A 279,737-nucleotide genomic window follows, 5' to 3' on the forward strand; every position below is an offset into this window, starting at 1 on the left:
CTCTGCCTTTCTGTGTACATGGCTGTTCCACTGCTGCATCAGTGTTCTGCCACTGGTTCCACTTTTGGAAGCTTTTTCTCGCATATTTGTTTCTGCCAATTCCATATTTATATCAGCATTATATATCATATCACATACATCATATATCATTTAATATATATTATATTATACATGATACATTATACCCTATATCATATCATATTGTAACTGTTTTAAAAAAATGCTTCCAAAATGATAACTTTACAGGAGAAAGCTTAAGATTTTATTCCAAGCAATTTTGGAGTATTTCTATTGGTCCATTCATCATGAAATCATCACATAATGTCAAGGACAGCTGCTCTGTTCAAGTAATGTTCACATAATATTGTTACATCATGTATGAAATAGCAGTTATAGCAGTATTGCTCTGTGCAGTTTTTGTTGGTGTCTCCTGCTGCAGTTGGCAAGTGGATAATATCCTAGCCTATAGCATTACAGCTGTAAAACGTTTGGACATATTTTGGCATATTTTGTTGATCTTTAATGTAAAAAGAAGTAAATCTCTGTAGCAAACTATATAAAATTCTAATATTCTGCCCCTGTTAATACTTAGGAAAGGCCTAGTCTTTAAACTTAATGAGCAAGTGTGGGTCAAGGCTCACACTTTGAGAAAAATGCATCAGAAAATAACCCAACAGTTTAAGATCAATGACCCTCATTGAGCAGGGGTTATTTCGCCATCTAATGTTTCATTGAAAGATTGAAAGATTCATTGAATTCAGAGAAACCTCTATGTGTTATGCCAAGCCAAAAAGCACTAGTGAAGGCCTGTGACTTTTAATCTTTCAGAAGCACTGCATTAAAAACCAGGACCACCACATGGGCTTATGGAAAACCTTTGTCAGTAAACTGTCACTGCATCTACAAATGCAAGCTCACCCCTGCTCCCCAACTCTACCGACTGGTTTCAATGTGAGATGCAGACTAACGACCTGTCTGTGGAACAGGAGGCAGGGCTCGGGACGCGTGCACTGTCCACCACCCTTACAGTTCTCCTTCTCTCCCCGCCATCCTCACGAGGTTTCGTTCTCACTCCGAGTTTGGGCCCCTCCTTTCTACCAGCTCTTACAGCCGTCAACAGGTTGCACAGCACAGTGTGAAAGTACTTTTGTTTTTTTTTACTTTAATACAGTGTTTTTACTTTAATATAGGTCAAAATTAAATTAAATTAGCATTTAACCTACTGTCTCAACTTTTTGGAGTTGAGCTTTATAATTATTATTATTGGTCATATGGTCGTAGTAGAATTGGCAGTAATAGCAGCAGCAGTATTTTTTGCCTTCTCTTGCCATCTCTACTTAAAGGTTGGTCATTATTCATAAACAATAGCAGTAATGTTGCATGCGCTACGATTACAATGCACTGCTAGTCATTCTGGGGTGTTCTCCAAGTGTGATTAATGCTTGCTACGAGGTCATATAGTCTTATAGTGTTAGCTATGACACATTTTTCCAGGAAAATCTGCTGTGTCTAAGCTCAGCCAGCTTCCCGTCAACCACCTGAGCAGCTCCCAAGCCTGTGCTCTTCAGGTTTCCTGCTGAAATCCATTGTGGAGTCTTCAGTTTCCACAGGGTCCTCTTACAGATTCTCTCATTATGGCAGAGATGTAACCACCATCACCACAAATGGACATCAACACCATCAGCTGTAGTGCCTCATACATGCAGATGTTTACTTCATACAGATACCCCCCCCCCCAAACACACACACACACACACACACACACACACCAAATGCAGGTCATTTATTATTAATAAAGAAAATCATAGGAGGCTCTTAATTGGAGATGTTCTCTTTGTGTTTCTGAGGTAAGCGGGGTGCTGTCAGCACCAATCTTCAGGCTTCAGGATCTCTGATAAGACGGCGGGATGTCACACTTTCTTGTGCTCCTCCCGTTGACTGCAAAGGATGTAATTTAAACCTCCCTTCCCCTCCCCGTCCCAGGCTGATTAGCCCATTGCGCTTCCAGACTGGCAGATGCTAATTCAGGAGCGCTAGTCTGGGGATCGCCACCATTAGCGGCAGGTAGTATGGCAATGTGAGATATGCAAACCTCCAGACGGCCCAGCCCAGCCGTCAATCACTGAAATGAAGTCAGTAGTTCAGCATGGCTAATGATATCTCACTAAACAGAGGACTCAAAAGAAAACGAGAGTCAAGGGAGAAAGAGGTAGAATGTGAGAGAACAAGAAAGAGAGAGAGAAAGTCTTGTGTATAAAGACACGATCAGACGAGCAGACACTGACATGCACTAATAACAGGGTTACCAGCACCTGTCGTCTACTTCAGTCTCCTGTGTGCCTCTGTTGCTCTCTGGCTCTCTTAATGACACCCTGTGTGCCCCGAGCAGGAGAGTAGGACACTGCATCAGCACACTTTTTTAGTCCACCTCCACTTCTCATTTATCTCTCATTATAGTTCAACACTAACAAGCATTTGTGTGTCAAGTCAAACTTGTTAAAACCACATGAACGATGCATATACGTCATGAGCAGCATTCAACATACTATAGACCTGACATTTGTTGTCATATACAAGCATGCACAGATTTGAAACAGGCTATCACTATCCAGGAAGCTTAGTACTGACAGGTTTGACAAAAGCCATTATGAAGACAGCCTGCAGCACCCTGTAAAGAGTCCTGCACAAGCCCAGAGTGAGACCAGGCCAGGAGGATAGTGATTATGCAAGAGGTGCACTGCTAGCAGCACCTGTCAAGCTAGCTGCTTGCTCCTCATGGAAGTAAATAAGAGCCTCTGGTCATTTGAAACATTATTAAGCTCCACTGCTCCGTCATCCAAACACAACTGCAGTTTTGAACTTCTTTCAAATGTGCCAATTCAAGTCTAGCTCATTACAGCTGCTGCTGCTCATCCACTTGAGCAGCTCTAATACATCCCACTGATAAAAAAAAACTATTTAAATGTCTCCCATTGGTCACGTTTTAAAAATGAGGTTCCTAAAGCCCACTTGCGCAAGACTGATGGCAGACACTAGAAGTACTAGCCTAGCCTAGATTATCTTCCACACTAGAACAGCACTGCAGTTAGTTTTCACACCGAGTGGGGACTTGTTTTTGTGTGTGCACTTGTCGTCGACTGGGGATGTTCGAGCTGCTGTGACACGAATCGACCTGTTTTTGCCTTTGAGCCCCACAATCAGAGTTGTCGCCATATGTCCCTTTCTGCAGTGAGCTCCCCAAGAGGCCCCTCCCCAAGCTTTAGTTCATTTGCACCCAGAAATGGGCCCTGGCCTGACAGTTTCATTTCTCCCCATGCTTCTGCTTTCACTGGCTGCAGGGTAGAGCACAGAGACTACTGAGGTACAGTTTGAGCTTCCAGATTGCCTGTGACTGGATATATAATTAGCCACTTGGTCTGTGCCACTGATAGCAATGTTGGAGAGGGGGGTGGGATTTACTTGTGTTGGGGCAATGGTTGTGATATGTGTGTGGTGTATGTGTACGTGTGTGACTGGGGTGAGAGGCTGGAGCTGTGAGGCGAGTCAGAGAGAGCGAGAGCGTGTAGCAATGGGTGTCTCGCATCTCTCTGGGTGAGAATTACGCCCCAGGACTGCCACTGATTGCTTTGATGTGAAATGATTGCACTGTCGCCAGCAGTGGACTCGCACACACTCTCTGCCAGCCCTGCTAATGTTAACCCTCCCAATCTAACCGTCCACCACCCCCACCCACCAACACTGCCCCAACACACACGCACATATACACAACTCCAGCACTAACTGAGCCTGGTGACAACACAGCTGCTGGACTGATTATCAGGAAAAGTCCCAGCTGAAAAGTCCTGGCCCACATCCAGAGAGGTGCAAATGAAACAGAGGGAGTGAGAGGGTGAGTGTCATGGCCATGGAGGATGGCAGCTGCTCCTGCTCAGGTGCACCACATCAGCAGGCTCTGAGGCTCAGCCACAACTTCTCGCTTTACACACGCACCCTTATCAAACCTGTCAGTGGCCACCTACACCTGAGGACATGCCAAATTAGTCGTTATACTAAAGCCTGTGATTTCAGTGTCAATGAAGAGTGGTGAATTGTGTTGCTCAAGAACATTGAACCCTGATTACATTCTATGTAACATGCAAGCACAGTGAGAACACAAAGTTATTTAATACTACAAGGTTTTGCTTATTCCTAAACAAAACATCTAACTTTTCAATCATATACGCAGAAGGACATTGTCAATGTCATAAGAAAACCTTGTAACTTTTTATTTTTGCCAGCTGCCCGTTACATTGTGTGAACATTTCATGATGAATGGAATTTTGGATGCATGTCTTAACAGATTTTTTCTTCTATAAAGTTACCTGTTCATAAAAATGAGATTTTCTTATAACAGGTTTTCTTTCGTTGTGCATATCAGTTTCTGTTCTGGTATGTGTGCGTTGGTAGAGCACCTTGCCTGCAGCATTGTTCCGCTTTGGACCTCCAGCATCTGCTGCAGTTCAGCTTTGCTTTGCCCAACCAGCGTGAGCGGAGGTGCGAGTGGAGCCATCAATTAGATTTTAACAAATGACTTTCTAAATGCATTACCCACCAGCTGTTAACTCGGTCGAGGCTGCCTTTCCTCTATATCGGAAGGGTATAGCAGGGAAGGGGAGTTATCTAATTTTTTTCCTCCTCTTTCACAGTGCTTTGTTCCATATCACAGGCAGGTGCGTATAAAGTCAGCTGTGGCTGGGGGCAGTGGAGCGCTGGATGGAGGCAGGGGGACCTCACTGCGTCTCTGGAGCCCAGCGTGGAAGGAGGTACATAGAGACAAGAACAGCAGACCATGTCCACCTCAGGCAAAGGCCAGAAAGGCCACTCGCTTCACTCCTCCTCTCTCTCTTTCCCTGCTTTCCTCTCCCCATGTCTGTCTGCAAGCAGCTCACTAATGCTCTCTCTATCTCTCTCCACTTCTGTGTTTTCCCCAACCTTTCTCTCTGTCTCCTCCACAGTAAAGGGTCAGGCCTAGCTCTTTCTCCTTCTCTCTGTTCATCTAAAGAGCAGAAAGAGACAGATGCCATGCTTTAGTGCATTATATGTTTTGAAAGCCCATCTTATCACTCACTCAAATCCACATCAGCACCCTCAATCTCTACATTTTTTTCACATACCCTAATATGTGACACTTAGCCAGTCCACCAGCACCACACTTTATGACCTATCTCTGACTTACATGCTCTTATTTCATTCATGGAAATATGATAGGTGAAATTTAGCCCATATGATGCATTACCTCACAAGCACACTACTCAAACACGCACACGTCTCATGCAAGGTCCACTGGTCATAGCTGCTGCCATTAAGACCACGTTTCAGTCTTTTTAGCGCCTTTCAATGACTCTACTAAAACGCTTTAGTGCCGCTAATAGCCCATTGGAAACACTTAAGAGTCAGGCCCAATACAGGCTGTGACATTCAGAAACAAGCCCTGAATCCTGAAAGCTCCAACCTAGTGTAGGAGTAGGTGGGGGGGTGCGTTTCGTTGCATGAGCGGTTGAAGCAGAGGAAATGTGTGCCTGCCACTGATATATTCCCTATGTAAATATGATAAATGGAGAGAACAAAGGAAAGTGCACATCTAATGTGTCTCATATTCATTTTTCACTAATACATAGCTCTTATGATGTTAGCAGGAAGCATTTAAAAGACAACAAAATATAAAAGTCTGACTGCAAAACATGCCTACATACATATAAGATGTATAAACAAACTGACTTGTCATGCTTTTTGGAGGAACAGTATTGTGTTGACTGTCCATATTACAGAATGTATGTTTATTGTACATGGGCAGCACGGAGGCACGGTGGGTAGCGCTGTCGCCTCACAGCAAGGAGGGCCTGGGTTCGATTCCCTGGCTGGGCGACCATGGTCCTCTCTGTGTGGAGTTTGCATGATGTCCCCGTGTCTGCATGGGTTTCCTCTAGGTTCTCCGGCTTCCTCCCACAGTCTAAAGACGTGCAATCAGGCCAATTGGACATGCTACATTGCCCCTAGGTGTGAGTATGCGTGTGATTGTGTATGTCTGTCTGCCTTGCGATGGACTGGTGACCTGTCCAGGATATATCTTGCCTTCCACCCAATGACTGCTGGGATAGGCTCCCCCCTACGACCCTGATGGAGATGTGGCTTGGAAAATGAATGTTTATTATAAGGCTTATTTCCTAAAAAGTGGGCAAATAAAAATATGATGTTTGGGTATAAAAAGAGCATGCAGAAAAGTCATTGTCCTTTATGATCAAAAGTCTTGCCCCTTTGTCCAAAAAAAGTATCAGCAAATAGTTAATAAATGACTGCAAGTGTGGTGCATAATATCATCAAAAGATTCCTTGAATCTGGAGAAAGCTCTGTGCATAAAAGGGAACATCGAAAACCACAACTGAATGCACACAGATGACACTACATTAATAACTGGCATGCTTCTGTGATGGAGATCACCACAGGGGCTTGGGAATGCTTTGACAAACACTGCTGATTTCTCTGGGCTCAAGATCATCAAGAATGGTTGGAGAATGAAGTCCATTGTTATGTTCCCTGGGCCAAAGAAGAAAAGGATCATCCAGATTATTACCAGCATAAAGTTCAAAAGCCGGGGTCCATCAGGGTATGGAGAGTATTAGTGCCCATGGAAGGCACTCTTGCACAAGTGTAAAGACACCATTAAGACTGAAAGATACACATTTTGGACAATATATGGTGCCTTCCAGACTTTTTCTAGGTGTCTTTTTCAGGGATGTTCATGCTTTTTTCATTGCGACAAAGCCAAAGCACATTCTGCATGTTTTACAGCAGCATAATTACGTAATCATAGAGTGTAATACAGTCCAGACCTGTATCCCATTGAAAATGTGTGGTACACAACAGTAAAGCCAGTTGCATAGCTAAAGACTAAAGAAAAATTAGTGTGTTCAGTCCCCAAACAATTACTAAATCTTTTTACAAGGAACGCTGAAGTAACATCATGGTAAACGTGCTTCTGTTCAAATGTTTTTGAAATATGTTGCAGGGATCAAACTTGAATGAGCGTATATTTACAAAAAGCACAATAGTATATTGGGAAAAACATGAAATAACGTGTTATTGTACTGTTTTCATTTTGATGCACATCAAACAAAATTTATCACTTGCTGCTTTCTGTTTTTGTCGAGCATTTCACAGACTGTCTTTTGAAGAATTAAGGTTTGTGCACCATATCAATAAAATAATGTACTTTTCACACACAAACTAAGTTAATAGTGGACTTTAGCCCTGTCACAAAACTGCTGCAGTAACAATGAAACCTCTTTCCTTTAAATCAGTAGCTGCACAATACCCAGTCCCACTTATAGGTCAGAAACATTTACAGAATGAGACTTGCTATTGTAAAAGCTATTCAACTGAGTAAAAGAAACTCGATCCATGAGCATGCAGGGTGAGTGTGAAAAGAAAAAAGGGTTTCAGACTTTTACTCAGGGGACACAGCTTGAAATCTTAGAGCATGCCACTTTATGCAAAGCGTGATTGTCTTATATATACAAATATGGGATTCAGACAAGCTAAAATGGTCCCAGCTGATTTTTGACATTTACTTAAAAAACTGTTACTGTGTATAGGCTAATTAACTTGAAAGCACATTTCATTGTTTTCTCTAGATACTGTGTTGCCAAGTATGACACTAGCTATTTGACAAAGCACCGAAAAAGCCACAAAACAGCAAACATGCTGGTGAGAGATTGTTGAAGGCCTGTTCACAAAGCAGTGTCTAGTGGGAGAGGCGGCGAGTGAGTGAATCCTAAATGAGTGCACTGAATCTGCGTACCGCTCCAGCTTTTGTTTACTGAGAGAATTAGTCTGGAAATTAATTTCTGCTGCACAGACAGTGTGGCCTCACCTCTGAGGCACCCTCACTGTTTGGAATGTGATAAAGCAGAGTGTAATTAAATCGATTATAATGTATTTTTTTGCAATTATGAACCTTTCATTTTTGTTTCTCTAATCGACAAACTTTTTCATTATAAATTTTAATACGTGCTTCAGGCATCCAGCACAGCATGATTTATTCTTAAATAATTGTTCACTAAGATGTATTACATACATTTAATTTTGAAATAATCCTCATTTTAAGATTGGTCATGGTTAAAGATCACTGTAACTTGCCTGCAAATATATGAGTGTCGTCAACCAATGTATTACTGTAAATCATCCCTTTGTTTTTAAAATCCCAGACAACTTGTTCTTATGCCTTTCATCAAAATGTGGTGAGTGTGGCAATGCTAGCCAGAAATGCCACAAGTGCACAGGCCAAATGGGGCAGGAGAAACATGCCGGCACAAGCATCCTCTCACAGAAAGTTTAACTTATATTATTCATGTCTTTGGAAGCAGAAGTCCCATTACTTGTTTAATCTTACATGCAGCTTCTTTAAGAACATATCTCTCATGCTGTCCTTACATCTACTAAACCTACTCTCCCTTCATACTCCCTCTGAAAAAAGGTTTGCCTTAAGGTTTAGTTTAATCAAATGTCAAGTCCCTATTTACCTCTGTGATTAACATATAATTGGCAGTAGAGTTTGAATTTGGACTTCCTTGTCTTTGCTCCAGAGAGGTACATTTATCAGGAGTTCAGACTGGGTTTCAGAGGATTCTCTGTGGGCTTTTGATAAACACTGTTATGATGATGATTATAATGAGCAGTGGATTTTAATGGAGGTATGGGAACCATTCCAGAGACATCTCTGGGGCTCAAGTATCTATCGATCTACTTACCTACCTACTTACCTGTGTATCTACCTACTGACAATGGCACTTACACAAACAGTCTGTATGTGACTGTAGATCCCACAAATGTAACACTTTATAATACAACCCCATGTGCACAATGTAAATAAAACCAAAATGCAATGATATGCAAATCATTTCAACCCTATGTTTCATTGAAAATGTTACAAAGGCATATAAAATGTTGAAACTAAATTTTTGTTGTTTTTTGAGAAATATATGCCCACTTTGAATTTGATGCCAACAACATGCTCCAAAAAAGTTGAGACGGGGGCAGCAAAAGGCTGGTACAGTTGTGTAAAACTAAAAAAAAAATGCTTACTTGACAATAGGTCAGTAACATGATAGGTATAAAAAGAACATCCCAAAGAGGCTGGGTCTTTCAGAAGTAAAAATAAGGAGTGGTTCACAACTCCATTCCATCGTGAAAGACTGTGTGGGCAAATAGTGCAACAAGTTAAGAATAAAGTTCCTCAACGTAAAATAGCAAATAATCTTGCTTTTTATCATCTATGGTCCAGAATATCATTAAAAGATTCAGAGAATCTGGAGAAATCTTTGTATGCAAGGGTAAAGTCCAGAAACAAGTATATGCCTTTTTCAGGGAAGGTATTGCTTATTTCAGCAGGGCAATGTCAAACCACATTCTGCATGTATTACAACACCATGGCATTATAATATAAAGAGTCTAGGTGCTTTACTGACCTGCCTGCAGTCCAGATCTTTCACCCACTGAGAACATTTGGTGCATTATGAATTGAAAAATACGACAAAGGAGACCCAGAACTGCTGAGCAGCTGAAATCCTATGCTGGGTAAGAATGGGTAAACATGTCACTTTCAAACCTACAGCAGTATCTCCTCAGTTCCCCAACACTTAGATAGTGTTGTTAAAAGAAGAGGTGATGAAACATAGTGGTAAACATGCCCCTGTCCCAATGTTTATGGAATGTGTTGTTGGAATCAAATTTTAAATGGGCATATATATCAAAAAACAACATTTGTCAGTTTCATCAGTTGATATGTTTTCTTTATTGTATTTTCCTTTAAAATATGATTTACTTTATTTGCATATCATTGCATTCTATTTGTGTTTGCCTTCTACACAGCATCCCAACTTTTTTGGAAATAGGGTTGTACTCTTTCATAGTTAAAGGTAACTATGTAGGGACTAAGCAGGGAAAATGAATAGTGCTGCATTAACACTTAAGTAACTACTATTAGTTACAGAGTACACAGTAGCAAATAGTTGACTAATGATTAAGGTAGTTCCCTTATAACTAAACAGTATCTTATATCAAATATGAAGATGTGCATTATGGTTTTGTGGTTGCTGATCAAAACAAACACACAAGAGACACCATTAAAGTGATCAATAATTAATTAATAGTTTCTATAAGTAAGCCACCAAGATTCAGCAATATTAATAGTAATGGTAGTATTTATTCGCTTTTCCCTGCTAAGTAATCAAACAGTGCTCCTTGGTAGTTAATTGCAGTTACTTAAAAGTTAATGCAGCACTACTAATTTCTCCCTGTATAATTACCTATTAACTATGAAACTGTATAATAAAGTGTAACCCCCATTACATTATAATTTAATATCAAGCAAAAAGGGGAATGTCATATCTAGTTAAACCCTCCAAATTTGCATCTTACAGCTGAAGGTCCACCATTGCTCTGGACAGTCCATGACCAGGGCTTCCTGAGGGTCCAATTGTTCATGTTCTCATTGCACAGGAAAAGATGTCAGGAGCCAACTATTATAATTTTGCTATGTGGCATCCTATTCAGACAGACATCAGTAACACACTCAAAAACATCAACCAATAGGCTTGTTGCACTTACAAACCGGAAGTTGTGTTTTCTTTAAGTAACTGGTTCACAAATAATAGACAAAAAAATTGTGTTGTCTGTTTCATTGAATGAAACTGTTTAAGTTGTTCCAAAGAGAATTCCATTTCAATGAAATAAATTGCACTGAAATGTTTGAGCTGTTTCTATGAACACCTAAGCTTATGTTGAGGCAACAAAGTATATTCAGTCTCTGTTTGATTGAAAGGAAATGTATGGAAATACTTGAATTAAGATCATACAACAATTTGCTTTGAATGCAGCTGCACAGAATAGTTGAACACTTGAAAGGTACACAGTAGAGCACAGATACATGAATGGAAATCCACCCACAAAAACAAAAAATCAGTTCAAGTGACCTGCTGCACGGTGTTTTTGTATATATCACTATTATATGACATTTCCTCACTGTTTCCAGTTATTACCTGTGATTCATAACCTTGTTCCACTGTGTGGGTGTGAGAAGTCATATGAAGGTGCTCTTAATAGACAGCAGTCAGCGCTAATACAAGAGTGTTTATCAACACCATATGCGCAATGTCACCTTGGTAACACACATCAACTTGATCAAGAAGCTCTGATAAAGCTCACAAAGATTGTAGCAATCAAGGAACATTATGAGCAAACACAAAGGTTCCGACGCACAGATTACCAAGTGGTGGACACTACTGAACCGTAATTGGCATCGTAATTTGAAAGGTTGGATTTTTACTTGGAATTCAAATGCAAGTAAGACCATGCAGCGGTGTTACACATGCAGAGAGGGGGCCAGTCAGTCCAGAATAGACACAGTGCATCTCTTCTGAATGTGCGAACTCACACTGCCCCTGGAGGCAATGACAGGAACTGCACAGCACTTGACTGCAGGTTTGGGTGAACAGTTTGGGAATGCTTTTCCTGACTCCTCTGACCCCTTTCAGCCAGTGGTGGTGCCCTCTTCCCCTCCCTTCTCCCAGCACTCCAACATCCCAGCTCACTCCCACAGAGAGCAGCTTAGGTCATTACAGTGTGCTGTCAAAACCTGTGACCGCTCCGCGTCAGAGCCACCACGATTAAGGGCTGAGAAAACGAGCAGGCGGGGAGAAGGCAAAAAAAAAAGGTGAAAGTGATGGGGGAACAAGGCCTTAAATATTTTTCCCCCCTAACCCCACCCCTTCTCACAGTTGACCACTAACTGCTTCTTGCTGCTGTTGCATTCTTTCACCACTCCATTAGTGGTGAGTGAATGGCATCATATTGAAAAGACAGATATTAAAAAAAAAAAAAAGATTAAGATATGAAGGGGCTGACCAGCCTACCTCAACTTCATAAACTGCAGGTTTATTATTCAGTTGTTAAACTTAGGACCTATTATTTAATAACTACCAGTGGTGAATCCAGCTAGGCCTTCAATTTGGGCCATAAATGTCAAATCTTCACTAAAACGTGTGAAAAAGGCCCACCACTACAATAATGCTAATCAATGCTTGGGATTCTAGTGGTTTGTTAACATTTAACTTAGGTCACAGTTCAGTGTATGCCAGCCCTGGTCTTGGAACATTCAAGTGATTTTCCTACTTCAACACACCCACTTCAACTTCATAAGGTACTGTTAATGAGCTTATTAGTTGGATCAGGTGTGTCGGGAGCTGGGAAAATACAACCCCAATTCCAATGAAGTTGGGATATTGTGTAAAACATAAATAAAAACAGAATACGAAGATTTGCAAATCATTTTCACCCTATATTCGATTGAATACACTACAAAGACAAGATATTTAATGTTCAAACAGATAAAGTTTACTGTTTATTGCAAATATTCATTCATTTTGAATTTGATGCCTGCATGGACTGTGGTCTGATTTCATTTCAACATTTCAAACTGTTTTTGGAAATCATGGACATCATGTCCTCCGGGCCAAAGAGGAAAAGGACTGCCCAGATTGTCATCAGCGCAAAGTTCAAAAGCCAGCATCTCTGATGGTGTGGGGGTGTGTTAGTGCCCATGGCATGGGTAATTTGCACATCTGTGAAGGCACCATCAATACTGAACAGTACATACAGGTTTTGGAGCAACATATGCTGCCATCCAAGCAACGTCTTTTACAGGGATGTCCTGCTTATTTTAGCAAGACAATGCCAAGCCACATTCTGCTTGTGTTACAACAGCGTGGCTTCGTAGTAAAAGAGTGCAGGTACTAGACTGGCCTGCCTGCAGTCCAGACCTGTCTCCCATTAAAAATGTGTGGGACATTATGAAGTACAAAATATGACAATGGAGACCCCGGACTGTTGAGCAACTGAAGTTGTACATCAAGCAAGAATGGGAAAGAATTCAACCATTCAATCCAGCTTCAACAATTAGTGTCCTCAGTTCCCAAACGGTTATTGAGTGTTGTTAAAAGGAAAGGTGATGCAACACAGTGGTAAACATGCCCCTGTCCCAACTTCTTTGGAATGTGTTGCAGGCATCAAATTCAAAATGAATATTTGTAAAAAACAAAAAAGTTTATCCATTTGAACATTAAATATCTTGTCTTTGTAGTGTATTCAACTGAATATACATTTACATTTACATTTACAGCATTTAGCAGACGCTCTTATCCAGAGCGACTTACAAGAAGTGCAATATAGGTTGAAAAGGATTTGCAAATCATTGTATTCTGTTTTTATTTCTGTTTTACACAACGTCCCAACTTCATTGGAATTGGGGTTGTACAAAAACGTGCAGGGCAGCGTGCCTCCAGGACCAGGGTTGGGAAACACTGCTTTATATTAAACACTGACATTTGAAACTTCAGAAAGACAATCCATGTTTTACTTGAAGCTTGTGACAGACATATTACCATCAATTTTTAACTTCTAGCAGTTTTACATTGTCTCTTTCAGCAGAGAGCTCTGATATAGAGCTGTCACAGCAGGTTTCCATTTCTTACAAACCATTGATTACACTGCCACTCGTATTCACTGTTATTTAATGCATCTAGGAATTCCAGAAGGCCTAAAATTATGTATTTTTGATTACAAGGTTGGTCCTACCTATTGATTCCTCTTTCACTTTGTATTTATGCTGATAGTTAATCTGACACATTAGGCGTTTAATTCAGCTATTGTAATCCTAACCAATAGCAGAGATCTACCTAGATGCTACAGAGAAAAATAATTTCTGATTGTACATTTTTCCTTTGAGCATTTTAAGAATTTAACTATATGAACGTACATGATCATGCCTGCATGTTAAAGTTTCTATATATGTTTCTCTATCTTGGCAAAATGCATTACAGAAATATGGTTTGAACTTTTCCTGAATTTCTAGAGTCTCTCTTTTACATTCCATCTTTTTATAACATTGAACCATACGTGTGAAGCTATGGAGAGGAGTTGAGATACGCATCATCTGCCTCTCACCGCGTGTAACTGGATTCATGTGTCTGTATGCATTTTGGGTTAAACTGCTCAGTGGATGCTTACCCATCATGTTGGGAACCCTTTATTCTTTATTCAGTTGACATCAAAGTCATATGAAATTGCTGGTGAAGTTGCTGCAGCAGTTGTGGAAAAGGGTGATAAAGATTACTGAGCATTTTGATATGAAACATATGGATATCATATTATATACAAGTGCCTTTAAATGCAAATGTAAAAAGATTTACAAAAATAGAGAAAATTCTAAACTAATATGAAAGTCTGAGTGCATGGCCCTATAAGATTTTGGGGCAGGGGAGTCCTAATAAGTGGCTAATATGCATCAACAGTACTTCCATGTTCAAAACTCCTACACGGAAATATCATATGAAATTGCAATGAAAAATTATGAAGAAAATGGAAATCAATATGAAATGATTTCATTAAAGCAGTGTATTGAAGCATCCATCAGAGCTGTAAGAGCAGACATGGTCTCACTGACTGAAAAACATCAGGAGGGAAATAAACTGAACCTTTCAATTAGATAAGTATTTTCTTCTTATAATAAAAAAAAGATGACCAAGGGTCTTATAAAAAGAGTCCTCATAAAATAGCAGTTTCTCATTAAGTGTGATATCAGCCCACGCAGCAGAGGCATGCAGGAAAGACAGTCCTCCAGTGGAATGGCAGGTGCTTCAGGATGGGAAATAAACAGCAAGAGGAGGAGTGTGTGCTAGACACCTACAGACTAATGACACTCAGGAGTAGTTTGAGTCTATCCTTGTATGCAGTAGCTGTCTGCCACTGTCTGCCAGCTCAGTGCGTTCTGCCAGCCCACTGCCGTCACAGGTTCAGCTGAGTGGGTAGGAGACACTGCATAGACATGTAAAAGTGAAGGCAGTGATGCAACTACATCTGTCATAAAAAATACCACTTTTAATGAGAGCCTAATTGCTGTAATCTATGTTCTTTAAGAGGTAGGGATGACTGTAGACTTAGATTGGCATATAATGTAGGATCCAGGGCCTGAAAGGCATAAATATGCAAGTGAGTAAGTGTATTATCCAGCGTGTGCGACAGAGAGTGTGATGAAGAGCTTTTTTTGTCTCTGATCTTAACTCATCATGCGGCCCCCACTGAAGCTCCAGATGCTGGAGGGAATTTTCCACTTCAACATCACAAAAGATCAGCCTGCACATTCAGTGCCATCTGCCCCTCATGCACTTCTCCATATCTCTCCTCTTCATTGAGCAACAGGGAGGAAAAAGAAAATGTAATTCCTCTACAAATTAGAAACTCTAGCATAACCGGATAATAGTTCAGAGCTTAATTCCTGCACTCCATATTAAATAAGCTCCTTGCGCATGTAGTGGCAATAAGCCGAATCAAGGCTCCATTACCATGACCACTCATTTGAAATTAGTGTGAAACTGCCTGGCAACAACGGACCAGGCTGCCAGGCCCTCCACAACGAACACTTTCTCTGAAGACACTGTGTAAGAGGCTCTTGCACTTTACAGAAGCTTACACTCACAGACCTTCCTTCCATTAAGCCTGCCTCCCCACAGCTGGGCTGGCTCAGGCCTCGCTCTGTGCAGTAAATACCAGTGGCCTTAATGCTGCCTTATGTCCTGCAGCTTTCAGCGTGCTCCGTTAATCCGCTGTTTGTGTTCAAACACATTCTCCCGTTTCCCTGCGTCATCATCACCACTCGCGCTACAATACCTGCTGTCTTACCTGCACAAGAGAGAGATGAGAGACAGGTGAAGCTACAGGTAAACAGGAGAGAGATCCTGAGTGTGTATAGGCCAGGTTGTAAAGTAAAGCTGGGCAGATTGATATTGAAGATGCAGTCGATCCTATCATTTCATTTTGAGAACTGTTAATTGTAATAACTAGTGTAGTCCATCAGTTTAGACACTAAGACCTTATGCACTCGTTTGGTTCTGTACTCTGGTGGCTGCCAAGTTTGAGTCTGAAGCAGCATAGATGTTAGCAGTGGTGTAAAGGAAACTGTCTTGGTTCTGTTATATTGGATGCTGCTATTGATGTGCCTGCTTTTCATCTATGTACATAGATATATATTACTGCTGACTGCTGTGCTTCCTCCTGTTGATGAGCACCTGTCCTAGCAAGGATTGCCACATGACACAATCCAGCTTTTTGGATATAAATCTTGTGCATCATTTGCCCAATGTGAGGTCACCAAAGAGCATCTTGGAATGTTCCCCAAATTTTCTCTAGTTTAGTCCTGGCTAGTTCCATCAGCTAGATAGGTTCCCCCATCATACAGTTCTACCAAGTTAGCAGGATATTTCCTCCAAGACACATGAAGCCAGCCTCCGCATGTTTTCAAATTCCACTAACACATGTCATTGGACAGCTCTGTGCTCCTGGATGGTAATACTAGCTGCCAATTCTGTTACATCAGCTAACAGAGGCCTGTGTCAGCCAGTCTCTCACTGGGTGATGGAAGAAGAGCCAATTATGTGCTCTTGGTTCCCCAGATGGATGGCTGTGGCAACGCCAACAGTCTCACAAGTATACAGCCAACACTTATGTGGTTGCACTAACAGGGAGGCAGTGTAGTATGTATTTGATGCTGAAAAAGAAATAATTCAGCTATTCCTGCTTCAGCCAGATATGTGTTCTTTGATAGCAATTGGAAAAATATCCCATTTAGCCAATTCAGTTTTGTCAAAATACTTACACTAAGGAAGTGTTAACTTCAAATCCTATATACTTTGTATGTGTGTGAAAGGACACAAGGTTAGGCTCAATTAATCAAAGTAATTTTAGTGTGGTGATGTTTCAATTATCTATGTCAACATAGCACAGCTCCTTCGCACAGAACTTTAAACTGGAGTCTAGATTATGCAGCAACTGTAAACTGAATGTGGTACAATTTTCTGCATACTAATAGACTGATTAGTTTTTTTCTCTGACATTCTATAAATTGTGCCAACGATGCATCATACACAGATCTAATGCTGATTACAGAAAGCACAGAATAGATTTTCTTTATTTCATTCCATTATATTGTCAACATTAACATTAGACATCATATTTTTTTTACACAGACAAGAAACTTATCAGTATTTGTGCATTGTTATTATGAGATATACGTGATATCAATTAGTCATTTATTAGAAAATCTGTTGTATCACCCATCGTGATCTGCAAGTATGAATAGGATCACTTCTGAAAGGAATGGCTGCACAAAACTCATATTCCAATATCTCTGTAAGCCTCATAAACTCATTAAACCTCATTTGAAAGTGAAAGAATCATCAAGCAGATTTCTTATGCTGAGCACTCACGGTCACACAGATAATTATGTCCCACAGCTGTGCCTCTTCTATTATAGTCTCTGCAGCTTCTTCACTATACTTCCCTCTGCAGGTGAGCATGTGGTATAGGACACTTATCCATGGGCTATACAGTGCCCTGAGAGCTCAGCCCCAGGCCTCTGGCTCAGGGCCCACCCCCACTCCTCCCCACCAGTCCCCTTTATTATCTCATGGTATTCCTGTATTTGCCCTCTTCTCCATTTTAAAAGGACTGCATTACTTCCACCTCCCCAAACTTGTCAAAACCAATTTGCTCTCCTATTATCCTTCCAAAGTGATTTCACAGTGACCTACACCCACTTCCCCCACCCTACCCCAAAATCTTCAACCCCATGTGTCCCTCAATCAAAACCCCCAACACGACCTGCTCTCCCCCTAAGCTGCGACCCCCCTTCTCCCTCTAACCTAGCTATTCCTGGCCAGATTTTTACGTTCCCTCTCTCTCTCTCTCTCTCTCTCTTTCTCTCTCTCTCTCTCTCTCTCTCTCTCTCTCTAGTCTTTCAGCAGACCTCTCTTTTATCCCCAAAACAGACAGACCAAAGCACAAAAACAAACATAGAGCAAGAAAGAAAACAAAAAAAAAACACAAAGACAGGAAACAGAGCAACAAAGGCAAAAAAAGCAGCTCTGGGGGAAAAAGAAGTTTTGACAGCTTTACTTATCAACTTGCACTTGCATGTGCAACAGAACCCTTTTTCGGCCTCCTCTGCCCCCCTCTGCCTTCAGTTAGCGCCTTGCCAGTGACAACATGGAGGATCTTCATTAGAGGAGAATGCTCAATTATATCGGCTGATATTCGTTTCCAAAACTAATTATCCCAGTTGCACAGCATGGCTGAGTGAGCCTGCCCCTGCCCCAGGGCGCAGCGGTTACTGATGTGATTTGGTTTTGGCTCTGGCACTCCTCTCTTCCCCTCCGTCGCTCTTACAGCCCACTCTTTTTCACCTCCACAGCCAAACATGTCCTCCATTTTGGCTCCTTTTAAGATGGACAAGTCTAGACTTGCAAAAACTGAGTACGCTTTGATTGACATTTAATCAGTTACATGCAGATCATTTCCATTCAATATTACACTTTGCACCACAGCTGTAGCTTTTTAATTGAATTGGACTTTCTGAATGGCACATATTCATTTTTGCCATTTTGATGGGGGCAGAAACTGCAGGTTTAAGGTTAACTGTAAAACATTCTTGACGGCCTTGAGCTTATACAAGATCATTTTCATTTCTTAAGTTTGATCTAAATACGCAATAGGTTGCACCTGATGGTAAATGAATTAATCACAGTCGGAAGAGTGAAACATGAACAAAAGTTGGCACCAATTATGCCACGCATCTCCTTCAAGATGCAACACAGAAAGTGGGAACAGCTCTGATAGAACTCATGCTCAAATTCTCCTACAAAATAGAACATGACAGAGCCACTGTCGTTTCTTGTTCAGCTAAAACTAATTCCTCAACATGTTCACTAACTGAAAACCTCATATGCACCATATTAACCTGATATTTTCCATTTTTATTCATGTGTCACGTAAACTACATCTCGTGTTGCTTCAGTCCTTTTCTACTGTGCTCAGTCTTACAGAAGACAGGCCATTTAGTCACATTTCAAAGTAGCTGAGGCAGGGGGCCATACTGATTATGCACAACTCTCCTTCTACCCTTGCCAAAAAGCCCCCCCCAAAAAAAATTCTATTCTCCAGTTCTTACCCTCTTCTCTTCCCTCTGCCCTCTTCTCTCACACCCCCACCCTTCATTGTGAAACCCTGGGTCCTCAGTCCGGAGGTAGATCACTTTAATTCTGCTTCATAGATCTTTTTCAAAAAGGACCTGAGACCCAGAGACCTCAGAACCGCTGACCGTAGGCTGAACCTGCGCAGGCCAGTCGACCCCGCACACTCGTAAACACAGCCATCATCTCACATGCTCTGCTCCCTCCCCTCGTACTTTTGTTCCTGGACACAGAGCACATTTGATGTGGCCCACTACAGTAAGTGCCCCTGTTCTGTTTGTTTGGCTTATTTGATTGCATGCCTTTTGGGTACAATGGCCTAACTGGTGCGGCTAGTCACTGCACGGCCTACAGCAGGCCTATGCTGTAGATGTAATGCAGATAGAAGCCAAACAATGCATTGATGATACAAAGACTAAGATGTTGCCTTTAACTTGTATTTTAATATTGTCCAAAATGCCACATGTAACTCAGATGTACCTTGTGCCACAGGTGCCTTGGACATGTTTCAGGTTTAAGGTCATTACTTGTAATTTTGCAAATTACTATGCCTTCAACATGTGGTGGTAGTATGATGCAAGACTGGTTGAGGGAGGGGAGAGAACTCTGAGAACTTGGGCTGGAGTTTAGGGTGGCTTCTTCCTGGAGCTAGAAGACCAGAGGGCCCTTTATATTTGTGGTAGGACTGACATAGGACTGAGAAACAGGGAAGAGATTGGATGGGAAACAGAAGCTAAGTATGGAAATTTATAGGGTGTTCCATTGGAAAGAGGAGGAGTTTCAAGCATGTTCCTCCCCCAATGTTTTTGTTTTCCATAACTCGATTATATGGTGCTTCTAATGATTTTGGACATTTTGACATCCTGTTTACTGTTTATTATAAATCCCTTTACATATATTTGATACTTGATCCAAATATCAGTAGCATGGCTATGTGGCAGTATAGAATCTTAAAAGATTACAAATTCATTTCCCCATATGGAGCTGTAGCCTGGCATTCCTCATTGACACTTACTGATCCGTGTATGCAAATTACATTATTGATGTAGAAAGATCAAGTTATTAATATATTGTGAGCTGCTAATATGCTGCAGGATGCGTTTTGCTGGGCCTAATGCCAAACAGATTATAAACGTAGAATAAAACACAGGCAAACTCTCTATAGGATCAAAAATGGCTGTAGTCCTGTCTCCAGTCTGAAAAGGGCATATGGCTCAAGAGTCTCTGTAGGGAAGATGGGATTTTCTGTAATAATGTCCTTAGGAAGAAAAGGATTAGGTTTGAGCAGAAACCCAGGGATGATCAAATGAGCAATTTCTTCCTTGGTGATGCTGACCTTTAAACCTGACACTCACAACAACTGGTAGCACACGATATTTGACATAACTTGCAAACATTTTTCTTATTTGTGATGGTAAAAATGTTTAAACCAGCCATTAGGGGTGTACTTTGTGTTCTTCTGCTGCCGGTCCCAAGCCCGGATAAATGGTGAGGGTTGCATCAGGAAGGGCATCCGGCGTAAAACTTGTGCCAAAACTATCATGCGGATCACAAATATGATTGCCTTACCGGATCGGTCGAGGCCCGGGTTAATAACGACCGCTTCCGATGCTGTTGACCAGCAGGGTGCTGGTGGAAATTGGACTACTGTAGGCCGAAGACCATCAAAGAGGAGAGGAGGAAGGCGGGTTAGAAGGCAGCGAGGGAGAAGGAAAGGCAGGAGTGTGGAGGTTAGAGTAGGGATTCTGAACATGGGGACAATGACTGGTAAAGGCAGAGAGCTTGCAGACATGATGGAGAGAAGGAAGGTAGATATTCTGTGTGTCCAGGAGACCAGATGAAAAGGAAGCAAGTCCAGGAACATTGGAGGTTCTGTCATGTCATCAAACTGTTCTATCATGGTGTAGAGAGGAAGAGAAATGGAGTAGGGATAATCCTAAAGGAACAGCTTGTGAAAAGTGTTCTGGATGTAAAGAGAGTGTCAGACAGGATCATGAGCCTGAAGTTGGAGGTTGATGGTGTAATTTTGAATGTGGTCAGTTCATATGCACCACAGGTTGGTTGTCAGTTAGAAGAGAAAGAGGAATTTTGGAGAAAGATGGATGAAGTGGTAGATGGTGTCCCTAGAGAGGAGAGATTAGTGATTGGTGCAGACTTCAATGGACATGTTGGTGAAGGGAACAGAGGGGATGAAGAGGTGATGGGTATGTATAGTGTGAAAGACAGAAATGCGGAATGTCAGGTTGTAGATTTTGCAAAGAGAAATGGCTGTGGTGAACACGTATTTTCAGAAGAGGGAAGAACACAGGGTGACATACAAGTGTGGAGGGAGGTGCACACAGGTGGATTATATCCTTAGCAGGAGATGCCACCTAAAGGAGATTGGAGATTGTAAAGTGGTACCAGGGGAAAGTGTAGCAAGGCAGCATAGGGTGGTTGTCTGTAGAATGAGATTAGAAACAAAGAAGAGGAAGAGAGTGAAGACAGAGCCAAAGATTAGATGGTGGAAACTGAAGGAGGAGGATGGTTGCAGGCAGTTCAGGGAAAAATTGCAACAGGCCCTTGGGGGCAGTGAGGAGCTACCTGAGGACTGGGAAACTACAGCTAAGGTGGTGAGAGAAACTGGCAAGAATGTGTTGGGTGTTTCGTCTGGTCAGAGGAAAGAAGACAAGGAAAGTTGGTGGTGGAATGAGGAAGTCCAAGAGAGTATTCAGAAGAAGAAGGCAGCTAAGAAAAAGTGGGATAACCAGAGAGATGAAGGAAGTAGGCAGGAGTACTGGGAGGCTAGTCGCATAGCGAAAAAGAATGGTGGCAAAGGCAAAGGCTCAGGCCTATGATGAGCTGTATGAGAGGCGGGACAGTAAAGAAGGAGTAAAGCACTTGTATCGTTTGGCTAAACAGAGAGATAGAGCTGGAAAGGATGTACAGCAGGTTAGGCTGATAAAGGATAGAGAGGGAAATGTACTAGTGATTGAACAGAGAGTGTTGAGTAGATGGAAGGAGTACTTTGGAAAAACTAATGAATGAGAAAAATGAGAGAGAGAGGAGGACAACGGGGGGAGAGATAGTGGATCAGGAAGTGCAGAGAATTAGTAAGGTGTAAGTGAGGGCAGCTTTAAAAAGGATGAAGAATGGAAAGGCAGTTGGTCCAGATGACATACCTGTGGAGGTATGAAGATGTTTAGGAGAGAAGGCAGTGGACTTTTTAACCAGGTTATTTAACAAAATCCTGGAGAGTGAGAGGATGCTTGATGAGTGGAGAAGCAGTGTACTGGTCCCCATTTTTAAGAACAAGGGTGATGTGCAGAGCTGAAGTAACTACAGAGGTATAAAGTTAATGAGCCACACCACGAAGGTATGGGAAAGAGTTGTTGAAGCAAGGCTAAGGCAAGAGGTTCAGATCAGTGAGCAGCAGTTTGGTTTCATGCCCATAAAGAGTACCACAGATGCAACTTTTGCGTTGAGAGTGTTGGTAGAGAAGTACAGAGAAGGTCAGAAGGAGCTACATTGTGTCTTTGTGGATCTAGAGAAGGCATATGATAGGGTGCCAAGAGAGAAACTGTGGTACTGTATGAGGAAGTCATGTGTAGCTGAAAAGTATGTTAGGGTGGTGCAGGACACGTATGAGGATAGTGAGACAGTGGTGAGGTGTGCAGTTGGAGTGACAAATGGTTTCAAGGTGAAGGTAGGGTTACATCAGGGATCAGCTTTGAGCCCCTTCTTGTTTGCAATGGTGATGGACAGGTTGACAGATGAGGTCAGGCAGGAGGCTCCATGGACCATAATGTTTGCAGATGACATTGTAATCTGTGGTGAGAGGAGAGAGCAGGTGGAAGAGAATCTGGAGAGGTGGAGGTTTGCACTGGAGAGGAGAGTAATGAAGGTCAGTAGAGATAAGACGGAATACATGTGTGTGAATGAGAGGGAGGCAGGTGGAAAGGTGAAGATGCAAGGAGGTCGTAAAGGTGGATGACTTCAAATATCTTGGGTCAACCATCCAGAGCAATGGACAGTGTAGAAAAGAGGTGAAGAAGAGGGTGCAGGCAGGATGGAGTGGGTGGAGATGTGTGTCAGGGCTGATGTGTGACAGAAGGATAGCAGCAAGAGTGAAAGGGAAGGTTTACAAGACAGCAGTGCGTCCTGCTATGATGTATGGTTTGGAGACTGTGGCTCTGTCTAAAAGACAGGAGGCTGAGCTGGAGGTGGCGGAGATGAAGATGCTGAGATTTTCGTTGGGAGTGCCAAGTTGGACAAGATTAGAAATGAGCAGATCAGAGGGACAGTGAAGGTGGAGCAGATTGGAGATAAAGCCAGAGAGGCCAGGTTGAGATGGTTTGGACATGTGTTGAGGAGGAATAGTGGATATATTGGTCAAAGAATGTTGGAGGTAGAAGGAAAAGAGGTAGACCTCAGAGAAGGTTTATAAATGTAGTGAAGGTGGACATGGAGATGGTTGGTGTAAAAGTAGAGGAGGCAGTAGATAGGGCAAGATGGAGGCAGATGATCCGCTGTGGCGACCCCTAAAGGGAGCAGCCGAAAGAAGAAGAAGAAGAAGAAGAAGTGATGGTAAAAATTTTTCTCGAACAGTCACAACAAGTAGCCATGAACAAAATTTAGAACCATTCCATCAAAAAATACATGAAATACCTATAACCAAACCCTAAAATAACTGTCTCAAACTGATGCCATCAGACACATAAACAGCCATGAAGAAAACCTACCAGCACCATCTCAAAACCAGGTATGGCTAAAAGGAAGACGCCTCTACATCATCATATCTCTGCCCCTCATGGCCAAAAGAGTCCTCTAACTCTTTTTTTTTTCAAGACTAGACGCTCCACTAATGTCCACTAATGATGAGGTGCACCTCTGCCTTTGAAGTTAAAGTGCTTTAGTCCAAACACCCAGCAGCCTTGTGGGCCACTGCCCTGCCCCCCCTCCTGAGCACAGGTTTTAATGAAGGTGAGAGAGGGAGAGCTCAAAATAAAGCTGATGAGCTCTGACACAGCCAAGCACAGCATCCAGTGGAACGGCCCTGGAGCCTCACAGTTTGGGGTCAGTCTCTATCCTCCTTTAGGGCATCCCGTTCACACTATCACACCTGCCTGTCAAAGGAGAGAGACGCAAGGCTCACCACAGGGGGAGAGAAGGAGAGATAGATAGAGAGTGGAGAGGGAGAGGGAGACAAGAAAGTAGAGTATAGGGAAAAAAATCAGTTGAGCCAGAACTGCAGAAATATACTCAGTTAAAGAGAAAGAAACAAACAAACAACAAACACATGGTTGGAGCTTCCATTCCAGAATACTAAAGTTGGTGTGAAATTACTAATATTACATAAGTTTACATACAACAGTATAAAAACATAAAGGCAGAAAAAAGAAATAAAGAAAGAAATAAGAAACAAACTATCAAACTAACTAACTTACTAAGAGAAACATTCAGAACAAGATTAATGCTTCCATTTCAGGGCCTGTATACAAAAAGATTCCCAGAGTAAGAGGGCTGATCTAGAATCTGTTACTTTCAGTATAATCAATATAAATCAAATCTCCTATTGTCAGCAGCATTCTTTGCACTAGGTAGAGTGCAAGCTGCATAGAGCGCCCATTAGCCAAGGGCTTATGAAAAAACAAAGTAAATATACTGTGCACTTACAATCATGACATGGGAGATAAAGATATATATATATATATATGTGTATATATATATATATATATATATATATATAATATGTAGTAATGTCAGTGAAGCTCCATCCACCAGTCATAATTATAATGCTCATTTCATATTACAAGATAAAACAATGCCATGAAGACAAACTGATAGGAATAAGGTAATTAAGCAGTAAGATACATTATGGACAACAGGTTTTCTGGTTGTTAAGTAAAGTCAAATAAAGTAATCCAAGTGCAGCAGAAAATGCAATAAGTAAGAGGAGAGCAAGAGGAGAGCTGGATTCATTACTTGTTACTTCCTGTAATAAGTATTTCATTATTCACTATTTTACTTCTATACTGCTCTGTACCAAATTATCTCACTATATTGGCAGATAATTGATCTTGTTTCAAGCATTATTTCTTTAATAAAACAAAATTATCTGCCAATATAGCAAGATAAAATTACTTCAAAAGTAGATGTAAGCTTAATAATCTTATATTCTTATAAGAATCTCAAAACAAGAGGATTTCACTTACCAAGTGATAACTAACTTGCTCAACTGCTTTAAAAGTGTGCATCCAGGGGGCAACTTACTCTCTTTTGCCTAGAGCCCCAGAATCATTAAATCCACCCCTGCCTACTGTGAGAAGCTTTGTGAAACTTCTAATAAAGTATACATGCTTAAGCTTGCAATAGCAAGCAAATCTTGCCAAACTTTTAAGTACTGAATTTCTGTGAAGAAGAACGTATAGGGAAACTAGGTAAGCAAGATCCAGGGGAAAGTATCCTTATAAATGTCTCTTCAGGAGCCTTAAACCCTTAAAAGTATAAAGTATGTTCCTACATGTACTGGGACAGCCTGATTCTCTGACCACATTCACAGCCACATCCATCACCATTAGGGCTACTTTCTCTCTGTCTCCTCCCTTATAGCGTCTCTGGTTGTACTCACATCCTGTTCCAAATTTCTTAACCCACATAACACACTGGACAAACACATATATTGTACACCATCAACGCTGTGCTAACTAAACCATAATCTGAACGGAGCTACCAGAGGAGGGCGCAGTAACTGTGAGATCTGTGTGTTTATACTGACCCCTTGTGCTGATGCTATACACATCACACAAAAGCAAAAAAAGACAGGCTACTGAAACCTTTTCAGAAGGCTCTGTGCAGTGCTACACCTCTGTAATATGTAATTCAGCCAAGAAACATTATCAGTGTTACAAAAAGTAACTGTAAATAAAGATGCTTCTACTATGAGACTATTTAACTAAGAGCTCAAATGTCTGCAGAAATTCCAGTTTCTTTGTTGCATGCTAAAGGCAAATCAATTCACTCCTCCTCCATAATATCCTCCTATGTGATTCTGGCTTAGATGAGCATATGAACATACCTACATGCAAGGAAACCTGCAGCAAGAAAAAATCCCAAATGGAAGGTATTTTACAAATATATTTATCACATACATTTTTGCAATGTATGTAAATGACCAAAATGTATTTGTTACAAATATTTCAAATGCATTTATTTGTATTTGTTATTATATTTTAAATTGTATATAGTTTTAACAAAGGTTGAATATATAACTAAATATACATGAACTGAATGAACGGTACTGACATTGTACTTTTGTACATCTGTGGTAAGACATCGCTCACACAAAATGTATTTGAAATAAATATCAAATCATAACTGCATTTTCACAGTGTATCAATACCTACAGTGCCATGTTAAAGGTTCATTTGCTAAGATTGAATTATAATATTAATAATACAATTAAGATACTGTGTAATATTTCCCCGTATATTATAAAATAAATACAACATATTAATATAATAATTTAATTAAAATACATTTGATTAATACATTCTGAAATACAATTTAGTGTTTCAAATGCATTTCATCATTGATTGCAATGTATTTGAAATGTATTTCAAATATATAAAGTTTCAGTTTCAGTTATGGAGTCATTTGAATTTTGCATCATTGCTCCCTATATAGTGCACTAGGCCATGAAATAATAGCTTTTACACCCAAGTAGCGTTCTGTTCATGTGCAGAAGCCATTTAATCTAGATGCAAGAGCATTTTCCTAAGTACTATATTAACTATTGTTCTGAGCACTATATTAAACATCTGCTCTTACTTTTCAAACTTTTCAAATTTCATAAGCCAAAAGAATATATTCTCTCAAGCAGAACATTTACAGTCTAAGCAAAAAAAGCACATTAAGGAAAAAGATCTAATTTATTGTTTATATTTACAATAAATGACACAAGCAAATAAAGTGTGAAGTATCTTGAGTCTGGATCATTAAATACACTCAGAGGACTTCCTCGGGGCTTTTGTACATTATTCTCTGCCATCCCAATGTGAAAAATATGAAGTGCCCTGTTGTAGAGAATTGTTCACAGTGGTGATGATAGGAACCAAACATCTGAAATGGCTCTGAAAGCTACCTCACAGAAAGTTATTACACACTCTGCCTGATGCCTGAGATGTTGTTCTGCGATTGTTTTGAGAAAAGCATTTGGCCTAAGATGTATTTTTTTTAATTACATTTATGACAGAGAGGTACATACAGGGTGTACCCAATGAAAACAAAGTTTTCAGATGTACTGCTATTTTATCACTATCAACACTACATATAAAAACTCAAGACACATGTAGGTTCACTGGTGATTTTAGATAGTAACTAAAATGGTTACAACTGGCGACCTGTCCAGGGTCTATCCTGCCTTCCGCCCGATGACCGCTGGGATAGGCTCCAGCACCCCCCCATGACCCTGAGGGAGAAGTGGCTTAGAGAATGGATGGATGGATAAAATGGTTACAATTGCACCTGGTTCCTATCATCATCAGGGTAAAAGAAAATGACATTTCTCTACAATAGACCATTTCACATCAAACCACTTTGTTTGCATGTAAAAATCACTGGAGTTCCCCTTAACTGCCATTACTCACACTGCTTTCAATAGACGTGATTTAAAAGAATTTGGCCTTTTCAAGCTCTTTCCTTTGTCCTTTTGTTTAAACATGCAGTTCCATGAGCAACACATTTACAATCAGTACCATGTGAATGGGCCTTGTGTGTCTTACTGTTTTACATGTGGAGTCTCCATTAAAAAGTCCATTTATGTGATTTGTTTCAGTATAATAGGCATGATTATAGACATTATAACAATTGCAGAGGCTACTGAGTTCATAATCTGAGTCCTGCCATTGGCAGCATCATTGCAGGGGTCATTTAGGCTCACACTGGGCCACTTTAGCTTGACAGTAGATGCCAGAACAGTGGCAGAAGGGCTAGCAGGTAGTTGACCCCTCCGCTGAGCCTGCTGGCATGCCCCGTCACATTGCAGTCATCTGAGTAGCAGCAGTATACCTTCACCCCTGGAGCTCTGTAGCCTTGGCTGTTGGCTTGGCTACAAAATGATTTGTACGAGCAGGACTTCATCACACCACCTGGGAACAACATTCAGCCAAAACCTCATCAATAAGCGCATGATAGCACAGAAGTTCTAATGTGCTTTGCACCCCACAAAGAGTGGACCCCCTACAATGTCTGAGCCGTGGCCAGACGGAGCAGTCTGTCAACCACCTCAGCGTTTATCCAGTAAGCCCCTGATGTCTCTCTCTCTCTTTTTCTATATACAAACATTGTAGGGTTTCCAAATCCTCTCTACTGGTAAAATAAACCATTTTTTTATCTCTAAATGCTCTTATAATTACAGTTTATACAAATAGCTTATGATGCTAGTAGCCTAAAGCTTATAAAAGTAGATTACAATACAAGTAGACCACACTCTCATTGAGGCTAATCAAATATATGGCAAATATGTAACTCACTGCCATGTCCCTTGACCACAGCACATGCATCTGAGTAGCTTGGACATATTTTGGATCCCTGGCGATTGCAGTCTTCATCTGTTGACCCCATGCAGGTGTAACATTGCAGTGCCCCACCTAGTCAAAGACACAAAAGACAAAATTCATGCTTCATTAATCTACTTCACATGACTTACTGACCCCTAGAAAGTCTGGCATGTGGTACACTGAGAGAGTATTCACCTATCAATCACATATGAGTCACAAATGCCTGTACATCTGATTGCAAACTGACTTAATGAGAAGAATAGCCGCATGAGTAAAGTAGACATTATTTAACTGTATAATAACAGCGATGCAGTTATAAAAGTATTATTAGCCATTGTAGAAATTTGTTCACTTAACACATTAAGAAAACGTAAGTGCATTTCAGCTATGTTGTATTTCCCAGCCATTTAGTGTTAGTATAGTGGGCCTCTGAGGTCAGTAGCAAAAGTAACTTTGCAAAAAGAAGAAAATTCTCAGTGCTTCTAGGCTATTCTTAAAATATGTTTCAGCTAAACCTGTTTGATACGCTTTTGCCTTTATATCCCAATGTATTTTTCCCCCACAAACAACCTTTGAAGTCAAGCCAAAGGGTTCCAATGCATTCACTCTTAAACCTGCTGAACTCTAATGTCATTGAAGAAAAGCACTCATTTATTTATGTTGCTTACTGACAAGACAGAGGAATACAGCAAAACGATATGATGTTACATGCAGCAAGCCTTTGGTATTTCAAAGGTTTTTGAAGTAAAACTCATTCCCCGAGTCATGACAGCCTTATAAATCATATATCTTCCAAGGATAAGCCATCCACTGCTGACCATATTGACACAAGAGCTCTGAGGCACCAATGGCCTGAGGTTTATTTTGATGTCTCACTCATAAGGTTAGGGCTCATTTTAGACAGAACGATCATAGCACTGATGGTCTGATAGAGGCAGAAGGCTACTTCCCCTGTGAGCAGGCAGTTATCAGCTTATCATTCCTGAGCCATTTGGCAAATATCCTCACAGGCAATTTTGATCTGCTCTAGGTATGGAGTTTTCGCTGAACAGTGGGAAAGCCTCCGGTAGTGATTGCTTCATGCTGGAAGACACATCAGATGAAAAATTTCCTCAGGGATCTGACCTCAATCCTCTGCCTACCGCCAAGCTCTCTCCATGAGCTGTTATCATTTAACTTAAATCAACTTAAACACCCATTATGAGCTTAGTTGGTAAGACTGCATTCTAGTCCATTAACGCAACTGCTGAACACGAAAACTTTTGCTTCACTTCTTAATCTGTTCTAAATATACACAATATTTCCAATGATTTGTAGATGCTCATTGTGCTTTAAGGTGCATACAGGTGTCTAATTACATGCACACAGCTTGTATAATCTCCATAGAAAATCACTGCCTAAGGTCCGCCTGCTAAAGCACTAATTAGAAAGGTATAAATATCATAGCATTGAGCTGTGCATCAGTGAAACTATATTCTATGGAGTCAAAGAGCATTACTGTATAACTTTGGGATCAATCTGAGTGACATTTGTGTTGTTATTCATCCAACCTCGGTTCCTGACCTCACAAATGTGGCTGAAAACAATACTGTGACTGAAAACAATCAAATCCTCACAGCAACATTTGAAAGATATAGTGTGAAGCCTTCTCATATATGGTTTTGTACTGCCAAAAAGGGAGCTATCAATTTCAATCAAAAGAAATGATCAATCAGAAGAAACATTAGATGAGCAGATGTCGACAAACTTTATGGGTTTAATGTTTGCATGTGAGAATACGTAGAACACAGAGAACACACTACTGCACATTTTTAACATGTTTAACATGTAAAGAAAAATACAACATAGAATGTGGCCTGTGCGAAAGATATGGTGACATGGTGTAGCTGACAGTTATTGCACCTCCCATTCTAATTAAATGTGAGATCTTTAAACCTCTTTAGTGTGCAATCTCCTCCTTTTGTTCTGTCAAGTTTAAAGAATTAGTTTGTCTATCTCTATAAATCATTTGTTCCAAAGCCAAAAATGATCTCAGGTGATATTTGGGATATGCACTTATATACAACATACAATATGGAAACATTTAATAAAGGCAGTTGCATCAAACTGACAATTCATAGACTGATCAGGAACAAGAATACTTCAGCCAAAACACCAGATGGAGGTCTTGACTAATAAGCTTATGATGCACAATACTTATGTGTTCACTACACCATGCTCCTTATAGAATAGAACAATACTGGTAAAGAAATCTAAAGAGGAGGAAAAATAAGAGAGAGTTACTCACTGTGAGTGGCAAGCTGGACAAGGGAGAGGCCAAGCAACAGGCAGCACTGGACAGCTCTCATATTGCGAGTCGACTTTGGCCCACACACTTGTACAATGAAAAGCAGGTTGTTTGCTTCTAAAACCTCTGAGCTTAAGCCAGGCTATCAGAGAGCTAATACCACAGCAGAGGCGAACAGAGGAAGATTACAGGCTTGTCCGCTGAGGCCCTAAGACAGAAGTGGTGCTTCACCAGCTAGATTAATCAGCATGCAGGAACCAATTATCTCTCCCTCCCAATAGTGACCGTCATTTAAAATTCTTGCTATGCTTTCTCCCTATTCAGCAGTTCATAGTCAAGCATGGCCCAGTGCTGTGCCTTGTAAAATGGAAATGTTATTCTTTCAAGGTGCGCCCAAAATGAGTCTGGTTCAGAGGTGATAGTGGGATAGGAAACTGAAAATGAAAAAAAAAACTGCATTGAGGATTGACATTTGTTTAAATAATCCTCTGTTCAACATCATGACAACACAAAGACTAATCAGTCACACAAGTCATTTCAAATGGCCCAAGCCTCATTCCAGGCCAAATGTATGAGTAAATGTTGAAATAGATTTTGAAGGGCATTTCCAAAGGTTCCTAAATGGTTCTTTGCTTCAATATACAGAAGACATGTCACTTGAAGATTCTTCATGAATGGAGCTTTACTAATAACCTTTTTTTGGCATCTTTATTTATAGCAGTACTGTGGAGCTAAGATACACTATATTTACAAAAGTATTCGCTCGTCTGCCTTCACATGCATATGAACTTGAGTGACATCCAATTCTTAATCCATATAGTTTAATATGATGCCTTTACAGCAATAACAGCTTCAGCTCTTCTGGGAAGGCTTTCCACAAGGTTTAGATGTGTGTTTTGGGGAATTTTTGACCATTCTTCCAGAAGCACATTTGTGAGGTCAGACACTGATGTTGGACGAGAAGGCCTGGCTTGCAGTCCCAAAGGTGTTCTGTCGAGTTGAGGTCAGGACTGTGTACAGGCCAGTCAAGTTCTTCCGCACCAAACTAGCTCACCAATGTCTTTATGGACCTTGCTCTGTGCACTGGTGCGTAGTCATGTTGGAACAGAAAGTGACCATCCCAGAACTGTTCCCATAAAGTTGGGAGCATGAAATCGTCCAAAATCTCTGGGTCTACTGAAGCATTAAGAAAAAACATTCCTTTAAGAAAAGCATTCCTTTAACTGGAACTAAGGGACCAAGCTCAACGCCTGAAAAACAACCCCACACCATAATCCCCCTTCCACCAAACTTTACACTTAGCACAATGCAGTCAGACAAGTTCTCCTAGCAACCAGACGGAGAAGCATGATTCGTCACTCCGGAGAACACATCTCCACTGCTTCAATCCAGTGGCAACGCTTTACACCACTGCGTTCAGTGCTTTGCATTGCGTTTAGTGATGTAAGGCTTGGATGCAGCCATTCCATGAAGCTTTCTATACACTGTTCTTGAGCTAATCTGAAGATCACATGAAGTTTGGAGGTCTGCAGAAGGTTGGCGACAGGCACAATTAATGACAGTCTCTGTACAATTTGCACTAATGGGGTTGGCCAATTTAGTGGGTTATCTAATTGGAACTTACATGCAGATGAAAACAGGCACAGCTTGGCAATTAACATATGACTAGTGCATCATAAGTGTGTTTGGCTCACATGCTTTTTGTGGAAGACTGTTTCATGAGAAAGGAAAAAAATGTTTATAGTCTTTTTTGTTTCTGGTTTAAATTTTGACTCATTAGGTCAAAATAATTACTAATTTTCAGGGTCAGGAAGAAGAGTGACTAACTTCCAAGAAAGCATGTGATGTTTTTTCAACACCATCTGGTAATTATTTAGATATTAGGATATTAATTCATGAGGAGTTTTTGGAAATGAATCATTTTTTTCTCTTTTTGTTTGAAACACATTGATTTTGTGTCATGATTGGCCCCTCCCAGTCCTCCATGTGCTTTTGTTTTGTTTCCTTGTGTTTTCCCCGGTCCTGTCCTTTGGTTTCCAGACCCTGCCCTTACTTGTACAACCTGTGTCTTATTAACCCTCATTGTCTCTGTATTTAAGCCCTGTGTTTTTCCCTAGTTGTTTGCTGGTCTTTGTAGCGTGTGGTATCATTTGGTGTTTGTTCTGCTGGCCTCCACTATTTTTCTTAGTCTCTGTTTTTGAGTTTTCCTTTTCGTCATGTCTGCTCCCCGATCTTTCCGTGTTGGTTCTCTGAATCTGGACCGTTTAGACCCTAAATCTGGATTTGCCCCTAATAAATCTCGCTTCTCTCAGCACATGCTTCCGCCTCATTATTGTTCCCTGCCGTAACAGAACGATCACCCGCCCAAGGACGCAACGAGAGAGTGAGACTCCAGTATGTGGTTGTTCCGTTGGGACAAAACTCCAGCTGTTTCGATGCAGCCCGAGTTAGCTATGTCTCAAGGCCACCAAGCCAGAGACAGCAAATCCCCTGGCGCTGAGGGTACATGGGCATCTCGTGGTTCCTGTAGAACTGGGAAGAAAAATTCCATCTTGTGTTATAACGAGATCCCAGGTAAGCGCCTTGGGTCTACCCATCTTGAGCCACGCTGCAGGGAGGAGCGACCTGTAGCACAAAATGAGGCTAGACAGAAGGAACATTCAGGAAACCCATTATATGGCACTCGGCTCGCTCTCAAGCACCACTGCGAGCTTCCCATAGCTCGAGTGAGCCTGGGGAGCGGACGAGAGGGTTTCGTTTCTCTGTGTTCCTCCAGGTTGGAGCAGTAGTCTGTGCCTTGCGTTGTGGACGGCGCCCGAGTTCCTGATTCCATTGCACACCCCGCAGCAGGCCTGTTCCTGTGGCCTCCAGACCCACCACTACCAGTAGCTGCATTAGTAAATCTGTCCCCTTATCTGACAAGGTCTCAAAACAAATGTTTAGTATCAGTTGCCCTTTCCATATGCTTGCTATGAAAAACAGAGACAGTCTTGCTCTGAATTGTTTGTGAGGACAAAGACAGGACAGGCTGTATAACTAACACGAGTCAGATTTTAACAGAAGGCCAAATTCTGACTCATTGCTTACTGTATGTGACACCTGCAGATTTCTCACAGGCTCTCGCACGCAGGCAGACTATTTCTGTGCCTGCCTGTCGCTGGCACTAAGGTTACCAGCCGGAACCAAGCGACTGTCTGCTGGCTTACTGACAATGGCCATGTATTCAGGCATAAAAAAGAAACTTCCACCAAAATGAACCGTAAGATTGGATAGCAGGGGAGAAAACAGCAAGATGTACTCATGAATGCCTTGAGAAGTAGTCTAATTCACAGATCAAAAAATATTTCTCCATTGAATTGCCTCTACTGTGGTCTAAATTAGTCTGTATAAGATCAAAAGAAAAGGAACAGCCGTTTTATTGCCATCTTTTATTGCACTTTGTAAGCAGGTGCTTTATAACTGAGTAGAGTTCCTCTTTAGGGAAACTTCTACTGTGCCACATCAACTGAAGCAGGACTGAGACAAACCCATCCAAAATCGATTAGCTACCTTAGGACCAGAAACGGAGGACATTATGCTCATTAACATTTTGAAAAAAAATTTAACAAAATAAAATCACACCAGTTTTGCTAAGTGGCAAATAAAACAGAGTATCTACAAAAAGATAGGCAAGGAAGCAGTTTAAACAGTATCAAAAAACGCAGATGTGTTCCTTTACTATATTCAGCTCATATCCACAGAAAAAAAGGAAGTTCTGATTCTATCACATGCTTTTTTAATAATAATTTCAGAATCATATATATAGATATTATCTTTATCATCACTTGTGTTTTCAAGTTCAAAGAGGGTACCACAGGAATTAGTTTTAACAGTCGGCTCCATCAGTGGTTGTCATGGCAACATAGCAGTTAACCTCACCGTCACTCCAAGCACACACACTCGCTCACGGTCTCTCTCTCTCTCTCACACACACACAGACTCTCATAATATATCTTTACTGATGGGGAGCACATCTCTAAAAACTTCCACAAGACCCCTGTTACAGGTAAGTTGGTGCACATTAAAACATCAAAACGGACAGTAATTACAGTGGAGTCATAGTCCAGAGTGTCCTCCCAGTCCCTGGGAGTCCAGTTTCATGTAGAACATCAGTAGTGTTGAAGATCTGGAGTTCATTATTCTGTCCAACATAGAGTTGTGGACAGAGCTCATGTGATGGGTAGCTAGCTCTTCCCCATTTTGGCAATCAGCTCATCACAGATCTTGGTTAATTCCTCGATTTCTTTGTTCTGTAAAAAAAACAGAAAATAGTGTGTTTATTGAGTTTTTACACTTAGTTGTTTGATATAGGCTCATAGTATCAATGCATATTATCTTTCTAAGTGGATGATGAGAGTTTCCGTATACTATTATCACAAATCTATTTGGTCAGAATTATATAAAATAAATATTGGCTCATATTTATTAGATATTATAATAAGAGCTAAAATAACATCTTCAAAAAAGCGTTTCACTTGGTAAAAATAAATATAAAGGAGCGGAGTCAAACCTTCTGATCCAGTGTGCGTTCTAGTGAATCCACCTTCATCTGTTCTTTCCTCAGGCTGGCCTGGTACGCTGCCTGCTCCTGCTTAGCTTTGGCACGCACTTGGGCGATTTCTGCATTGGCCCTGCAGGATGCCACAGACAGCCTCACAGTCAGCCACTGCCACTCCACATTATCCATTTAACATTACTCAGTGAACTTACTGTATTTAGTCCCCAGCAGACAAAGCAAATCAAAATATGCAGAAAGCAGCAATTAAGCACTAAGACTTCAGTGCACTGCACTTACTTATCCAGTTTCTCCTCAGCGTGAATTTTCAGGGCCTGGTAGCGCTGCTCCTCCTTGCGCACCCGTGACAGATATTCCTGTGCACATTTCTTCAGCACTTCTTCATTCTATAGTGGTATTGGATGAACGAAAGTAGACTTTACATAATGTTGACAAAAGTACCAATCAGCCTATCAGCTATTTTTTCAAAAAAGAATTCATTCATAATTTAAAATAATACACTATACACTGTGCATTTGGTTCTTGTAGCCTCTTTTCTGTATGTATATTTTGAATTTGATGCCAACAACACATTCTAAAAAAGTTGGGATGGGGGCATGTTTACCACTGTGTTTCATCACCTCTGCTTTTAACAAGAAATATTTGGGAACTGAGGAGACCAACTGCTATAGTTTTCGTGAAATATTTTCCCATTTTTGCTTAACATAGGATTTCAGCTGCTTGACAGATCAGGATCTGCTTTGTCATATTTTTCATTTTATACTGTGCCAAATGTTTTCAGTGGTGACAGGTCTAGCCTGCAGTCAGGCCAGTTTAACGCCTGGATCTTCCCTGAAAAAGATGTTGTCTGGATGGCAGCATATGTTGCCATATATGATGTATATATCATTCATCATTCAGTATATATCGTGCCTTCACAGATGTTCCCATCACCCATTTCATGTGCACTAATGCACCCTTACACCATCATGAACACTGGCGTTAAGCTGTACACTGATAAAAAGCTGAGTGGTCTTTAGTCCAGAGGGCACAGTGTCCATGATTTCCAAAAAGAATTTCAAATGCTGATTCGTCGGCGCACATGACACTTTTCCACTTTGCCTCAGTCCATTTTAAATTATCTCAGGCCCAGAGAAAATGGTGGCATTTCTGGGTCCTGTTTATATACGGTTTCTTCTGCACGTTTAATCAACATTTGTGGATGCAGCAACGAACTGTTTTCATAGACAGTGTTTTTCAGACGTTTTTCTGAGCCCATGCAGTGATTTCCACTACAGAATCATGTCCATTTTTAATCCACGGTCATCTGAAAGCCCAAAGATCATGGCCAGCAGATACTGGTTTTTGGCCTTGTCCCTTGCATACAGAGATTTCTCTGGATTCTCTGAATCGTTGAATGTTAATATGTACCGCAGATGACAAAAAGCAAAAGTTCTTTGCTATTTATGTTGAAAAGTCTCTCACAGAGTGGTGAACCCCTCCTCATTTTTACCTCTGAAAGACTGCCTCTGTGGGATGCTCTTTTTATGCCCAAACATGTTATTGACCTGTTGCCAATTAACCAGCAGGTGTTTTTAAAGCATTGTACAATTTTACCAGCCTTTTGCTGCCCCATCCCAACTTTTTTTTAAACGTGTTGCTGGCAACAAATTCAAAATCATATTTTTTTCAAAAAACAATAACATTTCAACATATATTTTGTCTTTGAAGCATTTTCAATGAAATATAGGGTTTTAATGATTTAAACATTATTGCATTTTGTTTTTATTTACACTTTTGACATATATACACACACACATACATACAGTGGTGGACAGTAACTAAGTAAATGTAATTCGTTACTGTACTTTAGTAGTCTTTTCGTGTATCTGTACTTTACTTGAGTTTTTCCATTTTGGGCGACTTTTTACTTTCACTCCACTACATTTCAAAGTCTAATATCTTACTTTTTACCCTACTACATTTTGAGAAATCTGTCATTCCTTTTGGTTTCTGTGTGTATAAAAACGTAACATGTTAAAACAAAAGAAGTGCAAAGCAAGAACACCAATCAGGGCACAGCAGTCAGTTTATTCTGAGCTTGTTTTGACCTGTTGATCATACCAACCCAGTGCAGCACACGGTTCAACATCAGCGCAGCAGCGTAAAAATTTGGGAGCGCATACGTCACCTAAATGATGAACTAACCTAGCTTTGTGTAAATAGACCACAATATAGAAATATGTCCACATATGCAGTCGTGACTGACGTGTTTCTTTTTTTCTGAATTCATACAAACACTTTCATTTTATAGTAAATTAGTTTGGGTTAGTTTATGTTTATGAACAGAGATCTACAGATCAATATAGTAAAGGAAAACTTATTTGTGATCCTGAGTTTAAAGCCAGTTTTTATTCAACTTGTAACTAATTTACAAAGTAATCTTAAACTGAAACTTTGCTTGTTTGTAAAAGTGATTCCAGAGCCATTCGGTTCTCCCTGATAAAAACTGTTTACCTTCAGTGTTATGTGCTTATGATCATTTTAATAGACGTCAGCGTCACTAATTAATGACGTTCTATTAAAAGACTGGTTTACCAAGAGAGACACTGGAGGATTTTCACTTAAAATGAGTTCATGAAGCGAGTCTTGTTATAAAAATAATAACAGGACATCAGAGTCATAATTAATCTTTTAGTACTTTTACTTTCAATACTTAAGTACATTTGAAGGCAAATACTTTTGTACTTTTACTCAAGTTGAGGTCTAGAGTAAGGACTTCTACTTTTACTGGAGTAATATTTTACCTTGGGTATCTCTACTTTAACTCAAGTACATGATTTGTGTACTTTGTCCACCTCTGCATATATACATAAATATAAACACTAGAATAGTAAAGGCTATTATTGCAGCAAGAAACAAACTCCCAATGAATAGTATTCATTTGGTCATGCAATTGAGGTAATGTGTTAGCATGGTGGCAAATTCATTATTGTCTTCTTAGCCTACCTTGTTTTGATTAGCCACAACATGCTGGGAACTCTATATGCTGGGAATATTATACAGCAACTCTAAATAAAGTTCACTGAAATCTCCTTTAGGTTGTAATCTTTGCCAACATTCTGTAGACCTTGTCAAAAAAACACTTGCATAGGTAAATTCCATTCACACCTCAGTTGACATTATCTGGTCTCTAACCCCATACTGTAGAAATAGTGAGCCAGTGATGGTCGACAAGACTGACGTTGGTTGTTGGTGTATGCATTTTGCATGGATGCGTTGACTGAGTGAATACTTCACCTTGCGGAAGCCTTCTAAAACGTCTTTCATTTTCTCATAGCGGCGGAACAGATCGGCCAGAGACTTCTCTACTGAGTTGAGGTCTGCCAGTGCCTGGTCCTTCTCCAGAATAAGCTGCTGGATGGTGTGATGCGACAGAGACTTCTCCCTCTGTTCATCCTCTAAGACACATATACACACAGATATTGGCTGGTAAGACCTTTGAGGAATAAATCTGCTTTACTGCCATATACCCAGGTATGACGCAAACGCTTCAAATTATAATTAATGAATTAATTAATTTTACACATATTCACATATACAGACATATCCACACAGTCAAATCTTCTCTGAGTAGCCAAACGGGAGGCTAACAGAATAGGTGATATTAATGGACTCGGAATATGATAAGCATTAGATCACTAATGATGATCACTAATATTTGATGACCCTCGGTTTAACCACAGGCTCCTGTAAAGCATGCAGACAAGACACACATTACACAATGGGAAACCAAAGAGACGCAACATGAGAGATGAGACCACCACTGAGAAGCGACTGACCACGCTTCACTCAAGAGCCTCTTACAGGAAAACCCAAGACATTTTTCCATGTAAAAACTCATGCTCCAACCTGTTTAACCTAAAGTCATCTAACATATTCAATAAAGTAAGAATGAAATGAATCTAAAATTGACCATCATGTTCTTGATTTTAAAAGATTGCATTTGTAATAAGAGCATAACTTGATATGGTGGCATTTCCTTTGACTTTATATGGACTGTAGAGACAATTAGTAATATTCTGGATAGAAAAGCACTGAAGCAACTAAGAAAAGGAAAAAGATGGAGAAAAGAAAGATGAAGGAGACGAGGGTGGACAGAGTCCATCTCCTCGTGTCTATCAGATATGTGTAGACGCAACACAAATAAACAAAAAGAAGAGTCCTTTTTACTTACCTGGCATGCCTGATAGGTTTATCAGATATTTATGGGCAAAGAAGGGAGCAAAACAGAAACAAGGATTGTGTTAAGTCAAGCCAGCAGGGAGGGATACGTGGGAGAAAAGTGTTACAGATACAGGAAAAAAATGTTCCTCCTTCCATCGAAGTGTCACAAGAAAAAAATAAGCCAAAAGAACGGAGTAAAGTCACTGACAAGGTGTGAGAGCAAATTAATGGAATGAATCAAGAATAAAAAAGGAAATGCAAAAAAATAGAGTATGTGTTAAGAAGAGAAAGGAGGAAAAGTGAGGCTGAATTAAGTGTGAAATGGAACAAGGCCAGATCTGGCAGATCCATGAAACATGTGTTCCAAAGAAGATGTCAAGGGGAAGTAAACTGGAGATAAGTGAACTTGGGGCTAAAATAAAAGTAATTTTCCAAAACCTCAACATATGACTGTCTATGTTATGGTTTTGGATAACAGTATTGTTAAATGTTCGGTTTGTGAAAGTGTTGATGCAGGAGACATATTTCAGTTTCATGAAGTTGTGAATGCAAGACAAGTGGAGATGAACCAAGGTAGGGTTGGGAGCTTGAAAGCTTGAACTTGTAACTGACCAGTGGTTGAGTCCGGGAGCACAAGAGGCTTTTCTGTAAATTTAATCAAATAAAGTGCTGCGTGAATGTGTGTACATACTCAGCATGACTCGGGGAAATGGGGTGTAGAATTCTAAACTTGTTAATGCACTTGTTTGTGTTTGTACAGAAGGACAGCCAAGCTGCCATATAAACAGAAAACCAAAAAAAGCCCAGCTCTTTTCAAAAGCATTTCAGGTATTGACTACTCACCGATCATTTGTGCAATTGTCTTTTCGTACTCTGCAACTATCCTCCTAAAGACAGGAAATAAAGTTGTTACAGGAAAACCTTTTTACAATATATCAAACTCATTAATCTTAATTAATTAGTTCCACTGGCTATGTTTGCTTTTTTTGTATATCTCCATCTAGGACTCAAGCGCTTCCTAGTGCAGATACAGTAAATTGACACTGTCAAAAAAAATAAAAATGTAAATTTTGTATCTTTTCCACTTCATGATGGCTGAACCAATAGAAGTGCCAATAAAACTGCTTAGAATAAAATCCTACATACATAAGCTAACATTAAAAGTAAAGCACATTTTTTAATTTTCCTGTTGTTAATTTGGAAATACTTGGATTTTTTTGGCAAAATACTGGTAGAAGCCATGGTTGAAAATCTATTGTGTGCTGGGAGAGGCCCAGTGGAGGGCTGGTTTTTGTGCAAAGCAGGTTGCCAGCACTGTAAGCAGAAGGATTAGGAATACTTCCCCTTAGCCTCTTATGCCTGCCTTATCCTGAGACCAATCAGTCTAATGAGGTAAGCCCCTGTCTTATCCACACTATCAGGGCACCATCCAGCTGGCCCTCAACCCCTCCCTCAGACACTAGCCTATGCCAGGCCCAGAGGAAGGGGCTCAAAGAGGGTCACAGTTCTGGGATGAGTAACTTGTATCCATCCTATCTAAAATTAGAGTATGAGTCACCACTCCTTCCAATACAGGTTCACAAGTGTCAACTGCCAAAAGTCTGTAATATGTTATTACTGTTTGACATTTTCAAGAGTACCAGTACACATCATCCATTCTCAAAATACACTGTCATGCCTGTTAAATGCTTTAATATGTCATCTCCTAATGGGCCAGATTCAAAACCTGCAGTACAATCCTGCCTCTGCTTCATTTCCTCATTTTCCTCTCTTAGCTCTGGCACATCTCACACTTAGGAGATCTTTAATTGGTTTCATCCTCAGGCCTGAGCTTTGAGCAAACGTTGTCAAGAGATAAACAGATTGACACATGTATGGAGGTTGACGTGTCAGCTGTAAGCAGATCACTGAAGGGGTAGGCTACATCATGAAGCACACAACAAAGGCCATATTAAAACGTATGCCTGATCTTTGTGACAGTAATACCACAGCGTGGAGATCCTGAATCGCCAAAATTTGACAATAAAGGCAAAAGAACTGTTTGTGTCAGGTAGCTGAATGCGGCCTTACTTCATCTCCTGTAGTTCCTGTTGACTCTCCTCATACTTTCTCTGCCACTCCAGCACTTCTTTTTCCTTGGACACAATCTGATGATAAAAGCAACAGCACATCATCCATACAGACATGGAATATTTGTGCAGTCTTGGCCATATGCCAAAGCTAGTCTCTTAAAACTGGTTTCTGATGTCACCCAGTCAGGAAACACATAGAACTCAATAAGCAATGTTCACACTTTATCTATATAACCGTTTATTCATCTTTATGGGTCATGGTACTGTAGATTACATATTCACTGTTATGTACCTCTTCTCTAGCTATGCCCAGTGAGTGGTCCAAGTCCCGGGGTAGGTAGGGGCTTTCTGTTTCGCTGTAGCCTGTCCGGGAGTATAAGGAGCTTTTGGACACACCACTGTCCACAGGGGAAGCCAGCTCTCTTTGCTGTGTGGGAAAAGATAGGAAAGAACAGAAATTTGTTGTTTTTAGTCAATTGTCTGTACCTTCAGTGACGGAAAAAAGAAAGAAGAAAGTACTTCATTCATACACTCATACTAGAGGAATTCGGAACCAAGCCACAAGGCAGCACATCATCTAAAGGTTCTACACAGCAAAGCCACAATGCCAATGAGAGCAGGCTCGTCGCTCGGTTTAAAAGCTTCACGCAGTTGGGATGAGGCTTCAGTTTGTGATTGACCAACCACACACAGCTGAGAGGCTGTGATAGGCTGATGATGCCCAAAGCAGGATGGTTGTGAGCGGCTGCTCATTGTGAAAGAGCACAGCTGTGATTGGGTCCAGGCCAGGGAGGGAGGGAACTCAAGGAAGGCTAAAAGAGCGACCCATGTGTTAGTGACATGCTGGGACCACATTACAGTTAAAAGAGCAGTATGTATATAGAGATTTTAATGATTTGCAAAAAAATAAGCAAATGGCTATGATATCCGTCACACATGTTTTTGGTTTTAAGAGAAGCAGTACTGTTTAAAGGGCCCATTGCATGAAAAACTGAATTTTCTACAATAACAGAGTTTAGTATATAAACATTGTTAAATTTTCAAAATATACCCTTCACTCCCCAGTCTATACAGTCTAAAACTAAGTAGCACAAACAGTCCACACTGAATTCACTGTTTTTGTGATGTCATGAAAACTAACACTTGCACATATATTCGTCTATTCAGCCTTCAGCACTTTAGCCCCACCCGTTCATGCTGTTATAAGGAGTGGTTCAGCTTGGACTGCTTTCTGAATACATGGCAGCCAATCGGGACAGAGCCTGTTTCATTCTAAAAGATAAAGAAAGTTTGTAAAATGTACATATGAAAAGACTTATGACTGTTTTGGCAAATAACACATATGTTATAAGAAAACCTTGGGGGGGTAAAATATTAGACAAATATAGGTTATGGGCATACCTTATGAAGGAATACTCCAGCATTTTGTCACATCTAAAATATACAATCAATTATGAAAGACATTATTTTCCCTGGATGTCAAAAAGAACAGGAACACTCTTGACTTAAAGTACATTTATAATAGAAGCCAAAGGGCAGGTCCATTGGCTTTTGTTATAATTGTGTTTTAAATCACAAGTGTTTATGTGCAGGGAAAGATGTTAAAATCATTGTCCTTTGTAATCGATCACATGCTTCAGATGTAGCAGGCAAAGAGTAGATGAGATACTGGAATATACCTTTAATTTAATCACTGCAGTACTGACAATGACAACTTCAGACAAAATCCCAGCCCAGGCAATTCAGTAGCTAAGTTTAAAGATTATCAACAATTCACTGTCAAACAGTTTAAATCCATATCAACAGCCTACACAGCAAAAAACAAGTCAAGAAAACATCCATGATGTACCTACATTCAGGGAGAAAGGCATGAATATCAGCAGCATATATCATTTTTTCACAAACAGTGAAAGTAAAAGGAAAACAATCTCCACTTTAGCATTTGCCTCTGATAGAAGATTCTCTCAAGCTGAAAAGGAAAACCTGCCACAACATGAATCACCAAGAGGTTCAGCCTTTCTCTGTCCTCTTGTCTATTCATAGCCCTATATGAAAGGGCTATAGTGCAGTAATCATGGTGATTTTACAGCTCTTAAACCCACCTGCTGATTGGAGCAGATTACATCATCCTAATAGAGGTGGATTAGGAAATTATTTGATTGAGTTCTGACTTTACAGAGGGCAGGGGGCTCACAACAGGAAGCAAATACACCATGCTTGGGGTGCAATGTTTTGTCTGGCTACTGCATTTAAAAATAATGCCATTATTGTCTGCTGTGCTCCACTGAAATGCTTTCTGGAGAGCCATCATAAGCAGCCAATGGGTTTACAATGCACTAATTTACAGAAAGCATCTCTAAAATCAATAGACTACCCATGTTGACAAACTGGACAAAATGTTTATGTGAAATGATGAGTAAGTGAAGGGCTTTGTAAACATGGCAAAACTGACTACAGAGGTAAAGTTAGGAGGCAAGACTGTAATCATACTGTAGTTAAAGCCTTAATCTGGAGCTCATGGGAGAAGCTGTATAAGCATAAGCGTAGTGCATTACCTCTAAAAGTTGATCTGATGAATGGAATTGGAAATAACCAAAAGCTCAACTTATAATGGGTGTAGCTTCATTATATGTTGAACTTGGTATACTCTATACAGAATACAGTACCCTGCATTTTCATAAATCCTCACTAATAGTCTTAATGGAATTTGGTGTTAACACATTACAAGCCTATGACTGCCACAGCATGGCTAACCACATCAAAGGGCACTAAGGCTTGTGGATGTTTCTGGTTCCTTATGCACACATGGGGTGGGGGACCAGATGGTGTACCTGTGCAAAATGGGGTGTTCTTCGACAGAGTTTTACTTCTGTCTGAGCGGACCTGCCTGCAGACTTCTAGGAAAATAACCACATCATTTTACAGAGTAAGGCACAAGGTAAGAGCAATGGACAGGAAAAGCCATTCCTGTCTTATCTGAATAAAATATTTATTATGTTTATTATGATATGATGTCTACATAATGTGTCAAAAGGAATGTTAATGTCTTATAGATTTGGAATATTACATAGAAGTGCAAGTAGATGAATGATGTCATCTTAAGTACCAATGGGAAATGCATGTTAGGTTTACTGTAACAAGTGAATAAACTCTTGAACAAACATTCTAAGAAGCATGGGCAGGATTCTAAAAAGGAATACTACAGTGTTTTTCAACCTAATTTCTATCTGCTGCATCTATAGCATCCATTCGATAATCTTGGACAATAATTGTCATGCACTTGTCAAGAACAGAAAAATCTTCCAAAATACAGAAGCCACTGGGCAGGTGATTCAGCACATGAGCGTTGACTTTTATTATTAGTGTGTTTAGAATGAGTTTTCTGTTCTCTTCTATGTACAGGAAAATCATTGTCCATGGTAATTGTAGGACACATGTAGCACATTATAATGAGGTTGAAAAAAGAAAAGTATTCCTTAAAGGGCAGTTTAGTTTGTAGACAACAGACAGAGTGTGAATAAGAATGAAAAGGTTCTCTCTTGATGTAGATTTCCACCAATTTCTCAAAATGTCTGCATAATAAAATGATTCAGATGTAAACAAAGTCATTCACTGTGGGTTGATGTGAAATACTCTATTCTAGAGAAACTGATAGAGTCAAAATTGTTCAGAGGAACCAGATGTCTGAAGAGTTTGATGCCTCTAAATGCTACCTCATGGAAATGTATTTCATTTCCATGATTGTACAATTACTGTACAATAGATTTACAATGAGGTTTTGGCATAAAATCCATTTTTAAAAAGCAATTCACAGTGAAGAGGTACATGCAAGGTAATTCTTTTCAGAATTACTGCTATTTTACTATTTCCAACATTACATGCTAAAATCAGAAGACGTGTAGGTTCATTATTTTGGATAGTAAATAAAATGGCTATATTTACATTGCAGACATAGCAACCCCTAGTTCCTATCACCAGGACTGTGAAGAAACTAAAGTCTGCATGTTTTACAATTTACAATTTCACAACAATCCCCAATTTGTTTACATCTCAACAACTTAAGTATGCTGACATTTTGAGAAATCTGTGGAATTCCTGTTTAACATCTTGGTTATTAGCCCAGGAAAGGTGTACAGAGGTTCAACCTACAGGGAAAGGATGAGGGAGGTAACACTATTGGGCTGATTCTAGTTTGTTTGGGTTAGGTTTCTCTCAAACGTCTTACTTTAGCCATGGCAGAACCGTTGATATTCCAGCGGCGTGGGCTGGGCTTCTTAAGCCGAGACTGTGGAGCGTGCAAGACAAGAATGTGAGCATGAAGTGGGAATAACACACATGAGGTGTGAACAGTGTGAGGTGAGAACACTGTATATGTGTAAATTATTTGTGATCTGAGAAATCTTTCACCTGAAGCCCACTTATTCATTTCCCAGTCACTGAGTCAACTCAACAAACCTTACCAGCATGAAGACCAGACAATCAGCAAAACTAATCAGAGCTCAAGTTCATATGACAAAACGCTGGTTCATATGATAATACACTATGTCCAGTTCAGACATACAGATGGGCTGTATGCCCATGTTATTCCAGTGTGTTAGTGTCAACTAGTCACAATCAGAATCAGAAATCAGTGACAATGTGACAAGGAATTGAGACAGCAAAGAAAACTGGACTTAACTTTTCTGTTTTAGATTCAGTTCTTAGGACAGATACCACAGGAGTGAACTGAATGTATTATGATGAAAATAATAGCAAACTGAACAACAGAGCAGCATCCCAAGTCACATTGATCTTTATCTGTATGCATCTCCTATCCAAGCAAACATGCAGGATTGTCGGAAAGCCTTTAGAGAAGAGAAGACACACCTCTCTCTCTCAAGAGGGTGTCGGTTTGGGAGAAAGCAGCACCAATCAGGGAGCAAGGGCTGGGTTATTGATGTCATATGGCAAGAACCAGGAAGTGAATGTGGATGTTGGGCCACTCCCACAATGTTGAGGTAGTATATGGGTATGCACTCCCACTCACACCAGGGTGCACTTAGTCGCCATGCTTACACACACACACACACACACACACACACACACACACTCTCTCTCTCTCTCTCTCTCTCTCTCTCTCTCTCTGCTACAACAAATGCCAAGTTCACACACTGTCTACTGGAGCAGGCTGTAGGTGCACACACACACACACACACTGACACACACACACACACTCACACACACTGGCTCAGTGCAATACCTGAGGGGAAACAGTGGATAGAGAAGGGCTCTGAGAGATGTTTTTGGCTACCTGCAGAGCCTCAATCCTCAGGGCTGCGAGCACCAGCTCCTCCTGGGCCACAGGGGGAGGAGGAGGAGGGAAGGGCCAGGAAAGGGGAGTAACGCGAGAGGCATGGGACGAGGAGGGAGAAGGATTAACTCTCACGGAGTTTAACAGACAAACACGAACAGATAAATACATACACATATACCTTTTAAGTGTCTGAATTAGCTCCTCTAGCTCTACAGTTCAAATTAGCTCTTTTCTTTATGTTGGAATAATAGAATTTCTGTATGCTTTTGGGTTGTTGCTCAACCAAATTGGAATCAGATATCTTATAAAAGCAAAATCGATATTAATACTTTCATAAACCAGAAGTGTTTCTAAGGAACAACTTCTCAGCTATTTGTAAGTTGAAAGATAAGCTATTTCATTAACATTTGAAGCTTTTTCTGTGCATATTGTTTTAAATGTGTTAGCCATTGTGTGCCAAAAAACAAACAGAAACAATGTATCTAGCAGATACATTGAAACTATAACACATCCAGACATCCTTGCAGAACACAAAGTGGTTGTAATCTACACTACATTATCAGGTCCATCCTAGTCCTGAAAAAAAAAAGCTAAATAGTACAGCCACAAAAAAATCGGAAGAAAACAGAAGTCAAAATATATAATAACAAAGGAGCTGAGACACAAACCAAGACAGAAGAAAAGAAAAAAAAGCTGAATGAAATCATTCACACAAGGGCACCACAAATCCACACAACCACACATATTAGCAGCAGAAGAGTGAGGGGGGCCATAGTAGTGGGGCTTAGCAGGCAGGACACTTTCTACACACCTGCAGTTTTTGGGCGAAGGCGGTAGGGTTGGTCTCTGCCAGGTCAGGTTCCAGGTAGCTGAGGGGGGCAGTTGACTCACTAAGCCTGTCTAAGAGGGACAGATCAGCGGGGTCCGTGGGGCCCTGGGAGGGGGACTGTGATGGAATTTAGAGTGGTAGAGGGATAGGAGGAGGAGGAAGGTGTGTGGGTGTCAGTAAAGCAAAGCAAGAATTGCTACAGCCTCACCACTGCGGCTTCATGTAACCCCTAAAGTGGGTTTTTGCTTCTTTTCTGTATCATCTTTGGCAGAGATGATATTAGATGATATCACCCTGATAATGCTGAATGTAATGCTAAGCCCTGAGCATCAGTATTGCCATAGGCAGCCAGACAGCCTACACCTTGTCTCCCTCTAGAGGCTGAAATGGAGACCACACTTGAACTATGAGTAAATCAGACAAGCAGCTCTTGCAACAGCAAAAAAGACAAGGTGAAAAAAACTTTAATGTTTATATAAAATAATACAATTATGAATATGATTATATATTAATATTAATATAATAATATATTAATAATAATAATAATAATAAAACTAACATTTGATTACATATGCTGGTTATATTCATTTCATCTTCATGACATGATAGTGGTCATGTGACATGCATGCATAAATGTAAGTCTTGTAGCTCTGCTAGATTTTAATCATTCATACTGACCGCTCCATCTCGTTCACTGCTCTGAGCACGACTCTGAGACTGGCTTTCCCTCTTTCGGCTCTTCTCTGAGGTCAGGGTTTCGGGGACTCCACGGGACGGCAGCACAGGAGATTTCCCCTCTGCTGAGATTTGAGCCTCCATCTCCTCAAAACTCCTACAGGCAAAAAAAAAATGTTATTTGGAGGCAATATATATACAAAATATGCTTAGATATATTTATATATATAGAACTGTTTGAAACTCAATGGAGGTTCTAAAACTGAGGCAGGTAGTGTGTATGCATGTGTTTTTTTACCCTGTGCAGGGAGTGTTGGGTCCTGAATCGTGCATTGTGGAGCTCTGCTTAGGACTGTCTGTAACTGGATCCAGATTTAGGTACAGAGAGGGTTTCTTCACTGGGAGAGGCTGGAAACAACAGAACACAACAGATTGACTCACAATTATAAACACAATAACAAAAGCTACGTGCAATACGTATTGAACAATCCCTCAAAAGTTATTGTTTTTATGTATTCTTACAGGTTAACTGACATGCTTACATATTAAATATCAAACTGACAGGTCTGGCATGATGATTTGGTTCTAAATTCCCTGTTTGAAACAGATACTTACTGGTGTAGAGGTGCCAATCTTCTCCATGTATTCAATCTCATAGTCTGTAACAACAGAGGAGACATCAGGAACAATATTTCAAACAAGAAAACATGATGGAATGAGTTTGAATAACTGGTCAGTAATGACTGCATGGAAAAGACTGCAGCACTGTACATAATGAAAGCCCTCTCTGCAATGGGCCCATAATGAGCTGTCTGCATAAGCAGGACAGAGTCACTGTAGAGCATCTGTGAGGCAAGCACAAGCATATAAGCTCACACACACACGGACAGGCGCAAAAATATGGACACGCACACACACACACACACACACAAACACACACACAGATACTAGTACACTTGTGACCCAGTTCAGGTTATACAGAGACTGCTCCAGGCATCAGTCAATGATAAATTTGCAGTCATTTTGACTTTAGCCAAACTGCTTTCATTGGGAAGTTGACATTATTTCAGTGCACTTTTAATATGGCACAAACTGGTCCCCTTCCCTCCCACATTAGCCCAAAGCAAAACAAGGAATTCAAATACATATGAAAAACTTACACCCCAATATATATTGTGTTTTGGTGGAAATGTTTGCTTGTTGCTGCCTGATACACAAGACCATATGTAATTATTATGAAATACAGAAGAGTAAATGATACAATGATCCATCAATGTAAAACGGTGAGCATTTGAAGCATGTTAGAAATTATTCCGAATCAAGCTTTCATCTTCTTCCATCCTACTGTGAGGGGTGCACCCTACAGTCTGTAATTTCCCAGCAGCTAACCTATTGCCAAATGGACATAACATGAATGTCATGTCAAAGAGCATATCATCACTGTCCAAAGAAAACTACACTATATTGCCAAAAGTATTTGCTCGTCTGCCTTCACATGCATATGAAATCGAGTGACATCCCATTCTTAATCCATAGGGTTTAATATGATGTCGGTCCACCCTTTGCAGCTATAACAGCTTCAGCTCTTCTTGGAAGGCTTTCCTCAAGGGTTAGGAGTGTGTTTATGGGTATTTTAACCGTTCTTCCAGAAGCGCATTTGTGAGGTCATACACTTACGCTGAACAAGAAGGCCTAACTCATCCCAAAGGTGCTCTATTGGGTTGAGGTCAGGACTGGGTTGTGCAGGCCAGTCAAGTTCTTAGACACCAAACTCGCTCATCCATGTCTTTATGGAGCTTGCTTTGTTGGAACAGGAAGGGGTCAGTCCCAGTCCCAAACTCAAAGTTGTCAGCATGAAATTGTCCAAAATCTTTTGGTCTGCTGAGGCATTAAGAGGTCCTCTAACTGGAACTAAGGGGCCGAGCCCAGCTCCTTAAAAAAAGCCCCACAACAATGCACTCATACAAGTACCGTTCTCCTGGCAACCGCCAAACCCAGACTCGTCCAGCAGATTGCCAGATGGATGTGCATGATTCGTCACTCCAGAGAACACGTCTCCACTGCTCTAGAGCCCAGTGGCGGTGCTTTACACCATTGCATTCAATGCTTTGCAATGCGCTTGGTGATGTAAGGCTTGGATGCAGCTGCTCGACCATGGAAACCCATTCCACGAAGCTCTGTACACTGTTCTTGAGCTAACTTGAAGGCCACGTGAAGACTGGAGGTCTGCAGCGATTGACTCTGTAGAAACTTGGCAACCTCTGCGCACTACACACCTCAGCATCCGCTGAACCACGCTGTCATTTTACATGGCCTACCACTTCGTGGCTGAGTTGCTGTCATTCCCAGTCACTTCCACTTTGTTATAATAATACTCACTGACAGTTGACTGTGGAATATTTAATAGTGAGGAAATTTCACGACTGGACTTGTTGCACAGGTGGCATCCTATCATGGTACCATGCTAGAATTCACTGAGCTCCTGAGAGTGACCCATTCTTTCACAAATGTTTGTAGAAGTAGTCTGCATGCACAGGTGGCTTGGTTTTATACACCTGTGGCCATGGATGTGATTGGAACAACTGAATTCAATGATTTGCAAGGGTGAGTGAATACTTTTGGAAATATAGTGCATGTATCTCCATTTTTGTTGATTTGTGTTTTTCTGCATCATTTCAACACACCAGCTGTCCTTTACATTGTGTGTATTTCATGATGAATGAACCAACAGAAATGCTTTAAAATTACTTGGAATTACTGGCTGAATCTATGAAACAAAGCTAAGTGAAAGCTCAGAAAGATGTGGTGGTTTTTACTGCATGTACAGATAAACGTATAGACAGAGAGAGACGTGCAAAAGACTTGGACCATCTGAGAAAATGAGATGTAAAGCAAGTGATCATAGCAGTAATCACTGTAAGCATTATTCAAAACACTATACTAACACTACACTAACATTATAAATAGTATAAATACAAAAAAACATATAAATGGTACAATGTCATTTTACAGCTTAATGTCAGCTTAACTAATTTTTAAGTTTTCCTTGATGAAACCCAGCATTTACAATTACCATCCAATACCTAATTCAACTAACTAACCCTTTATTAGACTTAATGAGGCGTGATGTGAATGTTTTACTTAATTTAAAAAAATCCACGCAATCAGTGGGGTTAACTGAGAATGGTTTAAAAACCTTTACATTTAAGTCTAATAGAAACTTCCTCCTAGCTGTCATGTAATTGATCAAGGAAAAAGTAAAGAGTCCTAATACATGATACACATACAGACTCATTCTCTCTCGGTCAGAGAGTCTCTGTGTGTGCCAAACTCTCACCATGGCTCTGTGCAGGTAAGTTGCTCTCATTGACGAAGGCCGTGAGGTCAGAGGGCTGAGGAAAGTCCTGGACATCAGACGTTAGCTCTGCCTCCACATCATGCCGAGCCGCCCACTTCTGGTTGGTGGAGGAGGCCAGTTTCTCTTCATCCGTGGCGTGGTCCTGCGCGTGATCGGACATCGTGTCAGCCGGGGTGTCCTGCAGGTGATTGTGTGTGTGTGAGATGGTGGGCGAAAGTGGAGAACACACAGGACAACACTGTCATGATATGAGGTGACGGCGAAGGAAAGACACAAATGCCCTTCAGAATGACAAAACAATGGTTTACCAGTGTGAATGAGAAGTGTGTGTAAGGAAACATGACCCACCTGCGCAGAAGTATCATTTACAGGGGTCCTTTTTGGAGACCTTTTCACTCTAAACGTATTACTGCAAAGCAAGCAAAACAGAATGAGAACCGAGGTTCAAAATAATCTTCAAAAATCAATACAAATCAAAGCATACTCTTCTTTCAGGACCTTTGTGGGAAAGTAGTGTGATTTGTGCTACATAGTTTATGATAAGTGAAAGGTCAGCTGAATACATACCTGTTGTATTGCTTTTTAAATGTTACCATTTAATACATAAAATATAAGAATATTAAAAGTAATATTTAGAGTGTTTAAATCTATCAGTGGACAAAGGTAAAAGTGAAACAGGAAGGTAGAAGTTTGAGAATTTAGGAGCATTAGTAACTGGACTGGCCAGTATTTCACACAACAGATGCTATTGTTAGTGTGTTATGTGTATATGATGGGGTGCAGTTTGCTGTTTTTTTGTGCTGCATGCTTACTTATATGCTGCTAGTAATACTGTATATTATATTCTGTTATTTTTTTAACATGCTTATCTATTGATGGAAACACCAAAAATTTAACAAAATCAAGGCTTTCAAATTCACCACTCATTGCCTAGTGATGTTCTTTACATTTGAATTAAGTTCAGTTAATAAAGGTTGTTAGTTCTGGCTCCCATGATGCTGCTCAGGACCACATGCTGTTTGTATTGCACATATCTAATCCATGACCCAGATAAAGTTAATGCTGGTCTATGGTTTACTTCAAATTGCTCACTGACCTGATCAAACAACAGATGTCCAATAATTCTGATTAGCAAAAAGCATCTTTTATCAAAGCATCTCTCTCTTTCTGACACATCGAAGCCTATAAGGTGAGTAAGCTGATGTCTGAGTTAAAGGAGGAATAAACAAAGCTCAGAAAGACAAATTAAATTTTACACTAAATAATATTTAAAATGTCGAGTTCAGAAAGCAAATGGTGATGTATGTTATCATTACAGATGCTGAATTATTCTGCCATTTCTCTACTTACAACAGACAACAGAGAGAAGAGAAACCACTGGACTTCCTGTGACATGAAGCAACAGGGAGACAAGTGACAGAGAGACCGACACAGCACAAGAACTCATGCGTGCACACACACACACACACACACACACACACACAGTCTCTCGTGCTCTCTCACACACACACACATGCCTATTGATGACTTAGAGACACACAAACAAGACAATTGAAAAAATGTCTAAGCAGTGCACTAGAGGGCACAACACCACAAAGAGAATATCTGCTCTATTCTCTTTGTGTTGTTGTGCCCTGTATGCTTACATTAGACAAGGCAATTACTCCACAGTGAGCTTGGACTTACGATTTAAGTGGCTTTTTCTTGTTTTTGGCTGGTTTATTCTGGTTGTGATCCTCTAGCTCACCAATGTTTTCATTGTCATTTTCGTTGTCATTGCTGGAGATTTCAAAAGATGCTGCCTTAGGTGGAGAATTCCCCATTTTATTGGATGGCTTGAAGGGGCCTATGGAGTCATCAAATGAGTCTGGGTCAAAGCTGTAGCTTGCCCTGGTTTGAGTAGGGGAGTTGGGGATACCTTTGCCTGCTGAGAAGGGATTAAAATTAGGGTCTTCCCATTTGCTGGCATCAAAGTTGTATGATACTTTGGGAATTGAAATGTCTTCATTGTCATTTGAAAGTATTGCAGCAGGGGCATTGTCTAGCTGCTCTGTTTGTGGCGGGGGGGCTTTCTTAATCCCCAGCTTTGGCTTTCTGAGGGGCATTTTGGCCCCTGACTTTTTGCCTAGCTTCTTCGGAGGGAGAGGGGCGTTCTGTGGCGTCTCTCCACTCTCCTCGGAGTAATCAAACTCCAGTCTGATGGGCTGCCGCTTGGTGATTGGCTGCTCCTCAATGTTGAGGGGTTGCTCTGTGGGGGATTCAGTGGGGGCAGAAGCAGGGTACTCCTCAGCAGGGATGCTTCTTGGGGGCTCTGGGACAGGAGCAAAGTCAGTTTTCCTACCCAAGACAGGAGAGTTAGCAATTTTACTGCCGCCTGTGTGGAACGGGTCGATGTTCTCAAAGTTGTCCGGGTCCCATTTGTAGCTTGCGCTGGGAGGGATAGGTGAATCCTCGTCCGGGACAGGTGGATGCTTTTCCTGGGGCTCTGTGGTCACCGGTACTGGAGCAGGGCTACTCTCTTCAGCTACAGGTGGTGGGCTCTCAACTCTAGGCTTGATCCTGCTCCTCCTGAGAGTGCCAGCAGGGCTAGGGCTGGGGCTGGGGCTGGGGCTGGGTGAGGCTGCAGGATGCTCCTGTTCGTCCTGGGTCTGTGGAGAGCTTTCTGCAAGGGGGTGTTCCCTCTTCTTCACCTCTGGTGTGCTGCTGGAGGAGCCGGTTCTGGAAGTTGAACTCTCGGGGTTGGAGTTCTGCCTGGATAAAGGTTTCTTCTTTAGAGAGCCGGGCCGAGGCTTTTTAACCCTGCGAAGGGTCCCCGGGGCACTCTCTGTGCCTATGCTGAAGGACTCTGCCCGTGGGTGGATTGATTTATCAGCGGTGCCCCCTGCAGGCCTATCTCCAGGGCTGTCTAACTCCCCTGACTGGAGGCTTAGTGAGCGGGTTAAAGGTGTACGACTCTGTTGGCCAGATGGGCCCGAACCAAAAGACGATGCAGAGAAGGGCTCAACGGCGAGTACGTTGTCGAGGTTGTAGGTGCCACTGCTGGCTATGGGCTTGTCCTCGTCAAAGACAGTGGAGGCGGAGCGACTGGGAGGACGAAGAGGAGGATCGAGCTCATCACTGGCAGAAGCATCTGCTGTAGAGACTGAGCCAGGACAGGAGTCTGGAAAATAGTAGGATAAAAGAGGGTGATTTTAAAGTATAAATAATATAAATAATTATAACATAAATAAATAAATTTGAAATTATTTTGATTTAATCATTTTGACTGAAACGTAGACCAGCTTTACTTTTTATCAATTTGCCTTTTGCATTTGACTTAATGCACCCAGTATTTTGTCAGTACTTTTTTACTGAAGACACAGGCTCAGCATAATATTCAATGCATTTGCTTGATCTTCATGGTGAATTTTACATAGCACATTTCATTTTAGATAAAAAAAACTCAACATGTTTTACACCAGAATATAAGCAAGATAAATATGTTTTTAACTTGGATTTAAAAACATTTGACAAAAAATGTGTTGTTATATGTTTCATATGGGAGTCATAAACAATACAGAAAAGATTTATGTCTGCAGTTGGTTGCATACTCATGTAAATGTGCATGTGAATAGGTATTTGTAACTACATTTACAAACTACATTTAAGTATCTGATTTTTTCCTAGAACCATAACTGCAGTATATGAATTTGGATTCAGTGTGTGTTTGTGTCTGTCCTGGTGTGATAAGGGATGAAGATGACGTAGACCTCCATTGTCTGCACCGAAACTACACTGATTAATGAGACCACATTCATTAACCATAAAGTTTTCCTTCTATTTAGACCTCAGGAATAAAAGCCATAACAAAATTCAAATTTTCTTGCATTTATTTGCTGCTCTTAGAAATAAATTTGTTAATAGTCTTCTCTTTGAAGATTTGGCTTTTCTCATTTATAATGTGTGTGTTATTCATAATCTCCACTAGAGGGCCCTATTAAACAACTTCATTGCCTGCAAAACAAAGACCTATTAAGAGACTCATTGAAAGACCCATTTATTCACAAAAATAAGAACCACTTTCCTAAACAGTGTAGCCATTGGTACCTGTTTCAGCATTTTATCTGTGGTCAGCTGTCAAATGACTATAGTTACTACAGATATTGTACAAAGGGCCTTAGAGTGTTTGATAGACTGACTCCTCCCTGATACTTTTATGATTCTTCATTGTTGTCTGTGCCTTTGTTGTGTGTGTAATTCTATCATTGTCATTTGCTTAACTTGTATTGCATGATGTGTGTGATTCAATGCCATGTTTCCTGCATTTTTCCAGTTTTGTTACCTCTTACATTGGATTGTCAATGTCTCTTACTCGTATTGCCTGTTTAAGCAATGCCCCTTGAAATGCTGTCCATAGAAGAGACTTTGCATCTACTTCCGGCTGCCTTACTTTTGTTACATTGACCAGATAATTGCTGTAGAATGGTCATTTAAAACATGCACATATTATAAGTAGGCCACCAACCAATACGTAAGACAGTGAGGATAATAAACAGGTTCATAAGACAAAGGAAATTATTATGATTTTTTAATTTATTATTTATTTATAATTTTTTTAATATATTATTTATATGACTTTAATCATGCACACCAACACATATTAGTGTGCATTTAAATTTCTATTGTTTTAAATAGATTTGTGTTTTTGAATAGCTATAATTTGTGGTGGTGTTGACCTGCACTCACCTGTGTTTAAGGAGGGCAGAGGCTGTGTGTTGGGCTCTGGCTGCTCGACTGGGGGCACTGGAGGAGCAGTCTTCACAGGGGTGGTGGATTCAGGAGTTTCAAATGCACCGTCAGAGTCTGAGCTCCTAACAAGAAGAGAAACATAGGCAAAAGCATGGAAAGAGTCAGTTACTTTGTGTCTATATCACTTAAATATGTGTGACAGACAAAATCCACCATTATGTCACTACTACACCTTGATATGTATCAGACTCAGGAAGCAGTACAGAATTCAAAAATCAAACTCACACCGCAAACAAAGAAAAGAGCATGAACAGTACTGCTTGTCCAAATAAGTAAATCATATGTGCAATTTCCTACAGACATGAAATTCTAATTATAAGTCCATCACGTTGGAGACAAATACATGTAATGATCCACTGGTTCATGATGCATACTTCTCAGCATGTTTCTGTTTGTCCCTGGAGGATTGGCTAAAGCTGGAAAAAAGAGCTGAATCTGCAGCAGGGAGACGGACAGCACTGCAGCTCAGACGTGCACCCAGCCCTACTTCTCCCTGTTTTATCTATAACCACCTTCACATCAAAATCAAGCACAATGACCATTCAGTATGTTTTAATATAGCTGCTGGATTTGCAGTGTAAATAAAGACAAAACCAGATGCATTTCTAATGTAGCCAGTGCCTGCAACATGCATGGGCCAAGGACTGGACCTGACCAAACCACTAAGCATACAATGCATACACAGGTGCATATAGTAAACATATAAGCTATTACACATGCACAACACTCCATCTGTCCAAATACAATAAGCAAAAACAATTATTGGCAAGCAGCCCTTCCCAGACTTGCAGACCCACCCATCTCTCTCTACATAAGTGCCTGTCCACTTAATTTCTATACTCGCCAGTGGTTCTCACCTCTGTCTGGCTGGCCCATTTGCAGCCTGGATCATGTAGTCATGTCTGGGGTTCCAGGTGAGGCGCTGGAGGAAACCGATAGCAGGGTCGCCTCCATCCCCTGTCCCCAAACCCCCTAGCAGCGTGTCCCAGCCCCATCGAGCCCACTGTAGTGGAGACAGAGCCTGCCACGTACTCACCGCCATCACTGCCACCGGCCCCACACTCACACACGCACGCACACACACACACCCTCTGCCAGCTCTTCTCCTCTCTTCGGCACTGCTCTCCTCAATTCTTTTGTCCTTTCTCCTGTTCCACCCCCTCACACTGCCTTTTCCTTACAGTCTCCTGCCTCCCTGTCTTCTCTTACTGTAGCTTCCTCTCCAGCTGATGGTGGGCTTTTTCAACAGAGGCTCGTTGCAGAATAATCACCACCTGCAGACTCGCTGCCTCCTTCTCTCGCATACTCTCTACCTCCCTCTGTCTCCCTTTCTCTCTCTCTGACACTCTCCCAGCCTCCACTCTCTCTCTCTCATGCTGAGCAGTGAGGCACAGTTCTATCTGCCTTAGTGTAAAAATACACACATTTATAGAATGCGTAGAAGCATATTCTCCGTCTAAGAATCTAATTTTCTCTCGCTTTATTTCAGTGCTACATTACCCTTCTCAGAACCTCAGCTCACCCTCTCTTGCTGCACTGAATACTAATAAACGTACTGATATTCTGGCCAAAGTGCAGAGAACACACCCAGAGATTCTGCTACATAAACCTAAAATTCCACCAACACACACAGCACCCGTTATTACAACGAATTACTGGTCTATTATATATGTTCTGATCGCAGGACAATAATTTGTATACAATAAGATTTATTGCAGTAACTAACTTGCTATTCTGTATATTTTGCTTCACGTGCATTACAAATAGAGATTTATTGATATGGACACAGTGCTAATGGCCATACTGTAAAACATATGTCTGCCAATGACAATACTGATGCATACGCATAAACATTCATAAAATATAGAAATTGGGGCACACACACACACACACACACACACACACACACACACACACACACAACAGTTCCTCCACTGGCGAGACAAAGCTCATCAATCTAGTAGGATTGCAAATGCTCTTCTTATGGAGAACAATGACAATTTGGCCAAATGTCAGCCCAATGCCGATATTTATTCAAGCAATTACCTGCCGATACCAACAGAATTCTGAAATCACTGTGCATCTCTATATATATTTATTCTTGTAATGATGTGGGTTCAGTTTTGCACAGGTTTCATAATCACACTTACCAGAACACCCTAGATTAAACAAATGTAACCAGAATTGTTGTTTTTACTAAGTTGCTCCAATATTTAGCCCCTTAAAATCCAAGGCTTCTTACATACTAAGGCTCATTATTCAGTAACTACTGGGACTTGCAATCTAGTGTGTAATAAACCCTTGGGCCCGCCAGTGTACTTTGGCCATTAAGGGGTTAAAATTCGATTAAACATCATAAAATTAGCTTTAATAAGACATTCTCTCATGTCGGTCTCATCTTCAGATCTGTACTGTTGGGAGTACTGGGGATACTGTGGTAGGTACAAAGCAATGTATTTACAGTAATGTAATTACTTTGTCTTGTAACAAAGCAGTGTAACACATTACAGCTTCAATTCTTGAAAATAATTATTAACATGATAGGAATATCATTATCTACATTGAAACATACATTTCATGTACAGACTGTCTGTGTCTTGCGCATAATTTGTGTGCGGACGTACCACCTGCGACAGCAAAACCATAACTGGTTGTGTTTTTCAGAACAAAGACAAGGATAATCACATGCCTTTTAAAAATATATAACTACAGCATTAGAAGTGACCAACTAACGGTTAAACTGGTCCTACATGTTAAAAGCACAATGGAGCAGTAGGCTGTGTTAACAGCAGACAGCTCTCTGCCTCCCTGCTGGACTCACCAGAACACAATGCTGCCCCCTAGGCAGAAGCACACAGGCTAACTGAGGAAAAGAGCAAGACTATTGATTCAGCTCATGCCAAGGGCTCTCACACGCACTCAGTGCCACAAGACCACATGCTGTGTATGCTTTGTCTGTGTGAAATAAGCCACGGGGGATTTAGCAACATCTGTGTCCACTTACAATACACATGGGTTAAAGAGGGATTCTAACAGTGAGATGCCAGACCATTAAAGGTAGAAATCAATGGGTGGAACTGAGAGAATTAGACGGGATGGAACAGAAAGGGGTAATAATGACAGCGTATTATCCCAATGGGCAGGTCAATGCCAAAGCCAGAGAGTGGTGAAAATAACGGTATGATGTCAGGAAGACAGAGCACGTTTGCTGAGATCCCGTATCTAGTAAAGCAAAGATGCAATTAAACAGATAATTGTGTTTTCTTTAAACATGTTCTGTTGCAGTAGGCATCTGAAGTCATGTTTATGAAATATCATTATCATGTTTATGCATTCAGATCTTAGTCAATCTAACTAAAATGAATAATGTCTTAATGATGTACTTAAGGATTTATTTGCAGTAGTTAGTGCTTCACATATTGAATGTATTTAAATATTCTATAAAATACTGTACATTTTTGCTGCTGTCCAAAAAAGACATGTATATCCAAACTGGCAAGATTTAAAAAAAAAAAATTATTACTTTTACTTCCAACTTAAGGTGAAGAGATTTCACTCAAAGCAATTTTGAAAACATTTCTATAGGTCGATTTATCATGAAAGTTTCACACAATGTAATTGAGTGAAATGTGCTCAAAAGAGGCAGACAAATAAGAAATGAACAAAGAGTTTTTTTGCTGATTTGGGGAATCTATAAGGTTAAAAAGCTTAGAATACCTTTCATTTTAATGATTCAATAACAGAAGAAATACAAATCATATGAAAGGCTCTTTTATGAGACATGATCCCAACAAAACTAAACAGAAATGTTCAAATTTAAACCCATACAAGTGTTCTTTTAAATTCATGTTAAGAAGAAATTTTACATTTTCTGCATAATCTTGTTATTTAAATGATTTTAAAAATATTTTATATAATTACTCAATATAATATACTAATATAATTAAGGAAAGTTATAGAATATTAGTGAATAATCATTGCAGACTTTTATGTAACAACATAAACTCTATAACCTCTCATGGTAATTAAAAAAATAACATTATCCAGTCTGGTTAGATTTCATAGCTCTGCTGTGTTGACGTGTTGGTGTTTGACAACATTAATGCGGTGATTAGCAACTGTCATGCTCCTACCGCCTTTGTGTGGACATTTCTCCATATCCCTACAAAGCAGACTGTTGCCATGGTGACTACGCCTAGAGCCATATGCTCCCTTGGGCACACACTGACAGCTTGCACAAAATCTTGGCTGATTCCACCTTTTTCTCTTTCTAACAAACAAACACACACGCACACACATGCCCACATGCCATTATTTAGCCATTTTTCAGCTCAAGGACATACAGCCAAAGACACAAAAAAGACATAAAGCACTGATTTATTTCTCCTTTATCTGCTGAAAATATGAGCTATAACTCTGTTTTACCAAGCGTAGATTAGTCTTTCCCCTGCACTGCATTTCACATCTCCACTGAATGAAAAGAAGGACAGAGAAGCCAGACAACAATTCCCTGCTTAATTACTATTTTTTTCTTACATTTTTGTACTGATGTGAGGGAAACAGAACAAATTAATGTAGCTAACTGTTATCTCAACCTTAAATTACATAAATCTTGCTGCATAACTGGGGCTCCTGGAAATCCAAAGACTGTACGCTCACTGCAGCACTCCTGCACCTTTGGTAACTTTTACTTAAGCATGTGGATGATGGTGTAGGCAGGATAAAAGAGAAAAAGAGAGAAGCAGACAAAGAGAAGGGAAAGAGAATGCAAGCCAGACAAGGCCGGCGTCGTCTGCCTGGAAACAGCCAGACTCTCTGGCACATGCACACACAGGCACAGACCCAGCGCCCACCATAGAGCTGGAGCTGCATCGCAGTCAGACGACAGATGATACTGTGGGTAAGAGTGTGCTGGTTAAACAAAACCTGCCTGACTCGAAACAGAGCAACACCTATTCTCTAGAGACAGCAGGGGAAGTGGCCCATACCTGTAGGCTTGCTCAACCACCACCTGTCACAAAAAGGATCACAGAGCTCAGATCCTGTTGATCAGGAAAAGTAACTTTTTATTCAAAGGAGATTCTAAAGCATTATTATGATGCATTACTAGGCATACACGACTGCAGTCTGCCAAGACCAGGATCAGATTTATGCTCCAAACATGCAACTGGCAATGGGCTAATTTATTATTTTGATTTTTGGCTCTGATCTGTGTAGCAGTTTTCTGAAATAAATAATATGATCCAAGTAAGTGCACTCACACTGCATTAACACATTTTGACTACATCTATATGAAAATGTCACAGCAGAATTAAACATGATTAAATAGCCAGTCATCTTTTAATATAGCACTTTATATGATTCATTTTATTTAAGGAGGCAACTCGTTTTTCGTTTAGGAGTTTAAAAGGTAGGTCTTTGGCTAAGAAACAGTACTAGAAAAGCATTGGAAGTGGGATTCACATGTTCATTTAGTCCACACAGTACAGGCATTGGGTTAAACAAATAACAGGCTAACAAAAATATGCCAAAATATTCTGCCTTCATCTATAAAAATGGTCGGTGTATATGCATTATGTAAGAGATCATTCCAACCATGCAATCTGATCAATCAGGTTAATCAGAGTTCTACCCATTTATTTATTTTTATTTTTTTTATTTTATTTTACCATATGTGAGTGTCCATTGACCACTGGTAAATATAAACTATACTGTATAAAAGTATTCACTCACCCATCCAAATCACTGAATATAGGTGTTCCAAACACTTCCATTGCCACAAGTGTATGAAACCAAGCACCTAGGCATGCAGACTACTTTTACAAACATTAGTGAAAGAATGGGTCGCTCTCAGGAGCTCAGTAAATTTCAGCATGGCACAAGTCCAGTTGTGAAATTTCCTCGCTACTAAATGTTCCACAGTGAACAAGTGGTATTATAACAAAGTGGAGGCGACTGGGAAGGACAGCAACTTAGCCACAAAGTGGTAGGCCACGTAAAATGACAGGGCAGGGTCAGCGGATGCTGAGGCGCAGAGGTTGCCAACTTTCTGCAGAGTCAAACGCTACAGACCTCCAAACTTCATGTGACCTTCGGATTAGCTCATAAACAGGACATAGAGAGCTTCATGGAATGGGTTTCCATGGCCGAGTAGCTGCATCTAAGCCTTACATCACCAAGCGCAATGCAAAGTGTGGAATGCAGTGGTGCATTGGAATGCAGTGGTGTAAAGCATTGCCACTGGACTCTAGAGCAGCGGAGATGTGTTCTCTGGAGTGACGAATCACACTTCTCCATCTGGCAATCCGATGGACCAGTCTGGGTTTGGCGGTTGCCAGGAGAACGGTACTTGTCTGACTACATTGTGTCAAGTGTAATGTTTGGTGGAGGGGGGATTATGGTGTGGGGTTTCAGAAGCTGGGCTCGGGCCCTTAGTTCCAGTGAAAGGAGCTCTTAATGCTTCAGCAGAGATTCTGAGACAGTTTCATGCTCCTAACTTTGTCTGAATCAGTTTGGAGATGGCCACTTCCAGTTCCAACATGACTAGGCACCAGTGCCCAAAGCAAGGTCCATAAAGACATGAATGAGTGAGTTTGGTGTGGAAGAACTTGACTGGCCTGCACAGAGTCCTGACCTCAACATGATAGAACACCTTTGGGATGAATTAGAGTGGAGCCAGGCCTTCTCGTCCAACATCAGTGTCTGACCCCACAAATGCGCTTCTGGAAAAATATTTATAGCTGCAAAGGGTTGGCCAACATCACATTAAACCCTATGGATTAAGAATGAGATGTCACTCAAGTTCATATGCATGTAAAGGCAGATGACCAAATACTTTTTTTTTGTAAATATAATGTATCTCTGAAACAGTGTTTGGCTCCAAATCACATCTGTTATGTTACTTGTGATACACTCTCATGTTCTACAATCTTGAAAAGATCTTTAAGGATTCTTAGTATGAGCATGAACACTCAGAGAAATCTAAGCATGATTAAAGGTTTCTTTGCACGGTAAAACTGTTCTTTAGATTCATGGAAATGTGCTGTAGGTGCTTCTATAAAGAACCTTTTTGAAAATCATTCTACACAGCACCCAAAAGTGTCATTTTATTGTTAAAACGTCAAGCCTTTAAAAACAGAAGAAGCTGTTTGGGTGTTATATAGAATGCATTTCAAATTTCATGTACATTTTCCATTAATCTGAAAAACACTTTGCATGATTAAAGGTTTCTTTGCATCGTGAAAGACTTCTCTGAGTGTTTATGGGTCTATGTAGAACTATTTACTTTACAAAAGACCCTTGAGGAAACCCTTGAAGTACATAGATCTTAATTACATCTTCCACTATAAGGCTGTGGGACGGCAGCATATAATTCTGATATGCAGCCTTATTGGTAGCACTTTACGGATCGGTAATAAGAGGGTAATGTTATGGTAGTATTGCGGTAATGAGTTGTATTTATCCATAAATTAAATGTCAATTTCATAGTTGTTATAAAATAATAAAATGGTAATTGTAGCGGGAACAAGTCTAAAATGGCAAAATCATGGTAACACGTCGTACTTACCAAAACATGACTTGTGTATTTTCCATTTCATAATGAATAATAAGCTGGTGTTTGTAGTGATATCAAATTTGTAAATTTTAAAAATAAAGGTAACAAGTTGTATTTACGTAAAAATGACATGCACATTTGTTAGTCATTAAAAAATAAGATGTTGTAGCGGTGGTCAGTAATAAAATAGTAAAATAATGATAACAAGTTGGACTTACCTAGAAAATTCATACAAGTGTTCTAGCTCTTAGCAAATAATAAGTCAGTAACTGTAGTGATGACTAGTTGATAATAAAGTGGAAAAATAACAGCAACAAACTTTAATTGCCCATCAATCCAAAGGGCAGTAATATTAGGGTTATTAGCCCAAAAATAAAGCAATAGCTTTGCTGAAATGATGTGGTTTTAGTGCTGTAAAATACTAATTCACATATTGCTGCTGTGTTTCTTAGCTGTTATGCAGTGGTGGACAGTAACTAAGTAAATGTAATTCGTTTCTGTACTTAAGTAGTTTTTTCGTGTATCTGTACTTTCCTCAAGTATTTCCTTTTTGGGCGACTTTTTACTTTCACTCCACTACATTTCAGAGTCTAATATCTTACGTTTTACCCCACTACATTTTGAGAAATCTGTCGTTCCTTTTGGTTTCTGTGTGTATAAAAATGTAACATGTCAAAACAAAAGAAGCGCAAAGCAAGAGCACCAATCAGGGCACAGCGGTCACTTTGTTCTGAGCTTGTTTTGACCTGTTGGTCATACCGACCCAGTGCAGCACACGGTTCAACGTCAGCGCAGCAGCATAAAAATTTGGGAGCACATACGTCACCGAAATGATGAACTAACCTAACTTTGTGTAAATAGACCACAATATAGAAATATGTACATATGCAGTCGTGACTGGAACGTTTTTTTTTTTAATTCATACAAACACTTTCAAACACTTGGGTCGCTGTGAATAAGTTACTTCCTTCTCTGTTCACCTCCATTAATGATACCACAGAACCTGCGTTTCACAGTAGAAAATGTTACAGCTCGGCTCTCAACATGAAGTAGAACGGCTTTTAACATTAACATTAGCTAACTAGCACGACTGTCGCCGCGTCCCAAACCACACACTTCTGTACTTCACACACTACACTAATGAGTGCACTTCTAATGGTATATACGCTATTTTCACACTATTTAGTGAGCTATACGTGGTTTGGGACGCAGCGTATATTACCGAGATGAATCTTCATACAGTGAGCCGACAAGTTTCTTCTTCAGATACTCTAACATGGAGGATGTGCTCCGTGCTAAAGGTCGGCTTTACAAACAGCGCAACTATTGTTTTCTGAGTTTAGCTCCACACTTTTGAGGATTCTGTTCTTGAGGCTGCCGTCGCGCTGTTGTTAACTCAGTAAGTGGCAATGGCAAAACGTCCCTGGTGAGCGCGAGAAAGACGCCTAATGACGTCACCAACTAATCGACTACTAAATTAGTTGCCAACTAATTTGATCGAGTGGAATAATCGTTGAACCCTACACTCAATATGTTTTTGTTCATATCACACAGTGCTAACAAGGAATATGCACTGTGATGTAACTGATGATGAGGAAAAGAGAACTGAAAGTGTGTGTAAGAGGCCAAGAGGGGGAGACAAAGGAGACAAGAACAGAGGAAGATGCTGATGTAAAGACAAAATGGGATGCAAGAAAGGAATAATGAGAATGGTGCTTTTCCAGCAGCTGTGTGCTTAGCAGGTCGTTAAATTAGTTTCAGCTCTCAGCACCAAGCTACACCACAGTTTTCCTTTCACGCCTGTCAGACAAGATTTAAAAGCAGTACAGAACACCATGAAACATTACCACTGTGTCCACCAAACATTAATCCACTAGAATGCTAGTAATGTCTTCCAGTCATTCTATTTTCACTTCTAATGCCTGAGAGTGCTATTTTCTTTCCTTCGTGTGCGTTTTTTGAGAATGCTTCTGCCTGCCTGTTGCTGAGAACCTTACCAAGAAACTTATCCTAAGTAAATGAGTTCCTATAGTTTAGCAACCTTATTTGAAGTTATTAAAACACAATTTTAAAACACTTGAGCTAGAAACTAATATGTCAAACAGCCGAACACATGACAAAGCTTGCAAACACTATTTGGCGTGGTCATTTGTAGATGTTTAATGAACTCTTAACAGATTATCAGTAACACATCAGCAATATATCAGTGAAGTAGCAGTAGAGAAGTATCAGAATAGATTGACGAAAATATCTTGAGGATGTACTGTTGATACATTACTTACATTAAGTAGATGTATTTAGTAGTGTTAGTGTTAATATGTTACTTCCATTATGCTAAACATTACCTTACCCAACCTTACCTAAACCCTAAACTTAACCCTGGCCCTAATCCTAACCCTAACCTTAACCTCAAGCAAAAACCCAATCATTATTCCTTATATATTTTTTGACGTTACTGAGAGTCCTTTGAGTGTTTGTTTCACCTAAAAAAAGACCACTCAAAATAAAGTGTCACCGAATTATTATGTACATTAACAAACCTAGTTAACTGCACTCATGATATCCATCCTTTGCGGTATGAGTTTGAGTAGATGTAATCTCAGTCAGGTATGAGTATATTATCACTGTCTCTCAAAAATCTTGTATCTCCATTTTTGCTGTTTTCCTTTTTTACATAATTTTGAAAGGTCAAGTTAACATTTGCTAGAGAATGAAAACACTCTACAGAAACACCCTATAGAAACGCTCCAAAATGAAATCTTATTACATTAACTTCCAATTTAAAAACAGGTCTATCAGTGACAATATCTTAGTCCCTTTGTGTGTTTGCTGAGTCCATGTTCTCTAAGGCATGTTCAGATGGGATGTGGAAACCGAGGGGCTTTGCCTATTGCCAAGCCATAAAGAGAAAGGAAATGGTAAGTTAAAGTATAATTACAACAACGCATATAGAAAAGTACTTCAGATGGTTATTTTCCATCTCCCTCCTGAGGGACACAGTAGTGCAGTAATGCACCAGCTTGCCTCACACTCAAATAACTCAGCTTCTCTTTCAATATTTTATGTCTTCCAGCTGTCCTGCACCAAAGTTCTGCAGCTTTTCATCTCCGAGGTTTCAAGCAGATGCACAAAAAAGACCATCATATATCTATATAAAATCACTGCGTCATAACTTTCAGCTCATTTTGATGCATGCCTGCCAGACATCCCACACAACACTGTCTTAGCACCAGTCACACACATTAAGCCATCATATATGTAAGCATCATAACTTCATGTTCCTCATTCTGATACACACTTATCAAATATCTCTTTGCATTGGTCAGTACTCGTAATCATCGTGAAATCACCTTTTAACAACAACCACTCAAATCTACAAGGACTTTTTTCCTGAAAACTGAATCAAGTCACATAAGCCAGTGCAGGATAGAACCACTTGAGCTCGATGTGGAAAGCATAGAGACTGCACAGAATCTCCACTGCAGAAAAGAAAACACATAAATCTGTATTGCAAAATGGTAGTGTAACCCATTAGTTCTATACAGAAAATCTCCTCCCTGTGCCACTATAACAATTATAATATGCATCCATCCATCCATTTTCTAAGCCGCTTCTCCGTCAGGGTTGTGGGGGGGTGCTGGAGCCTATCCCAGCCGTCTTCAGGCGGAAGGCAGAATACACCCTGGACAGGTCGCCAGTCCATCGCAGGGACAATTATAATAATGATATATGATGATGTCTATTGTGTCTATTATATTTACCAGGCGTGACAGTATTGAATACAGCTACCAATGAAAATGTGTTTAAAATAAAGTAATTTCTAAACTGCATATGACATTCAAGGCTCTAATATCCTGTATTATAGTCAGTTTAGTAAAAAAAAAAAAACAAGCCAAAAACATGTTTTGATGCTAATACACACTGTATTGCCAAATCAATGTGTCACTGAGTGATTTTTAAAAGCAAGTCATGCTGTTAGAGCATGAAGATTGAGTTTCAGCTGTTTCAAGTACAGCAGCTCTACAAATGTTCACATAACTAAAAGTGAAAAGTTGAAACAAGTTATAAAAGGCATAAATGGAATGCGATAGAAGATGAATTAGCAACTTTGACAGATGAATGGGTGTTTAAAGAGCTCTAAGAGGAATTTCTCTTCACTTCAATAGCTGCAAGGAATCCATAATCTGATAGAAGAGTAAAAGGGACTCTTAAGCCATTTAAAGCTGGCCTCCTGGAAGACCATGAGAACAGAACAACGCCTTCATTTTACAATGCAGTCAATCTTTTAATAAACAAAAAGAACTGTTTTATGGAGACACTCTCTTACAATAACAAAGTGGTGACCTCACCACATCCTTCACTTCAATACTGAAGGAAGAGGTTGCCCAGTTCAAATTCTTAGACAGAGCTCCTGCAGCAAGAAACAGCAGCCAGTAGCCTTGATTTCCAGATGATATTACAGCCTGGAGAAACCAGCCCATGGCTGTAGCATCAGCCAGACTATTTGGACAAGGGAAGTGTGTTTCTGCAAGCATGTTACTACAAACAGTCATTTTCTTCTAGCAAATAAACCAAAGACTCATGAAGATCTGAGATTTTCTCCCTGTATCCAATAATTACTGCAGAACAGACAGGACTTGATGAGGCTTAAACTGCCCATTACCTGAAGAAACATAAAGCTGTAACTTATTTATTTGCATTCTTTGGAAAACATTCTGCACACAATTCAAATTTATGCCTGCTTGACCATTAGTTCACATTATTAATATAGTTTCAAAATGTGTTCTATTACAGTTGTTCAGAAGATCATAAAACAAACCTTGACTTCAGAAGTCCAGCAAAGTTCCACTATGGGCACTTGTACTTTAGAGCAAATCCAAAAGTTTTAGAGAGTCATGTTTCGAAGTTCAGACTCCTACACGTACTACCCAGGTGTGCCAACATTACATAAGAACACTTAAAGCAGTTGCATAAGTGGCCAGGCAGGCAGAAAGCATTGTTAGTCATGTCTGAATGAACAGTAGTCCCTAGTGGCACATATGGTGCTTCACTATCATTTGAAGTGGCATTTGAGGGTCCATGAAGGCCTTTAACTTTTCCATCATCCACTATTTCGGTCATGTAGAGCTATATACTTAAGTCATTGAGGGAACATTATGCAGCAGACAACCAAGCAGAATGTGTGGTTTAGTGAACCCAGTTTAATCGTCACTGTCATATTTTATTTACTTGTTTTGTTTATTATGTTTGTTTGAACATGATTTTACATTGCGTTTGTGACAAATGGACCTACAGAAATGTCCAAATATACATGGATTAAAATCTCTTCGTTAACCCTCTAAATGATTAGGCCCTGCAGGCGGGTTGAAATCTTTATTATAAATGACTATTACTCAAGAATAATTCAGTCAGTTTGCAATATAGTACATGTAATTACTGAATAATAAGAGATGTAACAAGTCTGGAAATGTAAAGTTACCATGTAAAAGTTTAAGGCACCTGAACTGAAAAGCTGGGCAGCAAGTGTTTACTTGCTCTGGAAAACACCAATATTAGTATAAATACATTAAAAAAACATTAGTACAATAAGCTGTGAATTTACATATGTAAATGTTGCTCGTATAACCATTTCCAGTCATATATATATATATATATATATATATATATATATATATATACATACACACACACACACACACACACACAAACATATACATATGGCAGCATGAATACAAAGAGCTGAAGCACAACTACCTATTGTACTACCTGAAGTACAATACATATATTGAAAATATGCACTGTATATATTTTTACACATTGTCTCTATGTATATTGAAATACACAGAAATGCATGCACTGTACATGAAGGCAACTGTGCTTCAGCGATTCATAGCCTTAGAAACATAAAAGCATACCCTGCCCTTCTCTCTCACATATACATATGCTTACACATACATGTTTAACAGTAATGCTTGATTTGTCTCCCCATCCTATGTGAGACATAAATAACTCTCTCTCTTCTATGTCCCCATCCCCCTCTTCCTCCCCCCTTCAGTGTTCTATTTCAGCACCGTCACCAGCTCCAGCAGTCCTTCCTCTCCCTCTCTCCCTCTCTACCAGAGCTGCAACACTTCCCTCCATCCCCCACAAAAACACACTCGAGTCTCTCTACTGAGCATATCCTCATCAAACCACATTTCTCTGAGACCACCAGACCTGAACACATGCACACATATAATCACATACACTACACTCACCCAAAGGCAACACATATGCTGTGTGAACATAAACATGGCCATATAGGATTGCTACAAGCACAACATCATCCCGGTTAGCTCTTAATCCATCACAAAGGATAAACAATAACAAAGCATCACCTTCATTGCTGTAATACTATGACATACTGGTAAATATTTACCAAATTTAGACTGCACTAACTAAACAATGCAGACATGCATTCATGTGTTATATATGAATAACTGTCCACTAGCTGCTTTTTGAAGTAAAAAACAGCATTTTCTGGTTGAGACCATCTTTCTCCAATAGGCAAGCACAGCTCATTGAATACTTACAAGCACATAAGTGACCATGTGTACGACAAAAAGAATAGGTAAGCTGTATGGATTCCTGCAGCAACGGTAACAGTGGCAACAAACAATGAGATCATCAAGACCCTCCCCCTTCTCTAATCACTCACATGCTCTCGGGACGCTCCTGAGTCAGACAGGGGACCTGTCCTTGCTCGGCCGACTCCACTGCGCCCATCCTCTGCTGTATTCACCTCCACCTGCTCCCTTCCTCCCTCCTCCTCCTGCTCCTCCACCTCCCCTCGTCTCCAGACAGCCGCTGTTGAGGGCAGGTGGAGTGGAGGGTGGGACTCGTGACTGGTAACACTGGTATAAAGAAGCGAAGCAGGGCAGGATGGCATCAGGGGCTGCCAGGGCACCCTCGCTCACCCCTTTAGCATCTGCCCCGTCTGAATCCACCACCGATCGTTCCCTCTTGTCTAATAATGTCACGCTCCCCTGCTCTCTAGGGCTCTCTCTCCCTCGCTCTATCACGCACCCTGCCTCTACATGCCAGGGGGAGGAGGCTGAGGCTCTCCTGTATCCGTGACAACAGCGGAACCTTCAAGATCAGGGACGTGGAACGGTGTGAAGGTATTAAAAAAACAGACAGAGAGAATATAGAGAGGGAGGAGGGAGGATGATGATGATGCTTCTAGGACCGCCCCTCTTCGAATAGCCACTCCATTCAGCGAAGCAAATCCTGGTTATCTTCCTCTCCATCTTTCTCTGTTTCTTTCTCTCTCTCCTTCGGGACTGGTTGTGTATACACAGACAAGCAGCTTTTCTCTGTCTGTGTGAGCTCTGATGCCCTATCTGCTCACAGAACGCAAACAATAGAGCACCCCATGGTGAGCTGCATGACACATCCCCCACCTCTCTTTCTTTCTCTCACACTCATTCTAACCAAGGCATACAATTACACCTGACATTTAGTATTTAACACACCACGTTCTTGTTTTCACACTGTTTCTCTTGTCAGAATCTTTTTCCATGGCCGTGTGAGTTGCAAAGAGACTGTGCTGGTGTTTTCAGACAATGGAAAAGTCCAGCAAGCACTGGGTACACAGGCAGTGCAAAGCAAGAGAAGCTTAACAATAGACCCTGAGAAAGATCCTTCTTTCACTCTCTCTCTCTCTCTCTCTCTCTCTCTCTCTCTGTGTGTGTGTGTTTTAGTTTATTCATGAAGCATGGTCCTCTTTCACTTTCTCATTGTCTTAATCTAATCACCCAAACACAAATACCACTTTACTTCGTTCCAAAGCTTATTCATCTGTGACAAAATAAACAACATAAATGCCAAAATCAATAAATCATAAATGGCTTCACTCACAGGTGGCATGTCAGTGAATTACCAAAATAGAACAAATACCGCAAAAGGCTTTCACCCCTTTTAAAGGTTCTAAATTCTTCTGCGTGTTCAGGACAACACCTGAAAGATGGATCCTGTATCAGAACATGAGGGGAGAGAGTTAGCATGATGCTCTGCTAACAGCTTTCAACAAATTAATTTTGTCATTCCCAGAGGAGTCAGAGGAGACAGGCTACCTCGCTGATCTAATTAACTTGCACTCACACCAAACGGATATTTCAAAGACAGGGCCTAGAACTCACACAGCAGTGAGCGAGAGTGGAGAGACAGAAGGGAACAAAAAGTATGAAAGAGAAAAGAAGGACACTGTATATCTACCTACAGGGCAGATACTGCAGCTCTCACAGGTCCAATCCATATTGATTTACAGAGTGAAGTAGCGGTGGCTGAGGGAAATTGGGACAAGAATGGGTGGAGGGGTCTGAAACATGAGGATTATAAATCTATTGTTCTACTGATAGAAAAAAAAAAGGAGGACAAAGAACTTTTCACACAAGCGCAGCTCTACCTATTGCCTTTCAGGGCTTGGAACTCTTCTAGTGAAAGGGGCTCAGATCCTCATTCTCATTCAAGTCAGATCTAATAGTAATAAACAATATCAGAAAATGCATTACAGCACAAAAGTCAGAGATTACCCTTAACTTATTTATTTTCCTGACAAAACAGCAATTAAGTGCAAATTATTCATTTTTCAGCAGCAGAAAGAGCAAAAAACATTATTTTTCAGAAAACTACACAGAAGCATCAACAACTACCATAAAATAACATTATTTTTTTTGGTTTTTATTGTGCCCAGCCTTTGCTTTTATTACACCTTCCGTTCTTTTCAGGAGACTTTTTTTTCTACTCTTACAAAGTTTAATCTTAGGACTTTATTGCATTTGTTGCTTCTCATGATCCAAATAATCTGAATTACAAATTTAGACTGAAAAGTTTTTTCTTTCTTGTTTATTTTTTAAATAACAGTTTCTTGACAGCTACACATCCTTTCAGACTCATAGTGTTGATATTTCATCTCACAGTGGAAAGATGGAAGAGAGAGCTATGGATTTTTCCTTGAATTTAAAAAATATATCATTTTTAGTTCTGTTTATCTGATGGAGACAGTTTTGATGGTCTACCAGGTGTGATTATTATGGAGTCCCATTTTCTCTATATCTTTTAATATTTGTTTGAACCCCTTCAAAAAAATATTTTGGAAAGGTTTTTTTTTGGAAACTTTTCAGTTATTTTCTTTCGAATTTACCTGAGTTTACTACCTTATGTGTACCTTAAGTGGAGGATCTTCTATCTCATTTCCACAAAAGGACCTACTCAGAACTGTTAAATATGTTTTATTTTCCTAAAGTTTGCTTTCTTCCTAAAGTTTATTGACTGAAATTACTTTTGAATAGAAAAATACATAAATGAACGGTGATTTTTGCACAGCACTGTATAGAAAATAACAAAAAATAAGCAGAAAATATAAAATAACCAGACAGCACAAATTTTCCACAAGTAAACAAAAACACAAATATCTGTCATTTTATGTTCTATAGGAATGTAAAGTTCCACACATACACAGTGCTAAGTGGTAATCAAATCTGATTGCACACTCTATGGCAAAAAAACAGATATCAATACACTGTTCTGTATGCCAGATAAAAGCAAAAATAACAATCTGAGATATCTTCATTTGTCAACATGATACCAGGAGCTGAGGATTCATTACTTCTTCCTGGAATATGCTGATTTGTAAGTGGATTAACCAGAGGAGATGCAGTAACTCCTCCCTCCAGGAATCTCCATGTCCAAAATCCATTAAGTTTCCCTTTAGCCCAAATGTAGTTAATCATCTAAGACATGATTGGTGTCTAAAGTTTGCTTGTTAAGTTTTGCTCTGGAGCTACAAAGCTAATCTAGTTAACATAATAATGAATGCTTATATCAGCCAATTAGCACTAAACAAGCTGCACCCCTAAATCATTACATACTCATCCCAAAGAGTTGATCTCAAGCAGGTTGCTTATGTGGGTTCCTTATACTGTATCACATACTGTGATTTATTTTAAAATGGAAAAAGAACAAATGAAATTCACACTTCAGTAAGGATTCGACTTCTGTTTAAGTTTATCTATATATTTATGTCCATTTGGTGATCACGTTTTTGCTACCTAAGCTTTGTAGTTCTAGTGCAAAAATAAATAAGCAGAAAACTAAATTTTTAATTGGCATGTTACTTTAAACCTGTATGCAGGTGATGTTTCCCCTAAGTAGTTCCACTGGGAGGCAGAATGAACTAAGCTTGATGACGTGGCACTAACCCTCCCCTGCTGTTTGACCTATTTTTCCAATAACAACCATACCAACATGAGAGCAATAAATGAAGACACAATCATGGGAAGATGCAATTAAACAGATTCAGTTTTGAAGGACATCTTCTGCATTTTATGTTCTTCAATGTCCAGTATAGTATCTGTCCTCTATAAGGTTCATCGTTATAAATATCATTTATAATGATAGTTTGGTTAATGCAGCATGGGCAAAACATTGATTTAAAACTACTGATATAAAACAATAAAGGGACCATAATCCACTGATGCAGCTGCTCAAATTAAGCCAGAGTGGCAGGGAGAAATAGGGAAACTTCACGTGCTGTAACTGCAGCCTATATTCAGACAGGAAATAGAGCAATTAAATTTTCAAACGATGCAGCCAGTGAAAGATATGACCAAGGCAGGTTTTTCTGAAAGATTTATAAACCTTGGTTTATGGAATTTAGGTCAAGCCAGAGGGTGGACTGTATGTTACTATGACAAAATCCGGGTATGTCACAGAACAGAGAGGTAAGCACACGAGACTAAATGCAAACCAAACATTTTTGGAGTAACCAACTGAGTACCATACTCTTCTATCTGCATCTGTGAAACATTCATGTGTGCTCATGTCTAGTACAAATGATCTATTACCAGTGCAGAATGGCAGTAGACAGTAAAGAGAATCAGCACACACTTTGCTTCAATACTTCAACAGTAAATACGTGATTCTAGATGTTTAATGTAGGTTGATAAATTTATCCAAAAATGTTTTAAAGGATGCCTTAGATGTGTAATCCATATCACTGCAGTAAACGTTTTAACTGCAACTAGAGAGATCTTAAGATGTCAAAATGTGTCTCTAGAAATGTCTGAATGCTTGACACATCAGGTACTAAGTTGTAAAGTTCTGACGATATGCTTAGAACAGAATATTGTGACTTAATGTGCTGTAATTTTTTTTACAATAGCAATAAATACTGTCAAACTGCCTGCTGCAAACAATGGTTCCTAATATTGGGAATTCATTCCTTTTAAATATAGAACCATATATGCAAGGAGTAGAGGTCGTAAAGGTGGATGACTTCAAATATCTTGGGTCAACCATCCAGAGCAATGGACAGTGTAGAAAAGAGGTGAAGAAGAGGGTGCAGGCAGGATGTGGTGGGTGGAGACGGGTGTCAGGGCTGATGTGTGACAGAAGAATAACAGCAAGAGTGAAAGGGAAGGTTTACAAGACAGTAGTGCGTCCTGCTATGATGTATGGTTTGGAGACTGTGGCTCTGTCTAAAAGACAGGAGGCTGAGCTGGAGGTGGCGGAGATGAAGATGCTGAGATTTTCATTGGGAGTGATAAGGATGGACAAGATTAGAAATGAGCTGATCAGAGGGACAGTGAAGGTGGAGCAGTTTGGAGATAAAGCCAGAGAGGCCAGGTTGAGATGGTTTGGACATGTGTTGAGGAGGAATAGTATAGTAGGAATAGTATATATTGGTCAAAGAATGTTGGAGATGGAGCGGCCATGTAGAAGGAGAAGAGGTAGACCTCAGAGAATGTTTATAGATTTAGTGGACATGGAGATGGTTGGTGTAAAAGTAGAGGAGGCAGTGGATAGGGCAAGATGGAGACAGATGATCCGCTGTGGCGACCCCTAAAGGGAGCAGCCGAAAGAAGAAGAAGAAGATTTCATAAATTGGCATTTCCAACTGTTGCCTGCGAGGAGACTTTTTTACTCTCTTTTTACTCTTCTTTGTATTTTAGTCTGTTTACAATAAACCTGCAACAATACGCCTACTTTATGTTTTCATTTTTGTATCTTTACTTCTCATTGCACTTCCAGGAGAGCCGGATGAGTTAGCATTTTATGGATGGTGGAGCCTACTGCAGAGCTGAATTAGTATGAGGGAGAGGTGGGTGCCCTTGGGGTGCTGCAAAGGTTGAGCAGACAGACAGAGATGCTTTTCTCCCTCCTCATTCTCCTAATGGATCATTTATGCAGAAATGGATGCAGCAGGCATTTGGGCCATCAGTTTTTATTGGGCTGAATGATGGATTGGGGAAGCTGGACAAATCGCTCCAGGCAAATGTCTACCTAGTCAGTTTATTCTCTTTATATTATATTAATGATGCCAAATTATAAACACTGTTAGTTTCAGCTAGATAAAGTCTAATCTTCTAAAAATGTAAAGTTATCAAATTGTTAGATTATTAAACCAATTGGATATGTATTACTCTAGCTTATCCTTGTAATTGCATTATTATGTATTTAATTATGTGTAGTGTGTTGAAAATTTAGTGCCTTGCATCTGTACATACAGCAGGACTTACAAACTCATCATGAAAAAAGACAAAAATTTTTTTGTAATTCCACAAAACTTGACTATCATGGACTATCTGGGGACAAAACCAAAGCACATTTAAGAATAATAGACATTTTCAGCAGCTAGATGTATTTGCAGTACCTATACAGTAGATTTATCGCCATCTACATGCACTTGCAAACTACATACGGCAGTGGGCAGCAATGTGCAAACCAGAGCAGGCAGTGGTGATGATGGCAAGGGCACAATCGCCCCCTACCACTAGAAAGAGAACTGCATGCTAGCACACAGCCTGTCAAGGTGGCTGAGTCATCCTGTCCTCTGTCCAAACAAAGCGGCACTACTGAAATGCTTAATCTGAGGCGAGAGTGAGATCATAGCACAAATATACTTCAAATCTACCATTATGAAATGAGCCATCTGTGACAAGCGTACTATACACAACAACCACAGGTCTCATAGTAAGGGAGAAACTATTTGATGATTGTGTTTATGATTGTCAGCAGGTTATAGGACATTATGTGCCTTCAAATGTAGGACACAGTACCACAAAATTGAAAAGAAACAAGAAATAAATCATCAATACTAAATATTAGAGCTATATCACCAGCATGCGCTTTCTGACATCTGCCTACTGCCTACATCTTGTGAAATTCATAATGCGCATGAGAAATTTTCAGGCCCAGCAGCAGCCCATTAATCTCTGTCAGTTGTAATACTGTGTGCTGATATTTTTATGAGAACGTCTAACATCAGCATGCTGAGGTAGCAGTAAAGAGCTCAGCACACATCACTAAGCCTTCAGAGCCTTCAGGGTAATATGCCATTATTACTCATCTGCAAGGAAGGAAATCTGCATCGCACAGCTGGAAATGAATGACGCCTTTTTCTTACTAGTAATGTGTCTGTGACTCACAGAGAGAACAGAGTTAGGGCACCTATGAGAGTGCTTTGTTGGTTAAGGTAGGCAGCCAGAGAACAGAGAGAACATTAGCAGTGACTCAGCACTCATCATCGGCTTGCCAGATTCTTCTTTCTAATAACCATCTTTTTTGTCTACACATTTTTTTTGCCTACAACCGAGCTGAGGTTGCATTGTGCTGAACAAACAGCTGCAGTATTACATAAAATTCAGTGATAAACAAATTATCACTGTCAAAAGAAAGCCTTTTATCTTTTTCTTTCCACAGCATTTATAATGCTAACATACTTATGCCAGGTGCCCTTTCTTTACATTATGTGCATATTTAAAGATTAAAGAACCAATAGTAATTTTAAAAAAACAAACCTTCAGTAACATTAAAAGAAGTTAAGACCATTTGAGAACCTTGCAACATGACACTGACATAATGATGGCATAAAACTATCATAGATGTCATGAGCTGTCATGAAACATTATGTCCAGTATACCAGTGTAATGTTACTATTACTGAGGTCACCAGAGAAATTAGCATGTGACATACGCTGCCAAGACAACAAAGATTATGGCATCTGTCACGACAACTGCTAGTAATGGAAATAAGACAGTGTTCTGTCTTAAACAAAATCTGTTATGACGTGCTCATGGCATGGTTATGTTAATGTTATGTAGCAGGTTTTAAGTAAAGTGGTATTGAACACTTTTTCCCAAAATGACTCTTTCTGAGTTACATTCAGAAATGCAAATGTGCAGTACAAAAGTTAGTAGAGCAGCATACCTGGCTGGCGGGCCGCACTGCTGGTCTTGCTGGTAATGAGGGGGGAGACTTGCATTAGCTGGAACTTGAGGTGGATCAGAGGGAAGAGCAGGTACAAGTTCAGGCCTGGGCTCAGGTTCAGACTTGGGTTCAGGCTTGGTCTCAGGTTCAGACTTGGGTTCAGGCTTGGCCTCAGGTTCAGACTTGGGTTCAGGCTTGGCCTCGGATTCAAGCTCAGGCTTGGGCTCAGGCTTAACCTTGACTTCAGGCTCAGGCTTGGGCTCAGACTTAACCTTGGATTCAGTCCCAGACTCAGGCTTGGGTTCAGGCTTAACCTTGGTTTCAGGCTCAGGCTTGACTTCAGGTTCAGACTCAGGCTCGGACTTGGCCTCAGGCTTAGACTGGGGCTCTTGTTTAGGCTTGGGCTTAACCTTGGTTTCAGGTTCAGGCTCAGGCTTGACCTTGGGTTCAGACTCAGGCTCAGACTTGGCCTCAGGTTCAGGCTGGGGCTCGAGCACAGGCTTGGCGTGGGGTACAGGCTGGGGCTCGGGTTCAGGCTCGGGCTCAGGCTCGGGCTCAGGCTCAGAGAGATCCCTCTCTGGGGGTGTGGGAGGTGGGGTAGGGAACTCAGCACTGTCCTGGAGCAGGTAAGCAGGGGGAGGAGGAGGGAAGAGGAGCTCCTCTGGGGGCGGGGGGAAAAAAGGTACAGGCTCACTTCCTTCAGCTGCTTCTCTCTCCGGGGATCTGTACAACACACACACACAGGGGTCAGGGTGCACTTTACTACATAAGACACAGTTCACTTTAGAACCATGATCATTATGTAATACAAGTGTAAGATTCTTTAAAAACATGCAGTAACGTGGAGGGCAGGTCACTCATCACCTTGTTTTTTTTAAAACATTTAGAGTGATTGAAACTGTAAGGACCTATATACAGGCCCACATGTCAATTCTTCACTCACTCATAACTACATAAAGTTCATACTAGTTTTCCAATAGTTACCAAATAGTTCAGAGCATTGAAAAATTAGGCCAAGATTCGAGGAGCTTATTGTAATTTCTAGTTTAGATTAAAAAATGAGCCAATGGTAACCAATTTAGAGCAGTAATATACATAGGCATCAGTGCCTTATTATTGCATTTATGTGGAACAATGTTCAGCACCACTATTTCAGTCATCCACCATGATTCTCGCTGCCCAAAGGATGCTGGCAAATGCCCAACTGGGTGTTATCAGAGAGGAGCCCTAATCGCACAGATGGCCCTCCAGCTGCTCTTGGTTGGGGCCCGCCTCCTGTCAGACTCTAAAAATACATCTCACTCACTGGAGCTAGCTCCACACCTCCACACTCCCTCAACAACTGCACATAGCACAGCACTAGCCTGTCAGAGTCATCCTACCGTCAACACTGGACATCCCCATTTACTTAACTAGGCTCTCTTCATTTCAGGAAAAGTATTTCATTATTAACATTACTTTGAGGTTTGTTGTGTTGAAGATGCAGATAGGACAACAAGAAAAAAAAATTCTATGAGAAAAGTCTAAGTACATAGTTCTCTCTCTCTCTCTCTCTCTCTCTCTCTCTCTCTCTGTGACATGCCCACACACAAATGCACTCGCACAAACATGCACTCTCACACACCCTAATCTCCAGGGAGCAGCTGTATCTTGAAAATTGGGCCTAGGGCCCCAGACAGTGTGTTTAATAGCAAACAGACTGCATATAAATAAAATCAGCTGAGTGAGCCAGTATTTTAGCAGCTATGAAAATAACAACAATACAAATGCTGTGTGCTGCAGCCACTTTTGAGACTCCTCCAGAAGCAATCTCTATTAGCCAGAGTGATTGGAGGTTATCAGCTAATTGCAGTGTCAGAAGGTGGTACTGATTCTTCAAGCTCATGTCTGCCAGGGTCCACTGCATAAATTATTCTCCAAGCCTTGCGTTTGTAACTGGTGATACTACTTCAGTTTTCTACAGCAAACATATTGTAGGAGACAAACAGCATGTACTGTGATTTCAGCCCCAAAAACGCCTGGATAATTACTATACAGTTACCATGGTAACTGCTGCTCAGCTATTTTGCACACCTAGTCTGGTTTCTCCATCAGCCTCTTATTTCTCCCCTGTCTATTAGTGCCATGTATCTACAATGACTTGCTCAGTATCCAACATCTCAGTGACCTCCATGGACTTAGACATGAAAGGTTCAGGGACTAAAAGCAGCATCTATTAGCTTAGCTAGCTGTAGGTTCAAATATGATCCAAAATGAGAGTGTATTACTGCATATGATTATACTTAATCTGTTATACTGAGACAACACAAGCTGAAATCAAGCTAGCTCACTTCAGATTCAGTCAGCTTGAACCTATTAGCACAACTTAATGAGACACTATTATCCCACATTATAAATCTGCATAATGGTTCTTTACTGCAGCTGTTATGGCCAAATACAGTAGCACATGTCAAACTTCTTAACGTTAAAACCTTCTGACAAAATTTAAGTTTCCCACAACACTTGAGTCTAATGGCTCTCCATAAACTTTACAGGAAAACAGTTACCATGACAAAGGGCTGAGGCTGCACTATTGTGACATGAAATAAATCAAATAACAATGTTGTAAAGTATTTAGTTTGCCTTTAGAATCTGTCTCTAAATCCATGAATATATCATTAGTGTCAGAACAAATCATTGCACCTTTGAAATGGAAAGTTTATAGGAGAAACAAAAAACATTACTAACTTTTACGTTAATGTAATCAAGTAATCTGGACCATTTCTACTGCTCTATTCATCAGATAGGGAAAATAATGTTTTTTTTTATTTTTGTTTTTTTAAGTAAAACTCAACAAAAACAGCGATACAGGGTTTTTGCACAACAGTGACAATATGGTGTTCTGATGAGGAATAATCTTTCTCAAAAGGCGTCAAAATTTAAAAACAGAAGATTCTACAAAAAATTACTTGTTCTGAAAATCACCTTTAACAAAAGTGGCTATATTAATGTCAAACAGGTAATATACACTTCAGACTGTGAGAATTACAATGACAGCTGATGCTCACACACAGGAGAACACTGTCTGTTATTGTTATGGGGACTGTGAGTGGATCCAGCTAGCACAAGTTTATATTAGGCAGAGTGGAAAGAACAAGATACATGCACAAGCAAATGCGCTAATCTTGCAGTATACATTACTTTCAGACATTTGCATAAACTACAAAAGAGTGATCAGACTATGCATCATTTTCAGATGTCTGAAACTATGAAGCAGAGAGGGAGACAGTCATAGATTTGTGCTTCCCCATGACACATTTAATCATGCTCCAACACGTTATCTCCCTCCCACTTTCCTTAACATACAGTACCTCCCACCTTCCATCTGTTGAGGTCAGCACATACAGGCTGTAATTAACAGTACTCAGCATGGACACAAGTGAAAATACAGAAATACTACAGCATCACCAAGGAAGAGAAATGGCTTTAAACTTCACAACACCAAAGTAAGCTCAAAACTTACCAAGCGTGGAGTCAACCAGACCGAGAGGGTATAAAGTACAGCATGGAGAGCGTTCTCTTTGGCGCCTGCACTCAAAATACCTCAGACAGCCACTTCATGGGCCTTTTTTCTCTATTGCCCTCTCTCTCTCTCTCTCTCTCTCTCTCTCTCTCTATAACACACTTGCACTCACAGTTGAGTGTGCTTCTGCACTATGCCTTTTGTTCTAGAGTGACAGGCTTCTAGGAATGACCTCATGTGAGGGTGTTGGCGCAAATAGCAAACACATATGTATGGCTGTGCACACACACATATATACACACACACTCATAGACTCACGCATGCAGTCTAAATTCCTTGTGGTCTAAGTCTGAGGGAGAGTCAGAGAGAATTTTACAGTTACAGTAGGACAGACATCAGCTAAAGCCACTCTGACACACTGCCAGCGCACAAAACCACTAAACACCAATGTGAGCTAACAAGCTAACCTTCATGCACAGAGAGATAAGACAGAAATTCGAAATAAATGAGAATGCCTGTCTCTCTCTGTCTCTCTGGTCCTTGTCTGTTTCCCCCAGTAAAAACCTGGGTCAAACACTGTGACTGACAAGCAGCAAGCGCTCCATTTGCATATGCTGTGGTTATGGGGTTTTGCAGCTATGGGGATATTAAATGAACAAGGATAAGGATGAAGGAGGAAGAGCACGACACAGAAAAGTATAATATTGAAGATGAATAATTAAACATTGTTATAGGAAAATTCTTTTCATCCCTGGCAGGTCTAAAATAATATTTGGCTGTTAACATAATACAACATAGCAACATCAACACCTTAAAATCCAAGTCATCTCTGCATAAACTCACTCTTTACAAATAGGTAGTGTTGTAGTCAAGATCACTAAAAGCAGGTCTCGAGTCAAGACCAAGATCTGGATATGTAGAGTCTGAATAACAGCCAAAATGTTGTAATAGTTGAGTTCAAGTCAAGACCAAGACCAAGAGTGGCGAGACTGACCCAGATCAAAATTTATCATAATATGAAAAAATAAAAAGAAGAAAGAGAGCAAACCTAAAATTTGTTTGTAGCATTTTATATTCATTATCATTCATTGTACATTATATAAATTCATTTATAATGCTGTATTTTGTAAAATATAGCATTAAACAACATGTAGCTTAAAAATATTATTAAATATTATTTTATTATAGGCTTAATCCAACTTTGATGTAACTTTAGGAAGCAAATGATGGGAATGATTCTCTCTCCCTGCTTTTCAGAAACAATATACAAAATATGTGAAGCCAAACAACATATAAAATGATAATATATGATATATATCATAAACAAACAAACATTACCCAGTAAATTCATCATGCAAAGGATAAATTAGATCAACCAATTTTGTTTAAACATGTAGAGAAAGGACAGTTTTTTCTGTTTAAAGGATTTTTAAAAATTCAATAATAATAGAAAAATTCAGTTTCCAGTTAACCGAGACAGAGGCATTGTGTGATCGGCTGGTTTCAAGAAAACAATTTTCATGTCCACCTCATCCCAAGAACAACATAAGACCGAGGAAAAAAGACATTGAGACCGAGTCGAGACCGAACCCATTAACTCACCATCTAAGACTCATTCACTACAACACTACAAGCTTCACTTTTACTGCTATGGTAAAACCTCGCTAGAAGATTACTAATTACTTAGATACTATTACCTTACCTTCCCTATCTTCCTCTCACTCTTCAGTCAAGATGTCATCTCCTGAAGTCCTGCATAAACTTCTACTCTACCTTGCAGTCTCAATGATCATCAACCAGCAAGGGTTTGTTTCTCTCAGCAGAGCCTCGTGTGTAGCCTACAGATGTTTGTTAGGGCTTAGGAAACAGATATTATTTTAATCCGATCACTTCTGCGATTTAAACTGAAGCCATCTGGAGCTTTACCCCAGCCCTGAATCAGTCTTAGCAAGAGATTATGAACTCTAACGGTCAAATCTTATCAGAATGTCAACACCAAAAAGGAAATGTTGTTTCTTTAGTATCTTTTATCCCTTTAAAGCCAGTTTCTGGCAAAAATAATCATGAAAATGATTATGTAAGAGTGCCTTGTGTGGAAATGTGGGAGGATCAAGCTCTTACCTGCTGTCTGGTGGCTCCTCTGGCTGTTCCTTCACTGGGGGAATGCTCTCTTCAGTAGGTGTCTGGAACTCTAATTCAGCTTGAGGTGAATCAAGGGTCTCAAATGGTCTAGGGAGAAAGAACAAACAGATAAAGAGATGATGAATGTCACATTGCAAAGATCCTATCAGCAATTGTTTACAGGCTGTGAAAGTGTGTGCTGTGTTTGTGGGTGTGTATATGAAAGGGCCCTTGCTTGCCCTAAAGGGCATGAGATGATGTCACTGCTGAGGTCACCTTCAAGGGATAATGGGCTGTAGTAGTGTTTGCACTTGTCTCCACTTTCACTCAAGAAGTCACATGCATTAAACCACCGCAATAATTAATGCTGTGGTAAAGCCTTGATCTACTCTTGCTTAACTGTTTGCCATTAAAAACTGAAACTGGTTACACAGACACAGTATTCTCTATACTAAATGCTAACATCAAAAATCGCATAATGGTTACTCAGTAAGCCATTGCTGTCGGAAACAAAAATCTTATCTCTACAATAGTAACTTTTCAAGAGAGGGAAAAAAATTCTTAACTTTTAATCTAAATGTAACACACTCATTTCACCCATTTCTATTTGTCAATTAATCATGATTTGTTCACACAATGTAAGGAGCAGTTGGCATTTTAAAACTATGTATATTAAGAAAAAATTAAGAAAGAAAAATGTAAAAATGGAGACACAAGGTTGTGTCCCAATAGCAATGATTACACAAGCACTCTGTCTCACACAAATATAAACAGTTCACAAGGCAGCAGTACCTGTTGTCTGCAAGTCCATGAGGGATCTCAGCCTTACACTCCTGTGAAGTCTGAGAAATGGCCACTGCCTCTCTCATTGCTTTGAGCCAGTCCAAACTCTCACATGATCCCTCTGTGTCTTGTCTCACAGTCTCTAGATTCATCTCCTTAACAGGGCCAACAGCTTGAACTAGGCAGCCAGAAACATCCTCATCTTGTGACACGCTAGTGATCGGACTAACTGATCTCTCCTCATCTTTTAATACTTGTTTGCTGTCCTCACTACAATCAGTCTTTTCCTTCTGTATTTCATTGCTGACTTGAACGAAGTCCACCTCTCCACATGAACTATCTGTTGGGTCATGATTCTCTTCTCTTTCTGAGGCATTTTCACGTAGACTTTGAATGAAGGACTTCATAGACTCCTGACCAGGCTGAGTGCTAGGACTGGGTAACATCGGAGAGGAGTCCTGTGTGTTTGTCACCATGGAGACAGCAGAAGATTCAGAGAATAATGATGATTCAGTAACAGAGGGCTGCTTCTGCTCAGACTGCAATCCTCCAGCAGCACCTGATGCTGATAGATCAGAGCCACTACTCTCTGTTTTGACTATAAGGGACATAGAGTTCTCCTCTACGTTTTCAGATAACTTGCTCTCATTTCCTTCCTCTCTGTCTTTAAGATTGGGCTCTGAGGACCTGGTCTCAGCACGTTCACACATTTCAGTGAATTTCCTGTTCTCATTCTCTCCTCTCTCCTCATTGCATCCACCTATCTCTTCCTTCCTGCACTCACTTGCTAAAATTGTTGCTTGAGTCTTTTTGACCTCCTCTTCAGTCTCCGTACATGTTTTGAGAGATAGTAATTCAGTGTTTTGTTGCTCTTCATGAACTGGGTCTTGACACACCCTTCTGGGGTCTAGAAGGGCTGTGTGGTTATGTTGCCCTACCTCCAAAGCCATTGTCTCAGCCTGGTTAGTTAGATTAGATGGTGTGATAGGGAGTTCCATGAGGTGAGACTGAACTTTATTTGTAATATCTGCATTATCCATGTCTTTAGGTAGCTCATCTATATTGTCATTTTCTGCTTTCTCTTGGAGCACAGGAGCCAGCAAAGGGGCAAGAATATCAGGAGTATGCTTAAGAGTGAACTGGACAGTAGGCTCTGCCTCCTGCTCACTAGACAGACCTCCAGGAGTTCCAGAAACAGAAGCCAACACAATGTCAGCCTGACTGGTGCATACTTCAGTACAATTGCTGTTGCCAAGGACAACTGCGGTCAAAAACTGGTCCTCTTTTTTGTGTGAGCTACTGGAATTCTCAACAGGCTTGGTTGAATCATTCATAGCCAGTTCTACAACTTTATAGGGGTCAGCTAAGGTGTTCTCCAGATTCCCAGATTTATCCACATTGACCTCTGATTCACTAGTACAAGCTGGAGGTTTGTTCTCACTTTCATGTGATGCTGTCCTGACAGATCCTGATAGTTCCCCAAATTCATGTTTAATCCCAGTATTTTCAGTAGCTGCTGCTGAAACGCCTGGCAATTTACCCCCTTCATTTTCTTTCTCCACCTTCTGGTCTACTTGGCTAGTGTCTATCTTTTTTGTACTAGGTTCACTCAAAACAGACGATGTGGTTTTGATTATGGGAGATACATTTCCAAGGTCAGCTAGTTCGGTTTTGAGTTCCTTTTCACTTTTCGTTGACACATGACACATTTCACCCTCAGTAATCTTATTTTCATCACCTCCTAGCATTATGACACTCTCCAACTTTGCTAAACCACTACAGGAGGTCTCAGCTCCTTCTTTACTTTCTAAAATCCCTTTGGGCTCCTCTTCAGAACTATGACAGCTAACTTTGGCATCTTCTTGACAGACACGTTCATGCTTCTCTAAACCTTCGTGTAACACTCTTTCTGTGGCATTCTGTTTCTGTGGATGTTGTAGACCTGGAGGATGAGAGTTCATATTCAGGACAGGTGCCAAATCCAATTCATTCACTGCCTTCTTTTCACTTGTGTAGTCCTTCTCATAGCATGACTCCTGCACCACTGGCAGCATTGCAGACAGGTTCTGATCCATGAACAGATCAGTGCCCTCAATCAATGACCTACCACAACTCTGATCTTCCTTTAGAAGCCCTGAAGAGACCACGCCAGGATCAGACAGAACAGCAGCCTTGAAAGTTTGTCCTGGAACTGTTTTATCCACGTGTTTTTGTTCTTTGCTGTCCTTTTTCTCTTTTGGTGTAACCTCAAGTTCCACACCTAGTAATTTCAGATTTTTATGTCTATGTTCTTTTTCCATTCCTTCTTCATGCTGCTCTTCTGAAGTGCTTGTTTCCTCTTCTCTAAGATCTTTAGCCACTTGCTCATTGTCTGCACTTAGGTTCTCAGATGACTGCTCATCACAATACTTTTTATCATCAGAGATATTATGTTTAACTGTACTGGATTGTTCTTTATGCGGCTTAACCTCATTTGCATTCTGTGGGTCCTCTCGTGACTGTAAATTAATCATCTGTTTTTCTCCTTCATGAAATTCTTGATGCATTCCTTCTGTGTTTACTGAAAGATAAGTTAATACTCCAGCTACAACAGCTGTGCCATCTTCAACAAAATTCAGTGTTTGCTCTGTAGGTATCTTGCTAAGATTTGTGTTGGTATCACAGGCAATGAGTTGAGCTGTTACAGAGGAGACTGATTCAAAAGACTGCACCCCAGAAGATTCCTCAGGAACAGAGCTTTCTATATCTGTTAAGTAATTAGAAGTGGCAGACACTGAGGCCTGAATATTAGCTTTGATATCTACTGATTCTGAGCTGGCATGTTCAGAGGAAAGGTCAAACTTAACTGCTGTTGACATCTTCGGCTTAGTGCCACCGGATTCAGAAACTGCATCATAGCGTTCGTAAAACTTGCCGTCGCCACAGTGATAGGAATTGCATAACAATTCAGTCATTGCAGCACTTTGCTCAGCATCTTGTCCTGTAGAAGTAGCAGTTATGCCTTTTGTAGGTGTAAAGACTGAATCTCTTCCATGATCAGTATTTAATTGCTTCTGTGATAGCCTTGTGACATCTATTTTAGATTGTCCATCTCCAACATTCTCAGTTATCACAGTATCTTTCCTCTCATTTGCATTTTCATCATCTTGTAGGCTCTCTCCTGCCAAATCAGTTTCCTGCAGTTCTATTTCATTAGGTGCTAACTGGGCCTTTAGCAAGGAAGAAGCACGAACAGCTATCATATCCGCTGCCAAGACATCCATAGAGAAGGAGACTTTGTTTTCTCCCTTTTCCTCCACAGCCCCAGAATGTTCTTCAGTTTTTTCAACAGTATCGCTTTTTGAAATCTCACCTCTCACCCCTACTTCAACGTCACTTCTATTGTCGTAATGGTCAGAGCGGCACTGCACTTCCTCTCCTGGGACAGAAGCATCACAGTCATTAATGAACTCCCAGTGACTCAGCATAGGGCCAGGAGGCCTGAGAACAATAGGCACTTTAGGATCATTCTGAAAGCTGGGCAGGGGAAAAATTGGTTCCACTGGACCAGGCACATCCATAGCAGGGTGAGTAGAGTCCTTTGTACACACAACATCAATAGCAATTTCTGTGACTTTTCCATTCTCATGACCCGAGTCTGTTGGATATTGCAGCTCATCTATCTGCTCTCCAGGTTTTGTTTGAGGACGTTCCTCTGAAATCACAGGGGGCTGTTCAGGATTTGGCTTTTGATCCTGCTGTGATATGCATGTACTTTTAGTAGAGTGACTAGGGAGCACACTGTCTGTTTCTGAGCCTGCAGCAGGAGATGGGATAGATGAAAGAGGTTTCACCTCAGACCTGACAGAGAGCTCTTCACAAACACCTCCCAGTGGATTTGACTCCTGCTGTATACTGTCACTCGGTAAGCATGTTTCTTCTCTTTTAACTGCTGCAGTCACATCTTTTTCCACTGACTTAGCATCCACATTTTCTTTTGTGGTGACCAAGACCCCTGTCATTTTCTCTCCCTCTCCATCAGACACAATGAGGTCAGCTTCCTGACACATCACAGCAGAGAAAAGACTCCTGACACCTCCTCCCGTTTGTAGAGTGTTATCCTGCAGTATAGTAGGTTCTTCTTTAGTAGGCTCAACAGAAAGTGTATGCTCCAGGCTGTTCTGAGTAATGACTACGGTTTCATTCTTCGCTTGTCTCTCTTTGTTTTTCACAAGAATTTCAACATTTTTGTTCCTCTCAGTGTTCTCCTCAGCAGTCTTTGGATCATTAATACTCAAATTTTTGACTGAGGGTGACAAACATGTCTCTTCAGCAATACTGACAATTTTATCTTTTGCACCATTTTCTTTTTCACTTTCACTGTGTTCTTGAACATTTTCATTTACAGCTGTGTTTCCCTTTGTCTCCTGAGACAGCGTTGTACTCTTACGTACAGTGAGAGCCGTCTGTTGGGGAGGTTTTGCTTTGCTGGTGCTAAAAAAGCCCTGAAAGTTAAAGCTAGCCTCACTTACTGGGTGCCGCAGATTCTCATGAACCGTCAATGGAGGTAGAGAAGCAAACCCAGTGATCCGGTTGGACAAAGTTGTACCCTCCAGTTCCTCTGCAGGGTCCACATTCTCTTTTGCAGCTGGGGTCCCCTCCACGTTGCTACACAGTCCAGTGACATCCCTCATCTCCAGCTGAGATGTAGACAATGAATGTTGATCGTCACTCCTTATTTCTTGTTCTGTCCCTCTCTCGACCTGTTGTGTGCCAGTGCCTGGAGTTTGAGTCCACAGAGTACTCTGCACCTGTTGATCGCTGGCTTGTTCTGCAGAATCTTTACCATCTGCAGAGGCTGCTGGGAGATGTGATATATCACTGCTTGGCAGTTTTTCTCCCCATGCGCTCAAACTCTCTTTTAAATGAGCCTTCTTCTCTGCCAGTGCCTTTCTCTCTGTTTCTGTGGAGTATAAGATGGAGACAGGAGAGGAGAGGTTTGGAGAGCTGCAGGCTTCTGTTCCGCTGCTGGTCAAAGAGGCTAAGGCTGTTTCAGCTCTGGCTGTTGTGACGGAAGTGACGAGCTCACCTCTTTGCTGCGTTGCCGCCAATGACACTGCGTTGTCATAGAGTGGATGTGTCTTGCTCTCTGTCAATGACAGCCCTGTGGTATGGTCTGCCTGCTGTGTGAATAAAGTCTGAGCTCCTCCCCGTTCTCTCCCTCTCCCCTCCGCTTCGTTCTCCTCTGTCCCTCCCTCTCCCTTTCTCTCTAGTGACTCAGAGCTCTTTCCCTTCCAGTCACGTCTGTTGTGAAGCCCTGGTGGAGAGGCAGTGATCCTGTCCTCGGCATTCATTGTGCCTTTCTCCCTCTCCATATTTGCAGAGAGCGTGTCTGTCCCCAGGGAGCCATCAACTAGCGGATCTCCTCCTTTCTTTTCATCTTCCTCAGAGTTCTGAGGCATTTTGCTGCTCCAGTCCACCTCAGATGCGATGTCTACCTCTTTGGCTTCTGCTGCAGGTAAGTTGTTTGTTTCTGAGGAAAGAAACCAATTTAAATGCTTTTCTGCTGCAATAATTTCACTGTTTTTTCCTGCAGAACTTGGAGAGTCATCTGCTTCCTGTAATTCAGTAGTTCCAACTACAGATTCTTTTGCTGATGCTTTCACTGTTGCTGCAGCTCTCTGGCACACATCACCGATCTCCTTCTCTCCCACTCCCTCACATTCTATCATTTCTGGCATCGTGGGTGTTGTCAGTGGCAACGCAGAATCAACGGCTGGTGCTGAAGCCTCTTCAAGGGCACTCTCCTCCTCCTCCTCCTCCTTCCTCCTCTCTTCAGCACCAGCTCTGCTAAGAGTGTGTGTGATCCCCCGCACCACAGTGTGTGCACCAGCTTCAGTACCTACACAAAACGCATGCTCCTCTAAACTGCAACACATTTCATGCTCATGTTCAGGGTTGGCTTTAACATATCCAAAATCAATCACAGTGGTATCGGCAGATGCCTCAGGCACATGTTTCTCATCGCTAACCCCTCCCATTGAATGGTTGTGGTGTGTGGTTTCATGCTCCGATATTGACTTGCAGGGTTCATCTGTCGGACTGTGGTCACCCTGCTGCTGAGTTTCATGCAGATGTTCCAGTAAGGGGGCAGGTGTAGCCTCCAGCAGGGTAAGATGAGCCTGGTCAGACACAAGTTCTTTAGGTGGGGAGCAGATGGGCTTCGTACACTGAAGCCCCAACTGTTCTGGGATGTCCAATCCTTCTCTTTGATTATCTGAATTTGTCATATGTTCAGTGCTTGTTCCTGTATGAGTCATAGTCTGATTGCTGTGTTGTGCCTGTTTCTCTGAATCCACCTGTGTGTTTAGTTTTGCTTTCAACGACACTAAATGAGCATGTGTGTCATTCTGTGTGGAAGACTTTTTTGGTGGACCATCAGTTAACAAAATATCTGTTTCAGATGTGGTGTCCATGTTAGTGGTCATATTTTGTGTGGTTTTTGCCTGCAGTTCTTCTACTGCGCAAGTTCTTTGAAAGCCTCCAATCTCTGGTAGTGCCGTACAGCACAGGTTTCTACTCTCCTTCTTAAGTGAGTCTTCTTTATCTAGTGATGTGACACATCCTGGAGTTTCCTTTTCTTCAGTCTCTCTAAATGCCTCTGAAACTGAGCTGTTTTTAAATATTTGTGCCTGTCTCTTTTCAGCTTTGCCTATCTTTAATTCTTTGTCAGACTCGTTCTGATGTTCCATCTTTGGCTGGCTGTCCACACTGTGTTTTAAAGCGGTTTCATTAGTATCTTTCACATCGACTTTATCTGGCTGCTTTTTCCCAAGTATGTAGTCTCTGAAGCTAAACACAACCTCCTCTGTACAATCTGCTGCATCATTTGTTTGTGCTCTGGTATTTCCATGGCAACCCATGTCATGTGTTGCTCGAGATTCAGCAAGTGGTAGTGACAGTGACATAGGATGCTCACTGATAGCAGCACTCTGGATTTGCTTCTCAATCTCATTGTCACTCCCAGGCACAGACAAACAGTGATCAATCTGATCTGTAGTACAAGGAGTAATTGATTGGGAGGACATTCCAAAAGAGGCCATTTGTTCCTCACATCTTTGAAAGGCTTCCTGCAGCTCAAGATCCAGAAGTGAAGCTGAGAGCTGGTGTGATGGTGCATTTTCCTGAATCATTCTGGGTGACTGTGACTGTTCCAGAGGTAGGCTCTCTGGTTCACCATCTTGACTGTATGGGATTGACCAACAGAGAATGTTGGAGATAAGGTTCTGTTGTCTCCAGCACACAGCTGTTCATTCCACACAGCAATCCAAATCCTGCAGTCAGAGCACACCATTCCACTACACTCCACAGGCAGGGTAAGACTTCATGCAATATCACAGCATGACAAGCTGTTTTTATTATCCCACACAGGAAAAAGGCTCTTCATTAGAGACAGCCAAGCACATTCACATACTGTTTGGCCACAAAAAATCAATTTATTTGCTTGCCTTCTTTCAGCCCAAGTACTTTTAATTTGCCACTCACATTTCAAGAACAGCACCCAAGCGCAAAACAAAGTCACACAGTCGTCATCAGCCCTAATGAAGCAGGCATCAGAAAGGGCAGTGAATTATCACCAGTCTCACAATTTTGTTTATGGTTCCTGACTCACAGTGGCTGAGTCACTGGCCAATAAAAAGGCTCTGGCTTATTCCCATATAACCCACCTTTTTTTTAACCTCAGTGCTTTTCCCTGTGTTCCCCGTATTAAAGAGACTTTCATAGAGAGCATCAAGTATTTACCCAGTGCATTTTTGTATACCATTTAAACAAAAATGTAATCAATCATCTTTAGCCACAAATACAAGCAAACCAACACAAAATGATTCTCCTCTCTGATTGGAAAGTGGTTATCACAAAGTCACCTTTCAGTTCTCCCTGACAGTGTTGCTTTAACAACAGGTTGGTCCATACTCCTCTGTTTTTCCTATAAATAGTCATTACTGAAAAGCTGCCACTGCTTTTTTACAAGGCAAAATATCTTAATAATACACTCTGGCAGATACGGGAAGTGTGAGGGGGTGTGCTGAAAAGCAGGCCCATGCCTGTATGTATGTGTCTTTGCATACCATGCCCGAGGCAAACTCTAGCAAGGCCTACTGTACTGCAGACACTCCCCGCTGTGTTCTCTCCATTAACTACAATCCTCAGCCTGAGATTAACAATCTTTTTACCCTAATGATTAAATCACTGCCATCCACAAAAGATCAGGTATGTATTTATTCAGAAGCAATGTGCTGGGAGTGAGAAAATATACAGCATAACAGCTGTTTAGCACATGGGATCCTGCAGGCTTAAATCCAAGAAGCTATAAACTATAAAGTGAGGGTGTGTTTTTTACCATTATTGAACTTGCTCAGCTGAAAAACCCTTTTTTTCCCTCTCACAGAAATGTACCACTTAACATGTCAAATATAAGTGGATCCCAAGCCTGTTTGTGCAAATATAGGCTTAAGGCAAGTGTGCACTGACATGTCGTTTAGCAGATCCAAGCTTACACACATGCATTCTGTACACACTCATTAACATCCACAAACACAGACATACATTTGTCTCATGTTAAGATGACATTTTTCTGACTTAAGATCTAGTAGCCACATGTTCACCACATGCCATACAACCAGATTTAGTGCTATAGAGTGCTTCAGCTTGTTCTGATGCACATCATGCTAAAGACTATCCCAGTGTAAACACATTACCAACAAAGGAGTTCATGCCTGACTCCAAACTGTCAATAAACCACTTAGCATCTTCATTCAGTGCACAGCAGAGTAAAACAGCAGTGCATGAAAAAGCACACCCAACACACATTACGGAGACAGAGAGATCTAGGCTGCATCAAATCCATATTAAAGATAATATTCTTGTTCAATGATTCTCAGTGGTTATTTCATGAGGAGGTTTCAATGCAATGTGAATGCAATATGAATGTAATGTAGGCTGGACAATGTGATGATATTTAATGTTATTGTGATGAATTGCATCACATTAAATCATAATATGCTTTTCTGAGCATATTGTGGATATCAGTACAACACTAACCAACCTGATGTGTAATTATTTTTCTGTTTAAACTTACAAAAGCTATGAAAAATGAAATATTGCAATACATATCATGTATCGAGAAAATGTCTCGAAGTATCATGATGCTATATTTTTGCCATATCGCCATATCAAAATGACAGAAAGAAAGGTTTATACTGTACCAGTATGATTTTGAGAACTGTAGCTCAATTTTTTGTAACATTTCTTTTTTTATTACTATTGTTAAAACACTACACTGTGGAAGTTTTGGGGATTTGGAGATCTGTCTGGTGGAAATTGTTATTGTAGAACATTTTATAATGTTGGTTGTAGTTTGGACCTTATTGCCGAGTGGATGAAACTTGGATGTACGTAATTTGTCTACTGTTGTCATCATATGTTTGGTGTTGTGTGAAAATGATGTCTAAAGACATGTAAAGTGGTCTGAAAAAATTACTATTTCAAGCTTTACAGGATGACTCCTAGCAGTGCATGGACACCACATTTTAGTGTGTTTTTTCCTCCTGACTCATTATTGTTACTATTAACAAAAATCTCTTACATAGTGCAGCTTTAATGGATCTATGTTTCAGACATTTACCTCGGTCATGTAACCCTCTCTATGCTGCTATAATACATTTTGTAAGGGATTCTATGACACGCTTTGGGCATATTTTTGTCTGTTCTGTTAAGAGGGGTATTATACAGGGAATGTGTTTTTTCCTCTTGTTTATACTGGACAGTCACAGTTTTGAGCGGGGCATTTTCCTTCAGACAAAGAGAGGGCAACATACATATGCAAAAACAGAAGTGTAATGACAGACATCCCAAACTCAACAAAACAACCTCAAATCCAAATAATAAGATTATTCCTATAAATGTCTGTTCCAATTGGTATCTATTATCACAACGCTGCAGTGGGCTTGATATCTCTCTGACTCCATTTTGCTTCCTCTGTGTTACCTCTCTATGAGGCCCACTATTGGTGGACAGGCCTCCATGTAATGCTGCAGTCCTACCAGAAGGGGGTTAACTTGCTCACTCAGTGACCCTGGCTCATTCTTCAGTTCACATGAGCCCACCTGTTTGCTGCTACACATACAAATGCACAAGTAAGAACACAAACACACACATAGACGTGCACAAAGAGAAAACCTTACATCATATATGAGGTATACAAAGGAATTAAGTGCTCTCTTGATAAAAAAAATCTCTAAAATATTGTTACAGACTTTCTAATGGTATTATTTCTATCAAGCGCTTCTTTTGTTTGTAATCACTGTAATCTCCTGATATGACTCCTATCATGATGTGTCTGGATTTTCATTTGAATGAATAAATAAATACCTATTAGCACTTAAAACTCAGTGACTGTGAAGAAATGACATTCTAAACACCAGGCCATCTCTTTAAAATCACACTGCAGTGCTGTAAGTGCTTACATTACACCTGCATTACCACTTCAACCACCCACATGCTCTTACACAAGGCTACTCCAGTCAAACTTTCCACAACAATGAGTCACAGATTCATGGAAATTCGCTCTATCTCAGCTATGTTTATGTGCTCATTGAAGACAATGGAACACAATCTGATAGGTCAATCTCTGGAAAGGCAAAGGCTTTGCTTTTGAACAGTGTATTTGTAATAAGGCATGAAGACTGGGTCAGACTGCACAAATACTTATTGTCACTATATAAAAAAGCAAGTAACTTCACAGGAAATGGTAAAAATGTTCTTAACTTTTAATAGAACTTAATGTAAAGAGGTTTTATTCCAAATAATCTTGGAATGTTTCTATTGGTCTAGTTCTGTTCATTACAGAATTGTCATACAATGTAAAAGACAGCTGCTGTGTTCAAATGACATAGAAAAATAAAAAAAAGTTGTTTTTTATTTCTTGGATAGCAACAATACATAGCCTGTAAGATACTGGACAGTTATATAATTGGACAGTTGCATAACTCTTGTTGTTTTCCATTACACTTTATTTGGTGATAAAGATCAGCATTAATAAGGGCATTTTCATTTATTCAAGCTGTGCCGTGTAGTTTCCCTCCATAAACTCATAATTGAATCAAGTAAATGTAATGTAATGTCTAGCACTTGGTTTCAAATCCTCTGAAGCTGATGAATACCTGAACTCTGCTACTCACAGAAACAGACTCTATGCATCTTCCCTAATGATATGCTGACAGGCCAGTAAGATAGCCATTTTCAGTTCTAGCTAGTTTCTGTAATTTTTACCTTCAGGCTTGTCTTCAGTAAGTAAATGCCTGCACAGTGGGGTTTAGGTCACTTGATTGACTTGGAAAGTCAAAAACATTCCACTATTTAAGGGCAGAAAACCTCATAGTTGCTTTAGTTACATGTTTTAGATCTCTGTCACAACATCTGCTGAGTTTTGTGGCAGTTGTTTGGATCTGAGTAATCAAAAATCTTCTGTATAGTTATTCTGCCTTTGCCTTGACATTATCAACAAGCAAGGCAGTTCTCATACATGCCCATGGCACTGTTTCACAGATTTGCTTTGAATCCTGAGAAGTTCCCTTTAATACATTTTTCTCATTCCACCACTCAGGTACATCTTCTCATCTTTCCATAAGTCTTTGTCCCACACATTGTATGTAGTTTGTTTACTGAGATATGGCCTCTCTGTTCTTGATACTTACCTGTACCTGGTGCTCTTCTCTATAGCAGTTTTTGATTGGTCCACAGCTAAAATTTGTTTTTTATTTCTTCAGTAGTTGTAAGCATTCTTCAGTCATCTACTGCTATGGTCTGCCAGGTTGTTTTGCTGTGAGCCCATCAGGGTGTTTTTGCCTCATAAAAAATTACCAAATGTTTTTCATTTTCTAAGCCTTATAATGGCATACTTTACTGGCACTTTCTTGGTTCTTATGTGCAAACTGCCTATGCAGAATTTTGAAACCCTGCTCTCATCATAGCCTAGCAAGGCAACTACTCACAGCTGGCCAACAAACAACTGAGAACTTAGCCCAATCATTTATGGTGTAATAGAGGAACTACATATTAAAAATCTTGTGATTTTGACATGGTGCACTAAAAATAGGGATAAAATGAAGCCAAAACAAGAAAAACTGCATCACTGCCCAGTTTTTATAGACTGCACTCTTTTTTGAGGGGGTGCTTATACAAATCTGTATCCTTGGACTAAACTCTTATACATTAGTCTAGCTTGTGTGCACATGATTACTGGTGAATTCCTGTATTCAGTTCAACAGAAGGATAAGGGCACACTGAGAAATGTACTGTTTCAAACACAAATGCTTTTGTTTACCTGAGTCGAGCATGCAAAAAAAAAAAAACTGAGCTTCGATGATTTGCATCAGACAGAAAAAAAGTATCCCATAGCAACAGCCTGCTGCAACTTGCCCTTTGCTAACAACATACTGATATTTGATTCCATTTTATCTCTCAGTGCTAGTCTTTAGTATATTCATCTATCTCTGTTTGCATGTGTGCACACAACAAAGAGAGAGAGAGACTGAAAGAGAAAGAAGACAGAGGCCTACCCAAGTGAAGCTCCCCAGGTGAGGTTGAGCTCAGTGCTCAGATCTATACTGGGCAGCAGGTCATGCGGAAACTCCAGCTCCTCTTCCTGTTCTCTCTGGCTGTGCTCCTCGTGAGCAAGGCTCTGCACCTCTGCTGCAGGATTGTGGCTGGGCTGAGCTTCAGTCCGGAGTAATCCGTTCTCTGTACTGCCGGATTTCTCCTCCGTCTGAGCGACTCTCTCAGTGTTAATGTCAGCCTGACAGACACAGAAAAAGGCATTAACAGTCAGAAGAAAATCCATTTCACTGAGACTAATAAAGCAAGTAATTCCCAAACAGGTGTTTACGACCTGTTTCTATGACAGAGCTAATGGTTATTTACCACTCACTGTTTAACTGTCCAAATCAAACAAGAATTAAATTGCAGCCAATGCATTCAGGCTTTGACATTTAAGCTCAACAAACACACCCTGTGTCAATACAATGCTGACGTAAGCTTTGTCAAACAACACACCCTGATCTTTTGTCATGCCATCATACAAAAACAGAAACATCTAAAAGACATGCTTTACAGTCACAGCTGTTTTGTCTACACACAGATTTACACACAACACACAACAGTTCACTAGACACAGCTGAAACATGGAAATGAGTGATCTACGGTTAAACAGTAGCTCCTGGCATAGACTGTATAGTAGACATGTGTTGACAATCAACAATAAGGTTGATTAACTGGTTTCACAATCTTGCATTATGCTGTCACTTTATGATCCCATGTATTAATTGGTGTTTTAGTAGCTAGAGCTGGGGTCTTTAAGGGGAGGTGTTTCAGTGGACCCAATCAATCAAGAAAAAATCTGTAGCAAAGCTGATTACCATATGGAAAAATATGTAAAAGTATTTTAGCAACATATTCATCCAATTCAAGCCATTTATTTAAAATTACTTGAATAATTTGAATAATGACTTGAACGAAAGTGAATAAATTGACATATTGTCAGATTTTCAGTTGTATTTAATATTTCTTGTCTGAATAATGAAGTGGTAACATTGCTTCTTAAAAGATGTTAAGATCATAATAAAATGCTTAAAAATAAATGAACAGAGAACTGTGTTTTTTCTCCCTGTTACAAGTTGTTTATTGTCTGTGGACAAAAATATGACTATATTTTTGTATGTATTTTAAAGTTTTTAAAGACTTTTTTCCACTTTTTTTCTGAAAACCGTAGCCATTTCATTAGATTACGAAAATATACTAAAAATAAAACAGTGTGCCAAAACATATTTAGTGCCTTTATTTTTATTATTTTTTATTTTATTTTATTTTAGTGGCTGCCTAGACTAATCATTAATGGTTAAGCACTTAAAGGTAACTGTCACCATTCACTCATGTTAGTTTGTTTACCACCCAGCCTGAAAAACTACCAGTACATTAGTGCTATTCAAAAATGAGGCAGAACTCTGCTTACATGTATTATTTTACACATTTTTGTTTGCTTATATGCAATATCATAATACTATTGTAAACCATGATTAGATCATTTTCATGCTGGTACATTTTTATGGCACCACATGCCTGTATATTATTAAACAAGTCTTTCCAGTTCATGGAGTTTGTAATCAAGCTGGTTTGAAAACACATTATGTATTTGGCCCACACAGTGTACTAGTTCAGGCTGATGTTTTTCCACAGAAAGAGGAATTGAGGACAAATGATTAAACAGACTGACTAAACTGGTTCAACTACGTCCTTTCTGTTCTTTTCCAAAGCTATAAAACAACCTCCTCTAACCAAGCAGCTACGCCAGAAACCACGGAGCCATTTACAAACGTGTAATCATATGCCGGCACGCTGCTGCAAAAGTCTGTGAATGGCCAGGCCTCTGGGATGTTTAGTGAATGACAGAGTAAATCTGGACAGAGTCTCCAAAAAGTCTCCGCCTCATCTGCCCCATACTGACCATAACTACAGCTTATAATCTGCAATTTATTGCAGTGAGCAGAGCAGAGTGACACAACTCTACACTCCAAACATTCATGTACACAGCAGCACATACAGATTTCTTCTCATTGACTGACAGATGAGGATCACAATTACACACACACACACACACACACACACACACACACACACACACACACACACACACACACACACACACACACACACACACACACACACACACACACACGTAAACAAATCACTACAGTAAGAGTGGATCCTCTTGCAGATTACTCTCCTTGCATTACTCCTGCAGCTCAACATCCAATCCATTACTGGCTCTTCTCATGAGAATCTCACTGTCTCTTTCTAGGTGAATTATATGACCTCAAAATATACACATGCATTCCTTCTGTTTATACATTCATGAAGCTAGTGCACATTCTCACAAATCAAATAAACATCCAGGAGCCTGTGCAATAGCAAGTGATACAAAAGGCACACTGAGTGACAAATCATATGCAGTTGTATGTGAAAGGATAGACAGGCTCGTTTAAAAAAAGCCTGTTTTATTGTGGGGTTTTTTTTATTCTATAAGTCAAAATATGCACCCATTTTCTACAGAGAACGCACTGGCTTGGCCTATTTTGTATTTTATTTATTTATTTATTTATTTATTTATTTAGTTAGTTAGTTAGTTAGTTAGTTAGTTAGTTAGTTAGTTAGTTAGTTAGTTAGTTAAAAAGCAAACAAACCTTTATAGAAGATGTTAACTTTTTTTCACTTCCACATCCATTAAATATGTCATATGATTATGGGCTTCAAACTTTTGCATACTACTATATAGATTATAGCCAAAAAAAACTATTTGTGAATAGTAAGAACACCAGTGAAGATTTCCCATATTAAAATCTCCAAAAATCTCCTAGGTTTCTCCAAAATACAAACTTAAGCCAAATGTGTATTCACACTGAAAAACCATGGATCATGTGACACATTTATAATCTAAACATTGTGTGAAAAGTGTTCTTTAACACTAGTGTTTTTAGTCAAGATTTCTTCAGCTTGTTCTCAAGTAATACATTTAAAAATCCTACAGAAAAGTGTTAAGATTCTAAACATACGCACTTAAGAGTTCAGGATTACAGGTAAAACAAGAACAGTACACCTGGACAACTGCAAGTCACTCATGATAAAGTCTAGCCAGTTTTCAATTCCAGAGTCTGCCCACTCCACTAGCCCCCTCCACACTGAGACACAGACTCTAAATGACATTTCGTCATTGTACAGTTATAGGCTAAAGAGAAATCAAGTATGGGATTAGCTCAGTGTAGTGAAATATGCTGTTTATGCCAAACACATGACATCAGGGCTTTGGGGTTCAAAGTCAATAAACTTTTCCACTTGTGTCACTTAAAACTCACATCCAAAAGAAAATATGAGACATGTTGAACTTAAACTGAGCCTTTAACAGAACGTGGCCTTCAGGACCAGAGAAACAGTCACCGTACTGTAAGACTTACAGTACTGTAAACTCTTTCTCTACAGAACAATGCCAGTCCCAAGAGTCTGCTGCACTTTCTCAGGCTCTCTCACCATGGCCACAATTCTCTTACACACCTGCTTTAAGGTTAAATGACTGACCGTTTTGCAACTATTTTAACTGCAATTGAACTTCTTTCTTTATCCCTTTACTGAAATGTACTACTCCTTTAAATTCAACCTGAAGTCAAATCTGATCTCTTTCCCTTGTTAGATCATGTCCATGGACACATTAATCACAATTCATCCATTTAAAATAAACTCAGTGTTCTTTTTCTTTTGTGATCTATGTCAGTGTTGTGACTTTTGTTCACCTCTGATGCCTTCTGAGTTTTGATTACATCACTGTGCAATAATAATTAACAATATCATGTTTTACCTCCCTCTTCTTATACCCCTACCTATCATCCAGAGAACATGTTAACTAGCTCCTTGTTTAGACCCTCCTTGTATTTCACAGTCATGGTTGGCTCCTCCCACTACTCCATGTGCCCCTTTGTTTAGACTTTCCATGTGCATTTGTTTTGGTTTTCTAGTCCTGCCCCCTCGTTTCATGACTCCACCCCGATTGTCTCCACCTGTGTTTGCACCTGTCCCTTGTTACCCTTATGTATTTAAGCCTTGTGTTTTCCCCTGTCTGGTTGCTGGTCTTTGTTATCTGCTGTGTTGGATGTTCTGTTCTGCTCTGCTTGTTCTGTTGGATTCTGATTTGTCTGTCATGTCTGCCCCCCGATCTATCCATGTTGGCTATGTGAACATGGACCGTTTAAACTATGACCCTGGATTTGCCCTTAATAAATCTCGCTGATCTCAGCATGTGCGTCCGCCTCCTCGCTCCCCATTACATTCACTTGGAAATACGTCACAGTACAGAAGAAAACAGTTTTATGGTTTCCCATTTAAGTTGATTTAAAAGCAGTGGTTTGGTAAAAAATTCTAATTTATACATTTTTCCACTTTCCTCTTTCCTCAGATGTAGTCGAACAGTCAAGTCTGGAGTCTTCTTCTTCTTGCTTCCTTAGTTTAGCGCTGGAGCTACGTGTCTAATGTTTCTAACAAACACTCAAAGTCAAAAGTCACCTAAATCTTTTCTGCAAATATATCCCTCTTCTCAAACCACATCTAGGTCTTCATTAAGGTCACAAATACATGTCACTGTAGCTTAGGGCATATCATGACTTAATATGAATTGTAAAAATGAACAGGGCTTCACTGACCAAATGCTGTGGGCTGCCGCTTTAGAAATGGCTAATTTAAATTAGCCTCCATTTACTTACGCGACATGCATGCATATGTACAACACCATTGTCTAAAATGGCTGACCACTGCGTTTGGCTACATGATCATGTTATGTGGTTCTGTGCATTTGTATAGTTCAAACTGGTGCTATGAAAGTCATACTGTGCCTTAGCCACATTAGTCTGTGTGAAGACCTGGATGTAGTGTGAGCGAGCTGAGAGAAGGCCTTATAGCTCCAGTGCTAAACTAAACAAGCAAAATTTAGACACCAGACTTGTCAGGCTGATCAATTCCTTCTAGGATGAATGAAGAATTGTGCACATTTGATTTTTCACAATTCCTTTAATATTGCAATACTCTGCAAACTGCCCAATATCTTAATTTCACAGAGATATCCAAATATCATTCTCCCACTACAGCACTGATCTAACTGTCCTAAGCAGCTCAGAGCTCCACTAACACCTCAGAGTTTTGGTGTATGTGTGCTTAATATCTGTTCTATTATGTAATGGACAAATAGAGTATTATAGAGTAAATAGGTATGTTGTGTTAGAATCACAATTTTATAACCATCATGTATTTACCGCTTACAGCATTTTAGCACTAAGAGAGTCAGGTAGATGACTGTGTTTCTCACATTTTGGTAGAAGCTTCAGAGCTTCCTGTTTCCTGTCTGCAGTCTGTATCTGTACAGTCCTCAGTCAACACGCAACACGCAACACGCAAGACTGCAGGTCTCTCATACAGCATCATCATTTCTCATATGCAAATGCACATCAAATTAAGCAATGAGCTTCAAGCGTCCTCACCAACACTGTACAAGCTCACATTACTTCATTAAGCATATACGGATATAAACCTACATTTACAAGCTCATTTGGACGGTCATGCACAAACTTACATGGAAACATACTGAGAAATATAAAGTCAGTAAAACAGTTAGAGTTTAGTTTTCAATTGTTTTCTTCTACTTAATGTACACAATGTCTAACTTTATTTCGTCTTTTAAACCTAACAAGGGACAGTTGGCTACAAATTAGGTTTAGCTGCATGCATTACATCTGTTTCATTTTATATAACAATGTTTATCTGCATGTTGCCTGCAAAAGAAATAAATACATTAAATAACCACTGCCCTGATAACCTGGGTCTGTGAGCAGAGAAGGATGCTGCTTATAGAGGTGATGAAGCACAGTGTTAAAGGTCTGTTGTGTGGTTGAAAGGGGTCAGTGTCTCCCTTTGTCCTTCAACCTACAGGTTTGGCCAATCTGAAAAGAAGACCCCATGTGGTCTCCCCCTGCCATGTATATAAGCACATAATTCTGCATTACACTAGTTCCTCACTACCATGGGCCAAGTCACACAGTGGTTACTATGGCAACAGTAATAACCCAAAACACTCGTTAACTAACAGGACGTCCCATCTGTAACTGCATTTAACCCCTCAGACCCCAGGCTTATTATTCAGCTATTCATCTTAAGATTTATTCCTCAGTAACTACTGAAAGTAATAAATTATTTCTATGAAACTATTATTTCTTCTGACCTAGAGGAACAATTTTCTGTACTCTTTCAGTCCAACAGTCCTCTCCACTTAGTGTGCTTAATGATGTTTATCATAAAAGAGATACTTATTATTCATCCTGAAGATCTATACTTCTGTCTATTTAAATACATCAGGATCTGATAGGACTCTTGGCTTTTAGATCATATGTTTTTGTAGTTTCTCTCGGAATCAGTATCACTTTAGCTTCACTGTTTCACAGTTTGAACATAGGGAACAGGGTTCTGAATTTTGCACCACCACTCTTGAACATTCATTAACACCAACAGAGTTCCCATAACAAACATAACACACAGAATAAACCACCTTTGAAAGCATTTAAAGCCTAAAACTACAAGTGTATTACTCAGTTAATAAACTCAAGACTTATTACTCAATAACTACAGTGTAATATTTGCTAGTGTTTCTACTAAACTACTGTGAAACTAATGCAAAGTTACATAGTTATGAAAGTGAGGGACTGAAATTTGCAAACTCACAAGGGCCTTTGGACTAAATATTTTTTCACTGCAAAAAATAACCAGTCCATGTGCTTCATTTCACATTTTTGGTAAATATCATTGTGTACTGGACCCCAAATAACTCTAAACTAATACCATCAACAGATTCAAAGTACAATAGTGTAAATATACAGTATTTACAGCACTTTGCCCCTCCATTCTCCTTCTCATTCATACACTCATTCACAACAGCACTGTTTCCACAGCAATCACTCACTCACCTTGGCTGAGAGGAGAACACACAGGCATGCGGGAGAACACAGTGGAGTGAGAGGGCAGTAAAGTCAGGCAGAAGGTGTGTTGTGATGCCGCCAGCTGGGCAGCAACAGCAGCACATGCTCCAGGGCCTCAGTGTCCTGACTCAGCTCCCTCCTCTACCGCTACAGCTCCATGCCCTTCTGAGGGCAAAGGGAAGTGCACACCACACCAGGACCGCGTGTGCTTGTGTGTGTGAAAGAGAAAAATAGCAGCTCTTCACAGACAGCAGCCCACAGTCTAAAGGAAAAGGTGCCGGTGCTGTGTGAGACTCAGCGAGACAAACACAAGCAACTTGAGGAAAAGCCCTCCCCCTCCTGCACACTCTTTCAACATAACACTCCTTTTACATCTGATCCCTCCCCCTGTCCTTCTCTCTGCCCCTCCCTCCCTCTCTTGCTCTCTCCCTCCCTCCCTCCTTCCCATTCTCTCTCTCTCTCTCTCTCTCTCTCTCTCTCTCTCTCTCTCCCTCCTTCCACTTCTGACTGACCTGTTCTGTTTCCTCTTGCTCTGAGAACTCCGGAGCTGCACTATGACACTCCTATTGCAGGTGAATACTGGGAAATGGGCCAAAGGTCATCTTTCGAGTGTCCCCCTCAGAGGGAATCAAGTTACACACACAGACACACAGACACATGGCTATTGTGAGCTTGCACACAAATGCACTTAGACAAATGCTTTACACATGCTTAAGTCAGGCCTTCTGAGACACAAACACCGTGAGTTTGGTTTTATACAGTGTCAGGACGTGCATGAAGTGCAGTGCCAAATTATAGTTAACTGAGACAACTAGGTTTAAAAAGATATTTATCTGGACAGTATGTGCTTATTTGTTTAGAAAGGCAGTAATATTGCAATAAGCACAAATACTATTATTACAACAATTAGTGATTTGAGTTATGTGTTCATTTAATTATTTCCAAACCTCTCCTCTCAGTAGCTGGGCATTAATTTTAATTATCATCCAAAACTCGGTTTTGTATTATATATACATTAGCAGTCAAATTTTTGGTCACTCAGAGAGTAGTAGTGGTGATATAAAAACTATAACCATATGGAATTAGAGAGACCAAAAAAGTATTATTTTGTAATTTAATTACATTTTTTAAAGTTTAACCCACGTCAACACAGACTCACTCATCCCTTTTCATGATGCAGTTTATACTTTCTTGGCATTCTCTAAAGCAGTTTCTTGAGGTACCACCTGGAATGCCTTTCCAACAGGACTGAAGAAGATCATATACTGAGATTTTGTTGTTGTTGGAAACCACTTGGTAAATGTTTGAGGTACCTGAGAAAGGGGTAAATGTTTGAGGCACCTCAGAAAATTATATTTAAAAAGTTATTTGTCTGGATATTGAGTGTTTGTTTGCACAGAAAAATACTTATATTAGAATAAATACACAGTATATTAATAAAATAAGAACTGATTTTATATTTGCCCATCTCTTCACTTAAGCTTTTCAATCTTCTCCCCTTGGAATGAAATATTCTCAGCTTTCATTTGTGATAATGTAACAAAATTTTGTTCAAAGTCATTCTAGATCATTTCTAATGGTCCACTCATCATGAAATGCATACACATTTTCAAATGGAGCAATAAAATAGATTTGTAATAAGAATATTCTAAACTAACTGCAACTTTGACCAAAAAGAAATGTTTCTGTTCTTTCCCGTTTAAAAAAATTAAATATGTAGCTTTAAAAAGAAATCCTTTTCAATGACAAGATAATTTAGTTGGTCTGAAAATTGTAGATTGTTTTTCTATGGTATTCATTCACGTCCTGAAAATGCACAAAAACAAACACACCCCCACACACAAACAGATTTAGACTACGTTTGCCAGATTTTAGATATATTGCTCCCTGGGCCCCTAATTACTGCGGCCCCTAATAACCCCCCTACCCCTCTATTACAGCCTTCCCCATGACTGACTCTGAAGCTGAAGCAGCTCACACAGCACAAACTCCAAAAACTGACCCAGGCCATGTGTCTCTCCAACACTCAGCTGTGTTGTGGTAATTGTTGCTATTTGTTCTACTCAATTGTCCCACTTACTATCATCATTCACAGACTTTTCAACTCAGACCGTCTAAAACATTTCAGAGAACTAAACCGTGCACACACACACTGACTCGCACACACATAATAAATTTTAGTACTCAGACCACTCGGCCAAGTGTGGCCCACCAGTACCTCAAATGTAGATCCAGACTGCGTTTCCTGGGGAGGAAAGATCACTACATTGTCCGTGGCGCCCTCCTGTGGTGGAGCCATGCAGGTGTCAGACACAGAGAGAAACACACAAGAAGCTGTGGTGAAAGCAGTGGTCGTGGGATAAATGGCATGGCAGCTTAGAATCAGAATATACTGCACACAGTCTGTGGGACTGTTGTTTTTGGAGCACAGTCAAGCACATAGAGCTCTGCGAAAACAAGCCAACTTACTGAAGGCAGTTATGCTCCAGCAGCAGTGTACAATTCAACATTAAGGCTGATCCTATTAAGATAATCCTTGAATTCCATAATGCTGGGGGGCTTTTTTAAGCCACTTCAAGGCATATGCACAGATTTTCTTGGATATCTTACCATCAAACTGAACCCAGCTACAACTGTGCATAGAAAAAGGCCAAATCTGCAGTTTAAAATCAAATGTGAATGAAGAACATGCTGCTTTTAGTGGCTCCACATGAACAAACCATTGTGCAAATGCAAGTTTACTGTGGATGTTGTACAAGATTTAAATCAAGGTTAGACCTTTACAGATCACACTACATTCAATTATAACTAGTAGAATATAAATTCACCACTACTTTGTTCCACCTGCACACTGTCAAAGCTAAATTTAGCCACCATGTTTGACAAAGCAGTAACCCTTTGCTTACTGTGTTTTACACAACACAGCACTCTCTCACAGCTGTCTGTTTTTCACTGTTATCTGAAGGGGAGCATGATATGGACAGTATGCATGTTAGTGTGGGAAAGCAAACAGACATCAACAAATGCTGTTAACAGCTTCACGCCTCTAATAATGAAAAAGCTTAGAATTTAGTGCTCTCTCAGCATTAAAACGGTCATCTGTGAGCTAACTGGTACTTTCTACATTGCTGTGGCACACTACACAGAGCAAGACATTAGGTCCGCCAGCATCCTCCCTCTTACCGGCAAGTCAGCCGAGCTGTTCTCATTGCCCATGGTGCAGAGTGAGCAGGCTCAATTCACACCGTCGTCGCACCCCAGCACAGATCACCTCTGGCAGACTGAGGAACGAACAGGAGGAGGGATGGAATGAGCATAAAAGGAACCAGCAGCCACTACCAGAAGCTGCTCTCTTGTCAGATGTTTGAAGGTGTTTCAGGCTTTGCACAAACAGAGAGGAAAATTTGTGTGTGTGCGTATGTGTGTGTCTGTCATGTGTTAAGATTAGAGGCCCATGATGCAAACAAACTCTCCAGGAACAAGACCTAGAAGAGAGCAAGTCCTAAAGTGGAGAGACAACTTTACAGTAACTTTGGTTCTGTATTGAGGGCAAAGGCTAAAATGGCAGGAAATACGTTAAGCTTATAGCATGGTTACAACACGTGTATAAACTATTAACAAACTAGTACAACTGAATGATTTATTTGCACAGCACTGACGAGCCATTAGGTGAAAGGGTAAAATGTGTGCCTCACACAAAAGTTCAGATGGATTTCATCTGTTAGATAATGATTCAGGCAGATCCTACTGTCTACAGAATGTTGGTATGAATATGAATACCCTTAAATGTAAAGGTTGCTGAATGGCTTTTGGCAAAAAAAAAAGTTTAAATTGGCCTAATATTCACATAAAGTGGAGGTTCCTGTAACTTTGTTAGGTTCTTCAGATCTCACACATCTCTTACACAACAACGTTTCTTTAAAGAACCATCAACGGTCTGCAGAGAATCATGACTGGGTGTGTTCATACAATATAAAGCTTGCAACTCTTTATAAGTACAGGTAAATTCCACAGTCCACATGCACTTCTCCCATTTCGTTTTCAGAGTTATAAAGACCTTTATATGCCGTTCTAATTAGGTGTAATAAATAACATGTAAGTTTATATGTAAGCTTCCTACCAGCCCAAGTCCAAAGTCAGCACTCTCAACTCTGCACACTGTGTATTTTATCTAGACATTGTGTATCTCTGTATTATGTGTATCCACGTGCAGCCAGTACAGTTGGCCAAGTCTGCCCATTTGTCCCAGCATGTCACTCGTACAAGGAAATGCATTTTCAGCATTTTATACACTACTGACCCTTAGTAAAATGTGTCAGCGGTTAATTCTGTGCTGACTTACAAGGTAAAACTGTATCAACTACACTGAGAGATCAGGACTAGATTCATGCTGGTAACACCTGGGTTGAGTGTTTCAGTATGTGGGAGTATGAGTCATTAGCCCCCCTTAAAAACATGCTGACCCCTCACTCTCAGCGCTCCAGACTCATTACCCATTATAACACGTGGAGCTGCACATACAACACAGCTGATCAATACACCATCAGTCACCCTACCCAGCTCCCCAGCTGCACAGTTGTAGCATAGCCAAGACACCCATTCATCCTCAGTGAGAAGCATCACATGTTTCTCTGCAATGACTTACTGGCCATAACCAGTGGGAACAAGTTAAGCCAGAAGTAAAATAAAATATGGGCTTATAACTACTCCTAGAGGGCCTATTTACATTTTTCTTGCATATATTCCTCCCATCAATTCATTTTTTCCATAGTCATTTTCCAATCTCTCTTTGTCCATTAGAATTAAATAGGCTCTTTTTTGCTGTGCCTTTAAGACTGATAAATGTAAATGAGCTCTGTTCTGATTGGCTCTCCTGTATTGTGCTTTATTCAAAAAGTAGCATTTGTTGACATAGTCCTTACAACTTGAAATAACTTGAATAGCATGATTGGGTAGGGCTAAACTGCTACTGGCCTGAATAGTAAGATAAGTAAACGTGTTTGTTTTAGTGACATCACAAAAACAGTGAATTCAAATCAGACTGCTCTTACAGCTTAGTTTCCCTATATGGATTTTATGGGCTAGGGCATGAATGGCAAGTTTTGAAACTTTAACCATGTTTACTCACTACATAAAACTTCTTAATTAAAATAAATAAATAAATGAACACACATTTTATTGTCTAATGTCTATTTTCCAGACTCTTTTACCCTTAAAATTAAAAAGGCTGTTTCTCTTACTATGCCTTTAGGGCTGATATTTGTAAATTACCTCTGTTCTGATCAAGCAACCCTTTCAGATATGAGGAACACAGTGTTTAAAAAGCAGCACAGACTTAAATGTACAGAACAAACTGTTCCTACCAAACTTCGCAGCATGCTGTTTGCTATAATTCTCCTTTTCATGTCAATGGCTAGGTTAAACAGATGTAGGATTAATTGGTGTAAATATGTTCTATTATATTGGCCATTTAACAGCAACCTTTAAGCTGTGTTTTCCTCAATTTTAAGAGCCTAAGTACAACAGCCCTCAGGCTTTCTGCGCAATGCTATCACTCGCTGCAAAATGTGTTTAGTGACAAAATGTGTGTAGAGTCTTTATTTTTACTCCCTAACCACATCAGCAGGCTAATCTCATGTGGTAATCTCCTTGACTGACAGATTGCTGTCTGTCTATGTTTTGGCAATAGAGATTACTGCCGCAGTCAACTAGTCACAAGCATCTGCTCTCTGTCTCCCCCTGCTGAGACTGCCATCATACCTGTCATCCCTTCTCTCAAACAGAACATTCAGAGTGCTCCTGGTAGCTGTGACGAAGCTTTGTGTTTTATTAGCTCCTCGTGTTTTATGGACATACATAAAGCTGAAATAAAGCCACAGATATATAAAGAATCCACAGGTTAGCCCGTTAGGGCCTTCAGAAAAATAAAAAGTAAAGCAAAGAAAAAATAAAGATATTCTATATATAGTTCCTTCCAAGAGATGATATCAGTACAGAAAAGCAGAGCATCCAAAACCAGTGAGGGAAGGTTTGTTCATAAGTCACGTCCAGACACCTAAGCTACCAGGGTTGTTTGTGTGCCTGTGTGGTCACGTGACCAGGCTAGCATACGCTTTGCCAGCAAGCACTGATCTGAATATAAAATATGTTATAAATAGACCCTCCTCCTGTCATCTCACACCAGTGTCAACTCCACTTGTCTTTCCTTCTGGAGCACAGTCATGTGCTTCCATTTCCTTCCTAAGTACGCAGCTCAATTTGATAGCTACACTATCACCTTGTGAACAGCAGTCGTCTGTGTACAGCGAGGTTTGTTTGAATTTGTTTTAAGAAAAATGCCCATTATTTTGCCCCAATTTATATTTTTCTGATTATTTGGTTCTCTAAAGATGCAACAGGTGTGTGGTCAAATAACTGTAGCTTGAGCAATCTTGCTGAGTGCTATTTGAGTGAATGGAACAGACAGGAATTCCAGGCCTTTTGGGTGAGAAGGTATTCTGCTGTTGTTGTCATTTGTTGGTTTATTTGTTTGTTTGAGATGGCCTTGTAAGAGATCATTCTATGTGAATGCTGAATGAATATCCCACATTCACAAACACTATCTACAGTAAAGTAAGTACTCCAGATAAGCAACACAACACTACTCAGTGGAACGGTACTCTACCATACTAACTGGTGAACAGTATAATACATAATACATTAATACATACATAAAGATTTCAAACAAAGGCCAAATGCACTTGTTATGTATGCCTAAGACCCAGTAATTTTGAATAGGGGCATATTTTGACTACAGACTGTAAACTATTGCTCAGTTCAGAATTCAAACATGTTTGTTTCACCTGCAAAGTATTTTATGCTATTGTCAATTTGGGAGAGAAAAAAAGCTTAAGCAATGCAGCGATAACTGCACTAATAACAACATTACAAACACAATAACACACTTCAAATACGCTCACCCACCTCAGATTAAGAGTTAATCCTCCCAGCCCATGATTTCCCATCTAGCTGCTAGCAAATTCACAGCTGATGTCTGGATCCATTAATGTAATTAGTGTCTAACTAGCAAGACCCCCCTAAGGAAGCCGGCAGAGTGCACTATATCTGTACACAGTGCTGAAGAGGTCTAGGCTGGGGGTGGTAAAGGGGGGGTGAGGGGCTGTACAGGGACTGACAGGGGCGTCAGAGGGGGGTACATTCTGCCTGACAGGGTAGAAATGACTAAGAGTCAGCTGGACAGGACATGCCACTTGGTAACACTGTAAACAAACATCATACCACAGTTGGACAGCCTGAGCGTCACCCCTACATCACCCCCATCTGCTCTCAGTATGAGCAGTGAACAGTGACACAGAACCTTACTCATATCACTGGAACACTGCAAGCCTGCTAAAAGAATATGATCAGAAATCGTTTTCGGCTTTCATAACTGCATAGCTGGTAAAATAATTTAGCAAAGATGTGATGTAGTCCATCAGTCAAGACAAGTTTCAAGAGTTCAAAAAGAAGTAAAATTCCCTATCAGTGTTGCACTAGAGCTACAAGGTTAATATCGTAGACGTGTAATTAAAGGTAATATCCCATCAATTTTGTGGATTAAATGGTTGACATTGTATAACACAATGATGTCTGTGAACGCAGACAAAAATACGAACTAAATTCAGGACGGCTGCTAGTAGTGCTTTAAACTGTGTGACATACTTTTGTTCATTTTTATAGATAACAGAATGTCATACTAGCAACCATATAAGCAAGTCTGATTGAGATTACTTAACAAGCAGTTTAAGGATACAGTATAATGAGTAGGCATTCAGTTTTCACAATGCTGGTGTGGTATAAGCTTCCATTACTAGTTAGCAACATTAACTACACATCTCAAATCAAAACATGCAAAAAAAAGGTACTAAGCACATCTTGAACTTCACTTATGGGGGCTACCGGAAGATTGTACAACAACAGATGTAGGAAAAGAAAATCAATCCAGAATTATACCAAGATATTTTGCTTTGAAAGTATCTATCCAACAGGCCCAAGTCAGTTTGTAGGGGAGCAATTACTGGTCCTTGTACTTGTGAGCAACACTTCAAATAACCTAAAAACATCAATTGTGCTTGTCTGACATGGAATCCAACCAAAACAAATCACGGTGTAATTTTTGCTTCTGACAAGTTTTAAAGGGAAATTTATCTACTACTAGCTGGAAACTATGTTACACCCCCTTTGCGCTCATTTGTAAAGGATAACCCCATGCAGTAAGGCAGGATCTCAAGGGCATGACAAAGTTTCAAATGCCTAAGGCATATTACAGTGTACAATTTCAGCTGTAGAGCTGCTTGTCTGATCAAACTAAACAGCTTACATGTGCCTCATGTTCCCTGTTTGGTCTCAGAGGAATGGTAATGAAAGCAAAACTAATTTGCCCACAAACAAAGTTGGACACAACTTTTATGGTTCTTCTTGCTATATTTATAATGATGACAAATATTAAATGGTATAACAATCATTATGTCCCCTTTTGGTGTTGATATATTAGCCTTGACATTACTTGCTATCAGAATCAAAGGAAATCCCTATGAGGTGGTGCAAAGCACTTGCCTTTCTTTTGTAAAGTGCACTTTACAAAAACATTGTGAGGATCTGACTGCATTCAGCCTCAAGAGCATTACTGAAGTCAGGTACTGGTGTTGGACGACTGGCTCTGGATCAAAAACGCCACTCCAGATCATCCCAAAGGTATTCAATGGTGCTCTATCACTCATGAGGATGCAGTTCTTCTATGAAGACCTGTGCTGGAGGGCATTATATATATGCTTGGAATTGGACATGGTGTTGTTAAGCGTATGTGCCACCTGCGTCCCATTCAAATGTTCGCTGCAACTTCCCAACACCGTGTGAAGTAATGTAAAAAAAAAAGCGTGGCAAACATCTTTTTAATACCTTTGATACTGGAAGAAACACTGGATGAGTAGGTGTCTATAAACCTTTGGACATAATAGTGTATGTGCTGTATTGGACTGCTATCAGAACATGCAGTGCTTTTCTATTGTGAGTACAAGTGCACATCTGTGTCAACAATGGGTGAACTTTAAAGTAGCTGAATTCACTAATTAGAAGAAGTGCCTGGATACCTTTAGATATACAGTATATCCCCCCATGACAACATACAGAAACCCTTCATAGACAGTGACGTGCCATCGTGCAAGCTGACTTTCCTCACTGCAAAAGGAATATCTGGGCAAGTAAAATGATCTTTAGGTAACATATCAAAATGAAAATTATACAATTATTTCACCTATTTCTAGATGTTGCTCTAAGTGATGTTATCTATGGGAGTGCCACTGGCAGAAAAGTGTGCATGAATATTGATACAGTGGCTTAATTTAAGATCATTTAATTTGCCAAGACATCCGTTTTTGCAGTGATCCATCCATTTCCACTGCTCTCTCAACATCTCACACTGTACATGCTTCGCTCTGCCCCTCCCCCTTTGCTTTTTCTCTGTCCCGCTCCTCCTGCTGCTGCTTTCTCCATCAATGTAGCCGTGGCTGCTAGAGGCCAATGCCTGCTGTGGCAGCCCTAATTGATTGCCCCTCTCTTCCTTCCTTCTCCTCCTGACGTCAGCCTACTTCAATACAAATGCATTCCCCACCCCTGCCTCGCACAGGCACAATCGCCAAGCAACCACCAATATTCCATCAACAGCCAGGCATGTCTGGGTTTCTCTCGGTGTCATTCCATCTGTTGTTTGTTGCAGAGTCTGCTTACCTGGTTGCGTGCGACTCCGATGCAGCTCCCCATCCTGTATTCCATGTCCTCCTGAGGAGACGTAACAGCAGCACTACAAGGCTTGCAGAAATAGTCTCTGCAGAACTGCATCGCCACTACAGAGACATGGCATTGCAGAGCTGGCGAGGATGCAAGTGAGCAAGTGAGTGCAAGTGTGTCAGAATACGCTAGTCAGTGTGTGTGTGTGTGTGTGTGTGCAAGCCTGTGAGGCTGTGTGTGACTAATAAGCCTCATCTACAGCAATGCTCGGGGTACATCTGCGACATACATCGTCATGCTCTATTATATAAGAATGTTATTATATAAATAGAACAGTTGAAGAAATCAAAGTGAAAGGTGGGTTTTGCTCTTCTCCCCTCCATCCCTCAAGCCTAGCAGAGATGTGGTGGCTTGCTGCACTGCACATGTAAAAAGCCCCTGTTATCCACAGAAACACGGACAGGCATGAGAAGGGAGAGGAGGGGGAGCAACAGTGAGAAGCAGAGAGAGCGAGAGAGAGAGAGAGAAAGAAAGATAAAAAGAGGTGAAAATAAAGAGAGCGAAAACACATCTGCGGTTTTAAAGGGGCCACAGCCATAGGCTGGATGATGCTGTACTGACCAGCATATGAAAAACACTAAGAACTGCCCACTCAACCGAAATGGGGCCAGAGAATATCTCAGACAATTTGTCATCCTACAGAACTGCACCAACATTTTTAGCAGATGTGCTGTGACCCAGGATGCTGAGCTTAAGCCACTTTCATGAGTTTTGCCATTAAAAGGCACCAATTCAATAATTAAGATTGAAACAATGTCATTTAGAATGGTTTGGTGTGAAAAGCACCTTTCTAGACAAAGTCACCAGACATCTGAAGCAGTTAATAAGCTCATGGAAGAAATATGCTGCCTACTGCCCAAGACAGTTTTATTGTAACATTGAGAAGGTTTTGGCCTAAAGTATACATTTTCAACAACATTCATTGCAGAGAGATACATACAGGGCAAAACACAGAGATACATACATATAAGGCAAAAGAGTTTCCAAAGAAAATGTACTTTTTCAGAATTACCATTATTTTAACATTATCAACATACAAAAACTTGTCACTTTGGATAGTAAAAAAGACTATATTTGTACAGTGCACATCAATCTCTGGTTTCTATTACCACCATTGTAAAGAATTTAGAAATGTTTCTGTAGAAATGAATCATTTCACACTAAAACACGTTGAATGACTGAAAATAAAAATCTGGACATTTATGTAATTCAGAGACTAAGTGGTCAAGATGCTTATACCACATCTAATATGTTGCAGTTGTCCACCGTTCCATGTCAAACTCCAGAAAGCAGTATTAAATGGATTTTGTGCACCAAAACTTCCAGCCTTTGAGGGAAACTTCCAAATGCGGCAACCACTGGATCTCAGATTATCTAGCCTTAAATTTGCTCACAAAGATCAAAGGCCTCACCTCACTGTTCTCTGCTTCTTGTCAAACGTTCTTTTTAATTCAACAAAGTCATTTAGAGATTTTGTTAGAAATGCCTCTAAAAGCTACAACTCAAAGAACATTTAATGTACAGAAAGTGGTTATGAACATGCTGCCTGTACAATTATTTCACATGAAATCACTTTACTTACTTAAGTTACTTTGTTTACATAACTATTTTATAGTAGAATAAAAAGTGCTCAAAACAGCAAGATTAGCAAAACAAATCTGGAAAAAAAACTGCAATACACAATCAACTGCAGGGAGGTTTTATACAGGTTACCAGCATAAGAGGTTTCTTCTCCATTAGATGGCAGCATTTAGCAATCCCATAAAACTTTCTCTTACAAAGGGACCCTTTGGAGGCTAAAATATTCTCCAATTCAGTAATCCGTAATCTAGCATTCACGTCCTTATTTGAGTGTGTTAATGCAGAGAAATTGCACTAATGTGTGCAGGTCTAATGGTTGGTCTCACTTGTGGCTTCTCAGTTTTGGCAATAAATCTTTGCTATTCTGAAGCCTCGATCATGTTATAGTTCCCAGTTTTATTTATTTAATAAGTAATTAAAACAGAATGTTATAAACAAATATTGTCTCCTCAGTTTTCTTGCGTCAATGTTTTCGGGGTGGGAATCAAAGCTTCTTTAATTTCAAAGGCTTCAATGATCTCCTGCAGAGCAAAAATAAATATTAAAGACATCAGCTTCTATGAATAGTTGCACCCGTGAATAGTGGGGTACAACAGAATAGCCCATATGTAAAGTTTAAGCAAAATAACAGTTCCTCCTGCTGTGGCTCATAAGCACATATCAGCATCCAATTACAATAAAATAATTTACAGAGATCAGTGTAAACGCTAAAAGAATATTACTGCACATATTCCAACTGATCCAAGAGCCTCAGGGAAAGTGTGGTCTGAGATGGATAATGCTTGATAATACTGTTTATATGCTTACCCTCCAGCTGGCAGGGCTGACTGAAATGACACACTGGTGACGGGCGGCGGCTCCACCAGGCTCCACCTCACCTTCTTCGACTGGAGCTGTAAGACACACACACAAACACAAAGTATTGTCAAAAAGTGAAAACAGGAAAGTCAAAACTAGGGATGGATCGATACCATTTTTTTCAGACTGAGCACAAGTACATATTTTTAGTACCTGCCAATACAGAGTCAGATACCATAACAAATAACTTACTTTAAATGACGTAGTTGTTATTGTAAATGGGTGCAATGTAACTTAACAGTTAAACTCAAACTTCCATTTTAAATGAACTGCATTAGCAAGCTTTGCTATGTTAGTGACCTTGGATTGAGTAGCATTGCAATGGAGACAAGTGTTTCCGTAAAGCTTAAGTAAAGTACGATTCATAGTTTTGCTCCTCATCTCGTCAACAATAGTAATCAGATCTGAGGCTCAGTTATGGAGTTTTACGTTTTCTTAAAGTCTTTTGTTTGGCTGGTTGAGCTGTAGTTGAATTTCCTCTGAAGCCAGACCTTCAATGTACGATTTTGAAATCTTGTTTTTTGATTACTTTCATTGCATTTTTGAATAGACCACCACAAAACATGCTACCTGAATGTAGCCTCTACAGAAAGCTCTATGGAATATAAACCTGTTTCATTAAACACCAAGTACTGAGAGCTGTGAACTAAAGCTATGGCAGCACTGCTAACATGCCTCTAGAGTCTCTCTACAGCCTATTTTACAAAATGAAAAAATTCTTAAACAATCAGCATATTAGCATTTATACCTCACAGTTCTATTCAGTTAGGCAGAGTCAGGTCAATATATACAGACTTTTTCTACAAATGTTTTTCACCTTCATTTAGCTGGCCTACATGCCTTAAAGTGATCAACAACTTTGAGTCCAAGCTCTAGAGTCACTTAACACTTCACAGTGCAAGCAGAGCCTGGTTTACTGCATTTGTTCATTAGCGTGAGAGTGTGAACTTGGCTTATGTCACACGATATCAGCTGGTATTGGAATATTGGTACCAGTGAATTTTTTTGTATGAGTATGAATTTTTAGTATTTAGTATGATTAAATGAGAATGGTATTGGAAACAAACTGATACCCATTATCAGTATTGTTACATTCCTTGTTAAAACCAAACTTGATGCGAAAATGAAGAGAAATTCTTCTTTAAAAACATGAATCTTTCAGCTGAGTTGGACAACAAGGAAGAAAAACAAACAGCATTCTCAAACGCTATTTTCTCAAAGAAACTCAAATAAAACTTCACGTTACAACACAACCTTACCTATGCAAGGAAGCTTTGAATCATCCAAATAAATCCTTGCCAGGCCATCCTGCAACACCACAGTGAAAAAATAATTTATGTACCAAAATCTAAACAATTTGAGGGAAGGAAAAAAAAAACAAAACACATCAACTTAATACAAATATGTACACACTCACTGCAGCAGCAAGCCTGGGTTAGATTTTGTTTTAAATGTTGAGATTTGAGTCCTAAACACAGAGAGTTCAGTCTTAATACCAATATCCCTCATACATGAGTGTCTTGCATCACTTCCATTAAAGCCAAATGTTTAAAAGGTATGTCGAGGTTCTGACTTGCTGCAATTTTTTGAGGCATTTTAATAGCAATGTGGTTGATGTAAACCCCATTTTGGGTCCTACAGTACCCCTCCAGTTTAGTATGAAGTAAGACACCTGATTCAACTCATGAAAGATAGGAGAAGAGTGGAATTAGACAAGGATGCTTGATCGGAATTGGCAAAGACCTATATGGGCCAATTTTTGCTCAATCAGTAATTTCCCAATTTATTACTGACCTCAGTTTCTTTTTGTTTCATGAGTGGAAAAATGCAAGTTTGGCCTATTATATAAATGAATGTTACTTATGTGACTTCGGCTAATGGAAGGTAAATGGAAATGCGCAAGTGTGTTTCACGTGTTTTAGTACACAGAATCTGAGCATCTGAATTTTTAAAAAAAAGACAAAGAGCCATTAGAGAATTTGGCTGGAAAAAAATGAGAATCTAACATTAAAAACTCATGAATCAGGCATTCCGCAGTACAGCAAGGGATCCCAAATTCAGTCCTAGCAAACCATGATCTGCACATTTATATTTTCCCCCCCAAATTTACATACATGACCGAGAAACTTTTAATTCATTAAACTGTGTGTGTTTAATGAGGAACAGTACAAAATGTGCAAAGTGTGGGCTACCAGAACTGGGATTGGAAACCCCTGGGCCAGAGAATATACTAAACAGTACAGACTGGACTCCTGAATTTTCATCATAATATAGAAATTTACATTTCACAATGGGAATGCAGTCTAACTCATACATTTGGGGTCAACCCAGACATGCAAGAGTCTAACATTAAGACAGAAAATCTCTACTCACCCTGATAAGAAATGATGTGTGGAAAATATTCTCCACTGTTCTGGAGAAGGAGGCGGGATCAACAACAAACTCATAATAAGATATAGGAGACTGTGCTGTGGAGAATGTTTTAAGAGAAAGCACAACTTGAAATGAATGGTTCCAGACAACATACTGACAGCTGGTTGAGAATTACAGAACTGCCTTACCCACGCCTTAACCATGAATAATTATAGTACTTACGGTCATCACTGTAGTAACTCTGAAGACACCCCAGAATCCTCTCCACTTCTTTTTCTGTAGCTTCCTGATGTGATTCTTCCATTTTCTTTAGCTGTGATTAAAAATAAATGTAAAATATATATAATCTACAAGATCAAAAGCTAATGATTTAATGAAAAACATGAAAATAGTTGATTCAGACCTGTGTAGGCATCATGCGTTTAGCTTCTTTACTGGGAGCTTTCCTTTGTCTCTCAACACGCTGACGTGGTGGTGGAGGTTCAGCCAGAAATGAGCCCAACCTCAAATTACAAATAGACTAACTAAGATAGCAGTAAAACAACAAAAAAAAGGAAATTGGAGAGTCTGACTTCTGTCTAAGTCATGTGCAATTGGCATGCTTACATGTAGTGGAATGAGGGGGCTGTTCTGAAGCAATATTCTGCTCTTTTGGAAAGTCTCTGCCAAGCATCTGGAGGCAAATACCCGTATAAGCAGCCATCTTGATCATCCTCCTCTTCTTCTAAACGATTAAGACCCATGAAGGACAACTGGTTTGGCCAAAAAATGTAAAAAGAGGTAGAGGGTTTATTTATGCTGCAAAGAGACTCTATAGTGTTACAACTTCTCTACATCTGTTCAGAAAATAATCATTCACATCTTTCTAGCATCCTCACTGCCACAACTCACCAAATGTTCTGCAAATGCAGATGGATCAAAAGATGAGCCCTCTGCATGGAGCTGGCTGGCCTTTTCTCTCCCTAGGTCTGTGGCCAGGACCAGCAGCTGAGCATCCAAAGCAGCTTCCCGAGCCTGCCTGACTACAAAGAAACAAAGATCATCACAACCTATTTTCTGGGGCACATATATGTATTGAAAAATACTTTAACAGAAGTCAATTATGTCATAATATTCAGACACAATATGTACAAACTGAAGGACAGAAATAAATTAGAATTAGTCAGCATGAAAACTGCATATATTACCATTGGCAAACAGTTTGTTGGCTTCCTCTAACACATCAATGAGCTTATTGTTGGCTGGGTTCAGCATATCCTCACGATTTTCTGTGAACAATATGAAGGGTATGTTAGTACAGATGATCTTTCCAAAACAGCCATAGCATTTCAGAAATTTCAAAGCAACTGCAGGATGACACTGATAAAGTACAGCTGTGAGGAGAATCAAGTGCTCAAACTCACGCTGGACAGAGTTGATGAGATCCCTGTACTGGCTTCTGATTTCCCTCCGACGGGCCGGGTCATCATCTTCTTCGTGGATACCTGATGGACCTGCACCATCATCCTCATCACCAGTATCTGCTGCTCTGTCTGGCCTACTGCGGCCTCCCATTCCATTGGCATGTGAGGCAGACTCCTCCTGGCTCCCTCTGCTAACCCTCCGCCTTGAATCTGACATTAGTGACACCGCCCTCTTGTAAAGAGTGATAGTGGTTTTAATCTGGATTACGGCTCCGCCACTCTCCAACTGCTTTAAAGAATGCAAAAGTATAATTATACAGCACATCTTCGATTCCACAATTCCAGTCAATTTGGAGCAGGGGCCATATTTACAGAACTTCTTGCCATTGACTATTATCACATGTAAACAAGGTACTCTGAGATCAGGTGAAACCAGTTTAAGATATGCATAGACCAGTGGGTCCCAACCTTTTTCTGGAGACCACCATGCCATCCATATTTTTATGTTTTCCATGTTCTACTACGCCCACTTTACCACAGGAAAGGCTTGTTAACCGATTAGTTTGATCAGGTGTGCTGAGAGCTAGGAAACATTAGAATATGCAGAACAGTGGGAATCCAAGACAAGGGCTGAAAACCACTAGTGTATTATCTACTGGACATTTGCTTTTTATGACAGAGAATGTGATAGCTGATAGGGACAGCTATCTTAAAACGATTGTGGCTGTAGCTCTAGAGAATTATGTCGACAATTTTGAGCATTTTTGTTCATTATCTTGCCTGTGGGGTTTACATAAAATACGTTACAATTACGACAAAAGATAGTTGGAAAGCTAGTTAGACAGGATAGCCGAATGCTAAATAACGTTAGCTAGTAATCTGAAAAACGACAGGCAATTCGTCGTCTTGTTATTTTAAATAACTCTAGCTAGCAAGCTAACAACTCCAACGATGCTGTGTACGTTAACTGGGTGCAAGCTATTATACAGTTTGGCTTTAATTATTGGGACGCTTGTGTGACGTTGAGTAAAAAGTGTTCTGCAGAAACAGAAACCCTTACTAACTAGTTAAGCTAAGCTAACGTTAACTAACGCTAAGTTACTTTATCCGATTCTGTAAGTCCGTGGTTATCAGTTAGCACTACTTTTATTTGGACAAAACGGCTTCGTTAGCAGTGTTAACAAATTTATTTCATAGGCAGATAGTAGAAAGCATCATATATCGAAATACACAGCAATTAATGTTACTTAACTATAAAATCCGGCTCCACAGTGCTGTGTTTGTACTCGCTTCGCGCGAAAATAAACAAGGAAGTCGCTTTCTTTCCGGGTTTCTGTGCTGCGTTCAAGTCACTCCGGAGTTTGCGTCTCAGGGGTTTCGTTTGGGTATTTCCATTACAGAGTTTTTCTAAAAGATTTACACGATTTTTCTAGTAGTTAACGATTATAAGGAAATTGAAATATAACATATGAATGCCTACTGTACATGTCAATGGATTACTGATAGACTGTGAAGCTTCACATTGCGTATACTAACATGAAATTATTTTACGAAACTGTACATCCTGGTTTCGGATAAAGGTAATGGTCACAGGCTGCATAGGTCGTTTTACAGTGTGACATTTATAAAGTGAGCGTTCAGTTGTAACTGCTTTAGTGCGCTCGAGTAGCGGAATTTACGTCTGTATGGATTCGATGATTTGTATATCATAGTGTGTGACATTCGTGAGTGTGTATGAGGTGTAGATCGATGGATGCGCCCTTTTTTCGACTCCTCCCACAGAGGAAAAAAAAACAGTCCGCATAGTTTCCGGAAATTAGTAAACTCGTGATGGCAGGAGGCGAGGCAGAGAGAAGATGAGCTGTGGACTGTGTGAAAAGCCAGACTTTTTGGAAAGGGTTTTCTGAACACAACGACATCTGAAACTATAATGGGAACGTTAAAAACGACGAAAGGCAGATGTGTCAGAAAGCCGTTGGCTGACAATGCCATGAACTGAAAGACGGAGGATCTGAGGATCTGTCAGCACCGCTAACCGCTCGGTTTGCTTCCTAGTCTGGATTTCCTCACCTTCAGCTAATATGACACGACATGCTCTGGAACAGGTGACAGATTTCGGGGATTTTACAAGAGGTAAAGATCTGAAAGAGTTTTTAAAACAGTCTTATTCCAACACCTCCTCCAAAAACTGCTTGTCGAACGTACGAGTTAGTCCAGATGGGCGACACATTCACGTCATCCTCCACACACCGAAAAGTGGTCTTATGACATATGACAAATATCAAAGAGCTCATCTTGTACAATGCCAGAAGCATCTCGATTTAGTACTGACACGGAATGTTCCAGTAGTTGACCTAATTTATTTCGACCAAAGCAACACAGAAGATGGTGCCAATCTGCTCGGGGTAATATTTGAGAACGGCAAAGTGGAGTTCTGGAAATTCTCTGAGCGGAAATCGGGATGGAACCTACTGCAAACTTCGGATCTGTGCAACAGCCCCAGAGCAAAAATCGTTTCTGTCAGCATCAGTCAGAATTTTATCATCTGGTGTGAGGAGAGACCTCCCTCAGAGAGCTCTGCAGGCTCCGGTGTGTCTCGCAATAACTACAGGTTCTGCATCTGTAAAAGGACATTTGAAGTAGATGAGGTGGGTGTCTGTTTGGGGGGGGTGAAAATTGCGTTGCACAACAATCCTCGTTATCTGGTTGTCAGTTCTGGGGATATTGTATATTTGTTACCGGACATAAAAGAGCATCCACTCATCACTGTTTCAAACGTGTTTTTAACCTGGTCCCCTCAACATGACATCTTTAAGTTCCACAGTGTCAGTATGGGAACACTGCTTGTCAGAAATTCCACATCACATAAGGAGTCTGACTTTAAGAGATTGGTCACTGACTGCATTGGAATTCTCTCCACCACCAATCCTCCTGATATCTGTGGTTTTTGTCCTGCTGGATGTGGGGATCTCCTGCTCCTCCTCAGCTCTGGATGGGTTTGCGTAATGCAGAGAGATGGCATTCTCCGGCAGATTTATAAACTGCCTGACAATTGCCTTGCTGCCTGTGGGATACAAAACAGTCTAAACCTTTACCATGATATGCTTGCATTAACAGTAGGCAAGATGATGTACTTGATTGATGCTAAGTGTGGCCTGGAGTTGGAGAGGATCTCTCTGAAAAGGGAGGGCCTCCTCTTTGTTAACTGTTTGGAGAGTAGTTCCCCACAGATGCTCTCAGAAGCTGGGTTATTTGTGGTCATCCAGAGGGAGGTAGAAGCTAAACTTAAGCCATTGGTATCTCATTCAGAGAACATTAGCCCAAGTGCAGTCTTGGCTGAGGCTGTGTTTGAGGAAGCATGTAAATATTACCAACAGCGAAGTCTTAGCAGCACACAGCTAACAGCTGAGAAACTCAAGAAGGGCGGGATGTTTCAGGCACCTATCTCACTGGCAGCCATCATCAGGGATTACTTGAGCAACCAGAAGATGAAAACTGCAGGGAAAGACTCTTTAGGACATGAGAAACTGTTAAGCTCCCTTGACTCTGAGCTCAAAAGTCTTGTTGGACTGGAAGACATTAAAACAGCAGTGTTGAAGGCCTCAGAGAAAGATCTAAAAAATTACTGTGAGACCCTGGTTCAGCAGGAAGTCTCTAGACTACTCAGCTCAGAGATAGATAGGGAAAACCTTCAGTACCTGAATAGTATCTTCAGCCTGTTCCCCACTGAGACCTGGCAAGCCATACAGGCTATCCTTCAGCTCAGATGTAATGGTGAGGGCTCACTATCTAGCAAGGCCCCTGCTGAATTATGGAAGATTGTGCTTAGCCCTGTCCAAACAACAACTAACTTTAACCACTGTAATGGTCAGCAGAAGCATGTCCCAGCCAATGTTTCACTGCCTGTCTTTGAGCTGCTGTGTCAGTCCATCTTCAAATTCCAGCCAAGCTGGCTTCCCAGGTTTCTGGATCTGGCACAGCACCAGGCTGGTGCCTCCTCCACTTCTTCCTGGAGTTATGGAGTAAAGGAAAGCTCAGAGAGCCTACCTTTATATAAGCGGGCCCTTGCTGTCCTCCCTTGCAAAGGTGCCTACCAAGACCTGGAAGTGGAGCTACTCTTGTGTAGTCAGCGGCCTAATGCAGTAATGCAAGCCCTCCGCATCCTCATGGGGCTAGGACGGTGGGATCGTGTTACGCAGGTGGCAGAGAGGTTCTGCCGCCAAAGCCCCCTTCTCAACAAAGAGATTTTTACCACCCTGCTGTGTGAGGTGGCCCAGCACAGAGACTTGGACCCCTACCTGGACTTACTGTGGACGCTTTGCCCAGAGGACTTGACTGTTACCGGAATACTGAACATTGTTCTGAAAAACCTTCCCTCCACCACACAATCATCAGGACCATTCCAGGGGCACTCTAATGGCAGCCACCTTACCATCGGGCTCCTGAAACCTCTGCTGCGTAAAGTTTTGCAACGGGAGACGAAACCTAGCCAGAGGTACGCAGACATCCTACAATCACCTTCTCACCCTCCCCCTACACCTCCGCGTCAAGTTAAAGAGCTAGCAAGAGTCAACACTGAGTTGGACATGGACCTCAGTGAGAGAGGTCCCTCTGAGTCTCAAGTCAGCCCTGCCTGACATTCCCACCCACAAATCACCTCACTGTCTTCAAGGACTGTCTTTCATGCATGAGATCTTTGGTTTATCTTTGGTTTTAGATGGTCCAGAATGAGATATGGGGCTCTCGGTGATCAAAAGCTTAAAAAGGATTGTTTGGTTTGTAGTGAACAGCAGAGTTAGAGTATTTTATTATAAGGTAGTCGGCACACAGGATTTTATAATTGAAAAATTTTATCATTCCTAAATTTTTGAGGTGTTTTGTTTGTTTTACCTTATTTCATCTCCATGGGAGGTCACTGTTTCTAGTATGGACACATTCCCTTTTAAGTTAAATGTGTCAGTAATTGGGAATCTTGGTGAATCTTTGTGAAAACTGCGTAAGTTGGTTTTAAGAAGAAATTTCTTTGTATGAACGGTTTCATGGCATACTGTAGTGAACATGACTTACAAGTTACTTTGGTTACAAAAGGGCCATTCAACAAACTTCTCTTATTCTAGGCCCCAGACTGGGTCAAGGGTTAGGGAGACTCGGGGGGGCAAATGGAGCAACTTGAGGTCTGGTGCCTTGTGTAGCTGCAGTGATTAGAAGGACATTAGAGTAGAACACTTAGTTGTTTCTGGTGTGGAACCCAGTGAGCCAAGGCTGCCAGCTCCTGACAGTGAAATTTTCTTGACACTACATTACAGAAACTGTAGCTTAAATGTGCATCATAAATTACAGGACATCACATATGCATCATAGCAGAGACTTGAATGTTGTCATTAATGAGATGAACATGCTATATGACAGTGTATTTTGTCTCAAAATATGCTTGATTAATTTTATGCTTATAAATGCCTTTAAAATATAGTTTGCTTCTGAAAACATGACCTTTCACTGATATACTGGTATAGAAACAAAATATCAGAAACGGTTCTATTATTGAAAATGTAATGGAATATAATTAAAGACTGTTGTATTCTAAGCACATTTATGTGACTCTGAAGTTATTTTAAAGGTGTTCTTTGATTAATTTACTGTGTTTATGTTCTATGATGTTGCACTAAAATTAATTGTTTGACATAATGTTGTTTTGCTGTTATTCATTTACTAGATGGTTTTAATTTGATGACATCCCAACCTATTTGTTGTTGTTATGTAACTTATTTCTTGATGGCTAAGAAACCTAAGCTGTCCCAGTTGCTAATAATCAGCTTGAGGTTTCCCCATAGACAAGTAAACTCTGAGTTCGAGGCCTGAAATTGTGCTACAGGCACTGCATTCCCATGCCAGTTTTCACAGACGCACCAGGCTCATACAAGCCCACCCACTGCATTCCATAAAACTAAGCAGCAGCAGTCACAGCCCTGCTTTAAATTGAATTTCCAATAAATTCTATTATGCAGTGAATGACACTGAAAATGAAGCACGTTGCAAAGACCTGTGCAGCCTTTAACTGGTTCACCGCAGCTAATTTTATTTAGAATTTCCTTTTCAGTCACACTTTTTTCCATCCCATGACCACAAGTGTGTACTTGATGTTGGAATGACAGTAAAGATCCTGTGGTTTAACTACATTTTCTAGAAGAACTGATTTTTGAACATTCTGGTGCATAAAATAGTTTTAGATGTTTAGCTGTTTTAGATGTTTAGTTGTTTTAGCATTAAATCTCTGTAAAGTCTAATACTCTTACTAATAAAGGTGGTGTCAAAAAGAGGTCCCCAAAGAACCTTTCAATCGATGGTTCTTCAGTCCTTTGCTGTAAATGAAATGTGTATGAAAGTAGAATCTTTTTTCATGTTAAAAGAGCCTCTAGATAATGTAAAGGTTCTATACCAATTCAGTCTCCACTTTCTCTGAACCGTGCATCCAAACCAAGAGGCTTTTAGAAGAAGTGTTGTCCAGTTGGAAGATAGCATACTTTAAGTTTAAAAGTACCATGTTCAAAAACTTATTTTTAATAGCTAAACTGTTTAAAACTATGCCACTTCAGTGTTCCATAAAGATTAACATTATTCAACCTAGTAGTACACATAGCAGGTTTATTAAGTGTTGTTGGCTTGGTACCGGGTATTAACCTAAATATTCAGGCGCCAGTCTTGCACTGGTTTAGATGCTTAATGAATGAATGTGCCTAGACTTTCTGAAGGCTGTTGTGTTTCTATAATCTATATTTATGTATTGAAAGCTGTTCTAGGAAATGGGACCTGTTGACTGTAAATACTGTTTTCATTTTCCTCTGAGCAGCAGAGCTATGTTTGGAATGTCATTGCTGTGCTAGCTACTGGCTGCTCTTTGATTTGCAGGTTTTTGTGAGGCCAGTCTGTTCTGAGAGGCTGGGGGACAGAGTGTGTGGCTCAGGGGGGTCCAGGGAGCTGCTTTACACCAAACAGACATGTTCAGCAGAGCGGTGTGATGGCTTCTGGTACTCCAGAGGAGCTGTGAGTAAGTGGAGTGAGCATTAGAACAGCTCATAAGGGACATCAGTCAGTTCAAAAATGCTGTGATATGCAGATTTATGGAACAGGCTCAGAGGTCAAATTCCACCCCACTTAACTCCAGTGAGGCAAAGCCACAGCCTGTGAAAGCTGCTGTTTTTACCAGCTACTGCTGTCTCTCCTCTATTGATTGTGTTTCTAATTTAAGAGCACAACCTCAGAAATGTTTTACTGACTGCTTGGATGAGAAAAAAAGACACAGGCTGTCAGTAGCACACTTTAATAGACAAAGTACATTTCCTGAAATTATGACATATAAGGTTTGACCTTATTGAGGACCACATAAAGTGCATTCATGCCAGTTCCTATTTAAAATACGGGTTAAAAAAAAAAACATCAACAACAACATACATTTTTGAAAAATGGCAATGAAAATTTTGGACAGATATTTAATGCTGCACAGAAGACAAAAGAAATCGAACTCAAGATCCCAAATTATCTCAAATGGCCGCAGCATGGTTTTACTATTTTCACACTCATAGTGGCGCCTCTGGTGGTACTACTCATAGTAAAACTTTCAAGTCATGTCTGGAATGTGCTCAATCCAAAGGCCGTGCATTTCCCTTTTCCATTTAATAGCTGAACTCTTGGGCTCTTGATTTGTGTAGCTGAACATCCAGTGCTACTCCTCTGTCAAATCAGAAGTGAGAATTCTGTGCTGAAGGCCTTTAGTATGGCAACAATCAACATACAGTAGTTTTTCTTCTCTCTTTCAGTAAGGTTTCATGTTAGCTCTCGGAATGGGATGCATCATTATTTGGTTCCTTTAAAGAGAAGAAGATGAGCAATGAGAGTTGTGCTAATAAGCAAAGATAATGTATTTTCTACAAGCTGGAATGTGAAGTGTAGTGAGCTGATGCTGCATCTGTGACTACAACAGACATGACACTCTCTTTTGCATCCAGCAGGGGCTCAACTCACTCATACACATCTTTGTGCTTCATCTGACGGTAGAACTTGGCCAGCTTGACTGAGAAGATAATGCTGGGAATGAGGAAGACCATGCACCAGCCCAAACTGAACCAAAAGGCATTCTAGACACAAAGGAGAAGCAGCATGTGTTCATTAAATAAAGTGGTGTATACTACAGCAGTCCCATGTAAGGCCTAAATGAACCAAGAGCAACATAGTCTTACCACAGAGTCTACCAGCTTTGTGCAAACCAAATTCTCTGCTGTGTCAACAGCTGCAGCCACTGACCCACAGCGACCCACCCGCTCAGTGATCTGTGATCAGAGTACAATAAAATAGTTCATTTAGATTGGAGGCATGCCACAGTGCACCATAATACCACACTTATACAATGTACACTGTATTTATAAACACAAAAGTGTGTCAGAAATTTGAAGACTTGTTAGAATGAATGAAAGTTAAAACTCACCGTGTCGTTTGCCCACTCAGCAAATTTTTGGAGGATTCCCATCTGACTATCTATAAATTCTCTTGTTTTCTGTAGAAGAATGTTTAGTGGTTTAATGTTTTACAGGAATTATGGTTACTAACTAACCAACTAATCATATACCAGCTTTTGTATCAGAATAATATTGATTTTTAGTTTACAGAGTACTGACAAAACAACTTAAAATAAAAGGCATTTTATATATATAAAATTGGTGCTTCAGATTGCTTTGATAGAACAGCTCAAATTACATAAAAAAGTTTAATAAATAGTTTGCTTTCTGATAATTTGGTTTCTGTTTAGTACCATGTTGCACCATGTTACAATATACAATACAATAATTTAGTACAAAGCATTGGGCCTTAGTTATTACTATTAATTTAAACATAAATATCACCTGATATCATGATACATTTGGAAAATATTGAATAAAATAAATATACTATATGGCCAAAAGTATGTGGACAACCCCTCCTAATTGTTGATTCCAGGTGTTTCAGCCACACCAATTGCTTACATTATAAAATCAAGCATACAGCCATACAATCTCCATAGACAGATGCTGACAGTAGAATGGATTGTGCTGAAGAGCTTATTGACAAATCAGTTCAAGAAACTTGGGTCCTGATAAACGTACAGTTGGTTAACTGTAAGTGCTGTTACTGTGCAGCATCTAGGAGCAACAACAGCTATGAAGCAGTAGACCACGCAAACTCAGAGCAGGACTGTGAGGCACATTCCCGCCTATTCTCTGTTGCATCAGTCACTACATAGTTCCAAACTATGTAGTTTCCATGGCTGAGCAGCTGCATAAGTTCACTATACCCTATGCCAAGCATACCGCCACTGGACTCTGAATCAGTCAAAACCTTGCTCTTTTATTGAATGGGCACAATGTCCCACAGAAACGCTTCAAAATCTTGTAGAAAGCCTTCCCAGAAGAGTGGAGGCTGTTATAGGTACAAAGAGAGAGGGAAACTCCATATTAATGCCAAGGAATGGGAATGTTCAACAAGCTCATTTAGGTGTAATGGCCAGGTGTCCAAACACTTTTGGCCATAGAGTAATATTGAATCATGATGTTGAACTTTATCTTTATGGCCCAGCACTATAAAACAATATTATTCTTTTATATCACTTAATCAATAATCTTAATATTTTGACTGTTATGATTAAGTTTAAGGAAAAAGTCAAATCATCTTGTTTGATCTGACCAAATGCAGTCATCATATCACTGCATAACCACCAGCACACTTACCGATTTCACTATTTGTGTTTTGTTGTTGTTCAAAACGTCCTGGGCATAGCTGACTTTCTGTAGAACATTCTCAACAGTACCCTAAAGCATGGATTGTGGAGGAAAAGTGTTTCATTTAGAAATGTTTTTTTTTGTTTTTTACACTATAGCCTATGCACAAAATTCATAAGGCTGCCAAAAGTGCTCAGTATTTTAGACTGGCCTAAAATACTGAGTGCAGAAAACGAAATCATCAGGTGCATTCTTAGACCTCTAAATATTCCAGTGTTAACTTACTTTGACTTGTGATGACAGGACACTTAACCTCTCAACTGTAGACTTCAGCTGCCCCTGTAAAAACAACATGCTGTAAAATAAGTGTGCTTTGTGTCTGTATATACATACACAATAAAGGTAGCATTCAAGCTAAATTCAGGTTCAGCATCATGTCTCTCGTTTTGAGTGAACGTACCACCAGAGGGTTGATAGTGATATTGATCTGAGTCTGGATGAATCTCAGGTCATTTGCCTCATTCTGGAGTTCAGTTTTAATAGTGGTGTTGGCCTAAACAATAAGGAACATTATAATACCTGTCAGTTTTGCTTAATTGTCAAACTGGTATTCATGTGCAACAGTGTTTGGAAGATCCTAAATCCCCCATAAAAATACCTCACCTGATTATTAGTTAATCTATCCAGTTCATCTGCAGTCGATTTCAGATCTGCTTCTGAAAAAGTATTAATCTAAAAAGCAACAGAAAGAAATGACATTTTAAGAGTTATTACATTTCTTAAATAGACTTACTGGAGTGTAATCTTGCTGCTGCGCAGTACTCTTCTTCTACAGTGCAGACACTGTTTACAAGAGATAAATAGCTGAGCTGCTATTAGTGTACCTTCTGGATGATGCTGCTGAAGTTCACACTGTTGGCTGTGGTAGAGAAGTTGCGTAGCTGGCTCTGTATCCCTGAGCTCAGCAGAGTGATGTTGGGCAGACTGATTTGACTCTTCTCGAAATCCTGCTGGACCTGAGCTGTATACTGTTAGAACAAGAAGAAATTTCTTTCTCAGATATGTAAGATGTGGTAGACATGGTTGTTTGATGACTAAATTATTAAAAGACTCTATATCTGCAGGGTAGTCAAGTTCTTACTTTGGAAACATTAAGAAAGTCATTGAGGTTAATAACCTCCGCCAGGTGTAAGGTGTTCCACAAGGACTCATCTTTGTGGCAGTCACTGTGGAAAGAGATGTGATGCAAAGAACAAACAATGAAAAGTAATGGAACACGTGTGTGTGTGTGTGTGTGTGTGTGTGTGTGTGTGTGTGTGTGTGTGTGTGTGTGTGTGTGTGTGTGTGTTAAGTCGTTGGACAGTGTTCCATATTCAGGACTACTACTTTTTCAAAGTATTTTGACTGTATATATGTATATATAAAGTTGCTGTCGGAACAAAACCGAAAAAAAAAATCATTTTTCAGCTTAATATATTGAATATATTGATATAATATATTGATATTAATATATCGACATAAATTGAAAATACATGTTGCCTTTTACATTGTATGTATGTGATGATGAATGGTAATATATATATATATATACACACACACACACACACACACACACACACACACACACACTCTCCAACTTTACAAGAGAAGGAAAAACCCCACTTTACTTTTAATGTAAGTCAATGGAACCAGACTTTTTTCCAAGTATTTTCGGGCCATTTCTTTTGGTCCATTCATCATGAAATTTACACACAATGTAAAGGTCAACAGGCATTTTCCCATTATGGCAAAAACAGAAAAAACGACAAAAATGGAGAAACAAGATTTTCTTCTGACAGCAGCAATATACAGATATATACATACACCTCTGTCCTTGTATATACAGTATAGTCTTTGTCCACAGGTACATTTCTTGGCATACTTTATTGAAAGCCTCCTCCTATCACTCTGTTCTTCATATTTCAGCAATGCATAATACGACTTTGTGATGATAAGTTTCATAAATTTTGAATCAGCACTAAGCAAGTTGAACTAAGCAACTCCTCAAGCTAGATAAAGCAAGTGAGTGTTTGAGGGGTGGTCAAATGACTTGTTGACCTCATGATATGAAAATACATGCCCAGTTGGCAAAAAAAAGCAACAAGAATAACAAAGGAATCAACCCAAACTAGACCTTTGTGAGTAATTGTTACAACGTATCAGCTCAGTGTGTGTATTTAAGAGCTTTTTGAATCAGCTCTCTGATTTTATGGTCACATGCCTGCTGCTTTCCAGCAGTGCAGTGCCTGAGGACTGTTCTTTCAAGGTCAGCAGTGTTGCATTAAGGTTGTATTTGTGTATTAAATGACTTAAAACCCCTGTTACAATATCCAAAACGTCCTGTAAATGAATACAAATGAAGACTTAAAGGCTTATATTGAGTGCAAATCTACAATCTAGTAATACTTTGTAACAAAACTACTTTTCCTTCATGTCCTATGGGTTTCATGAAACCTGCTTTATCAAAAAGAACTTTTGGATCCAATAACTACAAGAGGAATAGGCGGTCCTTTTATATTTTCATTTTTCCTTTTTGGCTTGGTTGTAAATTTCGCTTGAAATATCAAATATTTTTGTTGGTATTGTGTAGACATGTTACAGGCAGCAATGTTTGCTGGACAAAGCATGATTGTGTTTGTGTGACTCACTTATACACCCCAGTGATTGTCAGGTTAGTTTTTAGCCCTAGATTTTGAGACAGCTGGAATCCCGGAATTACACCAGGAGTGTCAAGGAACTGTGGTTAAAAACACAAGCATGCACATACACACACATACAAAAACACACACACAGTTTCATCATGTTAAATACTGTAGTTTGTGTGATTATGCATGTTACTTCTGTCATATGAAGAAGCTCAACCTAGAAATGTATGGTTATGTATTTGCGAAACTAAGGTGGAGAGGTCTAGAGACATATACAGCTTGGCACCCTCAAATACATTTCAAAAGTTTGTTTACCTGAAAGAGCTCCCCAGACCGCCATGGCACACAGACGAGGGTGTATATGTTCCCCCCCACAAAGAAGAGTATCAGCACTACTATCATGAAGATCCAGGAGAATAAGAAACTGAAGCCCACACCTCTGAAAACAAACAGGAAAGTTTCAAGGTACAGTTGGAGCTACATAATTTTTAGCAGTGTTCTCCACCCTTTGTCCTGGAGATGTAATGTTAAGTGAGGAGTGACAGCATGTGAAATGCAGGTTGGAATTAAACTCCGCAGCAAGGTAGCTCTTCCAGACCAGGGTGGAAATGACTGATTTATAGGGCACTTTTTAATGGGAGACAGCTGTCCCAAGTTTTTTCCCAGTGATATTTTCTAAAGTACCTTTTTGATTTCTTTTAAAGTGATGTTTAAATATAGTGTGAGTTTAGTTTTTAAATAAAATTTTTATTTTAAAAATTTTGTCCCATATTTTCATGTCAATGCTGTAGCACAAAGACTTTTAGTCAATAGACAGAGGCTTATTTAAGCCCCACCCCTGCATTTTAGAGCAGGAAATGAGACTGTATCCTTGACTCTCATGGCCACCTGGTGAGCAGTATGATCCCATTGTTTTGGTCAATATGTACCTAAGTTTGTAAAACTGTGTAACACATTTTCTACAAATAAGTACATTTTTTGTGTTTTAATAAAATTATTATGATGTTTTGTGTGTACAGCTGTTCAAAGCTGTGTTTGCTAATACTGTACTGACTAGTGTTTTTGAATTTTGCTCAAAATTAGTTAAAATGGTCACTACTCGAACAGTCATTACCGAAACATTTGGTACCAGTACCAGAGGTGCTATTACTGTGTTGGCAAAAAGAAATGTTCGGTCATTTTTTTAATAAACAATATAAGACATAGGGTCATTCAAAGCAAAACGATTTTAGTCTAAAGTTAAAGTCAGTTAAAAGTCTCAAATGTGTGGAGTGATCCACTAATACACTAATATCATTCCAGGCAATAAAAACAGGACTAAGCAATCTCACTTTGGGTTTTTACTTACGCCATGAGAAAGAGTCCTCCGCAGTTAGCAGTGCTAGAGCGGTCAGTCGGGTCATCATTAGGCTTTAGTCCAGCTGGGCCAAGCAGCAGACCCAGCAGATTGCACACAACCACCAGCAGAATCAGACAGCACAGGATCAATGCAACAATCCACCTACACGCACACACACACACACATACCTAATTCTTGCATATATTTCTTTATGTTGTGCACAAAACCTAACTTTATAACCATTAAAACTGTCAGAGAATCCTCTTGTATTAAATGATAAGACTGTAGAAACTCTACCTGATTTGCTCTGCTGACTTTACTTGAGGTACATTATTGCTGAAAGATTTCTGCACGTTGCTCAGCTGGCTGGAGATGTCGTTCAGTGTTTCATGAGGAAGATCTGTAGCTACCTGTGAGACCTGCCTCTTCAGGTTTTGCAGCTGCTGTTGAATCCCTTTGAAAGGCAAAAAAGTCCATAAAGTACAAAAGCCAATGTGCCGTGCTGAAGAACAGCACAGTGTTCATGTCTTCAATGAACAGACTAACATGCAAAGTAAAGAAGAATGAGTCTGACAGTTAAATATATTCTGATGTCATTTTCATTTTTGGATATTTGAGTATAACTTTTGAGAACAACTTCTATTGTCCTGTTATGAGGAAGAAACCTAAATGACAAGTCATACACACTTCTCAGGTAAAAAAAGCTTCAAGCACAAAGCTTCAAAACAGTACAAGGGGCATATCAGATAATCAGATGGAAACTACTGTTCCTAGAAAATGCCAAACAATAGACTACTGCATTCTCTACAGTTGACACTTACCCTGCACGCTGCCTCTGGTTTCATTTGTCACCCTTTGGGGAATGCTATCAAGTAATTCTTCCCCCTGAGAAAGAACAATGTATGTCACTGAGTGGTTGATATAAGGCAGTGTCTGAATTAGACCACAGCTCTGATGAACATATATTATGCAGTTACACTACATTTAAAAAACCAGGGGGGTGCCACAAAAGGTTCTTATGAGAAATGCCATAAAAGAACCCTTTTAGCTCCCTTATAGAAGTGTGGACAGGTGTAAAGAACCTTTTAAAGGCATAAAGAATCTGCACATCATGTAAGTGTTCTTTATAATTTAAGGATTCATCCTACAACCTTTACATTATTTTGAGGTTCTTTAGGGCTCTTTGCTCTCTCACGTCTCCTTTACAAAAATGTTTCTCTTAAAAACCATCCACTGAAAGGTTCTTTAGAGAAGAGATTTAATGAGTAAATCATGATTAATGACAGTTCTTCTAAAATAATGACCAAATGCATACATGTTAAGAAAGACATTTACACCATTGAAATGCATTTAAACAAAGCACCTCATCAGTCAATGTGACAACATCATTGAAAATAGAGAAAAAATAATGAAACTTTCTTCAATTCTTCTTATGATCTTCCAGAAATTCAGATGAGGCAAATTTCTGTTGAACTGTTGACTTTCAGATATTTTATAGAGCTGAATAAGTTTACATAACAGGGTTGAGTGAATTTCCATACCCCATTATAGATGACTCATGACAAATGATGATTGAATCATAAAATATTCAATAGTTTCACATATTACTGTAAAAATAATAACATTTTTAAAGTGCCTTAATGGTTATATTTCAAGGTATAATACTACATTTTACCTTGAAATATAACCATTAAGGCACTTTATAGTGGGCTGGAACAGACAAAATCTACTCTTTATCTGAAATCTGGATAGTTTGGTTGTTGTGAAGATGATGTTATCCATGTCATTTAAGTTTACTTTAGATACACATTTGCGATTGTAATATCAGTGGGACACAAATGTCACCCCAATCAAGGAGTCACCCTAGTCTGTTATGTCGTGTCATGCCAAGTAACAAGATTTCATATTTTTGCCATATCGCCTACCTTTAACTAACACAACCATAACTATGACACTTTGACTAAATTCAAGAAAATGTCTGTATTATGAAGTGTGTATTAAAATTCTCACTTTGTTAATCTGTGCATTCAGGTCAGCGTTCACAGCCTGGTCCACAGCTGACTGGAGCTCAGTGAGGTTGGTTGTCTGTTGTGAGAGATGTTGCATAACAGTTATTGTATACCTAGTGGCAGGGACTATTATCTATAATCATAATTTCTATAATGATTTTCCACTATGACCTCCATTGGTCAAAACTGTGAAAGCTGCAGAATTTCAACTGACATGCTATATATTTCACACCAGAGGGCAGTAATTGCTCCTCTTTGATTCAGTGGGGTGTGCACGCTTGAAAGGGCATATCCTACATTTGTTCACCGTGACAAAACATCTGAATGGCTGGTATTTATGGAGCCTGCATCTGTTAGATAAGAGAAAGGTTTCTAAATGAACAGGAATTCATAGGAAGCTCTGCCATGAAAATGCAAACCACTGTTTGCACTATATGCTTTTTGTGTTTGGCTTTGATAGGAGCTGCAGATCTAGCATTGTATTTAGTGACGCCCATTGTGCACATACTGAGCAATCATGGTCAGGCAAGCTGAGACAAAAATGCTAACAATCCACACAGTGCCTGTAGCATCGTAAAAAAGATGTGTCAGGGCACATTGGGATACCTTTTCACTTGTTAGCTCGTTACTGCTAACACTGTTTTGTCCATTAATTTTCCTGTGTAAGATTGACAAACAGAAAAGAAAGAATAAAGAGCCTTGAGAGGCCACATGGACCGCTTAACACTCATTAGTTAATTCCCTAGTCAGGTGTCTGCTGCTTGTTCCATATAACAGGTCAGATTACACTTACATTAAGGTTTGTGTCCAGGGACAGGCGGTCCAGATTCGACTGAAACAAGTCACAGCCCAAACAGTTTGTTTTGTGCAATGTGTCATTTATGCGATCTCTCACTGAAGTCAGATTGTTCTGTAGTACTCCCAGTTCTGTCTGCAGCTGCAACTGAGTTCTGTTCAACTCCAGTAGCAACAAGCTGGTGCGGTTCACCACTGCAATATTAAAAACATTAAATGTAAGTGAAGTATAGACTAAAAGGAGTAGAGGAAATGGTATAACACACACACACACACACACACACACACACACACACACACACACACACACACTTAAGACTGAATGTACAGTCTGTAACCATCTCAAAATATTTTCATGCTAAGACTGAATATACAGTCTGTAACCACCTCAGAATATTGCCAAACTGAGACTGAATGCAACGTCTATATTTGTCTCACAATGTTTTAAAACTGACTCTGAATCTTACATCCTGTAACAGTCTCGAAATGTTTCCAAACTGACTAGAGGTAAATGTCTCAGAATATTTTTAAACTGAGAATGAATGTACAGTCTGTAACTGTCTCAGAATATTTAAAAACTACAACTGAATATACAGTCTTTAACTGTCTCAGAATATTAAATTAATTTTATTTTAAAATTCTGCATTTGTCTATTCAAATAAACTCACAGTTCCTTCATATATATGTAAATATTACCAGCAGGCAGATAATTACTGCAAAAAGTGAAACATGCAGCTTGATCTAAAAACATTTCATGGGTTTATGTTACTCTACGAACTAAATACCTTAAGAGACTCAAATAAGAAACAGCTACCTAAATCAATCAATATGCTGATTACATTTTGTAGTGTTTGGGAAATCTGCTTGCTATCTAGGGTGCAAGTGGTGCAATGGGCAAGAAGATGCTGTTAAACCATAGAAACTGCAAGTTCAAAACTAACAGACAATGGCCCGTAATCACAAAGCTACTCAGACTAGGAGCACTGATCTAGGGTCTGTTCCTATCATCAAGATAATTTTAGATGAAACATGAGTCTGTTCCTAAATCAGCAATGTGAATGTGGGCCAATAGCAACAAACAGAAAGCCTTTCTTAGAAAATCTTCAGTTTCAGTACTATCAACCATAATCAACAATGTCATGAGAAAGACCATCCAGACTGAACACACTTCTGCACATTTCATTGCACAATTACTATTGGGGGAAAATGCCATCAGAAAAATGGCACAGTTGTAGTCTTTGTAGAGGAAAGTTTACTTACTTTAACTTACTAACTTACTTTAATCAAGAGGTGTTCAAGCATTTGCATAAGACTCTAACTACTTACAATAAAACAACAATGTTAGAGGTAAGCTCACAAACTAAATCTTTATTTCAAGGGTTTTTTAAAATAATATTCTCTTTTACCTTGTTCCATCAATCGAACAGAGTCCAGGGCAGGCTTAAGGGGGCCTTCTAGACCATTTTGGATTTGTTTGCCAAGAAAGTGGCCACTTTCTGTAGAATGAAAACAGGACGTTCTGTGTTACTTTTAAAATCTTATCTATCACAGCAAACAGTTTCACATACAAACTACACTCCATTTTTGTGGAGATATATAAAAGTGAAGCTCCACATAATGGTTCTATCCAAATGTTAAGGTTTTTCCAAGAACCATTTAAGAATCTGTTTAGGAGGATCAGGCGCTTTTGGAGGGTAATTACATGGACACGACACAGTCACATGTGTGCAAGCGTTTTGACTCACCATTTATGTGACATGTGACTTCCTCCACAGTTACAGAGCTCTCATTCAGCACTTGGTCGATTTGCTGTCCGGACATAATACAGAAATCAAAGATGGTAAATTCTACGTTTGCTGCTCTGTAACCACACATCTGCTGATCACACACATTTGGCAAACACCCCAACAAGGAACCAACTCTAAGCCAAGTCTTATCACAAAGACTTGTCATGAAACTGTTGACTTTTCACAAGTAAATACTCCATTAGTGAGGCAGTGAGGCGTTGTAGGTTTTACATTTCCCATGAAACAGAATGTACTGTGCAGTTGTCCTTTACATGATGTTGTCAACTTAGGACAGGAGTGCTTCTGGTCCTGAATCCAATGGTCTGAGAACAACCAGCATAAAAGTAAAGCAAATTTGCTTTCCATCATTGTCGTATTTACCTTGGGAACAGTGTCGATGTAGCTTTGTAGATTTTTTAAGGTGTTGTTGACTTCACCTACACCAGTGCTAACACCGTCTCCTGTGTAGGTATTGCTTAAGAACATGCAGATATTCCCTGCTCTAAAAGGAGACATGGATGAGAGGGACATCACTGAATCAACACAGACATTGTACTGAGATATATGGCAGGTTGTATCTGCATCTAGAATATGATTGTTTTATATTTAGTTTGGATAAAAGGTAACAAAATAATGGGATTCAATAAGATGCCATTATTGCCTATCAGAGGTATGATAATAACTAGTCTACTAAGTTCTCAATTCATTTTTGTGTTTAGTTCCATTCTGTTCTGTTGGTGACAGAATCTAGACTGCTTTGTTAATTATCATTATTATTATCATTATCATTTTATTGTACACCAAAAGTATCCCAAAAGGAAAAACCTAACAGAACTCATTTCCTATGCTGATAGATACTGTATGGGATTCAGTAATGGAGTATTTATTTATTAATTTTTTGGAGCAGGCATTATTTTATCGGTTATTTTTGTCATGCTAATTCTAATTCAATCATAATTTCATTGAATTAAAAGACCCATGTCCTACATTTGTCTTGTGTTTTTCACTTCATCCACTGTGGTTTTATTTACCAAAAATGTTTATGATTGATTTGGCATGACCTTTTTCAAATCTCCCTTTATCACTTAAACAGTTTCAGACTGATATATGTGAATAAGCTCTGTTCTGATTGCCTGCCCTGTATTGTGTGTCTTTCAAACATCAGCCCGGGCTGTAATGTAATGTAATTTCAGCAAGTGTAAGTAGATGCTGTTATAGACACATACACATAAATGTGTTCATTTTCACGGAATCACAGTACCAAAACGAGCTGTTTTTGCAGCATACTTTCCATGCGTGGACTGTATGAACTGGGAAATGAATGATACGTTCTGAGACTTTGAAAATATGTACATACTACATCAGACTCCTTCATTTAAAGACAATGAGCTGGATTCAGTTTCCTTGATATGAGCCATTTAACAATGCCTGAAATTCGTTTTAAGCTACTCTACACACCTCGGACTATGGCAAAAAGTACAAGGAAAGCGCTTCACAGAAAAAGTAAAAAAAAAATCTAACATTCATATGTTGTAGGCATGCAATCATGTGTTACTGAATGTATATCATTCTCTAATTAATGCTTGACCTCACCTTTAATATCATAGCACTGTAATTAAGCATAGATTAATGGATTTATTTCTCAGCTATCTGGTTTGGCACTTACAGTATACACAAAGTGATCAACAAAGTTGCCCAGTAGAAGACTCTTCGCTTGCAGTTGATACTCTTGGTCTGCTTTTGGTACATTCGGCCCCCGCAGTTGCCGCAGCAACGGCAGCAGGCAAAACAGAAGCCAATTAAAGGCATGAGGACGATATAGAGGATCCCAATGGCAACACACACCAGGAAGCCTGTCTGATATCGCAGAACCTGAACACACACAGAAAGAGACAGGTGAGCTCATGAAGAAAACAACAGACTTGGGTATGTGATCAAAAACATCAAAAGGAACATAGCTGATCTCAATATGCCACTATATATTACTCCATAGGAAATGCAGTTTTAACCATTTAAAATGCACTGTGCTAAATTAAGTGAACATTCCATCTGACAAATGTGTTATTTACTTAATGCAGACTTCTCCAAATATAAGTATCACACTGAAATAATGCTCAAGACCTATAAAGGAAACTACATAACAGCATAAAAAATATGCTACATTCACATAAAAAATGACAGTCATTTACAATTAATGAAAGCAATATAAACATTTTAAAAAGCTTTAAGTTATAAGAGAATCACTCCCCAAAAAAAAAAAACTTTAATCCAAGCAGTTTATCAGCCAAAATACTTTTGGTGTCCACTAATTGTTTCTTTAGTTATGTAATGGAGCTACTATTCAATACAGAGAAGCCAATGAGTCTAAAAACTCAATACTGTGGGATGACAAAGTTGAAATCAGGTGGTGACTACACCTGTGACTGCAATGAAACCACACAGTAGTTTACTCAACAAAGAAAATACCTGATGATGTGTGGTTAGTTTGAGGATGGGTGGGGTAAACAAAGCCTCTCTTCAGCCAAAGCTGTCTTTGAGGCCTTATGATCACTCAACTTATTCATTATTGTATGATATTACATGATTGTTCAAAGCTTTGGCAACATTTATTTTTTATATACAACAACAGCTTATACAGTGTGGATTTAATTAAAAGACATTTTTATTTATTGTGAACAAGAAGGTACTGAATGATAAATATCATCATGTCATGATTTCTGGGTATTATTTTTTTTCTCAGTCATTTTAGTCTTTGAACACCTCTGCTCATCATTCTGGACATTCTATCATTTCACAATGTTTAATTACAGCTTCTTAGCATCCTACTAAATATTTAACAGCTGAAAAGCTGCACAGGAGTAGCATTCAAGAATCATTTTATATTCTTGCCAACAATATACTAGTTTAGTATTTCTGAAAACATTTATGTCAAACTTTAAAACAGTAATTCCAAACTTGTAAAGGGTATATTATATTATATTATATCAATACGTTTGTGTATCTATGATATAGTGTATCTACAACATACATCTTTCAAGGTTAAAGAATAAGGCTGTAGTTTCAAGGTTAAAGTGTGGAGACAGTAGTTGTGTGTCGTGCATTATATTTATACTTACCTCTTTTATTGTCTCTGTTGTGGCAGTTCCTGAATTTATCTTAATAATCAGATCTAAAACAGCAAAAACAGCAAAAAACAAGAAATTCTTTGTGCATACAAATCCTTGACATAAGAATATTGAAGTTTACTAAACAGTGTCATGGTCAAATTTCTACTTTATGATATTTGTTCAGAATGTACCACTGACTTTTCCTCAATTATAAGTATATAAGCCTGCTGTATGATCCAAAACACACTAAGATACATAACATTTGCACAGAATACAAAGTAGTGTGTTACAAGTAGTTATATACAATATAGCAGCTTATTAATTACATCTACAAGGTAGATATTACTGCTTTGTAAATTATGTGTACATCATAAGCTGTTGAAGTGGCACTGATCTGATACAAAGAATTTGTATCAGGCTGATACTAGCAGAAAAAGCTGGATGGATATCAGAGAAAAAAAATCTTCCGTTGTTTTTTTTCTTGGCAAGTAGAATCTTTATTTTGCTAAAGCTTATTTTGTATACATTGGCACTGTAAGTAACTTTTTGTGAAAGTGATTACAGATTTCTTAATATTTAAATTTAAAGTTGTTTCAGGAGAAATCATGTGATTTAAAAGTTTTGGAAAGGAAAAACTGGTATCTTGCACCTCTGAGTAAATGTTTTATTATAAACATGTTCGACTGTTAGTTAAGACTCCTGGAAGTGATGGCCTTTCTGACACAACGTTCTGTGTAAATTTATTTAAAGCACATGACAAGAATCTACGTACCTATGGTTACAGTAAACCTCAAAGGTCTTTGAGTACCATGCATTGTGTTCAACAGAAGAACTGAAAACCAGTAGTTACTTTGCCTTTGTGTTTATCGAAAAGGAAGTACATTCGATTCATGACCACTTGCAAAACAATACACAACAGAGCTACGTCAGTTTCTCATATGTTCTGTATCCAAAACATCTCTGGTTTCTTCTCCACCCAGAAATAAAAAGCAGTCTGACATGAGTGGAGCGCTGGCTTAAATGTACACATTGGGTATTACTGCCACTTTGTTTTTTAGCCAGGCAAGATAAAGCACTTCTTCTCAGTGCAAATGCAGCTACTTTCTACAGCAAAATAAAGTCATTCAATAAGAGGATTCATTCAGCCACAAGGGCAGCATCTGAAAACTCTTATCTGTACCAAAAAAGGAGCTTTCTAGCACTTAAACAGTGCTGACTTGTCTAAAACGGAATTTTCAGTTCACACCAGGGTTCTCATCAAAATGAACAGAGCTTAGACAAAGATAGGCTTCTCAGCCTCTGCTTGTTTTCCTGTTAATGGCTGATTTGAGGTTAAATTAAATAACTGAAGAAGTTCTGACTTAAAATATTTCCTTCTTTCTTCAAGCCATGTGAAATTTGGTTTACTAGTACAGTAAAAGGCAAGGTTACTCATTATGTACATCATCAACATCATAAATGGAGCACTTCCAGTAACTCTTCTCTTCCTGCTTTAAATAGCAATCCTGGAGTTTTGTCAGCAACTGTGGGTTATGGTTGGGTAAAAAAAAAAGTCCTTATCTTGGATTTATGAGCTAGTACCAAAGAAACTTTTACAACTAAGACACTTCCTCACAGCAGTAATTATAAAAGAAAGAACATGAATAAAAGGTTTCAGGCTATTAAAAGTTAAGCACTGTTTCTAAACTATCCTCCATTAAGAAGTGTTTAACTACTGATTAACCTGCAGTATGAGTGAGGTTTAAACATTGAACAGATCTGATTTGGCTAACTACAATTTCCTGAGCATGACTGAAGATCTAGAGAAATATTAAGGAAGACTATTAAAATATTTGAATTTTTGTGTATCATTTACATGATGGTTTTCACGCATTCCTTCCCTACCATTTGCTTGCAGTGTACAACCTAAATGAGTTCAGCTTTATATGCTTGATGAGTTTCATTTTCTAAAGAACTTTAAATGCTCACCATGCCACTATGACACAAAGCTGGCCTCTGAGTGTCACATACTCATTGAAAAAAGCCCCACACATATAGGCTGCTACACGAACAAAGATGCAGATTGTATTCTCCTTCCTCTTTTTATTACATGTTCACAAATAATGCCGAACAAAGAGGGGTGTTGCCACAGATGTTAGAAAATGAGCTGACCTTTAGGGAAGGGGTTTGACTGGACAGAGTGCAGGAAGGAATGGACAATCAATGACATAAAACCCCCATCAACAGAGTCTAGCTGGACAGACCACTTCCCAGGCATTTCCAGTTCTGGTGGAGTTGCCCCTGCCGGGCATGAGGGCTGTGTGGTCATACATGGCCACAATGACAGCAAGCTAAGTATTCCAAGTGTGTGCCGTCTTACACCGGCCCCCATTTTTGCAGACTGTAGCAATGTTTTTATTTTTAACTTCTGGTCCTATCTGTCTCTTTTACACCTCATCTGTGAAAGAAAATGAAGAGAGTGTAATATAAGAACAATGGTTTTGAGTGTTGATGTACAGTATAAAAGTTCATCAGCATATCACTGTCCAAAGAAAAACACAGGAGAGCACAAAAATGCTCTTAATGTTTAATGTAGGTTTATGCAAAGATGTTCTATTTAAAGGGATTATAGAGCATTTCTATTAGTCCATTCATCATGACATCAGCACACAATGGACAAATGCCCTCTTCAGACGATGTAGGAAAATAAAAATGAAAAAAATTACATACATGCTTTTTTTTCTTGGACAGTGTGATATGTTCTATTTCACTCTTTAAAATAAAGGCCCCAAGTAGAGTTCTTTAGAGTGATGCCATGGTAGAACTATATTTGGCTCTCTAAAGAACTTTTTAATGGATAGTTCTTTAAAGAACAATTTTTGTAAACAAGATAACCCCCAATATAATGTAACTGTTCTATACCAATTCCGTTTTTTTTTCTTAAAGATGGTTCTTCAAGGCTTCTTTTAGCAAAGAAAATGTTCTATTTAGAACCATGAGCACTCAAAGAACCCTTTGTATGTTTAAAGGGTTCTTTGCTATATTAACCTGTTATTCAGATTGACAGAGAATGTGTTGTAGATGGTTCTAAAAAGACCAGAATGGCACCAGAAAAGGTTTTTCTGTTTTTACCTGCTTGACATCGCCACCATAGAAGAATGCTTTTGATGACTATATAGAACCATCTATAGCACATTCTCCACCAGTCTGAAGAATCATTTCATGATGCAAAGAACACTTTAATCACACACACTCAAACATTTTGGTTCTTCAAGGGTTCCGTTAGTAAAGAAAATGGTCTATAAGGGAACAATTAACATTCAAAAAGCCCTTTCCATGACTAAAGGATTTTTTGCATCATGAAACTGTTCTTCATATTAATGGAGAACGTACATTAAAGGGTTCTTCTATTGTATCAATCCTGACATTGCAACAACAGAAGAACCCTTTTAGAAAAAAGGTTCTATATAGAACCATCTACAGTACATTCTCCATCAGTCTGAAGAACTCTTTCATGATGCAAGGAACCCTTTAATCACAGAAAGGGTTCTTTAAATGTTCATGGTTCTCTAGAGTATAATTTTCTTCAGTAAAGAACCACCATTTTTAAGTGTGTACAAAGTGTTCTTTGAGTGTTCATGGTACTACCAGAACCATTTTCTTTACCCTTGAAGAACCGTATTTTTTAAGAGTGTATGTCCAAGCCTAGAACTATTAAGAGACCTTTAAGAGTTTAGAGAGGTGAAACATACACACACTAGACATTTCTTGGTGATTGCTGTGTTGTCATTGTCCCCAGATGTTACTTACATCTAAAATGATCTCTCCCAAGCAAAACCACTGCCCAACTAAATCTGTTAACATCTTTAGACATTACAAGATTTGACATTGCCACATTCACAAGATTAACATTTCAAAATCACTTGCCAGTTCCATCAAATAGAGAAGTTTTAACCAGCTGGTTCTCTTTCCACTAGCACAGAATGAAGTCAGAGAAACCAAGCACTGTTTATTTGTACACAAAACGCAAAGTAGGAGACAAACAGAAAGAGAGAGAAAGTGCCTTAAGAGCAAAGTTAATGGTCATCCAAAACTGTAAAGAGAGAAATGTTTGGACAATACCTTTTCTCTCCTGAAAAAGGCTCCTGCTGAGTGAATCAAGCAGGTGTGGCTGGATCTGTGCTGGATTTTCAGAGGCAAACGAGTGTGTCCAAAAGAAAGCTGATCCCTGCTCTGCTCCGACTTGAACTTCAATGAGAGTGACCGAGAGAGAGCAGTGGAGGGAGGGAAGTAGGAAGGAATGGAGGGAGGGGGAGGGTCTGTTTTAAAGAGTGAGTGTGCATTCAAGCTTTTTAAAATGAAATGAGGGAGTGGACACAGAGAGGGCTAGAAGACTATTAGTAAAGTTATCCCACACTGGCAATGTTGTTTTAGATTTTTCAGTGAATCACTCATTACTTGATAAAGATGAGGAAAGAGAAAGAATAGCAGGCCTTGGTGAGAATGTAAAATGCTGTTGTGAAATAACTTCTTTCATGAAGTGATGGAGTTCAAGCATGTAACGGCACAGCTCAAACATGCAGGAAGTTGCTCCAATGTTTATCTGAGCAGTTCTGAGTGTAATATGCAGACGGAACCAACAGCAATTCAGTTCAACTTTGATTAATAACTTGGCCAGTTTGCAATGTTGCTAATATAGTTATTGAAGGCTTTAGGATGGAATATGCCCAGCATTGTAAGGGGTTAAACTTTGAAGTCATGATAATAAAACAGTAGAACAGTGTTTTAGATGGACTTAGATCGATCATTTAGGAATAGGATATAAAAACTAAATAAGACCCACTAATCAAGGTAACCATAGTATTCATGGCAATAAAATGTACTGTGAAGTTGTATTCACAATGGAAATAAGAAGCAACAGTACATACAACCCTGTTCTGTATAAATAAAGCAGATGGCCATCACCTAGAATTTGCTTACAGCCTAAGAGCAAATTCTTTAAGCAAAGTGAATATTTATTTAGTTTTTTTTTTTTTTTTTTTAGAAAAATTAAAGCCTTACAAATGCTAATTGTTACAAATGCACCTTCTGTTTCTGGCCAGTAAACTGCACTACACTCATCTTACTCATAAAGCTTTAACCTTTGTACCTGTAAACACACTGACTTCATCACTTATCCACTCAGGAGTGCAGCTGGAACCGCATATGCAACCCCCACAGTTACTGTCAAACGACCAGCCAAAACAAGTTCCAGATTTATGATAAGGAAAAAATTCACATGGAAAGAAAACATCAGTTTAAGTGAAAATTCATTTTATTAATACCATACATGAATCGTCAATTGCGGACACTAGAAAAAAATATACTTATCAAACAGCCACTATCAAAGGGGCTCTACAAGAACACAAAGGGGCTTCCCCTTTCGATTTGGTGAATAATCCCAAACCAACACTGGACTGTCTGAGAGAAGTAGCTGAACAACGTGTAAGATTTATATAAAATTGCCACACAATTGGGCAGAATACTTGGCTGGATTAGCAAGAATTTATTATTATTTTTCTTTCCCCATTAGACCTGGGGCCCCAATGCAGAACGCCACCTGGTGTTTAAACCTAGTATGGCTTGTGTTACGGGGAGTTTAAAAATCTACAGGACTGGTTTTAAATACAGTGTGACAAAGTCCAAACAACAACATTGATGAAATCTTTGTCTTACAGGTCACACTTCAAATCAGATTGAAATGATGTCATAAATGAGAAAGAGAAAAGACAAAAAGGCAGCATCAAATTTCTCTACTGAGAATTTGGCCAAAGATTGACATATCGTACATATGTATTTTACCCAGACTTGATGGCAAAACCGAAATTAAAAAAATAATAATAAATACATTGTACATTGAAATAAAACTATAATCTACCACCTGAACTGTGTCTATGGTTGATGCATCTATTAATAAAATAAAACAAAATTTTTTTACAAAGCATGGTTAGGTTTTTGTGGGGGTTTCTTTCTTAACATTAAACTGCAAGTCCGTAGGGATGCTCTAAAGAAGAGTAAATACAATTACACTTATACAGAACTTAGCTACAGTCTTAAATATACAGCACAAATACACAAACAAAAATATGAAAGGAACTCTTCATAGAAACAAATACACAAGGGCTGAGATAAAGTATCTTGCTCATAGCTTCTTGGTTTGTAGCATCTGAAAATTAAAAGAAAAAAAAAATCTTGGGAGACTAAAGTAATTACATAACATGAGTATTTACTAATGAGAAAGAGGCAATATGCTTTGCATTTGAGAACATTTGGTCAGCGTCATGAAGTTTTCTAGAGGTTTTGAGTCGACAACATCCTTGAAAAGACTAAAAACATAGCCATTACCAACTCCCAGCTTAAAGTATGGGTACAGACATATGGAGTGATGTACCTTCCGCTATGATTACTCTAATGAGTTGTACCTCAGAGAGATTGAGACTTACAGTGGAAATAGCTAATGTCTGAAACATGCAGTTTCCAGACACACATGCCATGATCAAACTAATTTTAGCATACATTTAACAAGAAGTCAACTTGCGTCTCAAACATGTAAAGCATAATAATAATAATAATAATAATAATAATAATAAAAATCATTTATATATATATATATATATAAATCTCTACCATTCTCCAGTTGCAGATTAAATCAAATTCAATGTTTTAACAGGGAAAGATAAAAAGAACAAAATGTACTATACTTTTGTAAGAAAAATAGATCGAGAATACAGTGACAACAGTGCAAAGGATATTCAGGGTGTTTTAACTTGCTTATAATTTTCTCCTTACAAATTGATATAAAAATAAAAACAAAAAAAAAATGTTTAAAAATAATAATAATAATAATAATAATAAACAAACAAACAAAAAAAACAATAAAACACCTCTCTTGAGCCTGGCTTCATGGCAGGCAACTTCTGCATATGACCATACTGAGCATGACCAGTACTCCTGTACCATCAAGGTTTACACTTTTTATTTTATTTATTTATTTATTTTTAAAGACTTTACGTAGTGGTTCTCAACTCCGGTCCTCAAGCTCTGGAACTGTACAGGTTTTTGTTCCAACCAGGTCCTACAAAACAAATAATTCAGGTTTTTCTTTTTTGTTTAAAATAAAAAGAAATCAAATAAGAAGGAGCTGGTTTAAATTTGAGGTGCGCACAATGGTTATCACCAGATAAATGAAAAAGAACCCTTCCCTTTGAAATGAGCACAACAGAAACCGCCATGCGTTGTCAAGCACAGCACACACAGAGACCCGAGGTTGGAACAAGAACCCACAGACATGGCTGCCTTCACTAACTCTGCTCAGAGAACCCAAAATAGACCAGACACTGATTTTTTTTCCCCCCAGAGTGGGAAAACTAGTTTCTCTCCAGCACAAATGCACATTGAGATCATTTCAGTGAAATAAAACAATATTTCAAATATTAAATGCAAATCCTACAGCAATTTGCAAATAGCACAATTTCACACGCTGAAGAACAGAGTCTGGCCAGTTAGGATTCCTCTGTGCGGAACACTACGACAGGGAGGCCGGCTTAAAGAACTACAATGCGAGCGCCATTCTGAGCAAAAGACGTTTATTTCGAACTCCCTCTATCGCCTGCATGCTTTTCCCTAGCCCTCCATAGTGAGTGCAGTAGTCTACTGGGCTGACTGTGAGGTGGGGTTGTCGCTCTTGCTCTCCTGGCTGGAGGGAGCTTTGTTGTTCCAGGGGCTGTTGTTGCCCAGGGCTGGAGAGTTGGTGAAACTGTCCTCGTCATCGATGCCATTGGCTGCATCAAACTGCGTGTTCTCGAGCCGTGTGATCAGTCGCTCATCCTCGTACCCGAACTCCCCTCCCATCAGAGTGGGCTCACCCACCACCATCACATCCTGCAGGGGACAGGAAGGGGCGCAAACATTATCCCCACAACACGGGGGGTGTTCGAGGAGTGGAGGGAACTGCACCATCCATCCTCACAGCAACTTCAGAGGGTACCAAGCCCTCACAGCTAAAGCCATGTGCGCCCACTGTAATCAAGAAGCCAGCGCAGTTCACCAGCCACAGAGAGCTTTAAAGCAGCAGGAATGGCTACTACTTGCAATCCAATGCAAGGTTTAGTCGTTGGGAATCATATTCTGCTGTGGCCTTCAACCTCTCGGGCTGGGTAAACCTATCTTTGAGAAAAGATCAGCGGTGGGCATCCCTGATCCTTTAGTGCGGCATGGGTTCAATTCCACCTCGGGTCTCTGTCATTGGCTGTTTCTGGAGCTCAAAATTCACCCTACACAAAACAGGCTCTGACCGACTGACAAAAGGCACAGAAAACCCACAGACCTGCGGCCCTGAAGGACCAGGGACTGCCCAGCATTGGATCATGTCCACTTGTCTATGTCGGGTCTGTCTCTCTTTGAAAGCTTCCATTCTCTCTTTCATGCAAAGCTCTCAGTCCCACCACCCATGCATGTGCTGCCCATTACCTATAGGTTTGCATAAGGGAAATCAAAATGAGATGCTTACAGGTACCTGGCTGGAGAGCGCAAAGCTGCTGGCTGGACTCTTCTTTTTGCTGTTGCTGTTGCTGTTGTTGTTATTGCCACCACCAGCACTCACGGTGCTGCCACCTGACATCTTTCTTTTCCGCCTCTTGTTAGGTGCTTGTCTTGCTGGCTCAGCTACAGGGACAACAACATATCAGTCAAAAATATTAAACATTAAACATTAAAACCACAAATAAAGGTACAGGAGAAGGAGTTATTTTCAAGGCCATTACCTGGTGGAGCAACCATCCTTTGCCATTTCTGAAATAAACAGGTCTTTAAGCAGTCTCGGGGACTGAGGCTATATGTCTTATGTCTGGACATCAGCTCCTGCATGGGCTCCAGGATTACACAAAGCTAAGGAGAGAACACATAAGCCATACTAAATCCAGCATCATCAGACAAAACATGTTTATGAATGTTGACCTGTTTAAAAGGTGAAACTGTAAAGACACCAAAGCATACACAAAGAGAAGAAATGCAAAAGACTTTTGTGCTGAAGTCACGACATCTCTATATTAGCTTATACATAGTACACAGAAGACATTTATCTTTCGGTCAAATCCATAGCACCAAGCCTGATCACTATTTGACTGGTTGTATAATATCGACATTTTAAAATTTCGGTTAAATAGGCATTTGTTTTCTCAGGTGCATAGCTCAGTCTGAGTTTATGGTTTTATTTTCTGTGTGGAGTTGTGTTATTCTACTTTCATTACTTTACCACTACTGAAATATTTTGCCACATTATCCTATTCTTTACATTTGCTATTTAGTAGTTTTCTTGTACGGTACTGTGCACCACTTTTGTCAACATTGATTTTAAATGTGCTTTATACACTACAAAGACAAGATATTTAATGTTCAAACTGATAAACTTTGTTTTTTGAAAATATTCACTTATTTTGAATTTGATGCTTGCAACACGTTCCAAAGAAGTTGGGACAGGGGCATGTTTACCACGGTGTTACATCACCTTTCCTTTTAACAACACTCGATAAGCATTTGGGAACTGAGGACAGTAATTGTTGAAGCTTTGTAGGTGAAATTCTTTCCCATTCTTGCTTCATGTACAACTTCAGTTGCTCAACAGTCCGGGGTCTTCGTTGTCGTATTTTGCGCTTCATAATGCGCCACACATTTTCAATGGGAGACAGGTCTGGACTGCAGGCAGGCCAGTCTAGTACCCGCGCTCTTTTACTATGAAGCCACGCTGTTGTAACATGTGCAGAATGTGGCTTGGCATTGTCTTGCTGCAATAAGCAGGGACGTCCCTGAAAAAGACGTTGCTTGGATGGCAGCACATGTTGCTCCAAAACCTGTATGTACCTTTCAGTATTAATGGTGCGTTCACAGATGTGCAAGTTACCCATGCCATGGGCACTAACACACCACCATACCCTCAGAGATGCTGGCTTTTGAACTTTGCGCTGATAACAATCCAGACAGGCCTTTTCCTCTTTGGTCCAGAGGACACAAAGTCCATGATTTCCAAAAACAATTTGAAATGTGGACTCGTCAGACCACATGACACTTTTCCACTTTGCGTCAGTCCATCTCAGATGAGTTCGGGCCCAGAGAAGCCGGCGGCGTTTCTGGGTGTTGCTGATATCTGGCTTTCGCTTTGCATGGCAGAGTTTTAGCTTACACTTGTAGATGGAGTGACGAACTGTGTTCACTGACAATGGTTTTTTGAAGTGTTCCTGAGCCCATGTGGTAATATCCGTTACAGAATGATGTTGGTTTTTAATGCAGTGCCGCCTGAGGGATCAATGGTCACCGGCATTGAATGTTGGTTTTCTGCCTTGCCGCTTAATTGCAGAGATTTCTCCAGATTCTCTGAATCTTTTGATGATATTATGGACTGTAGATGATGAAATCCCTAAATTCCTTGCACTTGCATGTTGAGAAACATTGTTCTTAAACTGTTCACTCACCTGTTTCCAATTTATTTGTTCACCTTTGGAATGTTCCAAACAGGTGTTTGAGCATTCCTCAACATTCCCAGTCTTTTGTTGCCCCTGTCCAAAGTTCTTTGGAATGTGTTGCAGGCAAATTCAAAATGAGTGAATATTTGCAAAAAACAATAATGTTTATCTGTTTGAACATTAAATATCTTCTCTGTGTAGTGTATTCAATTGAATATAGGTTGCAAAGGATTTGCAAATCATCATTTTCTGTTTCTATTTATGTTTCAGACAACGTCCCAACTTCATTGGAATTTGGGTTGTAAATTAGCGGTCAAACACAACAGGGCTGCTCAGATGACATACTTACTCGGAGGTAGTTTAACGTTGAATTGGATAACCCACATCTTGTGATGTTTTTTGAAAGCTGATCAAGCATCTGAGGGTCCTGGGCCTGTTAAGAGCACACATTTTTAAAGTTTATTTTACCCAGCACACGCATAATATGACTGATATGATCAGAGACAAGCTCTAGCCTGTATGAGAAAATTTTATGTGGAAAAAATGCAAATCAGCGGGACAGCCAACATGCAATCCATTATGCTACGAAGCTTTCAGCAGGGAAAAAAAATTACAGGGCAAGACGTAAAAACACTACCAATACACACACACACACACACACACACACACACACACACACACACAACCAAAACAACCCAGGTAATAACATTTACCTAGGCAAAGAGCGGTAAAGTTTCAGACAGTCTTTGGCCCAAAACAAATAAGCCTCTTCCTCATTTAAATGGTGATAAAAACACTTGCAGCTCACTCACATGCATGGCCAGTATGCTGCGTGGTACAACTTCACGGTGCTGTCTGATGCTGAAGTGCCACGTCTTTATGCGCATCATGTCATCAAACATGAACTCCAGATACAGCCTTCCTTCTACACAAACCTGTACAGATTCAAGTGTTAAAAGATTAAACAATTCTACCTGTAAAGCAATCAAAAAATTGACAAAGTGAAAGCTGCTTTATCAAAGCTGAAAATTTCTGTACATATGCAGAAATTCATCAATAGCATTATCGTAACACCATTGGAAGAACAAAACAAGTACAGATACATCTCAAACACCACACTAACAAAGGCAATTTCAATTCATCAACTGCTTAAATGGGAACTCCAATTCTTCAATAAATGGTTATGTTGTAAACGAAGTCATTCAGAGTGGTTTGATGTTAAATGCTCTAATATAGAGTCAGTACTTTTCACAGTGGAAACTGAAGGGTTTAATGCCTCTAGAAAGTTTCTCACAAAAAGCTAATACATTAACTGGTTACAGATACATTGTATAGCAAAAATGTAATATGACAAGTTTTCACAATACACAATATGTCACGATATATTTTAGAAAAAAGTGCCACATTATTTAAAAAAAAAAAAAAAAAAAAAAAAAAAAAAAAAAAAAAAAAAAAAAAACACTTACATTCAACATTTCAAATCCTGCACGGCAGTAAATCCAGTTACAAGAGTAATAATGTTCTCTTTATAATCAAATATGCAGTCTGAAAGTGTTTAAGTAGTGACAATTTAAACAATATGCTCGGAAAAGCATACGTTGAAGTACTGAGACATAATTTAACCATAATAAGTATAAATATTGCCATATTACCATGCGTACAATGTCTGAGACACTGTTTTCTGAAGATTTTGGGCTAAAACAAATTTTCATAAAAAAAAAATATCCATTCATGGTTTAGGCATAAATGCAGGACAATCTAAGGCAAAACAGATCCTAAATAAAACTTTTTTCAGATTATCAGCATTACATATAAAAGCTCAGATATGTATGGGTTCAATGATTGTTTATAATGAATTAATTAAATGATAATTAATTAAAACGTTACATTTGTGTTGTAGCCTTCACAAGTTGGCAAATTTGTCAACAATGAACCATTTCATATTAAAAATACTCTGAATGACCATTTGTATCTGAATCAGGCTGCAGTTTTTGGGGAAAAAGTGGAATTCCCCTTCAAGTGCTTAAACCTCATTGGTTCTAGTATTTTGTTATAATAAAGGATGCATCTTTGTAGCATGTAAGGAGTCAGGACTAACTTCACTGAAACTTTAATCACTGACACTTTACACAGATTTAACACTTCAGAAAAATCCTTTTACAGAACCATACAATCATAGAGACTCAAATATGCCATGTGTTCGTATTTATGTTTCACATGCTATAAAAACAGACTGAAAATCATATTTATATATACTTTAAGGTGATGTCATGACAGGTGATGACATGATAAGGTGATGTGATGTCATGACATGACAGTATTGTTTCCCTATCTAGCCCTACAAACTAATCTCTTTAAGTGATACTTTATTAATCCCACAAACGGGGAAATTCCACCTCCGCATTTAACCCATCCGTGAAGTGAAACACCACATACACACTAGTGAATAGACACACACACTAGGGGGCAGTGAGCACACTTGCCCGGAGCTGTGGGCAGCCCTATCCAAGGCGCCCAGGAAGCAACTGGGGGTTAGATGTCTTGCTCAAGGACACCTCAGTCATGTGCTATCGGCCCTGGGATTGAACCAGCAACCTTCCGGTCACAGGGCCAGCTCCCTAACCTCCAGCCCATGACTGCCCCCAATTTGCCTTTCTTTAGTAAAAGACAAAAGATTTGTGTGTGAATGAAGAGAAACCCGAGCTATGTACACCATGTACAGTCTTTTCACTGTGTTTGACTTTTTAAAAGTTGTGGCATCCTCGAGCCCAGGGGTGCTCAATCCTGGTCCTGGTGATCTACCACCCTCATGAGTTCAGATCCAACACACCTGGCACTCATGCCCCTGAAAACGCTCATTATTTGGATCAGGTGTGTTTGATTAGAGTTGGAACTAAGCTGTGCATGATAGTAGATCTCCAGGACCAGCAGCTCTAGCCTTTCATCAGTGGTCAGTTTCTGGAAGTTGGCTGGATATTTCTGTATAGTGGACTGTTAAGAAGCAGTTAAATATACAAACAAATTAAATGTTTTATTTTATTTAATAAGTGCAGATACATACACTTCACTCCAGAGAACACCGTTCTGCATATGTCAGTACACAATTACTTTATTTGCTGAATAACATACTGGAATACAAAATTTAACATTTTCATAGGCCACATTTTCTGTTATGACATTTTCAATGTTTTATTTTTTCCCCCAATATGTTAAACTCAGCAAATGAGCAGAAACTGTGCAGAAAATATGGTCCTTCTGCAAATTTATGTTGTTCCCTGTAAAGGATGGGTTAGGATGCTTATTTTCATTCAGAAAATCAACAAGACACAAAACCCTGACAGTGTTTAGATACATTTTTAAATGACTTTTGTTGCATATTGTTGTTGATGTAATTCCTCCCATAGAAGAGTGTTTAAGCTGTTTTCAGCACTGGTTTCACAAAAGAAAAAGCAGCATTGTGCCATCTCTAGTCCTTAGACTTCATATCTAGCAACTTCCAGGGTCATAAATTTCAACAGATCTTCAACAGAACACCCACTCATCCAAAGAAGGAAAGTACCTGCGTGAACATGGGCTTGCCGTTCTGTGTGACCATGGTGCACTGATCACAGTCGAGCGAGACGAAGTTGCTGTGAAAGGACTCCTTGGGATGCTTCAGTACGTAGAAGAGCTCAGTGGCTCCACCCTCAAATATACTCCTAAAGTAGCGAGGGATCAACGTCCGACCAATGGCTACAAACACAACAAAGTTTTACTTACAGACTTGACTCAAAATATCGCTGAGGACAGTCCCAAGACAGAATAGTACACATAGTCTATAATCAATATATAGCGCAGGGTACTAGAGGTAACCTAAAGGATAACAAAGTCTGACTTCGGATATCTTACTGTATCGTTTGGGTCCGTCTTCCAAACAAAATGTGATGGTCAACATTGCATCATCTTCAAAAAACTCTGTAGTGAATGCATCCCACCACAGATTGTCACAGTCCTGCTGAGGTGATAAAAGGGGAAAAGAAAAGAAAAGAAAAGAAAAAAAAAAAAAAGACACTAATTTAGTCATGTTTTTAAAAAAATAAATTTACTATTGACAGCAAATACTTCGGTCATATTATCAGCAAAACTTTTACTGGAACAACAGTCTCTTACCTCTGTCCAGTTCTGTAGTCGTTTATTGAGTTCAAATATCCTGTAGTCTGTTTGATTTCCATACGGTGTGTGCCTCCTGTGACGAGACAAAGATCATCAATATAACGGAGAGAAATTGTATTCAAATTAATAAATGGCAGCTGCATAACTGCATGTCAAACTCACCCTATCCCAGGCTCCATATATGAGGGGGGATACATTGGTGTCGGTCTGCAATTTAAGCAACATGGTAGACAATGACTAGGAAAATATCTAAAGGCTATTTTAATTCATATGACTCCTGTAAGATAAAACAGCCAAAGAATAATTAAAAGACTGAAGAACTGTGTCATGTACTACATGAATTTGATCAGAAAAGCGTGCTTTACCCCACATCTCTGTCCAGCATTGTGCCAGGGTGAAAAGGGGGGAAGGCACTACCGTTGGGAGGCTCCTTTGGGGAGTACAGCTTGAACGACTTGGACGAACAGCCTGCAAAACAAGAGAAAATCCAATCTAAGTACGTGACAAATACACACAGAGTGGTAAATGAGCACATCTACACGTTGCTGCCATTTGTGATTAATGGATAAGAAACTCTCTTTTTTCCAGTTAAACTTTACAAATGAATATTTGTCTACTTGTTAATTTATCATTATGTCCAATTACACAAAGGCAGTTCTTACTGCCTGACCTACATTAACAAAGCATTTAATTTTTCTTGGAATTTAAGCAGTCCTCATTGACTGGCCTTTTTCTTTACTGTGTGACTTAGCCATGTAATGTATAATTCAGACTTTTCAGTTGTTTTGGTCTCAAAACAGGTTATATAAGGATGTAGAAACACAGAATTTGCATGTGAGACCTGCAAAAATGAAATGCCCCTTTTTCTGCATTCAGACATCATGTGACCACCACACTGGGTCTCTCTCCCGCTTACTCTACATACAGCCCATCCCCCACTTACTCCGTTACGATTAACTCTTGCTTGTAAAGCTACGGCTTGCAAATCATTATTTCACAAACCACAGTGATGCACTAAGAACACCAAACTTACAATAAAAGTTTAAATTCATAGACAGAAGAATAAAACACCAAAATATATCAGCAGAGTCTACAGTCTTTTAGTCAGACTTTGCAGCAGAAGTGAGAGGAAAAACAGTGCTCTACTGAAGGAGTGTCCAAACACATGTAATCTGACATCAATTGTTAAACCTTATTTAAAATGTTGACCTCAAACAAACTGGACCAGATTCAAAAAACTGAAATTGGGCAGTTCTCTTCAACAACAGCTGAGCCAAGCTCCATAATCTGGTTATTTTAGTTTTGTTCACAAAACCAATCAATGCACATCTGTGAATGCCATTACACAGCCCGTAACCACTCACAGTACACAATATGATGTCCATCCTCGTGTGGAGATAGGCAAGTGCAACATGCTTAAATGAATGAATGAAAAATAAAAGCAGCACCTTATTTTGCACCTTCCACCCAACTAAACTATAAGCAGGTAATGGTGTGTTAGGAGGTAGACGTACCCTTTACCCATCCCCCACTGGCCTTCTCTGACTGCATGCAAACATCAACCACATAATCCCTCTCTCATTTTACTATGCCGGTCTTTAAAAGACCTTTAGGAATCATAGCTATTCAACTACACAGCCTAATCAATTGCTTGCTTTGTTGTTACACTACTAACCACACCAAACACCCCCAAAACCACTAAGAGTGAGGCTAACCACAACAAAACAGGTTTTGGCTAATATACAGTGAAGACAACCTGTAAATGAGGAGAAAATTATCCATATCATAAAAAAAATCTATTCTCTATTTTTTTAATGCACTAAATGAAGAATGTTAATGTTCCTGAGAATTTGGGATTATCTCATGGATCATCTCACTTCTAACTAACAATATGGTTAAGAGACTAGAACTAAGAGGTGTGTGCATACCTTATTATTTCACTTAATTATTACTGAATTATTGGTGTTTGTACAATTTGTATGTCTGTGTATTTTTTTTCTCAAATCCTATTGACAGGGACCACCTAAGCCTTGAACAATGTGTCTTTTTGATGACTGGCCTTCCTTCCCTTTGTTTTCTATATGATTCTATATAATGTACCATACAAGCTTTTGATTGTGTTTAAATAAAAATTTAAATTACAAAAAAAAAAAAAAAAAGAATGTTAATGTTTCAAAATCCACATTCCCTCCCCAGTCCAAGTGAACTATATGGAAACTAAGCTGCAGTACCAGCCAGATTTTAATTTATTGGACATTAAAGGACAAAATAGGGCAGCCAATCAGAACAGAGAACAGAGACTGTTTACATAGATCACTCTTAAACCGTGTAATAACAAGACACAGGTAGGAAAACTGTAATGCTTAAAATGAACATTTTTAAAAAGTAGATAACCCTCCACAAACATATGACATGTCCATAGATAGATAGACAGATAAAAATGTAGGATATGGGTCCTTTAAAAAAAACACTCATTCACTGACAGGGGTTCACTTTTCTTCAGGAACTGTATTTTATGTTCTTGTGCAGCCTAAATGACACCATTGTGTTGCACAACATAACATACAAGACACAAACATACCAAACTGCAACTTGTCCAGACATCTTTACTGAATCAGATGACAGGAACAGTGTCAAACAGAGCAATTTCAAATACAGTCTATCCTCATGTTCTTGACTGGAAATAAGTAACGCCTCAGAAATGTGCTGGCTCTGGTACAATGTCTGACAACAACTCTATTATTGGAAGAATAGACACTAAGAGGATGAGTGGTGAATACAGGCCATTAATTACCAAGTGGGAGACAACCTATAACACTAACACACTGGTACAACACTGCAACTTCAAAAGAGCACGTTCTTTTGTCTGGGCTGTAGCACTCATGGCTGTTTTAAAGGAACGGGCAGTTCAGCGGTAACTACAGCTCAACACTGGTCTGGACCGCTAACAAAATGGAAGGTACATGCAAATCCTTAGCTGTTATAATGAGATCTTACTATGCTTTACAAGGACCGCTAAGAGGGAAAAACCATCCATGCACCTTCAGACGTCAGATTTGTTTTTGGTAGCACAGAAACCTTTAAATGTGAGTAGACTTAAAACAAGCCAGGGATTCTCACTTCAGCAAGCAGCATCCCTTTAGCTCAATAAAGCAAGAACCGTTTACTTTTTTCCATACTTATTTGTGTATCTGCAAATATGCTAAACAACACGGAGGGGCGTTGAAAACAAGCTTTGTAAAATTCTCCTGCTGAGCTTTTAAACCTCGATAGCCTAACCTAGCTAACCCAACTTAGCTTAGCCATCCTGCTCTCTCAGACGGCCTACTTCAGGCCTTCCCCAGATTTAGGTTCGCACGGTTTCATAAAACTAAAACAACACAGGGTCCCTTAAGGTGGTTCTCTGTTGCCATTGTATCTTATGTGAATCACACTTGGGCAATCTTAAGACGAAACGGTCTCGAAACACAGCGAACACGGTCCGCTAGCTCCAGGCGGTTAGCCAAGCCGTAACGCTAACGTACCTGTCCAGGAAGAAGGTTTTACGCTCCTGCGGCTCTCCAAGCCCGATCACTCACAGACCCTTGAGCCCGGAGAACTGGAACATAGTAACAACCATCTTAAAAGCCCATGGCGCAGGGAATTACTTTATCCACTCCTCTACCGATTTACAGGAGCAAAACAGGGAAGGCCTTCTTGGCAGACCATAAACAGAAAAGCAAAGAGCCTATGCAAGCAAGCCCTCTTTGTTCCTTACACAGGGCACGAACAATAGCATGTAGGCGCTCTCTGTGCGCTTCACCCCAACACCCCCTTGCTCTTCTTGTGCATCAAGTCCTTTGCATTCCCTCCAAGCTAAAACCCACCCCTCCCCCCGGTAAGCGTTCAGCAGCACCGCGCACGGCCCTCCCTCTGCTACACTTTATATCTGCAGCTTGGATTAACAGCTTTGTAGTTCTCCCATAAAGCCCCAGAGAAAAGAGAAATATCGAGAAGGCGGCACTTAGTATGCATGGTATTTGTCTTCATTTGCTCTACGTCTGTGATGAGTGGTCACTGCTTTATCATGGGCCCAAATGCATACCAGACATTATCACAGTTAAATGTGATAGTAAGCTGTTATCTGATGTACATCCCGGATCTCATTCTGCTATCATGAATTTACATTACCGCTAGGACAAACTAAAGTAATAACACTGCAATCTATGCACCATCACAAATGCATAAACCATGTAATGTGCAAGTGCACATAGAGTGACACCCAAGCCGTCAAATTCTTAATAATAATGCTGACCATTTAAATCTTATCACATCTTCACGTTTACTGTGGGTTAACTTCTATTTTAGAGAGGCTGCTTGACAGTATTACACTAACATACAACTCCCACCATCAGCATCAGTTATCATGTTAGAACAGCAGCCCACAGTCTCTACATTGCTCCTAATTGAACATTTGTGGCCACAGGACAGCTGGTCAGCCGATAATTCCTGACTGGCTGCAGATCACATGGGAGCCTGTGTGATGGGTTATGCACTTCGTGATATGCCTTCAGTCTCCACTCACAGTGAGAGAAGCACTCCAGAGCAGCAGCCCCATCTACTGGCAATGCAACTATGAAGACTGAAGTCTTTCTTGTAAAGACAAGATTTTGAAGCGACAGTCCAGCGAAAAAAACAAAATGTACATAATTTTTCTTTTACTACAAAGGCATATGATTATCCGATAGGTATATGTATTTGGCCAGATATTTGAGGGGAAAAGAAGAATGAATCCAAAACAACACTACAGCAAATCTAGCCTGAAATAGCACATACTCACATTGTGTGATGTGATGTTATTAGCTGTGTATTTCTTTCTGTGAGGTAGTAAAGTGTTTGATTAGTTTGAGCAAGATAGACTCCTTTTAGATATTTATCACGAGTGAAGTGCTTCAATTGAGGCTATTTTTTTCCTTGAGATCAGAAAAGGATTACTGACCACAGAGTGGGACAACAAGGCCAGAGGTGGTTCAAATTCTTGGGGCAATCCAAAGCTGATATAAGCATTAGATGAAGGACTAACCATTGAACATGTTCAATTATCTAAATAAATGAAAAAATACATATGTTGTTATGTGTTCTCAAGCATTTTATTTTATGACTGATTTTGTTGCTATTGCTGTTTTTATTCGTCTTGATGTTTTTCCCCTTATATGTGTAGGAAAATATCTTGTTCTGCATTATGACTCACTTTGGCTTAAAGCAAGAAAGAGAAGTAATGAAAAGACAAAAGAAACAAAAAAGAAAAAACTGGCATTGCTGATAAACTAGAACGTGAGCTACTGTTTAATCTCACTTTTCATATACATTGTTTATTTAAGTATTTATTGTAAAGGCTTCAGTTTGGAAGGCCCTACATCTCTTTATCCCTCAGAATGCAACAGGCTATGTTTGTTTCTGATATAGACAGATTAGCTCTTTTCTGACTGACTGCCCTGTATTGTGCCTCATTCAAAAAGCACTCATAGCTGAAACATTCATTAGGACTTCACTGGCTAAACTCTTGTTGGCAGAATAGATGTATATATGTAAATGAGTGGGTCAAAGAGTTCAGCCAAAACATGTTGTTTCTGCAGTACAGCTTCCATATATGGACTGGCTAGTGAATGGCACATTTTGAAACTTTAACAATGTTTACACATTAATTGAAATTTCTTTATTCAAAAAAGTGAGAGAAAGCCTGCTCTCCATTATATGGGCCTTTTATAACTTTTAACTTTTGCCTTTTTAGTTTTTAAAGAAATCATTTCAGAACTGTATAAGCCTCGGCTGATACTCAAGGTTTCAAAAGCAGCACTGAACAAGAAAAACTGCTTTCTTGTAAACTTTTACAGCTACTGTAGTGAATCAGCCAAGACATGTTTGGTGCCAGGTGTTTGCTTCATTAACATGTCTAAATCGTCACATGCTTGCTTCAAAATTGCATTGTGTTGTTAAGTAATAACTTGCTTATATGGTTTCTTACACTGTCATTTTTCAAAATAGACAAAACTATGTTGCTTAGCTAAAAAGTTTATCAACCCTCCTTAAGTATGAATTTTGTATTGTTTTTATCCTTACATCATACCACATGAGGTTTATTTGAGTTTACTTAACAACTTGACATGAGACAAGTGTGTGAAGACTAATGCAAGTAGTTTGCAGGTGGGATGTATGGGTCTGTTTTTCTTAGCTACATTAACCCCATAGCTCCAGTGCAAAATTAAGAAGTATATTTCAGACTATGTTGGACCACATTTATTCAATCTTCTACATATTTATTATATAATATAATTTGAAAGCAAATGCCTAAAGGGTCCAGAAAAGTCCACTGTTAGCACACAGCCATAGTGCAAACAAAGTGTTCCTCTTACTAACCGTTGGATTAAAAATCTGGGAGTATGTAAGGTCTCTTCCACTTCACTAAGTTCTATTAGAATAAACCTTGAAGACATAGCCTTTCATCTGAAATGGGTGATCTGAATAAACAAACCTGACTCCACCCTGTGAATATGCCCATCTGTCCTTGTCAAAACAGGTCATTTTAACTGTCCAAGAGCAATTAACTATTTTAAAGCTATTCTCCCCATCCAAGATCCCTGGCAAGAAATATTTCACTCTTGTTTGTAGAGAAACAGCAGTGACGGTTCTAACAGTGCACAGTTTCCTGGTGAATTAAGAAAGTTCTTCATCTGCTACAATTTTGTTCTCGGTTTGAATCTTCTGCTTTGAATAAGCGATGCTGCCGTGGGGAAAAACTGTACACCACCAGGCCGTGGCTGACAAAATCTTCCTCCCTCTGATGATGCCTGTGCTTTCCTCTCTGAGCTTCAGGGGCTCTTTGATATGGTGCATCTCAGCAGCCCCAAAATGCAGAAGCAGCTCCTCTCCTCTCCTCACCCTGGCCAGCCGCTCACAGCTACATGCCTGGCAGAGCGCGATAATGCTCTGGTGACAGACGCGGGATGTGAGGGCCATACTAACTACAACAGAGGAGTGACTGCAGTACAAATTCACTGCCTACATGCTCAGCTCTGATCCAGGATGCTTCAGTCATTGCTACAGCACCTTCATGCCATGTGATAAAGACTGTGGTTCCTGTTCAATGGGACTGCAAATGCATGCAGGTCTCATGAAGTAGTTTTAGCTTTATGTATTTATTTTACTTTTTGCCTAACCATGACTTAAGCACTTAACATTTTAGGAGTAAACTACACTTACCATCATTCCATATTCAAGATTTATATAGTAACCTGAAATTTGAAAATACTAGCTGTCCCTTACATTGTGTGAAGATGATCACAGCCAGTCATGATCACACAGCAAAAGGATATCAAGCAAAACTAGAAGATTATCACAAAGGCTTTGTCACAGGCTTTTTACTGTGAAGTTAAATAGTGTCCTCTTGTGGTCTTACAGATGCACAACACGTCACTTTTTTACATTAACCTTTGCAAACGGGGCCATAACCAGGACCAGAAATTTAGTGAGGTCTACTTTGCAGGAAGGTGACCTACATCACACAGTGACTGAATTAACTGCAGGATATATGTTTTACACCAGCTGCAAGTTTCTCCTTTAGCTTTTTTTTAAAACTAAATCATCACTCCTTTTTGACCCATTCATATTTGTTATGTGCCTTTTCCTTTCATTAATTCCTTTCCCATAATCCAGTCTTCCATAAACTACTATTACTGGTTCCACAAACTATAGTTACCGTGCCTAATTTATTTAATCATCTAAGTATTTATTAACCCATTTAGTTTCAACTGAAAATACACACTGAAACCTATATATATATTAAGTCAGTTGATAGTTACATGTATTTTTTTCATTTACCTCTCACCATCTGTCAGTTACTATGCCAGTCTCTATTGCTCTTTTCCTTCTCTGTCCTCACAGATTACTGAAAAGCATTCTTTAAAAATACTTTATAAATATATGTCCCCACCAAACTCAGTCTAATGAAGATACTCATACAGTTAACAAGGCATAACATAGCCAAATGTACCTGCTGACTTCTGAATTACACTATATGTTAGTTAACAGTGAACCTTCTCATATTGTACTATGTTATGAGTAGGTAACACACTACATTGTCTCCACTATATATTTTGCTCCAAATAAACAATGGGCTTCATTTTACAATCATTATCTGATTTATACTATTCCTTTATCTTTATCGTCTTCTTATTTTATTGCCAGATTTTTGTCCGGTTTCATCCTGCAGTATTCAAGACATCGAAACCATTACAACTCCAAAACGTTCGGTCTGATTGGGAATGACGTACGTATATACAGCTTTTTCAATTGGACATGCAATTTTTGTACATTTAACGTTAAGTGACATTTTTTTCCTTGGGAATAATGGGGCAAATGCTTGTGTACCCATTTGTCACAATGATACAAATCCATTAGCAACACCCTACTAATCACGTGGGTTACCACAGCAACCCCCTAACAACCACCTGGGATACCACAGCAACTGCCTAGCCACCCCCTAAGCAACCACCAAATATACCATAGCAACCACCTACTAACACTGGCCATATCACAGCGACAGCACTCACAGAAAACAAATCAAATTTTATTTAATCTTAAAAATGCAGTTTAGTAAATATTATCTTCCCATTTAACTGGATAGGCCTTTGAGTGCTCATGGAGGCTACTGCAATTTTCAGAATGGCGCTGTTTCATATAAAATCTCATGAATGAAGATACATGAGAAAAATTTTCTAAAACTACTGAGGTCCAGACTTCAGTGTCCTCTTAGCTAGTTATGGTCATGTTCACAAGTACTAAGAGCAGTCTGATTTGCTTACAGTGATAATAGTCTATAGAAAATTACACTTGTTCACAATTAAAGACAGATAAATGTTTCAATCACTCAAAATCAGTATAGCAAGTGCAGGTATAGTAAAAAGATCAGGCTAGGTTGACAGAAATGGGCAGCTCATTTTTTTGCTCCATGACCAATGCAATTACTCTGTAAGTTGATAGATCCCAAAGCTATAAAACATTTATCTAATATCTCCACTAAGACAAGAGCCAAATCTGGGTCAAATGACCATGTGGTTTAGGTACTCAGAGACATGTACAGTCTCTTCTCTCTCTTAATTGGAGACATCTTATGTGCCATTTACTTTGTGCTTCCTGTGGCTATACAGCGCTGAAGTAAGCTGAAACCCTACTTTAGAGAAGTGCTGAGACAAGCCATCATCTCATTTAGAGCCAGAAGCCTTTCAACCCCCAACTGACCTAGCTTCAGACATGTCTCTCTATTAAATTAAACCATAATTCATCACAGAAGATGAGATCTAGTATAGTTCACTGCTGGAAAAGGGTGGGTAATATGGCAAAAATATATAAAATTATCCACAATGCTTACTGCAACAGATTTTGGTAGGTTTCAAAAACTATACAATAAATTTATTTTATTACAAACCTCCATTCCAAAGAGTTCAAATGCAAAAAAGAAAGCAGTGATTTGTAAGTCTAAACTGATCTGTATTTAAACAAAAACAATACAAAGACAAGATATTTTTTTTCATCAAAATATTTAAGGAATCTGTGTTCGTAAAAGGCAAGGCCAAAAACCACAACTGAATGCCTTCAATGTCTTGAATGAGGGCACTGCATTAAGAACCAACATGCCTCTGAGACGCAGATCACCACACTGGCTCAGGAATACTTTGACAAACTTATCAAAAAACACTGCTCATTGCTGTACTCAGAAAAACAAGTTTGACTGTACTACACCAGAATTCCAAAAGTATTCGGTCATCTACTTTCACACGTGTTTAAACTTGAGTGAGATCCTATTCTTAATCAATAGTGTTTAATATGATGTCAGCCCACCCTTTGCAGCTATAACGGCTTCAACTCTTCTGGGAAGTAGTGTGCTTATGGGAATTTTTGACCATTCTTCCAGAAGTGCATTTGTAAGGTCAGACACTGATGTTAGTGGAGAAGGCCTGGCTCACAGTCTCCACTCCAATTCATCCCAAAGGTGTTCTATCGGGTTGAGATCAGGACTCTGTGCAAGCCAGTCAAGTTCTTCCACACTAAACTCGCTCATTCATGTCTTTATGGACCTTGCTTTGTGCACTGGTGCGCAGTCATGTTGGAACAGGAATGGGCCACCCCCAAACTGTTCCCACAAAGTTGGGAGTAGGGGTGGGAATCTCTTGGCACCTCACGATTTGATTTGATTATGATTCAGAGGGCCGCAATGCGATTATAAAACGATTATCGATGCATCTTGATGCATCTTTTTTTCTATACAGGGTCTCTTTTTTTCTCACTGTTGGATGAGTAGGTACTTTAAAAGTATTTGTAATGACCTATAATGAATTTACTTCCAATAATATATTTTATTAATAAAACAAATGGAAGTGAAGTGGCAAGTGAACTGGAAGACTCTCATTCCCTGCTTTTGTTTGGAGCACATTAGATGCTGCTGCCACTCATCTATGAAATCTATTGATAATGGATGTCCACGCAGCACGTTTCAGCCGTCCTGCCCGTTTTCTTTAGAGAGTCAGGGGTCACTGTGTCAGTAAAATATCTGCGAGATGGGACGTGCACAACACAGCGCGAAAGCCCTGTTTCTCAACGAACTGGCGTGCAGACTGCAGGTCACTTAGCAACACAATCTCTCCTGGCTAGTAATGAACAAAAAGGCAAAGGGAGAGATTTAGCTAAGATGAACATTTGGAGACGAATGGATGTATTCGCATTTATAAGCACCTTAGTTGGTTTCCTGGAACATTAAATCTGCAACGAGAGACTGTCAAACACTAAAAAGGTGCAGCATTTACATTTGGTGCTCAAGTCAGAATTTAAGGTGGAATGGAAAAATGTGAACAAGAAGCTGGAGAATAATAAGCGACTTCAGCCTCGTAACAGCCGAACGATGAGAGACATTTTACAATAAGCTGCTCTACTTCTGAGGAAAAGTTTTCTGGCAGAGATGGGAAGAAAGCAGCTATAGCTAAGCTAAAGGTTAAAGCAGAGCAAAGCAAAGTGTTTTCGTTCATAATTTTTTAGCCTATACAAGGACACCAGCGCACACTGAGACATACTGGACTAAATGTTGGGGCTCCCAAGGTGGTTTGATTTTTGTTGAAAGGACAAAATGGCTCGTCTTAATATTTGGGTTGTGACTTCTGACCTAACCTGGCTTTAATTCAGAGACTGCCGGTCAGATTACTAGCTCAACCAGTTGTGTTTTTGTTATGTGCCGCCACAGACTGTCTGGGCGCTGCACTTACCCACTTCCAAGTTCTGCTCTGAAAAACAATCCTGAAAATCCTGAAAAACAACCCCATACCATAGTGCCCCCTGCACCAAATTTTATACTTGGCACAATGTAGTTAGACAAGTACCATTCTCCTGGCAACCACCTGGCAATCACTCCAGAGAACACATCTGACTGCTCTAGAGTCCAGTGGCCGCGCTTTACACTACTGCATTCGACACTTGCGCCTGGTGATATAAAGCTTGGATGCATCTGCTCAGCCATGGAAACCCATTCCATGAAGTTCTCCACACACTGTTCTTGAGCAAAGGCCACATGACGTTTGGAGGTCTGTAGTGATTCACTCTGCAGAAAGTTGGCAACCTCTGTGCACTATGTGCCTCAGCATCTGCTGACCCCCGCTCTGTCATTTTACATGGCCTATCACTTCATGGCTAAGTTGCTGTCATTCCCAATCGCTTCCACTTTGTTATAATACCGCTGACAGTTGCCTGTGGAATTTAGTAGCGAGGAAATTTAATGACTGGACAGATGGCATCCGATCACAGAACCATGCTGGAATTCACTGAGCTCCTGAGAGTGGCCCATTCTATCACAAATGTTTGTAGAAGCGGTCTGCATGCCTAGGAGCTTCATTTTATACACCTGTGACCATGGAAGTGAATGGAACACGTGAATTCAATGATTTGGATGGTGACTGAATACTTTTGGAAATATAATGTATGTACAAATGCCTTTTCTAGCCTCATTCTCATTTTAAAAGGACTGAATTACAGTATAAACTTGTATTGTGGTCTTATGAGTCAACCTTTCAGTTTATAGAGAAATGGATGTGTTCTACATACCAAAGATGAAAGAGATCATCTAAAGTTCAACAGTAAGGGTTTGTCATGGTATAGGGGGTGTATTAGTGCTCATTACATGGGTAACTTTCACATTTTTGGAGGCACCATTAATGCTGAAAGATACACATTTTGGATCAACGTTTGCTGCTTTCTAGACAACATTCTAGACAACTTCAGGGACATCCATGCTTATCTCAACATGACAATGCCAAGCCGAACTCTGCATGTATTACAATGGCATGGCTAAGTAATCAGAGTGTGGGGGTTAGCCTGCAGTCCAGACCTGTCTCACACTGAAAACACATAGCACATTAAAAAGTAAAAAATATGACAATGAAGAGTCCATACAGCTGCATAGCCTTTTGAAGATGTTTATAATGAAAGAATGGCAAAAAAATGTGCTTTTAAAACTGGACCATTCTGCATCTTCTGTTTTCAAATGATCATTAAGCATTGGTAAAAGGAAAAGTAACACCTTGTAAACATGCATCTGTCCCAAGTATTTGGAACATGTTGCAGGCATCATATTTGGAATGAGCATATATTAAAAACAGTAAATATCATGTTTTTGCAGGTCAAATAGAATTTATTAATGACTGCATTCTGGTTTTATTTTCATACTGTGAAGTTTACATTATATGCAGGTTGTATGTCACTGCTGAATTTTTTGTTTTAGTATCTTCAAATATTAAATGCTTATTAAATTAATTGTCCTAATTAAATGCTTGTCCTAAAATAATGGAACATTCTTCAAAACATTGTGCTTCTGCTACATCAGAACTTTACTGCCAGAGATGACCTTATCTAGTTCTAGCTGGTTTGTATTTTCTACTGACCTGTTTGTGTGTATGTCACTATGGGCTTACGCAGTTCTACTGTGAAAAAAGCAACAGAATCAAGCCGAGTTGCATCCTACTATCCACACTAAACAAACAGATTGTGTACACAGCGCACCTTGTGTACCCTGCTCAGTGGGGCAAGTTTATTTTGTTGGAAAACACTTCACAACATCTTAGATAGAGTGTCAAACAGCAGAGACCAGGAAGAGAAATACTGAATCTGAATGCAAACAAGAAATCAATGCGGAGTGTAATATGCTAAGGAAAATACAACATCTGTCACTGGTAATAATTCAATTCTCTAATGGCTTTTTGCAAATACGTACAGAGTGTTCCCTAATATTCATATCACAGTCATCATGCAAGCTTGTTATTTGTTGGCCATAATTGCAAAAGTGAAAGCTGGCAGCAAAAAGACATTTTTGTTCCTACACTGCTAGAGAGGGAGAGAGAGAGAGAGAAGGGGCAAAGAGAGGGGGAGTAACAGAGACAATTACAAAAAGAGAGGGGAGAGAGACAGACAGACAGAGAGAGCGGAGACAAACAGAGGGCAAGAGAAAAGATGAAGATAAAGACAGAAGGACAGAGTATCAGAAAAAAAGAGATACAGAGAGAAAAAAGATGGAAAAGAGCAATACAGAAAGTGGGATACTTGTGAGACTGTTTGAGGGGGAGAAAAAGAATGAGAAAGAGAAAAAATGAGTGACAAAAAAGGGGCACAGAGAGAGAGAGAGAAGGAGTGAGGGAAAGAGAGAAAGAGAGAGAGAGAGAGAGAGAAGGAGTGAGGGAAAGAGAGAGATAGGGACAAAGATAGAGACAGAAATAATGAAAACAATGGGCAAGAAAGGTGTTAGTGAGAAAGAGTACAGAGAAAGAGAGAATAAGACGGAAGTTTTTATTGGCTGGACAGGTCCTGTTTGGAGGCGTAGGCTACGTATTAGTGAAGAGGACTGTTTTGATAAGCATCAGTGTCTGTCTCGCTGTCTCGTGGCACGGCAGGGTCATGTGGGTTCACACAGGCAGCGTGATCACTGTATAGGATGCAATGAGATTGACCTCGGTGCAAAGCAAACAGCTGCTCACTCCTGCTTCCTCTAACTCGGCATGCGTCTCAAACACCATCCACTCATGTCCACTCCCAGAATCAAGCACTCACACATCCCCCAGAGTACTTTCCTTCTCACTCCAGCAATTCTGTCCTTGTGTTCTCTTTTTAGGGGCCAAGCAGGGAGGGACAGACATTGCCACATTTTATTGCTCAAGAATAAAAGGTCCATTGCCTTAAAATAAGGAGTCTCTTTTTTGGATTACAAGGATGCCAACTGCCATTTCATTTGCCCATAGGCTTCTATTTAAACAACCAGACTGAGTAATCAAATAAAAGCACCATTTGAAATCTTGTTTTCCCAAGTCTTTGTCCTATCACGGTGTTGATGCATCATGCACAGAGTACCGGAGTGTGTGCGTGTGTCTGGCACATGTCAGCTCTCATGCAACATTCTCTCACCATCACACACACGTGACATCATAATGAGTGCCTGCTTCCTCGCCTCATTGCTGCCAGAGGCTGCTGACGAGTCAAGGGGAGCTGATTTCCAGCACAGGAAGCCATTTTGTTTGAGCTCCCCATAATGAGGCAGATCTGTGAGGCTCAGGGATGGGCAAAGAGGGGGTGTTGCTCGCACTCACACACACAGATGCACAGTATGCAAGCAGTGTCAATCCAACAGGGAAAGAGTGAATCAGGGCAGTTTTCTCTCAGCTCCACAGGCACACACCCTGTGTTGGCTCTTGGCTCCTGGCTGCAGCCATTGTGAAACACGAAACAGCCTTGGCTTTGTGAGCTTGCCATTTTAGCTCTGCTTTTCCTCTAATCAAGGGGGCCCATGTGACTTTCTGCATGAAGTAGCAGAGCTCCCGCTGATTCCGAGTGCTCTGTGTGTGCGGGAGCAGAGCAGCAGCGAGCGCACTGCATGAGCATGTGTGTTGGACCAAGCGGTGAGGGAGACGCATTAGCACTGGCTTTCTATTTTTACCAGGTTGTCTCCATAAGGCTGATACACGAAAGAGCAGTGCAAGCCCTCGTATCCAAAAAAGCACAGTGAATATGGACAATTTTGGGTCCACCGCTAACACTGTAAAGGTGGAAATATTCCATAAAAAGATGCAGGAGGGTGGGAATGGCCAGCTGAAGCTCTTATATCAAAACATGTACCATATAATGCTGATTTGAAATTTGTAAGTGGGGTTCCATCATTAATATTGTATAAATTCATAAGGTAAAACATCATTAAAAAGTGCACTTAGCTCCACATTAAAAGCTGAATGATTTGAGGAAATATCTATCTGCAATTTTTCTGGCCAATATTATGCTTGCGATTTAATTGCAAGTATTTTACCTATAAATTAAGCTCTGGACATTTTTACCACCAACAACAGCAGGCTTTTAAAGTAAAAGAGAACTGGAAATCATAATGCACTTTTCTTCCCATACTATGCTAAATGTTATGTGCCAGTTCATGAGTGTTATTAGGTTAAATTTCCTCACTTGAGATAATAAACTGTTTGAGACAACATTAATTAATGTAGCATATCATTAAAATAGCAACCCTTGCTATGTGAAAATTGCACTCTTCTAAACTGTGATTCACTCACTCTACTCCATGTTACATCTATTGGTATGTGGGAACATTATTGTCAAATTTTCATTTTTCTACCCTGAACAGGGCAGTTGCTTTTCCTATTATGTGAAAAGGTCATGATGAATGGACCAATAGAAATGCACCAAAATCACTCAAAAATCACATATTAAAAAAGTTATTTTGGCGATGCATTTTTTTGGACAGCAGCAATACCCAAAAAGCGCACAAATTAAGATCGATCTGAGGTCTCAACCACTAATACTGTACAAATAATTCAACAAATGCAGCTTAAAGAGCAGGCCACCCAGCCCGCACTTCATTTACAGATATGCAGATGTAACATGGAGGGGTGACAAGGACATGACCTGTAGTTTCACATGTCCTCATATCCAAGCTTACTGACTAAAGCTAATTTTTGGTTTGCCAGGAAGATCCTACCAGGAACACTGTACAAATAAAGCAAGAAATGCACCACAGTCATCAAGGCCCCAAATGCTGCACCATGTCTATAGGTATGCAGGAGGATGAAGTAGCCCTTATATCGAAAAATGCATCAAATATGGCCAATTTAAAGTTCACATGAGGCTTCACTACAAATGCTTTACAAAAACAGCAAGAAATTGCACCTTAAAGTGCAGGGCACCAACTCGACACCAAGTCTGGTGGTACTGCAGGAGGATGGGGGGCCACTGAAGCCCAGGATACACACACTCCCACACAGCGAGCATAAGCACAGGAATGTAAACAAAACGAGACTTCAAACAGTGCCATGTGTTAGGAGGAGGGGCATGGGACTAGGAGTCAAGAAAGAGTGGGAGATAGCATCGTATTTCCAGCCGAGGTGAATATCGCAATCAGGTTTTATGGAGCGCTGCTGCCTTTTATGGAGCAATGCAGGGAGAGCCCACACAAAAGCAGCTCATTTCAACATGAAACAACTGTCTCTCCCACTCTCCTTCTTTTCCCTGCCTCACTCAGTCTCGCCCCCTTTTTCTCCCCTTCTCCCTCCCTCCTTCCCTCAGCCAAAAAAGAGAACAATCAGACAGGACACATGGCTGTGGAAATTTCCATGACCACACTCATAAAAAATGTACCCTCGTGAACATAATCTACTTGATTTTAAACAAATGTTATGCGCCAAAATGTTGGCTTGTTCATGCACAGAGCTGCCAGAAAGACTTTCATGGCTGGGTCTTGTACCAAGATAAGGATCTCACTTGGGAGCGATTGAGGAAACTGTTTGTATTGTGCTGATGCCACTGGACGACCTGTGCATCCGTCTAAACTTGCCTTGATAGCACACGTTTCAAAGCCTGAGTTCTGATCTTTATCCCAGTGAAGGTAGACGAGATGCGTCATGTGCCTCATTCTTATGCTCGTAGTTGCATGGAGCTCCACGCTGCTCTGAGTTCAGTGAGGCACAGTGTGTCTCCAATACATCAAACATATGGACTTGGTTAACAACTCATATGCAAGCTTTAAGAAGTAACAGGTAGGTGTGACTCAGTGAGAAAAAATGCCCAATGTCAGCCTTCATCTGTTTGCCATTGACTTATTGCCCCACAGCACTGCCAATGTTCTATGAAGTTTGTTCATCAGCGCACATCGATTCATGACTATATCCGTTGTAACACCTAAGCTGTCTGCTGTCCCTTTTCTAGATAATCAAGGTGCCGTGCAGTCAACTCTTTAGTACAGTTATGACTGACCTTTGATCCACAGTTGATCACAGAGCCACTGGTGTCACTGTCAGGTTAAAGGATTGCACTAGGGAAGAAGGGCATCCCTTCTAAAATGTGCAGCCTAACACCTAACAGGTCAATGAAACAAGGTCCCTGCTGTATCCTATATCTCTTCTCAAGGCTTTCCCTTGGTGCACAGATAACCTATAGCCTTATGAAATTTAATACTGCCATTAATCTGATAGGAGGTTCCAAATTGAATCTGCTGGCTAGGAGATTCCCCATGTGAACACTAGCTATTAAATCCAAAGGCCCTCAGATCTCTAGTCGGGTGTAATTTGAGCCATGTCTCCCAAGGGGTCTTTCCACTGATTCACACATTTGGTCATGACCAGCAGCCTTCTTAAGATGATTCTGCCACAATGTTCCCTTTAGAGTATCTAAAACTTTTGTGTAAAAGAGCTATGTATCAAATGTTCAAACTCTAACAGTGTAATAGCAAAGAACTACATCATATATTACACAATATAATCAGATAAAAACATTTAAGAAAACCCTCCAAATGTACTTGAGGAGTACACACTCACTTATCATGCAGAGGTACCCCATTAAAGAGGAACCAAAAGAACAAAGAAAGGTAACTCTAGGTAAGTGGTCACCAAGCATGCTCCTGGAGCATCTACCTTCCTGTGAAGCCTTGATCCAGCCACAATCTGCTACACTTGCTCCCGCTCACCATCATCAGATGCACCAGTGTTAGGTAAGGAGGTGGAGGAGGAGCAGTGTTAGATGCAGGTTGGAACTTTGTAAGAAAGTAGACCTCCAGGAGGGTTGGTGACCATTGCTCTAAGAATTACAGAGAGTTTTCTGCAGGTTATTCAACTTTTAGATGACTTTTGTTGATCTTTGTTTTGGAGAAGTATATTATGCCAGTCATGCTCAAATGTTTTGTCTTGGGGGCCACAAAATGTAAAAAAAAACAAAACAACAACAACAAAAAAACATTTACACAATGTTGTTTATAGTATTTAACTAAATTTGTTTTTTTTTAATAGTTCAAGGAAATAAGAATTTAATGTTACATATCATTTCTGCTATTTATCAAATGTAAATTTAACAGAATTTGCAAACACCAGCTGCCCTTTATATCTGTGTGAAACATTTATGATGAATGGACCAATAGAAATTGCTCCAAATGAGTTGAAAAAATACCTTTACATTAAGTTCGACTGTAAGTTAAGAAGAGTTTTTCCTTCTCCTGAAAATGTTCTAATTTGGAGATAGAGGCTTTTGTTAGGAGATTCTGACAGTGATTATCCAGCACAGAATACATTAGTTCTCTCACTGGGTGAGGTGGTGGGGTTAGGGTAACTGACGGGTCAACTCAAATTCTGACACTGGCCAACAAACAGAACTTTATAAATTGTGCATTAACACGTTCTCATTGAAAATCCCAATAAAAAGAAAAGTTATCCAAAGAGAGATACTGAATACATTTTCTAAGACCCGTTTAAATGATTTAATGTCTACAGCTCTGGCCTTAGGAAGCAGAGTGTACATGTATGATCACGACTTCTTCCTTAATAATTAACTTCAACTCAGTAACTTCAAGACCTGTTAGAAGGAGCTGACGTCACATGAGAAAGTGTGCACTCAGCACACGGATGTAAACCAGTCTGAGAGGCTCTTCAGGTCACAGCCGCATTCTCCCTCTACACAGGAAGTCACAGTTCTGAGATCACATACAAAAGTACTGCGCGCAACCGCTGGAACGCCGAAGTGGAACCACCATGCAGCCTCCGTCCGAGTCTAGAACACACTGCGCTCAAGAATGCAATCGCTCCTCTGTTCCTTCTCCGCCACAGAGACACATACTAACGCGCTGGAAAGTAATGCGCAGCTCAGTTTCAATGCAGAACATGACAACATTAAGCTCCTCATCAAAGCAGTGTGATCTACACGCACCACTTTAGAACCACACAGCTCGCGTCACTGTGCAACACTCGGCTCGGGGAAAAGTGTAAACGTGCGTTCAGCTGAGGAGAAGCAGGATCTCTTACCTGGGCAAGCACAACCTCCAACAGACATCTTCTCACATGTTTGGCTCTGCTCGTAACAGAAAGCTGCGGTCGAGTCCACGCGCTGTGAACATGGGCTTCCTCTGAGGAGCAGAAACAGACGGCGAGGGGAGGGCAGTGAGGAGGAGGAGGAGGAGTGCAAAAGGGAATAAAAATGTAGAAACAAGAGCTACCTCGACTAGAAGCAGGAAGCAGGAATTATGCTCCTGCTAGACTCTGCGCCCCGCCTCATTAATATGCAAATTACAATACTTGTGGGAGGAGAAAATATGAGAGCGAGAGAGGAGAGGAAGTGTGTGCGTGCGTGCGTGAACGCGCGCGCATGAGACAGCGACTGTGTGAGTGAGTGAGTGAGTGAGTGAGTGAATGAGAGGAGAGAGAGAAGAGAAAAAGAGAGGGAGACAAAAAAGAGAAAGAGAGAAAAGGAAAGTAGATAGAAAATAGAGAGGGTGACAGGAAAAGAAACAGAAAGGGACAGAGTACGGATTGAGAGAGAAAAGGAAGAGAGAGAGAGAGAGAGAGAGAGAGAGAGAGAGAGAAGAAAAAGGGAGAACTGGAAAGTAGACAGAGAAAAAAGAGACAGAGTGAGAGAAAGAGAGAGAAAGGAAAGTAGAGTAAATAGAGAAAAACAAAATAGAGAAAGAAAAAGAAAGGAGATACAGGAACAGATAGAAGACATGATGGAAAGATAGAGACAGATAAATGGGGAGGAAAGAAAGAAATATATAAAGATTGAGAGACAAGAGTGGAGAAAAAAGAACCGAAGAGGAGAGGTAGTGAGATGGAAAGGTAGATGAGAGAAAGGAAAGAAGGGAAAGACATGGAGAGAGGGAAAAAGCGTTATCAGAGTAACCTGTGAGACAGATTTCAGCACACTTATTGTTCATGTAGTTTTGTTTTTCATGTGGATGTATCAGCTATTTTTGCCCTGCACTGCTGAGGGAGATAAACAGTCAGTTGGAGCCCAGAGGCACAGAGTCATTACAGTCTAGTGGAGCTATGGTGCCACACACACACACTCACACACACTGCTCTTGTCACTCCCGGTGGTCCGCTGCACGACTCACTCCAGCCAGAGTGAGACATACACTCCATCTCCTGCTGCATTACTGATCTCTCTTGTCCTCCTCACACAGCCCTCCCTCTTTCCCTCCACCTCTAAATTACAGCCATCTCCCCATTCCTTTACACTGTTCTCTTTGTTTTTCCTCCATCATTCTTTTCCTATTTCTCCATCCCTGTTTCTCTGTCTGCCACAAACCCTCATGTATTTGTGCTGACAGGCGAGTGCTAACGTTAAGGTCTACAGACAGTATTGATTAAAAATGCAAAGCCCACCCAGAGCGTAGGTACACTGGAGACTCCGAGGAGCCTGTGAGACAGAAGCTAATGAGCAGAGTGAAGTGGGGGTGTTTAAATTCTGACGGGAACAAGTCTCTTAAACTAATTTGGAGATCCATAAAACAAACACATAACACATCAGTTATAACTGCATAGGACTTTGCCGCTAATTAGCCTTCTACTGTTATAAAGCACCCACACATTGGTCTTTGTCTGAAAGCTCATTTTCACTGCTGCTTCCCCTGGAGCCTCATTGGCTCTCTTTCTGTCCCTCCCTGGAGAACACCCAGCTCCTGGTACACCTGGTATCGCTTTGTGTTGCCCCTGCGATCGATCCCTTCACTTTAACCCCCACCTGCTTCTCCTTAAAGCCTTTCCCTCTGGCGCTTTGAGCCACCAAATCTCACACACCACTGAGCCCTTCACAGTGCCTGTCAAGTCTGCTGACTGCTCTGCCTCTGGAGCTTTAAGAAACCCTGTAGGGGAGAGAGTATGTGTGTGTATGAGGGGCTGAAAGGCTGAGATACAGCCTCTTGATCTCAAAAATGTACAGAACAGAGATGTGTTTAAAGCAGCCCCTCGTTGGCCCTTGCTGCCTGTCACTCAAAATCAGTATGCTGGCAAAAGAGACAACACTTTTCTTAAAACACACCAGGGCATTCCTGTCATGCCGCAGCAATCATAACGTGAATGACTAGGCAGGCAAAGGTGAACTTGTCCTACAAATTGTCAAGCTTTTAAGTGAGAACTTCAAGTCCTGGAGGGCTTCTTCATTAACTCACCTCCACCTGCTTTCCTATTCAACAGTACCTATTATCACTAAAGAGTGAACTAATATCAGAGCTTAAAAGAGCTTTTCAAAAAGGATGCAGAACAAAGAGACGAGCAGTATGACAAAGTAATTTCACAGTGAAAGGTTCTCTGTGCTGCTGTGGCAGCAGCAGCTTTTGTAGGAAATGGCTTTTTTATTTTCCAAGCCAGAGATTGGGGCTTTGAAGCCCTAAGCCTCAGGAAATGCACTTCACCACTGACTGCACAATCAGGTCTACTTGCATACCCTCTCTCCCTCTATCTCTCTCTCTCTCTCTCTCTCTCTCTCTCTCTCTCTCTCTCTCACACACACACACACGCCACAGCTCTACTGAAAACAGTGATGGTCCCTGTACTGTCTTCCCTCACTCTCTCTCTTTCTGATGCAAGCCATAGCCGTTTACCTGCGTGCAGGAACACACTCACCTTTTCTCCCAGCCACGTCGATGGCGCCTCTGTGGCCACCTGAGAAACACACACAAGAACAGGGCTCGGGGTCAAACAACAAGCCCTAACAATCAATTAACACATCAAGCAGAGCATGCAGTCTGACAAGCTGTTCCTCTTACTACAACACAGCATCACTGTTATTGAGCTCAGAGCATGATGACAATGACATTGTTTAATGCTACAGTAATTAACTGACATTATCTGTTCTCAGCACTAATTTCCTTACCACCTTCCTATGTCTTTCCAAATCTGCGATGTTCTGTGCAGAGCAAGCACTGACGATCAGGAGCTGGGTCAATTAGCCTTTAAAAGAAGAATGGACTGAGAGAGAGAGAGAGAGAGAGGTGATGTTGTGGAGAGCGAGAAAAGGAGGCGGGAGAGAGAGCTCACAGATCCACTGGAAAAAAAGAGGGAAAAAAAATATGACGCAGATCCAGAGCAACTTCTCTCCAGCCCGCCATACCCAGAGAGGGCACTGTCGCCATGGCAACCACAGAGCAGTGATAGCTCGTTGGGGCACACAAGGCACGGCATTATTCTGTCTCTCACTCGCTGGAAATACACAGCTCCAGGCAGCCAAGCAAGCACGCACATACACACAGGCAGGCAGGCAGGCAGGCAGGCAGGCAGGCAGACAGGCAGGCAGGCAGGCGGGCATCTCACATTCAATTAATTCCACTGGCCAGCCACCTGTGACCAACACCAAGGACGGATTGATCATTAAAGGCCATTCATAGATCAGGCTGAAACATAACCCCTTGAAACCTAAGGTCATTATTCAGTTATTAACCTATTTAGTAACTAATATTTACATTTAAGGCTTTTGACATTCACTCTTATCCAGAGTGACTTACAACTTAACCTTGTTACAGAGGTCAATGTAGTGTTGTGAGTCTAGCCCGAAGACTGTCATTGGTATAGTGTGGTGTTCTTGGTGCCCAAGCAGGGAATTGAACCAGTCTGTTACATGGAAGGTCCTTTGCATTTGTGCAGTAATGCCTTTGCAATGTGTCTGTTGTGAAAAGAGGTTAACATCTTCAAGGAATAAACTCTAATATGATACATTTCTACAAATGTTAAGGCATGATTATCATTTATTTTCTGATTTTGTTAAATACAAATAACTAAATAAAATGTACAAAAGTTAGGACGCCTTTCAGTCAATCCACTGTCATTTTTTTATAAGTTCTCAGATCTTGTTTGAGTCATTAGATAATTCTGGAGTGTTAGAATTTCATCACATTTTAAACCTCTCAGGGTGTTGTACTAACACTTAACAGCAAAAGCTCATCTAAGTGGCTGACGAAAGATAATTGATTATTACAAAACAAGAGGAGACTACACAACTCTCTTTCAGCTGATGAGCAGCTGGGGGCATTTGTGCTTCCCCCCCAGAACAAGGGGAAGGGCAGGGGCTACATGCTGAACACCATGCAGTCAAAACAGCCAAAGAGGAGACAATGTAAAGAACAAACACTGAAAAAGAAGTTTTTGATCAGACAAAGGCGTTTCAGCAGTAGAGGCATCCAAAAGTTGATGAGGCTGAAGGCAAGGCTAAAGTTAGCTTCTTATATGCATTTTCTTGTTCCACCTTAAATTGTACAGCAATTCAATTCTGGTGCCTGAGGCTCCTGACTAGAACTGCTGCACCATTTAAGGTGGAACAGGAACATTTGAACAAGAAGCAGAGGCACCTGAATGCAACTACTGCAACATTTGAAGTGGAAAAGGAAATTAAAAAAAAAAGCTGATGTCAACTTCATCTGGAGTTAAAAGGCATGAAAAGGCATGAGGAGGTTTCTCCTGCTTGACATGTGGGTTTTATTAACTAATTTTTGCAGTTTCACAGAACCAGTGGGTCAGTATTGTTTGTCCCATTTGCTAATGTTTGTGATAGTAACTGGTTAGCTTCACAGCGGTAATTGTATTGACAGTTTACAAAACCCCCACATAACCCCCACAAAACCCACACTCCCAAGGGCCTATAGGAAGATGTAGATGCACTGGCCTACTGTGCAGGACTGTTGGAAAAACACCATCTTTACAGAAGGGTCATCAGAATGTAACCTGTGATGGGATCACAAAAGTCAACATCTGAAGCAGGGCGGACTGGCAACAAAAAGAAAACAAAAGAATTTGCTGTCAAGCAGCCCCAGTTTAATTAATAATTCATGATAATTAATAAATTGATGAATCCTTAATTGAAAAATGAACAAACAACTTGCTTTGTTTGTGTTAGGCTAATATGTAAAAAGATTAAACTAAGTTTCCAAGGTTTTCTGCTCCATGCAAAAATAAGTTAACAGCGGGGGCATTTCATCAAGAACTGTAAAGCGGAGTGAGGAGGCGGACACATGTGCTGAGATAAGCGAGATTTATTAGGGGCAAATCCAGGGTCGTGGTCGAAACAGTCCAGGGTCAATGAGCCAATACGGACAGATTGTGGGTCAGACATGACAAACAAACTATAAACACTCAAGCAAACAAACATAGACCAATACAAAGACCAGCGAACACAAGGGGCAAACACAGGGCTTAAATACACAGGGAAAATGAGGGTCAGGTCAGAACAATCAGGGCGGAGTTACAAAACCAAAACAAACGCACATGGACAAACCAAAACAAAAAGGCACATGGAGTGGGAGGAGCCAATAGTGACAAGAACCTTGAAAGAGTCATGGCCCATGCAAGGTATGTGGAGAAATGCCGTGAAAAGCACAAGGGAAACACAAACTCCATTAGCTGTAACTGAACTGTTAGCCTAGTTCTCCTTTGTTTACAACTCTCTCACCTGAAGCTGGCTACCCCGCCCTTCAAAATCAAAGTCCAAGAGGACCACATGCTCTACTATTTTTTTAAGTGAAATTACACAGAACAGGCACAAATAATTCCACAGTACTTTCAGTTCTGGTCACAACAGTTACATGCTATTATGGAGTGCCCCAACCATGTCTTTGAAGCCAAGATGGCCTATGGAACACCTGTAATATAAATAGGCCAAAAAATGCCAGAGTTGGAAAGATAGACTGACCCTTACAACATGGGCTCACTGGTCAAATTTCCGAACTTCCCAATGACCAGTCCGTATCTGTTATAAAGTATGCAAAACAACAAAGGAATTCTAAAAATCAATCACTTTGTTCTGAAGAAACAAAAACCAATGTCTTTGGCTGTATTCTCCAAAGGTATGTTTAGAGAATGAAAAGTAGCAGCATTTGATGAAAAGGAGACCTTGCAAACTATTAACATTGGTGTCGATCTATTATGGTTTGGGTTGTGTGTTAGCCAGTGGCACAAGAAACGTTGTGGGGATAAAGGGAAGGAAGGCTTCTACAACCTCAATTCCAAAAAAGTTGGGATGCTGTGTAAATTCTGAATAAGTGTAAATAAAAACAGAAATGATTTGCAAATCACTTAGACCCATATTTTATTCACAATGTAACATAGAACACATATCAGATGCTGAAAGTGAGACATTTTACCATTTCATAAAAAGTATCAACTCATTCAGAACTTGATGGCAGCAAAGTATTTGATAGTGCCTTTCCAGATGTGTAAGCTGCCCACACCACAGGCACGAATGCAACCCCATACCATCAGAGATGTAGGTTTTTTAACTTTGCGCTGATAATGACATATGGCTTCTTCTTTTCATGATACAGCTTTAACTTGCATTTGTGGATTGCATCATGCTGTGTTCACAGACAATTATTTCTGGAAGTGTTCCTGAACCCATGCAGTGATTTCCAAAACAGAGGCTTGCCTGTTTTCAATGCAGTGTCACCTGAGGACCCGAAGATCTCAAGCATCCAATGCTGACCGTCTTGTCCCTTGTGTGTAGGGATTTCTCCAGATTCTCTGAATTTTTTGATGATATTATGTACTGTAGATGGTGGACTATCCAATGTTTTTTCAATTTTACTTTGAGGAACATTTATCTGAAATTGTTCCACAATTTTTTGCAGATAAACATCTGCCCATCTTTGCTTCTGAGAGAGTCTGCCTCTCTAAAATGCTCTTTTCATACTGAGTCATGTAATTTAGTTGCAAATTGCTCCTGCAGCTATATTTTATTAGTACCTCTTACTTTTCCAGCCTTTTGTTGCCTTGTAACAACTTTTTTGAGATGCATTGCTGCCATCAAGTTCTAAATGAGTTAATTTTTCATTAAATCATAAAAGGTCTCACTTTCAACATGTGATATCTGTTCAGTGTTTTTTTTAATTCTGAATAAAATATGGGTCTATAAGATTTTAAAATTCTGTTTTTATTTACATTTATTCACATTTTCACAGCATCCCAAGTTTATGGAATTGGGGCTGTACTAAATATCAACAAGTTTGTAAAGCTAATGTCCCACAGTTGGTGAAGAAACTAGAGAAAAAGAGATATAACAACAAGACAATGATCCAAAACATACATCAAAGTCAACCTTGAAGTCTGCTTGTTCCTTCCATCCATTCATTAATCTAATAATATCTTTTGTATACGAGTTACTCTGCACCACTAGTTGTTCTGTAGTCATCCTGAGATGTAATCTGTCAACGCAATAGAAGGATTACAGAGATTAACAGGAATAGAATAATATTAAACTAAAAAGTACAAACTACATCAGTGCAACTCAATGCACTTTATGTAAGAACTACATCAAACTCAACCCAGTAGGCTAAGGGACTGGATGTCTGTTCTGTTCTTGAAAGAAATGTTTTTCCCCCTTTACCCAAAGAACGAATGTAAGCTCTATAAACATTTGTTCTTGCCAAAAGGATATGAGATATTTTGCTGTTTTTATAGTTTGAAGAGTAGGATCTATGTTCTGCCAAAAGTAATGAGCCAAAGCTGCAAAGATGGAGGGAGGGAGGAGTGTTGGAAAAACGAGTGCTCAGTGATTTTCTCCATACCTTTCAGTCTTACCTGGTTGTAGCAAAACCAGTAAAAACAACCTTAGTGTTGTCTTAATGATGAGACTATAAAGCAAGGTGACCCACTTTATTGTGCCACCTCTTTTCAGCAGCCAGCTGCCGCAGAAGATGTTCTGGCCCGATTTAAATAGTCTTCTGTGCAAGCGCACACGCACACACGAACGCACACACGAGCACACACACACACACACACACACACACACTAGTGTGTGTATAAGGGTGGGTGGGTGGCTTGTTGGCAGAAAGATACCCAAAATGATGCAGTGCAGCTGTAGTGACTTCAGCTTCTTTCAATAATTAGCCTTAATGGCAGAGCAATGCAGTCCATTTAGAAGAGACAAATTCATATTCAAACATGCTCCAGGCCTCTACTGGATAAAAGGAATCAGATACAAAGTTAATTACAAAAGAGAATATAAGCAGCAGTTTTTACATTTTTTGGATTAGTATATAATCAGCCTCTGTTATATATTTTATCTACAGATGTAAAGTGGTCCCCAAACGTATTTGGACATCTGTCCTATGTATTAAGTTTAAATTAAAATGTATTAAGTTCATTGTGTAAGGAACAAAATACCAAACAAAGTGGCATTTATTTTAAACAGACCTTTCCCAGACTGTAATTTCCTTTTTGGCAAAGTATTCTTAAAAAAATTAATCTGGAGCATTTCAAATTGTTATTGTGTATTTGAGCAGATTCTTCATATATCTATCTGTCTGTTGGTCTGTCTGTCTATCTATATGTGTATGTATACAGCACACAGTATCCTACAAAAGTGAGAAAAGTGAAAAATTGCTAACACCCTGAAACTGAGCTATAGCACAGTGGCCAAGGTCATACAGTGATTTTCCAGGACAGGTTCCCATCTGAACAGGCCTCGCCAGGGTCAACCAAAGAAAGAGTCCACATGTTCTGCGTCATATCCAGAGGTTGGCTTCAAAAAATAGACGCATGCATACTGACAATATTGCTGCAGAGGTTGAAGAAGTAGGTCAGCCTGTCTGTGCCTCTTCTGAAGCTGGCGCACAAGAAAGCCTGGAAACAGTTTGCTGAAGACAAGCAGTCCAAGAATATGGAATACTGGAACCATGTCCCGTGGTCTCATGAGACCAAGACAAACTTGTTTGGCTGAGATGGTGTCCAGCATGTGTGGGGCATCCTCAAGTGGAAGGAGGAGGAGCACAAGGTGTCTAACATCCACCAGCTCCATGATTTCATCATGGAGGAGTGGAAGAGGATTCCAATAACAACCTGTGCAGCTGTGGTGAATTCCATGCCCAAGAGAGTTAAGGCAGCAGTAGATCATAATGGTGGTCACACAAAATTTTGACACTTTTGAGCACAATTTGGACATGTTCACTGTGAGGTGTACTCACGTGTGTTGCAAGCTATGTAGACGTTGATGGCTGTGTGTTATTTTCAGAGGACAGTAAATCTATAGTGCCATACAAGCTGTACACTACTTTAAGTTATATCCACATTTCATTTCTATTGTGAAAAGACAAAATATTTGCAGAAAAGTAAGGGGTGTACTCACTTTTATGAGAAACTATAAATATTATATTTATATATATTATATAGACTGCTGGGATAGGCTCCATCACCACCACCCCCCCACCCCACGACCCTGAGGGACAAGCGGCTTAGAAAATGTGTGTGTGTGGGTCTATTATATATTTATATATATTATTTGCTGCAATTAAAACAGAGGTCCTCCTTGCTGTGAATTTTCAGAACTTTTGCTCTTGTGTTACTGTTCCTGGCACAATGTGAGCTGTAGTACAAAACATGATAACTTGCTGTTGGTTAGGAATGGGTGATACGGACAACGTAATGCAATGTTGCAATGCAAATGTATCTGAGAACACTAATTGACATTACCACCACCAAGCCAAAAACACACTAACACAAACACTTTCTAAACCTCTTATCCCTCTGGGTCGCAGAAGCCTTTCTCAGTGGTCATCAGGCAGAAGGCAGGATACACCAGTCCATCACAGGGCAGACAGACAGACATGTACATACACACACACAGACAAACTCAAACCCAGTGGCAAATATAACATATCCAATTGGCCCTACAGCATGTCTTTGGACTGTGGGAGGAAACACATGCAACATGCAAAATGAGAGCCTCGCCCAGCCAGGAAACAAACCCAGGCCCTTCTTGCTATGAGGTGGGAGCGCTACCCACTGCGTCCCCCCCAAAAGCCAAGAACAGGAATAGTTTATAGTGGACTGCCCTATGTGGGGACAGCAAGCTAAAGAAGGACACCTGCACTGGCTCACCAGAAAGCTGCCCTATGAACATGTACTTTTTAAATTATTTTTCGTCTTACTTTTCTTTTAAAGAATTTTTAGTAACAAAAATATACATTATAAATTAAATCTACAACCCATGACACCACACACGCGTTATTGACTGCAATGCAAATGTAGCATCACATATGTAGATAATTGTTACAGAAAATGTAGAGACCATATAATTTTTTTGACAGAATTTAAAGGCAAAGCAAAATTGTATGTAATAAATAAACACCAGAGCAGTGTTTCTCAACCATAGTCCTGGAGACCTGCTGTCCTGCACATTTTTGTGCTTCTCTTGCTTCAACACACCCACCCACCAATAACGGGCTGTTAATGAGCTAATTAGCTGGATCAGGTGTGCTGTGATCAGGTAAAACACTAAAAAGGACGGAGCACTGTGCCTTCAAAACCAGAGTTGAGAAATATTGCACTTGAGTTAATAAAGAATATCCAATTATACAAGCAGTGTGTGAAAAACAAAGCTAGCACATTGCTAACTAGCTGTTTTGTCTATTTAGACCTTGGACCTCCAAAACAAGACATTTGGCCTTCCCTTCTTTACAGATTATGTCTAAAAAAATAATCAAGGGTAAACTCACTGATAACAGGAGGTCTGTGTGGCTCTGCACTGAAGGTGTTGAACACTGTTACCTGAGGTGGGCATATTCTCAGTTCACTGCCCCAACTGAGTCACACCATCTGGTGCAATTACAAGATTAAACATTAATCAAATAGTGTAAATAACATCACATAACTTCCAGGCCTAATTAATCAAAGAATAATTCAGTCTAAGGTATTCATCATCGTTATGTGCGTCATCTATGAAATTGCATACCAGAACAAAAAGTGTAGGTTAGTTGGACAAAAAGCAAATCCTGAAACTCATCTTCTGAATGGAAATCTATCGTGATGAATGACAATAAAAAGATATGACTAAGATCAGAGAGTGCATTAAAGCATTCAACTGCTATGCGACTGTAAAATTGTTCTCTTGAAGAGAGCAAATCAAGCATACAGCAAACTTGTGCATCATACATTTTTTCAGAAGCTTTTTTGGTTTTGTTTTTCTAAACCCACATTTGTATGCTCCCAGTGCACCAGTTCTCATTCAGTGGCAGGTACAGAGAAACAGCTCAGTGATCAGGATAACCTAAATGCCTCGGTGCTTTCCTATAGCCAACTCTCCAGAAAGGCTCCCAAATAATGCACTTGGGACGAGCTGGTTGCTTTTAAAAAGTGGTTATAGTTGAACTACTTTCAGTGAAAAATAGCTTGAGGCTTGAACGTCTGGATTTCTGGACCAGCTTCCTAAAACCTAAGCATAATTAAGAACACAACAAATTTGACCAAGACCATAAACACAGTCAGTCAGTCTGTCTGTCTCTCTCTCCTTCCGCTTCTTTCTGTATCTCAGTCTCTCTCTCTCTGTCTGTGTCTCAGTCTCTCTGTTTGTCTCTCTCTCCCTCGGTCTCTCACTTTCTGTCTCTCTCTCTGCCTCTTTCTGTCTCAGTCTCTCTCTCTCTCCCTGTCCGCCTGTCTCTTTCTCAGTCTCTCTGTCTGTGTCTCTCTCTCGGTGTTTGTGTCTGTCTGTGTCTCTCTCTCGGTGTTTGTGTCTGTCTGTGTCTCTCTCTCGGTGTTTGTGTCTGTCTGTGTCTCTCTCTCGGTGTTTGTGTCTCTCTCTGTCTCACAGTCTCTTTGTCTGTGTCTCTCTCTCTCAGTCTCTCTGTTTGTCTGTCTCTCTCTCGGTGTTTGTGTCTGTGTGTCTCTCTCTCTCTCAGTCTGTCTGTCTCTCTCTCACAGTCTCCCTGTTTGTGTCTCTCTCACAGTCTGTCTGTGTCTCTCTCTCTGTTTGTGTCTGTCTGTCTCTCTCTCCGTCTCTCTGTCTGTGTGTCTCTCTGTCTCTCTCTCTTTCTGTGTTTGTGTCTGTGTCTCTCAGTCTCTCTGTTTGTCTGTGTGTCTCTCTCTCTGTCACTCAGTCTGTGTCTCTCTCACAGTCTCTCGGTCTGTGTCTCTCTCTCTCTCACTGTCTGTCTCTCTCTCTCAGTCTCACACACATACACAACAAAAAATCTAAGAAGCGAGAACTTCACAACAATCCAAATGTGCCAACCAATCAATACACAAATGTTCCAAAAGGAGAAATCTCAGTAGTGATATTTTGTCAATAACAGAAATTTAATACAAAAAAGGGGGGATTGTACAATGTGCCACAACACTGCAAATTTCAGGAAAATTAGAAGCTTGAGATTCAGCAGACTGATACTACTGTCTGCCAACATTTGTTCTTCATAGTCAGGTTATAAATAGGAAAATGAACAATTCCCAGCCATGCACCACTTCAGTTACCCAGTTGCACTTAACAGTTTCAAGCGCTTAAGATCCTGTTAATGGTGGCTGCAGTAAACATGCTGCAACTTTCTTTCCTCTATTCCATTTCTGTAGAATCAATCTCATTAAGGAACTTCTGGCACTTGGCAATAAGTACATTAATTGCCTCACTGACAAGGACATCTGGTGGTAGGATTCCAGTGGACTCCACTGAGACTAAAAGAGAAAAAGGAAGCTATTAAAGTAAGAACCATCACAGTGGTATGACTACATTTGAGGTCATAACTAGGAACTTACATATAAAGTGATCCCGTACTCTTCCTAGTTTTACCAAACTCTTTAGGTCATCATGCCTGAGCACTTCTCTGCTGCACGTGTCTAGGCGACTGTTGACCACTTTGGCCACCCGTCTTCCTAGGATGAACAAGATGGACAAAATGTCATGCAGAACATGTAGATCTACTAAGGCTGCAATTATTCTTAATTGAAGTGCGTGTCCTACCATCAATATTCTCTAATTCAATGACTCCAGGTGAGAAGCAACGCTTCAATCTCTCAGCCTTTTCTCCTTCAATAGTCTGCAGTAACGTGATTTCAGGGAGTAGTCTGTAGCTAGCTGTGGCCACTGGGGAAAACTTGGCATGGTCCTTGCCTCAAAGGGAAATGATTAGAGAGCTATGAATGACCTTTTACTGTCTTATGTATGTGACATGCAAACAGCCAAAATGAGCTTACAATTTTCTTACTGTACCACCAAGTATGTAAAGCATTTTCAAAGATTCATAAGAATAAAGAGCCGTAAATATTATGCAGACTTCACAGACGTAAACACTGTGTATAGCATAATTTCCTTTTGAAACAGTCCACAGCTACATAACACCTCCCTTTAATTACACTTTATAATATCACTTAATATGGCTCAAATGTATTCACCTATTCCTTTGACGCAGTGCATAACTATGTCAAGCTCTTGTCCCGGCCGGAGCTGCGCCAAGAGGATGTCCCCATGCACGGGGCCAATCTTAGCATCAGCAAACACATCAGCCTGGTTTCCAATGGGCACCCATGTTATGTCCTTTGAATATACTAAAAAGGTATATCATAAGGAAACATTTAGTTGCTTTGTCAATCAGCTCAACACAACGACTGAATATGACTTTCACCTACATTCAAATACTGTTACATTTGTGGTACCAGTAAATTTGTGTACAAACTAGACAAAATACTAATATCTTTTTTGACATTTATAATGACAGGGGGCACTTTGTATTATTTCAGAACTGACAACAGTATTTATCTTTGAATTAATGTGTTTAAATGTAAGAGATTTTTAGAAAATTAATTTGTGAATTTTAGATGTTTTACATGACTGGCTAGAGTTTCCAAAATATATGCAGCAAACAAATTTCAATTTCATTTTCAACAAGCTTTTCTTTTGCCTAATAAATAGCCATGATAATGGTCACCAAAAGAGATATCAAGTTCATTTTTGCATTACCTTAAGGGTTTGGAATTTTAGGACTTAAATATTATAAGGCAAATATAAAATGGAAAAAAACACCAGCAAAACTATAGTACTACAACATAACATTAGCTGGTTAGGTCCAATAGCAGAAATTGTAAGCTGAGAAAATTTGCTCAGGCAGCATCCAAAACATACCTCAAATGTGTAAAAATCTTCTGCATGTATCAAGCCAATAAACACTACTTATTATTGATGCATATTACACCCTTTTAAGGCTCTATGTTTTTATTATAAAGTTTTAAATTTAATGTAACAAACAACTGGTTAGTGACCCCAAATCCTACCATAACAATGCTAACTTGCAGCTAAAACGTCTCAGCTTGGACATACTGTACCTGTACTACTTTACCCTAATGTGCTCCTGACTTTACTTTTCTACTAATAACTTTGTATCTGAGCTACTACTGCCTAATGTGCTTGTCTCTAAATATTTTCAAATATAAATTTCTTCACTGCTTTGTGTGGCTTTGTTGAATTAACTGCACTAGTTGCCATTCTGTACTATACTTCACCTATTCCTTCTACATAACTGAAAATCACTTTGCACTGAATTATATGCAAGTCTTCTTGCATTAAACATTTTACCCATGTGATTCTTGTATAGTTCCTTGGGATCTGACGAGTCTTTCGAGGCCCTGGGATTCCTTGTACATTTGATCTTTAGTTGAAGCTGAATCGTATCGATTTCTGTGCCTTCTTCATCACCTAACAAATTAGACAAACAAAAAGTTATGTACTTTAAACAGAAAAACAAAACCCAAAGATCAGTGGACTGGGGCAAAGATCAATCAATGAAAACCAAGAAATCCACTTCAGGGCTTTTGATAGATTGACTGATTGATTAATTAATTAAATAAATAATGTAGAAAAAACCCTCACCAGCATTTCTGTACTCAAACAGACGAGGATCAGCTTTGATGGGTATCAAACCAAGTCTGTGGGCTAGGATCTCATCCTGAATGATTGATGTATTATTATAAATGAAAACCTTCTCAATTGCCATAGTTGGAACCTAAACATGTAAACAATCGGAAGAGAAGACGATGATTTGCAGTCTGTCATTCAGTCGAACAAGCTCAGCAAATGTTTAGTGTAAATGCTGATGCACTTCAATTCAAGCAACGTAATAATGTTAACAACACTACAGTCCATTAATGATCAGCCTGATCACCCAGCACACTACACACTGAGCTCCACTAGCTCAGAGGACTGTATGCTGTGCACTTCATCTCTGGCTAAGCCTTATTTCTAGTATATTTATACTGTTTATTTAAGATGTTACCTGAACATTATGCTGCTACTCTTTACCTGCACTGTACACTTTATATACAGATCACTGTTTACTTTTTTTTTTTTTTTACCAATAGTACTTCTGCATTTACTGTACTGTACTGCAATTCACCACGCGCATTTCTGTCTATATACCTGATACACTTGAATATCTGACTATGCACTAACTGTCTATACGTCCAATACACCTATAACACTTGCTTATGCACATCTTGTCTACGTACGTATGCACAAAAGTCTACGTCTTTTGTCTTTGCACTGTTTACTATGCATCTTTTATTACTGTACTGGAAAAGTAGCCCGATAGTGTTTCGTTATTCTGTACTACCCTGTATCGTATAATGACAAAGTTGAGTTGAATTTAATTGAGTTACCTCGGCGAGTAATATCCGACGAAAAGCATTAGCAACGGCAGCATCTATTCCCACCATATCAAACTCCAGCGTGTTTTCATCCATGTGAAACACGTCGAGCCTAAAATTCTGTGATGAAATGAAAAAGAGTGCGAATTAAACGAGATAACCAAAACGCTGTGGTTAAAAACAGAGACTACTTAGAAAGTCCCAGTGCCTAACGATACCTTTTTGAATTTCCTTAGATCCCATGTGTCATCATAACCAGGATAATTTCCTGGGAAATCTGTGGAATGGACCTACAACACAACATTGAAGCGAAAGTTGTACATCAAGCATACAGATATACTGGTGAGACAAACTAAAATTAACATCACAGACACAAAACAAGCAGTGACAAACAAACTGCAGCCCCTGTCAGTGAGAATGTAAAGTAAAGCAGCGGATCAGATTCGCTTCAGCCAGCCGAAGAGCCGCGAATCCATCACTAGCATCAGCGCATCGTTTGACTATTAGACATAAAACAGAACGGATGCCAAGCGCAAACTGAAAGTAACGTAACATTACATACATTTCTAACTCCAAATTCACCCAAAATCACTCGATCACGGATCTCATCCACGTTTCTCATAGGCGCCGCCATCTTCCCTGCTCCTCCTGCCTTCTCTACTCTTCTAGTCCAAGTCTTATCTCCATTTCAAAATAAAATGCACCTAAGCCTTCGTTTAGTCCCGTTGGTTTTGGTTCACAGGAAAAAAAACAAATCTAAAAGAAAAGTTAAAGTGACTTTAATTTGATTTAAAATATCAAAATTCAGTGCTGTTTTGTTTGCTGATTTTAAAACATGAGTGAATCGACTTTTATTTTGTGCAAACTGTAGCTGGGTGTTTTTGTTATTGCGCGCCCTTTGAGTCGGTGGGCTCCGGCTCGTGTGATTTAACCGTTGGGTGGCTGTGAGGAAATATTCGTCAAAGTTCGCTTACGTGTTGCAATACATTTTATTTTGTGTCTGAGTCGCATTTGGACTGGTAATCCAAACTTAGAAAGTGCTGCATTTGTCTGTTTGAACGCAAGCGAGCAGATAAAGTGAAGGAGAGAGAGGGAGGGGGTGGGATGGAGCGGAGCTGTGGGAGAAGCGAAAGTTGTGGTGACACCAGCGACTCATTTACCGGCGTCTTTAATAAGCATGACATCGACGACGAGGTAGATATTTCCTAATTGACATGATTTTTTGATCATGAAAGTTTCAGGTAAAAAGGTGACTAACCTAACTAACTAACTACATAACTAAGGTTAGCTCACCTAGCTAGCTTAGCCGACTAGTTTACTTAACTTATTGGCTAGTTTTAGGCTCGGTAGCTAGTTAGGATAAACAGCTAGTTAGCCAGTATCCAAGCTAATTGGTTACTAACACTGAGTCCCAAACCACATGCTACCGTGCTATAAACGCCACACCAATTAATGCACTTCTGGTGGTGTGCTGTTTTGGCATACTGTTTAGTAGTAGTGTGCGGTTTTGGATGCAGCATAAGTCCCAAAACTGCACAGCCTTTAAGTTACAAAAATAACAATATCGCCAAACTTTAAGCTCCTGATCAGAATGTGCTCACTTCATAGCTATGTCTTTGTGTTGTTATGCAGACCTTACTACCTCTTAAGGAGTTCTATCCTTATATTCGCTGTGCTCTCTGCACTGGGTTCTTCATCGATGCCACTACCATCACCGAATGTCTTCATACGTGTGAGTCCCAATTCGTATGGACGGCTCCCTCATTGAGGAGACGGCGCTCACTTAAACGGCGATATGTTTAGTCGGTGCTGAAAGGCCTGTGATAATGTAATGTTTGTTATATAAGGCACATTTATGCATGTAAACATGATGTCTTTTTTCTCTTTTTTTCAGTCTGTAAAAGTTGTATTGTAAAGCACTTTTTCTACAGCAACAGGTGTCCCAGCTGTGACATAGTCGTTCATCAAACTCAACCACTGTACAATATAAGGTACCATCAAGTTGTATTACTGTATTCTGTCCTTGTATTTGCACATAATGAGCTGACATAATGGATTTTCTGTTGGTGTAAACCCTTTAAAACCCCCTGAATTTGAAAAAATGCAGGTAGAATTTCATTTTATCAGAAGAAGTTTTTATTGTTTTCTACTATGTATGTAGAACACGGATGGGACCCTTTTGGGTCTACAGCTACTTTGGAACAATAATTGCCAACTACATGTTGACACTTGTTCCCCATGGATCCTTCTGCAATATTTCTGCAAATATATATAATTTTTGTTTCTTTTTTTGCATAATGTATGACAAAATCTGTGTTTGTTTATAGACCTGACAGACAGTTACAGGATATTGTTTATAAGATGGTTCCAACTTTGGAAGTAGGTAAGATGTTTTGTGCACTTATCACTTTGTATTTAGTCATCCTATATTTTAAATATTTTATAAATATATTTTAAATATAATAGCTCTTGTTGTTCTGTGTTCATGTTCTTTATTGATTACAAGGTTTGCTTATGACAACACACATCTTGTCAATCTATTGAAGCATTGTAACCCATCCAAACCACTTTGCTTAGCTGAGGCAGGATTATTGAAAACTCCTAAGATTACTCACAGCTTGGTTAGTGGAAGATGTTTTACATAAATCTAAACTGAAAGCACATTTATGTAGGCTAGCCTTTGCCTAGTGTATTGGGTCTCCTTTTCCCTACTGTTTTGTATTTGTACTGTTATATAATTTGAAACATGACATTTTGTAATTCCATAATTTCACTTATCTTTCTGTTTAAAGGACGTTGAAGTTTTATATAAATAAATATATGTTTTTGTTACATTTTGCTTAAATAACATATAATAAGACTGTACAATAATTTTCTTGAAGCGGAGAGAAAACAAATGTGTGCATTTTACAAGGAGAGAGGACTTGTGGTGCCAAAACCAGGTGAGCTAAATTTACTAAAGTGGTACATTTAATTTATTGTAAAGCTATCTTCATGTTATATCTTGCTTATAGCCTGGGACATAGAATCTTCCTATTCACTTTTTAAGCCTCTTATTTATTTTGAACTGCTGCACTTTTTAAGGAGAGACCTAATATTCTTTCCCTCTTCAGTGGCGGTCCCAGCCATGCTTCCAACAAAACTTGCGAAACAGAAACAGAAAGACCTGACGGCACAGTCTGTTTTCACCATTCCTCCTGAACTAGATGTATCACTGATGCTGGAATTTGTTGGGCAAGTATTCTTTCTGTGCATTTTATTCCATGAGTCTACTATGAAGTTTCTCGCCACTAGGTGGAGATAAAACATCAGAAGCAACTGAAACCTGTTGAACATGTATTGCATGTTCTCTTGTACAGTTTTTCATGTGTGTTTATTATACTTTTGATTAACAGAGCCGAGGAGGGCATTGAAAATTACAAGGTATTTGTGTTTTTAATATATGTTTCATAAACCTATGGTTGTGTTTTTATACATATATAGCATGCACAAGGCTTTTTTGTGTTAGATTATGTTGATTTGATGGTGTTTTCTTCCTGCAGCCTCTGGAGAGAAAGTATGTGCGTGTATCAGGTGAAGCTACTATTCGTCATGTGGTACTCTTCATTCAAAGAAAGATGGAGTTGAGTCCAGAGTTGCAGGTACGCCAGTATGGTTTTGTAATACTTGGCATAAATTAGTAATTGTACTGCTAGGAATAAGCACCATTGTATGTTTCAGTGGCTAAGTAACATTGGGTCAGTATTTGTATACATTTATCAGTAAAAAAGTCAAAAGTCAAACATTTGCATTTATTGAATAAAAACATTTAATAGATTAACAGTCCTTAGACAATACAGGATCTTACACATGAGCAAAGCACCAAATACACAGATAAATCTGTGAAAATGAAAAAGTGAAAAGAAATTAAACAGCCATTTACTGTGTTAAAAATGAACAGTTGCATGTAGAATTAAAGAAAAATAGATTGAAATGAAATAGTAATTGTGGCATGTGCAAATGTTTGGACACCCTATTAAGGCAGTACTTGGTTACACCCCCTTTATTTTTGTTTTTTTTGTCATCCACTCCTTTTTTCTAGCTCTGCGATAATCTTGGACTGTCTTGCATGCACAGCATGTTTTAATAATATATACTTACAAATTTTCAAGGCAGAGGACTGTGGCACATTTCAAAAGCTTCAGCCTGTGTTTCTTAAAGTAGCTCATGGTTGATTTTGACGTCTTTTGGATCACCGTGCCTATTTTCAGCCAGTCAGTGTCTTAACTGACTGTGTCACCTTTGCATCCGAAATTTGCTGATATTTAGTGGAATCTGTTCTTCCTTCTACCCACCCAGTGTTTCCTGTGCCGTTGTGTACAACCCCAGAACATAATAGATCCATCCCATGCTTAATAGTTGGCAAGGTGTTCTTGTCACCACATGCTGTTGCACCAAATATATTTTGGAGATTGGCCAAAGAGTTTAATTTTTACTTCTTCAGTCAACAGCACTTGTTTCCAGAATGTCTTTGTTGTTTTTTTATACTTCAGACATTGATTTCTGTGAAGAGGTCACAGCTAAGGCTTTATTCTGACTCTTCAATGCAACACTGCACAGTAGAGTGGAGCGCCACCACTCATGTGTCAGTTAAACCTTCCTACAGGTCCTTTGTTGTTATATGGGACTTTTGCTTTCTGGCCAGCATATAAGCAGTTCTGTCTTCTAGGCTTTGCCTTGACTTCCACAGTTGCCCTTAACCATTTCTTAATGACATGTTGAACAGTGCAAATTAAGAGCCCTTGGATGTGTCGTATAGCCTTCCTCTGCTTTGTAGGCATCACTTACCTTCATTTTCAGATCCTTAGCTGCTTAGAGGAGTCCATGGTTATTAAATGTAATCAAAAGGTTTGAAGAGGCAGAGAATTTATTACGCTCTGGAATTGTCATCAGCTAACCATTGCTAATGACGATTCTTGACCTACTGTACCAGTCCTAATGAGCTAATTAAGTTATTTTCATGTAAAAAAGGTTTTCTTTGCACATTCCACAAATACTGTTTAATTTTTTTCTGTTTTATAAGTTACTTAGACATAGTGGGTTTACTTCTTTTCAGTTCAAAAATCAATGCTATATGTCGTTTGGCCAGAGTGCCCAAACGTCTGCATACAGCTGTACACGATGAACTTAAAATAGCCCATATTTTGCAGCATCTCAGATTTTCACTTTCACTTCACTTTTGACTTTAATTCAAAGTACACCAACTAGCAAATCCTTCTATCATTCATAAAGCCTCTTTTGTCACAAATTGTCTCAGACACTGGTCAGAATACAGTGCTAACATCAGTGTATTTAATTGCCTTCATCCTGTGATGTTCAAGTCTTTTTTTTCCTTTAATCATCTGTTCTAAACTAGTGCAATCATTAGTTTAGTAGTAACACTGCAGATGCTCTTATCTGGTAGGATGACTCTATCACTACCTAATGATCAAAACACAATCTGAGGCAAACCCTGTCATATAATATGTAATAAGTGTCGGTTGTTTTGGTTTGAATCTGAACATGACCTGATTATAAGTCCTAATCAGAATGTGAAAAAACATTTTTACAGCTTTTGTCTTGTCTGAGAATGTGTGAGGTGCATGTTCCAGTTTTCATTGTTATGTACTCAGTGATTCTCTAGGCAGTGGTAGAATAGGACTAATCCATCTTGCAGGAAAAGAAGATGCTCTGGCAAGGAGGCATGCACTGATTGCCTATAACACCAGCATTTTGCCTCTATAGATCTTTATTTTTGGCTACCTTGTCAACTTGGAGAAAGCTGTAGTTGCTTTAGATGTAAGGACATATGAATGTTATTTTTAGTGGTGAAAAGAAAAAAAAGGCGCATTTGTAATTTCACTTCATCCTCATCTCACACCATTGCCCAAAGCACCATATTGTCATTTAATTAGGTTTCTTTTATCCAAGCTCTTGATAAGACAGGTCTTTTGAAGGAGTATGCCTGGCTCACTCAAGCATAGTATTGGCTGTCAGCAATTGCGATTAACAAAAGTTTTTTTTTTTTTTTTTTTTTTTTTTACTTAAACGAAAATTTAAGTCTTCATTATACTTATTCATGGAGCATGTGGCCCCAGGTACCAAACAAAATCCAGCAGTGTGGTGGAGAATATTTATAGGTTATAAAAAATATAGAAATGTTTAGCATATCAGGAAAAAATAAAAGCCATGGGATAATGCTGAATTGTGTGTTCAGTATCTTACTCTGCATGTTTCTTAGCACGTTGTTTAGAACATGATGTACATCATTATAATCACCATGAGGTACATCACATTCAGCCCTGCATGTTGTGAATTTGAAGCATTGTAAATTAGCTGCAGGTGGAACCAGATTGCATTTGACTAAACGGTCGTACCTGGATTAGTGGCTTAAGGTAATTTCTTGGCAGTCTCTCACTGTCTTCTGTGGCTAAGACTAATCTGGCACTGGATGGAGCATTTGGAGACTGGCCAGCAAAATGTTATAGGACACAGGCTAAAGGACAAGAGAGCAGGAGGAACAGAAGTTATCCTGCTAGCTGTTTTGGGAAATACAGAAGCAGTAAAAATGAGGAAAGAGGAAACAGGCAGGTGAAAGCAGAGCAAGACTTCAAATAACACTACAACAGCCGTAGTTAACAATGGCACAGCTGGGAATCAGCATGAAGCTTTAGTTTTATTAGCAACTCTGGGGTCCAAATACAGCCTTCTTGACCACAGTGTTTAATAATCCTAAAGACAGATTTACCCTTTAGTCACGCTCTTTCATGTCATATGCTAAAAACAGCTTCTGTGTGACAATTCCTCTCCTGCAGGTGGATGTTGTTTGTGGAGAGCATCTCTTGGAGCAGTGTCAGTCTTTGAGAGAAGTGAGAAACACAATGGGGGAAAATGCCCTCCAAGTAAGTATCAGTGAGACATCATTAAAAACTGAGTTTATTTATTTATTTATTTATTTATTTAAAGAGTCACTACATTTGGAATTTTATGTACATAAAATATGTATATATATTTTCCATCTTATTTAAATGAAGCATTTATTTATTTAACAATAATAATAATAATAATAATGTTCAACTAAAAGCTGGGGATATGCATTATAGTAATGTTTATGAAGAATTAAGAGCTGGAAATTTGGAGTGATGAATCTCTCTGAAGAAATAGAATTTTTTTCAGTGTGACCAGTACAGATAACATTCTCTTACAGGGGACAAAAATACTGCAAATCTTAATGTGTGATTTCTACTTGTTTAATAAGTCATAAATAAATAAAATCTAAATTGTGACATAACTTTTGCACAGACCATTTTTATTGGCCCATTCTTCTTGAAATGTTTATACTTTGTAAAGCACAGCTGCTACGTTCAAATGATGAAAAAAAGTTTATACAAATGTGTGTTTTGTCTCGTCTTTCTTTCGCTGGCATTAGTATTTCCCTAGAGAGGAAGAGATGGGTGAGGCTTGGAGAGGAGATGCTCTTCATTTATATGCAGAAATATAATTTGAAAGTTCAAGTTTAATTCTTGCAATCTTAGTTGAAAAAAGATGGCTTTGTAAGCAGGGGCAATAGCCTAGTGTGACGTGGGCCAGTCTCATTTATTCAGCCACTTTAATGCCTTAAAAGTGAAGAAATGCATACTGCACCTAAAACTATTACTTATAACCGAACATAATTGCTGCAGACACGAGATGCTTCTTTCTTGTGCAGAGGTTTTCAGTATAGCCCTCAAATACCCTCTGTTAATCCACCCGTTTTGTTCTATTCCAGCAGTCGTCACACTCAGCAAGTCTGAACTAAATAATAAAGAGCATTAGAAATCTGATTACCTGGCTCAGGTGTATTGGGAGTTGGAAGAGCAGAAATGTAGGCTGGATGGGGGTGTTCAAGGCCTGAATACAGCACCTGTCCTCTGTGCCAAAGGATTTCTATAAGATAATTGTTTGTTTTTTGTTTTTTTTCCTTTCCATAATCTTAGGATGGAATGCTGGTTTTACAGTTTGGACTTGTGCTGCCTGCTCAGTGAAGAGAAGATGCAGATTCATCCAGTCTCTTGTCTACAGTGAATGGAGTAAGGGCTATTCTGAACTTTGTCAGAATCATTTTTTTTCTGACTGTTTCCTGTTCAAAATATGTTCAAAGCTGCACATTCTAAGAAAACTTGGAGTGCCTGCTGCACTTCTCTACTTTCCTTGTGCTTTTGTTCGGATCTGCTTTCGTACAGTTGTATATATTATAAAACACTATTCTTTATGAAAAACTGGAGCGTTCACGCAGTTTTTAAGAACGTGAAAACGAATGTACTGTTTTTGTATTGAAATGCATTTACTGCACTTGTCATCTTTTCAATAAATACATGTTTGGTTATTACTTTTAAATTGTATCCCACTTTATATGATCTTTGATTTGCAGTAGTGCTTTTTAGTAGACCCTGACCAATGACTGATTTTAGGGAGCTTAAAATTCTGATAAATGGTAATCCAATATATTTTTATATTTTAGTTTTGAAATTGAGTTTTAGTTAAACAGTACTCTTGTAGCAGAGCACAAAAGCTTATACGCCAAGCAAACGCTGACCAAAATAGAGGTTACAGACAATATATTGGAAAGCTATGAATGATGGTATTTTACAGCGACTATTTATAATTCATTTGTAGCTGTTTAATGAGAGGAGTAACAAGCAGAAGCAGAGCCTCGATTTCAACCATTGCAGAATGGAGCATTGTGTCACTTTGGCTCACTCCTGTAAGAGGCAGTGGAAATTCTCATGTTGTCTTTCTTTGTAGAATGGGATGTACCCTGTGTATGCACCATCTAGTTGCAGTGCTTAAAAGGGAAAAAAAGGTTTTAGAGTGTTTAGCATATTCAATATTCATTCCATAAATAGCCTAACTAGCTGAAGATTTTTTGGTTTTCATATGACGATGTCCAGAATGTGATATGGTAGTGCTCGTTTCTGAGTGGGAGCCTAAGCCAGGTGATAAAAGAGGATCAGAAAGTTATTCTGGGCCGTGTATGAAGACTGTCTAACTGTCTAGCTGCAAAATTAATGTTAAATGATGATTATATATTTTACTTTTCAGTGTCTTTTTTAATGAAATTGTCTAATAACAATGAATAAGACTTCATTTCTGAATATTAGTTAAGTAATTAATTATTTTAACTGTTACCACATGCAATCAAAGAATTTTAATGCAATCAAGAATTTTAAGTGAGAGAAAAATGTTTGATCCCACTATGTCAAAATTGCATCCATTTTTTTCCTGAAAAATCTTGTTGTACTTGTGAATAGGCCTTAACAGTCCAGCCTTGTCCTCAATCAATATGTTGTGCTGAAAGGCAACCATAAACAATTAATTGTCCATATCTAGTATATTGGGTTCAGATTCCCCAGGTCAGCCTGTAATTGAACAGAGAGTGGCTCATACTGAGCTGCCCAGTGATTTATCTGTCTAAGGTTGTGTCCTGTCATCAGGAGATTGGAAGTTTTAATCCTGTAGACAAGTTGCTAGTTATTGGTGTGTTCTCTGTTATGTTCTTGGTCAATCAGTGTATCATCTGAGCTGCGTCTATACCGATATTTTAACAGGATTGTTGTTAATATGAGAAAATACTGGAAATATGTAGTTATTTTCATGAACTCATATTATTTGTGTTTTATGGGTTACTTCATTTCTTTTTACTTTCTAGCAAGATTTTCCTTTGTACATTTACCTAGCAGCAAGGGGTTAAAAACTTTTAAAGCAATGTGCATTTCCCATTAACCTGTTGCAGTAGTGTTGACATTCTAGGCTGTGAAGCTGAATAAGTTCACTGTTTGAAAAAGTGCGTTGGAGGAGAGGTGCAAACATGTAGGGACAAGTAAGATTCCCCTGAGGATACTACAAAAGGTAGAAAGTGGTATCCTAGGCAACACTGCGAATACATGATTCTGCAGGATGACTATCACCATAAAACCAAGATCTGTGCAAGCCAGTTCATCACTAATTAATGGAGAACATTTGTGCCTATGTTTACATTGCTTTTGCTGAACAGCAGCACTGATAAATATAGGAAGAATGTAGTCTGTGTGTGCAGGATGAATACAGTCTTTTTGTGTACTTGGAAAAAACACAAAACAATTACTTCAACAGAATGACTTTATTGATATGTAATAGAGTCCAATAAATGTGCTTTTATAGATGATGGAGGGAAAAATATCAGACAATCATGACAGTTGGTGTTCTTTTTAAGGCATTCACATGAAACAACGATGCAGTGTGCACTAGCTTTGGTCCATTTTTAGGAGCCTGCCTTGTTGTCTTTCATGTATTTTTAAAGGTTTATTATTAGACAGAAAGGATTATATGTAAGGTGTATGTAAGAGCTGTACCTTCATTTCATGTACCTTTAGTTTCTTTTGGTCTTAATCATTGCTAATACTACAACATACAATACGGTTACAATACACTCTTATGCTGTCAAATGTTTTCACAGTATATTTGCTCACAGAAACTGCACCTGAAAATTATTTTATACCTAAAGCCTTTCACAGCTTCACACCTAGTAGCAGCATTTTCTGCAGCCTGAAACATTCAGAGAGCTAACTGAATCCACACAGTGGTCTACAGATCTCAAGTTTGTAGATAATCAATAAAGATGAAAGGCTATATTGTCGTAATGAATATTGGACTTTAAATTTGCTAATTGGAATTGGCATCCACCGTTTCACTTTTCTCCTTGTTCTTTGAGGTCTCCTCAGTGATTTCTTCAGCAGTCTCCTGCTGGGCTCCTGCCTTTGATTTGCCCTGGTCATCATCTTTCTCTTTCCTAGGATTTCGGGATGAGCTTGCATAAGAGCGACTCTGGTAACTATAGAGAGTGCTGGGGATGTCATGGTTGGGACTAGAGTAAGCTATCCCGGCACCGAAATGGGTCTCCTCTCCTTCAAGCAGTTTCCTTTGGAACACAAAGAACGTATAAGGTTACATTAAACAGATTTTTAAATGGTGGTGGATGCCAGAGATAAGTGGTGGTGGATGCTAGAGATAAGATGTTAGCATATAAGCTATGAGTTCTCCAGCACAACTGTATAGCATAAGAAACACAATGGCATAAGAAGGGAAGTTAAAAAAAATGTAGTTTACCTGTATGCTGCAATTTCAATATCCAGAGCCATCTTGACATTCAGTAAATCCTGATAATCTCTTAGGTGATGGGCCATCTCACTCTTGGTGCTTCTTAGGTCAAGTTCCAGATGACTAATTGTTTCCTGATTGATGAGATAATCATGAAATTAAGAGAAGTCATTAGGCAGACTCATCCATGTTGTTTATTCCAACATTCATTTGAATCCCTGACGTTCTGTGGGTGTTTGAGCTTGTGGGCTGTGGTGGTGATATGTTAATCTGATTAGCAGTCAGGAACCTTTACTTTTTCTGTGAATAGATATGTGTGCTATCTGTAGACTTAACTTAGAGAGAAACTGATTTCATTTAACATACAGGAGTCCTACAGTGATTAAATAAGTACATCCCAGCTCTGTAGTAAACTAGCTATAAGAATGAGTGGTGGTTTCCGTGACTAAGAACTTACATCATGACCTCGGGAACGTCTTTTGTGAAATCCTCTTTATCTAGAAGCCTGATCTTCTAGTCTCGTACATCTAATGTGAGCCAAGTTCAGCACCATGGACAGGGTTTACTCATTAGAGTGTCAGCTTTATGGTCTATTCTAAATGGGGAATATGTGAGTGTTTAAACTAATGTTTAAATTACACACTTTTAAAAAAGATGGTTCTTCAACAGTTCTTTATCTTTTATGCTTAAATGTTCTTAGCATGGTGAAAGGATTCTTCAGATCAGTGGAGAATGTGTTGGTATATGGTTCTATAGAGAACCTTTTTGAAAATGGTTCTATCTAGCACCAAAAAGGGTTCTTCCATTGTTACAGGTTTGATATAACAATAGCAGAACTCTCTATATAGAACCATTTCCCAAAAAGGTTTCTCCATCAATGTGAACAAGTATTTCACCATGTAGAGAACCATTTAAGCATAAAACGGTTTTATATAGAAGTGGTTCTAATACAATCTTCGGTATGTATTCTACCTGATAACTTGCGACTTCAGTATTATGTCCATCCTCCATCTCTCGCATTTGCCGTTCCAGCGACTCATTGGTGCCTCTGAGAGTTTCGATTTCCAGCGTTTTACTCTGAAGCTGCCTCCTGTAGTCGTTCAGCTCATCCCTGGTGGCCTTTATAACCTCGTTGGTTTTCGTGGCTTGCTCGTTCAAGTTGGCGAACTTGGCCTTGTACCACTCCTCGGCGGACTGCAGGTTTTTGGACGCCAGTGACTCGTACTGTCCACGGATCTCCTTGAGCGCCGACGTGAGGTCAGGCTTGGCCGTGTCCACTTCCACAGAGACCTGCGCCGCCTGCATCATGCAGGTTAGCTCGGCCACCTCCTCATCGTGTACCTTCCTCATGAAGTCCATCTCGTCCAGGAGCGACTCGACCCTCCTCTCCAGCTCGAGGCGCACCACCGTGGCGTCGTCCACGTCCTTCCTGTAGGACCTGAGCGCCTGTTCGGCCTCGTCGCGCGTTCTCGCCTCAATCTCGTACTTTGAGCGGAGCTTCTGCAGCTCTTCCTCCACGTTGTCACGCTCGATGAGGGTCCGATCCCTCTCGCCGCTCGCCTCGTCCAGCTGGGCGCGCAGCTCCCTGATCTCGCGCTGGTACAGCTCGGCCAGCCTGGACGGCTCGCTCTGCTTCTGACGCAGCGTCACCAGCTCGACCTCCAGCACTTTGTTCTGCTGCTCCAAGCTGCGCACCTTCTCGATGAAGGTGACGAAGCGGTCATTCAGGCCCTGCAGCTGCTCCTTCTCGTTCGTCCGAATGATCTTAACTTCGTTGTTGAGTGCTGAGGTCTGGGAGATGTCTAGGCTGTCGCCGGGCGCCGCAACCAAGGCAGACCGGCCTGTCCTCCTGTACGAGCCCAGCGAGAGGCTGCGGGACAGGGACTGCGATCTGAATCCGCTAGGCGAGATGGAAGTCTTCATCCGAGAGGAGGAACCCGCCGTTAAGCGAGGGCTGTCCCCAAACAGTTTTCGGTAGGATGAGGACAGGCGGGGGTCTGAGCTGTAACTCATCTCTGCTGCGGCACTGAGAGTGGCTGGGTGGGTGCGCTCTCTCTTATATAGGCTGCATGGACTAACCCAATCACTAATCTGCAGTCAACTAGTTACGCAGAAGTCTCTGGAACGAATAGTGATACTGACACGAGCGAGTATTTAACCAGACGCAGAGCGGCATGTTTAATGTTTAAATTAAAATGTTTAAAGAAGATCATTGGTGTGTGTGTGTGTGTGTGTGTGTGTGTGTGTAAAGTGCTCAGATGGAACTGTCCATTCTGGAGGGACTGAACTGCTTTGAACTCCGGGTGGAGGTTACAGAAAATCTCTCCAGGTCTTAAGGTTTGCAGAGTAAGGCTGTTCTTCATCGTTGACTATCAGTGATCCATTAGACAACAGCTATAATTGCCCCAGGAATGACTAAGAGCCCTTATCATGGAAAACTTACCTACTTCACCTCGCTTCTTTAAGTAGTAATCAAAAAAATCTATGTAGTCTGTGAACTCTGTTAATGCATCAAAACGTGCCGTTCACTCTTCAGTCCATACCTTATATATGGAAACTAAATAGCAAAAACAGTCATTGTATTCGTGATGTGACGAATACGGATATAAGCCTGTTCAACCTACAGCCGTTTAGCCCTCCCCCCTTATATTATGAAGACGTTTAGCCCCGCCCACTTACGCTGAAGTTACAAGGCGTGTTTCAGCGCAGACTTGTGAATGTTATGCAGTGCAGGGCAGCTAATCAGAACAGAGCTCATTTGTTTATGTATTAGTCTGAATTGTTTAATTCTTAAGGATAAAGAAAATTCAGAAAATGGTCATGTAAAAATGGGTAATACGTATTTTTGGTACACAAACTATATAAGTAGACCTTCCTACTATAAGTAGGAAACTATAGGATATGGGCCATTTAAATAGTTTTGATCTTAAATCACTAGGCTATTAAGCCCAGTACCCTGCATTTCATATGCATTTTGTCCATTTTAATGTCTATGTATGGCTATCTCTGTGCATTAAGTCTGCTAAAAATAAACTTATTTTTTCTTTGTTTGTGTTATTCCACAGTCCATGATATGTAGACCGTATATCTACACTGACTGAAAAAGCAAAGCGTAATAATTCTGTGTCCTGGCTCTGGTGCTACTCTCCTCTACAGAGGCCAGCAGGTGGTGATGTTTCTCTGTCATGAAATCACAACATTATCACCACCTAAAAGAAAACTGAATGTAATTTTTTTTAAGTTGAACATTTACAACACATCAAGTAGACATTACAGTCAAGCCTAGACTCAACAGGGGTAAAGGACACATACAAATCTGTTACTAAATTATTAGTTTGCACAGCTTTAGTGTTTTTACTCTTTGAGAAAGTCTGCAAATATACTTTCACATCAGAACTAAAGTGTTCCAGTGTAGGTTTCTTTCCACAACATTTCACTTTATGTATATGTATAAGTAATGTGCCAGTATAATTTTGGAATATTGTCAGTGGAGTTAAACATTAACATGATATCTGCTTTCTTTGTTTTGTTTTATGGCATACATCAATTCAGTATGTTTTGCCTGAAGGACATGACATGATGCTGTGTAGTTTCAGAGCTGCGTTCAGAAGAAATATTGTTTGCGTCACATGCGTTCATCTTTGAATAAGAGCAGTCTTTACAGGGTAAATAAATGAATTATTTGATGATTGTCACCATAACCCCCCTGCAGTCATTTCTAACTTCATGTAAGCTATTTCCAACAGCATCAGGCTGTAATAGGGATCGTATAAGTTACTAATATTACAACCAGGATCCTAAAATATCCTTTCCTTGTAGTCTAAAAGTCTTACAAGACAGAAAGCTGTGTTAGGGATTGCTTTAATAACAGTACAATACTGATCCAAATTTATATATATTGTATCTGTTCGCAAATCAGTTTAATTATGTCTCTCCATCACATGAAGTAATTGCTTAACCCATAACTAACAGTAAACTCTCAGTACGTTCATTGTATGTAAGCTAGCCTAATTGTACCATATGAATGACCTAGAAGTGACAGACTTAATTAAAAATAATAAACAAAAATAAAAAAAGAAAGAAAATGTGGCCTGTACAGTGGGATGCACAGTGATACTGAAATCATATGGATATCAGCATATCAAAAAGATAATCCATGCTTAAATTTTGCTGATATTTCAAACCCAGAGTTACTGTACTGCAGAAGAGCACAACGTTCCCGGTGACACTGGGCTAAATGATAAAGCTTTCATTTTATTAGTTTTGCATCATTTGTTGCATTTACACAATATTGCCAAAAGTATTCCCTCGTCTGCCTTCACACACATATGAACTTGAATGACATCCCATTCTTAATCCATAGGGTTTAATATGATGTCGGCCCACCCTTTGCAGCTATAACAGCTTCAGCTCTACTGGGAAGGCTTTGCACAAGGTTTAGGAGTATGTTTATGGGAATTTTTGACCATTCTTCCAGAAGCGCATTTGCGAGGTCAGAAACTGATGTTGGATGAGAAGGCCTGGCTCGCAGTCTCCGCTCTAATTCATCCCAAAGGTGTTCTATCAGGTTGAGGTCAGGACTCTGCAGTCCAGTCAAGTTCTTCCACATTAAACTCGCTCATCCAAGTCTTTATGGACCTTGCTCTGTGCACTGGTCATGCACAGTCATGTTGGAACAGTCCCCAAATTGTTCCTGCAAAGTTGGGAGCATGAAATTGTCTAAAAACTCTTGGTCTGCTGAAGCGTTAAGAGTTCCTTTCACTGGAACTGGGGCCGAGCCCAGCTCCTGAAAAACAACTCATAATCCCCTCTCCAATCGACTGGACTTTTTCACAGGTGGCGTCCGATCACGGTACCACACTTGAATTCACTGAGTTCCTCAGAGCGACCCATTCTTACACAAACGTTTGTAGAAGCAGTCTGCAGGCCTAGGTGCTTGGTTTTATACACCTGTGGCCAAGGAAGCGATTGGAGAACCTGAATTCAATGATTTGGATGGGTGAGTGAATACATTTGGAAATATGGTGTATCTAAGTTGATGCAGTACCCGTTTCGTCATTTTAGTGTGTGTGTGTGTGTGTGTGTGGGCCTCAACACTGGCACTGATGGATGTCCGCATTGGCCCACAGTTCCTGTTTCGTTAGAAGAGAAGTTCACTGAGAGCTGCTGAGCGAATCCAAACACAGACGTACGCGCGAAATGTGCCACTGCTTGTACCTGGCAACAGCGCGGAGGCTCGGCTGCGGAATGAGGAGCGTGTGCGCGCATGCGCAGTGCACGGACTACTGCAGCTGTTGCTCCTATTTCAAAGGCGAGGGAGGTGAGTACCGCGGCGGGAAAGCGTAAATAAACTTGCACGATTTCGGCGCAGAGTTACTAGAGCGGGTTAGTAAAATGCGCTTAAATCACTAAGTGCCACACGTGGAGCGCGTGTCTTTAGCTCGAATTAGAAACGTTCGTCGCTGGACTGCAGCAGACGTCGTTAGCTCGCTGGCTAGCTGATGACCACAAAGACCTGAAGCACTAAGCCCGTCGTTAACGTTGCTTAGCAGGTCCGCTGATGTTCATCTGCCTGAACATACGCTGACTGGACCCGGGTGCAGAAGTGGACTTCAGCTCACGTAGGAATCTGCACGAACTTGAGATGGTATGGGAGTGAAATAACGCGCTCGTTAGCGAGCCGTTTAAACGGAAAGTCTGTTAGTCGGTGTGTTTTTATATTTCCAGGAAGTTTAGCTTAACAAGCTAGCCAAGCTAGCTAACGTATACTTCAACAACCTTGATAAGATGTAGAGAGTACAGTACAGTCGTGTTTACTAGTTAACTATTTTTGTGGCTCATGGACTGTTTTTCAGCTTGTCCTATGCTTTTCGCCTGCCTGACATCCACCGTACGTTAAATGACTCCGGATAATCACGTTAAAAAGCTTGAACGTTTGTAGTAAACTTGACTTTCACCTTGTTTTAAGCTGAACTTAGCATTTATGGACATGCAGCAAATTAGGTGGGATGCCTCTGTAATTGGTTTTAAATACATTTTAAAAGTACCTTTTCGGTTACTACTACAGCTCTAGGTGCAATAGACATGTACAATTGCCAAATTACTCGTGAATATATATCCCGAATATAGCTAGTCTGTTAAGACTTAGGGGGACAATTCCTTTTATTTTTCATGAAAGGACATGCTTCACCTAACTTTGTCACTCGGTTCTGTTGTTGTTTTTAAACAGTTGTGTCTGTTTTCTAATAACTTATGATACCCGATCACATCTCCGATAAAGGCCTATTGAATTCATGTCTCTTAGGTCCGTCTTTAGTCTACATGTATTTAAATTTGATGTTGAGATATATGAGCCTCAAATTATTTATTTTGTTTTTTTTTTTTCAATTTGTATTGTCTTAAATAGAAATTCACTGTGGGATGTTTTTTTTTTCTATTTTTTTTTCCTTTCAGACTTTAGAACGGTTCAAGATGACTACTTCTTGGAGTGATCGACTTCAGAACTACCCAGACCTTCCTGCCAACATGGATGGCTTGTCTATGAAGAAGTACAGACGAGAGGCCTATCACAGGTACAAAATTAGCTTGGAGCATTACTGTTTGACAGTTGCAGGTGTCTTATGCTGCACATAAGTATAATGTGACCACGATCTATTGATCTATTTCATGCCAGTGTGTATTTGCTCAGAAATCATATGTGTGTGTGCTGTTCTGTGATCGTATGTCTTTCTGGGTCAGACATTAATTCATACTGATTTTAGCTTGTCTTAGGAACTGCAGGGGCAGCCTTTGGAGGAAAACTCCTGTGTGTTTAACCTTTAATTATGTGGCACTTTTGAGAAACTCGGGCAGGTTGAAGTCCAAGGTTGGCATTAAAGAAGAGATTTTTTTTATATTGACCAAAAGATTCTTAGTGTTATCCGTTGTTTTGACTTGGGTGGCCGTAAGTTATTTTATTAACAGCTAGAATTTCAGCTATGTTACCTACAGTTCTACTTGTTTTGCCTGTACTTTCCATGTGCATTTTGTTTATATTTAAATATGATATTAGTAGGTTTCTTAGAATGTCTTCCTCTGAAATCAACATAAATCAACATAATTTCACTCAAAATGGTAATTGATTGAAATAAGATGCTTTCAATTAAAGAACTCTGTGACTAGGATGTTAATCACAGTTATCTTAGAAACAAATGCCTGTTGAAATATTTATGTACAGTAAATGCTTGCCTCATTATACGGATACTTTTTAAAGTATTGACTTTCACAGTTTGCTTTTTTTTTTTTGCTTGTAATGATGTGCTCCTTTGTAGATTCATTCTATTTCTATATATCTATTTAAATGAAAACTTTGTGTGATTTAAAGGTGAGTATGCATTTGAAAAAAAATTAAAAGAAATTAAATTTACATCTAACTGAATATACCTGACTGTGTCACTGTCTGAATTTTTTCCCTAGTTAAAAAAAAAAGTTTTTCTTTTTTTTTCCCCCTTTGGACTCAGACCACTTGAGTATGTTAATCAGTTATTCAATAAAGAATTTGCTCTTTCCAGCATTGCAGTGGTAGAGTTTCCTGATGTCATGTAGAATATACTAAAGTCTTCAGTGAGTTTGTACACCGTGCCATGGCCCTATATGGTAAAAGCACTTCAGCCATAACAGCAACAACAGAGAACTAAACAGAATGCACTTTTGTTTTCTATGCAAAAAGAGTAGCATTAAATGACCAGGAAACAATCTGAACCCTTTGTTAGCCTTCATGTTCATTCATCAGTACCCCAGCACTGTTATTACTATGCTGTGGCAATAGCCAGTGTATTTACTGTAGTAATGTACGGTACATGTATTCCTCTATTGCAAAGCTTGCCACGGGAACTGGCCCAATGTCATCCTGCTATGAGGTACGCTAAAGTTTTGTCGTTGACCTGAAGTACTGACTTTTGTAATTAATGTATTATCCACCAAATCATCAGCACTTTATCAAAAGAGTAGCCTAAACACAATTCATTTTTAATCACTGGAGCCTGTGCTGTGGCCTCTTTGAGGAGCCCATAGGAAGACCAGATTTTGGTCATAATGGGATTTCCTGTGTGTGAAATCTCTTCATTTTCTTTTAATTCTCTAACACATCACCTCCATGCTTTAATATATTTGGCCATTTATTTTGTTAATTTGGACATTTCTGAACAGAAATATTAGTGTCCCTATCAAGTAATTTGGTCATTTATGAACTTGTAATTTGAAGTGAAATTTCAGTTTCTATATTGATTTGGGCAAATTGGAACAAACAACGAGTAATGTTGCCAGAACAAATCATTTTGCTAAATTCGTTTGTGCGATTTACAAAACAATTGTTGATGTTGCACAATCCATTTAGGCTTATGTCATGGCAGAATATTTGTTTTTATTATTGTAGTCTTGTATTTATTTTTTTCATAGTTTGCATGCATCTTGATAAGGAGAACGTTTGTGATGTCAGTTAATAAAAATATGTTAAACTATTTTGTACGTTTGTATGCAGTTGAAATCTTTATAAAATAAAATTAAAAGTGAGCTTGAATGATGGCCTCTATACTGGAAATACCTTGAACAGATAATGGAAGTAGCAAACAGTAGTGAGAGTGATATGTTAAGGAGTATACAGTTTTATGGAAAGGTTTAAACAACTTCAGTCCAATTTCATGTTTTGTTGATTTTCACTGTGAACATAAGTACACATCCTCTACAGGGAATAAACTGAAATATGGCATTTTCTGCAAATCAAAGTGCACAATTTATATGTATGTGCTGACTTTTGATAAGAATGAAAAGTACTGCAAAAGAAAGTTTTATTTATGATGCAGTTCTTAAAAGGCAGCCCATAGTATTATGTGATAGTACCTAAACAGCCCAAGGTAATTAAGGATTTTCTCAGTATGCATTCAGCACATCCTTAGTACTAATCAGCAAATATGTCATCTGTTGGTACTGATATATTGATGATAATACTATTAAATATCATTTTTTTTCTTGTGTGATATGTGATGTTACTTACAACCTATGAAAGCTGTTCAGTGATGAATCCTCATTAATTGTGGCATTTAATTCACAATTTGCATCTAGTAGACCCCTCATGTTGTAGCTGGTGTTTAAGACAGGTTTTTTTTTAATTATTTAAGCTAACCACTAACGTCTCCTCTAACTTGATATGTTTTAAATCAAGAGAAGTCATTTTTGCTATATACCTTATCTAATTACTGCTTTTCTGCAATTTTGCACATTTAATTTAGTTTATTCACAAAAATGACTTCTTTTATGTTTCGTCCTTTTCAAAATGTGCCAAAGTAAAGTTGTAAATAAATTTGTGAAAGACATTTGTGAATGTGTGTCAAATGCACTGTACAGAAGAGATGGTAAAACCTGTTGGTGACAAGGCTTTTGAAAAATACATTTACATGCTGTTCATCATGTAAACAAGTCCTGGTTGTCCCAGCCATTACATGATTGTATTCTTTGCATCCTCAGAGTTTTTGTCAACAGAAGTTTGGCAATGGAGAAGATAAAATGCTTTGGCTTTGATATGGATTACACTCTAGCAGGTACATTCTATGCATCGTCATCAGTTTCACCATACATTCAGTGTGTGAGACATACCATGCCTTATTTTGCATTCATATTTGGTCACATTCACATGTTTAAATGCAATTTTTATTTATGTAGTATATTTTCCTTACCTATGTGTTTAGAGTTGCCTAGTGTACAATAACTCTCTTTTAAAATAGTGAATAGTGAACTAAAATTGACACTTAATCCATGGTCCCATAGAATTATCTAGTACTTCTAAAAGAGTCTGGTGACATCACAAGCATAGGATGTAATGAGCCTGTAAATAGCCCCTTTCTCAAAATAGGCCAAGTCAAAGGACCTTGACATTTTGCTCTGCAATGGGGATATGAATAAATAACAAAGATGGGAGGTCAGAAAGGAGGGATTTCTAGTACCTCCTAATATTATCCCTGTTAGCTTTGAGTAGCCTGCCCCCTGTTTATGAGCCATGACACATAAACAAGTGCTGATGTTTACAGGAAGAGGCTGTAATTTCACACTGTGTTCAAATGAGGCCTCTGATGGGCCTGTCTGAAGCCCTGCATGCTGACTAAAGGCATGAACAGGTGAACCAAATTCAGGGTTGCTTACATATGCTAAAGTAAGTTGCTCATAGTAGTTTAGATAATAGTTTACAAACTAATGAATATTAGCTATTTTTAAATTGCTTTTGAACTGGGTTACAGTAACACATGCATGCACATGGATGTACATGACGTATATGAAGATATTTATAAAGCAGATGGGCTGTAGACCTAGGCCCCAGTTACAGTAAACCAGGGACCAGCCATAAATCTGTTGCCAGCCTCATGGGATGTGTTGCTTGGTTGTGCAATGTTATGTTGCCATGATGACCAACTGCAGGGAATGGGATTTCCGAGGAAACTCGCTTTCTTCTTTCTTCCTTTACAGCTTGTATAGTCATAGTTTGTAAATAGTGGATAAACATTATACATTAACATCAAGATGCTTTGAGATTTTGTGAGGAATGCCAGGTGCTTCAGAAGCCAGCTATAGGCTTGTGTTGCAGAGACACCTGACTCCTGGCATGAGCTAAACTTACAGTTAAGGGCAAGTTGTTGAAAACAGTCTAGTTCAAAAATAAATAAAGCAATGCTGCTCATTTAGACTGGTACGTAGAGTTAGAGGTGTAAGGAACAGAAATGGAGAAATTACACCGTGATCTTTAAGAAGTTCTTAATGCTTTGCATGTTTTAGATGTTAACCGCACGTGTAGCTTTAGTTTTTTTTCCATTTTAGTCCTCAACACCAAATTTGTATAGTTATGCCTGTTTAAAATACCAGGCCTTTACCATGCCTTTCTTTTTGCCCATTTTATTTACAGTGTATAAGTCTCCAGAGTATGAATCCCTAGGCTTTGACCTGACTGTGGAGCGGCTGGTTTCCATTGGTTACCCACAAGAGCTTCTAAACTTCGTCTATGACCCTTCCTTCCCAACCAGGTGAATGATAAACCACTTTTCTGTTAATCTTAGTTAGTTTAGCAGACTTCTTGGCCATTTAAAACAGCAGACAAATGTGATGAAATAGAAAAAAAAAGCTATGCCACATTTTCATTTGAACATATTCTATTACTCATTACAGAGGCCTGGTATTTGATACAATGTATGGCAATCTACTGAAAGTAGATGCCTATGGCAACATTTTGGTGTGTGCCCATGGTTTTAACTTCATGCGTGGGTGAGTGGCAGACATTTTAAAGCTTGTATGCATGTATTTAATCTGTTCATATTTATGCCTTACCAAGCATGTGTCTTAGTACTGAAGTTTGTCAGTCCATATTACCTGACTGTAAGTGTCGTTTTATCTTGACAGCCACTGTTCTTGCTTTACTTTTCTTCTCTATTTATATGAATTAGACCAGAGATTAGGGAAATGTATCCAAACAAGTTCATCCAGCGTGGAGATACAGAGCGATTCTACATCCTGAATACCCTCTTTAATTTGCCTGGTAAGCAATTTCATCTTACATCTTTGCACTGGCATGTGTAAGAGACAGCTATTGACAAGTAATTATTCAATTCTAAAGCTAATGTTAAAATTACAGAGCTACATGTTAATGTCTTCTGTAAGTTTTCTTCACTCCATTTTTTTTCCTCAGAGACCTACCTTTTTGCTTGCTTGGTTGATTTCTTCACCAACTGTTCCAGATACACTAGGTTTGTTTATGCTCTCGTTGTCCGGCTGGATGTTTAATCCTTTTTTTCAGGTCAGGATATTGTGATTGACCTTTTTCATATTTCTTGTATGATCCCCCTTAGCTGTGAAACTGGATTTAAAGATGGAGATCTCTTCATGTCCTTCAAAAGCATGTTTCAGGATGTCAGGGATGCTGTTGACTGGGTTCATTTCAAGGCAAGAAAAACAAATAAATAAAACTGTTATTTAAACAACAGTGACATTTATTAATGGTCACTGTACCTTTCATTTGTCTCATGGTGTGCTGGTAGACATTTGATTGTTGTCTAATTGTTGTCGAATTCCTTAGGGATCACTGAAAGAAAAGACAGTGGAAAACCTAGAGAAGTATGTTGTGAAAGATGTGAGTAAACAGTTACCAAGTTGCTGAGTTGCTGGAAATGGTCATGCATATTTTGTAAGCCTCTGCCTTTGTTCGTGTTTGCTTTTGTAATGTGTTTCTCTCTCCCTCTCTATTGCTCCGTTGCTCTGTCTCGAACAAGGCCAAGCTGCCACTACTCCTCAGTCGAATGAATGAAGTTTCCAAAGTATTCCTGGCCACTAACAGTGACTACAAATACACAGATGTAAGGAATCTACATGTTATGCTTATCAGATGTCCTCAGCTCTTACCATGTCTCTTTCTAAGGCTAGATTTTGAACATGAATTAACTATAAAATGTGTTAATTATTTGAGGTTATTTGTTGATGTTTGTGCATTGTGTAAAAATTGACAATATAGTGTGGAATTTAGCCCAGTGTTGCAGGTTTCCTTGCTACCTTAGTATCTCAGAAATATTTTTTGTATTCTTTCAGAAAATCATGACATACTTGTTTGACTTCCCTCATGGTCCTAAAGTAAGTGGGAACTTGTAATTTCTTGTTACAGCCCTGTAGTTAAGCTGTACATGTTTGTACAAAAGTTATACACAGTTGTAAATGGAGGCAGAAAGGATCCAGATTGCACATCAGCTTTGACTTGCCCTGTAGTCACCTCAAGCAAGCACCTTTCATTTATATAGCACCTTTCAAACGCAGGGCAAAGTGCTTTATAGAGGCACAAAAATATACATTAAAGTTCCATTGCATTACATTAAAGTTCCATTTAAAACATAATAAGATAACAAATATAAAAATGCATTATAATTAAAATATACATTATAATTAAAACATTAAAAAAGTACATATCATGAAAAAGAGACCTGACCTGGTGTTTGCTTAATTTCCAGATGGGAACTCCTCATCGGCCCTGGCAGTCCTATTTTGACCTTATCCTGGTGGATGCCAGGAAGCCAGTGTTTTTTGGGGAAGGCACAGTCCTGAGACAGGTGGACACGGTAAGCTAGCAGTGTGCTTTTGCACTTGTAAACATGCAGTAACCTTTCACGTTCTTAATGTTCAAACTTTTGTCATCCATTGCACTCTATATTCATTCACTTCAATTCAAGTATTATCCCATGTATCAACAGTGATCAAACATCTGTTTACTTACTTGCTTTTACAGACCACGGGAAGGCTGAAGATTGGAACATATACAGGGCCACTGCAGCATGGCATTGTGTACTCTGGTGGTAAGTGTAGTTACTTTCTAGCTTCATAGGGTCTAGATAAAGCATTCAGCAACTAGATTAAGATCTTATTTGTTGTTGATTTTTTTTATGTAGCATATTTACAGCTCAGATTCAACAAATTTTCAAACAGTTTATTCTTATAACATGCACTTGTTTGTTTCAGGATCTTCAGACATTGTTTGTGATCTATTGGGAGCGAAAGGGAAGGACATTTTGTACATTGGTGACCACATTTTTGGAGACATTCTCAAGTCGAAGAAACGTCAAGGTTGGAGAACATTCTTGGTGATTCCGGAGTTGGCTCAAGAGCTGCATGTGTGGACTGACAAGAGCTGTGAGTCTTAGTTCATTTTCTGGTGTCTCTTTTTGTATTGGTGTGAAATGTATAGGTTGGTTTTTGTCGTATATGTCCTATTATTTATTAAAGATTCTCAATCAGATCACTTTGTGTACATTTTGCTTAGTGGTGGCAGGTGTAGCAGTAACTGGAAACATTGGCAGTGCCAAAACTACAATATGTGACCTGTAAAATGTTTAAAATAATTGGACATGATCTGTGTAAACATGGACAGGCCTACAATTTTGTTAATAAAAAGACTCCTTTGAGAGTTTGCTTGAAGAACTGTGGAGAAAGAAGCCACCAATCTAGGCAGACCAGACAGTTGATTCTGTTCTCTTTTGCAGCTCTTTTTGAGGAACTGCAGAGTCTGGATATTTTCCTGGCAGAGCTCTACAAGTAAGTGTGTGCGTGCATGTGTATACACATGTGCATGTGCATGCATTTTAAGAATGAAGAGAAGAGAATCTGAAGCCATTTGACATGTAGATAAGAGAGTGGACATTCCTGTCTATTTTTAGAGGAGCCGCTTGCGGACTCTTTCACGTTTTGCTCGTCTGTCACTGTACTCTCTCCCTCTTCTCTTTACTATTGCTTCACTCCTGCCCTCTCTCACCCACCTGTTCATCCACCATATAATCTTTCCTCTGCCCTCCCTTTTTCTCTTCTTAGGCATTTGGACAGCAGCAGTAATGAGAGACCTGACATCAGTTCCCTTCAGAGAAGGATTAAGGTCAGAAACACTCCATCCAAACTTCTTATTAAAAAAAATAAAGAGCATTTCATTAAGGCCAGGAATATATAGTTATTTGAGTTTTGTTTTGTATACTTGTAATTCACAAAACTCATATCTGATTTTCTCAGAAAGTAACCCATGACATGGACATGTGTTATGGGATGATGGGTAGTCTGTTCCGTAGTGGCTCTAGACAAACACTCTTCGCATCGCAAGTGATGCGCTATGCTGACTTGTATGCTGCCTCCTTCATCAACCTACTTTACTACCCCTTCAGCTACCTGTTTAGAGCAGCACATGTACTGGTGAGTTTGGATTATTGTTGATTGTTGTCATCAAAATGCTTGTGCTGTAGTATTGTATGCCTCACAATAGCTTAAGCACACCCCAGAGTGTTTGGGAAGCAGAAAATACAAACAAAAATTATATTTAGCTGTTGGGATTTCTGTGTAATTTTATCCAAAAAATGAATGTCCCCCCCCCCAGATGCCTCATGAGTCTACAGTAGAACACACTCATGTGGCTATCAATGACATGGAGTCACCCATGGCAACACGCAACCGTCACTCTGTGGACTTCAGAGACTTTGAGTGTAAGAGGCACCAGCTGACCCGCTCCATCAGTGAGATTCAGCCGCCACACCTGTTCCCTCAGACACCACAGGAGATCACACACTGCCATGATGAGGATGATGATGAGGAAGAGGAAGAAGAGGAGGAGGAGGAATAGACAACCTGTAGTTTTGGCATCAAGTGAGAGTAGATCTTCTAAAAATATGCTTACATTACCAGGTTAGAATTCAGCACGTTCGTCATAGCATTTATTATCCAGATCAGCTTTATTCTTGGATAAAGTGAAAATAATTATTTTTTTCCATTGCCTATTCCAAATGCGATTATATTTTTAGAACTTGAATTGTTCTGTAAGGCTAAAAAACTTTGAGGGTGCCTTCTGTTGTTCAGACCTGTTTTGTAAGTGAAATTCACTTTGGAATCAACAGTGAATCCCTCACAGACCTAACTCCTTTGATCACCTCATGAGAAGGCGAAGTTCACTTGCAGACACACCCTGCCTTCTCTGATCCATGATAACACTGCATATGTTCCAGTCTGCGCAAATCAGTTTTTTGTCACCTGTTACCATGCCATTTGCATGATACGAAGGGAACAAATACATTATTTACCTTACAAAGCTGCCTTTGCTCAGCACAGCCTTAGAAAATAGCATGCAATGGCATTTCATGTAGTGGGTGATATTATTTTCAGCCTTTCAGAATGAAACCTTACTGCATGATGACAACTGTGTACTATGCCAAGGTTCCTCATACATGCAACCAAAGCCTATTGTAACCAGTGTTGTGCCTGTGACTAGGCCATTCAGAAGGAGGCTAAAGCTCTCCTACTACAGCTGTATCCTTTCATTGGATTGAAAATGTACCTTGTATAAATGAGCTGTTAGTACAGCTTTTTTTTTTTTTTTGCTCATTGTGTTATAGAAAGTGAAGCATGCATATGATTCATTCTTTCATTATTTTGTTGGTTATTTTGGAAAATTGTTCTTATTTGAATAGCTGAAAACAGCACAATTGATGACTGCCATATTATATGCCTGCTTTGAGCTGAATGCAGCCAGAATGACTTTTTGAATTATGTTTAGATTAATCAGCAACTGCACTAGAAGGGCAACTGCATCAACTTTAATGTCAGCAGCCATAACTGAGAAGTGCATGAGATTTGTTGCCTGCATGCAGGTGTAAGATTGCATCACTGCCTCAACTACTGTAAAGCAGTTGTTGTGTTCATAAAGCATTGAGAATCTGGACCACGGGGAATTCTACTTATGCATCATGCCTTAGCCATGCACAGTACATTACAGATTTACAATCGGTTTCTTTTGTATCTGTCGGATTGCTGGATTTTTTGTTAATGTTCTTTCACTTAAGTATTCAGTTTTGAGCTGAAAAGTGTTGCTTAAATATTATATTCAGTGCTGTAGTGCTGATCAGAATGGAAAGGATTGATTTTGACCTATTTTCAGTGTTCTTTTGTCAGCTGGTCATGGACACTAATGTGGACCAAAAGGAACTTGACTGTAATCATTACATTTCTTTTGGCTACTGTGCTTCATTGTATGTGCCTCTTTGGCCCTATTCTCACAGGATACTGCTTATTTCATACGCATTGAATATATGCAGATGTAAATTTGACCGCGTCATCTGATATGCTGAGGTAATACTTGGCCCTGGTACTGAGTTAGCAATACAGATGTTTGGAATGAAAAGCGTATTGTAGACTTTCTTTGCTTCTGCTTTGACATGTTGACATGCTGTATACATGTACTGTACATATTCAGATGTACAAATGCATGTTTTCTATACACTGTTGAACAGTCTCATCAGTATTCCTGAAAATTGAATGTTTAGTTTTGTTGGACTTGATTTGGACGGTTTGCTCCAACAGAGCAACCCATAACCAAAGGCTGCTTCATTTTTATGCCTGTGTGGGTTTAGCAGGCCTGTGTCAGTCATAGTGGCGAACAGCACTATGTGACGACATTATTTGAGTGCGGTTCTCTGTGCCATTTTGTTTTTGTATACATGAAAAAAGTTGGCTTACCTTTGTTTCATGAGTGACTTGAGGCAATTTAACCAAGTTGCCCTTGAATTTTTTTAACGTGTGCATGTTTCCCAGCATTGATTTTTTTTTTTTTTTTTTTTTTTTTAGCTTTAGAACTTGTTTTTGCATTGTTTACAGTATAAATATTGAGACTGATTTGGTTTTGTGTTTTGAGCTGTTCTGAGCTGAAGAACAGTGCAGTCCATCAGACATAATCCACTGAGCACAGCCTGTTCTCAGCAGAGGCAATTTCCATTTCCAAACAGCACCATCAAACCTGGACAGTGGCTATTTTCTACTGTACAGTCATATGGTCACCTAGTGCGTGCAACAATTTCAACTTGCTTCACCTAATTCCACTGTGAAATCATACCTGATCCAGATCAAATCGCAACTATACAACTACATACTTGATCACTGATTTATATTGATTCATATTAAAGTACTCAGTACAAAACAATGGAGACTGTGATCATGTTCGTTCATTGTGGTCCAGGTGTCTCTAAGGAAGCAGATGTAGTCTTTATTTTTTTAAGATGATGCACAAAAGCACTGAATGATGAAGGACAAGGCTTAGAACAAACTGTGAAGAGCCATGTTTTATTTCAAATAACGGTTACTTGTTTGCCTTAAATGACTGATGACAATTTTCTTTCCTGCTGTTATTTTTCAAAGTTTTTGTTATATTTGGTCTACTTTTATTTTGTCTGCAATGATGAGAAAAGAGGATGTGTCATGAATTTACAATCTGTAATCTTACTGTAGAAATAAAGGCTATTTCTCTTACATGGTCAGCCCTTGGTTTATTTGTGTTTGACACTTTTAAAAATAAAGGAGCCAAAAAAAGTTTTTTTTTCTTTTTCTTTTTTGGGCGATACCATAGAAAAACTATAGACGGGGGCCTGAAAAACAGTGTTGCGCAGACTGCGTGCCATGTGATCAGTGTTTAAAGCGTCTTTTTCAGTGTAGAGTGCATTATTCTCTTAGCAAGAGAGCAGTGCATGTGCTGCACCTCCACCTTGTGGCCACTTAACCAAAGAGTCACTTTAGCCACAACATGAAATTCTTTAGTTCTCATATATTTACAAGGAAAAAATGCATGAATCAAGCAGTTGTCAAAACAATTCTTTTATAATAGTAACATTCAACTTTATATATGTATATATATATATATTTATATATATTAAATTATATATATATATATATATATATATATATATATATATATATATATATATATATATATATATATATATATATATATATATATATATATATATATTCTTGTTGATGGTAAGTATACAGTACAACTCTATTCTCAATGCTTTTACAGCATTTCTGTAGACATTCAAGATTCTGAATAGCAGCATTATATGACCGACTCAAACCGTACGTTTGAGCACCACATTTCTGAAGAAGTTTCCTCTGTTCTGTCTAAGATGGGCCATGACAAATCATTTTACAATCTTTAGGATACATTACCCTCTGAAATAATGAGAATGTTCCTTATACAGTATAAAATGGAGTACAGCATGTTGGTTAAAATAAGCTCTGTGACAGGAATGCTCAGTGATCCCTCTTGATGCTTATACAATACATGTATTTCAAGGATTCAACACTAACATCTCAGAAAGTCAGAGTTCCTTCTACAACTAACAGCTCTGCTATACATCTGTAGCACATTTCATCCTGTCCTTGGTTATTACTTGGTTCAGTTTCTGTTTCCTGTTTCCAACAGCACTTGAGAGTTTGAGTTTTGTGGGTTTATTTTCCTGATTGTCCCTGCATAACTGAAACACTATTGCACTGACAGGTTGCTACATAACACTTAAGACTGAGATCCCAGCTGTATCCCAAGAGTGCCTAATAGAACACTCACCCAACAGAAGCCCTTGAGGAGTCGAATCATTTACAGTGTAATGAACGGAAATACTGAACTAAACTTCAAGGAAAAAAACATCCCTCCAAAATATGTTCCCAACTGAGGTGCAGACAAATAATAAATAACTATGATTCTTTCAAAACAGGAAGCACTACAAGTACCTTATTCCCATTATGATGAATTCAGCGAGGACTGCTGAACTCTGTATTTAGATTTTAGACTGTTATGATGTGACATGAAGCAAGTTGCATGTATGTCGTACTGAAGCATTCTGACAGTGTTTGTCTTTCTAAACGCAACATAAAACATGGTAGAATTATTTGAACTGAAAAGAAATTCTTCACATGGTTTTAAACATACATTAAACACATGATCAGACAAATGCACTTCAAATTAAAAGCGTATTAACAACAATGGTCCAACATTTTTCATACAAAAACTGGAGTTACGTTGTAAGATATACGTATAGTCTGTCTACTCAGTGTAAAATGCAACACTGTACCTCGGATTTCAAAAGTGAAGTAAAAAAGTACACGAAAAAGGCCGTCATGTAAACATACTGAATGTCTTTGTACTGTAAATACCTTACATCTGTACATGTGTAAGACATGCAGCCTTTGCCGTTTTCATAAACATGACATCTGATGCTGCTGGGGAGCTAAACGTCTATAACACTTAAGGGTTGATCATACTTTAATACTCCTTCTTTGGTCAAGAAACTCAATTCTATTGTGAGTGGCCTCCATGGCTGACGACTATGAAAAGGCTTAGTGGTTTGGCCAATTCCATGTCTGTGGAAAATGCATAGGGCTTTGCAATAGATATGAAGACACCTGATTCTATGGGTATGCACCTGCATCTAATGATGACTGACATTTGTTCTTAAATCTTCACGTGCATTGATATGTTCTAGCACAAACTGAGCAGTGAAAAGGTTCTGTTTTAGCTCCTTGTACGAATATATAAAAGTCACAAAAGCCACGCTACCTCCTTCCAGACTCGCTTGCTCAGAATCTTCACAAAGGATCAGGAAGCAGATGTGTTTACTGAAGCAATCTGGACTGAGGCAGGAGCGTTGGTCTTTATACACTGTAATGAATCTCCCTGATTTCAGTGAATATTTCAATAATCAGGTCAGAACAGGCTAAAAACACACATTTAAATAATTAAATTAATTAAATTAATTCCCAAAAGGGTGTTATCATCCTTGCTTGTAAGAAATGTATAACTATACTCTTTTTTTTCTAAGCTCATAAATTAACTCTATCACATATCATGTTAATTAAAACATGCCCGTCATGCCTACCTTGCTTACACATAGTCCAGAGCACTCGTGGCTTTTGTTCTAACCAAAGAACTGAGGTAAGAAAACTTTGATTAATGCCAAACTAGATTTGCTGTTCCTTTTAAAATGTGATCTTCACACAGCCAAATGACAAATGAGCCCCACTCCTGTTAACTCAGTATGTGTGTCATTGGATGATGAGACCTCACATTAACACTGCATTATAACGCACTACTTTTTCATTTTACATTCCTCATCCACTTCCAGTAGAAGTGACGGTGGACAGTGCTACAGCCATATCGAGAGACTTATAGTTTCTCTATTGCCGGATGTGAGTGCGTTCTGATTAGAATCTGACTGAGTGAGTAAGAGGAGGGTGGTCAGTCCTAGTTCTGCTAATGCCCGCAATAGTAGCATGTCCCACAGTGTGGTATGTAATATTTTACTGTGCCCTCTGTCCCTTGGAAAGTTTGTGATAAAAAGTAAAAAATCAGAGGGTTCATTTTATCCTGGAGAAGCTGCCTTGTGAAAGCTTCCCAACTGCTCAGTGGAAAGAAACGACTCACAGAACAGAGCTCTCTGATATCCTTTAGATCGCTCCATCACTGTGTGCATTGTGGTTGGGTTTATGTGCACTGGTGGAGTTCTGCTGCTGGATCAGCAGTGAAGCTGACTCGCCTCCTGGTCCATCCTGGTGTTCAGTCAGTGTGAGCTCTATCTTAGTGAACTCGCTGTCAGTAGACTGCGGTGTCTTGTCCATGCGGGATGCCATGAGAGCGTTCTGATACTGCTGCCGTGTCACCTGCCAGACGAAACAAATTCAACAGTCCTTACTAAGGCCTACCTGCTACTGACATGCCGCAATCAATCAGCCAGAAGATTAAAACCACCTGCTTGTTTTTACACTCACTGTCCATTTTCTCTACTTAACATATAGGAACACTTTGTAGCTCTACAATTATAGACTGTAGTCCATCTGCTGCTCTGCATATTTTGTTAGCCCTTTTTCACCCTGTTCTTCAGTGGTCAGGACTGCCAGGGAACCACCACAGCAGGCATTAATTGGGTGATGTATCATTCTCAGCACTGCAATGAAAACTGACGTGGTGGTAGTGTGTTAGTGTGTATTGCGCTGGTACGAGTTGATCAGACTCAGCCGTGCTGCTGGAGTTTTTAAACACTGTGTCCACTCTCTGACCACTCTATTAGACACTCCTACTTTGTTGGTCCACCTTGTGTAAAGTTAAGAGATGATAGCTCTGCTGCTGCAGTTTGTATTAGTCATCCTCTAGTCTTTCATCAGCAGTAACAGGATGCTGCACACAGGATACTGTTGGTAGGTTGGTTTTGGTCTGGTGGACTATTGTCAGTCCAGCAGAAACACTGAGGTGTTTAAAAACTCCAGCAGCACTGGAGTGCACACAACACACACTAACTTGCCACCACCAAGTCAGTGCACTTATATGTTTATATGATAAGTGATAAAATGGGCAATGAGTGTAGATACAAGAAGGTGGTTTTAATGTTATGGCTGATTTAAAGTGATGGCTAATATCTATGACAATGCTAAAAATGGGAATCTTGAGACTCAAACCTTAATGTAGAGCAAATCGGAGGCTGCTCTAACAGAGTAGTCCGGCACATAGATCTGCAGGAAGGCATTGAGCTGGTTGTTGCTGCTGCCCAGGGTTGGCGTGAGAGCCTCCATGCGGTCATTGCGGTTCACAGAGTCTGAGTGGTTCAGTCCGAAAGGTCGTGGAGGTGACTTATTCTCTGTGTAGCAAACAAAGAGTTCAAAGGTCATCTGCTGGTGCTGCTGTGTTGTAAACAACTAATACAGATGGTTATCATCCTGTCCTTCAGAGGACCACTGGAAGATGGAGGTATCCACAAATGTCCTAACATTGGACTTCATAACTATACTGCTTTGCATCACACTGAATCTACTATTGTCTCGGACCATTTGAATAAACACAGGATTGGACCAAATCAGGCACAAATGTTGTGTAGGAGTAGCCTAATCTACATAAAATGAGGTTTAACATTTAAAAAAATAATCAGAGCTATAGCTCTTGTAAAGTATGTTCAACTGAATTAAAAGCACCTGAGAAATGACCAAGTTAAGTGAAATCCAAATAAAATGAGTTCAAGTGAAGAAAAATGGAAAGGGAAAGAGAAGAGTTTTCCAAAGGGAAGATTTTTTAATCAAAATAAGATTATGCTTTCCATGACTTAAAAAAAATTGTTCAAAGGCAGTCCACAGGGAACCATGAGCAGCAGTCATTCCACTGGAATGTATATAATCCCACTATCCCAGGGTCAGATGTCCATAAAATGTTTTAGATAAACAACTACTACTACTGAACATTTTCTAGAATGTATAATCATCCAGTGAAAATAATGAGAAAAAAAAATGGACAATATGTGGGATAAAGGGTTAAAACTGGAATAGAGGAAAAAAAGCTTAACTGATATCCTAATAAATTCTTATGATGTTTTAAATCTAATAAATTCTAAATCATAATTTGAGCACAAATATGTCCTCAGAGTCAAGAAAGATTTTGCAAGCTGGTTTTAGAAAATAATGTCACAACCCAAGTGAGTCAATCAAGTGATACAAAGAAGGTAATTCTTACATTCTGTATTCAAAGAGTTAGAGTGGCTTAGGGAAACGTACATTATGACCATTCAAGCTTCTCATCCTGACTGACGAGCATAAACAGAGTTAGTGAGCGACAGAATGAAAGGAGGCAAAGGACGACTGCATACCTGGAGATCCCGCAAGTGACTCTGCCCTGCTCACAACGAACGTTCGAGACAAGGAGAGTGGAACTGGAGAATAAAGAAGGAAGAAAGACAGAAGGAGAAAGAAAGAATGGAAACATAAATAAATAAGGAAAAAAACACAGAAGGGATTTTAAAAGAATCAATCATTTGCAGAGTAGTAGTGATCTAGTAGTAGGGAAGCATAGGGGACAAGCTAATGCGAGATAAAATGTAGCACAGGCTTTTTAATGTTTTCGAGAAGGGTCAAGCCAATCATTTGGTCAGCTTCTCATACTTTCTATATCAACATTGTCACAATTGGCCCCTTCCAGTCCTCCATGTGCTTTTGTTTTGTTTTCGTCTTGTCCATGTGCTTTCTTCGTTTTGATTCTTCACTGTCCTGCCCCCTTGTTTCTTGACTCCGCCCTTGATTGTTCTCACCTGTATTGTCCACCTGTGTATTATTAACCCTCGTTTTTCCTGGTATTTAAGCCCTGCTAGTTTGCTGGTCATTGTTTTGTATTGTGGTGTTTAATGTTGTTCTTTTGGCCTCCGTTGTGTGTTTTTCCTCTTTTCCTGACACTCTGACCCTGGACCATTTTGACCCTGACTCTGGATTTGCCCCTAATAAATCTTGCTTCACTCAGCATGTGTGTCTGCCTCGTCATCGCTCCACGACGTTACAAACATCTGCAAATTTTTGACCGCTATCTGACAGATATTACTTGAGATTCACCAGATGGCAATGTTATATTAACATAGTTCAAGAAAAATTTTACAAATGAAAAACAATAGTAATAATATACCACTTATTTGAATTAAAAACTACTGATTTTGGGGATTTTTTATTCCCATATTCATTAAAAAGGCAGATATTTGATATTTGCTGCTCTTTGTGGTAAAAAAAAAAAAAAAAATCCTCTTTTCACTTAACATATTTATTTTGATGTATGTATTTTGTATGTTTAGGTTTGGAATGCTTGTTTGGTTCTAATCACAAAAATTACATTAAATTAATTCTGTTTGGATAAATTTACCAGACTTTTCTAGAAAGTGTTACAACTGCACCCTCAGTCTCATACAACTGATACTAACTATGGGGTAAACTGTTAATAAGGAAGTACTTATCTTGTTCAAATAGACTTTTTTTTGTTCAAATATATATATTTTTAAATATTTAGCAAAAATCTAAATGCTTGTGCCCCACTCACCCCTACATTATTAGCAATGTAAGAGCAAAAAAAGCTCCGCCAAAGAATGTAAAAAGGACTGAATGTAAGTGATTGGAAACATGCAGAACTGTTATGCATAGAAATCATATAACACAACAGACCGCCCCCCCGACACACACACCAGGAGTATACTAGATGACGCCAGGGCAGGGTTGGTCAAAGCAATCTTACCAAGTTTAATTTGACCAAAGCCAGCTTGAGCCAAAGCTCAGTGCTTGACAGCAGAAATGTATATACAATCAGCTGACTCAGGACTGAATGGCAGGTGGAGGAGACTGTGTCTAAAACTGCGAGGCAGAGTTCTAGTCCAGAAGGCATTAGAGGAGAAGTGAGGAGTCAGCACCACCTCAGCTCACGAGCAGTACTCGTTTGTGTGTGTTCATGTTACTCCATTACACAGACCTGGTGATGACGTTAAGGCCATCATTCCATAATAGGAAAAGGGCCCTGCTTTAAACTTCATCCCCTCCTTGCCAGCCTCAACCTCCACCTTCCCCTGAGGATGAAAAGGAGGAGTATTTGAGTAACAAAGTACAAATTCAACTCTTAGAAGTCAAGCGTTGTCACTGTTACTTCCCTGCTGCATACAAACATAATTACACAATAACATGATTAATCACATAGTTATTTTATTTACATTCTGTAACTGGTTCGAGACTTCACTGACACTTTTACATTTGTTTTGTGACAAATGTCACACAGTATCTTTCTGCAAAACAGTGCAGTAAGCACAATATCTTTTGCTCAAATATAAATCATGTAAATCTTAAAACGTCAATTCATAAACCTGGTATTGATTAAAAGTGTATAACCTGCACGTTGCACCCCCTGCTTCAATGAGCTACGAGTGAGAAATAATTAATACTAAATTACAACGTTTTTGTTATCGCTGGTCTAAACAGCATGTGTGTCATGTTTAAGGTAATTAAGGTCGGTCCTAAAAACATTTCGCTCACCTGCTATACTCAACTAGACTTTTTGGAGAGTAAGAAAGGAATGCTTTATGCTGAGCTTGGTGCTTCTGGTCAGTTTGTAAAGTCATATAGCTTAGTTGAATGTACAGTTCAGGGAGTTCAACAGTTAATCTGCCTTTAGGGCTCTACACTACATTATCCTATACAGGGAATGACTCAAGCAAAGTATGTACAACTAGACTGAGTTCATGCAAAATACTTTGCCTACTCATTGTACAGTTTGTCGACTTGGGTATGAGCTTATGAAAGTATTTGTGTTCTCTATATGTCAATGTATTAAGATTAGTTTTGAAACAGGTACAAAGTACTGCCATCACAGGACATTTTTCTGCTTTTTTTACACTATTTGAAACTGCCAGCTGCCTTTTTGTGAACATTTACCATGAATGGGCAAACAGACATTTTGAAAAGCAGATATTAGCATGAAGAACGTTTTGTCCTTTTCCTGTGAAGTCACTGTTTTAGAGATAGGAGGTTTTCTCGCAACAGCAAAGAACACATGGTACTTGTATACATGAAAGGCCACATTGTGATAAGGACTATCCTGACTGTTGTGACAAGGTACCAGGCCAGCCAGTCATGTGACCAGAGAGAGTGTGATTTACAAGCAAAATGCAAGACTGATTTTTAGTAAAATAAAAGAGAATCAAACACAAAACCTTCTTTTTTGGTTATATTCATACAGACACTAAACAACTTCACAAACGACAACAACTGTTTCATGATAAATCCAACACATTAAAAACAAAAATAAATGGCAGACAAGCGTGATGGGGCAAAAACAGAAGAAAAAACTTAGGTTATAATCAGCAATTCAGCCAAATAAGTCGCTGCTGTCGGAACAAAACCTTGTGTTTCCAAAACGACAACTTAGCAAAATACGGAAAAAACATACTTTTAATGTAAGTGGAACCAGATTCTTTTCAGAGTACTTTTGGGTTATTTCGCTTGGTCCATTAATCATGAACTTCGCTCACAATGTAAAGGACAACTGGCATTTTCGAACTATGTCACAAACTGAAAAATGACAAAAATGGAGATAAAAGGTTTTATTACAACAACAGTGAAGTACTGCATTAGTGCTGACAGGGTAGTCTTTGCTAGCATTAAACAGACTATGTGACCTATATATGGTCTCAGTATCTCACCCCAAAATCAAGTGTTTCCACCAATTCATTCTACTTTTACTAAATCACCTGTCACAATGTCTCATTAAACTATAGATTATGCACTGAATGCTATGCAACTGCATGGTGCATGGTGCTGACCTGTAGGATGAGGATGAAGTAATCCACAGGCTTGTTGCGATGAAAGAGATAATGCTCTAACATTTTCTTGTTCTTGTCATCATATTTGAGCTCTTGGATGACATTGGGATGTTTGAGCAAGCGCAGGAGGATTTTTTCTGACATTTGAGCAGGTCCAAACGGCTCTACCTCTAAAACAGAAAGGAAAAGGAGAGGTGAAGAACTTGAATCAATCTGTAATTGCTTTTCTAATCAAGAGAACACACCAATCAGATGTCAGTACCAGTTGCTAGGAATCGCAGGGTCGCCAGGAGAAGCTGTGGTGATATTTTGATGCCAAGGTCGTTGTCTGTTGGCTTAAAAACAGAGAAATCTTGCTTCCTTTCCCGATGAGCTATCTTCTTTCTCGTCTTGTTGTCAGCTTTTAACCAAAACCAACAGAGAGGCCATGTTAGAAAAATTTTACCACTTTATGGTATGCATTATGTTTCAGGCTCATAAACCTGAATAACACTAAGTAAGTCAAAGCTGTGAAGACGTACTGTACAAATCAGTCTCATCCAGAATCTCAGACTTAATGATCTCCTCAATGACATCCTCTAATGTGACAATGCCCAAAACCTCGTAGAAAGGGTCTCCCTCCCCTTCATTGTTCACTCGCTGGACAATAGCCAGATGGGATTTACCTGCCAAACCAAACAAACACACACAAACGTTAGATGCGTGCGGTATACATATGGGAATCTGCTCTGTGGCATGAAATTTGGCAATGTTGAGTCCAAACCAAACATTGTGATTCACGTACGCCCTGGACCTCTTTACACAAACTAATATCCACAGAATTTCAGTTCAGTGGAATTGGGGTAAAAATGCTTACTGAAAGCATTCTTTGTCCCTGACTTGTGAGAAAGGATGAAACTAATGATAACCAAGAAATTGGTCAAACAAAATGCTCATGGATTTAGTCAGACAACAATCCATTACGTTTTCTTAACAAATCTCCCATGGTTCCACATCTGTTTTCCCAGGACCCCCTCAATAAGCTGCTTAAAAAATTCCTGCCCAGCACTGTCAACCAAAACGTTAAAGAAAATTCTTTTCCTGTTTCTCAGCTAGTGATCATTTAAAAGGAATTTTCCAGAGCCAGAGCTAATATTAGACCTGAAATGAAGTTTCCACTGCAGTTGGGCGATGCTCTCACCGACGTGACAATGGGACAACCAGAGTGCCCCGTGATGTTTCTTCAAATGACACTACCAATTAAGGCAAACATTCATGCTTGTTTTAAGTTCACTTATATAGAAAGATTCTATGCAACTAAACAGGCTTTAGCCTGTAACAACTGTAGGTTTACCTTTTATACCTGTGATTTTTACGTATCTGAAGGTTTGAAAGGAGTATGTAAGTTAAGTTCTTCTGAGAAACTTTTGGGAATGGTGGAGCTCTTGACCAAGATATACTCAAGAGCTCATGAATAGGACATGCGTAGACTTCCTAGGACTACAAAGAGAGGGAAAGAGAAAAGAGACATTCAAAACTCCAGCAAAGAGGGAACATTGTTCCACAGCTCCATAAATGCCCACACAGTGTCGCATAGGGTTTTGGGCAGTTTATGCATAAAAGTCACAATCAAAGTTTGAGCTGTTTTTCTACAGGCTGACCAACAATATGGCATGTTGAGATTTTGAGATTTTGAGAAAATATAACCAACATGGGAAGACATACAAAGTTGATTTGCACATTCTAAGAATCATAAAACCACAAAAAATGAAAAGGGATGGGAAGTCCAAGCTTCTTAAGATGTCAAACGTAAAGATAAAATATAATACACCTGCTGGCTATTTACAATGTTTTGGCTGTCTCATAAGAACTGTAACACAGACCTTTAATTTTGCGTGAAATAGTTTCACACAGCACAACTATCATCAATCAGCACTAGGCTACTATAGAATGCGACAGAGAGTCAGCCTCTGTTTTAAGACTCTGCCCTTCAGACTACACACTCTTATACGTTCTGCCCATTCCCACCTTATTTATGGAATGGGATTTTTCTCAGATTTTTTCCATAATGGAATTTCTTCATAAATAGCCACAGGGACTGTGGATGACGAGTCTGTAATGCAATCACTGGAATATTTTTAATGTTGCAAACATAAAGTAAGGCAATGGGAAATGTGTCTGTTACTAGAAAAGTCCTTAAGAAGACAGAAAAGATCTATATAAGTTAAGCTTGTGGTAACACTTGACCAGGAAATGAATGTTTCTTTGGAAAGTAATAAATCTACCTGTTTTTCTGCTCTGAATGTAGTGTGTTACAATGGGTTATACCCAGATTTCTCTCATTAATATGCAACATATTAACTGAATATCAGAGAAAAGATTGAAGAAATAGGCACTGTGTTCAAATTTAAGGACTATTAGAAAACTTGTGAAAGATTGCATCGAAAAAGTGATGTAATTTCTAACTAATTTCACTGCAATATTATTGTTAATGATTAATACATACATTAACATGCACTAAATCTTTCTTAAATCAAAATAATAATTTGTGGAATGTCAATACAGCAATATGACCATATATATTAAAACAATTACTGTTGTAATTTCTATATTGTAATTGTCAGTCTTCTCACACACCCACACACACACCACAGTAATGCCTAAGGCAGGGGTGTCCAATCTTACTGGCAAAGTGTGGTTGGAGGTTGTTGTTTAAAAAAAAACAAACATATAAACTGCTTGAAGATTGAGACAAATAGACTAAAGAAGTGAAATTAGATGTGCTTGTTTTGAATGTAGATCTACAGCCACACTTGCTGTTTGCAGATAAGCCTGGTAAATGTAAGTAAATGTCCACCCATAATGAAACCCACATAGTGGAGCACTATGTTAAACTGTGTTAAGAGGTTGATGTAAGACTTTTGTATAATCATCATCATCACAGTCTTGAGACATGTAACAAACAGACAGGGATATATAAGGTCTCTGTTGGAACAAAACCTTGTATCTCAATTTTTTTTTTGAAAAATGAAAAAAAAAAAATCGCAACTTTTAATGTTAATGAAATAATTTGTAAAACTATTTTGAGCCATTTCTACTGGTCCATTCATCAATGAACATAGCGTTTAAATGACATTGGAAAAAGAAAAACAAAAAATGGAAACAGAAAGTCTTGTTCTGACAGATTCTGTACTCTGGAAATCTAATAAAAGTAACAATTATAAAAGATTCAACAGAGCATTTTCCTTAAACTGAAAACAACTAATCAAACCGTCAACCTCAGGTCTGGACTCCAACACTTCTGCATGTAGAACAAAAGTAAATAAATAAATAAACCAGCTGCAGCTTACAAGTCCCACTTAGACATCAGTTTTACTGGCAAGCTATATGATTAATTAAGAATTAAATGGATTGTTAAAAAGAACTTTAGCACATACAGTAAACAACAATTCCCGACAGAGTATTACTAAGCAACATAACGTGCTACTGATACTTTATTAATCCCCAAGCATAAAAGTGCTGTTCATTAACTACTTAAAATATACTTGACTGGAAATTGGTACGTTGAACTTACATTATGACTCATGTAAAATCTACCATTTGTGTCTCGGTTTGTGAACACAGTCATTAACCCTGTAGATTCCCAGCCCCGCTTACAGGATTACACATTCCAACATGGCAACATTCTGTAAGCAAATACCTTTCATTCCTGGACAGAATTTATTAAATTACTACCACAGCAGACAAATATGTCCAATATCAAAGCTGTGTATACAACCAAACATGATTAACCCCAGCGTTGAAAAAGAGAAGAAAAAATCTTCTATTAACATATGATAGACTTGTGGAGAACCTAAAGGAGCGTATGCTGGCCCACCAGAGCAAAAGTAGTTGCCCCTGCACTCTGACACATGTAGGGCCACTCTGGCCCGCAGAGCATCTCCTGTCTATTGTTTTCAGTAAACACAAGTTGAAAGGTATGCAGAGTCACGACAAACACAGAGGGAAATGCTTATGTGGGTGATGGTAAGTCCTTTACACAGGAGATGTGGGGCCTTCTAAGACAGGCTTTGTTGATGGACTCGAGTTTGACATTGTAGAACATGCACATGCCGATTGTTACCCAAATCTGTTTAAGTCCATTTCCTGTCGGCCCACCACTTGTGGAATGCTGGACTGATTTAAAGCCAGCCTACCAGTCCGAGTCCACGACTGGACAAATATCTGTTTAAGTAACAGAAGTATAAGTAATTATAACGAGACTAATAAAACACATTACACATCATGATAACAATAATAAAGCAAATAAAACACCAACAAGAAAGATCTAAAAGAGGTTGACGAACTGGAACATCATTCTTATCCATCTCCTGCACCTGAAACGACAGCTGTATGAAATTTAAATAAAACCACTGCTATGGCTTCAGAAGGAGCACTTTGTCTCAGCTTTAGAATAGGCAATGAGCCCTACCAGTTACCAGTTAACAAATTCTTACTATGATGCAGACCATTCTTCCTCTGTTTTGAGAAGGCTATCATTATTTCGATAATCATAAAATCTAAAGCACTGGAACTCAAGATGCTTAGCTGCTGGGCTAGGAATTTGTAGTTCCAGAAATTTCCAAAAAGAAACTTCCATTATTTTCCTATGCACTGTGACACCTAAAAGAGGTCTGTGGGAAAAGATGGTGGCATTTACCTTAAAGTAATGAATACTCTAATGTACTATACTTTGCATTCAAGAGCAAAAAATATCATGTTAAAAAAAATACTGTAATATCTAATAGGCCTGCCAATCAATGCAGATTAATTGTGTTCTTGATGGAGAGAGTCAATACTAAAAATATTAGAAATTACATGGTTATGGCAGTAAGCGCACAGACTGTAAACTTTTCATAATTTAAATACTCAATATTTATGGCACCAAAAGCACTTGTTTAGCTTGCATTATAGCTATGTCTTACTAAGAGGGTAAGTTAGACTTGCTATTACTATAGAATCCATTACTGTCAGATGTCGAACAAGAGAACCAAAGAAGTGTCCCTGCAATAAAAATGGGTCATTATGAACATGAAGCTACAAAACAGAAAAAATTGAAGCAAGATCAGTAACAACAAACAGCGTAGTAGATGACAGAAGACTACTAGCCTGACTGACTAAAGACTATTATCAGCTGCAGAATATCCATATAAATCCAGAATATAAGGCCACCATGTGCCGAAACCTCAGAGTACACAAAAAGGCTCAAAACACTGGTAAACAAGTCTTAAGAACAAAGAACAAGTCTTAAATAAAAAAGCCTAAAACTTTGATGTCCAGTACCAGAGTGAAAAAATGGAAAATATGAGGGGAAAAAAGGAACTGCCTTTCACCACAACCACTTAATCTATGAAACACACTGTACACAGTGATACATCCTCATGTATGGCCTCTACTCTAACTGGCTCATTTATCCTCATTAATGATATGACTGCTGATATGCGTGCTGACAGGAGCAGCAGGATAAATTCTTAAGTCCCTGGAAAAATGCATTCTGCTCTGATGCAACCAAATTACTCAAAATTAATTGGACACTGCTTCATGACACAGTAACCTGCAGTTAAGACTAACTTGTGCATATCGCTGTTGTTGGGACAAAACCTTGTATCTCAAAAATGGTAACTTTAATGGTTACCATTTAACAGTAATGGTAACTTTAATGTGAAGCTACTGTGTGTACTAGCCATACAGGTCACTGTATGGCTGAATAAGACATGGATGTTTCTCTCTGAGACTGAATGGTGTACAGCATTGCATCATGCACATGTTGCAGTTGTGCCAGTCCATGCAGCTACCTCACTCTTCCCATCAGGATGTGGCAGCAAAGTAGAGAAGAACGCATACCACAGACAACAGCAAGCTGAGTTTTAAGGAACTGGACCTCAGTCACATTCAGTACCAACACAGCATTCTAACCATTCTTCAAATTTGAGTCTAATGTGGCTTATGTCAATGTTACTTCTATTTGTGGGGTATGTGCGAATGTTCTTCTGAAGACGTTATAGTGCTGAACACATAAAATTCATGTACCACACGTAGATCAAAAGCTTCTGTTTATTCTTCCATCAGAAACGGATTTTAGATGATCTCTCATCTCTTTCAAGCTAAACTACTTTTACCTTTCTTGAACTCCTCCAGCATGGCATCCAGCTTAGTATCATTGAAGACGAAATGCAGTGGGTGACTGTAGAACTTGGTGATGGTTTTCAGTGGGGTGCAGTCATCTGGATCCACAAATGCCAAGTCCTTCACAAACAGCAGATCCACTATGTTACATCTCTCTCCTTCAAAAACTGGGATGCGAGTGTAGCCACTCTCCATGATCTCAGACATGGTGCTGAAGTCCAGGATGGCCTCAGCGGTGATCATGAAGCAGTCACGAAGAGGGGTCATCACATCCTCTACGGTTTTAGTCCTCAGCTCCAGAGCTCCCTGGATGATATTGAGCTCCTCTTTCACCAAGTCATTATATGGGTCTGTAACCCTGAGCATCTCAAGGAGCTTCTCTCGGTTGTACACGGTCCCTATCTCCTGCCCCAGCACATGATCCAAAAGCTTACTGACTGGATAAGAAGCAGGAAACGTAAGGATCATGAAGAACTTAGTCAAGAATATGGTGTTCGCCCCAACAGCGAGCCCGTGTCTCGAACAGATGGCCTGTGGCACGATCTCTCCAAATATGACAATCCCAATGGTGGACACCACCACCGCAATCAAGCCAGACCCTGCAATGTCGTCCAGCAGAATGGTCAGAGTGGTGTTCACGAGAACGTTTCCCAAAAGAAGGGAACACAGAAGGTAGTTTCCCTGACTTCGCACAGGCTCGATCTTCTTGGCATAGTTCTTCTCCCTCTCTGTCCCGCAGTTCTGTACGATCCTGAGCTCCATGGGGTCCAGTGCCATGAGTCCCAGGTTGAGGCCACTGAACATGCCGGACAGGCACAGTAGCATGGCGATGAAGATCACCTGCAACCAGAAGGGCAGCAGGAACTTCTTCTCCTCCACCACCAGCACCTTGGTGTCGTGGCTGTCGTGGTACACCCAGGTGCTCTCTATACGCGCGTCGTCGTCCTGCGTGGCGATGCACAGGTAGTACACCTTGCTCTTCTCCGTCTTGCGCAGCGGTTTCACGTCGATCTCGATCACGCCGGACGTCCTGCGGTTCACTTCCACGGTGGGAAGGATGATGATGTCGCTCGAGCGGATGCTGCAGGGGTGCAAACCGGGCGCGTAACCGTAGCTGTCGCCGGCGCGCTCGTGTTCCGTGAACGCGATCTTGGACCACGTCTCGTTGTTGATGTTTTGCCCGTAAACGCGCAGCTTGACGCGAGAGCGCTCGCTTACGCGCAAGTAGCCCCTGTCCATAAACGACACGTCGTCCGTGTCCTCCAGCCTGAGGCCGATGATGACAGTCTCCTCCTCCATCGCCACCTCTCTGGCGTGAAAGCAGCGCGCGGGACAGGCGCTGATCACCAGGAACACAAGAGTCAATGAGCGGACCGGGCTGAGCGCCGCCATGTTAGAAGTGGGCAACGCGGACCACCGCTTTGCCATGTTGACAGTGGGCACGTTCAGGCAGAATCTGCATCAGAGAGGAGCGCAGACAGCCTTCTTCATCCTCGCTCTGGCCTGGCTTAGCACAAGTGATAAGCCTGACATTCCTCACCGTGCCTTACTGGCTCTTGCGACGCGATGACACACCAGCGCGCTCTAATGTGAGCCCTGCAGCTGGTGGTCAGCTTCAGATGCCTGCTGACGGACACTCCAGATGACCAATCCTGAGGAGAAAGACCCACACGGGTGGGAATAACGCATTGCCACAACAAATGGCGCAGCTCAGAAGGGCTTAAGGCGAGGCGGGTCTCCGCTGGGAAATTGCATTGAGAAATTTTTAATGGCCAATCAGTGGGCAGGATGGGAGGCCCAAAAAAAGGGGAGCGGTTTTCAGCAGCCAACGGTGTAGCATTATTATTATACTTGTCACGATATGTCTGACAATTTAATTGAATTAAACACGGTGGGTGTGTCCTGCTGAAACACAGAATGTCTGGGTCTGACAGATTTAATCAGACTCCGTAATAATAAAACTAAATCCTTCATAATTTGAATAAAAGCTCAATGAAGCCCTGTAGTTCTCAAATATGTTGTTTTCTTATATATACACACACACATGAAAAAAATACACACACACACCTCAAAAAAATAAAGGGAACACTCAAATAACACATAGATCTGAATGAATTAAATATTCTCATTGAATACTTTGTTCTGTGTAAAGTTGAATATGCTGACAACAAAATCACACAAAAATCAATGGAAATCAAATTTATTAACCAATGGAGGCCTGGATTTGGAGTCACACACAAAATTAAAAAGGAAAAACACGACAGGCTGATCCAACTTTGATGTAATGTCCTTAAAACAAGTCAAAATGAGGCTCAGTATTGTGTGTGGCCTCCATGTGCCTGTATGACCTCCCTACAACGCTTGGGCATGCTCCTGATGCCAACTCCTGGACAGTCTGTGGTGCAATGTGACGTTGGTGGATGGAGCGAGACATGATGTCCCAGATGTGCTCAATCGGATTCAGGTCTGGGGAACGGGCGGGCCAGTCCATAGCTTCAATGCCTTCATCTTGCAGGAACTGCTGACACACTCCAGCCACATGGGGTCTAGCATTGTCCTGCATTAGGAGGAACCCAGGGCCAACCACAACAGCATATGGTCTCACAAGGGGTCTGAGAATCTCATCTCGGTACCTAATGGCAATCAGGCTACCTCTGGCAAGCACATGGAGCTGTGCAGCCCTCCAAAGAAATGCCACCCCACACCGTTATTGACCCACTGCCAAACCGGTCATGCTCATGAAGAGCACAGGGCGCCAGTGGCGAATTTGCCAATCCTAGTGTTCTCTGGCAAATGCCAAGCCTCCTGCACGGTGTTGGGCTGTGAGCACAACCCCCATCTGTGGACGTCGGGCCCTCGTACCATCCTCACGGAGTCGGTTTCTAACCGTTTGTGCAGACACATGCACATTTGTGGCCTGCTGGAGGTCATTTTGCAGGGCTCTGGCAGTGCTCCTCCTGTTCCTCCTTGCACAAAGGCGGTCCTGCTGCTGGGTTGTTGCCCTCCTACGGCCTCCTCCACGTCTCCTGGTATACAGGCCTGTCTCCTGGTAGCGCCTCCAGCCTCTGGACACTACGCTGACAGACACAGCAAACCTTTTTGCCACAACTCGCATTGATGTGCCATCCTGGATGAGCTGCACTACCTGAGCCACTTGTGTGGGTTGTAGAGTCCATCTCATGCTACCACGAGTGTGAAAGCACCACCAAAATTCAAAAGTGACCAAAACATCAGCCAGAAAGCAGAAAGGTACTGAGAAGTGGTCTGTGGTCCCCACCTGCAGAACTACTCCTTTATTGAGTGTGTCTTGCTAATTGCCAATAATTTCCACCTGTTGTCTTTTCCATTTGCACAACAGCTGTGAAATTGATTGTCAATCAGTGTTGCTTCCTAAGTGGACAGTTTGATTTCACAGAAGTTTGATTTACTTGGAGTTATATTGTGTTGTTTAAGTGTTCCCATTATTTTTTGAGCAGTGTATATGCACACATATACACACACTCACCGGCCATTTTATAAGGTACACCATGCTAGTGAAAGGTAGGACCCCTTTTGCCTTCAGAACTGCCTTAATTCTTCGTGACATACTTTCAACAAGGTGTTGGAAACATTCCTCAGAGATTTTGGTTGGTTATTTGAGTTACTGTTGCCTTTCTATCATCTCGAACCAGTCTGCTCATTCTCTTCTAACCTCTCACATCAACAAGGCATCCACACAACTGCCGCTCACTGGATATTTTCTCTTTGTCGGTCCATTCTCTGTAAACCCTAAAGATGGTTGTGCGTGAAAATCCCAGTAGATCAGCAGTTTCTGAAATACTCAGTTTGTCATGCCACGTTCAAAGTCACTTAAATCACCTTTCTTCCTCATTCTGATGCTTGGTTTGCACTTCAGCAAGTTGTCTTGACCACCTCTACATGCCTAAATGCATTGAGTTGCAGCCATGTGACTGGCTGATTAGCTATTTGTGTTAACAAGCAATTGAACAGGTGTATCTAATAAATAAATAAATAAATAAGTATGTATGTATGTATGTATGTATGTATGTATGGTGTGTGTGGGTGTGTTATAAAAATATTGTTGAAATGGATAAACACACTTGAGATGAGAAATAAAAGGAAAGGGCTTCAGGCAGCTGACTTTGAATTTAAACTGGGTGAATTTTTGTTATTTTCCTACAACAGGACTTTGTTGGGAACTGAAATGACAATGATTAGAATGGAGCTTCAGCTGTTCTCACCCATTTTGCAAAAGCAAGGGAGGAGAGCAGCAGATAAATACATACACATGTATATCTGGGTATATACATACACACACACACACACACACACACACACAAAACTGTTTACTCTTTCAGTGGTGTTAATGCTGCAGTACTCATTAGATATTGTGAACCATTTAAACATCCTACAAAAAGTCAAGGTTTATGATTTCTCCATTCTAACAAATGTGAACCAACCTATAAATAGCTTCATATTATGATAGTTTGTCATTATATTATGTTTGACTGTAGATGGAGCTAAATCTATTATTAAAAGATTTATTTTGAGATGGATTGCTTTTAAGAAAACAAAGACAGCATATAACGGTTTATAAATAACCATAAACTCTCTGCAATACCTGCTACCTTGACTTTTTGGCCTCCAGGCAAGGGTTAAGCAGATATCAGATCAGTACGTGTAATATCATGCAATACAAATGTTATGTACAAATGAATCATTTATGTACAATTTTAATTCAAACAAACACATTTCTACAGAAATGCATGCCACAAATATCTGAGACACATGCTTACAAAACAAAGTAATCATAATGGCTGACCAACTTTCAAATAGGTTTCCTGGAGCAGCACACTCTGTCTGTCCTTGAGTGCTGATAAAGATGTTCAGAAGCAGAGCAAACACATTTTCTTGAGCAGCAAATTCTAAACCACGGATTTAACAATTGTGAAACTAAACATTTTATAATGTCAATCTTTCTCATTCTTATATTCACAAACATTAAGTGTTGTGCATACTAGACCAAGATTACACTTCAAGTTAGATGAAAAAAGGGTTTTCAATTGTAAATCACCAATGACATTATAATTTTTTCCAAGACTAGACCTCTTCCATGTTCACATGTGGAAGTGGTACAAAACCAGAATAAATATACTTCCAGACATACAGCTGTAGTAACACCTTTGTACCACCTGGGACTGTCATAATCCTTCATAATTTTTCCTACATAAAATGTGGAATAAACATAAGGACACAACAAATTCCTCTGTTTCCAAGCCTTACCGGTTGTTTGTGTCTAAAAGCCTGAGCACTAATAGCTTGCAAGATAAGTGAGAACCTTGTGGAATCCAAAGCTTCCTGGGAGTGAGGATCAAGGCTACAGTCTAGGACAGACATCTGCTTGACCTTGCTGAGATGCTGATATATCACACATCCCTATTTCACCTCTAAAAAGAGTATGTGGCTGAATCCTACAATTTGTACACAAAATGCCAATTTATTTATTATGAAAATAAGAAAAGGATGTAAATATTGATGTAAATATGCAGTAGATTGTTCATACATACTTTTTTCTTTACGGCAGGGTAATCGGAACACTGACACTAGTCCTTCATCCAGTCCTTGGTAAAACTGGCATTCTTCAATTTAACTGGCATGTAAAATTATATTTAAAATCATAACCACAATAATTAAACAACAATCAAATAACTTTGGATGACACTATGTCTCAGTAACATGAGGCCATCCTTAAGAGAGCAACGGTGAATGTTCTGCAGAATGTCTGGCCACTTAATGAAAAGCGACAGGGGAAACAAACCACATCTCCTACAGCATATCAACAGCATAGCCTGGTTGTGTATTATTTAAGCAAATGTCTTAGCTGGTCCTGAAGGTTTTTGGAGTGTTCCACACTGTGAAGAGAATAAGGAAGGAAAAATATGGTCATTGGTTGCAGTGGCTTTAAATTACATATAGCAGTCAGAATAACTGCGAGCAGTGTGCCTGTTCTGGCTTACTTCTTTTGGATGGCTTCTTGCCTTAATGAAAGAAGATATAAGACAATATTAATGCCTGTAGAGACTTTCACTGCACTGTACATAGAATGCCAGCAGTTATTTTAACAACAAAAGAAAAAATAATGAGAAGTACTGTAAATATACTCACTGATACTGCAAATGAGTAGTTATTATGGACATCTTCCTCAGACTCTATAACGCAAATTAATATTCCACATCTGACGAAGTGTTCACGATTGGTATTTCTGTGCAAATTATTTCAATATGCCGCATTTAGCAAAGGAATAAAAAGTAACGTTAAATATAAAACAGTCCTTACATCTTCAGAGTGCAGAATAGCGTCCTCTTGAATTACCATATTTCTGGCTGCCTGGCCGAGCAGCTGAAAATCACAGCAGACAGGACATTGTCAAAGAAAAGATCAAGAAAACTGCCTCCTTGGTAGCTTAACTAACTGATCTCCATGCGGTTTAACATAAAGTCAATTTGAATCTATATACCAGTTCATAAGTATTACAGTGCTTTAGACTTTCAGCGTTAAGTAGCTTGTCAAAAAGCTTTCTCTTCGCAAGGCAAAGACAGTTAAGCTAGCTGAATGTCACTTCATCAAACAAATAGAGGAAGCTAGCTAGCTAGCTAGCTAGCATTAGCAATAAAGAAAACGTCGAGTTTAGCTGCTGTTGGAATTTTAACATTTACCTCTTGGCTTCGAGAACCTTTTAAAACCTGACGAGTCAGAGCGATTACATCTCCGCTGCAACAGCCTACTTTATCAGACAGCAAACCTTTAACCGACTGACCAAAGCGGGGCTGCGCTTCTGAGGAAGCCATGGCTACGCTACGGAGCGACCCGAGGGACAAATACCACGAGCGGACAAACGGTCCATGTCTCAATGTATATATATATGTGTGTGTGTGTGTGTTCTCGTTCGTATGTTCTTGCCTGACGTCATCTTTCATTGCACTCCAAGTTGTATTCCAAGAACAGTTGAAAGTACCGGGATGTAAACAACCTACATCTATTTTGGAAAAAAATGAGGCGAGAAATATACATTAAAGTAAATCGTTGCTCCCTGGTACAAATAATACCTAATATAAAAGTTTGTTCTGACGGTTCGTTAGGAGGCTCCGTTTAAATTAACAGCCCAAAAGTTTGTCTGTTTTGTTCTGGCCTAGTGTACGGCTGGGTCCTCAGCTCAGGCCTGGCCCACAAACTGTAAAGTGAGTAGAACTAAAGGATATGGCCCAAATCTACCAGCAACCACATTGTCGGTCCACAACTTTCACGGCATAATTGTCCCACAAGTGTAGACACAAAAACGGTATGAAGCTGTCCAGATCCTATTCTGGCCCACATACCTAACATCTACCTGGTAGTTACCCAACACTCACACAGGAAAGACAGAATTGGCCCAAAACTGTCTGCTATCTTGGAGTACCCCACTGCGGGAGCTTTAGCCAAGTAAGCAACGGCCAGGTTGAAAATAGGTTATGGTTATAATGTATTACTATTCGCTCCAGCCATCAAAGTGAAAGGTTCACTCAGATTGTCAAATACTCTGCAGTTATATTAATTTATTTGAAATCCAGGGCTTTAATCACGGTTTATGCCGCTGTTAGCTCAGTCTCCTTCCCTCCGCCCAATGACCACTAGCTCCAGCAGAGCCATGTAGCCATACATTTCTACATGGCTCTGGTCTCCACCAGCACCCACAACCCAGGAGAATAAGCGGCTTAGAAAGTGTGTGTATGTTGTCTTCGCAGTCATAACTGATGAACTTGCTTTTTTTCAATGCATTAAATTTTTTCCCAAATTTTGAGTTGTACAACAATTCGTTCTCTTAAATTCAGTCTTTGGTCTCTAAATTTTTGATCTACTAATTTCAACAAAACTATTTGATTGTGAATAAAGCTGCTTTTCACCGCGTGGCACCGATTCGGCTCGACGCAACCCTACTCACCTTTTTTGGTTTTCCTTTAGTTAAATCTGGTACCTTGACCTGGTACCGGGTGCTATTTTTGGTATCACCTCAGCTGAGGTTCCAAGAGAGCTGAGCTGACACCTCTCAGCCTTCCTTGCAAACACAGTTACAGTGTGACAACCTACTGTTTTGGTGCCCACAACATTGTCACATAAGTTGATATATAACTCCTCAGAAAGTTGTGACAATATCTCCCAGAGGAAAGAAAAATCAAAAAGGAGATCTCCTTAATATCTCTGTAGTTTCTCCTAGACAACAATGAGATTATATGGAAAGACAAAGGAGATTTTACCAAGTCTCCTGCTGCTCAAATGTGTCTCCTGAGATAAAGACCTTGGTAATCTCACATGTGTCTCTTCTTGGGTTTTAGTAGAGATCTCAGTAAAGACTCCAGTAATCTCACATGTGTCTCTTCTTGGGTTTTAGTAGAGATCTCAGTAAAGACTACAGAAATTAAGTATTATACATATGTCTGAATTTAATCACACATCTCAGTCTCACATTGTGCTCAGATTTACCAAACAATAGCATTAAATAAGTCTCAGTATGGACAAGTTCACAATTCACAGGAATTCACATTTTATTAGAATAAACTAGCAATTTTGCAGTATCCATAATTTAGTAAATCCTTAATTTAATAAATCATAAACTGGATCAAAAAGACTAGTTCACTGGAAAAACAATTATTTGGATGATAAAACAGCAAGCACTATTAAAAAAACCTAATGATACACATACAGGGCAGGATTTACTGGAAAAATACTGCATTTGGTCAAGGGTCAGATTCAACTTGCCAATATACCATATACCAGATTATCACAGCACTGTATGTTATTAATATACATAGGAAGCAAAAACAAACAAAAATGCTAGTACATAGGGTAATAAAGCTTTCCAAAAAGAAAGTGAGGTTACTAAATAGCATGCTTTACACAATTAAATAATTCATAAGTACCACTTGGCTTCACATTTGCAAGACAACTAAAAGATGCAATTTATTAGAATTTTGAATGTAGATTCCTACATATTGTAAAACTATAAACAGATGCAGTGATTTTCTATTAAACGTGACTTGTTTAAAGTTCATACACTTGTTAATCCCTCTCAAGAGTATTAGGAAAATGTGCTGCATAAGCAATGCCAGGTATTAAGGACAAACTTAAGAACACTAGTTTGCTTAAAATATTCTCAAGTGGTATTACTGTCCTATCTATTGGAGTTTCCAACAAGCTTACAATGTGAAAACATGTGCCACCTGTTACAGTGTCCTGTAGAAGATTTATGCCCACACATGAGAATTCATTCACAAAGGCCAAATACCTTTCTTTCAGGGAATTTTCTGTTTCTTTGTATGAAAGAAAGAAGTTGATCTGACCATATCTGATCTGTTTCCCATCATGATATGTCACAGTATAATTGTTCCTTCTTTTGGCTTTGACATATTGCTTTGATGTGTATACAGTTCGCTTTGATGTGTATACACATTCTCTGAACTCTGTTAAACGTCTTTGATTACACTATTGTGCAAGGTACGATTCACAAAATTCTCTAATGCAGATGTATCCCTACATTCCAGGCAAATATTAAAACGCTCACCCAACACTGTCACTTCTGAGACATCACTGTGTCCTGAGCAAAAACTGCTCAAACCTATCATTTTGGAAAAGAAGTTGGCAGTAGCACTGCCCATCCTTGTGGTTTGTGCAATATTTGGAAGGCACTGAATGAGCTTTACTGCATTTACCATTTGCAGTGGTATATTCTGAGTTCTATGAATGAGACGAAGCAAATGACCATTTTTGTCCTCAAAATGAAAACAGGAATGCGTCCACAAAGGTCCAAGTGCCCTGACACTGTCTGCTAAATGCACTAGTAAGTGCACGTTGGCTGTTAGGTATCGTTCACCATAAAGTTCACCTACCTGAGAGCAAAAATTCCACAGATGTTTTTCAGTGTGGTCAATTTGTGCACAAGTTATTGACTCCATTAGAAGAATGAATATTGCTTCACTCAACAGTAGAAAGTGGTTGTAGTACAGGTCTGCAAGTACACCCCGGAACACCACTGGGCCAAAGAATAACAACATGTTTTTGTACTCTGAGGCTTTATAGAACATTCTGTGAGCAGACACAGAGCGAGGATAACGAGTCAAAAACGGTGGCTGAATTTCACTTATGCGTCTGTCTACTTCAATAACTGATCTCACCATGCTAAAGGGATGGCGTGAAAATTCTGTGGAAAACCACAAAAACATTAAGAGATGCATGACACCAAGCAGCACTGAATGCATGTAATCAATTCCTGTGCCCAGCATCAAATCATAGCTAGATAGTGTGCTAAGCCAAGTAGGACCCTTAACACCATTGGCACTGCACATCACTCTCTACAGACATGTAGCAACTGCTGCAGTACTTGTGCAAAATTAAGGAAGAACCTGCATCATCAAAGAATTCTTTAAATTTCTGTAAATTCCCAAGACACTCTGTTTGAAGTTCAGATGGGCAGTGCAGGGTGATTAATATCAGTAAGTCACCCAAAGCCTTCCCTGTAATTTTGTGTCTATCAGCAAAGGTCATTATGAGGAGAAGGCGCTCTGCAATAGATATTGGAGCATCTCTGTAAAGGGGACAATCCCCAGTGTTCAAGTTTTTCATTCTGGTTCCATCAACTGTAAGTCTCTCTTTACTACAGTATTCCAGTAGGTTATCATCAAAAGCCCACTCTTCATCATTTACATCTACAGAATACAAATATTCCATATCAGATTCAAGTCCTGAATTCTCAATGTCTTTTGTGTGGTCTTGTGCTGTGGGAAATGCTTCACTGTCATTGAAGAGTTCAGGTCCATTTGTCAATAAAGGTCCCTCTAGATGAGACGGGTCACTTTCTTGGCTCCAACAGGAAACACTTTGTTCCAGGCAGGGGTCATCTGAACTCTGGCTTGTTGTTGCTGATGGAGACATCATATTGCAACAATTACGGTTTGATTATATGACCGAAAGGTTTTCTCACATATACATACATACATACATATAAATAAAAATATATATTTTTATTTACCTACCTGTGTTTTGGGCTCCTGAGTTAGATCCCTTCTGTAATATAATTTCTCTTATATTTATAACACCCAGTTTGATTTTTTTTCCCCCAAAGCAAAGTTCAATGACCATGTTATCTCCATTTGTCCATCAAGAGATGAACTGCAGTCTTTAAACACACGAGCATTTTAGAGATACAAAAGAGCGGTAAAATAAATAAAATGGCCTGAAATGTGTTCAATCAAAGATATATTTTTAAATTATTATTATATTCACCAATGTTTTTAGCCTTCTATACCGTTTGGAGAGTTTTGGTTGCTTCTTCATTTTTCTTCTCCAGCGAGACTCAGGTGTTGTGACGTATTCAACATTTCCCATGTTAACTAGTGCACCACACCGTCTAAAGCTGAATGTATATTGATTATTCTAAACAAAAAAAACTCATATACTTACTTAAAACTCTAAACAGGCAGTAATGATTGATTTGAGATGTACCCAGTGAGAGAAGCAGCACTAAACTTCCACGTAACAACCATCCTAGCAACGCGCACGCACCAGTTTTGCGAACAAGGTGTACTGGGAAATAATGAAACAGAATGAAGCAACTTACTGTTTTTCAGCTGCTTCTTCACAAAACGCTGCGCCATTGTCCAAATTCTGAAGGAGAGATTTGTGAACGCGCCTTTCGTTGTCGTCCCACATCACCCAATTAAAGAACAGCTGAAAGCGTCCTGTGATCCTAATTGGTCATTAACAGTATGGGAGATGGGCTGGGATTGGTCCGTTCAAGTGCAAGTCCTCCTGCGGTGAAGTCAACGAAGAACTGCTGAGGAATCCGGCGGGAAGTCGAAATACACGGTAAATACACCAAAACATTGCATATTATACAAGTACTGTTATTTAACAGTACTTGATTTAAAATATGATATTTTTGTCGAAAGACAAGGCTATGTTTAAGTCATATTTCAGCTGTTGTTAGTCTAGTGGTATAGCTTCATAACGGTCAGCTGGATATCTGGCTACCGATGTTGGTATGCTAACGTTAGCACTATAACCAAGGACCTTTCTACATTTTGTTCAGAGTTTTTATCTTGACAAATACATGCCAATTGCATCTGGTCATTAAACATTAAACGTTTTTTTTTCTTAAATCACTTTTTAGCATATCTGTCTGAAAGTACAGCTCTTCTCCAGATAAATTTTAGTAAGCATGATCCGATAGTTTTCTTACAAACATGTCTTTGCAGACGTTATAACCCAGACAAGTGAAGTTCACACTTTCATAAAAAGAATGATTGTCAAATGACTGTTTAAAAATGTTAAAAAAAATTGTATCCATCAATGTTTTATTAACATATACACTAGTATTCCTACATGAATGTGTTACAGAAAGACTTATTTGACATTATTTGGGTTGTTTAGATTGGAAAATCACTGAGGTTCCTGTTTGCTCAGACACGTAAGTGTTGTTGGTCTTGGTCTGTATAATATTGTGTGTGTGTGTGTGTGTGTGTGTGTGTGTGTGTGTCTGTGTGTCACGATTGGCTCCTCCCACTCCATGTGCGTTTGTTTTGGTTTTGTTACTCCGCCCTTGATTGTGTTCACATGTCCCTCATTGTCCCGTGTATTTAAGCCCTCTGTTTGCCCCTTGTGTTTGCCAGTCTTTGTATTATGGTACCGGTCTCTGTTGAAGGTGTATGTCTGTGTTAACAGTTGTATTCTGCCGTCTGTCATGTCTTACCCTGGTTCTATCCGTGTTGGCTCATTGACCCTGGACTGCTTTGACCACGACCCTGGATTTGCTCCTAATAAATCTCGCTTATCTCAGTGTATGTGTCTGCCTCCTCGCTCCCCCTTACTGTGTGTGTGTGTGTGTGTGTGTGTGTTTATATATATATATATATATATATATATATATATAAAGAAAAAATATTTTCAATCTTACAATTTTATGAATATCTTTTTCACAGAATGGCAAGTACTGGTAGGCAAGGTGCAAGGGAAATGCCCAAGAGAACCCGCTGTCCACCAAAAAAACTAAGGTTCTTTGAGCAGAACACTAATGTACAACTTCATGAACAAGGTGTATTTTTTAGTAATATTTTAGTTTTAGATTCACAGTTAATACATAGTTCACGGTTAATACACAGTTTTAGCACACAAGTGTTATCTTTTAATGAACTTTGAAAAATAGTGGAGTTGTTAATGCTCCTGATGCAAATAAAAGTCCCTCACTGGTTATTATTTATGGCCAAGTGCAAATCAGATTAGCTGTGGCTACAAAAAATACCCAATACATTAGACAATTAAAATGTTTGAAAATGGTAAAGCCATTCCACAGACACTTGTATAAAGTCACATGCTTTTATTAGACAATGAATAAGCCTGAAATCTTGGATGGCACTAGTAGTACCTAGCAGTAGTAATAGTAACCTGATCCATTATGTACAACTCCAAATGAGAAAAAAACAGGACAGTGTTTCTTCTTTGAATGGGGCCATTTTAAGGATAGTAATGAAGTAAAAAAAAAAACACTAATGTGATATCAACAGGTAAGTTGTAATCTTGATTACTCTGGACTTGCCTGCCAGCACTCCTGACCTGTCCCCAACAACAAAATCTGACAATGATGACCATGTACTGTTGCACACCATAAGGCATGCTTGAGGAAAGAATGGGACAAAATAACACCTGAAACATCATGACTTGGTATCCTTGGTGCCAAAATTTCTTATAAGTGTTGTGAAAAGGAATGGCTATATTACAGAGCAGTAAATGATTTACAGTTCCAACATTTTTTGAAATGTGTTGCAGTTCTAAAATGCAGGAATGGAAGAAAGTTGATCAGACAAAGCATAGAATATCAAGTAAAAGGCAATGCATTTAATTATTTTATTAGCATTTTCCAAACTGTCTCAGTGCTTTCTGATTTGGGGTTGTTCTTAGTACATTTGACATGAGAACCTGTCAAACCATAAAATCTTTGTTATTTTTGGTGCTTTTATCCAGTGTGGTTTGTTTGTATGCACATTTGCCTGCAGAAGACACTACTTAATGTATTGGTTCCATTGCTTTGTAATTTACCCAGAAATATAGCCAACAATTCTGTAAACAGACATTTTGATTAATATTTAAGATGTATGACATGGTCTGAAAAACTCCCACTAAAACCAACCTGACCACTAACTTGGAATTCATATATTTGCCATATTTTATCATATTGGTTTAATGACCTGCAAGTTGATGTTTTAGTTTTTGGAATTTGCCATCAGCATTTTTTTATGTACTTAAGTTATCTTATTCTATTTTCAGGCCTTTTTGTATTTTTGACATTCGAAGATGGATATACGGCAAAAATTTTCAAGTCATGTGATTTACTGAAAGTGGATGAGTCTCCTATTGGCAGTTTCAAAGAGCTGACATCTGGAGACAAGGTTCTCGCATGGTGGTCTGACAATACATTTTATAATGCCACCATCGAGTATGTTGGTGAAATCGAGCAAAACCAGGATGAAAAGAAAGGAGCAAGAAAGGACATGAAAAAAAAACAATCAAGCTGCTCAGAGATTCTACAGCCTTTCATCACAACCCTCCACAGCCCAACATCCCTACCCAAAGATGCATCTCCAAGCTGCAGGACAGAGTTTCAACAAGTATCCACCTGCACAAACCCAGTTCAAGCCCCCTTACATACCAGCACTGGCACCAACACAGAGTCCATCTCCAATGCCATTTTGGAACAACCAGCCTGTGTATTCACAGCCTGTGGTACTGCCAGGGACTTCTGACCAGACTCAAAAACAGTCTGAATTCTTGAATTTAGATGAGCATCAGAGCCAGGGCATTCCAAGTAATCCAAGTTGCAAGGAATCATTTCTGGAAGCTTTGTTCTGTCCCTTTGTAAATGATACTCAACCACATCTGCCACCTTTTGTTGAAAGTGCAAATCAGAATATTGGTCTAAACATGAATGATGAGCATTCTAATCCAAGTTCAGCAGATACCGTAATCCTGGAGCATCATCCATCTCCAGAATGTGGAATGCTCAAAGAGTTATCACAGACTGGACCAAATGAAGCCAGACCATGGGAACCATGTAGTGCTTGCAGGCAGGAAGTGCAGACAATGATGGAGGAAAGAAGGAGGATGAAAGAGATGCTGTCTAGTATCAGTAAGTGTTTTTGCTGTATTTTACTCTAACTGTTTGTTTTTGAGGAACTTGCTTCCCTGTACTTAATTGTTTGCTTAGTATTGGAAGGCAAACAAAGAGGACCAAATCTTGACCACAGTTATACAGTATACTGTAAAAAACACATTTTTGTGGAAAGTAGTATTTTTTTCTGACTTATGTGAAGAAAAGTGGTTGTGTACTGATATTTTCTTGATGACACTGATTTGTAAAAACACCAGCACACTTAATTTTAACATCATGAAGCATTGTGTAACAAAACTAGGGTTAATGTTATCGACAAATGATACTGGACTGCTTTGAATAGCAATTTGGAAAGGGTTAAACCAGCACATTAAATGTGCATACAGGAAGACACTACTTAATGTATATATAATGTACTTTTTTGAGTAAATAAATACATACTGCCCAAATAAGCAGCTTTTTAATTCTCATGGGTGCCTTTTACTCAGTTTTGCACATTTCATATTTTGATGACTGATTGAAAAAAATCCCAATGCATCCTTTTTTTCTAGATATTGAACAGCTGCAAGCAGTCAGGGACTTCTTAGGCCGAGTTGAGGAGCACAAAGGACTCGACAGTGGACTTCCAGTCCCAAAGCCTAGGCCTGGCCAACATGAGTTATATCCAGACACTTTACTCTTCCTTTCCTCTACCAGACTCGCAGCAATTCACCAGGAGGCAAAAAGGGACTGCCTTCGTCTGTTCCATCTTCTGTTTGAGGAGTTCTTCACTCCTGAAGAGTGCATCAATTCTGTTCCATTTGGAAAGCATGGGAAAGTCCCAATGGGGAAGAAGAGATTGAATAAATCCAAAGTGGATGGAATACTAAGTAAGCATTAGAATTTCTTATATAGTATCACATTCCTTACTGAAGAAACACTAAATGTTCAGTAGTGTTCAAAATAAGTAGTGAGTTTTAAAACACAAAATTATTATTTCTATAATTGAAAATGCACTTGAAATACAACATCCTTAATTGCAAATCAAAACATTAACAAAATGCATCCCGTTTATGTTACTCCTTTGCGGAAAGTAAAGAAAAAGTTATGTTAGGCTGTTAAATAAATGTGCCAGAAACTCAAAACTCAAACATGTATTAACTGAAAATCTGTTTGAGATTTATATACTCTACTTTGAATTACAGAACTAATATTTAGTGGCAAAACCATTGTTTCTGAGCACTGCTGGAGGTGATCATTGGCTATTGACAAATAGTCTTTGCCATGTTGGATATTCTTCTGTCAATTTGAACAGTAGCTCCCCGCTACTTTCCACATCTTTCAGGCCTTGGTTGCCACTTCAAGATCATGGCTGAGCATCTTATAATTTGCTGCACTTCATCTTCAATTAACTTTTTAATCAAAAGTATGTTCTTCATCAGATCTATGTCTAGAACAACTCATTTTGCCCAGTATTTCAGAAGGAAACGCACAACCAACATGTGCAACATTCGCCTTCTTCTACCAAAAACAGGCAGTTATCAAGTTAATGATATTGGACTGATTTTGATTTTTTTACTACTGTTGTGCACAGTGTGTGGCACATTCTGATCAGTATAGCCAGTATATAGCAGTGCTATGGGTATATGTGCTGTGGACTCTTGGTGGTGTTTTATAAAGGCAACCATTGTAAACACTTTCTTTTATTTTCATCTGCAGCGTAAGTAATGAGCTGTGGTAAACTGCAGGGATGGGAACCAGTCGATAAAGGCAAACTGAAGAAGGCGGCTGTCAACAAATGTCGTATGAGAGCAACATCAAAGACTTTATAAAGGGAAGGAAGAAAATGACTCAAGGTACTGGGGTTTTGTTTGTTTTTGTTTTTTTGTTTTGGACACAGAAGGGCCTTTGCCTTGTGTATGTGCCTTCCCAATTCAATATTTCTTTAATTAAGAGAAGCAGGAAAAGTTCTACAGTTTGTTTTGCACAAAGTTTTGGCAAATGAAATCTATTAAACTATTCAAATTTTATAATTTTGCAAATTTTAGACTAATTATTAGACATTTATTAGGCATGTTTTATTAGACGTATTAGAAGTAATGCTTGAAACGAGCATAGCTACAGTATCTTTCAGTGGAAGGGGAAAAAAAGGATACAAGTTAAAATAAGATATTACATACAGTATATTGACCAGATTTGATATGACTTCACTTGCCAATACATATTTGCAGTGTGAGTTTTTGTGTTTTACACTTTGTTATTGTTATTATGTAGCAAGTTTTAAATTAATAAGGCTCAACAGTCAGTGTTTCGCAGGGAATATTGTCTTACTTCTGTTGTCTGTTGTGTATGATGTATCATCATATTATGCAACTGTTTTTGTTTGTTTGCTTGTTTGTTTTTTCCCAAAGCATCTAAGTCAGTTGTACATAAATTGTACTTCAGTTCCTGACATTGCACCAACACTTCAGGTATTACTCCTGCAATATCTTGCCACTGTATTTTTTTTTTCTTTTTGTACACTATGCAACATTTCTGTTCAAGAAAAAAGTTGAAAACAAGGTAATAAAAAAAAGTTGAATAAAAGGTAAAATGATTATAGTTGTGTCATAATTGAACTGAATTTGTGTATTTGGAGTAACAAAATTTAACTGTGTAATTTCCTATTCATTCTATAGTAAAAAAATGGAGCCTTGAAAGAGATTAATTCAAGACAAGAAAGAGATTTCATTTGAAATTCTCAGTTGTGACTCGTTTAACCTCAGAAATTTCTCATGTCTCAAATTTGTCTAATTCTATTTCTCCTAAGCAATTTTAGGAGAAACATCTGTGACAAAGTTCATATCTTAGTGAAACATAAATGAGAATCTCAAATAAGTCTCCTGAGAGATCAAAGATCAACATTTAAGCAATAAAATTTTCCTCTGGGGACAACATTAAGACAGCGTATGGGCGATGTTGTCAGTACATTGTCACAGCCTCCTAGAATCTACCCAAGTTCCATTATGTTGTGCATCCATGGAATGTTGCTAAGTTGCCAACAGGTTGTCATAACACCTTACAGCAGTGTTACTATATAATGAGGTTGTGACAACATTGTGATAACCTTTTGACAGTGATAACGTTTCAAGAAAGTAGACAGCATTAAGACAATATTGTGTGTTTGCTGGGTTTTCTGTGGTGTTGTTATGATGACCAGCTACACTGAGGTGGTACTAAGGTTATATCTATATCTGCAGTGGGAAACAAAGTAGCTGGTACTAAAAGTGAGTATGTTAGTACAATCCCATTTCCAAAAAAGTTGGGACAAAATGTACATAAAAACAAAATGCAATGACATGCAAATTACACACTTTCTTTTGTTGAAAATAGTACAAAGACAACATATCAAATGAAATTTTATTGTTTTTTTGAAAAATATTTGGCTGTTTTGAATTTGATGCCAGCAACACATTCCAAAACGTTGGGACGGGACAAAAGGCTGGTAAAGTTGTGTAATACTAACAAATACCTGGTGGTTAATTGGCAACAGGTCAGTAAAATGATTGGGTATAAAAAAGAGTCTTCCAGGAGTAAAGATGAGGAGGGGTTCAGCATTCCACTCTATTGTGAAAGACTGCACAAGCAAATTCAAGAATAACATTTCTCAACATAAAATAGCTTCTGCTTTTCATTATCTACGGTACATTATATCATTAAGAAATTCAGAGAATCTAGAGAAATCTCTGTATGCAAGGAACAAGGCCAAAAAACGGTATTTGCTGGCCATGATCTTTGGGCTTTCAGGTGGCACTGCATTAAAAACAGTCATGATTCTGTAGAGGAAATGACTGCATGGGCTCAGGAACACCTCTGAAAACTACTTTCTGTGAAAACAGTTGCATTGCTGCTTCTACAAGTGCAGGTTAAAACTCTAAAATGCAAAGAATAAACCATATATGAACAGGATCCAGAAACGCTGCCACCTTCTCAGGGCCCAAGCTCATCTTTTTCAGGAAATGCCTTGACAATGTCAAACCACATTCTACACGTATTACAACAGTACAGCTCCATAATAAAAGAGTCACGGTGCTGAACTGGCCTGGCTGCAGTCCAGATCTATCACCCAGTGAAAACATTTGGAGGGTTATGAAATGAAACAATACAATAAATGAGCCCCTGAGCTGTTGAGCAGCTGAAATCCTACATCAAGTAAGAATGGAAAACATTTCACTTTCAAAACTACAGCAAATTGGTATCCTCAGTTCTCAAATGCTTACAAAGTGTTGTTAAAAGAAGAGGTGATGAAAAACAGTAGTAAACATGCCCCCGTCGCAACTTTTTTGGAATGTGTTTTTGGCATCAAATTCAAAATGGGCATATTTAAAAAACAATAAAATTTCTCAGTTTAAACATTTGATATGTTGTCTTTGTTGGATTTTCCTTTTAAATTATGGTTTACATAATTGCATATGATTGCATTCTATTTTTTATTTACATTTTGCACAGCATCCCAACATTTTTGGAAATGGGATTGTAGAAATATTATCTAATGTAACACAAAAGGGTACTGTTAGATGTTCCTCCAAGGTATAGTTTATCACATTATTGCCTATGGGAAGTTATTTAGCATCCTTCCATAGAATACACTAAATAGTTGAACATGAATCAGTTAAATATTTGATTGATGTTGGCCTCTAGTTACCGTGATCAAATTTACATTAATTATGTTTCCTCCTCCATGATAGCTTAGAGTTTCTGAAAATAAGCTATTGAGTTCGGGTGCATAAAAAGTCTTTCTTATGAATTTTACTATGAGGGCAGTCTTATGAATGTTAGATGCTGAATGAGCTAATGAGAGTGTGCCAGGCAACACAATGGATAACATAATGTGACTGCAAATAGTTTCTGTTGTTTGTAGGTCTACACAAGTTTAGTTCAATATGAGTTGTAGAGGGACAGTTGGTTACAGTCGATATAGTGCTTTGCCAAAATAAATGCAACTTCTTTGTTTTTCTATAGTTTACAATACTTAACTTGCAGTCTTTTGCAAGTCCTGCTGGGATTTCTGGATCAAACTGAGGTCTTTCAGACAGTTTCAACTGCCAAGGACACACAGGTACAAGAATAAATGACTGTGTTTACAGTTTGAAGTGACACAGAATTGTGAGCAACATTATTAGTGACGATATAGCCAAAATTCCATATATTTAACATATTTTTTATTTGCAATGAAATCATTCCATAAGTTCTGGCTATTACAAACTATAATTTATTTTGTTATAAAGTAATGTAAGCTGCTCTCTAAACTTCAGTAACAATCTGTAAACCTCTACAAACATATGAAACATAGTAAAAATAAACAGGTTTGCTGCAAGCTGCTTTTTCTGCTTCTGCAATGACAAAGGAACAATATGTGACATTCTGCTACACCCCAAGCAACATATTCAAAGACTCAAACTATGTAATTATTTAATAGAACAAAATGTTCGAATTCACAAATATCTGGAACAGACTGAACATTTTGTCATTGAAAAATTACATTATGAAACGTTCAGTCCATTGTAGTGTTTGTAAATGCCTATGCAACTGCTGGCACATGCCTTTTGGGTTTAAATTGACATTGACCGCTAAAGATTGCTGGGGTGAAACTATTTTAAGGTCAAGGAGGTGGCATTGAAGAAATTATATAAAAATCCCTCTTCGGCTCTCTCAGAGCATGTGCAGTATCAGGCACTACACTCCTAGATTTAGACCCAGCTCAGATACTAATAGATTCCACACATTTCAGGATGGCATGGCTTTTTTGTTCCTGTGTATTTGCTGGAGTAATCATTCTGGTTCTTTACCTGAAGAGGAAAATGCAGGGGTTTCTGGCAGATGATAGAAGCCCTCCAAGCCTCCCTTCTCTCCCTATTATTGGGAGCCTTCTGAGCCTAAAGAGTGACAGCCCTCCACATGTTTTCTTTCAGCAGCTGCAGAAGAAATACGGGGATATATATTCGCTTATGATGGGTTCCCATAAAGTTATCATCATCAACAATCATCACCATGCAAAAGAGGTCCTACTTAAGAAAGGGAAAACATTTGCAGGGAGACCACGGACCGTAAGTAGGCTTTATTATAGAGTTTATTTATATATAGAGTTTTATACACTTTTAAAAATGAAGGTGCCTAAAAGGTTATTTGTGGCAAAGGAATAGGACAGCTTCTGGGTCCTCAAAGAACCTTTCAGTTGATGAGTGTTAACATTTTGGAAATGAGATGTTTTAGTGTGAAGAACCTTTTTAATTTAAAGCTTCTATACAAGTTACAGGTATTTCCTTAAGCTAAGAACCATTTAGGAACTTTTATATTTAAGAGTGCAACAAAAATGCTCAGTTCGCTGCTGACCACAGCGGAGAGTTGTGGGCCATTACCATACAAAGCTAATGCAGAGCTCCAGCACATTTTGTAATGTTTAAAATAATTCTTAAAAGACATTTCACTCTCTCTAAGGTTACTACAGACATCTTAACACGGGATGGGAAAGACATAGCATTTGCTGACTACAGTGCCACATGGAGGTTCCATCGGAAAATGGTGCATGGAGCACTGTGCATGTTTGGAGAGGGAACTGCATCTATTGAGAAAATAAGTGAGTATGAAAAATCTTGCATAATTAACCTCAGCTGGGTTTCCTGAAAGCATCGTAATGCAAATATGAACATTCTCTCTAAATGATAAGATGATGCTTTTGGGAAACTGGGACCTTAACAGTTCTTGTCCTACCACAGTGTAACAGCTCTGTGATGTTCTTGAGAAGTTAGAAGAGTTATGAAATCACACAGTTATTAACTCTCTCCACTTTTCCATGCAGTTTGCAGAGAGGCGAGCTCTATGTGTGAGATTCTGACTAATTTGCAGAGCACTGCAGTGGACATGGCCCCTGAGTTGACCCGCGCAGTCACGAACGTGGTGTGTGCCCTGTGCTTCAGCTCCTCATACAAGCGTGGAGATCCAGAGTTTGAAGCTATGCTGCAGTACAGCCAGGGCATTGTGGATACAGTTGCCAAGGACAGTTTGGTGGACATTTTCCCATGGCTGCAGGTGAAGACCATGGATTATATATCAGGGGTGTAAATCACTGACATCAGTTCAGTGCACAAATTTAATCACATTTATATTTGATTATTTTTGTTAAATTAAAAAAGAAACAACACTTAAGATGCAGAAAAGATTTACACAGTAGTAAAGTATCTACAACAAATACAATAAACCAACCTTTTTGTGTTTGAAAATATCAAGTACATATTTTATTGAATAATAATAATGATATAATCATTGATATATGATTAATACCATATAATACCGCATAAAAAAACAGAAAAAAAACAGAAAACAAGGTGAAATAAGGAAGAAAAATAAACATAATCTAAATCTAATCTAAATCAAATTAAAAATAAATGTTTATTACCAAAAGCAAACTGCGTTAGGCTGTTTTTAAGCTACAAACTGAAGATGCTTGTTGTGTGTCTTGTGGGAGGGAGGTTCATACTTTAGAAGCTTTCATACTAAATGTAACTCCATCACTCCTTCTTAATAGTAGATTATATCAACATCACCAAGCACTGATGCATTTCACATCCACAGTACATATACAGTTCACTTTACAGTAGAATCTACCACGTGCTTTCTCTGCAGATGTTTCCGAATGAAGACCTCAGAATTCTAAAACGATGTGTTTCCATTAGAGACAAACTGCTTCAAAAGAAATATGAGGAGCACAAGGTGAGAGACAATGAGATTACTGTTCATTTCATTCATATGCCTTTAATACACTTCTCTTATTGACATACTTGATTGTTTACTTTAGCTTGTTTGAAATGTGACTCCCTCTGCAGGCAGATTACAGTGATAACATCCAGCGGGACCTGTTGGATGTTCTGCTGCACACCAAACGCAGGTCAGAGAATAACGCCAGCACTCAGGGTGTTGGTCTCACTGACGATCATCTGCTGATGACTGTGGGGGATATTTTCGGAGCTGGAGTGGAGACCACAACCACCGTTCTGAAGTGGTCCATAGTTTACCTTATACATCATCCACAGGTCCAGTAAATTACACTTTTTGGCCGTAACAGTAAACCCGCCGTAATTTTTTGCTTGTACTTTTATTCATTTAGGTTAATAATGATTAAATGCACAGTACTGTTCTAGACAACAAAAAAGAACCTGGATGACCCTATCACAACCAGTATGTACCACTAGGGCCACCACCCAAGTCTGTGCAGAACAGAGTGGGAAATGTAGGTCAAGAACAGCCAGTCATGCTTTCTCTTTGAATTCTAGGTTCAGAAAAAGATTCAAGAAGAGCTGGACAGTAAAATTGGAAGAGACAGGCACCCACTGCTCAGCGACAGAGGAAATCTGCCCTACCTTGAGGCCACGATCAGAGAGGTGCTCCGAATTCGGCCTGTCTCTCCACTCCTCATCCCTCATGTTGCTCTCTCAAACTGCAGGTAATTCAACACCTCTATGTACTCACATTAAAGGCAGAACCAACTAATTTACATAGATCCACCTATTCAGCATACAGCAGTTTAGCCCCACTCATTTATATTTAAGTTCTAAAGCTTTTTGAATGCGGTGCAATACAGAGCAGCCAATCGGAACAAAGCTCTTTTGTATATATTATTCTTAAAGGTACAGTAACAAAAACAGCCCGTTTAATTCTAGAGGATAAAGAGAGGTTTGAAAATGGTCATGTAAAATGAATGACTGTTTTCGGTACATAAAATCACACTAATTATGTAGAAAAAAGTGGAAAAACCTCTGAGAAGCCTAAAATGCAAGAAAAAGAATGTAGCATATGGGGCCTTCAAAACAGCCTCATTCACTAACATCTTTGTAATATTTTCTTGCATTTGTTCTTAAGGTCGGTCCTGTAAGAAAAAGTCCACGTCAGATTTATTAGGTGCTCCTTAACTGCAGAATTGTTCACACTTTTGTGCTCTAGAGTGTATGTAGATTCTGTTCTAAAACAAACCCCAAGTAAGAAAATATTGGTGAATGCCAGAATCTTGTGAAAATGACATAAGACGACATTTCTTAAGAATAGTTGGTGAATGAGGCTCCATGTTCTGCAGTGAAGCTTTGCAAACCAAAACATGCTTCTGTTTTATCTGCTATGTTACAGTATAGGTGAATACACTGTACAGAAAGGGACACGAGTCATTGTTAACCTGTGGTCCTTGCATCATGATGAAAAAGAATGGAAAAAACCTGAACTGTTTATTCCAGGTACTAATTACATAACTACATAAATCCTACATTTTTGCTAATGAACACAGAGCCACTGGGCTATATTCATGGCAATGCTTCTGCTGTTGCATAGTAATGGTAATATAATGTGTAATAATTTTTGCTGAGCAGAGCGTTTTCTGGACGAGGAAGGGAACAGCCTGTGTTACCCAACACCCAGTTACCTGCCCTTCGGAGCTGGTGTGCGTGTTTGTCTCGGCGAGGCCCTGGCCAAGATGGAGCTCTTCCTCTTCCTGTCATGGACTTTGCAGAGGTTCACTTTGGGGGTGCCCACTGGTCAGCCTCTACCAGACCTGCATGGCAAATTTGGGGTTGTCCTTCAGCCCCAGAAATACAAGGTTGATGCCAAACTCAGGCCTGGCTGGGAAAAGAACCCAAAACCTCACTAGAACAATGAAGGTCAGTCAGTTTAGCTTTAAAGTCAGCTTTTTGTGTCTTTTTCAGTCCATTTTGCTATAAAATTATGCAACGTTTTATTAATTAATCTCCTCTAATCAGCTGGGCATAGTTTCAGAGATGTGTATGGGCTATGAGGCAAATAATTATGCTTCTTTGTTTCTGTAATAAAAAGATAAATCCGGTCTCGCTGGTTAATGTATAACTAAAAAGTCATAAAAGCACCCAGACATTTTTAAAGCCTTGTTGTTTACATTGGCTTCATGGTGAATATTAAAATAACTGGTGATTTTAAGGTGTCTCGATAGCTTAGAACTTTCTTTCATAATGATGGTATATGAGAGCTGTTGATTCCATATCCACAAACAAAAATGTAATAAAAACTTTTTAAAAAAATTAAGGTCTGAGTTAATCCTTTCCTCCAGGGCTCTGGGCCCTGTCCCTCATATTTATCCAATTTTATTGACTGTACTTAAACTTTTGAACTTGAATATTAACTTGTAGTAGTGGTGTCTAAAAGTATAAGAGTGTATGGTTGGACTATGAAACACAAAGTATGGTTATGAAACAGTGTTTTCCCAGAGTTAGCCAACTCTGCAAGCCAGCTACAAGAAATGCCGCCATTGTGACTGTTGCTTCTTACATCTAGAGCACCGTGTATGAATTTAAAGGGGAGCCAAACACCAACACTTTCATTCAGTTTTCTATTGGACTCTCACCACCATCACTGTCTGGCATTTTTTTTAAATCACTGAATGCACCCAACAGTAAATGCACTTCATGCAATACAGACTACTAAGCTGTTACTTAAAAGTTATTTTATTCATGATGTACATTCTTTGATACTCGTTCATTTGGCTGAGGCTTTATACAAAATGTTACCAATAGCAGAAAAATGCAGTTTTATTTATATATATAAAAAAAAAAAAAAAAAAAAAAAAAAACCCAACTACAGATACAAAACTAAGATATAGTACCAAGCCTCACATTAGAGCTAAACATGATAAGCAACTGGCTTCTAAAGCCTTTCGTTACCTTCAAGCACAAACTCACTGCATCAAATTTAAAACAGTGCAATGACACCTTATTCAGGCAAAAATAAGAAACAAACAAACAAAAAAAAAACAAAACAAAAACAAATGAATCTCATTCATATTTTTAAATGATTCTGATTTCTCTTTTAAACCAATATTTATTTTTTGGTCTCAAGACATCAAAATAAGAGGGAGAAAGCACCTGCCACTAGAACTACAGAAGAAACTTGAGAGCATAATTCCTTCAAACTTCAAGCTACTTGAAGCAGATTTTACAGCTTCAGGAACCATCTAAAGCAGACAAGTGCACCTATAACTCAACACCAAATGCTTCTGCAAGCATGAAGTTGCAGTACATACAAAATACTTAGTTTCCTAATGAACAGCAGAATTAAGTTTTAGTTTGTTTGCAGGACCAGTGTTTCCAGCAAACACTGCCCAAGCAGGATTCTACAGTATCTGGTGGCTGCTGTTTGTTTAAGACAATCCTCCATTTACACAGACACCCTAGCCTGGTATTATCTTTGGGGCTGATGGCCTATCTGTGCCCTTTGAACTGAGGACTATCTAATTGTCCTGTATTGCTGAAAGCCTAACTGATAATTCCCACCAAAGGTCAAATAAACACACAACCCCAACGAACAACCAACTCTAGATCACTTCTTTATCTATCTCTCTTTCTATCTATCCCTCTCACTAACTGGCACACACATATGCACCACAGTGTAGGAATGCAGCGGAGCAGCTTTGCGTAGTCTCTATTGCCACAGTAGAATGGAAACTGGCTGATCCACATTACTGTATATAAAAAGAAAACGGCACACTAAAGCATATGCATTGACAACACTGTGGAGGAGAGCATTAATCAAACCATTTGGAACCATCTTCTCATGAAAAAGCTCTGATTGAAACAGGATTATTGTTTGCAATCTTTTCTTTATAGCACTCTCTCTGTCTCTGTGAAAAGCATGTTTATCATTATCAAACTGAAAACATACCTGACTTATTAACCAGACAAAATCTGTAATAACATTAGCAAACAGGTACCATAAAACTTCACAAGCTTATTTTGTTTCCGTTACAGTGTTAGAAAATGGGATATGGAAAAAAAAAATGGAAAAAAAAGAAATTACATGAAGCTAACAAAGTGATTCATTCAGCTGAGAAGTTCTTTATGACAAAAAGATTATAGCCATTAGCACCTCACACAGTCTGAATCAGAATTCTGTAGAAGGACCCATACTGGCCTTAAATCCTTATTTATAATGGAATCCCATCATAAAACATACAATATTCCACTAAGGCATATGAAAGAGTGACATATGAAAAAAAAATCAACAAATGCACCTAATCAGGCAAGCTGTGTCATTACCAGAAAACACTAATACGACATTTGCAGTCCTCACTTTGAGCACCTCTGCTTAATTAACTCCAAGCTCCACTTTTACTTTACTGTACACAATGAGTTTACAGACATATCAAATATAATCCTTTTTTTCTTTTTAGAAAGCTGAGGCTGTGATGGAAAACATGTACATATCCATACACACAGAAAGAAAACTAAAAAGCCTGCCAAATAAAGAGCAAAATTAAATAAGTCTTGAAAGAAAGGAGCCTTACCTCATCTTTATGAGCTAAGCATAGCAAAAAAGTCTACCTTTGCACCAATACAGTATGTAGAATATCTGACAGATTTCATTCACAATTAGGAAAGGAGGTGAATTATAAAAGGATGCTGTTCAGAAAGGCTACACAGTAGCCTAATTGTTTGGTAGACTGCCCTGATATTGGGGACATATGTGTTGTGACAAGGTGGCCCTCAACCTAATTTCTTGTATTTATGAAGTGCATAATCTAGTCCCTTTGAGAGGAGTAGCCAAGAGACTGGAGGCTACATTTACATCACAGGGTGAAAAGCTCAAAGGAAATGTGTGTGTGTGTGTATATATCTGATTACATTTATGTTTCATGTTTTAAACATGCAGGTCATGTTTAAAACAGGTGAAAAATTGCTGAAATAACTGAAAAACATTCCAGTTAGACTTCTTAATATTTCGTTTTCAAGAAAATTCTGTTCTTAAATATTTGGAGGAAAAAAACTGTAGATCTGCCTGTCTATTTATTAAACAAAATAAATAAAAAAAAAAAAAAAAAAAAAATATCAACATCTTCACAAAGCAGTACACCTGCAAGAGTGGTAGACCGATGTATTATAAAAAGAAATACATATAAAATTGTAAGGTGTTAGTGCAACCTCATGCTAGATGACATCTAGGAGTCTGTTGAGCTACTTAACAAGCATGTAATGCATTGTTGCCAATGTTAATTCTTTTATGAGTGCTCTAATTTGAAGATTAACTGGCTGCCACTGGATATTTTGTCCACATCTAACTAACAAACCTCACTGGATTAATGAAGAAATAGTAATTAAATAATTACTAATCAATATTTCACTATTACAGGCACCTCAGTCAAAATTGCTTTTAGGTCTAGGAAGTGAATAATTTTTTCCTCAGCAGCAGCTTTGATCACTGCCTCAATTTCAGGCTACATACCTAAAAACGTCTCGATTCCGACGTCTGATCTCAAAACACTGCATAACATTCACACTTCCAATACAAACGGCCAAAGCAACAGTACAGCGAGAAAGTAAAGGGAGACAGTAGTCCTTAAAATAGCCACTGCTATAGGTGGTGGTGCTTAGCTTTGGGGATCTGTATTGTTGCCATGGTGAGGACCCTCCTGTTCATTGATGGTGTGCAAATGGAGGCAGATTGGGGGTCGTTGTAAGGGAGGCTCTCTGTGCTCAGGGCCCCTCTCAGGGGCAGCAAAGCCCTGCTCCTCATCCCCTGGCTGTTGAGGGCCATTATTACGGGGGTTGCAGCTATCACAGAAGTCCTGCTCCCTTAACCCCTCTCTGTCCAGAAGTCCCTCAAGTTCCTTCATCTCCTCCTCTTCCTCCTCATCTTCGCCTGGTCCACGGTTGCACACACACACTTCAATTCCTGAGTCACCTGTAAAGCGTCTATGCCGCCCAGGAGTCCTGTCCTTGTTGTCAGGACAACTGTCCAGTCCCTGCTCCACAGGCTTTGAGGGATCTTTTCTGCAACTGCCTTGCTTGGACATCTCTGGAGAAGTAGCTGATGCTACCTGCTGCTGTTGACCATCTTCTTCAAAGCTTAGGTAGGGTTTGTGGGCATCTCCTGCTGGACAATGTGTATCAGGACAATGAGTTTCTTCTATACAGTCCCTGCTGGAGTGGCTCTCTGATGCAGGGTTTGTAGGGGTGGATTGTAGCGATGGGCAAAGCTCATCTGGCTGTTCAGGGCTCATAGCATCACTGCCCTGACCAGGCTGAGAGGCACTATATGGAGGAGGGGGTGTCGAGGGTCTATTCTCCACCTCCTCATATGCAGGTAAGAGGTAGCTAGGCAAGAACCCTTGAAAGTAAGACAATGAAGCAAGGAGAGAGGGAGAGAGAGGTTTTAAAATCTGTATGTTCTCAAAGGTCATGAATGGATCATGTAAATGTAACACAATCTTGCTTAAATGCATATTTTAACGAAAAATTAACTTAACATGGAAGTAATAAATGAAGGCCAGGTGGCAGCGACAAGTTAGCACTATGCTAGATTTTTTTCCTAAGTGTAGGTGGTGATGCTAAGCTTGAGAAGTCATAAGACTGATCTTATGATTCTGCCCCCTTTTCAAACTTAAAGCTTAGACGTCAAAGCTAAGATGTTTAAAGCATATAAGCACAGAGAATCCTAAGTGGCATGTAGACAAAACAAGTCAACAGAGTAAGAAAGGAGATGTTTGAGAGAAAGGCAGGTAGATGTCATTGTATAAAGTCAAAGCTGGCCACTCACTGAAGTAGAAGGGAAGTGAGGTGTAGTTGTGGACCTCTCTGTAGGCAATGAGGTTGATTTCATGTTGACGTTGCTGTTGTTGCAGTCGATGCTTGGTGCGACGATGGTGACACACACAACAGCAGCTTAGGATGATGATGACAGTCCAGACCAGCCAGAACCCTACAAAGCATAAATAAGTACACCTTATAATGAGTTCTGTATGAATCATCAAATAACAGCACTGACTTCAAAAATTACAGATTTACAAATTTAAATTGGTCATGTACATGAATGAACAGTACTCCAACTTGTGACATTTCTTCTGACAATTAATGTTAGATCCTCAAAGACTGACTGATAAGAGCCAGCCTTCTTTATTTCAATAAAAAGTCAATTCTATACTAAGAAGGTTTAAAAGTCAGTTAAATATTTTCATATGGTGATACACTTCTGGCAGTGAATCACAGGTGAAGAATGCCCTGTTATGTCAAATGCCCTGAACTTTGGCCATTTTCACACACATCATAACATCCATGTGTTTGAAATCCCAAATAAAGCACAAGCCATTTCTGGCGAATGGGCTTGACTTTTCCAAATAGAGAGGCTGATGGCATCTGTTTACAGGAGCTGCCCTAATCATGTTACATGTAAGGCAAGTCTGTCTGGACCAGCTGTATTAGTGGCAATGAGGGAAAAAAACATTGACTCAGCAGAAATGCCATAATTACTGCAGAAATGAGATTAGTCATCAGTTATTAAAATAGATGGTACGCTACAGAACGACAGTAATATGATAAGACTGTACCATTGCCAGTGGGTGTGAACAGTGCTGAACTCCAAATACATCTCAGTGAACCATCCACACAAAAGCAAGTACCATCCTTTTACAAATCAGCCTCACCACTACAAGTCAAGTCAAGTCAAGTCAAGAGGCTTTTATTGTCATTCCATCCATGAAAAAGTACACAGTGGAGTGATCCAGGATCAAACATGGTGCAAGAAGGAACAAAAAGTACAAAGTGCAAACATGCAGACATAGTGTGCAAACAAAAAAATAACCTAGAAACAATATAATAAATACGATAAATTAAAACAGACATTAGACACAGTAAACAGAAAGGACAGTGCAGCACTGACACAGCACACATTTCTGGACATGAGGTAGTGAGAATAAGGTGCATAGTCATTAAACATGTGGTGATCTGTAAGTTTACGCTATCAGATAACATACATAAACACAGCAGTTACTGAGGTAGTAAAACTTGAGTAAACAGTGTAAACCCAGTATACAGGGTTTCTCCAGGACTAAGTTACTCTCAAAATCAGTACAAACATTCTGAGGTCACTAATGTGGTCTAAGATTAAGCAAAAGCAGTTTTACTATAACAGCACATTAAATATGATAAATAAAATGCAAAATACCCATAGCAGCACCATGAATAAATCCTGAGTAGGTAAGAACAATGATCTATGCTTTCAAAATTACAGAAACAAAGTGCATTACATACATTTTAACTGTAAGTGCTGGAGAGGCTGTGTTTCATCTCAACATTTTGGTGCAGTTTTCAGCTAATTAAAAATAAAGCTGTGTTATGGACCACAATCTTGAGTCATCCAAGTCTCTTTCAAGAACCCTGAACAGTACTAACAGCGCCCCCACCCCAATCTGAATAGCCAAATATTTGGGTCCAACCCAAATATATGTAGGGAATAATATGTGAATAGTGCTAAGCCTTTGGTCAAGAAATAAGCCATAAAAAACAAATTCATTTCAAACACAAGACTTGGATTGTCAGTAATTAGCGGTTGACCAACTGATTATTAATTTAAGGCAGTCAAAATGTATACAAATATAAATCAGTGTCATTTCTAAGCACGTTACACAAGATACACTCAAACATCTGTTTGTATTAGACCCTCTGTTTAACGTCCCTATAGCACTGAGAAATCCAGAGGCAAACATACTTGGCTGGGTCACTCCTTGTTCAAACATGACTTACATCAAAACAAACCATATCTGTACCATGTCCTGGCCTGGCTCTCAAACATGAAATGGGAAGGTGAGGTTACTTACACCACAGCTCATAATAGTAGCTACAGCACTGAGATTCTCCACAGCAGTGGCCTGATTCACAGATGTAGCTCTGGTTGTTCACCCCGATGCACAGCAGCTTACTCTGCAAAACAAAACACAAGGTGTGATCCCTACTTGGCTCGTGACTCATTAGTGGTCAAATGCACCATGTTGGACAGGATGTTTGCATATAATCATGTACTGCTATAACTGCACTGTCCTCAAGAGGTACATATTGTGTGTCTGTTCTAACATGTTAGAAATTACACATTAAAAGGGAAGGAGGTGAATGCATAAAAGGTACAATTAGTAAGTGGCATTGAAACTGGGATATTTTTATACACAGCGAAAAGATAATTAACACAGGCAATTCATGGAACAACAACCTAACGTAACCCATCATTAAAATCATGGTTATGCTGTTAAAAAAACAACCAAGCAAAAAAACATGCTGTTAACAAACAAACAAAATAAAACAAAACCACACCTCATTTGTCCATAGAGTAGAGAATACAGTTAACGTGAAGCTCAGTGAAGCTTCTCATTAATCGTGGCCAACACAGCAAAAAGTATAATTATCTGTCAATGAAAGCAATGCTGACATAAACATGTTCTGCTGTTTTTGTTCAGGATTACCTGTCGAACGCCCAAAAGGAGAGACATAGTATATTCTGGAGAGAAGAATTCACTGCTATCTCAGCTCAGAGAGAGCAATGTTGTATACACACACAGGACTGGAGAGCGAAGGAAGAGACAAGAGGAAGATCAAGTCCAAACTATTCTGCACTCTGACATGATACAGTGTGATATGAACTGCCTAGTCTAAAGGCTAGTCTCATTTTAAATACCAGTACAGCCCCCGCTCACAACATTTAGGACACAACCAGCCATGCCAGGGAATGCAAGTAAACAGGATGACACAGGAAAGCTGTCTCTCCCTGTCACTCACTCAGGCACTTAAACACACACATACACACACACCCTTACACTGACCGCAGTATAGGCTTTTTGAAAACCATTGGTGGGACAAAATCTTGTATCTCCATTTTTGACATGATTGGAAAAGGCCAGTTGCCCTTTATGATGCATCAAAATTTCATGATAAACAGACCAACAGAAATGGTCCACAATAATTTATCCATTTACTTCCATTAGAAGTTAAGAACGTTCTTCCTGTTCCTGTAAAGTTATCTTTTTGAAATACAACAGCCTAACAATCATCTAAGTGGAAGTAAACATAATGTTTGTGTACAGTGGTCTGAGAAAACCCATAAACTAATGCACAGATGAAGCAACAGGCTAAATTATAAAGCTAACACTGGTAATATCTCACGGTTGTGCTGGGTGATATTGTCTACATACTGGTATACCAAAAAAAATGGTATACCAAAAATCATTTATTATTACTCACTTTATCTCACTTTTCAGTTTTAATGATATTTTAGTGATATTGACAAAATGACAGGATATAAAATAGCATGATGCAAAATGCCTGATATAACATTTTATTCCATTTTGTACCATTGGTATAAAAGGTATACAAGACCCAGCACTGAACTGGAAGTTAGGTCATTTGCTGCCTGCTTCCGTTTTGAATTTGAATCAATTTGAAAGCAAAATTTAAAATTCATAAAAATGACATAAAAACAGTATGTTTTCTTCCAGGAAATCAGATATTTGTCTGGGTGATGTTCACAACACTGTATAAGGTTCTTTTCGGTGTAAGAACATGGCAAAATTTGTTTTATCAGACGAAAATGGAACAAAGCAGTTCACCCAAAACAGACCATGTTTGTAAGACATTCCTTTAGCAGAACTAGAGTTCTAGTAATTGAGAAACATGGGTCCACTAGTTATTTATTCCTTATTATTACAAACTTATTACAAAATTATTACAGAGTTATTAACTCTCATTACCCAGAATCACTACTGTAGTCACTGAAATGCTTTTCTTTATTTGCCTTAAAAAGCAGAAATGTGTGGAAAACTGAAGAAAGTTCATACCAAAACAGTTCTTACTTGGAGGGAAATTTAAATACAGCCATGATGTTTAAAATCAGCCCTCCTTTAACTAGAAAGTGCAATACTACACTAATACACCTGACCCAAATAATTAAGGTCTTCAGACAATATGGACATTGGAGCCAGGGCTTTAAAACAGAAGCATCAAAAGCAGGAAGTGAAGTAATGGTTAATTAAAATGTAAACCTGTGTTTAAATTAGATCAGGAAATACTAAATATCAGCCCCCGTTAGATTATTTAAAAGTATAAGATCAGCATCAAGGTGTGGTAAACTATTATAAAAAACTATATGGAAGGTCTGTAAATTCTCAAGAAATTAACAATGCAATGCAATTTACTGCACAAAGGCAAAAGATTGCAGTAAAGTCAAAGATTCACACCCTTAATCTTTGGGGCAGGAGTTGAGAAACATTACATATAAAAGATCGTTTCTGCCAAGTTCCTGACTGAGCGTGTACTAATCTGGATATGTGCAACTTTATTTTCATTCCTACAGGTAAACATGGAAGGCCATATGGACACATCACAATTGTCAGCACTGGACAAATCACTTTCGAATCTGGACTGGAGACACTAAACAAATATTAAATTACTTTAGGAGGAATCCCAATTCACCGGTTCTTAAACTTAAAAATCACTGCTATTGACTGGACCATACACTGTTAGAAATAAACGTACTATGTAGGTACATAATTCACTCATCAAGGTACAAACAATGTAAGTGTACCCTCAAAAGGTACAACAGTGGTTTTAAGGTTCCAACGGTGTTCCTTACACAAATTTTCCCTAGTGGAAAAGTAGACATTTGTATCTTTTCATAACCAAACGTTTTAAATCAGAACAATAAAATAAAAAGCTTTTAGACGAGATGGGGTGTGTGGAGTCAGTAAAGTTTGGAAAATATAATTTCAGTGGATTATGGTACAATTATGTTCCCTGACTAAAGGTACTGGGATGTACCTCTGAGGGTACCTCCCCAGTGACAAGAGGGGTACTGCCCCAGTGACAGTGTCGTACCTTTTTTTTTTTTCTGAGAGTGTATTTTTCATGTGAACTCTGCTTACCTAGATACACTCTATATAGAAAAAGGACACCTACACATTACACCCAGAGGAGTTATGACATCTCATTCTAAATCCTGTGTGTTAGACGAGAGGGCCTGGCTCACAAAGTCTGTTCTAGTTCAGTGGAGTTGAGGTTATGGCTCTGTGTGGGCCAGTCAAGTTCTTCCACACCAAACTCAGCCATGCGTTATTGGACCTTGCTTTGCACAGTAAAACGGAAACAGAAAGGGCCTTCCCTAAATTGTTCCCACAACATTGGAAGCATACAATTGTCCAAAATGTCTTGGTGTGCTGAAGCATTAAGATTCCCTTCACTGGAACCAAGGGACCTAGGCCAGCCCCTGAAAAACAACCCCATAGCATTATTCCTCCTCCACCAAACTTTACACTTTGCAAAATGCAGTCAGGCAGGCAACATTCTCCTGGCATTCACCAAACCCAGATTAGTGACATTTTGTTTCTAGCAGTATCTGAGCTCAGGACTGTCTTTTTCTCTAAGCTATTGGTAACTAGCAAAGATACTTTCTCTAGATTGACAAAGCACTTCTTGTAAGTTGCTCTGGAAAAGAACGTCTGCTAAATGCTGTAAATGTAAATGTAAAAGCTCAGACAGGAGTAACCTTACCTAGCATTTGTCTAGATTTTTTGCCATGCTAAATAATAAATCAAACACATTAATACTTTTGATGAATATATCTGGAATTGTTTAATAGAGATTATCTTGAAGTTCTTCAGTTTTGTGTGTGCAAGTTGGTTAGGCCATAGTAAGCCCAATTATAAGAGAAACACTGATAACACTGCTTCCCTACGCATTTTCCTGAACAAAAATAAAAGAAATGAACAAATCATGTCTCTCACACTGTTCATCACTGACCCATACAGACAGTTTATTACTGGCTAGGCCTTCATTTTGATAGTGACATCACTTTTAAATGTGTTTAACACCCTCTTACTTTGTATGAACATAAAGAAATGTTTCCTCGAATGTGTCAGTGGAAAGGTCCCTATAGAAAGCAACGTACTGGTAGCATTTAAACAGATTTTAAATTGATCATGCGTCAAGTGAGCTCACACAAAGAAACTCAAGTCACCAGCCAAAAACACCATAAAAAATAAAGTTACCAGCTGCCAATAAAATGTCAAGAGAAATATTCCTGTTTAGATTCAGTCGCTAACAAACTGTCGAACATATTAACCTCGTTTATCTAATTTACTAGTGATACTGGTATTCAGAGACTTCCGCAGAAAGCTGTTTTGTTGCTAGCTAAGCTAACGTTAGTTCTCTAGCTACACAGCTAAGCTACTTGTGTCCCTGTAGCTCCAAACAAAGTTTTCACCCAAACAGTTCGCTGGATTAGTGTTAGCCAAGTCTAACAATTCACAAATAGGCAAAGTTAACGTTACCACTATGATCTATTTCTAGTTTGGGTTTAAGTCGCCTGTGTTACTGTTGACATTTTCGGACGATGGAGTAGCTTGTTGACCAATGACAACACTGTAAAAACAGTAGGAAGACTAGCTAGCTTAGCCATTAGCCAGCTCAGTGAATGTATAACAACAGCTAGCTGCTTCGCTCTGCTCTGCTTTTACCTCCGTGATCAGTGTCTCCGCTGACGCCGAGCTGACGGGACCGACAACGGCGTTCATGAAGAACAAGCCCATTTTCAGCGCTGTATAGTCGGTCTCCCACATCCCACGCTTTGTCGTAGCTGTCGACACATCTGCAGCGCGGTATGACATTTAGCTAACAAGCAAGCCAGCTTTGTTTTTTATTTCTGTCTCCTTTCAACTAATTAGCCAGCTAGCTACACAACTCTAAGGAAAGTAGCTACACTTCCAAGCCCCGCCTTCTTCATACTTTGCTATTGGGCGATTCAAGGAGAAACTTCCCTGATGTCGCCGTAGGAGCGTTTCAGCACAGGCTGCTCGGGCTGTCACTCTGCTAACAGCTGCAGCGCTGTCAGCGCTGGTAGGGCTGTACTGGGTGTGACTTCGTAAGCAAGCTCTTTACATTTGATTGCAAAGAAGTCAGGTGATGATGAGTTAAAGGGACAGGAAATAAGTTTTAAACGTGACGCCATTTATTATGTTTAAATTGCCCTATAATGGATCGGATAATTCGGCGTCCTGTTTGCGCTCTTTTCAAGAACGAGTAATTACTGAATAACGTTTATTCTTAACTCCAGTTCTGCGATGTCAGCCTCTCGTCAGAGTGAAGCCACTAGTTGCAGGTTGTAGGTTAAAATGTGGGGAAAAAATGTATGTTTCTCTCCTTGTTCTATTCAGGCAATGAATTTTGACATTACGTTCGCACAGAGAACAAATACATTACATCACTGCAAGGAGTCCTGAAAGTCAGCAAATGTTCGTTTAATAAATGCACATTCATTCATATTAATGTGAAGTGTTTGAAAACAGTTTATCATAATAACAGTTTATCATCATGTAATTTCACGCTAGTGCCATGTGGGGTGGTTGGTAATGTTTGTTATTTTTTATTTTATTTATTTTTAAAGCAAGTTTTTGGGGATGCAGGGATAAACTTATGAAAAAATAATGTATAAAAATGATTACACTTCACATTTAAATACTTGCTTCATACCTATGACTGCATTCGTTTCAGTTATAATTTAAAGGGACACTTCAAATAAAATAAAAAAATAAAAAATGACCATTGCTACATCTGTTGTAAACATGCCTATTCCTGTTCTAGAGTAGAGCCATACTAATCTCTAGAGTGAGATTTTTAGTCTTAAAGATCAGGAAAACCCACTTCTGATGATGTATCTTGAAGGTGGGAGGAACTACTAGCACTTTGGGTACTTGAGGGCAGGCATTTTTTTTCCTGCTAGCCAGATAATACAGAAGAAAGCCAGATAGTTAACTGCTACTGCTAGGAGGTTAAATAATATGTCTGTATTTATTAGCCTCTACATGAGTGTCTGTGCTCCCAGTCAGGATTTCTTTATCACTGATGGGAGGATTCCTGCTAAAGTGGTTTTTGTGTAATATATGCTGGATATCAAGAGAACACAGATGGAGAGAAAGACAAAAGATACAAAATCATGGATTCTGTGAAACTGGTGAGGCTAAAGGAAACAATGCTGCACAAAAGAATATTACATTACATGACAAATAAGTTAAATCTTAGTTAGCATGTTAAATGCTAGTTTTAGGCCAGAATTCCCCTTTAAACATATTTTTGATGAAAGCATTGCATTCCGATGAAATATGTAGTACATGTACCCAAACATTTAATGAAAACAAATCATTCAATAGCTTAATCAGTTAACATTAGTGTGAATGAATGTAACATTAGTGAGGTTTAGTGTGTTCGATCACAGTTTCTTACTATGTGTTGAGTATTGGACTGAGAACAGCTCCTATTCGGGTAGATGAGGGTAATCTCTGTGTAAGTGTGCATGGTTGTTTTATAGAAAATGTTATTTTGACAGATGGACTCACACCCACTTTGATTTCCAAGATGTATCTTTCCTTCCATCTTTGGACTCTTGCTCCTTAGGTGAGGCCCTTTGAACCTTTCAGCCGAGTTAAAAGAAACAAAAGCAAACAAATAACATTGTTCTTTCAGGAATTTTTCTTGTTCAGTGCCTTTCATTTCTCCCTTTTTCAGGCACTGCTCTCATTCAGAACAGAGAAGTCAATGGATTCTTACATCCCGGCTTGACAAGTTAGGAGGATACAAGCTAATCCCCTTAATCTGTCTATTCTCCCGTGCAGTGCCAAAGGGGGAGTGGGACCTGGCGCAAGTAATCCTATAGAAAAAACAATAGGATTAGTCCCTGACTCTTGGAGTGACAATCAGGTATCTACTGACTGATTTGCAAAGTAGGCTTGAGTTTCTTCAAATTTGCTTTTTTTCCCCCCTCCTCTGGGTAAAGGGTGCCTTTCACTAAGTGCTGGTGGGATTCTATGAGGAGAAATGCTGGAGGTCTGTATGAAAGGCATGTATTCTTCAGGTCCAGTGCCAGCAGATGACTGACAGGCCCTTGCCTTCTCCCACAGCAGAGAAGGTGGAGAGGTTGGGGAGCATGGTGGGCTCAGGCTGGCCCCACCTCTTTACCCTCTGATTCAACCCTATTATAATTCGAATCGCATTGCCTTTAAAGTGAGGACTTTGACAGACAGATCAAACTGCTTAGCTTTTTTTTTGCATAGCAAATGAAGTTGGTTGAATGGGCCAGAAAATTAAGAGAGATTAAAAATGCACAAATGTGTTGTGCCCTTTTTTCTCTTTGCACTTATTCCTTTTATTTTCCCTTATAATGACAAGCATTGTTTTTTGTTTATTTACAAAACTGTAGGAGCATAAGTTTATATACATTAGCATACAAGTGGAAGTGTAAAATGACACATGAATGAAAACCTATAAGCAAGCTTAACTGACGTTCAATATGCAGTAAAGACTCAATATAGACTAAAATATACCTTTTAATTATTACTTCTAAATTGTGAAAAGCGGTTAACTATAAATAAATATAGTTTAAAACATTTATGAATAGTATTTGCATTGCAATTGTGAGGCATTTTAAGCAGTATAAATAGCTCTAGGTTGGCTGATCAGAGACTTGTGTACTTAGATAAAGATTTTCTTGTGCTTATAAAAGTTCTTGTAAGTTCTGCAAGTTTTTCCTCTGACCTTTAGATGGCACTATTGGTGTAAAATTACCACTAAGTCCTCTGAGATGCTTGTGTGAGCTGAGTCCTATTCCTAGTTGTGTGATTAGCCTCAGTGACACCTGATACTTGACCACAAGCTAATGCAGCTCGGGAAGGGCATCATCCTGTAGGAAACAGGGGTCACCTGCTCTGAAAAGGAAGTCCTTGATTCCATTTAAGTCCAGTGAACTTGGCCAAGCAAAACATGGTCTTACTTTTAACTTATGCTCACGTTACGCTCTCAGTCTTCTTTGTGGTTAAGGAGAAGTACAGGTGAATGTAGGTGACTAATGTGTGAAATGGGGTAGGCTCATTTAACTCTGGTTTCCAGATTCAGTAGTGACTGCATTTATGAAATGACATCACAATTTGTGAAATATTCTGAAAAATACTTAAAACTGGACTCTTACATACCCTTCACTTGTAGTTATCCATTTATTCCGTTATCATCTGAAAATAAAAGCTGAGCAGAACTGCAGTTGTGTGTGTTCCCACCCTTGTGAGGTATAACATAACATGGAGGATAGTGTTTCACCTGCTAAATACTTTGCTCTGTCTTCCCACTATTCTTCCAACATCTGCCAGGAGAGTCACAGTGTAATTAAAGCTTTGAAGATGCAGGCCAGCACTCTGACCAGATGCATCATTACCTTTGTCATGCTGTATTTTGTTTTCTAAATTTATGGAGCGGTCTCTGCTCAGGTCACTTTTGGTGGTTTGCCCTCTTTACTCTGAACATTGTTGTGATGCTAGAGCATGTGTCCAGCCCGGGAACAGATGCTTTACAAACAAACAAAACAATCGCAGCTATGAATTAAAACAAATTAGATCAAAATGTTCTCAAGATTCAATTTACAACTGGCAGTGTATTTCTGTCCATCCTGTTGTATTCCTTCTAAACTTATCTTATATAATCAGGATTATGTGTGATGTCTGCAGTTTTTAAGATACTTGTTAGGTGGCCTTTATTGCTGGTCAGTGAACACTCATTTCTGTGTATTTTTTACTGTCAGTGTAGCTGTTGTCCATGCACAGGCCATTGCTGTCCAAGAAAAGATCTGATTTATGTTCTCAAATATAAGAAAAATAAAAGATTAGAGTGAATAATATGCAATAAATTGCCAGTACATTAAGTACAACTACCTTGCATCCACACATGCTGAGTATTTTATCTGATAGACATGTATCTATGATATGTGTGCATTTTGATGCAATACCCACTGTCATGTTACTACTATTCTGTGCTGAGAACTGTCAATGGTCATTGAAACTATATCTGGTCAGCGGTTGTTCCACTGATGATGGGGTAGCGAGTGGGTGACAAACTCTGCATAGCAGCAGATGTTCTATAGTCAGTAATTGTACATCTTTAAGGTGCTCCTATAGGGTGAGTGTACTTGGGATTGCCAACTTCATCTGACTGAAATGCTTCTGTTTTTTTTTTTCAGAAAATATACAGAGAGTGTCTCTTTCTAAGGGAATGTTCCCTAACTCCTCATTTTTTGGACATTATTTAGCTACTTTGCAAGAATCAGTGATTTGCTATACAAAACCAGTTATATGTGGGATTTTCTGGGTTGTCTATATGGTAAATCAAGGACTGATTTTTCACAATTCCAAGAGACCTTGGACAATACCTTAAGCCTCAAGGTCAATGCATGAGGGTTGGCAACACCAGATGTAGGTGATAAAATTGCCCAATGAGTGTAGATACATGGTGTCTGTAACCTGAGATTAATAGAGAAGCCCAAACCCATGCTCAAGTAAACATATGTTGAATAAACAACAAAACATTGATGAAATAATGACTTAAGTACAAGTCCTTTCCAAAATTACTAAAGGACTGAGAACTGCAGCAGGATTTTAATGTTAATGCATTTAATGTATCTAGCATCTATTATCATAGAAATTGAAATTTGTTAGGCTTGTTTTGTTCTTTTTTAGCTTAATCTAAAATAAAATGATAAACCTCAAAAGTGAGAGGTTTGACCAGTCATGGAGCAGTACAGATGCTCAGTAATGTCATGCAATTAAACACAAGTCTTATCATTTGAAAATACTCAGAAAAGTACAAAACTCTTTTAAACTTTCACATAAATGTTTCACATACATTTCACACAAACCTAAGCAGCTACTGTCAACCTCCAGGTGTGACTGTCAACTTATGTGCATTTTGCCAGAGTGTGAAGGTTCTGTCTGTGTGCAGGAGGGTCTAAAGGTGTGTCATGTAATCCCTCAAACCTTCGTTCTACAAGGTGCCCCCAGACACTCCCATACCCTCTGAACCCAGAGGACTCTAAGACAGTGTTCTCCATTTCCATCACTTCCCCTGAAAACCAGAAGCTAGTTCCCCACAATTCCCTGTGGCACTTAAATTTAACCTTGTCAGAGTGTACACGTGATTAGGCTACTTCAGATCTGTCCTTGCTCCAACATCTGGATGCTGCACATTTCAGTTTGTCATTGCTGGATGAACATTCACCAAAAATAGTGAATTTCAGGACTGATCAATGTTAAGACCCTTCTAGTAACATGAGTAATATACATTCAAGTGTCATCTGATCCAAAAGAACAGACCCTCGTTTTAAAGTGAATGCTTTTAAGTGCCATTTGGGTCACATGTACTGTAGGAAACCTTTGGCCCATTCTCATCAGCTTCATTTTATCTTGTACAAAAGGCTGATTCAGCTTCTCTTACATAGGGGAGTTTACCACAAAGGTCAGAGGAGATATAAATATGGACAGGTGGGACAAGACAGGAAAGGAAAGTGGAGAGGTCAGAAGGGCAGTTGCGGTTGAGCAGTACTATGGAAAGCAGGAAAAAAGTGAGAGCAGAAGGGACACTAGATCATCAGTAGCAAAGAAAAAGAAAGCAAGAAGTAATGAAGAGAAGTGGTGAAAAAGAATGACTTGTGATGGATGTGTCGTGGATGTTGTGTCCTCCAAGCCAAAGAAGAAAAGGACTAGCTGGATTGTTATCAGCACACAGTTCAAAAGCCAGCATCTCTGATGGTATGGGGGTGTGTTAGTGCCCATGGCATGGGTAACTTGCACATCTGTGAAGGGACCATTAATGCTGAAAGGTACATCCAGGCTTTGGAGCAATATATGCTGCCATCCAAGCAACGTCTTTTTCAGGGACGTCCCTGCTTATTTCAGCAAGACAATGCCAAGCCACATTCTGCACGTGTTACAGCAGCGTGGCTTTGTAGTAAAAGAGTGCAAGTACTAGACTGGCCTGCCTGTAGTCCAGGCCTGTCTCCCATTGAAAATGTGTGACACATTATGAAGCGCAAAATACGACAATGGAGACCCCGGACTGTTGAGCAAATGAAGTTGTACATCAAGCAAGAATGGGAAAGAATTCCACCTACAAAGCTTCAACAATTAGTGTCCTCAGTTCCCAAACGCTTATTGAGTGTTGTTAAAAGGAAAGGTGATGTAACACAGTGGTAAACATGCCCCTGTCCCAACTTCTTTGGAACGTGTTGCAAGCATCAAATTCAAAATAAGTGAATATTTGCAAAAAACAATAAAGTTTATCTGTTTGCACATTAAATATCTTGTCTTTGTAGTGTATTCAATTGAATATACGTTGAAAAGGATTTGCAAATCATCGTATTCTGTTTTTATTTTACATGTCCCAACTTCATTGGAATTGGGGTTGTATCATTACGATGTCAAACTCATAACAACAGAAGAACTCTTTTTAGTGCTATACAGCACCATATACAACACATTCTCACTTAATTTGAAGAACCACTTCACAATGCTAAGAACCCTTTAAGCGTGAAAATGATTCTTTATAGAACCACTGTCCTTAAAAAGAGAGTAGGTGAACGCAAATTGCCATTTGCACCTGTGAAATTGTCACTGATGCGATATATTACAATGGATGGCTAATATGAACTACACTATGCACAAAAGAATGTAATTTTGCATGTGCTTAAGTGCCCATTTCCATCTCAGCCCAAAAGTAGATTATTATTTATTTAACTGACCACTGTTGTCAGTCCCAAGTGGCTATATTTCTTGCATGACTGTACAATCTCTGCACGGACATGTAGGCATTCCTTTTATCCTCAATGCCAAATCAGCTAATGGATTGTCCCACACTGAATGTGATCTAATTTATTCTATCGTTGTCCATAAATCACACACCTCTCCCCAATAGTCTCACCACTCAGCATCTCTATGTGCTTTAACTATTCCATACCAGCTGTGTGCAATTTGAATGTGTTCAGCATATTGAAGTTATTAAAATGCTGTTGAAAACATCAATTAGTAGCATAAAAACCATGCTTTGTGAGTTATAAATAATCCAGTATTGTTTTATTTTCCTTTTCCTACATGGCTCTCCAAATCATGGGACCTAAACCCCAAAAGAGCAGCCAAACAAATGCACATTAGGTATGGATCAACACGGTATCATGCGGATTTTGTTTCATTACCGTGTCATGGGCCATACTGATTTTCCAGCTGAATTTTCCATGACATGAGTATTGAATTACTGCATTTCTTTGAACCCTTGATGTTATTCTAATTTGGATTGTAACTCTATTATTGAGGTCTTCTGCTGAACCCTAAGAGAGAAATGTGACTGTATTGTTAACGTACAACACCTTTCCAATGTGATCCTCTGTCATAGCCAAATCCAGGGGGCTTTAACATCAGAGCGATGAGACATTTGTTTTGGGATGGCCCATGGATTAGCCATGTCAGCACAGGCCCTTGCTCACTGGTCAGATACTTGTGTGCTGTAAACCGGCACATTTAGTGCACAGCAAGCACAGACGACCCTTTTGCACTTACCTCTCTCTTGTTCCCTCCGGCAGATGTCTATGCTCCAACATCATGACCACCATGGATCTTATGGCCACCCACAGCCATTAAGCCCTCACCTTCCATCCAAGAATGCCTGCTTTCCTTTCAACCTTTCTAATGTGTGAACTAGTTTTTAAGTGGGGAAACCTTGAGCAAACTATTGAATAATTGAATACTGAATCCACTAGAAGGATACACACACAGCAGGAGTCCTTTCCCTTGAGACTCGAAGTATTCAATATAAAGTGAGGTTTCAA

The 279,737-nt window shown here is 39.5% G+C and overlaps 14 protein-coding genes and 2 long non-coding RNA genes across 51 annotated transcripts; 6 read left to right on the forward strand and 10 right to left on the reverse strand.

Moving 5' to 3' along the window:
- Nucleotides 1-28,046: 28,046 nt before the first annotated feature.
- On the reverse strand, nucleotides 28,047-31,089 carry ly6pge (lymphocyte antigen 6 family member pge). Its single transcript, XM_037538342.1, has 3 exons — nucleotides 30,942-31,089; nucleotides 28,628-28,744; nucleotides 28,047-28,243 (listed from the first exon to the last, which is right to left on the reverse strand). The coding sequence occupies exons 1-3, from the start codon at nucleotides 31,000-31,002 to the stop codon at nucleotides 28,047-28,049; spliced, it is 375 nt and encodes a 124-aa protein (XP_037394239.1). The 5' UTR covers nucleotides 31,003-31,089.
- A 3,261-nt stretch (nucleotides 31,090-34,350) lies between these two features.
- Nucleotides 34,351-114,697, reverse strand: tacc2 (transforming, acidic coiled-coil containing protein 2). Of its 20 annotated transcripts, none has more exons than XM_037538436.1 (26): nucleotides 114,292-114,432; nucleotides 107,710-107,807; nucleotides 106,745-106,810; nucleotides 97,528-97,763; nucleotides 84,146-84,253; nucleotides 78,523-79,245; nucleotides 56,655-56,779; nucleotides 53,616-55,089; nucleotides 52,278-52,338; nucleotides 51,909-52,167; nucleotides 49,187-49,230; nucleotides 48,870-48,979; nucleotides 48,575-48,728; nucleotides 47,879-48,013; nucleotides 47,014-47,106; nucleotides 46,000-46,059; nucleotides 44,606-44,671; nucleotides 42,067-42,201; nucleotides 41,773-41,849; nucleotides 40,546-40,589; nucleotides 40,315-40,347; nucleotides 39,713-39,721; nucleotides 38,776-38,936; nucleotides 35,776-35,882; nucleotides 35,491-35,611; nucleotides 34,351-35,230 (listed from the first exon to the last, which is right to left on the reverse strand). In XM_037538436.1, exons 2-26 carry the CDS (start codon nucleotides 107,740-107,742, stop codon nucleotides 35,165-35,167), a joined length of 4,500 nt encoding a protein of 1,499 aa, XP_037394333.1. In that variant the 5' UTR covers nucleotides 107,743-107,807; nucleotides 114,292-114,432; the 3' UTR covers nucleotides 34,351-35,164. The 20 variants fall into 20 exon arrangements, with proteins under 20 accessions (XP_037394333.1, XP_037394334.1, XP_037394331.1 ...); XM_037538437.1 differs by lacking the exon at nucleotides 114,292-114,432 and adding an exon at nucleotides 111,490-111,609; XM_037538434.1 differs by lacking the exon at nucleotides 107,710-107,807 and having other exon boundaries at nucleotides 114,292-114,697.
- Nucleotides 114,698-115,192: 495 nt separating this feature from the next.
- nsmce4a (NSE4 homolog A, SMC5-SMC6 complex component) lies at nucleotides 115,193-121,943 on the reverse strand. 3 transcript variants are annotated; one of them, XM_017723096.2, is made up of 11 exons: nucleotides 121,819-121,943; nucleotides 120,567-120,852; nucleotides 120,351-120,431; nucleotides 120,055-120,185; nucleotides 119,770-119,915; nucleotides 119,567-119,666; nucleotides 119,386-119,476; nucleotides 119,164-119,258; nucleotides 118,050-118,098; nucleotides 116,740-116,825; nucleotides 115,193-116,453 (listed from the first exon to the last, which is right to left on the reverse strand). In XM_017723096.2, the coding sequence occupies exons 2-11, from the start codon at nucleotides 120,781-120,783 to the stop codon at nucleotides 116,382-116,384; spliced, it is 1,068 nt and encodes a 355-aa protein (XP_017578585.1). In that variant the 5' UTR covers nucleotides 120,784-120,852; nucleotides 121,819-121,943; the 3' UTR covers nucleotides 115,193-116,381. The 3 variants fall into 3 exon arrangements, with proteins under 3 accessions (XP_017578585.1, XP_017578592.1, XP_017578601.1); XM_017723103.2 differs by having other exon boundaries at nucleotides 120,567-120,855; nucleotides 121,819-121,888; XM_017723112.2 differs by lacking the exon at nucleotides 121,819-121,943 and adding an exon at nucleotides 121,035-121,787 and having other exon boundaries at nucleotides 120,567-120,855.
- A 67-nt stretch (nucleotides 121,944-122,010) lies between these two features.
- On the forward strand, nucleotides 122,011-126,251 carry LOC108442838 (HPS6 biogenesis of lysosomal organelles complex 2 subunit 3). Its single transcript, XM_017723085.2, has one exon. The coding sequence runs from the start codon at nucleotides 122,648-122,650 to the stop codon at nucleotides 125,201-125,203; it is 2,556 nt and encodes an 851-aa protein (XP_017578574.1). The 5' UTR covers nucleotides 122,011-122,647; the 3' UTR covers nucleotides 125,204-126,251.
- Nucleotides 126,252-127,868: 1,617 nt separating this feature from the next.
- Nucleotides 127,869-146,298, reverse strand: prom2 (prominin 2). The gene is made up of 24 exons (XM_017723072.2): nucleotides 146,135-146,298; nucleotides 144,185-144,470; nucleotides 142,043-142,095; nucleotides 140,593-140,798; nucleotides 139,308-139,428; nucleotides 138,885-138,948; nucleotides 138,546-138,635; nucleotides 137,138-137,334; nucleotides 136,346-136,420; nucleotides 135,157-135,220; nucleotides 134,633-134,789; nucleotides 134,345-134,497; nucleotides 133,312-133,435; nucleotides 133,000-133,088; nucleotides 131,454-131,538; nucleotides 131,197-131,340; nucleotides 130,976-131,044; nucleotides 130,773-130,865; nucleotides 130,598-130,651; nucleotides 130,322-130,402; nucleotides 129,046-129,114; nucleotides 128,801-128,890; nucleotides 128,586-128,698; nucleotides 127,869-128,428 (listed from the first exon to the last, which is right to left on the reverse strand). Exons 2-24 carry the CDS (start codon nucleotides 144,402-144,404, stop codon nucleotides 128,377-128,379), a joined length of 2,463 nt encoding a protein of 820 aa, XP_017578561.2. The 5' UTR covers nucleotides 144,405-144,470; nucleotides 146,135-146,298; the 3' UTR covers nucleotides 127,869-128,376.
- Nucleotides 146,299-147,304: 1,006 nt separating this feature from the next.
- On the reverse strand, nucleotides 147,305-179,021 carry ldb1a (LIM domain binding 1a). Of its 11 annotated transcripts, none has more exons than XM_017723019.2 (13): nucleotides 178,852-179,021; nucleotides 178,602-178,640; nucleotides 176,007-176,107; nucleotides 157,026-157,128; nucleotides 156,823-156,867; nucleotides 156,658-156,733; nucleotides 156,397-156,499; nucleotides 156,068-156,240; nucleotides 153,321-153,443; nucleotides 152,858-152,941; nucleotides 150,814-150,937; nucleotides 150,567-150,715; nucleotides 147,305-149,932 (listed from the first exon to the last, which is right to left on the reverse strand). In XM_017723019.2, exons 3-13 carry the CDS (start codon nucleotides 176,032-176,034, stop codon nucleotides 149,702-149,704), a joined length of 1,239 nt encoding a protein of 412 aa, XP_017578508.1. In that variant the 5' UTR covers nucleotides 176,035-176,107; nucleotides 178,602-178,640; nucleotides 178,852-179,021; the 3' UTR covers nucleotides 147,305-149,701. The 11 variants fall into 11 exon arrangements, with proteins under 11 accessions (XP_017578508.1, XP_017578493.1, XP_017578501.1 ...); XM_017723004.2 differs by having other exon boundaries at nucleotides 150,561-150,715; nucleotides 178,852-179,019; XM_017723012.2 differs by having other exon boundaries at nucleotides 156,397-156,502; nucleotides 178,852-179,019.
- On the forward strand, nucleotides 159,450-171,018 carry LOC108442827. Its single transcript, XR_001859083.2, has 3 exons — nucleotides 159,450-159,619; nucleotides 164,884-164,965; nucleotides 170,840-171,018. It is a non-coding gene; the product is annotated as an uncharacterized LOC108442827 (long non-coding RNA).
- An 8,985-nt stretch (nucleotides 179,022-188,006) lies between the features above and the next one.
- polr1c (RNA polymerase I and III subunit C) lies at nucleotides 188,007-192,016 on the reverse strand. The gene is made up of 9 exons (XM_017722176.2): nucleotides 191,923-192,016; nucleotides 191,579-191,650; nucleotides 191,373-191,480; nucleotides 190,588-190,720; nucleotides 190,294-190,413; nucleotides 189,117-189,269; nucleotides 188,686-188,835; nucleotides 188,481-188,597; nucleotides 188,007-188,399 (listed from the first exon to the last, which is right to left on the reverse strand). The coding sequence occupies exons 1-9, from the start codon at nucleotides 191,992-191,994 to the stop codon at nucleotides 188,281-188,283; spliced, it is 1,044 nt and encodes a 347-aa protein (XP_017577665.1). The 5' UTR covers nucleotides 191,995-192,016; the 3' UTR covers nucleotides 188,007-188,280.
- A 227-nt stretch (nucleotides 192,017-192,243) lies between these two features.
- Nucleotides 192,244-199,754, forward strand: pcgf6 (polycomb group ring finger 6). The gene is made up of 10 exons (XM_017722981.1): nucleotides 192,244-192,554; nucleotides 192,993-193,092; nucleotides 193,255-193,351; nucleotides 193,688-193,743; nucleotides 194,243-194,302; nucleotides 194,474-194,594; nucleotides 194,756-194,783; nucleotides 194,903-195,001; nucleotides 198,194-198,280; nucleotides 199,355-199,754. The coding sequence occupies exons 1-10, from the start codon at nucleotides 192,465-192,467 to the stop codon at nucleotides 199,400-199,402; spliced, it is 786 nt and encodes a 261-aa protein (XP_017578470.1). The 5' UTR covers nucleotides 192,244-192,464; the 3' UTR covers nucleotides 199,403-199,754.
- A 1,747-nt stretch (nucleotides 199,755-201,501) lies between these two features.
- inaa (internexin neuronal intermediate filament protein, alpha a) lies at nucleotides 201,502-204,543 on the reverse strand. Its single transcript, XM_017722971.2, has 3 exons — nucleotides 203,466-204,543; nucleotides 202,503-202,627; nucleotides 201,502-202,314 (listed from the first exon to the last, which is right to left on the reverse strand). Exons 1-3 carry the CDS (start codon nucleotides 204,504-204,506, stop codon nucleotides 202,059-202,061), a joined length of 1,422 nt encoding a protein of 473 aa, XP_017578460.2. The 5' UTR covers nucleotides 204,507-204,543; the 3' UTR covers nucleotides 201,502-202,058.
- Nucleotides 204,544-207,724: 3,181 nt separating this feature from the next.
- Nucleotides 207,725-220,319, forward strand: nt5c2a (5'-nucleotidase, cytosolic IIa). Of its 3 annotated transcripts, none has more exons than XM_017722942.1 (19): nucleotides 207,725-207,813; nucleotides 208,947-209,065; nucleotides 210,353-210,391; nucleotides 211,995-212,068; nucleotides 213,421-213,538; nucleotides 213,681-213,776; nucleotides 213,956-214,047; nucleotides 214,198-214,255; nucleotides 214,358-214,451; nucleotides 214,585-214,638; nucleotides 214,778-214,861; nucleotides 215,091-215,132; nucleotides 215,504-215,611; nucleotides 215,779-215,845; nucleotides 216,009-216,179; nucleotides 216,530-216,581; nucleotides 216,855-216,915; nucleotides 217,047-217,223; nucleotides 217,405-220,319. In XM_017722942.1, the coding sequence occupies exons 1-19, from the start codon at nucleotides 207,760-207,762 to the stop codon at nucleotides 217,645-217,647; spliced, it is 1,803 nt and encodes a 600-aa protein (XP_017578431.1). In that variant the 5' UTR covers nucleotides 207,725-207,759; the 3' UTR covers nucleotides 217,648-220,319. The 3 variants fall into 3 exon arrangements, with proteins under 3 accessions (XP_017578431.1, XP_017578440.1, XP_017578448.1); XM_017722959.2 differs by lacking the exon at nucleotides 207,725-207,813 and adding an exon at nucleotides 207,827-208,140; XM_017722951.1 differs by lacking the exon at nucleotides 210,353-210,391.
- Nucleotides 220,320-220,821: 502 nt separating this feature from the next.
- cnnm2a (cyclin and CBS domain divalent metal cation transport mediator 2a) lies at nucleotides 220,822-236,736 on the reverse strand. The gene is made up of 8 exons (XM_017722931.2): nucleotides 235,078-236,736; nucleotides 229,462-229,605; nucleotides 229,203-229,340; nucleotides 228,941-229,110; nucleotides 227,101-227,194; nucleotides 225,470-225,532; nucleotides 224,295-224,473; nucleotides 220,822-223,502 (listed from the first exon to the last, which is right to left on the reverse strand). The coding sequence occupies exons 1-8, from the start codon at nucleotides 236,510-236,512 to the stop codon at nucleotides 223,290-223,292; spliced, it is 2,436 nt and encodes an 811-aa protein (XP_017578420.1). The 5' UTR covers nucleotides 236,513-236,736; the 3' UTR covers nucleotides 220,822-223,289.
- Nucleotides 229,533-241,974, reverse strand: borcs7 (BLOC-1 related complex subunit 7). Of its 3 annotated transcripts, none has more exons than XR_005130308.1 (6): nucleotides 241,801-241,974; nucleotides 241,421-241,483; nucleotides 241,250-241,293; nucleotides 241,102-241,122; nucleotides 239,907-240,996; nucleotides 229,533-229,605 (listed from the first exon to the last, which is right to left on the reverse strand). XR_005130308.1 is itself a non-coding variant. In XM_017722156.2 (5 exons), exons 1-5 carry the CDS (start codon nucleotides 241,930-241,932, stop codon nucleotides 240,945-240,947), a joined length of 312 nt encoding a protein of 103 aa, XP_017577645.1. In that variant the 5' UTR covers nucleotides 241,933-241,974; the 3' UTR covers nucleotides 239,802-240,944. The 3 variants fall into 3 exon arrangements, 1 of the variants encoding a protein (XP_017577645.1); XR_005130309.1 differs by lacking the exon at nucleotides 229,533-229,605 and having other exon boundaries at nucleotides 239,907-239,957; nucleotides 240,652-240,996; XM_017722156.2 differs by lacking the exon at nucleotides 229,533-229,605 and having other exon boundaries at nucleotides 239,802-240,996.
- A 14,050-nt stretch (nucleotides 241,975-256,024) lies between these two features.
- LOC108442132 (steroid 17-alpha-hydroxylase/17,20 lyase) lies at nucleotides 256,025-260,055 on the forward strand. Its single transcript, XM_017722035.2, has 8 exons — nucleotides 256,025-256,339; nucleotides 256,731-256,869; nucleotides 257,092-257,321; nucleotides 257,916-258,002; nucleotides 258,116-258,322; nucleotides 258,563-258,732; nucleotides 259,410-259,513; nucleotides 259,646-260,055. The coding sequence occupies exons 1-8, from the start codon at nucleotides 256,025-256,027 to the stop codon at nucleotides 259,921-259,923; spliced, it is 1,530 nt and encodes a 509-aa protein (XP_017577524.1). The 3' UTR covers nucleotides 259,924-260,055.
- Nucleotides 260,056-260,731: 676 nt separating this feature from the next.
- wbp1la (WW domain binding protein 1-like a) lies at nucleotides 260,732-272,011 on the reverse strand. The gene is made up of 4 exons (XM_017722913.2): nucleotides 271,567-272,011; nucleotides 266,890-266,992; nucleotides 264,834-264,995; nucleotides 260,732-264,404 (listed from the first exon to the last, which is right to left on the reverse strand). Exons 1-4 carry the CDS (start codon nucleotides 271,714-271,716, stop codon nucleotides 263,665-263,667), a joined length of 1,155 nt encoding a protein of 384 aa, XP_017578402.1. The 5' UTR covers nucleotides 271,717-272,011; the 3' UTR covers nucleotides 260,732-263,664.
- LOC108442738 lies at nucleotides 271,582-274,231 on the forward strand. The gene is made up of 3 exons (XR_001859074.2): nucleotides 271,582-271,707; nucleotides 273,432-273,499; nucleotides 273,611-274,231. It is a non-coding gene; the product is annotated as an uncharacterized LOC108442738 (long non-coding RNA).
- Nucleotides 274,232-279,737: the final 5,506 nt, after the last annotated feature.

Source organism: Pygocentrus nattereri, chromosome 5 (genome assembly GCF_015220715.1).
Source record: "Pygocentrus nattereri isolate fPygNat1 chromosome 5, fPygNat1.pri, whole genome shotgun sequence".
Taxonomy (NCBI): Eukaryota; Metazoa; Chordata; class Actinopteri; order Characiformes; family Serrasalmidae; genus Pygocentrus; species Pygocentrus nattereri.

Excerpts from the sequence above, each read along its gene's own strand:
- wbp1la (XM_017722913.2), bottom strand. The coding sequence starts at position 271,716 with ATGTCATACCGCGCTGCAGATGTGTCGACAGCTACGACAAAGCGTGGG. Across the intron at positions 266,993-271,566 it reads CGGAGACACTGATCACGGAG|AGTAAGCTGCTGTGCATCGG; the intron begins GTAAAAGCAGAG and ends TTTGTTTTGCAG. Across the intron at positions 264,996-266,889 it reads CTACTATTATGAGCTGTGGT|GGTTCTGGCTGGTCTGGACT; the intron begins GTAAGTAACCTC and ends TATGCTTTGTAG.
- ldb1a (XM_017722995.2), bottom strand. The coding sequence starts at position 176,034 with ATGTCTGTTGGAGGTTGTGCTTGCCCAG. Across the intron at positions 150,938-152,857 it reads CAACGTTAAACTACCTCCGA|CTTTGTGTAATCCTGGAGCC; the intron begins GTAAGTATGTCA and ends TTCTCTCCTTAG. Across the intron at positions 150,716-150,813 it reads AAGGATGGTTGCTCCACCAG|CTGAGCCAGCAAGACAAGCA; the intron begins GTAATGGCCTTG and ends TTGTCCCTGTAG.
- inaa (XM_017722971.2), bottom strand. The coding sequence starts at position 204,506 with ATGAGTTACAGCTCAGACCCCCGCCTGTCCTCATCCTACCGAAAACTG. Across the intron at positions 202,628-203,465 it reads CTGAAGTCGCAAGTTATCAG|GAAACAATTAGTCATCTGGA; the intron begins GTAGAATACATA and ends CTCATCAATCAG. Across the intron at positions 202,315-202,502 it reads ATTGAAATTGCAGCATACAG|GAAACTGCTTGAAGGAGAGG; the intron begins GTAAACTACATT and ends TGTGTTCCAAAG.
- nt5c2a (XM_017722942.1), top strand. The coding sequence starts at position 207,760 with ATGCGCAGTGCACGGACTACTGCAGCTGTTGCTCCTATTTCAAAGGCG. Across the intron at positions 215,133-215,503 it reads ACTTCCCTCATGGTCCTAAA|ATGGGAACTCCTCATCGGCC; the intron begins GTAAGTGGGAAC and ends CTTAATTTCCAG. Across the intron at positions 215,846-216,008 it reads TGGCATTGTGTACTCTGGTG|GATCTTCAGACATTGTTTGT; the intron begins GTAAGTGTAGTT and ends TGTTTGTTTCAG.
- tacc2 (XM_037538419.1), bottom strand. The coding sequence starts at position 88,977 with ATGTGTCAGGAAGCTGACCTCATTGTGTCTGATGGAGAGGGAGAGAAA. Across the intron at positions 55,090-56,654 it reads TCTGCCCTCCTTAAACACAG|ACTCCTGTCCTGGCTCAGTC; the intron begins GTGAGTGCAGGT and ends ACTATTTTCCAG. Across the intron at positions 35,612-35,775 it reads GCTGAGGAGAAACTGGATAA|GGCCAATGCAGAAATCGCCC; the intron begins GTAAGTGCAGTG and ends GGCATCCTGCAG.
- pcgf6 (XM_017722981.1), top strand. The coding sequence starts at position 192,465 with ATGGAGCGGAGCTGTGGGAGAAGCGAAAGTTGTGGTGACACCAGCGAC. Across the intron at positions 193,352-193,687 it reads CAACCACTGTACAATATAAG|ACCTGACAGACAGTTACAGG; the intron begins GTACCATCAAGT and ends GTTTGTTTATAG. Across the intron at positions 194,784-194,902 it reads AGGGCATTGAAAATTACAAG|CCTCTGGAGAGAAAGTATGT; the intron begins GTATTTGTGTTT and ends TTCTTCCTGCAG.
- nsmce4a (XM_017723096.2), bottom strand. The coding sequence starts at position 120,783 with ATGTCAGATTCAAGGCGGAGGGTTAGCAGAGGGAGCCAGGAGGAGTCT. Across the intron at positions 120,432-120,566 it reads TCTCATCAACTCTGTCCAGC|AAAATCGTGAGGATATGCTG; the intron begins GTGAGTTTGAGC and ends TATTGTTCACAG. Across the intron at positions 118,099-119,163 it reads ACACATCATTTCTTATCAGG|GATGGCCTGGCAAGGATTTA; the intron begins GTGAGTAGAGAT and ends GTGGTGTTGCAG.
- polr1c (XM_017722176.2), bottom strand. The coding sequence starts at position 191,994 with ATGGCGGCGCCTATGAGAAACGTGGATGAGATCCGTGATCGAGTGATT. Across the intron at positions 191,481-191,578 it reads ATCTAAGGAAATTCAAAAAG|AATTTTAGGCTCGACGTGTT; the intron begins GTATCGTTAGGC and ends ATTTCATCACAG. Across the intron at positions 190,414-190,587 it reads GTTTGAGTACAGAAATGCTG|GTGATGAAGAAGGCACAGAA; the intron begins GTGAGGGTTTTT and ends CTAATTTGTTAG.
- cnnm2a (XM_017722931.2), bottom strand. The coding sequence starts at position 236,512 with ATGGCAAAGCGGTGGTCCGCGTTGCCCACTTCTAACATGGCGGCGCTC. Across the intron at positions 229,341-229,461 it reads GGATGAGACTGATTTGTACA|CTGACAACAAGACGAGAAAG; the intron begins GTACGTCTTCAC and ends TTTGGTTAAAAG. Across the intron at positions 229,111-229,202 it reads CCTGCGATTCCTAGCAACTG|AGGTAGAGCCGTTTGGACCT; the intron begins GTACTGACATCT and ends TTTCTGTTTTAG.
- borcs7 (XM_017722156.2), bottom strand. The coding sequence starts at position 241,932 with ATGGCTTCCTCAGAAGCGCAGCCCCGCTTTGGTCAGTCGGTTAAAGGT. Across the intron at positions 241,123-241,249 it reads ACTACTCATTTGCAGTATCA|GCAAGAAGCCATCCAAAAGA; the intron begins GTGAGTATATTT and ends TCTTTCATTAAG. Across the intron at positions 240,997-241,101 it reads CAAGAAGCCATCCAAAAGAA|TGTGGAACACTCCAAAAACC; the intron begins GTAAGCCAGAAC and ends TTCTCTTCACAG.
- ly6pge (XM_037538342.1), bottom strand. The coding sequence starts at position 31,002 with ATGAGAGCTGTCCAGTGCTGCCTGTTGCTTGGCCTCTCCCTTGTCCAG. Across the intron at positions 28,745-30,941 it reads TGTCCAGCTTGCCACTCACA|GTGGGGCACTGCAATGTTAC; the intron begins GTGAGTAACTCT and ends GTCTTTGACTAG. Across the intron at positions 28,244-28,627 it reads TGTGGTCAAGGGACATGGCA|GTGGTGTGATGAAGTCCTGC; the intron begins GTGAGTTACATA and ends TGTTGTTCCCAG.
- LOC108442838 (XM_017723085.2), top strand. The coding sequence starts at position 122,648 with ATGACACGACATGCTCTGGAACAGGTGACAGATTTCGGGGATTTTACA.
- prom2 (XM_017723072.2), bottom strand. The coding sequence starts at position 144,404 with ATGGGGGCCGGTGTAAGACGGCACACACTTGGAATACTTAGCTTGCTG. Across the intron at positions 142,096-144,184 it reads GTCAAACCCCTTCCCTAAAG|ATCTGATTATTAAGATAAAT; the intron begins GTCAGCTCATTT and ends TTGCTGTTTTAG. Across the intron at positions 128,699-128,800 it reads CAAAGCTGGTAGACTCTGTG|AATGCCTTTTGGTTCAGTTT; the intron begins GTAAGACTATGT and ends CTTTGTGTCTAG.
- LOC108442132 (XM_017722035.2), top strand. The coding sequence starts at position 256,025 with ATGGCATGGCTTTTTTGTTCCTGTGTATTTGCTGGAGTAATCATTCTG. Across the intron at positions 256,870-257,091 it reads TGCATCTATTGAGAAAATAA|TTTGCAGAGAGGCGAGCTCT; the intron begins GTGAGTATGAAA and ends TTTTCCATGCAG. Across the intron at positions 258,323-258,562 it reads ACCTTATACATCATCCACAG|GTTCAGAAAAAGATTCAAGA; the intron begins GTCCAGTAAATT and ends TTTGAATTCTAG.